Source organism: Macaca thibetana, chromosome 15 (assembly GCF_024542745.1).
Source record: "Macaca thibetana thibetana isolate TM-01 chromosome 15, ASM2454274v1, whole genome shotgun sequence".
Classification (NCBI taxonomy): domain Eukaryota; kingdom Metazoa; phylum Chordata; class Mammalia; order Primates; family Cercopithecidae; genus Macaca; species Macaca thibetana.
In genome coordinates, this window is record NC_065592.1 from 58,381,056 (window position 1) to 58,652,160 (window position 271,105).

Sequence of the window (271,105 nt, forward strand, 5' to 3'; positions counted from 1 at the left end):
CTAACTAGAAAATAAGCTGTATGGTAATAGATGTTATTGACATTTTTATTCACAGATGTTTCCTAAGCACCAGAACAATGCCTAGCACATAGAAAGTACTCATTACATATTTATTGAAAGAATAACTGCATTTGGGGATTATAATATCATTCATGGCTATGGCAGTCAAAATGTTGTTTAATGAAAATAAACTGGCACTGTTACAATGAAATGACCCTTTACAATTTAGGTTTAATTAGAAAATCACTCTTCCTTCTAAAACCCAAAATAAAATATACAACTTTTCCACCATCATTGCATGATTTGAAAAATAATGCAGAACAAACCAAGAAAAAGACACCTAGAGAGTGGGGTCATAGCACCATAAGAATCGAGCAGGAGTCATTCTCCAGGAGGTTGCAGTTATTAGCAGATGTTTTGCAGGACATATTCAGAAAACATATGTCCCATTTTACAGTATAACAAAGACTCACTACTTAAACTGAATGTGGTGCTATGGCACAATTATCTGGAAAAAGTTAAGATTGATAATACAAGCAAGAACATTTTAGAGTAAAATAACATAATAAAAGAGGAAGCTCTAAAATAATGTTCCAGGAAAAGAACTAAAGAAAATTGTTAATTTTATTCTGACTATATTACCCATAATATAATTGTACACCGTAGTCAGGAGACACTTGGGCTTTATTATGAATCGATCTTACATAACAGTTAAAATAAACTAAGCACATATGTTGTAAATCACTAAATTTAGGACTAGGGTGTTTGTTTTAAAAAATAACCTAGGCATGCAGTCATCTTGAAGCAGGACCCACAGCTAGAGTGTCCTGTCTTGCAGCCAGTAGCCTCTGACTGCCTCTATACCTGAGGCCCTGCCATTATGGTACCTGAACACCAATAATCCAGCTATCTAGAGTCTAGGCCTAAAGAGATGACCACATCACTTGAACACAATGGGCATGCTGTCCTTCAGAGAAACAAGCAGACCTGCATAGGAAACTGTACCATTGTCATTACCAATTCCCACAGCCTAGACAAGTGAGACAATCACAGTCATTGCAGATAAAAATGATCACTGAAGAATCTGTAGAAAGTCCACACTACTGAGTCCACCCAGAATCAAAGCTAACACACCATTCTTACCCAAAATCTTGGAACATATCTACACAAAAAGTCTTTTCCTCTGAAAACTACTCCAAAAAATTGGATAAACTGACTGTTTGAGTAGATGTGCAAATATCAATGCAGGAAGACAAAAAACATAAAAAATCAAGAAAATGTGACATGCCCAAAAGAAGACAGTAAATCTTCAGTAACCAAAAAGGCTATTTATGAAATGTCTAGAAAGGAGTTCAAAATAATGATGTTAAGAAAACTCAGTAAGATACAAGGGAATATACAAAAACAGTTCTATAAATTAGGAAAACAATTCATAATCTGAATGAGATTTCAACCAAGAAATAGATATCATAAAAAAAAACCAACTAGAATTATTGAAGCTAAAGAATTCAAGAACAAAATAAAAAATACAATTTAACACTTCAACAGCAGACTAAACAGAACAAAGAATTTCTGAACTTGAAGAGAGTATTTTGGAATATTCTCTTCAGAGGGAAAAAATAAGAAGAAGAAAGAATAAAGAAAGATTACAGGACTTATGGGACATCATATTATGTAGAAAACAGTTTGCATTATAGGTGTACAAGAGGAAGAAGAAATGGAAAAGACACATAAAATCTATGTAGCAAAATAATAGTTGAAAAATTACCAAGCCTTGGGAGAGAAATGGACATTCAGATCCAGGAAGTTCAAAGATTCCCAGTAAGTCTCACCTCCCCGCAGAAAATCTCTCTGAAGCACATTGTAATCAAACCGCCAAAAGTCAAAGATAAAGAGACACCCTTTAAAGCTATAAGAGAATAATGTCGTCACATAGGAATCATGATTAGACTGTCCGCATATTTCTCAGCAGAAACTTTATTTGCCAGGAGAGAGTAGAATGATATATTCAATGTGCTGTAAGAAAAAAAAAATGTCAGCCAAGAATACTATATCCAGCAAAGCTATTCTTCAGTAATGGAGAATTAAAGACCTTCTGAGACAAGCAAAACTGAGGAAATTCATCACCACTAGACTGGTCTTAAGAGAAATGCTTAAGAAAATGCTACAACTGGAAACAAAAAGCCATAATTACTATTATGAAAGTATACAACTAACTATTGCAGATAAATACATAATCATAATCAGAATATCCCAGTGCTAAAAATCTTTCAATCCTCTAGTATAAAAGTTTAAAGTCAAAAAGGAAAAAAAAAAGAACAACCCCAATTAGTGACTAAGCAACACACACAACGTAAAGTAAATTAAGGCAACCCAAATCAGAAAGTAGAGGCAAGGGAGAAAAGTCCTGAGTATTTTTATGTAAACAAAGTTATTATCAGCCTAAAATAATGTCTTATAGTTACAAGATTTTTATATTAGCCACATAATAACCAGGAAGAAAGAAATTACAGCAGATACACAAATGAGGAACAGAGAGGAAACAAAGATTAACACCACAAAAAACCACCAAACCTTGAAGTTAAAAAAGAAAGTGGAAAAAGATCAAATGACCTACAAAAGAGTCCCCCAAAAAACTAACAAAATAGTAGGAGTAAGTCATTACCTATCAGTAAGAATTCTGAATATAAATGAACTAAATTTTCAATTAAAAGATACAGAATTGCTGAATGGATTAAAAAAATAAGACCAAACTACATGTTGTCTACAAGAGACTCACCTCACCATTGAAGACAAACAGATTGAAAGTGAATGGACTGAAGAAGATATTTCATGAAAATGGAAATAAAAAATGAGGAGTAGCCATATTTGTACTAGGTAAAACTTTAAGGCAAAAATTGTAAAAAATAAAATTAAGGTTATTATATAATTCAATAAGATAAAGTATCAGTTGCAAATATATACACAGCAAACATCAGACATCCTAACATATAAAGAAAATATTAATTCTAAAGGGAGAGATAGACTGCAATATAATAGCAGAGGACTTCAACAGTTCACTTTCCACAATAGAAGATAGTCTAGACAGAAAATCAACAAAGAAAGATTGCACTTAACCCATACCATAGACCTAATGGACCTAACATACATTTACAGAACACTGACTGTAACAGCCGCAGGATACCCATTCTTAAGTGCACATGAAATAGTCTCCAAGATATATCATATGATAGGCTACAAAACAAATTTTAACAAATATAAGAAGATATAGATCGTATCAAATATTTTTTCAAACCATAATGGCATAAAACTAGAAACCAATAGCAAGAAATACTCACAATACTCAAAACAACAAAAAATAGAAATATCAAACGATCCAGAAATCCCACCACTGGATATATATCCAAAAAGAAGAAAATTAGTATGTTTTCCTCTGCATTCCCATGTTTATTACAGCACTATTCACAATGGCCAAGATAGGGAATCAACATAAGTGTGTATCAATGGATGAATAAAGAAAATGTGGTATATATGTGAAATAGAACATTATTTATTCATAAATAGAATAAAATTATGTCATTTTCAGCAACATGAATAAGTCTAGAGGATATTGCAAGTAAAGTAAGCCAGGAAAAACAAGACAAATATTGTATGTTCTCACTAATATATTGGAACTTAAAACATTTATCTCATTAAGGCAGGTGGCAGAATGGTGATTACAAGTCTGGGAAAGGTAGGAGGATGGAGGATAAACAGAGGTTAGTTAGTGGGTGCAGAAATACAGATAGATAAAAGAAATAAGTTCTAGTGTTCAATAGCAAAGCATGGTATCTATAATAACAATAATTTATTGAATATTTCAAAATAGCATAAAAAAGATTTGGAAGACTTTGAACATAAATAAATAATAAATATTTAAGGTAGTGGAAATCCCAATTACCCTGATTTAATCACTGCACATTTTATGCACATATCAAAATATCACACATCCCCATAAATCATTATTATACATCAATAAAATAAAAATTTTTGAAACCTTACAAAAGTTTTCATAGAAATTATACAACATAATTCTGAATGAACAATACATCAATAAAGAAACTAAAAATAAGTTTAAAAAAAATTTTGAGACAAGGATGAAAGGACACTATGCCAAAACCTATGGGACATAAAAAAAGCAGTTTTAAAAGGGAAATTCATAGCAATATTGATGCAAAAAGAAGAAAGATTTCTAACAAACAACCTAACTTTGCAACCCAACAAACTAGGAAGTCAAGAACAAATTAAATGCAAAATTGTTTGAAGAAAGAAAGTAATACAGCTCAAAAGGGAAATACATAAAATAGGAGCCAAAAAAGAAACTCAACAAAGAGTTGTCTTTTTGAAAAGATGAACACGGGGGGCGGAGCAAGATGGCCGAATAGGAACAGCTCCAGTCTCCAACTCCCAGGGCAAGAGACACAGAAGACCGGTGATTTCTGCATTTTCAACTGAGGTACTGGGTTCATCTCACTGGGGAGTGCCGGACAATCGGTGCTGGTCAGCTGCGGCAGCCCGACCAGCGAGAGCTGAAGCAGGGCGAGGCATCGCCTCACCTGGGAAGCACAAGGGGGAAGGGAATCCCTTTTCCTAGCCAGGGGAACTGAGACACACAACACCTGGAAAACCGGGTAACTCGCACCCAATACTGCACTTTAAGCAAAAGGGCACACTAGATTATATCCCACACCTGGCCGGGAGGGTCCCACGCCCACGGAGCCTCCCTCATTGCTAGCACAGCAGTCTACGATCTAACCGCAAGGCAGCAGCAAGGCTGGGGGAGGGGCGCCCGCCATTGCTGAGGCTTAAGTAGGTAAACAAAGCCACTGGGAAGCTCGAAGTGGGTGGAGCTCACAGCAGCTCAAGGAAATCTGCCTGTCTCTGTAGACTCCACCTCTGGGGACAGGGCACAACTAAACAACAACAACAACAAAAAAAGCAGCAGAAACCTCTGCAGACGCAAACGACTCTGTCTGACAGCTTTGAAGAGAGCAGTGGATCTCCCAACACGAAGGTTGAGATCTGAGAAGGGACAGACTGCCTGCTCAAGTGGGTCCCTGACCCCTCAGTAGCCTAACTGGGAGACATCCCCCACTAGGGGCAGTCTGACACCCCACACCTCACAGGGTGGAGTACACCCCTGAGAGGAAGCTTTCAAAGTAAGAATCAGACAGGTACACTCGCTGTTCAGCAATATTCTATCTTCTGCAGCCTCTGCTGCTGATACCCAGGCAAACAGGGTCTGGAGTGGACCTCAAGCAATCTCCAACAGACCTACAGCTGAGGGTCCTGACTGTTAGAAGGAAAACTATCAAACAGGAAGGACACCTACACCAAAACCCCATCAGTACGTCACCATCATCAAAGACCAGAGGCAGATTAAGCCACAAAAATGGGGAAAAAGCAGGGCAGAAAAGCTGGAAATTCAAAAACTAAGAGCACATCTCCCCCGGCAAAGGAGCGCAGCTCATCGCCAGCAACGGATCAAAGCTGGACGGAGAATGACTTTGACGAGATGAGAGAAGAAGGCTTCAGTCCATCAAACTTCTCAGAGCTAAAGGAGGAATTACGTACCCAGTACAAAGAAACTAAAAATCTTGAAAAAAGAGTGGAAGAATTGATAGCTAGAGTAATTAACGCAGAGAAGGTCATAAACGAAATGACAGAGATGAAAACCATGACATGAGAAATACGTGAGAAATGCACAAGCTTCAGTAACCGACTCGATCAACTGGAAGAAAGAGTATCAGCAATTGAGGATCAAATGAATGAAATGAAGCGAGAAGAGAAACCAAAAGAAAAAAGAAGAAAAAGAAATGAACAAAGCCTGCAAGAAGTATGGGATGATGTAAAAAGACCAAATCTACGTCTGATTGGGGTGCCTGAAAGTGAGGGGGAAAATGGAACCAAGTTGGAAAACACTCTTCAGGATATCATCCAGGAGAACTTCCCCAACCTAGTAGGGCAGGCCAACATTCAAATCCAGGAAATACAGAGAACGCCACAAAGATACTCCTCGAGAAGAGCAACTCCAAGACACATAATTGCCAGATTCACCAAAGTTGAAATGAAGGAAAAAATCTTAAGGGCAGCCAGAGAGAAAGGTCGGGTTACCCACAAAGGGAAGCCCATCAGACTAACAGCAGATCTCTCAGCAGAAACTCTACAAGCCAGAAGAGAGTGGGGGCCAATATTCAACATTCTTAAAGAAAAGAATTTTCAACCCAGAATTTCATATCCAGCCAAACTAAGTTTCATAAGTGAAGGAGAAATAAAATCCTTTACAGATAAGCAAATGCTTAGAGATTTTGTCACCACCAGGCCTGCCTTACAAGAGACCCTGAAGGAAGCACTAAACATGGAAAGGAACAACCGGTACCAGCCATTGCAAAAACATGCCAAAATCTAAAGACCATCGAGGCTAGGAAGAAACTGCATCAACTAACGAGCAAAATAACCATTCAATATCATAATGGTAGGATCAAGTTCACACATAACAATATTAACCTTAAATGTAAATGGACTAAATGCTCCAATTAAAAGACACAGACTGGCAAACTGGATAAAGAGTCAAGACCCATCAGTCTGCTGTATTCAGGAGACCCATCTCACATGCAGAGACATACATAGGCTCAAAATAAAGGGATGGAGGAAGATCTACCAAGCAAATGGAGAACAAAAAAAAGCAGGGGTTGCAATACTAGTCTCTGATAAAACAGACTTTAAACCATCAAAGATCAAAAGAGACAAAGAAGGCCATTACATAATGGTAAAGGGATCAATTCAACAGGAAGAGCTAACTATCCTAAATATATATGCACCCAATACAGGAGCACCCAGATTCATAAAGCAAGTCCTCAGAGACTTACAAAGAGACTTAGACTCCCATACAATAATAATGGGAGACTTCAACACTCCACTGTCAACATTAGACAGATCAATGAGAGAGAAAGTTAACAAGGATATCCAGGAATTGAATTCATCTCTGCAGCAAGCAGACCTAATAGACATCTATAGAACTCTCCACCCCAAATCAACAGAATATACATTCTTCTCAGCACCACATCGCACTTATTCCAAAATTGACCACATAATTGGAAGTAAAGCACTCCTCAGCAAATGTACAAGAACAGAAATTATAACAAACTGTCTCTCAGACCACAGTGCAATCAAACTAGAACTCAGGACTAAGAAACTCAATCAAAACCACTCAACTACATGGAAACTGAACAATCTTTTCCTGAATGACTACTGGGAACATAACAAAATGAAGGCAGAAATAAAGTTGTTCTTTGAAACCAATGAGAACAAAGATACAACATACCAGAATCTCTGGGACACATTTAAAGCAGTGTGTAGAGGGAAATTTATAGCACTAAATGCCCACAAGAGAAAGCTGGAAAGATCTAAAATTGACACTCTAACATCACAATTAAAAGAACTAGAGAAGCAAGAGCAAACACATTCAAAAGCTAGCAGAAGGCAAGAAATAACTAAGATCAGAGCAGAACTGAAGGAGATAGAGACACAAAAAACCCTCCAAAAAATCAGTGAATCCAGGAGTTGGTTTTTTGAAAAGATCAACAAAATTGACAGACCGCTAGCAAGACTAATAAAGAAGAAAAGAGAGAAGAGGCCGGGCGCGGTGGCTCAAGCCTGTAATCCCAGCACTTTGGGAGGCCGAGACGGGCGGATCACGAGGTCAGGAGTTCGAGACCATCCTGGCTAACACAGGTTTAGTAGAACCCTGGCTAACGGGGTTTAGTAGAAACCCCGTCTCTACTAAAAAATACAAAAAACTAGCCGGGCGAGGTGGTGGGCGCCTGTAGTCCCGGCTACTCGGGAGTCTGAGGCAGGAGAATGGCGTAAAAACCCGGGAGGTGGAGCTTGCAGTGAGCTGAGATCCGGCCACTGCACTCCACCCTGGGCGACATAGCGAGACTCCGTCTCAAAAAAAAAAAAAAAAGAAAAGAGAGAAGAATCAAATAGACGCAATAAAAAATGATAAAGGGGATATCACCACCGACCCCACAGAAATACAAACTACCATCAGAGAATACTATAAACACCTCTACGCAAATAAACTAGAAAATCTAGAAGAAATGGATAATTTCCTGGACACTTACACTCTTCCAAGACTAAACCAGGAAGAAGTTGAATCCCTGAATAAACCAATAGCAGGCTCTGAAATTGAGGCAATAATTAATAGCCTACCAACCAAAAAAAGTCCAGGACCAGATGGATTCACAGCTGAATTCTACCAGAGGTACAAGGAGGAGCTGGTACCATTCCTTCTGAAACTATTCCAATCAATAGAAAAAGAGGGAATCCTCCCTAACTCATTTTATGAGGCCAACATCATCCTGATACCAAAGCCTGGCAGAGACACAACAAAAAAAGAGAATTTTACACCAATATGCCTGATGAACATCGATGCAAAAATCCTCAATAAAATACTGACAAACCGGATTCAGCAGCACATCAAAAAGCTTATCCACCATGATCAAGTGGGCTTCATCCCTGGGACGCAAGGCTGATTCAACATTCGCAAATCAATAAACGTAATCCAGCATATAAACAGAACCAAAGACAAGAACCACATGATTATCTCAATCGATGCAGAAAAGGCTTTTGACAAAATTCAATAGCCCTTCATGCTAAAAACGCTCAATAAATTCGGTATTGATGGAACGTACCTCAAAATAATAAGAGCTATTTATGACAAACCCACAGCCAATATCATACTGAATGGGCAAAAACTGGAAAAATTCCCTTTGAAAACTGGCACAAGACAGGGATGCCCTCTCTCACCACTCCTATTCAACATAGTGTTGGAAGTTCTGGCTAGGGCAATTAGGCAAGAGAAAGAAATCAAGGGTATTCAGTTAGGAAAAGAAGAAGTCAAATTGTCCCTGTTTGCAGATGACATGATTGTATATTTAGAAAACCCCATTGTCTCAGCCCAAAATCTCCTTAAGCTGATAAGCAACTTCAGCAAAGTCTCAGGATACAAAGTTAATGTGCAAAAATCAAAAGCATTCTTATACACCGGTAACAGACAAACAGAGAGCCAAATCAGGAATGAACTTCCATTCACAATTGCTTCAAAGAGAATAAAATACCTAGGAATCCAACTTACAAGGGATGTAAAGGACCTCTTCAAGGAGAACTACAAACCACTGCTCAGTGAAATAAAAAAGGACACAAACAAATGGAAGAACATACCATGCTCATGGATAGGAAGAATCAATATCATGAAAATGGCCATACTGCCCAAGGTAATTTATAGATTCAATGCCATCCCCATCAAGCTACCAATGAGTTTCTTCACAGAATTGGAAAAAACTGCTTTAAAGTTCATATGGAACCAAAAAGAGCCCGCATTGCCAAGACAATCCTAAATCAAAAGAACAAAGCTGGAGGCATCACGCTACCTGACTTCAAACTATACTACAAGGCTACAGTAACCAAAACAGCATGGTACTGGTACCAAAACAGAGATATAGACCAATGGAACAGAACAGAGTCCTCAGAAATAATACCACACATCTACAGCCATCTGATCTTTGACAAACCTGAGAAAAACAAGAAATGGGGAAAGGATTCCCTATTTAATAAATGGTGCTGGGAAAATTGGCTAGCCATAAGTAGAAAGCTGAAACTGGATCCTTTCCTTACTCCTTATACGAAAATTAATTCAAGATGGATTAGAGACTTAAATGTTAGACCTAATACCATAAAAACCCTAGAAGAAAACCTAGGTAGTACCATTCAGGACATAGGCATGGGCAAAGACTTCATGTCTAAAACACCAAAAGCAACAGTAACGAAAGCCAAAATTGACAAATGGCATCTAATTAAACTAAAGAGCTTCTGCACAGCAAAAGAAACTACCATCAGAGTGAACAGGCAACCTACAGAATGGGAGAAAATTTTTGCAATCTACTCATCTGACAAAGGGCTAATATCCAGAACCTACAAAGAACTCAAACAAATTTACAAGAAAAAAACAAACAACCCCATCAAAAAGTGGGCAAAGGATGTGAACAGACATTTCTCAAAAGAAGACATTCATACAGCCAACAGACACATGAAAAAATGCTCATCATCACTGGCCATCAGAGAAATGCAAATCAAAACCACAATGAGATACCATCTCACACCAGTTAGAATGGCAATCATTAAAAAGTCAGGAAACAACAGATGCTGGAGAGGATGTGGAGAAATAGGAACACTTTTACACTGTTGGTGGGATTGTAAACTAGTTCAACCATTATGGAAAACAGTATGGCGATTCCTCAAGCATCTAGAACAGGAAGTACCATATGACCCAGCCATCCCATTACTGGGTATATACCCAAAGGATTATAAATCATGCTGCTATAAAGACACATGCACACGTATGTTTATTGCGGCACTATTCACAATAGCAAAGACTTGGAATCAACCCAAATGTCCATCAGTGACAGACTGGATTAAGAAAATGTGGCACATATACACCGTGGAATACTATGCAGCCATAAAAAAGGATGAGTTTGTGTCCTTTGTAGGGACATGGATGTAGCTGGAAACCATCATTCTTAGCAAACTATCACAAGAACAGAAAACCAAACACCGCATGTTCTCACTCATAGGTGGGAACTGAACAATGGGATCACTTGGACTCGGGAAGGGGAACATCACACACCGGGGCCTATCATGGGGTGGGGGGAGGGGGGAGGGATTGCATTGGGAGTTATACCTGATGTAAATGACGAGTTGATGGGTGCTGACGAGTTGATGGGTGCAACACACCAACGTGGCACAAATATACATATGTAACAAACCTGCACATTATGCACATGTACCCTAGAACTTAAAGTATAATAATAATAATAAATAAATAATAAATAAAAAATAAAAAGAAAAGATGAACACAATAGAACTTTAGGTACAGTAACTTTAAATAAAAGGAAGAGAAGACCCAAATAAATAAAATCAAAGATGAAATAGAAAACATTAAAACTGGCATTACAGAAATACAAAGGATCATGGAAGACTAATGTAAACTATATACTAATAAATTTGAAAGCACAGAAGAAATGAATAAATTCCTAGAGACACACAACCTATTAAAATTGAATTATTTAAAAATGGAAAATATGAACAAATTACTATTGTGTGAGGTAATTTAATCCATAACAAAAAGTCTTCCATCTCCCCTACAAAAAAAAAAAATTAGGAACTGACAGCTTCACTGCTGAATTATACCAAACATTTAGAAAAGATCTAGTCCCAATTCTTCTCAAATTATTTCAGAAAAAAGTTGAATAAATACTTCCAAACTAACGTTACAAGGCAAGCAATATCCTGATCCAAAAAAATAAATTAGAACACAACAACGCAAGAAAAAGCTGCAGGCCAATATCCCTGACAAACAGATGCAAACATTCTCAACAATATACTAGCAAACTGAATTCAACCACTCATTAAAAAGATCATTTACTATGATCAAATGGAATTCATCTAGGAATGCAAGGATAGTTCAACATACACACACAAAAAAGTGTGATATGTCACATTAAAAAGAAGAAAGACAAAACCATATGATCATTTCAATACATATATAAAAAGCATTTGACAAAATTTAATACTGCTTTATCATTTAAAAATTCTCAATAAGTTATAGAAGGTATTATCTCAACAAAGTAATGACCATATATGACAAACCCACAGATAATATCACACTGAATGGAAAAAGCTGAAGGTTTCTCTGTAAGATCATGAATAAGAATATGATGCCCACTATTAACACTTCTATTCAGTGCAGTAGAGGAAGTCCTCGCCAGAGCAATTAGACAAGAGGAGAAATAAAAGAAATCCTGATTGGAAAAAAAAGAAGTCAAATTGTTCCTGTTTGCAGATGTCATGATCTTATAGAGATAACACCCTAAAGATTTTGACAAAAATCTATCAGAACTAATAAACAAAGTCAGTAAAGTTGCAGAATATTAAACCAACATACAAATATCAGAATCATTTCTGTACACTAGTAGCAAACAATCTGAAAAAAATCAAGAAAATAATTCCAATTTCAACAGGAAATCTATTTGTATTTGAAATAGATTTCAAAATAAATAAGTAAATAAGATACCTAGGAATAAACTTAAACAAGTAGGTGAAAGATCTTTACACTGAATACTATAAAATATTGATGACAGAAATTGAAGAAGACAGAGAAATGAAAAGATATCTTACATTCATGAATGGAAAGAATTAATATTATTAGAATGACCATACTACCCAAAGCAATTTACAGATTTTATGGAATCCCTATTTGATTTGATATCAAAATATAAATGAAATTCTTCACAGAAATAGAAAAAAATCCTAAAATGACAACAACAACAACAAAAAAAACAAAGCTGGTGACATCACACTACTATACTACAAAGATTTAATAATCCAAGCAGCATAGTACCAACATAAAATTGGACACATGGTCCATGGAACAAAAGAGAGACCAGAAATAAAAATCACATACCTACAGTGAAATTTTTTTTTACAAAGATTCCAAGAACGTACACTGGAGGAAATACACAGTCTGTTCAATAAATGATTCAAAAATTATATATCCACATTCATAAGAATAAAACTAAACTTCTATTTCTGAACATATTTGAAAACTGACTTAAATAACATCCCAAACTGACAATACTAAAAGAAATCATATCTTAAATGCCTTAAATGACATGAAAGTGAGCAAAATTTATTAAAATAATACTTCAAACATTCAAGAAAAATAAGCAAAAGTGAACAAGTAAGTTTATCAGGTCATTCTTGCACTGCTATATAAAAAAACTTGAGACTAGTTAATTTATAAGAAAAGATATTTAATTGGCTCATGGTTCTGCAGGCAGTACAGGAAGTTTAATGCCATCTGCTTCTAGGGAGTCCTCAGGAAGCTTCTGATTATGATGAGAGGCATGGGTGAGCAGTCATATCACATGGCAATAACAGGAGTAAGAGTGAAAGAAAGTCATGAAAGGAGGTGCCACACATTTTTAAACGACAAGATCTCATGAGAACTTACTATCACAAATACAGCACTAAGCCATGAGGAATCTGACCCCATGATCCAAACACCTCCCACCAGGCCCCACCTCCGGCATTGGGGATTACAATTTGATATGAGATTTGGGTGTTGACAAATATCCAAACTACATCATTCTGCCCCGGCGCCTCCCAAATCTTATGACCTTCTTACATTGCAAAACACAATCATGCCTTTCCAATGGTCCCCAAAACCCTTCACTCATTCCTGCATTAACTTAAAAGTCCAAAGTTCAAAGTCTCATCTGAGACAAGACAAGTCCCTTCCAGCTATAAGCCTGTAAAATAAAAAAAAAAAAAACACACACACAAGTTATTTACTTCCAATATACAGTGGGAGTAGGCAGTGGGTAAATATTCCCATTCCAAAAGGAAGAAATCAGCCAAATACAGCTCTACTCCCGCCGCCCAAGATGCTGAAAGGAAAGAAGGCCAAGGGAAAGAAGGTGGCTCTGGCCCCTGCTGTCATGAAAAAGCAGAAGGCCAAGAAAGTGGTGAATCCTCTGTTTGAGAAAAGACCTAAGAATTTTGGCATTGGACAGGACATCCAGCCCAAAAGAGACCTCACCCGCTTTGTGAAATGGCCTCACTATATCAGGTTGCAGCAGAAGAGAGCCATCCTCTCTAAGCGGCTAAAAGTGCCTCCTGCTATTAACCAGTTCACCCAGGCCCTGGACTGCCAAACAGCTACTCAGCTGCTTAAGTTGGCCCACAAGTACAGACCGGAGACAAAGCAAGAGAAGAAGCAGAGGTTGTTGGCCCAGGCTGAGAATAAAGTTGCTGGCAAAGGGGACGTCCCCACTAAGAGACCACCTGTCCTTCGAGCAGGAGTTAACACCATCACCACCTTGGTGGAGAACAAGAAAGCTCAGCTGGTGGTGATTGCACACGACGTGGATCCCATCGAGCTGGTTGTCTTCTCGCCTGCCCTGTGTCATAAAATGGGGGTCCCTTACTGCATTATCAAGGGGAAGGCAAGACTGGGACGTCTAGTCCACAGGAAGACCTGCACCACTGTCACCTTCACACAAGTGAACTCGGAAGACAAAGGCGCTTTGGCTAAGCTGGTGGAAGCTATCAGGACCAATTACAACGACAGATACGATGAGATCCGCCGTCACTGGGGAGGCAATGTCCTGGGTCCCAAGTCTGTGGATGGTATCGCCAAGCTCGAAAAGGCAAAGGCTAAAGAACTTGCCACTAAACTGGGTTAAATGTACACTGTTGAGTTTTCTATACATAAAAATAATTAAAATACAAATTTTCCTTCAAAAAAAAAAAAGAAAGAAAGGGGCTACAGGCCCCATGAAATTTCAAAACCCAGCAGGGAAATTATTCAATCTTAAAGCTCCAAAATAATCTTATTTGGCTCAATGTCCCATATCCAGGGCATACTGATGTAAAGGGTGGGTTCCCAAGGATTTGGGCAGCTCCATTCCTGTTGTTTTCAGGGTTCAGCCCCTAGGCCTGCTCCAGTGGGTTGAAGTTAAATGCTGGTTGCTTTCCCAGGTTGAGGGTGCAAGCCATTGATAGATACTAGGATCTACCATTCTGGGGTCTGAAGGATAGTAGCTTCCTTCTCACAACTCTACTAGGCAGTGCCCCAGTGAGGACTCTGTGTGTGAGCTCTAACCCCAAATTTTCCCTTGGCAATGCCTTAGTAGAGGTTCTCTGTGGGGGATCCAGTCTTGTAACAGCCTTCTGCCTGGGCACCTAGGCTTTTCCATACATCCTCTGAAATCTAGGCAGAGGCTCCCAGGCCTCAACGCTTGCACATTGTGCACCCACATGCTTAAAACCATGTGGAAGCTGCCAAGGCTTATAGCTTGCACCTTCTGGAACTATGTCCAGAGCTGTACCTGGGCCCCCTTTGAGATGAGGCTGGAGCCTGAGTGGCTAAGATGTGGTGAGCTGTGTTTTGATGCTGTAAAGGGAAACAGGGTCCCGGGCCAGGCACATGAAGCCATTCTTCTCTTCTAGGCCTCTGGACCTGTGATGGGAGGGGCTGCTGCAAAGACCTCTAAAATGTCTTCAAGGTCTTCTTCCACTGTCTTGGATATTAGCACTTGGCTCTCATTTAGTTATGCAAATTTCTCTAGCAAGAAATTGCTCCACAACCTGCTTGAATTAAAAGCTTTTTCTTTCTCTGCCCCATGAACAGGCTGTAAATTTTCCAAATGTTTTTGCTCTGATTCTTTCTAAAATGTAAGTTCCAAATGTAAGTCATTCCTTTGTTCATGTGTCTGTGTACAGGCTGTTAGGAGCAGTCAGGCCACATCATAAACAATTTGTTGCTTAGAAATTTCTTCTGCCAGATACTCTGTCACTATGAAGTTCACACTTCCACAGATCCCTAGGGCATGAACAGAATGCAGCCAAACTATTTGCTAAAACATAACATGCATGACCTTAGCTTCAGTTCCCAATAAGTTCCTCATTTCCATCTGAGACCTCAGCAACCTGGAAATTCACGTTCATATCACTACCAGAATTTTGGTCATAACCATTTAACCAGTCTCTAAGAAGTTTTAAACTTTCCCTGATCTTTGTGTCTTCTTTAGAGCCATCCAAGCTCTTACAACTTCTGCCTGTTTCTCAGTTCCAAAGCTGCTTCCACATTTTCAGGCATCTTTGTAGTGATTCCCCACTGTTAGCACCAATTTTGTATTAGACCATTCTTGCACTGCTACAAAAAGTACCTGAGACTGGGTAATTTATAAGAAAAGAGGTATAATTGGCTCATGGTTCTCCAGGCTGTATAGTAAACATAGCAACATCTACTTCTCAGAGGCCTCAGGAAGCAACCAATTATGGTGTTAGACAAAGGGGTATCAGGTACATCACACAGTGAGAATAGGAACGAGAGTTAGAGAGAGAGTGGCAGGTGGTGCCACACACTTCTCATGAAAACTCACGATCATGAAGACAGCACCAAGCCCTGAGGGATTCACTCTCATGATCTAAACACCTTCCACCAGTCCCCATCTCCAGCACTGGGGATTACAATTCCACATGAGATTTGTGTGGGGACAAATATACAAACCCTATCAATGGGATGACATTGAACTAAAAAGCTTTTACACAGCAAAGGAAATAATAAACAGAGTGAAAAGGCAATCTACCAAATAGGAGAAAATATTTTCAAGCCAAAGTTCCAACAAAGGGCTAACATTCACCCTGTATAAGTACCTAAAACAACTCAGTAGCCACAAAACCCCCAAATAACACACTTAAAACAGGGACAATCTGGGTGTAGTGACCCATGCCTGTAATCCCAGCAGTTTGGGAAGCTAAGGCAGGTGGCTTTCTTGAGCCCAGGACTTTATGACCAGTTTGGGCAACATGGTGAAACACCATCTCTACAAAAAATAAAAATAAAAATAAAAAAAACCGGTGCATGCCTGTAGTCCCAGCCACTCAGGAGGCAGAGGTTGGAGAATCACCTGAGTCTGGGAGGTTGAGGCTGCAGTGAGCTGTGATTATATCACTGCCCTCTAGCCTGGGCAACAGATTGGGACTCTGTCACTAAATAAATTTAATTAATTAATTAATTAATTAAAACATGCACCATATTAACCCATTCTCAAATTACTATAAACAATTACCTGAAGGCCAGGCATGGTGGTGCACACCTGTAATCCCAGCACTTTGGGAGGCCAAGGCGGTCAGATCACTTGAGCTCAGGGATTTGAGACCAACCTAGGAAACATGGCAAAACCCTGTCTCTACAAAAAAAAATACACAAAAATTAGCCCCAGGTATGGTGGTATGCACCTGTGGTCCCAGCTACTCCCCAGCTACTTGAGAGGCTGAGGTGGGAGGATCACCTGAGCCCAGAAGGTTGAGGCTGCAGTAAGCCTAAATCATGCCACTGCAATCAAGCCTAAGTGACAGAGCAAGAACCTGTCTCAAAAACAAAACAAAACAAAACAACGACAAAAAAAAACAAAAAAACAAAAAACAAAAAACTAAGTGAGGCTGGGTGACTTCTAAAGAAAACAGGTTTAGCTTTTAGCTAATTAGCTTCCAGTTCCATGGGCTGTACAGGAACCATGGCTGGAGAGGCCTCAGGAAACTTATAATCATGGCAGAAGGCAAAGGGGAAACAGGCATGTCCTATGTGGCTGGAGCAGAAGGGAGAGAGAGAGAGCAAGGAGGTGCTACATACTTTTAAAGAACCACATCTTGTGAGAATGCACCCACTATCATGAAAACAGCAATAAGTATTACTTGAAAGACATACAAATGGTCAACCAATACATTTAAAAATGCAGAATTTCACCAATCATCAGGGAAATTTAAGTTAAAATCACAATGAAATACCATCTCATTCCAGTTAGAATGGCTACTATTGAAGAGAAAAAAAAAATTGTTGATGAGATGCAAAAAGGAACACCTACACACTATTGGCAGAATTGCAAATTAGTACAGCCACTATGCAAAACAGTATGAATTTCCCAAAATTTTAAAAATGGAACTACCATATGATCCAGTGATCCCATTGCTGGGTATATATCCAAAGCAATCGATATCAGTATGTCAAAGATAACTGCACTCCCACATTCATTGCAGCATTGTTCAGAATAGCCAAAATAGGAATCAACCTAAGTATTCATCAGTGGATAAATGAATAAAGGAAATGTGGCATATATGCACAATGAAATACTATTCAGCCATAAGAAGAGAATAAAATCATGTCATTTGTGACAACATGGATGGACTTAGAGGACATTATGTTAAGTGAAATAAGCCAGGCACGGAAAGACAGATAGCACATGATTTCATTCATATGTGGAATCAAGAAAAAGAAAAGAGAGAAGAGAAAGGAAGAGAGAGAGAGAGAGAGAAAGAAAGAAAAGAAAAGAAAGGAAGGAAAGAAAGAAAAGAAATAGGGAGGGATATTATTGTGAGAGAGAGAGATATATATATATATATGTATACTTTATTGATCTATTGATTGGTTTTATCTCTCTGGAGAAGCCTAATACATGCCACAACATGAATGAAACTTGAGGCTATTGTGCTAAATGTAAAAAAAGCCAGTCACAAAAAATAAATACTGTATGATTCCACTTATAAGAAGTAGGTAGAGTAATCAAAATAATAGAGACATAAAATAGAATGGTGGTTGTCAAGGTCTGGGAAGAGAGAATGGGAAGGTTTTTTTATTTTTTTTCATTGGATAAGATTTCCACTTTATTATTATTATTGAAATTATTTCCACAGGTTTTTAGGGAACAGGTAGTATTTGAACCTTGAGGCTATTGTGCTAAATAAAATAAGCCACTCACAAAAAATAAATACTGTATGATTCTACTTACAAGAAGTAGGTAGAGTAATCAAAATAATAGAGACATAAAATAGAATGGTGGTTGTCAAGGTCTGGGAAGAGAGAATGGGAAAGGTTTTTCTATTTTTTTCATTGGATAAGATTTCCACTTTATTATTATTATTGAAATTATTTCCATAGGCTTTTAGGGAACAGGTGGTATTTGGAACTGAGTAAGTTCTTTAGTGGTGATTTGTGAAATTTTGGTGCACCCATCACCTGAGCAGTATACACTGAACCCAATTTGTAGTCTTTTACCCTCACCCACCTCCCACCCTTTCCTCCAAGTCCCCAAAGTCCATTGTATCATTCATATGTTTTTGCATCCTCATAGCTTAGCTCCCACTTATAAGTGAGAACATACGACGTTTGGTCTTCCATTCCTCAGTTAACTTCACTTAGAATAATAGTCTTCAGTTTCATCCAGGTTACCTCATGTATGTCTTCTATTAAAAAGTGTCTGTTCATGTCCTTTACCTACTTTTTAATGGGATTGTTTTTCTCTTGTAAATTTGCTTCAGTTTTTTTTTATAGAGGCTGGATGTTGGATATTTATAGGATGGATAGGTTGCAAAAATCTCTCCCAATCTGCAGGTTGCCTGTTTACTGTTGATCATTTTTCTTGCTGTGCAGAAGCTCTTTAGTTTAATTAGATCTCATTTGTCAATTTTTACTTTCATTACAATTGCTTTTGATGTCTTCATCATGAAATCTTTGCCCATTCCTATGTCCAGAATGGAATTGCCCAGGTTGCCTTCCAGGGTTTTGATAATCTGGGGTTTTACATTTCAGAGTTTAATTCATTTTGCATTAATTTCTGTATATAGTTTAAAGAAGGGGTCCAGGTTCAATTTTCTGCATATAGCTAGAACTTTGGGGACTCAAGGGAAAAGACAGGAGGGGGCCAAGGGATAAAAGACTACAAATTGAGTTTAGTGTATACTGCTTGGTTGAGATACCAGCACCATTTACTGAATAGGGAATTATTTCCCCATTGCTTGTTTTTGTCAGTCTTGTTGAAAATCAGATAGCTGTAGGTGTGCAGCCTTATTTCTGGTTCTCTATTCTGTTCCTTGGTCTGTGTGTGTGTGTGTGTGTGTGTGTGTGTGTGTGTGTACCAGTACCATGCTGTTTTGTTTACTGTAGCCCAGTAGCATAGTTTGACATTGGATAATGTGATGACTTCAGCTTTGTTCATTTTCCTTAGGGTTGTCTTGGCTATTTGGGCTCCTTTTAGCTCCATATGAATTTTAAAGCAGTTTTTTCTAGTTCTGTGAAGAATGTCATTGGTGTTATAATAGGCACAGCATTGAATCTATAAATTGCTTTGGGCAGTATGGCCATTTAACACTATTTATTATTCCTATTCATGATCACGAAATGCTTTTTCACTTGTTTGTGTTATCTATGATGTCTTTGAGTGATATTTTGTACGTCTCCTTGTAGAGACTTTCATCTCCCTAGAGAGCTGTAGTCCTAGATGGTTTTTTATGGCAATTGTAAATGGAATTGCACTCCTGATTTGGCTCTTGGCTTGACTGTTGTTAGTGTATAGGAATGCTAGTAATTTTTGCACATGGATTTTGTATCCTGAGACTTTGCTGACGTTGTTTATCAGCTTAGGGAGCTTTCTGGATGAGACTATGTGGTTTTCTAGATATAGGATTATGTCATCTGTAAAATTCCTGTCTTCCTATTTGAATGTTCTTTATTTCTTTCTTTTACCTGAGTGCTCCAGCCAGAACTTCCAATACTATGATAAATAAGAGTGGTGAGAAAGGACAACATTGTCTTGTGCCAGTTTTCAAGGTGAATGCTTCCAGTTTTTGCCCATTCAGTATGATGTTGGCTGTGGGTTTGTCATAGATGGCTCTTATCACTTTGAGGTATGTTCCTTCAATAATATCTGATTTATTGAGAGTTTTTAATATGAAGTGATGTCGAATTTTGTTAAAAGCCTTTTCTGAGTCTACTGAGATAATCATGTGGTTTTTGTCTTTAGTTTTCTTTATGTAATGAGTTACATGTATTGATTTGTTTATGTGGAATGAGTCTTGCATCCCAGGGATAAAGCCTACTTGATCATAATGAATAAGCTTTTTGATGTGCTGCTGGATTCAGTTTTCCAGTATTTCATTGAGAATTTTTGCATTGATGTTTATAAAGGCCTGAAGTTTTCTTTTTTTGTTGTGTCTCTGCCAGGTTTTACTACAAAGATGATGCTGTTCTCATAGAATAATTTAGAGGGGAGTCTCTTCTCGATTTTTTGGTATAGTTTAAGTAGGAATGGTACGAGCTCTTCTTTTTACATGTGGCAGAATTCATCTGTGAAGCCTCTCAGGCCTGGGCTTTTTTTGTTTGGGAGGCTATTTATTACTGTTTCCATTTCAGAGGTCATTACTGGTCTGTTCAGGAATTCGATTTCTTCCTGGCTCAGTCTTGGGAGGGGTATGTGTCCAAGAATTTATCCAGTTTTTTCTAGTTCATGTGCATAGAGGTTTTCATAATATTATTTGATTGTTGTTTGTATTTGTATGGGTTTAGCGAAAATATCCCCGTTGTTTCTGATTGTGCATATTTTAATCTTCTCTCTTTTCTTTTTGTTAGTCTAGCTAGTGGTATATCTATTTTTTAAATTTTTTCAAAAAAAAAAAAACCAGCTCTTCAATTTCCTGATCTTTTGAATGGTTTTTCATGTCTGTACTCCTTCAGTTCAGCTCTGATTTGGGTTATTTCTTGTCTTTTGCTAGCTTTGGGCTTGCTTTTCTCTTGGTTCTCTAGTTCTTTTAGTTGTGATGTTACATTGTTATATTGAGATCTTTCTAATTCTGTGATGTAGGCATGTAGTACTAAAAATTTCCCTCTTAACACAGTCTTAGCTGTGTCCCAGAGATTCTGGTATGTTGTATCTTTGTTGTCATTACTTTCAAATAATTTTTTTTATTTCTGCCTTAATTTCATTATCCACCCAAAATCGTTCAGGAGCAGGTTACTCAATTTCCATGTAATTTTATAGTTTTGAGTGAATTTCTGTTTTTTGTGTTTTTTTTGAGATGGAGTCTCAAGTGAATTTCTTAGTCTTGATTTCTAATTTGATTGTGCTATGGTCCAAAGAACTGTTTGTAATAATTTCAATTATTTTACATTTGCTAAGGAGTGTTTTTCTTCCAGTTATGTGAGTGATTTTAAAGTAAGTTCCATGTGGTGGTGAGAAGAATGTATAACCTGCTGTTTTGTAGTGGACAGTTTTGTAGATATCTGTCAGGTCTATTTGATCCAGAGCTTAGCTCAGGTCCTGAATATCTTTGTTAATTTTTTTGTCTTGGTGATCTAATATTGTCAATAGGGTGTTAATGTCTCCCAGTATTACTGTGTGGGAGTCTATCTGAAGGTCTCTAAGAACTTGATTTATGAATATGGGTATTTCTGTACTGGGTGCATATATATTTAAGATAGTTAGGTCTTCTTGTTGAATTGAGTCCTTTACCATGATGTAATCTCCTTCTTTGTCTTTTTTGGTCTTTGTTGGTTTAAAGTCTGTTTTGTCTGAAACTAATATTGCAACCCCTGCTTTTTTCTGCTTACCAATTGCTTGGTAGATTTTTCCCCATTCCTTTATTTAGAGCCTATGAGTGTCATTGCATGTGAGGTGGGTCTTGGTTCCTTATTCAACTTGCCTCTCTGTGTCTTCTAATTGGGGCATTTAGCCCATTTACATTCAAGGTTAGTATCTATATGTATGGATTTGATCTTGTCACAATGATGTTACCTGGTTATTTTTCAGACTTGTTTATGTGATTGCTTTATAGGGTCACTGGTCTGTGTACTTCAGTGTGCTTTTGACACATGATCCAATGTTCTCTGTGCTTAGTTTCACTTCCACATATTTCCTTTCTATATTTTCCTTCAGGAGCTCTTGTAAGGCAGGTCTGGTGGTAACAAATTCCCTCAGCATTTGCTTGTATGAAAAGGACCTTATTTCTCCTTTGGTTATGAAGCTTAGTTTGGCCTGATATGAAATTCTGGCTTGGAATTTCCTTTCTTTAAGAAATTCCTTAAAGAAATTTGGCCCTCAATCTCTTCTTGATTGTAGGGCTTCTATTGAGGGGTCCACTGTTAGTCTGATGAGGTTCCCTTTGTACGTGACTCTGACCTTTCTCTCTAGCTGCCTTTAGCATTTCTTCTTTCATTTCAACACTGCAGAATCTGATGATTATATGTCTTGAGGATGCTCCTTGTGGAGTATATTAATAGGATTCTCTAATTTTCCTGAATTTGAATGCTGACCTCTCTAGCTAGGTTGGGAAAGTTCTCATGGATGATATCCTGAAATATGTTTCCAAGTTGGTTCCCTTTTCCCCATCTCTTTCAGGGATACCAATGGGTCACAGATTTGGCCTCATTTAGTAATCCCATATTTCTTGGAGGTTTTGTTTGTTCCTCTTCATTTTTTCCCAGATCTTGTCTGACTGTCTTATTTCATAAAGAAAGTCTTCAAGCTCTGACATTCTTTCCTTCTCTTGGTCTACTCTGCTTCTAATACTTGTGATTGCATTATGAAATTTTTGTAGTAGGTTTTTCAGCTCTATCAGGTTAGTTACATTCTTTTGTATATTGGCTGTTTTGTCTCTCAGATCTTGCATTGTTTTATCATGATTTTTAGCTTCCGTGGACTGAGTTTCAGTGTACTACTAGAGCTCAATGATCTTCATTTGTATGCATATTCTGAATTGTATTTGTCATTTCAGCCATCTCAGCTGGTCAAAACCCTTGCTGAAGAGGTGATGCAGTTGCTTGGAGGAAAGAAGGCACTCTGGCTTTCTGAGTTTTCAGGGTTCTTGTGTTGGTTTCTTTTTCTCTTTGTAGGCTTCCATTCCTTCCATCTTTGAGTTTGCTGACCTTTGGATTTTTTTCTTTTCTTTTTATCATATTTGATGACCCCTGAGGGTTTTGATTGTGACATAAAGTATATTCAACTGACTAGCTTTGTTTCTGGAACACTTTTGGGGGGCCAGTACTCAGATCCCAATTTCTGAACTGCACTCTAATTCTGCAGGACTTGTATTGGGCCCTGACTTTGTTCTCTGGCTTTTCAAGGTCAGGAAACCAATGCACTGGGGGGAGCCAAGGTGCTCCCACACTGCTGGTCATTACACTCCAAAGGGTGGTGTAGGCCAAAGTGTTTCATAGTGCAGTGACAGCAGTATTCATTCTTGTTCGCATGTGCCATCAGCAGTGGTAGCAGCAGCACAGTAAGGTGTATACTCATCAGCTGCGACAGGATGCTAGTGGGTGCCTGCCTCTCTGCAGGCATTCACCACAGTGGCAGAGGCAACACAACTGGGTTGGTGGCAGAGGCACCTGCTGGTGACTGTGTGCATTTGTTCTGATGGTGGTGTTGGCTCAGGGGTGGGGCACCAGTGGGCACAGGTCTCTGTGCCTTCTCTGTGTGCCACAAGCAGGAGTTGGAAGAGGATCTTATGTTCTCTGCACTTACTTTCACTCCCCCAGCAGTGTGACTGCAAGAGTAGGGCACTGGCAGGAGTAGGGCTGAATGGCTGTGTGCCTGCCAAGGCTCTGCTTGCAATGGCTGTTGGCAGGAGGGGATGGGCTTCACCCTATTGTAGCAGTGGCAAGGCAGGGTGCACAAACAGTCACACGCTGGCAGAGCAAGGAAAGCAAAAGTTGGCCATGCAGATATGTGCCAGCAAAGTGATGTGGGGAGTTTCCATGGGCCCAGAAGAAGCTGCAGTGTGGGGAAGAAGTAGGTGGGCTGGTCATAGCCATGGGGGAAACTCTGCTGAAGTTCTCCACTGTTCAGGCACAGTCCACCAGTGCAGAAGCTATGATACAGGGCCCCAGGGCATCTGAGGCTGCCTTGAAGGCAAGCGTAGTCAGACTGGGTTCCTAGGGGAGGCCAGAAGACCAAAGGGTGCTCAGGTCAGACCAACTTATACGATGGGTCATACCACCCTGCAGAGTTCAGGACCAACAGTTCTCCTAGGGCTTAAGTCTCCTATGTGAGCAAGTTGAGCAGAGTAGGGTAGAAGAGAGAGTGATTTTTAATGGATACAGAGTTTCAGTTTTACAAGATGAGTTATCACATGGATGGTAGTAATTATTGTACAACACTAAACTGTAGACTTAAAATGATTAAGATGGTAAATTTTATGTTATGTGTACTTTACTACAAAAAAAATTGGAAAAAAAATTGTTGTCTTCAAAATGTTGCACCCTTCTGCCTTAAAGGTATTCTGATGAGAATCTCCTTCCTGGCCATGAATACATAACAGTTGTCAGATTATCACTCTACCTATAGTTCACTAAAGGCCTAATTAATGTGAAAAATTATATATCTAGCTTTATTCCTATCACACACACACACACACATTACTTTCAAACTTACATTCTATCTTTAGGATATGTAGAATTTCTCTCATTTCTTTGAACATGACTTACTTCCTCTCATTCAGATCCCAGAGAGCAGAACACCAGCAAACAGCCTCTGTGGTGTTCAGTTGATAAAAGTGAGTTAAGCTCCAGTATGTGAGAGAGGAAGACAGCCTCCCTCTGGAACTCACCTTTCCACTGGGGATCTGAGCATCCCAGGCTGAAGGAAAGCACTTTGTGTCTCCCACTAACTTGGGAAGAGGCTGAGAGGCTTAGAGATGCTGTAAAGGAAAGACACCATGAAAACTTGCATACGCTTTCAGTCCAGGGTCTCAGTCCAGACCCAGAAATGAGAGAAGGATGCCATTTTTAATCTGAATGCATACAATGTCAGTCATTCTTTGTCGACACAGCAGTGTGGCTACACAGGCATTTTAGTCTCAGGCCAGAGATTGGAGCACCAGCTCTCAGTGTGGCAAGGGCCTCCACAGCCAGAACTCTGGAAAATGCCTCAGCAGTAAGGCAGAAATTGTGTTTTTCCCCTATCACTAGCCTGGGGCAGGAGGAGAGCTGCTACAGCTATAATATCTCCTAAGTGGCAAGACTTGCTGCCAGGACCAGCTTGACAACCTGGAACTGATTGGTAAGTGCCATTGCTAGATTCCCGATCCTGCTCTCCTGAGATTGTAGCTCATTGGGTCCCTCTCTGTTCCACTCCTAGGCTGAAATCCAGGCATTTGGAGCATTCACTTGCCTGGACCAGCAGCTTGAGCTGCCCCACCCTTCCTGGAAATAGATAATGGTGCAGGGAGGCTCTGTCTTCTCCATACCCAAGCAGATCTTTAAGAATTCAGAGCACCCGTTTGCCTTGTTCAGCAGACTGAGCCACCCTACCCTTCCTGGACATAGACTGTGATGAAGCAGAGTTTTCTCTTCTCCATGCTCAGGCAGGTCTCTGTCTCCAGGCATTTGAAGCACTCATTTACTTGGTTCAGCAGCCTGAACTGCCTCACCCTTCTTGGACCTAGATCTTGGTACAGTAGGGCTTTCTCTGTGCCCCACCCACACAAATCTCCAGGTGTTCAGAGCACCAGCTTGCTTGGATTAGCAGGCTAAGCTGTCCCACTTTTCCTGTGAAGATATCCTGGCACACCTCTCTACTCTGAGCATCTCTACATGCTCAGGCAGATCTCTAGGCATTAGGAGCACCTGCTTTTTGGCCCAGCAGCCAGAGACATTCCACCCCTCCTATGCAGAGATCTTTGTACAAGGAGGCCCTCTATACTCCACACACAAGCAGATATCCAGGCATTCAGGGCACCATTCATCTGGATCAGCAACCTGTCCTGCCCCACACTTCCTGTGCAGAGATCCTGGTACAGGGGGAATCTCTCTGCTTCATACCCAGGCAGAATGCCAGGCATTTGGAACAACCACTCATCTGGTTCAACAACCTGAGCCACCCCACCCGTCTTGGACATAGATCGTGGTGCAGCAAGTCCCTCTCTGCTTCAGGCCCAAACAGATCTCCAGGAATTCAAAGCACATGCATGCCTGGTTAATCAGTCTGTCACCCAACCCTCCTGTTTAGAGATCTTGGTTCAGGGGACCCTCTCTGCTCCATGCCTACACAGAGCTCCAGGCACTTAGAGTGCCTACGTTTCTGGATTAGAAGCTTAGGCCATCCTCCAATTTTGTGCAGAGAACCTGGAGCTGAAGTAGTGTTCCAGCTCCATCCCTAGGCACACCTGTGAGTATTTGGTGGCTACCCACAGGACTCTCCCTTGGTGCTGGTACCTTTGCCTGCCATCAGGGGACCAATAGGTAGACCTGCTCAGTCATTCCCTTTATGGTCTTTACTGCTCTGGGGCTGGTCAGGGAATTCAGAACACTATACATGCCATGAATTGGTCTACTGTCTTAGGCAATAGGGAGTTTCTGTCAGTAAATAAGAATCAATTATATACCCAGACACAGTGGGCACAGCCAACTCTTACCTATAAATGTCATCAATAGCTTGTAGGTTGAACTCCACAGCCCAATATAAAATCAGCCAAAGTAAATGAATAAGGTTATGAAAGCAAAGCCAGAGGACCCTATCCAGCATTCTCTACAGTCATATCCCCCCAAAATGGAGGGAAAGGGGAAAATGAAAGAATAATAAAAGTAATAATAATATTAACATTATAGAGAAAGCAAGAAGAAGAAAAAAATCCTACCAACACAAAAATATTATAAAAATTTAAAGTGCTAGTGTCTCCATATGAGAAGGAACCAGCATAAGAATTCTGCCACCATGAAAAATATGAAAGGAGTGACACCACAAAATGACCACATCAGCTCTCCAGCAATGGTCCCTAACCAAAATGGAAATTCAGAAATGACACATAAAGAATTCAAAGCATGGATTGCAAGGAAGCTTAATGAGATCCAAGACAAGGTTGAAAATCAACACAAATAAATTTCTAAAGCAATCTAGAAAATGAAGAAAGAGATGAAGAAGTCAATTAGAGAGTCTGGAATTGAAAAACTCACCTAAGAAACCTCAAAATACAATTGAAAGCTGTATCAACAGACTGTATCGAGCAGAAGAAAGAAAATTTAGAACTTGAAAGCTGTTGTTTTGAGCTGACACAGACAAGAATTACAAAAAGAAGAATTTTTTAAAAATGAACAGAATACTTGAGAAACATGTAATCATTCAAAGCAAACAAACATTCAAATTATTTGGCATTCAATAATAGGAAATATATTTGAGGGAATAATTCAAGAAACTTTCTTAATCTTGCTAGACAGGTAAAAATCCAGATACAAGAAACTGATAGAACATCTGTAAGATACTATGCAAAATGAACATCACCAAGGCATACAGCCACCAGTCTGTCCAAGATCAACACTGAAGAAAACATCTTAAAGGCAGCTAGAGAAAAAGGGAAGATCATGCACAAAGGGAACCCCATTGGGCTAACAGCAGACTTCTCAGCAGAAACATTATAAGCCAGGAAACATTGGGGGCCTATTTTCAGCATTCTTAAAGAAAAAATAATTCCAACCAAGAATTTCACATTCTGCCTACCTAAGCTTCATAAGAGAAAGAGAAATAAGATCTTTTCCAAACAAGCAAGGACTAAGAGAATTCATTAGCACTACACCAGCATTACAAGAGATTCTTAAGAGAAGTCTAAAAATGGAAATGAAATAACAATATCTGCTACCACAGAAATACATGTAAATACATAGTCTGCAGACCCTATAAAGTGATCACACAATATGTGACCCTATAAAGGAACCAGAAAACAACTTCATGATCAAAACCACACATACCAATATTAACCTTGAATGTAAATGGACTAAACACCTAATTTAAAAGACACAGAGTGGCAAGTTGAATAAAAAAAAAATATCCATTAATCTGCTGTATTGAAGAGACCCATCTCACACATACACCCATACGCTCAAAGTAAAGGGTTGGAGAAAGATCAGCTGCACAAATAGAAAACAAAAAAGGGCAGGGGTTGCTATTCTTATAGCACAAAACTGACTTTCAACCAACAACTGTAAAGAAGAACAAAGAAGGGCATTCCATAATGATAAAAGGATTTAATTCAATGAGAACACTTAACTATACTAAATATATAGGCATCCAATATTTGAGCATCTATATTTATAAACTTAATAGACATCTACAGTATACTCCACCCATCAACCACAGAATATACTCGTTAGCACACAGAATATACTCTAAGATTGACTACATGCTCTACCATAAGGCAAGTCTCAATAAATTCAAAAAAAATTAAAATTATACTCTCAGACCATAGTGGAATAAAAATAGAAATCAATACTAAGTTGTCTCAAAAACCACATAATTTCTTGGAAATTAAACAACTTGTTCCTGAATGACTTATGGGTAGACAATGAAATCAAAAAAGAAATTTAAAAATTCTTTGTACTAGAGAAAAACAAAGACACAACATACAAAAATTTCTGGGATACAGCAAAAGCAGTGTTAAGAGGAAAGTTCATAACACTAAATGTCAACCTCAAGAAGTTAGAAACATCACAAATTAATGATGCAACACTGCACCAAGCGTAACTAGGAAAACAAGAACAAACCAACCCCAAAGCTAGCAGAAGAAAATAAATAACTAAAGTCAGAGCTGAACTGAATAAAATAGATACCCAAAAACTCCATACAAAAAATCAATAAAGCCAAAAGTTGGTGATTTGAAAGGATAAACAAGATTGACTGCTAGCTAGATTAACAAAGAAAGACACTATTTAATTTTTTTTCTTAGGGGTACACCAGGCAGAATTGAGCAACTGAGATATCCTGGCAAATTTGATGAGGTCCCCAAGGTCTCTGGTTTGGAATACCTCCTCTAGCAACTACCTGAGGCTTAACATCTGCTAATTCTGTGCTACTGTAAGATAGTTCTTAGTTTACTGGGTCTGAAAAGCAGGTTTTTCTTTTAGCCTCTGGTATTTCTTAACAGTTGATGGCTATGGAATGATTACCCGATGATGTACTTTTCACCAACTGTGTGTCATCCCAGGGGTTTGTCTGTCTTAAAGAACATTCAAAGAAAAGGAATGGCTAATCATATATAAGAGATCTTGTTAGCTGAGATTTAAGGGAGACTTAGAGAAAAGCTAACAGGAAAAGGATGTTGTGGAGGAAGGGGTGGCAGCCGTAACAATACAAAAATCCATTATAAATAATAAAACTAGAAAAAAGATTTATGAAAACAAGTAAATGGCAATTTAAGCTAGTGGTCAAATCCTTGGGATTTGGAGCCACAAAGATAATTATGTGGATCTGCAAGCACTCTTAGAAACAGCAAAGGGTGTTTGTCTAACAGGCTGCAGGGGCAGAGAAGTGGTAGTAATAGCCATGGAAACACCATCACTGGGACAACTGGGTGCAACGAGGAGCAGCTGGATGGCCTGTGCACGCAGTGGAAGTGGGCAGGAGTTTTAACGTAAATGATCACGTCCATGACTCTCTGCAGCTAGTTCTAAATTGAATTTTGTTTCTTTGGTATGTTTTTCACTTCAGAAATTCAAAAAAAGATGAACAAAGGAACTCACAGCATTGACGTGCTTTGGATGCTATGTAAAACGGATAAAAGAGTCATCAAGATTCAGGCATTTAAACCAATTCGCCTGCTTTACTCCTTGGGATCTTTTATTATTATTATACTTTAAGTTCTGGAGTACATGTGCAGAATGCACAGTTTTGTTACATAGGTATACACTTGGCAGAGTTCAGTTTTGGAAATAAAAAATTTATATATTCACAATGCTTTCCCTGTGTCTAATAGCTTTCAGAGGTAAGTTTTTTTCAAACATTATTATTGTGGGTGTTTGACAAGGCTAAATATGTTTTTTTTAATCAGATTTTCTTTTAAAAAGTACAACAAGAAGTCTATGGATTATCAGAGTACTTTTTAAAATTAAAGTTATTCCTTCTTTTTCTACACTTTAAGTATAAAAAAGCAAAGGATTTTTAATTTGTGCCTTCAGCTACTCCTGTTGCATTAATTTAAACTGTATTAAAAAGCCATTTCTACTTTCTAGGTATTATAAATTGTCAAGCTCCTAGTAAACAATTTTGTATCACAAAAAAAGAAAGAAGATACAAATAAGCATAATCAAAAATAACAAAAGTGATATTACTACCAATCTCAAAGAAATACAAAAGATCCTCAGTGATTGACATAGTTTGTATCTGTGTCCCAATAGAAAACTCATGTTGAATTATGATCTTCAAATTTCAAGGTGGGCCTGGTGGGAGGTGATTTGATCATGGGGTCAAAGTTATCATGAGTAGTTTAGCATCATTTCCTGGTGCTCTTCTCATGAGAGTGAGTGAGTTATTGTGAGATCTGGTTGTTTAAAAGTGTGTGGCACCTCCCCCATCTCTCTCTTTCTCCTGCTCCATTTGAAGTGCTGGCTCCTCCTTCACCTTCTACCATGAGTAAAGGTTTCCAAAGGTCTCCCCAGAAGCTGAGAAGATGCCAGCATCATGCTTCCTGTTCAACCTGAAGAACCATGAACCAATTAAACCTCTTTTCTTTATAAATTACCCGCTTTCAGGCATTTATTTATAGTAAGGCAAGAATGGACTAATACAGAAAATTAGTACCAAGTAGTGGGGCATTGCCATAAAGATACCTGAAAACGTGGATACACCTTTGGTATTGAGTAACTGCCAGAGGTTGGAAGACTGTGGAGGGCTCAGAAGAAGATAGGAAGATGAAAGTTTGAAACTTCTAGAGGTTGTTAAATTGTTGCGACCAAAATGCTGATGGTGATATGGACAATGAAGTCCAGGCTGAGGATCTCTCAGAGGGAGATGAGGCATTTATTGGGAACTGGAGCAAAGATCACTTTTGTTATGTATTAGCAAAGACGTTGGCTGTATTGTGGCCCTGATGTAGGGATCTGTGGAACTTTGACAGATGATGATTTATGGAACATGGCAGAATAAATTTCTAAGGAGCAAAGCTTTCAAAATGTGACCTGACTGCTTCTAACAGCATATGCTCATATGCATGAGCAAAGAAATGTCATAAAACTGGAATTTATATTTAAAAGGGAAGCAGAGCATGAAATTTGGAAAATTTGTAGCCCAGCCATGTGATAGAAAAGAAGAGCCCATTTTCAGGAGAGGAATTCAAGCAGGCTGCAGAAAGTTGCATAAGTAAAAAGGAGCCAAGTACTAATAGTCAAGACAATGAAGAAAGAGCCTAGAAGACATTTCAGAGACTTTCACAGTAGCCCCTCCTACTACAGCTGCAGAGGCCCCACAGGGAAAAATGGTTTTGTGGGCCAAGCCCAGAGCCATGCTGTCCTGCACAGTCTCCAGACACTGAGCCCTGCATCCCAGCCACTTCAGCTCCAGTCATGGCTCAAAGAGGCCCAGTACAGCTGAGACTGCTGCTCCAGAGGGTGCAAGACATAAGCCTTGGTGGCTTCCATGTGGTATTAAACCTTCAGGTACACAGAATGCAAGAATTAAGGCTTGGAAACCACTGCCTAGATTTCAGAGGATGTATGGAAAAGCCTGGATGTCCAGACAGAAGGCTGCTGCAGGGGTGGATCCCTCATAGAGAGCCTCTACTGGGGCAATGAGGAGAAGAAATCTGGGTTGAAGCACTCACAGAGAATCTCCACTGGGGCACTGCCTAGTGGAACTGTGAGAAGACAGCCATTGTCCTCCAGACTCACAAATGGTAGATTCACTGACAGCTTGTACCCCAAGTCTGGAAAAGCCACAGGCACACAACACCAGCCCATGAGAGCAGCTGTGAGGACTGAACCCTGCAAAGCCACAGGGGTGGACCTGAGTAGGCTTTGAGAGCCTACCCATTGCACCAGTATGTCCTGGATGTGAGACATGGAGTCAAAGGAGATTATTTTGAAGCTTTAAAATTTAATGACTGCCCTGCTGGGTTTTAGACGTGCATGGTGCCTGGAGACCCTTTCTTTTGGCTAATTTATCCCTTTTGGAACAGGATTATTTACCCAATGCCTGTAGCCCCATTGTATCTTGGAGAAATAAACTTGTTCTTTGATTTTACAGTCTTATCGGTAGAAGGACTTGCCTTGTCTCAGATTAGACTTGGGACTTCGGAATTTTGGGTTAATGCTGGGATGAGTTAAGACTTTGGAGAACTGTTAGAAAGGCAAGATTGTATTTTGCAATGTGAGAACGTTAGATTTGGGAGGGTCCAGGGGCAGAATGATATAGTTTGCATCTGTGTTCCCCTCCAAATCTTATGTCGAATTATAATTCCCAGTGTTGGAGGTGGAGCCTGCTGGGAGGTGATTGTATCATGCAGGTGGAGTTCCCATGAAATATTAGCCCCATCTCCTGGTCCTGTTCTCATGAAAGTGATTGAGTGAGTTTACATGAGATCTGGTTATTTAAAAGTTTGTGGCACATTCCCCTCTTTCTCTTTCTCTTTCTCCTCCTCTGGCCACGTGCTGGATCCCCCTTTGCCTTCCACTATAAGTAAAGGTTTCCAGAGGTTTCCCCAGAAACCAAGCAGACACCAGCATCATGCTTCCTCTTCAGCCTGTGCAACCATAAGCCAATTAAACCTCTTTTTTTAAATAAATTACATAGTATTAGGTATTTATTTATAGCAATATGAGAATGGACTAATACAGGGACTATTAGGATACATACTAGAAAATTTATAGGAAATTGATAAACTCCTGGAAACACACAACCTTCCAAGATTTAATCAGGAAACACTGAATAGACTAATACCAAGTTTTGAAATTGAGTTAGTAATAAAACCTACCAACTACAGAAAGCCCCAAAGCAGATGACTTTACAGCCAAATTCTACCAGATGTACAAAGAAAAGCTAGTACCAATTCTACTGGAACTATCCCAAAAAATCAAGGAGAAAGGACTTCTCCCTAAGTCATGCTATGAAACCAGCATCACTCTGATACCGAAACCTGGCAAGGAAACAACTAAACAAGAAAACTACAGGCCAATACTCCTGAGGAACATAGACATAAGAATCCTCAACAAAATCATAGCAAACCAAATTCAACAATATATCAGAAAGTTAATCCACAATGATCAAGTAGGCTTCACTCCTAGAATGCAAGGTTGGTTCAACATATGCAAATCAATAAATGAGACTCACCAAATTAACAGAAATTAACATACACACACACAAAGTTCATCTCAATGAACTTGGAAAAAGCTTTCATAAAATTCAACATACATTCATTATAATAACTCTCAAGAAGTTAGGCACTGAAGGAACATGCCTCAAAAATAACGAGAGCCATCTATGACAAACCAACAGCCAACATCATACTGAATGAACAAAAGCTGGAAGGCTTCTCCTTGAGAACTGGAACAAGACAAGAATGCCCACTGTCACCATTCCTATCCAACATAGTACTAAAAATGCTAGCCAGAACAACCATGCAAGAAAAATAAATAAAAGGCATTCAAATAGGAAAAGAAAAAGTCAAACTATCTCTCTTTGTTGATGATAGGTTTCTATCCTCAGAAAACCGTAATACTCTGCCAAAAGGCTGTTAAAGCTGGTAAGCAATGTTAAGGTTCCAGGAAACAAAAATCAGTAGCATTCTATACACTAATAATCTTCAAGCTGAGAGCCAAATCAAGAATATAATCCCATTTACAATAGTCACAAAAATGATAAAATACTTAGGAATACATCTAGCTAAGGAGAGTCACAAAACGCTGCTAAAAGAAATCATAGAGGACACAAACAGATGGAAAAACATTTCATGTTCATGGATTGGAAGAACCAATATCATAAAAATGGTCATATTGCCCAAAGCAATCTAAAAATTTAATGCTTTTCCTATCAAACTACCAACATCATTTTTTCACAGAATTAGGGGAAAAAATGCCAGAATTCATATGGAACCAAAATAGAGCCTGAATAGTCAAAGCAATCCTAAGCAAAAAGAACGAAACCAGAGACATCACATTACCCAACTTAACTATACTATAGGGTTACAATAACCAAAGTAGCAAGGTACTAGTACAAAAACAGACATGTAGACCAATGGAACAGAATAGAGAACCTAGAAATAAAGCCACACACCTACAGCCATCTAATCGTTGACAAAGTTGACAAAAATAGGCAATAAAGAAAGGTCTCTCTATTCAACAGATGGTGCTGAGATAGCTGGTGAGCCATATGAAGAAGAATGAAACTGGATCCCTACCTTCTGCATATGCAAAAATTAAGATGGATTAAAGATTTAAATGTAAGATATCAAACTATAATAATCCTAGAAGAAAACCTAGAAAACACCATTCTAGACATCTACTTTGGAAAGTTATTTATGACTAAATCCTCAAAAACAAATGCAAAGATAATTGACAGTTGGGACCAATGAAAGATCTTCTGCACAGCAAAAGAAACTATCAACGGAGTAAGAAGACAACCTACAGAATGGTAGAAAATATTTGCTGTGCATCCAAAAAAAGGTCTGATAGCCACAATCTATAAAAAATCTCAGCAATTCAACAAGCAAAAAGCAAATAACCCCATTAAAAGTGGGCAAAGATATGAACAGACACTTCCCAAAAGAAGACATACAAGTGGCCAAACAAGCACGAAAAAGTGCTCCACATCTGTAATCATCAGAGAAATGAAAAAATCAAAACCGCAATGAGATACCATCTCACACCACTCAGAATGACTATTATTAGAAAGTCAGAAAACAACAGAGGCTGGAGAAAAGGGAATGCTTACATACTGTTGGTGGCAATGTAAATTAGCTCAGCCACTATGGAAAGCAGTTTGGAGATTTCTCAATGAGAGTTACCATTCAATCCAGCAATCCCATTTCTGGGTATATACTTGAAAGAAAACAAGTTATTCTGCCAAAAGACCTATGCACTTGCATGTTCATCACAGCACTATTCACAGTGTGAAAAAAAAAAAGACATGGAATCAACCCAGGTGTCCATCAATGGCAGCTTAGATAAAGTAAATGTGGTACATATACATCATGGTATACTATGCAACCATAAAAAAAAAAATTAAATCATGTCCTTTGCAGCAACATGAATACAGCTGGGGTTATTATCCTAAGCAAATTAACACAGTAACAAAAACCCAAATACCACATATTCTCACTTATAAGTGGGAACTAAACATTGGTTACTCGTAGACATAAAGATGGCAACAATAGACATTGGATATTACTAGAGGGGGAACAGAGGGAGAGGGTTAAATGTTGCTCAATACCTGGGTAATGGGATCATTTGTACCCCAAATGTCACACCACATACCCAGGTAACAAACCTGCACATGTATCCCCTGAATCTAAAATAAAAGTTGAAAATAAGTAAGTAAATAAGAAGAAATGAAAGCATGAAAAAGAAAAAAAGGCTTCAACCTTGATGTTACTTTTCTCCATGAAAATCCCATAATTCCCTATTTGGAGGTGGCTAACTCTGCCTGCTTTCATGAATTCCTCTCTCACAGTCCCAGTATGCTCTTTGCTAGTCCCTCTGTAACTCTGAGGTCCACAAGGAGAGGAGCCATATCTAACTTGTCCAATATCGTTACTACAAAATTAGCCCAGTGCCTATAAAACAACAGGCACTCAGTTAATATATATGAGATCAACAAATGGATAACTAGTTGACTAATTTTAAGGATATAGATGGAAGGCAAAATAGAATTTTGATCAAATAACACAATATGATCTGGAAATTCTTGCCTTTGCAAAACAGAGCTCAAGATTTATCTATTTCTTTAAAAATTTTACATTCTATTGATGAGGGTGTTGGGGAAAGGTTAATGCATCACATTCGCCATCATCACCTAGGCATAGCACCATAATCATTAACCATAATAGCTGACATGATGAAAGGCTTTCCAATCAGTGCTCCAAGTGCATTGTGTGTATTCACTTACCTGGTCCTCACAACAACCTCTTAACATAGATACTAATATATCCATTTTACAGATGAGGAAAACATGGCACAGGTTGGTTAGAAAGCTTGCAAAAAGGGACACAGCAGAAAGTCAGGATTGAATTCAAGAGACCTTAGCTAGTAATAAGACCCATTTCAATTGATATAAAGAGAACAGTTTTAGCACCAGGGAAATGAGAAATATGGGGAAATTATATCATGGTTTTGGTCGAAAATTGTGCACCTTCCTCCATCATGTTTAGACTAAAAAACATATCTACCCAGTCCACTGCTAGTAAAAGACTATGGGCAGGAATGTCTCCTTCAAAATGGAAGAAACTCCAATTTCAAAGTACAATTTCCAACTATAACTTCACTTTTATTTACTACTAAGTAAATAAAATCAAAGAGTTATTAAATTTTGAATGTTCTTTTTTGTTCCAGAGGTAAAATATTGATGCTAGCTAATGTAGTAATTGAATGTAAACGACTGCCTTGAAAAAATTTTAAGAATAAGAGAAAGTATGTATCAGATATGGCTCATGGATATCAAGTTCTACACCATATTATGGAGAAAAGGTCATAAAAATTTGGGAATACCCGGTGAAAGTTTGAAAAGAATCATAACTGCAGGCCTTCTCATAGCTTTATTATGCTATTCATTGTGAACCTTCATATATAATATGCAATGTTACCTATGCTATTTAATCATAAAATAATTTCCTTAGGGAGTTTTTTTAGGATTTGCATGCTACTGAATTTATTGGGGGAATTATTGGTCTAGCAAATGATAATACTCTTATTTTAAAATACTTACAGTTTAGCCATTGGAAAATCATCATCTGGTTTTTACCAACTAAACATAGTACCATATGAAAATGGTACAGAACCATCTATTAATTGCTATGAACACTGATATTTGGAAAAGCTATTAAAACTGATTTATTCCAACATCCCACCCAGGGTGAAGGATAAAATGAAAATTAAGATTCAGTTTAACTTTCCCAGTTAAGGTTTGGTTCAACTTAACCATGTAATATTCTTATGCTGAAAGATTAAAAGGACTAGAGAAAAATACCCCGCTGGAAAGAAATCAACACTACTTTACAGAAATAGAGCTACCTCACTAAGCTAATTATAAAGGGAAAAACCTAAGGTAACACTATAATAAAACATGAATTTCTATTATTGTTTTCCTTTAATGGAACTAAATATAATTAACAGTAACTCAGCATCCTGTAAGAAATTATGTCAGGAAATTAACAATGAACTTGAGCCTATGTAGACGACACATTTCAGGTCTCCGGTGGTCCGTCATTAATGAACATCTAGTAATAGTACATAATTAGCCAACATCTATAGAATTCAAAAACACATGCTCGACAAAAGCATAGAGAACCAGTCAGTGACGCAGATCAGAGTAATTCAGGAGCCAAAATTATGAGAAATTCAAATGAAAATGGGTCTTTCAAGTTGGTGCCTGTTCCTTCCATTTAACAGATGAAGAAAATGAGACCCAAAGAAGACAGGTAACTTACCAAGGTTACCAAAACCATAATGGTTTTGACTCTGCTTTTGACTTTCATGTGAACTTGGTAAGTGTAAAATTGGTTATGTTGAACAAATTGCAGTTGCTGATATTCACTGTTTTAATGTACAAAAATTATTTTTAAAATAAAAAAAGAAAAAGGAAAGAGAAGAAAAAGAAAACTTCCCCACTGCTAGTCCAGGACTTTTTTCACAGAATGCCAGACCTTCGGTGTCTGCCACCACATTGCACTTAAAAGAAAAGAGGGTGGGGGTGGGAGGGTGAAGAAAGATTTGGGGTTTTGAGTCTCAACTACCAAATAGAGATTTTACTTAAATATTTAAAATTGTCTCTAAGTATTGGGAAACTGAAAGAAATAAAATATAAAACCTTTCCACTTCAAAAATAATAAGGTAAACAGTAGAGCAAATAATTCATTGGAGAATGAATGAAATTAAATAATTGATGCGAATAATGCGCCAGTTTGCAATCTTTAAAAAACAAAACAAAACAAAAAAAACTTCAAATTATTTTGAGTACAATCAGAGCATTGGTAACAGTAGTTCTTGCTTCTTTTGAGTTTCCCTGCAAGGCTTCTTGGCTCCACCTAGTGTCAAACATCAAAAACACACGATTAAATGGCAGAAATCAGCGTAACTGTATGGCTGGTTTCTTCTTTTCCTTAGAAAAGCAAGCTACCACCTGCAGAGTTATTAGCCTCTTCTGCCTAATAGGAAGCTGTGAACGCATTTAAATTTATTGTAAACTTCAAAGTTCATGACAACCTTTTATAGTTGGACCTGTCTACACAATCATATTCTGAAAACCTGAATTCAAAAATGAATAAATTGTATATTCAACCCAATATATAATTTTTTTATTTCATTCCATAGACCTTATTGAGCAACTCGTTTGTACCAGGCAATGTACAATGGACTAAGGATAGTAAATAAAACATAACATGATTGTGGAGAAGAGAAATAAGGAATCAAATAAAATGGAATATATTAGGTGCTTATTGACTGAAATGATTTTTAATAATAATAGGTGTCCAAGTGAAGATTAAAGAGAAAAAGCATGGCTTACAGAATAAACAGTCTTGTCATAGCTTTTAAGCACAGAATGAGAGCCTTTGAAGAGTTGAATACAGCAGGGGGCGCTGAGAGATGGCAATAGTTCAGAGGTAGGTTCTGAAGTCAAATGGGCCTAGTCCTGACTCTGCTATTTCGCTTCTCTGTGATTTGGTTTTCACATTTGTTAAACTGGGATAATAATGGTATCTCTCACATTGGGTAGTTGTAAGGATAAAAAAAATTAATACACAGAATGCACTTAGAACAGTGCCTGGCACATTGTGAGCTCAACATCACTGGTTGCACCTATTTTCGCTGGAGTTTAAATGCTGTGGACTAAAATGGGAGGCAGTCACCAATGATGCACAAATTCTCAATTTGTGAACAAATGTGAACTGACACCCTTCTCTCTCCACTTACATGTTCTATAGTGGAGCCAGCTCACTAATGCTTACAACCAGAAGTTTATTTACGGTGGGGAAGTCTAGAGAACCAGCCAACTTAGAGATGATCACTTTCATCTTTCAGCCCTAGTATGAGAAAAATGTATGCCAGAACTTCTCTGTATACCTTAAAGTGACCAAGGATTCAGTGGTTACTTGAGGCCAAGAGTCTCAGAGTGGAGAACTCTGTGGTTCTTGCAGTCTCCTCTTTGCCAGGACAGAGGATGGTTGACAGGGAAGATACAGAAGTTTGACAAAAGACCACAAGTCCAGAAGAATTATCTCTTGTATCTGCCAAAGTTTATTTTCTGATGTTTCTCGCATCTTCTGATACAGTCTTGTATTCTTTCCACCAGGAAACAAAGAAAGAACCAAAATAAGAGGAGAAAAAGAAGAGAAAAAGGAAGAAGAGAAAGAAGAGGAGGACAGAAACTATATATATTGAGTGCTTATGTCCTAAGCATTTTATATGTATCAATCTCCTTAATTAACGCAACAACCCTATGAGATAGGCCTATTATTATTTACATCTTATAAATGAGAAAACTGAAACTGAGGCCCAGGGAGATTAAACAGCTTACCCAAAGTCACACAGCTGGTAAGTGGAGCAGTGTATCTCTAATACTTTTTAACTACCACACTTACTGTTTTTCATGAACCTTCAATCCTCAAAGGCCTTCAGAATGATGGACCACCCAATCAGGCTTGCCTTCCTCATTATCCTTCCCATCCGCTGCCCAGACCTCCTGCCTAAATAGCCGTTCTTTCAAACTGGCTAAATTCAGCTAGGTAATAAAAACTATACATGCACATGTATGTACGCGTGTTTGCATTTGAGCAGATTGGCATTAAAATAAAGAAGAATTCTAATTCAGCCAAAACACACTTGTATGTACATGCACACACATACACACACACAAACCACACACCCCTACCTTAACACCTAATTCTCCTAGAAATATTTGACTTTTAAGAGATTGTTAATTCGAATTGTTCCTGAGTAAAATTTCTCATAAAGTCTAAATTTCCCTTGAGAACACGTTACCTCATTTCTGCAGCCTTATCTTCACTACCCATAGACATCCAGAATTGGTTTTTCTATAAGGACTGAAGGAGGCAGACCAAGTGAAAGTAAAGTCTCAGATTTTGAAAAAAATTGAATGGGTCAAAACTCAACAGAATGACTTTGTTACACTAAGAATTTAGTGTTTGACCCTAAGAATCTCTGGATATTACTTTTTTCAATAGATATGTATGTTTATATTGTAAGAGCATTTCAGATCCCACCAAAGCTGGGCTATAAAAATAACAAAGAAAAATGGAAATAAATAATAAGGATTATGTGGAAACATAACAAGATATACAAAAGTTATTATAATGTAATCCACTCAAAATCTCCTTTTTGCAATATGTGAGGTTACTTTCTTACATCAACCAAACACACATCAAGATATCTTTGTTTTGTAGATACTACTACACACAGTAGAAGAAATACTAGACAGGCAATGACTACATGGACTTTCAAAACTAGTGTCTCATTCTAAATCCAATTAGACTCATCTAGTGCACCACCTGCATTTTCTTTTTTTTTTTTTTTTTTTTTTTTTTTTTTTTTTTGAGACAGAGTCTCGCTCTGCCGCCCAGGCTGGAGTGCAGTGGCGTGATCTTGGCTCACTGCAAGCTCCGCCTCCCAGGTTCACGCCATTCTCCTGCCTCAGCCTCCCGAGTAGCTGGGACTACAGGCGCCCGCCACCTCGCCCGGCTAGTTTTTTTTTTTTTTTTTGTATTTTTTTAGTAGAGACGGGGTTTCACCGTGTCAGCCAGGATGGTCTCGATCTCCAGACCTCGTGATCCGCCCGTCTCGGCCTCCCAAAGTGCTGGGATTACAGGCTTGAGCCACCGCACCCGGCCACCACCTGCATTTTCTTATTTCTCACTTCTGTTGAGACTGCCCAAGTCACTATTTTGATTTAAAATTTACAAAAGAAACATTCTCTGAAGATACCTGGCAAATGCGGTCACTGATACGTCTATACCTAGAGTTTCTTAAATAGAAATGCAATCTGCAGATGCCCACCAACCTGAGTTACAGATGTTTTTATAGCCCCATTTTCTTAGAGACAAGAGGAGAGTATAGGGGTTTTCTCTTAGCGTTACACAAATGTTTTGAAAGCATGTACTATACAAGACATTATAGTAGACAATGAAATATAAGACTGAATAAAACATAATCTCTAATCTTAAGGACCTTGATGTCTACTTGAGGAAATAAAACATATTAATTTTATTAAACATGTGTTATGTTAAGGCAATGATACTGAGTGCTAATAAAATGTGGGCTACTTTCCCTTGAGAAGCATGATCTGGTGGTGAGAAATAAATTGACAGTTTAGCATAGTAAATGTTACAACAGTCATACACAGAGTAATATAAGTGTGCAATGAAGATGAGGATGAGGAAATGAGAGAGAAGTCACCCGGCAGGTTGCCTAAGATAAACCTTAAAGGATGAGTGAGAATTAGAGGTTTGCAGAGTAAAGCAGTTAGGAATTAACTAGATTTTTTTTTAGTGGAGAAAGAAAATCCAGAAAGCAGAAGAGGTCCAAAAATGGGAGTTGAATGAAATAGCCAAATATCTGAAAGATGGCTTTTGGTAAAGGCTACTAAAAAGGTATTACAAAGAACTATAAGAGTTCAGAAAGAAGAGAAATTACTTCTGACTGGAAGGATCTGGGAAAGGTTAACCAAACAATTCACAAGTTAAACTGAAAAGAATCAAGCTAAATGAACAGCAATTTCAATTTTGAAAAAGCAATATTAATCACATATAAAATACAAAACCAATTTTAAAACCATGCTATAATAACTATCAATATGTAGTCCTGGAAATTTCAATTACCTGGGAGTTTTACAATTGCGAAGACATTGTGCCAGCCTAATATGGTAAAAGAAGGAAAAATTCAAATCCTCATTAAGCTTGATTAATACTCTGGTGCTTACGAATACCACATTTTAGCACTCCTTAATACCTTCCTTAATAGTTCACTAGTAGGTAAGGCTTAGTCACATGTCAAGAGTAAGGTCTATGGAACTGCACATGATTCACTGACAAGAATCTAGAGAACAGACTTCAATTTTTTATTAGTTCTCAGCCCACAAACTGAGGGCTTGAAAAAAATCTTTTCATTGCACAACAGATATCTGTTGTGAGGGAATTTGTACTCATGGGATTTGAACTATTATAAGTGCACGAAATATATGTTAAAAACCTACACTGAATTGCCTGTTTAAGAAGAAAAATAATTTTCTGAATGGAGAAAAATGAAGATTATTTTAAGAAATCTTTCTTACAAACCAAGATTTGCTAAATTGAAACCGTCAGTAACCAAAAATAATCAGAGGCAAATGAGATTCCCCAGAGGGCTACTAAGCAAAACAAAAGTTTTGTCAAGGGAAATGTGGAGTATGTTCAAGTGCAGAATGAGTCATAGGGTCATTGACTTTTTAATTAGAAGGGTTGAGTTTCAGCCATCTGATACTGAATGCCCTGCATGAACCAAGCACCTTGCTATACACTAGAAATAAACAAAGCAGATATGTCCCTATTCTCATTGAGTATACATTTCTAGTGAGGACACAGACAATAAATGAACAAATAAAACCACAAACACATGTTTAGAAATTATAATAGGAAGGAGGAGTGAAAGGAGAGAGAATAAAGGAAGAGACTAAATTTAGATTAAGGTCAGAAATAATCTCTCTGATAAAGCAATATTTATGTTGATACCAAAGGATGAATAGGAAGGAATTAGCCAGATGAAGAATAAAAAAAGGAGTCCAAAAAAAAGAAAACTTGTGTCTAGTGTCAAAAGGTAGAAAAGAGCTCAGTGAGTTCAAAAAGTGTTTTTGAAATGAATGGGTAGGAATATAATGAGCAAGGCAAGAGTGACCCAAGATAAATCTGAAGGAGTGAGTAGGCTAGAGTGGCTCTTTGAGACTGAATTAAAATGTTTCAACTTTGTTACATGCAGTGAGGATCTTAGAAATCACCTTGTCTAAATTTACATTAAATGAAAAATATAGATATCAACAGCTTCCATGTCAACGAGCTGAACATGTCACTTCTCAAACCCATGATTATCAGGGAATTTACTGCTAAAATAGCCAGTTTTGATGCTGCTTATGATAACTATCAGAAACTCTGCCTATACAAGCTATTTTGTGTGATTTACCTTGATCTTATAGAACAGGTTTGTATGAAAGATCCAGGGCAAGTCAGTAGATCCGAATTACAAAGCTGTGAGATGTGGTTAGCTCCAAAGACTCAGATGACGATGGATCAGAGTGGCATTTGCGGGGCTCTGGGCGAGACAGTGAACACTTTTGCCCAGAAGACCACTACAGCAAGGGCCATGTTGAAGGCATGGGGTGAGGTGAGGGGAGTAGACAGGGGATTTTAAAAATTATTTAATATCTTCCAGATACTAGACACTATGGGAGTTGTCTTCAGTTTCATGTCATCATCACAACCACCTTATGAACTAAGTATAATCACCTTCATTTACAAATGAGGAAAGGGAAACTCAGATTATTAGGCCCTCATCTGTGAGGACAGAACTGGAAAGAAGTCTTTCACCACCAGGATTTGAAAAAGACCTGCCCTCTTTCCACTGATGAAGATGCTGCCCAGTAAAATTCAAGCCCAAACAGAATAAAGAGGTTAAAAATTCCCTTTCATGTAGACCTTTGTCTTTAGTATTACCCTCAAAATGTCCACCCAAAGCAGGCTATCAATATATGTTAATTAGTTGATGAATTGACATGATTGTGACCATTCTGCAGTCTTTAAAAGGAGATCTATTTGTGTCAATAAACAATGAGCTCATTAAAAACTACCCATAAAACAATTAGGCCAAGGGAATTTTGTCTGGTTAACAGTGAAAGTAGCAGGTGAGGATTTAGCTGCAGAGTCTGGAAGGAGCCTGTTTATCCTCCAGGACCATAGCAGTTTTGTCTTCAGGCTTAAGATAAATCACTGCAAGTGTGAAGGTATTCAGAAAAATAGGTTCTGCCATTGCTACTATGTCCTGAAGTTTCTTTCAGTTTGCTTTTGAAGAACACAGCCACTAAATGACCGCTAGATGTCCTCAAAGTTAAAAAAATATATAGATATGGCAGGAAAGTACTTCAGCACTTTTAGGAACTACACTGACTTATTTGTCTAGATTATTTGACTCCTGAGCTCTAAGCGAGATAGAGGGATTTGGTAGTTAAACACGAACATCCGACCTCTGTAAATGAAATAGAGTTCTGTAAAGGAAAGGACATTTAGTAACTTCTCATTTTCATTTTAATTAGGATTTGTATTACTCTCCTTCAGGAAAGCAGGCCAAAGAGACTGAATGAGCATTGGAAACATTATCCTCACCAACACTGACCAATCACCTGAAGAGCACTACAAGTGAAGAACACCTGGGGGCCAGCTACTTAGCAATTTCAAATGTACAGAACCTGTGCTCTGGCCTATCTTTTAACATCAAAACAGCTGGAAAAAAAAAATTGAATAGTTAGATTGCCATTTCCTGAAATAGAAGCTGCAATATCTTTGGTTTTTTTGTTATGATATTAGTTAATGAAAAACACAATTTAGCAAAGTATGTCCCCAAGTTCGTCTTTTAAATAAACTCAGACTTCTGTAGTCCCCATTTGTCTCTACAGGCTCAGAGGCCCATTTCCTCCTCGCCCCTTACCTTCCTTTTAATCTCTTTTTCTTTTCCAGTCCTTTTCCCGTCTTTAGTTCTTCTGTCTCTCCTCTTCATTTTTTCCACTCTTTTAACAGTATCTTAGTTCACCATTTTTATACACAAAAATCAACTTCCTGATTATGATTTTTAATATATTCAACTGAAAGAATAAGCACTTGCCATGGTTTTCAAGAGTCAGGAAAAGGAAACAAAAAGAGGAGGAAAAGGAAGAATAAAGAAAGAAGAGGAGGAATGAGAAAAAGAGAAAAAGATTAGAAAACAGGCGGTTCTATCTGTACTTGCTCGAAACTTCAGAAGAAAAATTAGGTTACAGAGAGTTGGGGGTCCGGGGGGTAAGAGCCATAGAAAGCTGTTTTCCTTCATTTTCTCTGCCTCCTGGAGCACTGGCCTCCTATATCATGTGTTAGGAATTTCTAATCTTACCACAGCCAGATGACTCATGCCCACTGACTGAGTCTGTAGACTTCTACAAAACACCTGAAAAGATAAATTTTAATTGAGAAAACAATCTCTCACTCCAGGCTATGCTTTCAAGATAGGTAGGGGGATTTTCAGCATTTATTTCCATTTTGTTCACTGAAGATTCATAGACCTTAATCTTAATTTCAAACATAGTTGTGTCTGACAGCCAGAGACTATTTTCAAATCAAGCGATAAACTGGCATGGACTAAGACTTGCTTCTGCCTAGGAATAAAGTCTGAAATGAGTCAAAGTTGTCCTGATTTGGGACACAAAGCATGAGGTTACTGTTGGGGGACACCTTGTCTCCTTGCAGAAGCTAGCTCATCAAACTGGCCTTCCCCTCACTCACTTCACTAACTGCAGGTTGCCCTTTGGGGATGTGTTGTTTATCTCCCTCAGGACTAAAGTGACTTTTGAACTGAAGTATCTGAGTGCAAGTCACTAAATAAAAAAAAAAAAAAATTGAGAAATGTGGGGTCCACAGCATCCCATTTAAAGTGTGTTAACTAAACCCATAGTAATAATAATAATACCAGCATGCCTCTTCTTTTTCGTATAAAAACAAATAGAGAAAAAGAATCAAGGAAGTATTTTCTGAATGTATACATAGAAGCCTGGACATAGAAGTAAACCATGCACGTGAGCCGAGATTGCACCACTGCACTCCAGCCTGGGCGAGAGAGCGAGACTCCATCTCAAAAAAATAAAATAAAATAAAAAATAAAAATAAAAAAAAGAGAAGTAAACCATCATGCACACAAACAAGTAACCACCTATCCAACTTTTGCTTCCAAGATAAAAAGTAACATTAAGTGAGCACTTAGAATATTACTGAACCTGTGCTAGAGGATCTACAAGCATTAGTTCTAAAACTCTAAACAGCTGTAAAAGGTGTATATAATTATTTATATCTACAATCAGAAAAGCTAATGCTTAGAGAAGTTTGAACTTTCTTAGAAATAAATAGTTATTTCTTCTGACATAACTTGAACGAGGCCCTGTGCATGCCTGAGAGCCTGAGAGACCTGGGAATTAGGAAAAACCTGAACTTGAAATAAAGATGGGAAATCAGGCCTTTTATTATTTCTTGGATCTTCAGAAACTGAAATTCCCAATATGTCTCAGTATATAGAGAAAGGAAACACTCTGTGATCATCCCTGTTCTTGTCTCTTTCTTTCTTTTAGGAGATTATCCATATTCTGTTCCAGTAAACTCCATTTCCCATGGAATGAAGTCTTCCCAAAGCATCCATTAGCACAGAGCTAGTGGGCAGAGCTTCAAGGCTTGACCAAGAATGGTCCAATCTGAAGTCTGAACTCCTTCTCTTCTGCAAGACTAACTTGCCAGTGCTGGTGCCCCTTATTCTGCTGCCATAAAGACCAATTTTTAAGGGTAGAAAGGCTGAAGTTTTTAAGAGTAGAAAGGCTGAAACTTTTTAAAATTGGAGTGCTCTTGTATGAATAGAGGAGAGAAATGATTAAATGTCAATAGAATGAAGGAAAATGGACTCCCAGAGCCAACTCCCTTTCAAAAGTAGCTTGTCTGTAGCACCATAACCCATTGCCGAGATAGTCCCTGAGATTATTTATTTCAATGCTACTTAAAGTGTAGTCCAAGGACCTACCAATCACAAATTGTTAATTAATTTGCAGTCAGCAATGAGATAAGAACAAAAATTGAGTGTATGTAGAAACCTTTGATATTGCCACATCATCCAGGCAAAAGATTTCATAGGTCCAAAGATATCTGTGTGCCTGGATTGGGAAGTAGAACAATAGGGCCTTCAGGACCAACAGTTTATAAAGCACTAGTTTACTACATTAGGGTCTTGATAGGTGTCTCCAGGTTTCCCTTTTAAGTATTAAGAATTAGTCAAAAAAAATTCAAGTTTATCGTCTTGCTTCCCAAATAGAACCAGTCCCAAAAGAACAAATAGTCCCAGGGTGGGACTCTGTTTTGTTCACTGTTCCATCTCCACTTCCCAGAATCATGCTTATTGCTTAAAGAGTATTTGTTGAATGACTGAAATATACTCATCCACCTCAGTGGGAAATGCCCAAGTCTTGTCAGAAGTTTCCCTAGACCACTTTGAAAACTCAGAGACTATAAGACTCCAGTGGTGGCCCATCCTCTGCCACCAGCCTTTGTACTTACCTTATTGCCATCTACAGCCTCCTTACCAAACCCAGCCCTGTATCTCCCCAGGAGGACAGGCAGAAATTATCTCCACTTATTTTTCTAGATAAGCTTCAAAATAATTTGGGCACATCTCCTAAAAGAGGTCCACTGAGATTTTGATTGACATTACTTTAAATAAATATATTATCTTTCCTTTGAAAGGAAACATATCCTAATAACACAGAGTAGTCTCAATCATGAGCATGATATGCCTATATTTCTTGTATTCATTTATTTATAACTCACAGTAAAATTTTATAGTTTTTCATATAGTTTCCATACATATATTGTTAAGCTAATTTCTGGGCTGCTTTATTTTCACAGTTGCTGTTGTGTTTGGGGATCTTTCCATGCCTTTTTCTTTTCTTTTTTTTTTTTTTTTTAAATTTATTTATTATTATTATACTTTAAGTTGTAGGGTACATGTGCATAACGTGCAGGTTTGTTACATATGTATACTTGTGCCATGTTGGTGTGCTGCACCCATCAACTTGTCATTTACATTAGGTATAACTCCCAATGCAATCCCTCCCCCCTCCCCCCTCCCCATGACAGGCCCCTGTGTGTGATGTTCCCCTTCCTGAGTCCAAGTGATCTCATTGGAACTGGGTATATACCCAAAGGATTATAAATTATGCTGCTATAAAGACACATGCACTCGTATGTTTATTGCAGCACTATTCACAATAGCAAAGACTTGGAATCAACCCAAATGTCCATCAGTGACAGATTGGATTAAGAAAATGTGGCACATATACACCATGGAATACTATGCAGCCATCAAAAAGGATGAATTTGTGTCCTTTGTAGGGACATGGATGCAGCTGGAAACCATCATTCTTAGCAATCTATCACAAGAACAGAAAGCCTTTTTCTTTTCTTTTCTTCTTTTCAAATTTTATTTTATTTCCCAGGGTACACATTCAGGATGTGTAGGTTTGTTACATAGGTAAACATGTATTATGGTGGTTTGCTGCACAGATCAACCCATGACCTAGGTATTAAGCCCAGATTGCATTAGCTATTATTCCTGGTGCTCTCCCTCCTCCCACCCTCCATCCTCCAAAAGACCCCAGTGTGTTTTGTTCTCCCCTATGTGTCCATGTGTTCTCATCAATCAACTCCCAGTTATAAGTGAGAACACACAGTGTTCGGTTTTCAGTTCCTGTGGTAGTTTGCTGAAGATAATGGCTTCAGTACCATCCGTGTCCCTGCTGAGGACACGATCTCATTCCTTTTTATGGCTGCACAGTATTCTATGGTATATATGTACCACATTTTATCAAGCCTATAATTGGTGGGCATTTGGGTTGATTTCACATCTTCGCTATTGTGAATAGTGCTGCAATGAACATACTTCTGCATGTATCTTTATAATAGAATGATTTCTATTCCTTTGGGTATCTACCCAGTAATGGGGATTGCTGAGTTTAATGGTATTTGGTCAATAGTCTGTGTGTCTATTCCATTGGTCTATGTGTCAAATGGTATTTGACCCAGCAATCCCATTACTGGGTATATACCCAAGGAATATACCTCTAGGTCTTTGAGGAATCACCACACTGTCTTCCACCATGGTTGAACTAATTTATATTCCCACTGACAATATAAAAGCATTCCTTTATCTCCACAACCTCACCAGCATTTGTTTCTTGACTTTTTAATAAGTGACATTCTGACTGACATGAGATGGCATCTCACTGTGATTTTGATTTGCATTTTTCTAGTGATCAGCAACGTTGAGCTTTTTTTCATGTTTGTTGGCCACATGAATATCTTCTTTTGAGAAGTATCTGTTCATGTCCTCTGCCCACTTTTTAATGGGGTTGTTGGTTTTTTCCTTCTAAATTTGCTTAAGTTCCTTGTAGACTCTGGATATTAGATCTTTGTCAGATGAATAGATTGCAAATTTCTTCCCATTCTGTAGGTGGTCTGTTCACTCTGATGATAGTTTATTTTGCTGTGAGGCTCTTTAATTCTGTCCCATTTGTCAATTTTTTCTTTTGTTGCTATTGCTTTTGGCATTTTCATCATGAAATATTTCCCCATTCCTGTGTCCTGAATGGTATTGCCTAGATTTTCTTCTAGGGTTTTTATAGTTTGGGGTTTTACATTTAAGTCTTTAACACATCTTGACCATCTTGAGTTCATTTTTGTATAAGGTGTAAGTAAGGGATCCAGTTTTAATTTTCTACATATGGCTAGACACTTATCACAGCACCATTCACTAAATAGGGAATCCTTTCCCCATTGCCTGCTTTTGTCAGGTTTGTCAAAGATCAGATGGTTGTAGGTGTGCAGTCTTACTTCTGAGTTCTCTATTCTGTTCCATTGGTCTATGTGTCTGTTTGTGTGCCAGTACCATGTCATCTTGGTTACTGTAGCTTTGTAGTATAGTTTGCAGTTGGGTAGCATGATGCACCAAGCTTTGTTCTTTTTGCTTAGAATTGTTGTGGATATGCAGGCTCTTTCTGGGTTCCATAAGAATTTTAAAATAGTTTTGTATAATTATGTGAAGAGTATCAATGATAGTTTAATGGGAATAGCATTGAATCTATAAATTACTTTGAGCAGTATGGCTACTTTCATGATATTGATTCTCCCTATCCATGAGCATGGAACGTTTTTTCCATTTATTTGTGTCCTCTCTGATTTCTTGGAGCAGTAGTTCTCCTTGAAGGGGTCCTTCATTTCCATTGTTAGCTCTTTTCTCAGGTATTTTATTCTCTTTGTAGCAATTGTGAATGGGAGTTCATTCAAGATTGGGCTCTCTCCTTGTCTATTGTTAGTGTATAAGGAATGCTAGAAAATTTTGTACATTGATTTTTGTATTCTGAGACTGCTGAAGTTGCTTATCAGCTTATGAAGCTTTTGGGCTGAGACTATGGGGCTTTCTCAATATAGGATCATGTCATCTGCCAGCAAAGATAATTTGACTTCCTTTCTTCCTATTTGAATACACTTTATTTCTTTCTCTTGCCTAATTGCCTGGCCAAAACTTATAATACTACGTTGAATAGGAGTGGTGAGAGAGGGCATTCTTGTTTTGTGCCAGTTTTCAAGGAGAATGCTTCCAGCTTTTGCCAATTCAGTATGATATTGGCTGTGGGTTTGTCATAGATAGCTTTTATCATTTTGAGGTACGTTTCTTCAATACCTGGTTTATTGAGAGTTTTTAATATGAAATGGTGTTGAATTTTGTCAAAAGCCTTTTCTAAGTGTATTGAGATAATCATGTGGTTTTCATCTTTCATTCTGTTTATGTGATAAATCACATTTATTAATTTGTGTATGTTTAACCAATCTTGCATTCCAGGGTTGAAACCAACTTGATCATGGCGGATAAACTTTTTGATGTGCTGCTGTATTCAGTTGGTTGCCAGTATTCTCTTGAGGATGTTTGTACTAATGTTCATTAGGGATATTGGCCTGAAGTTTTCATTCTTTGCTGTATCTCTACCAGGTTTTGGTATCAGGATAATGTTGACCTCATAAAATGAGTTAGGGAGGAGTCCCTCCTTTTTAATTGTTTGGACTAGTTTCAGTAAAAATGATATGAGCTCTTCTTTTTACATGTGGTAAAATTCAACTTTGAATCCGTCTGGTCCTGGGCTTTCTGTTGTTGTTGGTGGTGGTGGTGGTAGTGGTTGCGGTAGGCTATATATTTGAGAACTTGCTGCTGGTCTAGTCAGGGGTTCAATTTCTTTCTTGTTCAGTCTTGGAAGGTACATATGTCCAAGAATTTATCCATTTCTTCTAGATTTTCTAGTTTATGTGAATAGAGGTATTTAAAGTATTCTCTAATGGTTGGTTGTATTTCTGTGGTGTCAGTGGTAATATCCCCCTTATCATTTCTGATTGTGTTTATTTGAATCTTTTCTCTTTTCTTCTTTATTAGTCTAGCTATTGGTCTATTTGATTAATTTTTTTCATAAACCACCTTCTGAATCCATTGATTTTTTTTTTTGAAGGGTTTTTGTGTCTCTGTCTCCTTCAGTTCCACTCTGCTCTTCATTATTTCTTGTCTTCTGCTACCTTTGGCATTTGTTTGCTCTTGGTTCTCTAGTTCTTTTAGTTGTAATGATATGGTGTCAACTTGAGATCTTTCTAGCTTTGTGATGTGGGCATTTACTGCTATAAATTTCCCTCTTACACTACCTTAGCTGTGACCCAGAGATTCTGATATGTTGTGTCTTTGTTCTCATTACTTTCAAAGAAGCTCTTGATTTCTGGCTTAATGATATAAGCATTTACTGCTATAAATTTCCCTCTTACTCTACCTTAGCTGTGACCTGGAGATTCTGGTACGTTGTGTCTTTGTTTTCATTACTTTCAAAGAAACTCTTGATTTCTGGCTTAATTTAATTATTTACCCAAAAGTCATTCATGTGCAGATTGTTCAATTTCCATAAAATTTTATGGTTTTGAGTGAATTTCTTAATGTTGAGTTCTAGTTTGATTGTACTGTGGTCTGGGAACCTGTTTGGTATGGTTTCAGTTCTTTTGCACTTGCTGAGGAGGGTTTTACTTCGATTATGTGATCAATTTTAGAGTAAATAACATGTGGTAATGAGAAGAATGTATATTCGGTTAGTTTTTGGTGGAAAGTTCTGTAGGTATTTATCAGATCCATGTGATCCAGAGCTGAGTTTAAGTCCTGAATATCTTTGTTAATTTTCTGTCTCAATAATCTAATATTGTTAGTGGGGTGTTAAAGTCTTCTACTATTAATGTGTGAGAGTCTAAGTTTCTTTGAGTGTCTCTACGAACTTGTTTTATGAATCTGGGTGCTTCTGTATTGTATGTATATATATTTAGAATAATTAGCTCTTCTTGTTGAATTGAACCCTTTATCATTATGTATGTCCTTCTTTGTCTTTTTTCTTTGTTGGTTTAAAGTCTTTCTTCCCAGAAACTAGGATTGTGACCCCTGCTTTTTTCTGCTTTCCATTTGCTTGGTAAATTTTCCTCCATCACTTTATTTTGAGTCTATGTGTGTCTTTGCAGATGAGATGAGTCGCTTGAAGACAGCACAGTGATGGGTCTTGACTCTTTATCCAACTTGCCATTCTGTGTCCTTTAATTGGGGCATTTAGCCCATTTACATTTAAAGTTAATATTGTTATATGTGAATTTGATTCCGTTGTCATGATGCTTGCTGGTTATTTTGCAGTCTTCTTTATGTGGTTGCTTCATAGTGTCACTAGTCTTTGTACATCAGTGTGTTTTTGTAGTGGTTAGTAATGGTCTTTACTTTGCATATTTTGTGCTTCCTTCAGAAGCTCTTGCAAGGCAGGCCTGGTGGTGATGGATTCCCTCAGGATTTGCTTGTCTGAAAATAATTTTATTTCTCCTTTGCTTATCTGTTGGGAAAAAGGCTGAGTGTAGGGGAAAAAAAGTGAGGCGGGGCAGGCATGTCTGACATAATGTCCTCGGGAATGTGTCTAGACTTGCTGGCTCCTTGCTTCTAGCTCTCCTAGGCTCCTAGATCAATTGTATTCCCATTATCTCAAATAGCAGAACATGTTCCTTATAAATGCTAAACCATCACAGCTGTAGATCATGTGCCTGCCCTTTTCACCCCCACATTCTTACCACCTGTTCCTTTGTTGGTTTACCAATAAATAGCATGGGCTCCCAGAGCTCAAGACCTTCTCAGCCTCTACGATTGCGATGGCCCCCTGGTCCCACTTTACTTCTCAAACTGTCCTTTTCTCAATGCTTTGACTCTGCCAGACTTCGTTGCCTCCATGACCTGGTGTTGAGTCTGATCACTCCAATATTATCAAACTTAGTTTGGCCAGATATGAAATTCTGGGTTTGAAGTTCTTTTCTTTAAGAATGTTGAGTCTCTTCTGGCTTGTAGGGTTTCCACTGAGAGGTCTGCTGTTTGTTTGAAGGCTCCCGTAGGAGGTGTTCGGAGACCCCTGGTCTCACCAAGAGAGGAGGAATGGGATCAGTAACTCACTTAAGGAAGCAGTCCATTTGCCCCTTGGCAGAGCAAGTATGCTGTGCTGACCACCTGGCCTCTCCAGAGCCAGCAGTCTGGAAAAAATAAGTTGGCTGAACCACAGAGACAGCTGGCTGCCCCTCCCACCAGGGACTCCATCCCAAGGAGAGATCAGAGTTCAGTTCATATAATCCTGGCTGGAGTTGCTGAAATTTGGCAACGAGGCCCTGCCCAGTGAGGAGGGATGGATGTAGGTCCCACTTAAAGAAGCAGACTGGGGCCATGCACGGTGCCTCACACCTGTAATACCAGCACTTTGGGAGGCTGAGGTGGGCAGATCACAAGGTCAGGAGTTCGAGACCAGTCTGGCTAACACAGTGACACTCTATCTCTACTAAAAATACAAAAATTGGACAGGCACAGTGGCTCATGCCTGTAATCCCAGCACTTTCAGAGGCTGAGGCAGGCAGATCACCTGAGGTCAGGAGTTCAAGGCCAGCCTGGCCAATATGATGAAACCCTGTCTCCACTAAAAATACGAAAATTAGCCAGGTGTGGTGGTGCACACCTGTAATCCCAGCTAGTCAGGAGGCTGAGGCAGAAGAATCACTTGAACCCGGGAGGCAGAGTTTGCAGTAAGCTAAGATCGGGCCACTGCACTCCAGCCTGGGTGACAGAGCCAGACTCCATCAAGAAAAAAAAAAAAATTAGCTGGGCGTGGTGGCGGGCACCTTTAATCCCAGCCACTCCGGAGGTTGAGGCAGGAGAATCGTTTGAACCCAGGAGGCTGAGATTGCAGTGAGCCGAGTTCAGGCCATTGAACTCTAGCCTGGGTGACAGGGTGAGACTCCGTCTCAAAAAAAAAAAAAGGTCGGGCTCAGTGGCTCATGCCAGTAATCCTAGCACTTTGAGAGGCGGACGCGGGCAGATCACAAGGTCAGGAGATCGAGACATCCTGGCTAACACGGTGAAACCTTGTCTCTACTAAAAAATATTTAAAAATTAGCCAGGTGTGGTGGTGGTCACCTGTAGTCCCAGCTACTTGGGAGGCTGAGGCAGGAGAATGACATGAACCTGGGAGGTGGAGGTCGCAGTGAGCCGAGATCACGCCTCTGCAATCCAGCCTGGGCGACAGAATGAGTCTCAACAACAACAACAAAATAAAAATAAAAATAAAAAATAAGCCAGAAGAAGCAGACTGGCCATGATCAGGAACAACAGCTGTACTGCATTGTGGGCAATTTCTTCTGGTCCCAGTGCCAGCAGGCTGGAGCATCAGACTGGAACCACAGATATGGTGGCTGCCCCCACCCCCAAAAAAACTCCTCGGTCTCAGGCCCTTTCCAGCCTACTGCTGCTGGCCAGTTGGAATTCCAAGCCAGTGGTTCTTAACTTGTGAGGTGACATGGGAATGGGGCCTGCAGAACAATGTTACTGTGCTCACTGGATTCAGCCCCCTTCATAGTGGATGCACAGGATTCCTTGCTGGAATTCCTAGGGCTAGAGTATGCAAAACTCCTGAGTTTCCCTACCTGCCATAGTGAGTGAGCAGCCACTCTGCTGGGACTCCGCACAACTCTGTGCTTCATCCCCAAGGCTCTCATGTGAGAATCTGGATACCTCAGTTGAAGGTGCAGAATTTCCTTGCCATTTTGTGAGAGCTGCAGACCACAACTGCTTCTGATTGGGCATCTTGGTCCTTCCCCGCCTTTTTATCTTCTAACTGTTGGGATAGAAGAATGAAATCAATTTGCAAATGTTTATTTTTTAGTCATTCAATTCAACTAATTCTAAGAATTTTTTATTTGAATAATTTGGGCATAATATCACATTATCAACAACTGAAATTGTATCTTCTGTTTTCATCCTCTAGGTGTCCCTCTCTCTGAGTTCTGTTTCTTTTCGCGTTCAGCAGAGTGAATTATTCTTCAAATATACCATTGTTAAGGAAGATAACTTAGGATGCAATAGACTACCTAAAAAACAAAATCATGAAAGTGATTTTCTCATCTCAATCTGGGATGCTGCCCATGCCATAAAGTTCTCAATGCTTGTATCAGGGATGGACAAAAAGAGAAACAATCATTGTCAATACTTTATGAGCCAAGAGAAAGAAGAAAAAATTGAAGTATAAATTTAAACAAAATGGAAGAAGAGAATTGATAAATAATAAAAATTGATTCAAATAATTTAAGAAATAATTAAGGAGCACTAGTTTACTTCACTAGAGTCTTAGTATCACTGGGTCTCCTTTATAAAGCCTAAGAATCATGAAGCAAAAGATACTTGTAAAGAGATATTTTCCATCTACCAACAGAATATTTTCTGTAGTTTGTGAACCCTATAGACCCTAAAATAAACTGATATTAAATAATACTTATATTAGGTTGGTACAAACATAATTGAGATTTTGCCATTGATAATAATAGTAATTTCTGAATTTAGGTGTCAATGCTATATTTTAGATGAAACATAAAAGTGATTGGCCACTATCCACATATTTTTTTAAAAGATTAATGGGTTTCTTAAGCTCAAGCAATTTAGTCACAGAGTACCTGGCCATTCTTAATGAGAGTCAGAGCTATTCCCCACCTGCCTGATAAAAGAAGGAACCCAATGAACATTTCTTCAGTTGTATCTGAAGAGACCGACTGCAAGAACTGCCTTTCCTCTCTCGCCTGGGTGAAAAGGGGTTGCCACAGTTTTCTTAGAGATACAGAGACTATGGAAACAATTCCACCTTCACATCTCTGCTACCAGCATGCACCTAACCCTGACTAGAGTGTGAGCAAATGTAATTTGTAACTTGTCTGTATTAAGCCTTTACTCAGTGAAGAATAATACTCCCTTAACAATTTTGAAATTCTAAGCTTCCCATCAAGAAGATTGGGGGCTGGGAGGTTTCATTTCTATGTCTGAAAAGTCCTGGAACTCTGAAGCCAATGTAATAAATTGAATGTCCTTCTAGGTTGATAACACCCCGGATCTTGTCAAAAAGAAACACAAATCCTTTCTGGAACTTAGGGCATTCTTATCATCATCCCTTTAGTAGTAAAAAAAATTATGATCAGCCAAATATGAGGAATTAGAATTTGTCAAAAATGAGCAAAGGATGTGAGAAAGTAAATAAATAGAATTTCAGTTATAAATAGATAATAATACATATATAATCTAAAAACCAGGTTATAATGAAACAAAGAAAGAATTGGTAAACTATAAGCAAGGTCTGAATAAATTATACTTACTAATTCACAGAGAGAAAAAGCATTGGGAATGATATATTTAAAGACAAGGGGGATAGATTGAAAAAAGTCTAGTAATTGTACAATTACAGTTCCAAAAAGATAAAATAGAGAATGAGATTGTATTAGTCATCTACTGCCATGTAACAAATTATCCCAAAATTTAGCTGCTTGAAACAACAAGCATAAGTTGCTTCTCATGGTTTCAGAGTGTGAGAAATCTATAAGCAGCTTACCTGAGTAGTTTTAATGCAGGCTCTCACGTGAGGTTGTCATGCTGTCAGCCAATGCTGCAGTTATCAAGAACTTGACTAGTTCAATTCACCAGGATCATATACAAATTCTAAATATGTATATACATATCAACATAGCCTCATAATATATACAGCAAAAAAATTAACAAAGCTACCAGGAAAAGTTGATAAAATTCACCATCAATAAGCGGAATTTTAACATGCTTTCTACAAGATGAGTAGATAAAGCAAACCAAAATTATGATAGGAATAAAGAATATGTGAGCAGCTTAATTAATAATTCATCTAATGGGCACAAATCAAACCCTGCATTTCTAATGATAAGAGAATATACATTCTTTTCCAGCATAAATGAAACCTTTATAAAAATTGGTCACACATCAGTCCATAAAAAAACTCTCAGTAAATTTCAGTATGTGTCATTCAGACCATGTTGTATGTCCTTAGTGCCATAATAGCTGAAATCAGTAAAAATAATTATTACAAGAAAATAGATTTGGGGAAAATCATAAACCAACTTTATTAAATAATTAACGGATCAAACAAAAAGTCCTAATGAAAGTTAGAATATACCTAGGACTGGACTACAACACTTACAAGAGCAAGGGCCATGTCTGTTTCTTTAATAAATATACACTCTAGCACTTAGCTGGGATTTCATGGATAGTTGCCAAATAAATATATGAATAGATTTAAAACATTATTAAAAATATTTTATGTAAATTTTTAAATACCATAAAAAGTTGAAGTAACTATTTTTATGAATTATGTTTGTAATTAGAAAAAAGAAAAAACATTAGTTACAAAATAAAAGTAGAAAGTAATCAGTCTTCACCAGCATAACCTAGACACATATGAATGCTGTTGTCTCAGAAAATGAATCATATATTACAGCAAGTTAAATGGCATGGAAATGTTATACTCAGTCAAATCTCCACCCCACACCTAAAACAAATGGGGACCAGAGAGAATAACTGTCTTTCTCAGGATCTGATGACAATGTCCCATGTCTACATAATGTGTCTTCCAGACCTACATGATTCCTGCTTTCACACATCGTGATCTCTCCCTGCACACACCTGGCAAGGGGGTGAAGAGTTCTGAAGAACTTGACATGAGAGTAATAACCACAGCCATTTACAGGAGTGGCTTGCTATGTGAGCCTAATTAAATTACAACAAAATCATGTATGTTACTAGGAAATTCTCAGCTGAACACAAATATAAATTGTATTTATTCACAAAATGATATTACCTTGGTGTACTTATTCTTCATAATTTCTACCATTTTTATATACTCCCAGGGAAACATTGGCACAAATATTCCTGAACTGCCTATGTGAGTGATCCAAAGAGGAAATAGGATACCAGAGCTCGATAATAAGTATTTATTCTAATTGAGGATTATTAAAATCCTAGGCACTGGGTTGACTAGCATGTTTTTTCAAATTTCTTTCTATAGATTTGTTTTTTCACTGTGAGATGTGAAAAGAGATCTTCCAAGCTCAGATCCAAAACTGTCTACCATGCTTCCCTGCCCAAGTGCCTCTCTGAACATGCTGTTGGAATTCAGAAAGACTGTTTATGAGTCCATTTTTTACAGAAAAGAAATTTTCTAAGAAGCAGGTAGGGGGGTGGGTGCAGTCGTTTGAGATTCTCAGCTCTCAGCATGTTAGAAAAGTTCTTTGGGGATAAAATATTATAATGGATTTCTTAATTTAAACATCTTTGGATTTTTAAAATAAACCCTATTTTGTTATTATTGGATTAATACAGTGCTAAATTAAAACTGTAGAGCCTTGGGAAGGGAAGAAAAACTCTTTTAGAATTGGAAAAGAGATTTCATTTTCAAATTTCCATATTAATTTTAAAATATATCCTTTCATCATGAGTTCCTAAAGACTACATACATGCAAACAATATATAATTTTTAGAACTTTACTTTGAGAATTTTTAGTGCTCACCAATTAACTACGTCTAAAAGTCCTCATCTTTGTTATTTAAAAGGCTAACGTTTTCTCACTACAAACTGAAGAGAGGTAGCATTTGCTATCAGACTTTACCTCATTATTCTAACACCCTAATTTCCCCCAAATAAAACCTGTTTAATCCACTTTAGTTCAAATGAGGATACAGCATACTGAGAAAAAAGAACTAAATGATTATCTTCATAAAAGAGTAAGCCTATATTATATGACTATTGTACCAAGATAGATTACAAAAAGTTATATCAAGATCTGATTTTACTACATTTTAACTAAGTTTAGAGAAAAAAAAATATGCTTCTGGGAGCCAGAGAAATTTTCCAGTCTTACAGATTAATCAACTTATTCATTCATTTATCCATTTCCATTCTTGTTTCTTTTATTTTTAATTTTTATCGGTACACAGTAAGTGTATATATTTATGGGACACGAGATGTTTGATACAGGCATACGATGCATAATAATCACATCATGGAAGATGGGGTATTCATCCCTTCAAGCATTTTTGCTTTGTGTTACAAACAATTCAACTATGCTCATTTAGTTATTTTTAAATGTAGCATTAAATTATTATTGACTATAGTCACCCTGTTGTGCTATCAAATACTAGGTCTTATTCATTTATTCTAACTATTTCTTGGTACCAGTTAACCACCCCCACTTCTCCCTCAACCCACCACTACCTTTCCCATCCTCTGGTAATGATCTGTCTACTCTCTCACTCTCTATCTCCATGAGTTCAATCGTTTTGATTTGTAGATCCCACAAGTAAGTGGAAATGGGATGTTTGTCTTTCTGTACCTGGCTTAGTTCATGTAACATAATGACATCCAAGTACATCCAGGTGGTTGCAAATGACTAAATCTTATTCTTTTTATGGCTGAATAGTATTTCATTGTGTATAGTACATTTTCTTTACCATTCATCTGTTGAAGGACATGCAGTTTGCTTCCAAATCATAGCTGTTGTAAACAGAGCTGCAACAACTAATTTCCTTTCTTTGGGGTATATACCCAGCAGTAGGATGGTTGGCTCCTATGGTAGCTCTATTTTTAGTTTTTCTGACAAACCTCCAAACTGTTCTCCATCGTGCTTGTATCAACGTATTAATTTACATTACCACCAACAGTGTACGAGGGTTCCCTTTTGCTTGTGGCTGAGTCGACACTCAAACCACAAGACGGTCCTTCTCACTCTTCCCTCCCCTTTCCAAAACAGAGGAGCCTCAACCAGTGGATATCACTACCTCAGACCCTCGGGGACTACTACTAGACTACCTCTGATGTTCCCTTAAGGCTTAAAGGCTCTTCAGTCAGCTTGTAGTGAATATTGCCTGGCTAGGACTCACCCTTCGGGGGAGTGAGCTCCCCTATGGCAATGGGAAGTACCAGAAATGTCATCCAAAAGCCAAGTTCTGGAACTGGGGACCCTAAGAGCCCACTTGGTACTCTATTCCACTATGGCTGAGCTGATACTTACAGTGAAAAGCAAAGTTTCCTTCACTTTTCGGTTCACTTTTCTCAAGTAGGAGTCTCATCCTAATCAACTACCACAACTGGAAATATGCCGAGTCTCTCCTAAGTCCAGCAAGTCTCAGTATCTCACCTAAGGCCTTTGATGTAGTGAGATACAATATCCCTGTTGGTTATTCACAGCTCAGGGTCCCTTCAGGTAGCAAGTGATGAATTCTTCCAGGACTGAGCCCTTCTCTTCAAGGCAATGAATTCCCTTCTTGCCTAGTGTGTGTGCAGAAATGTCCAAGAGCTAGGGCCTGAAATAGGGTCTCACAACTCTGAGTGGTGCTCTATCCTGCGGTGGCTGTGCTGGTATCCAAGATGCAAGACAAAGTCTTCTCCACTATTCCATCTCCTCTCCTCAAGCAGAAGGAAGGGGTCTCTTTTAGAGCCAGGATTTGTGCAGCCTGGGGTTCGGGGATGGGTGATGCCAGCACTCGCTTAGCTGCCCCAGCTGGTGTCGCAGTAGGTCGCATGCAATCACAGTCTACTGTCTCTTGGTCCAATTCAGCCTATGACTCACCTTGGTGTTGCAGTCCTTGAGGCCTAAACTACCTTTCAAATTTATTTGAAGCCCCAAAGCACTTTTGCCCACAGTGGTGAGGCTTGTAGGAACTTAAGTTCCAACCACTGGGATCAGCAATTCCCCTCTGGCTCGGGCTGGTTTAAATGCTCCCTTTGCGGGAGGGTGCCAGCTGAGTTTGGTCCGGCTCTGCTTTCAGCTATAACAAGGGCAGCACTGAGTTCAATGCCTCACAGTTGCTGGCTCTCCCTCTCCCCAGGGTGCAGAAAAGCTCTCTGCACCACATTGCCACTACCAAGGGATGGGGGAGGGATGGCACAGGCAATTCAAGACAGTTTTTTCTGCTTCTTCAGTGCCTCTTTCAGCGATATGAATTTAAAACCAGGTACTATGAGTGCTCACCTGGTTTTTAGTTTTCATGAAAGTGCTTTGTTGTGTGTAGATATTTGTTAAATTTGTGTCCTTACCAAGGTAGGTTGGGGGATGATCAGCGGGGCCTTCTATTTCTTCACCTTGCTCCAACCTCCTTTCATTCTTTTATTAAAAGTATTAAGTGCTCAGTGGGTAAGATGTAAGCATTAATCTAGGCACTATAGAAACAGTTATAAAAATATAAAGTACTTCCCACACTACTACCACTCCATCTCATGGAGTTTACATTCTAATAAAGGAGAAAGATAAGTAGATAGACAAATTAATGTGTTAGTACAGTTCCGTTTTATGAAGAAAATAACAGCACGGCTAGAGAGTGAGTGAGGCGATACTATAGAAAATGTGGCCAGCTGTGGTCTTTCTAAGAAGGCAAGATTTTAACAAAGACTTGAAAGACATAAAGGAATAAGCCACAGGATATCTCAGAGAAGGGTGTTCTAGCTATGAGGAATGACAGATGCAAAGGTCCTGAAACAAGAACATGAAGGATGTGTTAGATTTTTTTAAAAGGACAATATTTTATGATTTGAGTAATATTTTGCCTATAGAATCTTAAATTTTTAACACAGGACTGATGCACCACACACCAGAATATACTAACAGAGCATCTGCTGTGCCAATGCCAGGCCGACTGCTCTGGAGACACAGACTGTTTCAAGAAACTTAGTAAGTAGGCTCTGGAAATTGGAAGTGATCTTAGTATTTAAGTTCAGTCACTCAACTACAATCTCTGAAACTGGGGGAAATATGTTATCTTTGCATCAGTAATCAAAGTTTAATTTTTTTAAGGAACAATAGGAATATCACTTGTAAAACAGAAATGGAGGTTTATCTTTCAGAGACTAAAACATTTAAGAGTCATAAATCAACTGCTTATTTCTCACTTAATGATTTACTGCCTTATCAAAGGCATCTCCTTGTTAGCTTTTGATGAGGATTATCATCTAAAGCCAGCTTCCAAAATTAGAGGCTAAGAAATGATTAGTTACATGTCTAGATGTGCCACAGCTGATGCAGGAGTAATAAAAAATCCTCCCCCATTCCCCCATAATTCAGCGGGTGATCAGTCTGTGTCCACTGGCACAATCTTGTAAAGATCTGGAAATCATTCTGTTAATGTGTCCAATACAGACAGCTTGGGGAAAAGCCTCTTCAAAGTGGCTTTAAAGACATTTAGTAATCTAATTTAACTGTTAATACTAATCATATTTCAAAGTCTCAAACCTCTGCCTCCTTCTATCATCTGTTTGTAGACAGAGGCAGATATTGATACTTTGATACTGATTTATAATTTTGAAAATCATGGGTTTCTCTAGTGTGCCGTTAGATTTCACCCATCTGGATTCAGATTCCACTAATTTTGGAAGTCCACATAATGCTGATAGTATCATAAAAAAGTGATGTCTTTAAGGTAAATCTTTTTTTCTGGAAAATGTATAAGTACTTTATGCAAAAATATTAGCAAGGGGCAGAGATATTTTATATTGAATTACAGAGCAAAAATGTTTATGTACCTCAGAAGTATCCTTTCCAGCCCACTTTAGACATGTTGGTATGTCCTGTGTTGGAGGACTTTTAGATAATAAGTAGGTTAGAGAGAGAGAGAGAGAGAGACAGAGAGACAGACAGACAGACAGACAGAAAATGTTGAACTCTCATAGCATGAATACTACAGATCACTAGGACCTCAGGCCTCTTTCTCAAGTTTGCAAGTCTAGAAATTTCATATGTTCAGTTTTCTCAGACTCGATCATCTTCCTGGAACTTGACTCATTCTAACAATCTCACACAAGAATATTTACAGGACGTTTACATTTGCAGCCACTTAAAAAATTCATTAGAACAAATCTCTCAGACCAAGATCTAAGGCCAATCACTTTCATTCTCATGGGAGGAAATATTCAGTTGTAATGTTTAGTTGGTAGAGAGAGAATTCAAACCAGAGAAGTTGGTATTCTGTAGCAGATGTCACTATTGATATTAGAAAGAATGGAAAACAGAGCTGCCGCTAAAGTAAGCAAGCTGACAGCTGAGGCAGAAGTGTATCAACAGCAGTATGTTCACGGGATCACCACATTGACGATTCAGCCCAGTTATCTGGCAGTGCATAAAGTCAATGCTGTTGGTACAATCACAGAAGATCAACCAGAGGTAGAATAATTATTATTAATCTAATTCATATGGGTATATGTGCTGGTTATTAGTGTTCTTCAAGAAATTTTTCTGGCTTTCCACTTTCCTGGTACATAGTAAGACTGCATTTCCCTACCTTGCTGATATTAGATGTGAACTCATTGCTTTCAGAAAAAAAAAAAAAAAAAAAAAAAAGGGGAATAGAAGTAAAATGTGTCACTTCCAGGCAGAAGCTCTAAGAGGCAGTGTGTTACATGCTACATCTTTTGTTATGGTTATCATGGAAACACAGGTTGAGATGACTGTAATAAGCAAAGCCCTATGTCAACCTTTGTTGGACATGTATGTGAGAAAGAAACAAGAAATAAGTGATTGTTAGATTAAGCCATTAAGATATTGAGGTTTTTCCCACGGAAACACAATCTAGTCTATGCTTGCTGTTGTAGTATTCAACCCAATATTTAAAAGTATTTATTTTAAATTGAGGCACCACCTTTTTGGAATCAAGATTCACTGACAAGCTAATTAATACATACTTGGAAATTCACTTGATATTTATATATCCAGAAAAAAAGGGAATTAGAGAGTGTTATGAAATGGAAAAGCATGGTGAACTATTACTGCAATACAATAGAGCATTTTATCTGGTGATTGCACTAGACCTACTTGCCAAGCACCATAGCTCATTCATTGATTCATTTACTTCTTCATTCACTCCACAGATATTTATCAAATGCTGATTATATGACAAGACCTACACTGGAGCCTTGGGATACAACTATAAGATAATTGTGACAGTTCCAATCTTTACAAAGGTACCATCTTAGTCTCTTTACTCCTGTTTTCTAGATCCTGTGATGACTGCATACTTTCTACCAATGCATGTTCTTTTTCCATGACTGCTTAGACTACCACTTTTCTTAGTTTTGTTCTTGTTCTAAACACATCTTTTAGATCAATCCCTCTCAAATGATTAGGTTTTCCCCTAATTTATCCCAGAATGACCCTTTTGTAAAATACCAAAAATAATTACTAGAAAAATATTTCGTGGCCAGGCGCGGTGGCTCAAGCCTGTAATCCCAGCACTTTGGGAGGCCGAGACAGGCCGATCACGACATCAGGAGATCGAGACCATCCTGGCTAACCCAGTGAAACCCCGTCTCTACTAAAAAATACAAAAAACTAGCCGGGCGAGGTGGCGGGCGCCTATAGTCCCAGCTACTCGGGAGGCTGAGGCAGGAGAATGGCATAAACCTGGGAGGCGGAGCTTGCAGTGAGCTGAGATCCAGCCACTGCACTCCAGCCTGGGCGACAGAGCGAGACGGAAAAAAGAAAAAAAAAAAAGAAAAATATTTCGTGCAACTGGATATCAAAGCAATAAGCTATAAGCCATAAAAGCTATAAAAGCTTCTAAATGGTTACTCAGGAGTTCTATATCTATTTTTTGCAGACAGGCAAAAAGTTCATAGACCATAATTTGTCTATGGACCACACTTTGAACACAACTGCTCTGGACAAGCAGGTAGATCTTAAACAAACTATATTTTTTGTTTTCATTTATGAAACCATCTGCCTCTTAATCACTAAAATTGTGAAGTTTTACACAGTGGATAATTTCTTCAGGGTAGTGTCCCTTTGTCCATTCAGCTCACTACATGTATTATTTAGTTAATATTTTAAAATCAATTAATATTTCATATGAATACATTTTAATGTCTACTCCATATAAATGGAAACCAATTTCACTTGCCAGAAATAAAACATAATAAAATGTGATTCTAAAAAGAAGCGTTACGAAGGGAGATGTTGCCTGCCCTGAGAAGAGCTAAAATTTCACTAACACCACACTGAAACTTCCTGCTTGACATATTCAGAAAATTGAGAGGGAATTTAAAAAATAGTATTTTCTCATTATGTGTTTTAGTGCCATTTAATGCCTAATTCATGATCCATCTAACATCATCTTAAGGACCAAACAGTAGTCACTCTTTATTTTTTAAAAAGGCATCATTTAACTCTCCCATTTTGAAGATTAACTTGAAATTGTCCTCTCTGAATATGTCTGTTGACAGTTACAAATCAGTCGGTCATATCCTATGGATAACTGTAATTGAACATGGATGTTAAATACCACCATTTCCTTTCTTAAATCTCTGACTTATGGACTACTGATGCTGTAGACCACAGACTCACTTCAGTTTCTGAAAGTAGTATGTTCGCCAGATCTAAATGGTCTCTATGGAATTTTTTTTGAGCCCTAGTACAGCATCTGGCATATACTAAATACCCAACAAACTTGTATTTCTTCCTTCTTCCACTAACAATCAGCTCCTTTTCCTGATGAGATAGGAAAATATGTATTAATTACTGGAATTCCCTCATAGGCTCTCTTGTTGTTACAAAGAGAAAGACTGTCAATTTTCACCCACTTCTTTTTTACCATTACAAATATTTAATCATAATCCACAATTACGGTATTAGTTATATTACCCAACAGGCCTCAAAAGGTTTGGCTTGATCTTTGTATTTTCATAAATGTCCACAACTTTATCCAGCTTAGAGCATTGATTTGACATTAGGGAGCAGAGACTCCAAGGATAGAAGACGACTCGTTTAGCCAGTTGTTTATTCCCCGTGAATTGCCTCAGCTAAACACAAGACCAGAGCGTCTGCGTGCACTAGGTCAAGCCATGAATATGCACAGGTCAAATAATTAAACTTGCATAATATTCCCAGAGATGTGAACATGAGAGGAATATTTATCACAATGGAAAGATCCTGCTGCAGATATTTCTTACCTAATGTTGAACTTTTATCAAAGATTTTTTTTTTCAACTGGCTGTTTCAAAAAAAAAAGGCTAAACATACAGAGTCTCCTCTCCCCCTTCAGGATACAAACCACAGAATTCCGATGACTCACCCAAAAATAGCTTATGAATATGCCACAGGCGGAAGGGCATGCTGTTTAGTTCTTTAAAACTTCCTGCCGAACTGAAGAAACTGAACATACACAGATATTTGGGGACTAACTCTGAGTAATAATGAGAATTTAATCCCTTGTAGTCTTCAGGGTTAGCAACAGCTTGCCTGACATGTCCGGTTACATCCTGTTTGCTACACATGTGACTCCTCAAAAAAATAATAATATAATATTAATAGCACAATGTTTCATTGTTAAGATTGCTGTTATCTGTGCTAATGGCTCCCCAATATTTGCAGCTATAAGTAGACTAAGTCACTTCTTGGATGAATTCTAAATGAAAGGTTTTATGAAACAAACATGTTGCCATTATGACTCTAAAATAAAAAGCCAGGATTCAATGTATAGAATTTGAAGGCAGCATAAGCCCCTAAAAAAGAAAGACAGTAAAGCATAGTGATTGAAATCTTGGTGGCAATTCCCAGTTCTTACACCAATTATGTCACCTTTAGCAGTTACTTGAACTCTCTAAGTTCTAATTTTCCCATATATAACATAAGGATGATAATAATTCTATCTATGTCTAGGGTTCTTGTGAGGATTAAATAAAGATATATATGCATACAAGGAATACTGCTCAGTAAATAAATTATCCCATGCATTCTCCTTCTCGTAAATGAATCTGAAAACTAAAACCATTAGGTGACCTAAGAAAGATCACACACCTCATCAGTGCAGTGCCAAGACAGGTCATTATAATGCTGTGGTTAAAAACATGGGCTCTAAAACAAGTCCATCATAGTTTAAATCTCAGTATTCCTACTTGTTAGCTGTATAAACTTGGGCAAGTCACTTAACTTTTCTGTCTCAATTTTCTCATCTACAAAAGTCAAATAATAACAGTACTTCTCTCACCAGGTTATTATGACAACTTAAAAATGTAGTACATGTAACTGCCACATAACAATTAATCAAAAAAATATGATTACACTAACATTGGGAATATCTGGTCCTTCCAAAAACAAAAGTTAATGTAAAATATATGTCAACAATGCCAGACTTTTTAAACTTTATCTGTAAAAGCAGCCCTAACTTAAAAAATAAACAACTTAAAAATTGGATATAGTTTAATGGTGACCAGAATATTTTCAGATGTCTTCTCAGATGAAGGTACATGTCTTCTTCAACCATGGCTATGTGTTGTATTTTTCTTTTCCTATGAGGGAAAGACATAAGACAAGCCATTAAAAAACATTTCAGACAACAACCCCGATTGCTGAAAAGTCACTTTGGAGTTTGAAAATAATACTAACATTCAGCTGCTCTTGACATTTACAAGGAAATGTAAAGCAATGGAAAGGGCACCACACTCCCCTTTCCAGTTCAGGTTCTGCCACTTGACCAGTCATAATGAAGTTACTTGACCTATGAGTCACTATCTACAAAATAGGGCATTTAACGATGCCTGCCTTATTACACTTACTACACAGAACAAGTATGTGGCATGTTTCATAAAATTTAAGATATTGTATTCATGTTGAAGACATAATATTATGCTATTTTAACTAATATATTCAAAACTCTTCTGAAACAGTTAAAGGTCAGAAAACTACTTTTGTTCTTTGCTTATTACATATTCACAGGACATCGGACTCTCATCTTTAGAAATAGTGAAGAAAAGAAACAGGAGAATATCTTCAAATCCCAGAGAAAAAAATAATTTTAAACTTATCACCCTTGACAGGTGATAAAGAGGCATGCAAGACAACTGTTTTTGTTTTGTTTTGTTTTGTTTTTTTGAGACTGAGTCTCACTCTGTCACCTGGGCTGGAGTGCAGTGGCACGGTCTCAGCTCACTACAAGCTCCACCTCCCAGGTTCACACCATTCTCCTGCCTCAGCCTCCCAAGTAGCTGGGACTACAGGCGCCCACCACCACGCCCGGCTAAATTTTTGTATTTTTAGTAGAGATGGGATTTCACCGTGTTAGCCAGGATGGTCTCGATCTCCTGACCTCATGATCTGCCCACCTCAGCCTCCCAAAGTGCTGGGATTACAGGCGTGAGCCACAGTGTCTGGCCAAGACTATACATTTTTATATCTCTTGACAAGAATTAACACAGAGTCCCTCACATAGTAGGTGCTTAAGGCATATTTGTTAAAGGAGTAGATGGGACATAAATAAAATTTTAGGAACCAATTTACAATTGACACCACTATAACCCTATTCCAACCCTATTAGGAACTAATTTGAAAGTCACAGATCTAGACCCAACCGTCGATGGCCTAATAAAGTTATGTGGCTATAACTGCCAGTACCTCCAAAAAAAGGTTAAAACGTGGCATAGATTAAAAAAAAGTCTCTCCAACCCACGGTTTTTCTTCTAGGAATAGACTACACTTTGCCTTTGCATTGTCTGAAATCCTGCAAGTCAGTTGCAATCCCAAATTGTAACTAAATGGTCAACAAACCCTAGAAACCATATTTCCTAACCTCAATAGACAGGATTTCCAAAATGAAAGCGAAAGTATCCAACGGTCTTTGTACTTCATATGTAACATGAAGCACCAGAAGACATAAATGGGAATGTTTCGTGATGTGGGGGTTGGTTGGGGGCTTGAATAGATCATGACCCCTCAGGACCCCTCCCACCTTCCAGGAGAGAACTTGCTGACCAGAACCCTGCTTGAAGACTTCAGGAGCCCCACAATTCAGACTACTCCCTCCTAATCATATCACAACCAAAGATCATATGAAGACTATTCTTCGGGGTTTCATATATCTGCTGGCAGAGCACTTTGGGTGCGTCAGAACCTCACCAGACAGACACTGACTCATTATTGGATGAGGAGCAAAGGGATAATTAGGTTGGTCATATGTAACTTGCCATTGCCAGCCAAGTATTCAAAGCCCTTTCAGAAATCATTCATCAGCTTACTTCCTTGATACCCTGAAATATTCCTAAGACCACAGCCACCACAGACTCCTGCATCCTCTTACCACCATGAGTTTGCTTCTGTCTCCTCTGATGGCTCTCCTAGCATATTACAGCCACCTCTGTACAAATCTAATGCAGAATCTTGGAGGCTCTTCTTAGTAGACTCTCAGGAAATATTTATTCAATGCAATTCAGTCACATTTAGAGATAACAGATAGTAAAGACCACTAGATTTCCTAAGTGCATCTGTAAATCTGTTGCCTAGGGTCAGAGTGATAGGAAGTTGTTTCCTTACAGAAAAACCAATGTTCTCAAATGCCCTGCATTGAGCCTCAACACTGATACTCTACTCACGCATTATAAAAATTTCAACATGTCTGTCACAGCAGCGTAAGGCCTCCAGGCAGAAAATTTGATTCAGTAAACAAAATTCTCACAAAGTAATAGAAGCTTCACAGACATCAAAGAAAGAGTAAAACCTATCATTAAATACATATTGAACAAAAATAGCATGAAAGTATTTCTTATTTATTGATGTATTCAAACAGCATGTCCTCCCATCTTCCGTGGAAGAGTCCACATCTTATTAGTTTGTGTACACCCTGTGCCTGCAAAGTGCTGAGAACAAAGATATTTTGGAACTTTTTGTTACAGAAATAAAGAATGAATGAATATACAATAAAGGAAGTTTGAAAAGGAAAGGGCAAAAAGACACAAACTCTGGGAAATTAATATTTATTTTATGAACCTAAGCATTTTAGTATTATTTTTGTGTACATTAACATCTTAAATCTAAAAACAAACCCATGAAGCATGATAAATAACATCTAACCCTTGAACTCCAAAGAATTAATTGGGAAAAATTTCACACACATTGTTAAAAGTTGTTCAAGATAAAAATACTAGATTTGTAGTGGGATCAAACAGCTAATTTGGTAAGAATTATATATTCAATATTCCTACAATTTGAGAGGCAAGAGAGACCATGTCAATCAAGAGTACAAATAAGTAAGCACATAATTTTTTTTTTTTTTTTTTTTTTTTTTTTTTTTTTTGAGATAGAGTCTCGCTCTGTTGCCCAGGCTGGAGTGCAGTGGTGCGATCTCAGCTCACTGCAAGCTCTATCTCCTGGGTTCACGCCATTCTCCTGTCTCAGCCTCCCGAGTAGCTGGGACTACAGGCGCCAGCCACCATGCCCGGCTAATTTTTTTGTATTTTTAGTAGAGACGGGGTTTCACCGTGTTAACCAGGATGGTCTTGATCTCCTGACCTCCTGACCGCCTCAGCCTCCCAAAGTGCTGGGATTACAGGTGTGAGCCACCGCGCCTGGTCAGTAAGTACATAAATTTTAAAAAGCAAATAAACAAAGGTAGGTGAGCATCAAAGAATTGTTGCTCCTTGAATACAGGAAATAGAAACATTTCAGGGACAAACTGGGAAAAGTGTTTGCTAGGTGCATGCATATTAAAGGACTTAATTAATACAAGTGATTATCAGGGGTGAGGAGGAGTTAGAACCATAGCTGTTCCTCTCTCTTCCTGGAGAAATAAATTACATCTTAATTGTAAACAATAAATCATCACATCTACTAGTAATTAATAGATACAAATCCAAGCTGGGAGGGAAAGGATGAAAAAAGAAACATGTTGAGGAATAATGAACCTGGTAAGGCTATTTGTGAATAACTGGAGAAGGTAAGAGAAGGTAAAAGACCCCCTAAAGCTAGGATTTCCAAGAAGCCACACCTTCGTAGCAACATTGATATACTTTCCTGACTCCTCTCTGTGGAGCCATCCCTGCCCACACCAAAGGGAGCAGTTCTCCAGTGGATGCTCCCATGGCTGCATATATATCAGTCATAGCAAGTATTCTGTGTATTACTAATTTCTTTGCTGTCCCCTATGAATTTTACCTCTTCCTTGCATAGCATTGGAGGAAGCATTAAGTAGGTACATTACTTAAGAGTTTTTGACTGGAAAAATGTCAACTGATAATAGAGACATTGACTGAGAGATTTCTCAAGGCAGTTTAGGTGGGGTTACGTTCAGCCACTGAGACGTGCTTTTTAAAAAGCTCGAGACCTGCCTGTAAATATGAGCCTATGCTATAATAGTCCAAACAAGGAAATCCAGTAAGAATGGTCTCCCAACCTGGACAAAGATAAATACTTATCTATTCTCTGCACCTGTAACCGCTTGACTTATAAATAGTTTGCCCTTTTACTTTGCTTCATGGTCAGCTGCACAGGAGAAGAAATGACTGAGATCACGTTGTTGTTGTGACTAATCTCTACAAAGAATAGTACAGAAGATGAAAGGGAGCCACCTCCGAAGCTCTCGAAACTAGGAGTGGGGAACCCATCAGACCAATGTGACAAGTTGAAATGCAGGAACTTCATGATGTGATTTGATTTGATTTAAAAACAAAACAAAACAACATTGAAAAGGATTTAAGCAATGTGGGACAGAGACACAACAAGAAAGAAAAATAATTGACCAGTTCCTGAGTATTGTTTGCCCTTATAAGATAGCTCTTACCATGACATCTTAGTACATATAGATTTTTTTTTTCTTAGACTAAGGTAAAAACACAATGATCTTCAGAAAAGAGATTCTTAATTAATCAACTCAAATTGCTTGTTACATAGCCTCAAAAATTATCATTATGAAGATTACGTGGTAGCGTAAAAATTCACTGATTTGTCGATCGAATGAATACTTACTGACCTCTTGTGAGTCAGCTCTGCTCTAGATGCTGGTTGTATGTGAGAAGGCAAAACAGACAAAACTCTCTGCTAGAACAGACTTAACATTCTGGTATAATGTACATGACAAAACGCTGTGTTAAGGCACAGAACGAAAACCAGGGGAGCAAAAGGGAAAGAACATGAGTTCTTCTGGTAGTGACCTAGCAGACATTGTTTTAAATCCCACCGTTGCCACCAATTTGCTATAATGTTGACTAGTTTAGCTGCTCTTGCTGACTCTCTTTTCCACATTTATAACTAAAGGGGACATGAGAGAGACTTCACAGGATTATTGTAAAGATTAAACAAAATTAAACAAGATAGAATGTCAATCAGAACCAAATCTTACAAATGGTGTTCTAGCTATCCAAAGAATTCCTCCCAGTAGAGAATATAACCAAATTTTTAAAAAGCTGTATAAAGTAATTTTTTGTATAAACTAATGCAAGCCTGAGTAGGCAGGAAAGTCAGGGAAATTCTCAGAGGCCAAAAACAATGAAAAACATACATGACTACAGAGTTAAGCAAATACTTGGGCCTGCATTTGGTTGGTGAGCATCTGCTGACCCACTATGGGACCCAGGAAGTCAATAAGATGGGAAAAGACACCTAAATCTGGCATTTCTAAAAGGCCACACCTTCAAGGAGACATAAAGATACTTTCTTGATTCATCCTTAGATCTGGGTCAAAAAAAAAGAAATCTACCCAGAAAATTACTAACTATAATTCTGCACTCACACACAGATTTAGGACCTTCTGGTCACAATACCTATGTGGATCTTAAAAAGAAAAATAAAGCTGAAAATTTGGTTTAAATGGTTCCTGGGTTGGTAGTGTCTCCAGGCACCTGAAAGAAGTAAATATAAATCCTTTCTAGAGAAAAAGCATATAAACTCAGGCCTCAAAGAATTCCCACAGATAAAGTGGGAATTATCTTATTACATTTGACCATGCAAGGCACATGATGAAATGTAATAAATTTATAAAATGTGTAACACAAAATTAATAAAACATGCAATGAAATCAGCCACTATGGATAAAAGTCAGTAGAAATAATACATTTAAAAAAATACTCAAATTAATAAATGTGATACATATTTTAACAAAATATATAGGTATAAAAGTATATGACAAGAAATTAGGTATAAAAATTATCAGACAGCTTTTTAAAACAAAATTCCTGAAAATGAAATCATAGAAATTGGAAATCACTAAGGTGGTGGGTGACCAACACAGGAGGATGTATTTATTTTTGTATACTTGCATCTTTGTTTCATATTTATATATTAAGATACCATAACATATAATAATTCCTTAGAGCAGAGGTTCCTAAATGGGGTTCAAAATCCCTGCAATTCAGGGAATCTGTGAACTAGGAAAAATTTAAGTATTTATTTTCGCTAACTGGAATCTATCATTTCATTTAATTATGAGCATAAAAAACAAACCATAGAAGTGATAACAATAACTTTGACTTTTTCACCAATGTGAATTTAAGATATTTTTATAGCATATAAAAATTGTCACAAAATAATATTGTTTATATTCACCAGTATCATATTACTCATTATAATAGACCTAAAGTTATTTCCCTGTTATTTATTCTGTTAAACTTAAAGAGTGTATATATTACCGTATTACAATTTTAAAAAAATTTTTGGTAGCTATATTTCAATTTAATTGGCTTCTTTAGTAATTTTGTGTATTTTATTATATCCATTTAAAAATCACTATTTGAAGGCATCCTAGGCTTCATCTGACAGCCAAAAATAATACTACAGAACAAACTCAGGGATGAATACATATATCAAAGCACTGCACTGTACCCCATAAGTAGATGCAATTATTTATTTAAAATTTTTTTAACTCAGAAAAAATGTTATGACTATCTAAAAATTTAAATCAAATTTAATTTACCTTTTATTTTTTAATTCTAAGAAAACCCTTAAATACAGCCCGTTTAACAAATTTAACTAAGTGTATTTTTCTCTTGGCCTTCAGGTTTTATTATAGATGTCTGTCACAAATTCAATAATGAAAGAGGAAAGCAGTAAACAGAGAAAGAAGAAGTGGGAAAGGTGTTTTGCAATTGATCACACTATAAGCTCTTACATCCTGTCTTACCAAAAAAGAAAAACAATTACTTGAATATGTCTACTTTCTTTCAGTTAATTCTAAATTACTCACCTAAGAATTCATACTGGCAGCGAGGCATATTTTCAGCCTAGTAAGGAAGTAAATTACTTATATTTACTACCTGATATTTAAAATATAACTTAATTTGCAGACATATCTACTCAAGAACCTGAGTATTCTAGGATTTGTTTAATAAGGTTCCTTCATTACATCTCATCCTAGATCTCTTTCCAAAATATAGAAGTGAAATTCAACTATTTTCCCTTCATGCTTATATTTTGCTCACTTTAACTCCCTCTCTGGACCTTTTCTGTGCCACTCTATTCCAGGCCTTGGATTTCTACGTGTTTGTATCTTAGATCTGTTAAACTCAGCTGACCCACCACACCCGAGCAGAACTTCAAAAGAAGCTGTGAACAGCAGTGCTTGTTCTAGCTGGAAGATCATCCTGAGTCCCTCCCTGTTTATTCTTCAAATGTTTGGGCCTCCTTTCATCTCCAGTTCTCAGATTTGGGCACAATAACCCAGCTCTGATGTCTACATCTAACCCTGTGGATCCCAGACTGTCAATGAAATGTTTATTTCATGCGGATTCCGTGACTCTGCTCACTCAGCTTATTTTTCAGTCTCTATTACCCTCTGTGGGAAATCTCCCTGTCTAGGATTAGCCTCGAAATTCCAATTTCCAGAGGACAGGGATCTGGACATCCACTGCCCCTCTTCTTGCAGCACAGCCAGCCCTGGAAGGACCCTTTAACTTTAGCTACACTTGAAACAGAAATTTTACATGACTCACCATATGATAGCATTGATGCTCTCCTGTAATTCAAATTCAACCTTCGTGTTTCACTTTCAAACTGCTTCATCAAAGTGACATATTCAATCGAACAGAAGAGTGGCCTTTTCTGAGATTTTTATTAGGGGATAAGGATGTACAGTGAATTACACCTCACACCTCATACCCCAAAGAAAACTTCCAAAATATGTTTTTTACCTATCTTCTTCCTCCAAATCCCCACATCATACAACAGTAGCTTTATCTCTGTCTCTCTCTGTCTTTCTCTCTCTCTCTGTCTCTCTCTCTCTCTCTCTCTGAATCGCTAGCTAATTGTTGCTCTCTAAGTTCCATGAAGCTATAGAAAAAAAAAAAGAATAAGACACTTATGAACCAATGTGCAGAAATTTCCAAGATGTATTGTTAAACAACCAAAAGCACAGTGCAGAAGAATACATATAGCATGTCACCTTTTGTGTAAAAAAGATTAGGAAGTAAGAAATCATGCATATCTTTACAAAAAGAAAGAGGAAAAGTGAAAACCATGAAGTTTTCAGGGGAAGCGTGTGGAACATATATGCAAAGTGTGACACTTCCCTGAGAATTCCTGTTTTTACAGTTGGACATGGAGTTATCTTAATATTCTCCATACTCAAAGAATAAAGATAATTTGAAAAAGGATAAGAAAGGAAAGAAAATGAAAGCAAACTGCAAACATGAACCCAATGTTATTTCAAAAGAAAAATGTAGCATATTACAGGGATGGTGTGGCAATGAAAGCACAACCCTGAGTAGCTTATGATCACAGCATTTGACTACAAACCCTTAGCTTTGGGCAAGTTACATGCACAGGGTAGAGAACACCAGACAAATCCTGAAGGGTTTCAGAGGTATGGGCAAAGCAATTCTGAAATTATTTTAGATCTATTATAAAAGTAAACAAATTAGTAAATGTATCGAAGTTATTGGGAGCTACTTGTTTTCTTACTGTCGAAAAGGGGTCTAATGAACATGAAACAGAGAAAGCAAGCACTTAGTGAGGGTGGATCAGAATCAGTGGTATCAGCATGGACTCAAGATTTCTAAATAGATACATATATACACACACACGTATACATTTATATGCATGTATATATGTACATGTATATGTATCTAATTTATGTATATATAAAAATACATATAGTAAGTATATATGTAGGTGTTTATATATCTATATACCTGTATGTATTTCTTATCTCAGCCCGCAAAAAGACCTAGAGGCAGAAATACCATAGTAGCATTGAACATACTTGGTGCCCAGATTGTAGCCCCTAATATCAGTCCCCACTAAAGAGAATAAGGGGTCTCGTTTTCTTGCTGCTGGTATTCACTCAACTGCTCAAACTTAAACTTTTTCATTCATTTTTAAAAACTAATATTACCGTTAATCTTTAAAGATTATTAAGTGCTCTCCAAATTATTTTGCATGGTATATAAGGACCCTCAAACTTTTAAACTTTTTAATCAAACTAAATTTCTAGAGTACATTAGCAAATGACTTGCTAAAATCTCTAAAGAGCCCTACTTTATAATTCAAACAGGAATAAGCTGTTAATTTGGGCTTATTGGGTTTTACAATACCAAAAATGTCAATATGCTTAGCAACAGACTATTATATCTATGTCTTTGAAGAAACTATTAGGAAACGATTTTAACGTGCAAACCGAGTAGTCTTTATGAAAAGAGTACATCTCTTTTGCTTCAGTTGGCTTTTTCTAGATGAGGTAGAAGTTATTGAGGAAGATCCCTAGGCCATAGGTTAATTCCAGGGTTTATCATTAATGCTTATGCTGGCCTTTTTGAGAATAACTAAGTGAAATTTTTTTTAAATCCAAGAAAGTTGACCATAAAATGATTCCAGGTATAAACATTTTTCCATTCCAAGTGACCTCCTGCTTTTCATTCTATTTCATTTGATTTAACTTTTTGGCACCAAACTTACAGGTTCCTTGTCAACAATACTTAACAGACTTAGTAAATTAGTAGATTTTGAAGAGTGGTTTAATCATAAAAGAAAGAAAGTACATGGTCCTAACATGCTCTCTAGTAATGGAGTAGGATCATGGATTTCTTCTTGGGAATCAGGCAGGAGCACTGCAAACTCCCACAGACCAGCAAGTGACTCACCCTAAGGTCACCGAAGAAAGGAGTGGCCAAGGCCCAAGGGTGGGAAAAAACCCTCTAATTAATTAAACTTATACTTGACCTAGTGTGACTAGCATTGGAGGATTGCCTGCTTCCATGGTTTTACAAGGCTGTTGGGAAGAGGAGGCTGTTTTGTTTTCTATTTTGTTTTGCTTGTTTACAACAGTGCCCCCAAAGTGCCTCTTTATTCCTAAGGACTTTAATCACAATTTGAAAACCCCTCATCTATTCGGCCCCTCGATTTTATTTAATGGGAACTAAGAACCAGATACTGTGGACTTCCAGTATGAAACAAAGGTGTTATTTAAGCAAGTAATGAAACAAAAATACTTGTTGAATACTCTCTTTCAACACTGCAAAGAAGCCAGGAAGGGAGAAGAAAGAGAGTTTTGGAGGGGATTCACCACCACACCTCTCTGCTGAGTGGGTTGGGGCATTCAACTCTAAAGCAAAGGCAAAGGAGCCCCAGGCAAGCCTGGCCATCCCCCTAGGCTCGATTTGCACCCATAGGAGACTTTAGCCATAGGGGAACTGTCAGTCCTGAACTCTGTAGGGGAGTCGTGTCCATCAGATGGGACCAGTCCAACCTGAGCATCCCTTGGTCTGCTAGACTCTCCTGGGGCCACAGCCTGGCCACACATGGTTGCAGGGCAGCCTTTGGTGACCTGAGGGCCCACATCATAACTTTTGCAATGGTGGATCATGCCTGACAGATGGAGAGCTCCAGTGGGCAGTGCCTATGGCCACACACCAGTCCACACATTCCCTTCCAATACTGCAGCTTCCTCTGGGACCCTGGCAACTCCTCACATCACTTTGCTGGCACGTGGCTGCACAGGGCAGGTTTTGCTTTTGTTGTCCCATCAGCATGCAGGACTGCAGTCAGCCCCTCTGCCTCCTGCTGATTGCCATTGCAGATGGAACATTGATAGGCACAGAGCAAACCAGCCTTCCTGCTGCAGGCACCCTGCCCTTATGCAAACACTATACAGAGAAAAGTGGATCCACTCCTGCCCTGAGGGACCACTCCTGCTTGTGGGGCACAAAGAAGGCATCCAGACCAGTGCCTGCCAACATCTTGCTCCCAAGTCAACACCACCTTGAGTGCGACTGCACAGTCACAGGCAGCACACCCCCCTCTAGCTGCATTGCCTCCACCACTGTGATGAATGCCCACAGGGAGGCAGGCCCCCCACAACCCACTAGCACTCCACCGCAGCTACTGCTACCAATGCTGTTGACATGCAAACAAGAAGGATCCCACTGTCACTACACCACAAAACATTCTGGCTGACATCACCCATCAGTGTGTAGTAAACAGTGGTCCAGGAGCACCTCAGTGCCCCCAGGATAGCAGATTCCTAAACTCAAGGAGACAGAGAACAAAGTGGGACCCAATACAAGTCCTCCAAAGTTAGAGAACTCAGTCCAAGAGTTGAGAGCTGAGCACTGAATCTCTAAACTCTTCCAGAAATGAAACCAGTTAGCTGACTGCACCTTATACCACAATCAAATCCTCAAGGTCATTAAATAGGATAAAAGAAAAATAAACACTCATCCAAAGGTAAGCAACCTCAAAGACTGAAGGAAGATAAGCCCAGAAGATAAGAAACAATCAGCACAAGAACCCTGATAACTCACAAAGCCGGAGTGCCTTTTTACCTCCAAAAACACACATCACCTCTCCAGCAAGGTTCTGAACTGGCTGAGATGGCTGAAATGACAGAAATATAATTCAGAATACGGATAGAAATGATTGAGCTAGAGGAGTAAGTTGAAATCCAATGCAAGGAAGCTAAAAAATCATAAACAACACAGGAGCTTATAGACAAGATAGTCAGTATAGAAAAGAACCTAACCAACCTGATATAGCTAAAAAATACACTGCAAGAAATTTTACAATGCAATCACAAGTATTAGTAGCAGACTAGGCCAAGTGGAGGAAAGAATCTCAGAGCTTAAAGACTGTCTTCATGAAATAAGACAGTAATAAAGAAATAGAGAAAAAAGAATGAAAAGATATAAACAAAATCCCTGAGAGATGTGGAATTACATAAAGAGAAGAAATCTATGACTCCTGGGTGTCCCTAAAAGAGATGGGGAGAAGGGAACTGTATAATCTGTTCTCATGCTACAAATAAAACATGTCTGATACTGGGTAATTTATGAAGGGAAGAGGTTTAATGGACTAACAGTTCAGCATGACTGGGAGGATTCACAATCATGGTAGAAAGCAAAGGAAAAGCAAAGGGAAATCTTACATGGTGGCAGACAAAAGAGTGTGCTCAGGGAAACTCTCCTTTATAAAATCATCAGATTTCATGAGACTTATTCACTGTCATGAGAACAGTATGGGGGAAACCACTCCCATGATTCAATTATCTCTACCAGGTCCCTCGTATGACACGTGGGGATTATTGAACTTCAATGTGAGATTTAGGTGGGGAAACAGCCAAACCATATTATTCCACACCTGGCCCCTCCCAAATCTCATGTTCTCACCTTTCAAAACCAATCATGCTTTCCCAACAGTTCCCTGAAGTCTTAACTCATTTCAGCATTAACTCAAAAGTCCACACAGTCCAAATTCTCATCTGACAAGGCAAGTCCTTTCCACCTATGATCGTGCAAAATCAAAAGCAAGTTAGTTACTTCCTAGATACAATGGGGATACAAGCATTGGGTAAATACACCCATTCCAAATGGGAAAAGTCAGCCAAAAAGAGGGGACTACAGGCTCACGCAAGTCCAAAATCCAGCACGGCAGCCAAATTTTAAAGTTCTGAAATGATCCCCTTTTACTCCACATCTCATATCTAGGTCCTGGGGATGCAAGAGGTGAGCTCCCATGGCTTCTTGGGCAGCTCCACCCCACCTCCCAGCTGCTTTCACAGGCTGGCATTGAGTGTCTGTGGCTTTTCCAGGTACATGGTGTAAGGTGTTGGTGGATCTACCATTCTGAGGTCTGGAGGAAGGTGGCCCTTTTCTCCCTAGCTCCACTAGGCAGTGTCCCAGTGGGGAATCTGTGTAGGGGTTCCAGCTCCACATTTCCCTTCCACCCCCTAAGGGCCCAACCCCTGCAGCAAACTTCTGCCTGTTCATCCAAACCTTTCCATACTTCCTCTGGAACCTGTATGTTCCAGGTCCATACATCCTCTGAAATCTAGGTGGAGGTTCCCAAATCTCAGTTCTTGACTTCTGTGCACCCACAGGCCCAGTACCAAATGGAGTCCACCAAGGCTTGGGTCATGCACCCTCTGAATCAATGGCCTGAGCTCTAGCCATTGCTGGGGCGCAGGGCACCAAGTCGTGAGACTGCACAACGTAGCAAGGTCCTGGGCCCAGCCCACAAGACCACTTTTTCCTCTTAGGCCTCCAGGTCTGTGATGGGAGGGGCTTCTGGAAGACCTCTGGCATGCCCTGGAGACATTTTCCCCATTGTTTTGGTCATTAACATTTGGCTTCTCATTACTTATGCAAACTTCTGAAACCAGCTTGAATTTATCCTCAGAAACTAGGTTTTTCTTTTCTGTTGCATCATCAGGCTGTACATTTTCTGAACTTTCATGCTTTGCTTCCCTTTTAAACATGTTTCAATTCCAAATCATATCTATGCAAATACATAAAACCAAATGCATTTAACAGCACTGAAGTCACCTCTCGAATGCCTTGCTGCTTAGAAAATTCTTCCACCAGATACCCTAAATCATTTCTCTCAAGTTCAAAGTTCCACACATCTCTAAGGCAGGGGCAAAATGCCAGTCTCTTTGCCAAAACATAGCAAAAGTCACTTTTATTCCAGTTTCCAACAAGGTCTTCATCTCCATGTGAGACCACCTCAACCTGAACTTTATTGTCCACATATCAATGTCAGGATTTTGGTCAAAGCCATTCAACAAGTCTCTAGGAAGATCCAAAGTTTCCCTTCAAACTTCTTGCTGTCCTCTTCTGAGCTCTCCAAACTAACCCAACCTCTGCCTGATTCTCAGTTCCAAAGTCATTTCCACATTTTTGGGTATCTTTACAGCAGCACCCCACTTTACCAGTACCAATTCACTGTATTAGTCAGTTCTCATGTTGTATAAGACATACTTGAGACAGGGTAATTTATAAAGAAAAAGAGGTTTAACAGACTCACAGTTCCACATAGCTGGGGAGGCCTCACAGTAATGGCAGAAGGCAAAGGAGAAGCAAAAGTATATCTTAAATGGTGGCAGGCAACAGAGGGTGTACAGTGGAACTCGCTTTTATAAAACCATCAGATCTTATGAGACTTATTCACTACCATGAGAACAGCAGGGGGGAAACTGCCCCCACTAATGCAGTTTCCTCCATATGGCCCCACCCTTGACACATGGGGATTATTACAATTCTAGGTGAGATTTGGTTGAGGACACAACCAAACCATATCAGGAACCAACATGGAAAGAATATTTCAGGACATTATACATAAGAATTTCTCCAACCTTGCTAGAGAGGCCAACATTCAAATGCAGGAAATGCAGAGAACTCCACTGACAAAAAGACATATACTCCCACACAATAATAGTAAGAGACTTTAACACTACACTGACATTATTAGATAGATTATCCAGACAAAAAAATTAATCTAAAAATTTAACAAAAATATTTAGCACATGAACTCAGCACTAGATCAAATAGACCTGATAGACATCTGGAGTACTCTCCATCCAAAAACAATAGACTGTAAGTTTCTTATTGTCACATGGCACAAACTCTAAAATCAATCACATAATTGCACATAAAACACTCCTGAGCAAACGCAAAAGTACTAAAATCATTTAAAAAGTCTCTCAGACCATAGCACAATCAAATTAAAAATCAAGACTAAGAAATTCACTCAAAACAATACAATTACATGAAAATTAAATAACATGCTCCTGAATGACTGTTGGGTACGTAATGAAATTAAGGCAGAAATGAAGAAGTTCTTCGTAAGTAATGAGAGCAAAGATAAAACATACCGGAATAACAGGGACATAGCTAAGAGAGTGTAAGTGGTAAATTATAGCACTACATCCCTACATCAAAAAGTTAGAAAGACCTCAAGTTAACAACCTAATATCACAACTAAAGGAATCTCAAATCTAGCTGAAGATAAGAATAAAAACAAAATTAGGGATAAACTGAAGGAGACTGAGACATGAAAATACATTTAAAACATCAAAAAATCTTTAAAAATTAATAATAAAATAGACCACTAGCTGGACTAATATGGAAGAAAAGAGAGAAGGTTCAAATAAACACAATCAGAAATGACAAGGGAGATATTACCATTGACCCCAAGGAAATACAAATAATCATCAGTGAATACTATCAACATGTATATGCATGTAAACTAGAAAATCTAGAAGAAATGAGTAAATTTATTGACATATACACCCTCCAAAGACTCAACCAAGGAGAAATTAAATTCCTGAACAGACAAATAATGATCTCAGAAACTGAGTAATAATAAACAGCCTACCAACTAACAAAAGCTCAGGAAAAGCCAGATACACAGCTGAATTCTACCTGTTGTACAAAGAAGAGCTGGTACCATTCCTACTGAAACTATTCCAAAAAACTTATGAAGAAGGTCTCCTCCCTAACTCATTCAATGAGGCCAGCAACTTCCTGATACCAAAACCTAGCAGAGACACAATGAAAAAAGAAAATGTCAAGCCAATGTCTGTGATGAATATTGATGTGAAAATCTTTAGCAATATACTAGCAAACCTAATTCAGCAGCACATCAAAAAACTTATCCACTACAACCAAGTAGGCTTTTTCTCTGGCGTGCAAGCTTCATTCAACACATGCAAATCAATAAATTTGTCTCATTACATAAACAGAACTAAATACAAAAACCACATGATTCTCTCAATAGATGCAGAAAAGACTTGCAATAAAATTCAATACCTCTTCATGTTAAAACTCTCAATAAGCTAGGTACTGAAGGAACATACCTCAAAATGATAAGAGCCATCTATGACAAACCATGACCGACATGACACTAAGTGGGCAAAAGCTGGAAGTATCCCTCATGAAAACCAGCACAAGAAAAGGATGCCCTCTCTCACCACTTCTATTCAATATAGCATTAGAAGTCCCGGTCAGGGCAATCAGGGAAGGTAAAAAAAATAAAGGCATTGAAATAGGAACAGAGGAGTTCAAACTGTCCCTGTTTGCAGATAATATAATCCTATATCTAGAAAACCCCATAACCTCATCCCAAAAGCTCCTTAAGTTGATAAACAACTTCAACAAAGTCTCAGGATACAAAAATCAATTTGTCCTCTGAGATAGAAAAATGTTAGTAATGCAAAAATCACAAACACTCCTATACACCAACAACAGTCATGCTGAGGACCAGATCAGGAATGCAATCTCATTCACAACTGCAACAACAAAAAAATTAAATATCTAGGAATATAGTTAACCACGGAAGTGAATGATCTCTACAAGAAGAAGTAAAAAACACTGCTCAAAGAAATCAAAGATGACACAAACAAATGGGAAAACATTCCTTGCTCATGAATAGAATCAATATTGTGAAAATGGCCATACTGCCCAAAGTAATTTATAGATGCAATGCTATTACCATTAAAATGCTATTGACATTCTATTGACATTCTTCACATAATTATAAAAAAAACTATTTTAAAACTCATATGGAATCAAAAAAGAGCCCGAATAGCCAAGGCAGTCCTAAGGGAAAAAACAAAGTTGGAGGCATCATGCTACATGACTTCAACTATACTACAGGGCTACAGTAACCAAAACAGCAGCATGGTACTGGTACTAGAACAGATGCATAGACCAAGGAACACAATAGAGAACCAAGAAATAAGACTGCAAGCCTACAACTATCTAATCTTCAACAAACCTGGCAAAAACAAGCAATTGGGAAAGGATTTCCTATTCAATAAATGGTGCTGGGAAAACTGGCTAACCATATACAGAAAATTAAAACTAGACCCCTTCCTTATACCATACACAAAAATCAACTCAAGTTGGATTGCGGACATAAAATGCAAAACCCAAAAATAATCAAAACCCTAGAATAAAACCTAGGCAATATCAAACAGGATATAGGAATGGGGAAAGATTTCATACGAAGATGCTAAAAGCAATTGCAACAAAAGCAAAAGTTAACATATGGGATCTAATTAAGCTAAATAGATTCTACACAGGGAAGAAACCATCAACAGAGTGAACAAACAACCTACAGAATGGGAGAACACTTTTGCAAACTACATACATGAAAAAGGTCTAATATCCAGCATCTATAAGGAACTTAAACAAATTTACAAGGAAAAAATAAACAACCTCATTAAAAAGTGGGCAAAGGACAAGAACAGACACTTCTCAAAAGACATATGCGAGGCCAACAATCATAGGGAAAAAAAACTCAACATCACTGATTATTAGAAAAATTCAAATAAAAATCACAATAAGATAGCATCTCACACCAGTCAGAATGGCTATTAAAAAGTCAAAAAACAACAGACTCTGGTGGGGTTGCAGAGAAAAAGGACACTTATACAAAGTTGGTGGGAATGTAAATTAGTTCAACTATTGAGGAAGACAATGTGGTGATTCCTCAAATACTATTTGTCTCAGCTATCCCATTACTAGGTATATACCAAAATGAATATAAACCATTCTATTACAAAGACACATGCATGCATATGTTCACTGCAGCACTATTCACAATAGAAAAGACAGGAATCGATCTAAATACCCATCAACGGTAGACTTGATAAAGAAAATATGACACAGATACACCATGAAATACTATGTAGCCATAAAAACGAATGAGATAATGTCATTTCCAGGGACATGGATGGAGCTGGAGGCCATTATCCTTAGTGAACCAATGCAGGAAAAGAAAACAAAATACCACATGTTCTCACTTATAAGTGGGAGCTGAATGATGAGAACACATGGACACATAAGAGGGAAAAAAACACCTACTGGGGCCTATCGGAGGATGGAGATTGTGAGGAGGGAGAGGATCAGGAAAAATAATTACTGGGTATGGGGCTTCATACCTAGGTGATGAAATAATCTGTACAACAAACTCCCATGACACAAGTTTATTTATATAACAAACCTGCATTTATTTATATAATAACCTACCCCTGAACTTAAAAGAACAGTTAAATTAAAAATCAAAAAAACGTTCCCAGGCATATCTATGACTCATTAATCATTCATGTCATACAAGAAGTTTTTATTGGCTACCACATTCAAAGTACTATAGGAGATACAAAAGAAGTCTACACAAGGCATCTTCTAACAATCTACTGAGGAAACAGCATGTCTTTCTACTATCTTCATAACCCATTTATGTGCAAATCATTGCAGTGTTATATGCCAAAGTGAACATAAACGTTTGTGTGTAATACAGTTGCTATTAAAAAATAAGTAGGGAAAGAAAATATTATTCATTATATAATATGGAAATAAAATAACTGGAAAATGTTTTCAGTGCCTCCCTTCATATGATCTTTCCAGAAGGAATAGAAACTTAAGTATTTTTTTAAATCATAAATCAACATGAAGCAAATTTAAGTATACATACATATATATATATATATATATATTTTTTTTTTTTTTTTTGAGATGGAGTGTCGCTCTGTCGCCCAGGCTAGAGTGCAGTAGCACCATCTCAGCTCACTGCAAGCTCTGCCTCCTGGGTTCATGCCATTCTCCTGCCTCAGCCCCCGAGTAGCTGGGACTACAGGTGCCCGCCACCACACCCAGCTAATTTTTTTGTATTTTTTAGTAGAGATGGGGTTTCACCATGTTAACCAAGATGATTTTGATCTCCTGACCTTGTGATTCACCTGCCTTGTCCTCCCAAAGAGCTGGGATCATGGGTGTGAGCCACCGCACCCAGCCTAAATGAGAAGGACTTTCTAAGTATAATCTTTGAAAGTAACAACAATAAAAACCACTGTAAAAACTCTTCAGGAAAAAATAAAATTAAAAGAAAATGCTGGAAAAATATTTAACGAGAGAAGATACAGTATTTGTATATTTACTATAGACAAAGACTTCACAAATCCATAGGATGAGCCCTAAAATAGAAAGCTGGGGAAACATGAATAAAAATTCCACAAAGAATTATGATTACAGATAGACATTTTGCTTTACTTTTTGAGATGGAGTCGCGCTCTGTCACCCAGGCTGGAGTGCAGTGGTGCAATCTCGGCTCACTGCAACCTCCACCTGCTGGGTTCAAGTGATTCTCCTGCCTCAGCCTCCCAAGTAGCTGGGATTACAGGGGCATTCCACCATGCCTGGCTAATTTTTGTATTTTTAGTAGAGATAGGATTTCACCACATTGGTCAGGCTGGTCTTGAATTTCTGACCTCAAGTGATCTGCACCCCTAGGCCTCCCAAAGTGTCGAGATTACAGATGCAAGCCACTGCACTGGGCAAGATGCAAACATTTTTAAAAGAATTTTTTAAAAAGCATCAGAAAATAATTAATTCTCACAAAATATTAAAGAAAAGAAAAACAGATGTAATATTTCATACAACAATTAAACAAAAAGTAACATGTTAATATTTTATACTGATGCAGTTGAATTAAAATGGGTAGTGATTTTCTGGAAATGGAATTAGAAGACAATTTCTGGGGGATAATCAGGCTATAGATACTAAAAATTTTAAGGTATGTATACTCTAATATAGGAGTCCCATTTTAGGTAATTATGCTATTGAATAATCATAGATTAACACAAAGATTCGTGAATACGTTAATTGCTGTCCAATGACTTGGAAAATGCATAAAATAAAATGTAAATTGAAATGAGTGGGTTACAAAGAAATCCTTTTTTGGAATATAAATCATTCTATTATAAACATACATGCATGTGTATGTTCATTGCAGCACTATTCACAATAGCAGAAACATGGAATTAAACCAAATGTCCATCAGTGATAGACTGGATAAAGAAAATGTGGTATGTATACACCATGGAATACTATGCAGCCATAAAAAGAAATGAGATCATGTCCTTTGCAGGAACATGGATGGAGCTGGAAGCCATTATCCTCAGCATACTAACAGAGGAACAAAAACCAAACACTGCATGTTCTCACTTGTAAGTGGGAGCAGAACAATGTGAACACAAAAGCCCAGGGAGGGGAACAACTGGGGTTGGGGAGGTGGGCATAGGGAGGGAGGGCATCAGGAAGAATAGTTCATGCATGCTGGACTTTGAACTTAGGTGACGGGTTGATAGGTGCCGCAATTCTTTTTTATTTCAAATTTTTATTTTAAGTTCCAGGTTACATGGGCAGGATGTGCTTGTTTGTTACATAGGTAAATTGTACATAGGTAAATCTATTGTGGTTTGCTGCACAGATCATCCTATCACCCAGATACTAAGCCCAGCATCCATTAGCTCTGCATCCTGATGCTCTCCCTCCTCCCACCTCAGTGTGTGTTGTTCATCCCGATGTGTCTATGTGTTTTCATCATTCAGCTCCCATTTATAAGTGAGAACATGTAGCTTTTGGTTTTCTGGTCCTGTGTTAGTTCTCTAAGGATAATGGCCTCCAGCTCCATCCATGTCCCTAAAAAGGACATGATCTCGTTCCTTTTTATGGTGGCACAGTATTCCATGGTGTATATGTATATATGTACCACATTCTCTTTATTGAGTCTATCACAGATGGGCATTTAGATTGATTCCATGTCTTTGCTATTGTGAATAGAGCTGCAATGAACATATGTGTGCATGTATCTTTATAATAGAATGATTTATATTCCTTTGCATACATACCCAGTAATGGGATTGCTGGGTCAAATAGTATTTGGTATTTCTGCCTCTAGGTCTTTGAGGAATCGTCACACTGTCTTCCACAATGGTTGAACTAATTTATACTCTCACCAACAGTGTAAAAGCATTTTTTTCTACAGAACGTCACCAGCATCTGTTGCTTCTTGACTTTTTAATAATAGCCATTCTGGCTGATGTGAGACAGTATCTCATTGTGGTTTTGGTTTGCATTTCTCTAATGACCAGTGATGTTGAGCTTTTTTCATATGTTTGTTGGCCACCTGTATGTCTTCTTTTGAAAAGTGTCTGTTCATGTCCTTTGCCCACTTTTTATTGGGGTTGTTTTTTCATTGTAAATTTGTTTAAGTTCTTTATAGATGCTGAATATTAGACTTTGTCACTTTCATAGATTGCAAAAATGTCTTCCCATTCTGTAGGTTGTCTGTTTACTCAGTTGATAGTTTCTTTTGCTGTGCAAAAGCTTTTTAGTTTAATTAGATCTCATTTGTCAATTTTTGCTTTTGATGCATTTGCTTTTGGCATCTTTATCATGAAATCTTTCCCCATTCCTATGTCCTGTTTGGTGTTGTCTAGATTTTCTTCTAGGATTTTGATAGGTTTGGGTTTTACATTTGAGTATTCCATCCATCTTGAGTTGATTTTCGTTGATGGTATAAGGAAGTATACCATCTGTATATGGCTAGCCAGTTATCCCAGCACAACTTATTGCACAGGAAATCTTTTCCCCATTGTTTGTTTTTGTCAGTTTTGTCAAAGATCAGATGGCTGTAAGTGTGCAGTCTTATTTCTGGGTTCTCTATTATGTTCCTTGGTCTATGTATCTGTTCTTGGACCAGTACCATGCTGTTTTGGTTACTGTAGCCCTGTAATACAGTTTAAAATAAGGTAGTGTGATGACTCTAGCTTTATTTATTTATTTATCTATTTATTTATTTTTTGCTTAGGATTGCCTTGGCTATTTGGGCTCTTTTTTGGTTCCATATCAATTTGTTAAACAATTTTTTCTAATTCTGTGAAGAATGTCAGTGGCATTTTAATGGGAATAGCATTGGATCTATAAATTGCTTTGGGCAGTATGGCCATGCTTACGATATTGATTCTTCCTGTCCACAAGCATGAAATGGCTTTTCATTTGTTTGTGTCATCTCTGATTTCTTTGAGCAGTGGTTTGTAGTTTTCCTTGAGGAGGCCCTTCACTTTCCTTGTTAGTTATATTCCTAGGTATTTTACTCTTTTGTGGCAATTGTAAATGGGAGTTCATTCATGATTTGGCTCTTGGCTTGACTGTTGTTTGTGTATAGGAATGCTAGCAATTTTTTCACATTGGTTTTGTATCCTGAGACTTTGCTGAAGTTGCTTATCAGCATAAGAAACTTTTTGGCTGAGACTATAGGGTTTTCTAGATATAGAATCATGTCATCTGAAAACAGAGATAGTTTTACTTTCTCTCTTCCTGTTTGAATACCTTTATTTATTTCTCTTGTGTAATTGCCCTGGCCAGAACTTCTAATGCTATGTTGAATAGAAGTGGTGAAAGAGGGCAACCTTGTCTTGTGCTAATTTTCAGGGTAATGCTTCCAGCTTTTGCTCATTCGATATTGGCAAAATTGATATTGTCTGTGGGTTTTCCATATTTGGCTCCTAATATTTTGAGGTATGTTCCTTCAATACCTAGTTTTTTGAGAGTTTTTAACGGGAAGGGATGTTGAATTTTATTGAAGCCCTTTTCTGCATCTATTGAGATAACCATGTGGTTTTGTCTTTACTTCCGTTTATGTGGTGAATCACATTTATTGATTTGTGTATGTTGAACCAGGCTTGCATCCTGGGATGAAGCCAACTTGATTGTGGTGGATAAGCTTTTTGATGCTCTGCTGGATTTTGTTTGCCAGTATTTTGTTGAGGATTTTTGTATCAAGTCTTATCAAGGATGTTGGCCTAAAGTTTTTTTCTTGTTGTTATATCTCTGCCAAGTTTTGGTATCAGGATGATGCTGGCCTCATAGATTGAGTTAGGGAGGAGTCCCTCCTTTTCAATTTTCTAGAATAGTTTCAGGGCTTCTTTGTACCTCTTATAGAATTCAGCTGTAAATCTGTCTGGTCCTGGGCTTTTTTTGGTTGGTAGGCTATTTATTACTGCCTCAATTTCAGAACTCATTATTGGTCTTTTGCAGATTCAGTTGCTTCCTGATTCAGTCTTGGGAGGGTGTATGTGTCCAGGAATTGATACATTTCTTCTAGATTTTCTAGTTTATGTGATTAGAGGTGTTTACAGTGTTCTCTGATGGTTACTTGTATTTTTGTGGGGTCAGTGGTGATATCTCCCTTATTGTTTCCAATTGTGTTTATTTGAATCTTCTCTTTTTTCTTATTAGTCTAGCTAGCAGTCTATTTTAATAATTTTGTCAAAAAACTAGCTCCTTGATTTGCTGATTTTGTGAAGGGTTTTTCATGTCCATATCTCCTTCAGTTTAGCTCTCATCATGGTTATTTATTGTCTTCTGCTAGCTTTAGGGTTTGTTTACTCTTGGTTCTCTAGTTATCTTAGTTGTGATGTTAGGTTCTTAACTTGAGATCTTTCTAGCTTTTGATGTAGGCATTTAGTGCTATATATTTCCCTCTTACATTGCCTTAGCTGTGTCCCAGAGATTCTGGTACATTGTATCTTTGTTCTCATTACTTTCAAATAAATTCTTGATTTGTGGCTTAATTTAATTATTTGCCCAAAAGTCATTCAGGAGCAGGTTGTCCCTGCAGTTGTTTGTTTTTGAGTAAATTTCTTAATCTTGAGTTCTAATTTGATTGTGCTGTGGTCTGAAAGATTGTTTGGTATGATTTCAGTTCTTTTGCACTTGTTAGGAGTGTTTTACTTCCAATTATGTGATCAGTTTTACAGTAAATGTCATGTGGTATTGAGAAAAATGCATATTCTCTCATTTTTGGTTGAAGAATTCTGTTGATATCTATAAGGTCCACTGGATCTTGAGCAGAGTTTAGGTCCAAAATAGCTTCGTTAATTTTCTCTCATGATGATCTGTCTAATATTGTCAATGAGGTGTTAAAGTCTTCTACTATTACTGTGTGGGAGTCTAAGGTCTCTAAGAACTTGCTTTATGAATCTGGGTGCTCCTGAGTTGGCTGCACATATATTTAGAATAGTTAGTTATTTTTGTTGAGTTGAACCATTTTCATTATGTAATGTCCTTCTTTGTGTTTTTTTTTTAACTTTGTTGGTTTAAAATATGTTTTGTCAGAAACTAAGATTGTAGCTCCTGTTTTTTTCTGTTTTCCATTTGCTTGGTAAATTTTCCTTCATTTCCTTATTTTTGAGCCTATGTGTGTCTTTGCATATGAGCTAGGTCTCTAAAAGACAGCATACCAATGGGTCTTGGTTCTTTATCCATCTTGACATTCAGTGTCTTTTAATTGGGGCATGTTGCTCATTTACATTTAAAGTTAGTATTGTTACATATGGATTTGATCCTGTCATAATGATGACAGCTCCTTATTTTGCAGAGTTGTTTATGTGTTTTTGTCATAGTGTCACTGGTTTGCATACTTCAGTGTGTCTTTGTACTTGCTGGTAATGGTTTTTCCTTTCCATATTTAGTGCTTCCTTCAGGAACTCTTGTAAGGCAAGTCTGGTGGTAACTATTCCCTCGGCATTTGCTTGTCTGAAAAGGATCTTATTTCATTTTTGCTTATGAAGCTTAGTTTGGCCAGATATAAAATTCTGGGATGGAACTTCTTTTCTTTAAGAATGTTTAATATTGGCCCCCAATCTCTTCTGGTTTGTAGGATTTACACTGAGAGGTTCACTGTTAGTCTGAATGGGCTTCTCTTTGTAAGCGACCTGGCCTTTCTCTCTTCTGGCCCTTAACAATTTTCTTTCATTTCAACTTTGGAGAATCTGATGATTATGTGCCTTGTGGATAAACTTCTCATGGAGTATCTTATTGGAGTTCTCTGAATTTTCTGAATTTGAATGTTGGCCTGTCTTGCTAGGATGAGGAAGTTTTCCTGGATGATATCATGAAGTACATTTTCCAAATTGGCTCCATTCTCCCTGTCTCTTTCAGGTACCCTGATGAGTTGTAGATTCGGTCTCTTTACACAATCTCATATTTCTTGGGGGTTTTTTTTGTTCCTTTTTATTATTTTTTCTCTGTTCTTGTCTGCCTGTCTTATTTTAAAAAGATAGTCTTCAAATTCTGAGATTCTTGCCTCCACCTGGTCTATTCTGCTATTAATACTTGTGATTGCATTGTGGGGTTCTTGTAGTGTGTTTTTCAGCTCTATTAGATCAATTATGTTCCTCTCTATACTGGTTACTTTTTTTGTTACCTCTTGCATTGTTTTATTATGATTCTTAGCTTCTTTGCATTGAGTTACAACATACTCCTTTAGCTCTGTGAGATTCCTTTTATTCATATTCTGAAGCCTACTTCTGTCATTCCAGCCATCTCAGCCTCAGCCCAGTCCTGAGCACTTGCTTAAGAGGTGTTATAGTTATTTGAAGAAAAGGGGACACTCTGGCTTTTTGAGTTTTTAGCATTTCTGTGCTCATTCTTTCTCATCTTTATGGGCTTATCTACCCTGAAGCTTTTAGATTGCTGACCTTTGGATGGGCTTTTTGTCGTTTGTTTTTGTTCTTGTTGGTGTTGGGGGTGGTGCTGGTGGTGGTAGAGGTGGAGGTGGTTTGTTTGTTTCTCTTTTGACAGTCTGGCCACTTTTCTATAGGGCTGCTGCAGTTTGCTTAGGGTCCACTCCTGACCCTAATTGCCTCAGTTTTTCCCATACCTGGAGGTATCACCAGTGAAGGCTATAAAACAACAAAGATGTCAACCTACCCCTTCCTCTGGAAGTTCCATCCTAGGGGGTTACTGACCTGTTGCCAGCCCAAACACACCTGTAGGAGGTGTCTGGTGACCCCAGTTGGGAGGTCTTACCCAGTCAGGAGGAACGAGATCAGGGATCTGCTTAAAGAAGCAGTCTGGCTGCTTTTTGATAGAGCGTAGTGTGGTGTTAGGGATCCCTTCAGCCACCAGTTGGTTTGGGCTCTCCAAGGCACACAGGCTGGACTGGCTGAAACAGACAAACAACCAAGCTGGTGGCCTGCCTTGCCCCCCGGGCATTCCATCCCAGGGAGAAATTAAAACTCTGCTGGCTGTACAATACAGGCAGATGTGGCCAAAGGCTCTGACTAAGAGGATCTTCCTCTGGAGGAAGAGTGAATCAGGGTCCCACTTAAGGACGCAGTCTGTCCTTGACAAAACAGTTGTTGTTCCGGGGAGTTGCCCCTGCCTCTGTTGGCTTGGACTCTCTGAAGCCTGCAGGCTGAGTGGTCCAAACAACCAAGGTGGCAGTCCTCCCCTCATGGTAAGAGCCATGGGCAGCACTCTGTCCCATGGAGATCAGAGCTCTGTCTGTAGAATATACGTGGGCAGGGGGAGCTGGAGGCCTCAGCTAGGAGGTCCCATCCAGTGAGGAGGAATGTGTCTGGGTCTCGCTTAAAATAGCAGTCTTTTTTATTTTTAAAATAAAAAACCACATTCTGACAAAGCAGCTGTGCTGTGCTAGGGGGATCTTTCCTCATCTGAACACTTTGGACTCTCCAAAGCCTGCAGACTGGAATGGCTGAGTTAACTAAACAGCAGAATAGTGGCCTGCCTCTCTTCCCAGGGACTGCCTGTCATCTCAGGCAGGCCCTATCCCGCTGCTAGTGGCTGGCTGGAACTCCAAGCCAGTAGGTCTTATTTTGTGAGGTGCCATGGAAGTGGGGCCTGCACGCTGATGCTGTTTGGCTCCCTGGGTTCAACTCCCTTCCTAGGGTTATGTACAGACATCCTGCCTTGTCTGAGTTGCAGACACCTTTGTTGGGGATCCTGGGGTCAGAGTATGTAAAGCTCCTGGGTCTCTGTGCATGCCTGAGCAGCTGCTCTGCTCAGACTCCGTACAGCTCTGTGTGTTGGAATCAAGGCCTCAGTGGCATGGGCTCAGGAGGGGATCTCCTGATCCAGGAGTTGCAAAGATCCATGGGAGAAGCATGGTTACCTGGGATCACACATTCACTCACTGCTTCCCTTGGCTGGGAGTGGGGGTTCCCTTGGCTCCGTGTCACTCCTGGGTGGGCTGTCACCCTGCCCTGCTTTTTTCATTCTCTGTGGGTCGAGTTGTTTCTCTAGTCAGTTCCAGTGCAAGTACTTGGATATTTCAGTTGAAGGTGCCATAGGTTTTCACCCCTTTCATTCATTCCTCTCTGTGTCATGGACCACAGCTGCTTCTAATCTGCCATCTTGTCCTCCTCGGAAATCCTAGTTTTATTCACATTACACACACTTGCATATATTATATGCATATATCCACAAAGAAGACTGTGGGAAATATCCCAGGATGTTAAGTGGTTATCACTGGGTGATGAAATTACGATTTATTTTCCAAGATTCTTATGATTCTTTTTTAGGAAATCAAAGTTTTACTAAAATCTAAAAAGCAAAAACTTTTAAATTGACTTTCTAAAGAATGCAATTTAAGACCAAAGATTTTTGCAGCTTAATACCAGGGACAATAATTATTTTTGCTACAATAATCACAAGCCTATCATTATCCTCATTATCATTTTCATCATATTACCATTAGTATGAATGTTTCTTCAAGTGTCTTTTATGATTTCTAATCATTCACATTGACTTTGCTTAATTCTAATAAATGGGATATACTGTTAAAAATATGTGAGACAATCCAGTAAATTTAAATATGGATTAAATATTAGATTAGATTAAAATATTTTTAATTTTGTAAGTTATGGTGATAACAGTTTATACATAAAATATGTTCTTTCAGTTAGAAATGCACAGTGAAGTATTGATGGGTGAAATTATGCATTGTTTAGAATTTGCCTAAATACTTCAAAAAAAAGTGGGAAACTAAATGAAACAAGATTGTCAAAATGTTAATAATTCTTGCAGCTGATCGAGAATGTCCATGATAATTTATCATATTTTTCTCTATAATCAAACTGTAAATATAACTATAATCTATAAATCTAAATTTATACGTTTTTCTCTATAACCTAATCTAAATCTATAGATTTTTTCTCAAAAATCTAACATATTTTTGGTATATATTAGATTTTCACAATAAAGCTTTTAAAATGTCAAAGGAATAATATTAGTATTTACTAATAAATATATTTAATAGATACAAAGACATCATTCTAAAGAATTCAGACAGAATTATACCATCAAAGGGTGGAAAATTTTTCTCACTACTCACCGTGTTAAAGTGTAAAATATCACTGGCTTTTGAGTTATCTCCCTTCCTCTGGACCCCTCACACATTCTCCTCCTCTTTTATTAACAATAGATGTGACTACATGAATTCTAGAAATAGGTTAACAGCCATGATGAAAATCAAGATTTTTAAAATCTCAACAAATTTTAATGCTTTCATCACATTTTAAAAGAAGCACTTTGTTCTTGTTTTTGTTAAACAAGTCAATACATCCATCAGTGATAAACGGGAACAAAAAAATATTTGTATAACTCATGTCAACATCAATCTACAAAAACTTGCCATCTAAAATATTGCTCCTATTGATACATCCTATAACATGTTTCTCGTCATAGTTGGGGACAGAGATGGAGAGGACAATTATGATGGGATACAATGATACTTCTCTTGTTTAATTTCAATTTTGGTCTCTTATTCTGCTATATATTTGAGTGGACGGTAGTAAATAAATATCTTATTATAGAAGATGAAGCCTCTTGTTTATGAGAATTTCTCAAGCCTTCCAAACTGATATGAGTCTTCTGCTTACATATAGCAAGACTTGCCTCAGGAATTAATCTTTCCTGCCTCAGAGTATTGAGCTGCTTGGTCTGCTTTAGCAGTAGACTTGCCATGCATGATCTGCACACATAAAGAGAGTTAGGCCATCAGGATGTGTGCTGTCACATCCTCACGTTCTTTACTCCGCTCTGAACTCAACTCTTTGACCCAGTCTCCAGTATCCTTGCCAGTATCACCACAAGTGTTGTTTATAAGTTCTTTCCCTGATGTGTATACCTTAGATTTACTCCAATAGACCTTGATTTATCATGCTTTCAGTTATTCCTACTGACTTAACCTTGATTCCATTGAATTCCTCACATCTCTCCTTCCCCAGCCTTTCTAGCCTCCCTACTCTACCCCCCACCCCAGACTCCCCCACCACAAATAAATAAGAGCTCCACATGGGTAGCTGATGCTACTAAAGCTGTAGTTCTTGTGCCTCATCCACCCACTCTAAACATGTGATTCTCACAACAATGTCCCTTTGACCAAGGTATATAAAATACATACTTACAAAATGTATTTTCTGGGGTGTTTTTACCATCACCTTGGCCAGAAGAAAAGGATGTGGGTTTCATTTACAGTTGTGAGGATAATGAACTACCTGTAGAATGTGGTACATTTCAAAAGTATGACTTCCCTCTCAAACTATCAGTACAGGCACTACTTCCTGGCAGTAAGGAAAATGAGCAAAACTCAAACCTGAAGCTAAAATCGAAAACTTCATTTGAATCAATAATAATCAAATCTCACACCAGAAAACTCTGCTAGATTTAAAGGAAACAAAACTTTTAATTGAATTCTACTTCTTTTCCACACTTTGCATTTAAACATTGTACAATTTAAAATATTTTCTTTTCAACTACTAACCTATCTCATGAAAACTTTTCTTGCGACTGTTAACTATTCAATTCAACAAAAAGTTGCTAGGCATCAATTATGTTCAAAATGCTGGAAACATAACTGTCCTAATAATCATATCTAGCAATTACTGAGCACTTACTCTGCACTAAGCACTGTTATCATATATTATTTATTTACACCTCACAACAACACTGTGAGGTAGAACTGCTATTATTTTCACTGCTATACTGAAAATTCCCTCTAAACTTATAGGACTATATATATACACACACACACACATATATATACCACACATATATATAAGAATGTCTGAATATATATATATTCTAAAATATTATAAAAATGAGTTACATTTTTAAGCTGATAAATGACATGTGAAACACAATAAGCAAATATGTAATCCCAGGGGCAAATATGTAAAGAGCAATTTCCACTTACTAAGAGTTTGAATTTATGAATAGACTTCGTCATTGACGTTCTACTACAGATGTTTTATTGTTTGTTAGCATTTTTCCCAGTAGTTGGGAAGGTATAGGGACAGAGGGAACAAGGAGACCATAATGGAATTTAATGTTTTTCAGCTGCTAGATGTGCTGGTAAAAATTTTGCTACAGTATGCTATAATTGGAAACGACTAGTTCAACCAAGATTTTGAATTCTCCATAATTCAGAAGAATTCACCAGTCTTATAAATCAAATTTGGTAATACATGAATTAGAAATCACCCACATTTTTGAGCACCTACAAAGGTTAAGGGCTGTCTGTATATTTTCCAATTTAATCACCAACTATATGTCATAGGCATTCATAGTCCCATTTTATGGACGATGAAACTAAGATTCACAGAGGTAAGTAAAGTGATGTTTTCAAAATAACAAAGTTGCGATGTCAGATGGCAGGGAATTCCCAAGAAAAGTCTGAGTTTTGAAGTCAGATCGATGTGTGTTCAAATTAAGCCTCTAACATATTCCTGGTAGATAAACTTTAACCATTTCCTTAACCTATCTGAACTTCTGTTTCCTTAACTATAAAATTGAGATAATTATCCATAGATTTATTATAATAGTTAAATGAATGAGATAGATATTGTAATAGTTAAATGAGATATGTACAATTGACTCTCAAAAATGATCATTCTAATTCCTACCCAATGAGATTAATATAAGAGTAAATCCAAATCTGCCTCAATTGGGCCAAGAATCTTCCTAAAATGGCAATCACTATACTCTAGAGGCAAAACGTAGACAATAGCAGAAAAAAAGAATGCAATTTTCATGAGGACAGGATGAAGGCATAGGCAGAAAAAGGAGAATTGGAGAGAGCTCTGCTATTGAATCTCTGATCATATCAGGGATTCTTTGTTTTAAAATAATGTAAACTAAAATTTTTAAGGAATTTATGGAAAGATATGGGATGAAGTAGCTTGTTCACAAAATCAAAGTAAACTTTAACAACTAGGTTTCACGCAGGACTAGGAAGTACCAGTTGTCAAGGTGGGTTGGATAATCTCTTTAGGATGTGACCATGGAAATTAAGCCTCATTTCCTAAGTCACTCACTGAGACTCAAGTTGGTGCAAGAGATGTAGGTTAGCCTCTCTTGGGTCACATATCTGACCCTTGGTTAAAGGAATATAGTCAACCTTGAATGACAGCCTGGTATACTTCAAATGACAGATCATAATTGGAAAGGTATGAATCACCAAGGAAAATTGGGGTCCTGGTGAAGATGTAAAGTCTTTGAGAAGATGTAAGGAACGCTGAGCGGGCAAAAATAATAGGGCCTATGACAAAGCATTTGTGGGTGGTGTGAGAAAAGCTAGAGGAGAAAGCATAATTATGTGCAAAACTCTTTTATATCATTGTTTAAAATATATTACAAGTGTTCCTTTACCTGGGTCCCTCATGAGATTGTGAACTCCTAGAGGCAGAGGACTGCTTTAAATAGTTTTTTTTTTTTTTTTTTTTTTTTTTGAGATGAAGTCTCACTTTGTCGCCCAGGCTGGAGTGCAGTGGCGTGATCTCAGCTCACTGCAACCTCAGCCTCCCGGGTTCAAACAGTTCTGCTTCCTCAGCCTCCCGAATGGCTGGGATTACAGGCATGTGCCACCACGCCCAGCTAATTTCTTCTGTTTTTAGTAGAGACAGGGTTTCACCATGTTGACCAGGCTGGTCTCTAATTCCTGACCTCAGTGATCCACCTGCCTTGGCCTCCCACAGTGCTGGGATTACAGGCGTGAGCCACCATGCCTGACCTCAATATTTCCATATCAATGTCCGGCCTATGGGAGGCCCTTAGCAAATCTTAGATCCACAGAAACTTTCCATTTCACTGCACAAGAGTGTCACAGTGGAACCATTATTTAAGTTAGGTCCCATAAACAAAGAAAGAACATTCATTTACACAAATCTTGCATATGGACGAGTAATGTTCAAGATCAGATAATGAATAGAATTAGTTAGAGGTTCAGTTTTCAGTCTCAACAATTTGTAAGTAATATAGATGAGAGAGAAAAAAGATCTTAAACATCTAATAAACAATAGTAGCAACCTTTATTGTATACTTTGATACACATGACATAAATGCATTACTTGCTAGCTGATTTCAAATGAAAGTTAAAATGTCATTTTTTTTAATGACAGAAAGGATGATGCTACCTCTTCATATGCATCCATAACATAGCAATGACATAATTTACCCACCACTACATTTCAACTGCCTGTAAGTCTGGGTTGTTTTCTCACAGGAGCATTTGCACATATTCATTTACCCATAACCTCTTGCTAGGTTCCCATAGTGGCTAAGGATATATTTCAGAGGGGTAGAAACATAGGCTAAAACCTTGGAATGTAACCTAAAGCATAGGCCTTGAAATCAAATGGCTCACGTCAGACTCAAACTCATGTTTATTAGCACTGGACAATATCAATTGATAATACATCATTTGCTCTTGATCCTATTTATTTTGTTGAAACTTGATCTGAATGAATTTGAGTCAGAGTTTAAATTAAAATTTATGGAAAATTATTAGAAATTGTTATGATTATTTTTGTTTCAAATAATGCATCACAAAATGACCTTTAACTGTCTTATAATTAAATAATGAGCCAGCTGGGGCAACATAACAAGACCCCACCTCCAAACAAATTTTAAAATTTAGCTGGGCATAGTGGCAAACACTTGTAGTCCTAGCTACTTGGAAGGTTGAGGTGGGAGGATCGCTTGAGCTCAGGAGTTCAAGACCAGCCTGGGCAACATAGTGAGACCCCATCTTTAAAAAAATAAAAAAATTATCTGGATATGGTGGCACACAGCTGTATTCCCAGCAACTCGGGAGGCTGAGGTGAGAGGATCATTTGAGCCAAGGAGTTGGAGGCTGCAGTGAGCTATGATCGTTTCACTATACTCCAGCCCAGACAACAGAATAAGATCTTGTCTCTTTAAAAGAAAAACAAAAAAGTAATAAATAAGTAAATAAATACCATTTTTTTCTAAGAAACTTTTTTTTCTTGTCAACCTTAGGTGATATCTAATACGCTTGGGACTGTATATATATTAGGTTTCTCTGTTGTTTGGTATATTTATCACCAACCATGGTATATTTATCACCACGACTCCACAATGTACAGGGGAAGACTTATAAAACCAGAAAGTAAGAAGGAAACTCTCCCTTTTCTGTCCTCAAACAAAATTGTTAACAACCTTCCAAAATTCATTCCAATATTCTTTTTCATCTTCTTTAAACATGGTCTTTATCTTCTTTAAACATGGTCTTTCATCTTCTTTAAACATGTAAATATTGCCTTCTAAGAAGAAAAGATTGTTCACTAGCAATGAAGGCATTCATTTTTTAAGTAGGAAATTAATGAAAACATCAATTAGTAAGTTTCTTTAATGTCAATAATGAAGTTAAGGGACATTAGCCCTTATCACTGACTTATCACACAATAAAAAAGTTGTGTGGTAATAGGACAAAAAGGGTTGTGTTCAAATAATCATGCTTATCACCTTAGACTTCCAAGGGGCTATAAAATGCTCTAGCTACCTTATGCCTCCCCTTCCAAGTGTGAAGCTGATAAAGAGAGTGGTCCTCTCGCTTACTGATTGCAGGTCTAAAACAAAAACAGTCAATTGCCTTTCCTGGGCTAACAAAGTCACCTCTAAACTAAGGGTGATATCATAAATTCTTTATTATCTGGAATGGTTAATTTTCTGTGTCAGTTTGGCTAGTTGACGGTGCCAAGTTTTTTGTCAAACACCAAGCTAGACGTTGCTGTGATGCTATTTATTAGATACAATTAACATTTGATTAGTAGACTTTGAGTAAAGAAGGTTGCCTTCCATAATGTGAGTGGGCCTCATCCAATCAGTTGGAGGCTGTAACAGCAAAGACTGAGGTTTCCTGAACAGGAAGAAATTCACCTTAAGACTCCAACACAGAAACCCTGGCTGAGTCTCCAGCCTCTTGCCCTGTGGAATTCAGGCTCAATACTATAATATCAACTGTTATCTGAATTTCCAGGCTTCAATCACATGAGCCAATTCATGTACATTCACATACTACTTTAGGGTGGTTCCAAAGTTTTGGTGAATGAAAAACAAATGACTCTTTTTAAAATTTAAAATAGTTCAAGCAGATGATGTTTCCAATTCACATTTTATGTATCTATAAATAGCATCACATTTTTCTCTCGCTTCCTCCTTTGAAATACACAAATGGCTTCCCAATCCTCCAAATCGCTAGTGTGGCCTACTGGGCCCTGTGTGATCTGCCCCAGACAGAAAGTTCAATTAACAGGATCACTGTCAACAGACATTTGCACAAATGACTTTCTTCTGCTGGGTACAATCAGTAGGACAAAGATCACCTCAGTCTGTGCCCTTGTGAGCACAGAATTAAAACAGTTGGACATGCATGCTCTCAATCAATCGTTTCCATAGAGTAGAGTATCTGAATGAATTGTCCTTTTCCTAGATAGTTATTTCTATCCAGTCAAGTGGGGCCTGTCCCCAGAATCAGATTACCTTGAATTCTGAGAACTTCCGGCTGCCTGATGAAAAGGCTTTATTTATTGGCATTCACTTTTCCAAACTCCATTTCTATAACTGGATCTGTTTCAACCACATGACATTATCATATGAGTGTTAAACTATGACTGTCCTGTTTTTCTAAGGCACACACCCTGATCACTCTGGGGGAACTTGAGAAATACCTTGGTGCCTATGACTAATTAGGAGGACCATCTTGGTCTCATCAGCAGCACATTTTGAAAATTATCTTTTAATTTACTGCCCTAGAGGGTATATTATATCCACTTTTGATCTATTTATTTATTTCACTATGAGCAGGAAACGTTTTCTGATACAGTCCCTATATTTGGAAAGTAATGCTTCCATTAGGACCTCATGCTCCTCATGTACTAAGCAAGCATCATATTCCTTGAATCCATGTGGATTGTCCCTATCTCTGAGCTATCCAGCAGCCTCTCCTAAACTCATCTAATAATCCTTCTATTGTAAACACATTTGGAAGAGGTTAGGTCACCCCATTCCCAGGAACAGTGCCATGTTTACCTTTTGAGCAATATACTAGTAAAGTTTCACATGACAGACGCAAAAATTTGTAGAAATTACCCAAAAAGAAAGACGAGTCAGAAAATAAATGTCTGGAAAGTTGCAACTGCACCTAAGTTATCAGGGAGACTGTAACACCGTATTTCAGGACCTCAACTCACACATGCAGGCACCCACAGACACTTATGCACACACATGACCACTACAACAACAAGAAAACGGGACAAACTTCACCTAATCCTAATCACTTAATAATGCAGGAGAAAACATTTATCTAATTTATCAAAATCTAAATTTGTGGCTATAAGAATTAAATACATCAACAGAAAGAAGAAGGTTTATATAAGACCCAGAAAAAGAGAAGTGAAAAACAAGAAGTGGTCAGAGCATATCTCCTACATCATCCAAGGAGGGGGTGCCTTGAACCTTGAGCTTGGAAATTTTATTCCACTAGGCAGATAAAAAATATAATAGTGTATACTCTTATAGTTCCTATTTTATGCCAGGAAAAAGTTTTAACACTATACATTCACTAACTCATTTAATATGCATAGCAGTCTATAAATAACCACTATTAGTATCCCAATTTTCAGATTTAAAAGCTGAGTCACAAAGAGTTTACTTATATCACTTGCCCAAATCCAAGAGTAGAGCTGGATTTGAATCTAGGCAGCCTGATGCCAAAATTAGCTCTCTAATATTAGAATATAGTAAAAATGGAAAAGACTGCTTCCTTTTATTTTTGGGAAGAGAGAAGAGAAAACAAGCATTTGTTGCAAACCTTTTGATTGCTAAATATTGTAGCAGAAATTTTACATACACTGTGCTGGTAACAGCCCTATGAGTCATATCATCTGATCCTTATTTTACACAGATAGAAACTAGGCCACTGGGAGCTTCCTGGAGGATCCAAGTACTTTCTTGGGGATCACTGGGAATTTGTAGAAGTAAAAACCACTGTGTTTGTTCCCTTCATTCACCATAAAACTAAGCAGCAAGCAAAGTTCCCTTCATTCATTCTTTCAGCAACAAGTAAACTAGCCCTAGCAGGAAGACCAAATCTTGAGACTGTGGTTCATCTCTTCATCTGATATGGATCAATGGATCAGCTGATAAAATACACACACACACACACACACACACACACACACACACACACACAAAGGTAATTCAGTTATCTGTTTTCTGAACTGGTCAAACTGAGTATGACTCAATAAGACCCTATTCTTATTATGTAAGTCAACAGAAAGGGTTCTGTTTAATGAAAAAGATGTCTCAGAATCTACAGAATTGAGCATGTTTTCAATCCATCCAGTTGCTCGGTTAGCACCATGAAGACTGGTTTAGATATAGGAGATAAGGTCCAAAGTTACAATAAAAATTAAAAATTAAGCTGGAACAAAGACCAGCACCCATGAATCTCTTCATGTACGATGATCCATCTGGAGACCTTTCCTTTAAACAAATTTACATTTTCTTTCAATGATGAAAATCATGTATTTTATAAAAGGTCCTACAGAAAACAAAGATTCAAGTTGGAAGACCCTAAAATTTACAAATCTATGATAATCATGTTAGTGTCTGAAGCTAAGACAGTATTCTACAATGCATATATTTTAGATAATATTTGAATCACACTATATACATATTCTGGGTTTTTTTTACTTCTACTTTATCCTGAATATTTTTCTGTGTTATTAAATATTATTTGAAATTTAAAGATTGCACAATATTTACAACATGGCTCTCCAGCATGGACATACCACAATATATCTTCTATTTTTGGACATTTATGTTATTAACCAGTTTTCTCTGTCATAAACTAACAAGATGGAGGTTGCAAGGTCACCAACTCATTGTTCTGAAAATTGATTAATAGAGGGAAAAAACAAGTGTATACACGCTTTTTCAGCGTGAACTGTTTTAGGGTAACAAAATTGTTGGAGAGAGAAAGATTTTCTTTACAGAAAATTACTATCTAATTAATGTGAAATAATCAACAGAATTAGAAAAATACCATTTTATAAATCAATGAAATTATAGATCTAGGAAACGATCACTAATGAATGTTATAACCATGAGGTAAAATTTCAATGAGGATCTTGATAACGGAGAACTCACCAGAACTTACTAATAAATCTTAACATCACTAAAAGTGGGGTAACCAGAAGTTACGTGCTTTCTGGTGTGGTACAATAGGAGTACAGAATCTCAGATATACAGTATTCTTGCTAAAAAATAAAAATAAAAATGAGCCTGACTCTAATCAATCCTTCACTTTAAATACTAGCTTATGGAAAATAAGAGTGATACAGGAGGAAAAAAAAAGAATGATACCATAAAGTAGCCATCAGCTAATCTAGAATATGAGACATTCTACAGGACAAAATACTTAGTTTATTTATCAAATAAGTAACAGGAGAAAGAGGAAAGGGGAAACTGTTATACATTTAAAGCAACTTAAGAGGCCATATGAATACCACATGCACTATGTAGCCCTTGTTTGGATTCTAATGTGAACGAAACAGTTGTAAAAAAGACATTCTTGAGACAATTGAGAAATTTGAGCCTAAACTTGTTCAATTCTCTTAAACTTAATAATAGTCTCTGGTTACTTTTTAAAGCTTTTATTATACAGAGTGCTTACAAATAAAATAATAAGAAGCTTTGGATTTGCTTTAAGGTAATCCTGTAGAGACAGAGAATAAAATAGATAAAATAAGACTGGAAAAATATTAACAATTTTCAAAACTGGATAGTGAGTACATAGAGATTTATTATAGTACTCTTTCTACTTTTATGTTGATGGAATATGTCAATAATAAAAAGCTTTCTTAAAATATCAAAATACAAATATATGTATATTATATATTTATATTTTTGTTGTTGTTTGTTTGAAATTTCAACTAAAATCATAGAGTATATTTAAGGAATGAGCATGATAAGTCAAAGACATGAAGTTCTTTGAGGTTTTCATTTTTTTGTTTTGGGGTTTTGTGGTTTTTGGGGTGGAATTTTTTTTTTTTTTTTTTTTTTTTTTTTTTTTTTTTTTTTTGAGACACATTCTCCCTCTTTTGTCCAGGCTGGAGTACAGTGGTGCCATCACAGCTCACTGCAGCCTCAGCCTGACACCAGGCTCAACAAATCCTCCGACCTCAGCCTTCCACGTAGTCTGGAGTGCAGGCACATACCACTACATCCAGCTAATTTTTGTATTTTTTATAGAGACGGGGTTTCACTATGTTGCCCAGGCAGGTCTCAAACTCCTGAGCCCAAGCAATCCACCCACCTCTGCCTCCCAAAGTGCTGGAATTACAGTCATGAGCCACAGCTCCCGGCCTCTTTGAGGTTCTTAAAAACTATTTTAAAAATACATTCCAGAAAGTTTGCACAAAATTAATAGTCCCAGCAATGCCTATGTGTCCATTTCACTATACCATGACCAAAATTACATATATGTATCTTGAAACATCCATTCTATTTTTATAAAGTACAGCTTATTGTAATTAATGTTTTCTTTACAAAATGGGTTTAAATATTTTAATAAAAAGTAGTCATTTGCATGTCTTCTGCATTAAATTATCTGATTATGCTTTTTACCCATGTTTTAACTGTAGTCTTGGTATTATATTTTTTTGTCTTTGATTTGTAAGGGCTTTTGATATTTTAGAAATAACCTTTTATCTAATGCCAAATATTTTCACATTTGTGCTTGATTTTTGTTTTGTTTATTATGTTATAAATATACAGAATTAAATGTTTTATGTGATCATATCTATAGATTTGTCTATAGACAGAACTTTCCTTTGTTACATTTATGCTTAAAAAATCCTGCCATCTCCCGAGATGAGCTAAATATTTATGTTCTTATAGGATTTTTTAATGACTTACTTTTTACTTTTACATTTCTTATCCGTCTGGAATTCATTTTGTTGTATGGCTTATGGTGTCAGTTGGGATCTTACTTTATTATTTTCTAAATAGTAAGCCAATAATTTTTTTTTCTTACTGATTTAAGATATCACCTGACCTAATAGATCTCTATATATACTCTGGTATGTTTCTTACCTTCCTGATAATATGACTTCCTCTTACTGTTGAATGTTGTGCCTGCACCACATTACTATGATTTTGTAACTGGTGAATAAACTTGTTAAATGAACCGGGAAAAAATGAGAGCGAGAAGATAAGGGCAAGACACTATTATTGCAAAGACAATAAATTCATTTCCCGTGAACATCATCTATATCACCCCATATTTTGTCAGCATGTATACAAAAGCTGTATGCTCTAGGAGGGAGAGGAGAGATTCTAGGGTAATTGTACAAAGATTCAAAAGCTGGTTTTATTTCTTTACTGACTCTGTGTTCTTAGAAAAAGTACTTAACTTCTCTGATACTGTCTTCTCCACCATAAAATGGAGATAATATCTCTATCATGAATTTCCTGTAAGGTGCAAATGCAGGTGAGAGGTAGCTGAGGAATTCTTGTAAGGTATAAAACAGTGTGTTTTTAATTTTTAAAAAACAGAAATGTTGATAATGTTGATAACTATTGGAAAAATTAATAATAAATTCATATTCACTGGGAAGGCACTGAAAATGTTTGCCATGTCTTTTTCAGTAACTTCTGGAGTAAAGATGCCAACTTTTAGAAAAAATTGGTATTATGTAACCTGTCAAATATACCAAAGGGGCTTAAGAAACACACGAAAGATCTTTTTAGCTTTTGAGTGCTCTGCATTAAACGTTTTTGCAATTAACTTCAATTCTAGGTGATCCATTTGAGTGAAGCAAGGAATAGAGTAAAACCTAACATTATTACTCTGTGCCTTTCATCAATGACCACCTCGGAGTCACTTGTATAACGAAGAATTGTGAGCAGAAGACATAAAAATCCTCACCATAGTCATAAACAAATAGGGCGAATATCATGCTTACAGTCATCCTTAAAAGCACATTCAACAAGTGAATTTTGCATAAACTCTCTTCTCTGTTAATTCCAACAAATCTGTAGATTGCTGACATATGGTATCTTAAGCTGTGATCTGTGCCTTTTAAACAGTGGAAGGATCACACACTAGGGCTGCCAGGATTAATGAAATGGCTATGCTCTGGGGAAGCAGCCAAGCTTCCAGCAGCAATTTGGAGTGTTGCCCTCCCTCCTCCTGCTTTAACAATTTTGCAGCTACCTACAGCTGAGCATCCTGCTTTCATAATAATCAATCCTCATTTTTACCCGTGCTGGCTTCTCTTCTTTCCTGCCTGACCAGGCGCTGACTCCTTGATGGTTTCCCAAATTTCTATGTCCTCACATGGTGTGCTAGGCTTTATCCCTCTTGTCGACAAGTCCCAGCATGTGAGTTGCTGGAAACAAACTTTCAGTAAGTATTTTTGATGACTGGGACTGAATTTCAAGAGCATAGCAAAAAAAAAAGGGGGGGGGGAAGATATTAGTCTCAAAATGGAGCAATGCAGCCACAGCCCACAAATTATGTTACAGTTAAATTCTAACGAATCGTGAATTCCCTGACTGCTCACATTTGCATTTTGCTCAGATCAGAAAGAAGTGGTTTAAGAAAAAAGCACAAGTGCTAAATAAAGAAAATACAAATAATGTCTGAACCTAACTTGGCTTTTTTTAACTTTTTGTAAGAAAATCTCAGAGAAATGTATTAGTCTTAAATTGAGAGGAATTAAGAGGGGAATAAAATAAAGAGCATATTATTTTGGTGAAAACTGTCATGGACAAAAACAAATCTTTATACATTTCATACTTAAATTTAATTTATCCAGTGTATTCCCTGTTGATCTAACTAGATTCATACTTATATGCATGAGACTGAATTGAAGGTAAATGAAATACTGACATGGGCATCCTTCTCTAAAACCACATCCTCCTCTAAAACCACATTTGTTTATTATGTTATAAATATTCAGAAGTAAATGTTTTATGTAATCATATCTATAGATTTGTCTACAGACAGATCTTTCTTTTGTTACCTTTATGCTCAAAAAATATCCCGTGCATCCTCCTCTAAAACCACTGGGCACAAACCAGAACCCCAAATTAACTAGTCCAAATGAATAAATAAAGCCATACCCTTTTTTCTTATACTTAAGTCTTGAAACATGCTTCTTAATTATATTTTCTTCGAATTTCTCAAACTCCATTAAATATCTGCCATGTGATAAGCATAACTACACATTTGCCTATAATTTTTCTCATTTAAACCACATAATAACTCATAATAGTAACAAATATTATCATTTCAAATTTACCAAAGAACACAGGCTGAGAGAGGCCAAGCAGCTATAATGAGCAGAACTGAAATTCTGACTTAGGCCCTCTCATTCTAAGATTTTTCCATAGCTTGACCTTTTTTCCTAAATTCCTTGCTAAGTTCAGTTAGTAACAATAAAAGACACAAGGAGAAAGTATCCTTTTAGAATATACTTTAAAATTTGAGATACCATTTTCCATCATTTTAAATTGGATCATAGATTTTAAAATAGAAAGAAGACTCAAAACCCTACATTCTCACCACCACGTAAAAGCAGAGAAAACAGCAAAAGCCCAGCAAAGAGAAGAGCCTAGGCTCAGAAGATAAACAGACATTTCTGAGCACAAATTCTGCCTCTGCCTGCATTTATGATCTGCATGTCTCTGGGTACCTCATTTCGCTTCTCAGAACCTCGGTTTCCTCCGCTATGAAATGGAAAAAATTTCTCCCAAAGAGTTTTCTTTCAAGTATTAAATAATAATTATAATTGCAATCAAATTGTTATTTACAATTGTAATACTTGTAAATAACAGTTTGCAATTGCAAAGATATTTAACCAATCTAGGTTCCCATCGACCAACGAGTGGATAAAGAAAATGTGATATATATACACCATGGAATACTACTCAGCCATAAAAAGGAACAAAATAAAGTGTTTTGCAGCAACCTGGATGGAACCAGAGGCGATTATTGTAAGTGAAATAACTCAGAATAGAAAAACCAAATACCATATGTTCTCACTTTTTTTGTGTGTGTGTGTGAGACAGAGTCTCGCTGTGTCACCCAGGCTGAAGTGCAGTGGTGCGATCTCGGCTTGCTGCAACCTCCGCCTCTGGGTTCAAGGGATTCTCCTGCCTCAGCCTCCGGAGTAGCTGGGACTACAGGCGCCCACCACAACGCCCGGCTAATTTTTTTGTGTTTTTAGTAGAGATGGGGTTTCACCGTGTTAGCCAGGATGGTCTCAATCTCCTGACCTCGTAATCCGCCGGCCTCGGCCTCCCAAAGTGCTGGGATTACAGGCCCGAGCCACCGCTCCCGGCCATGTTCTCACTTTTAAGCAGGAGCTAAGCTATAAGGATGTAAAGACATACAGAGAGATATAATGGACTTTGGGGATTCGGCAGGTAGGGGACGAGGTTGGTAGAGGAATGAGAGAGAAAACACTACATACGGAGTACAGTGTACACTAAAATCTCAGAATTTACCACTAAATAATTTACCCATGTAACCAAAAACCACCAGTACCCCCAAAACTATTGAAATTTTTTAAAAAATAAGAAAAAATCAAATAGCGTATACATTACCCTAGCACATGCCTAGAAAATCATAGCTGATATGGTAAACTCTAAATTTTTCAGGAGCAAGTTAACTGATTTGCAGATTTAAGATGGGTTGAGTTAAAAACACATCCATACATCTAATATCACATTTTTAGTATACATATATATACACACAAATAAATTAGGAAACTATGCAGTAAAAATCATAATAATTATTTCTTTATTAAGGATCAAATATGCAGTGTTTCTGTTTTGACATACAACTCCTCTCCAGTTGCAGCTTTATCCACCCAGCCACGCCCTCAGCTCCTTCCCTTACTTCACTTCTTGCCCTCTTCCATGCCATCATTCTCCCGGTCCTGGTCAAGACATGGTCTCTCTTCCCCTTTCATAATAGCTGCTTCTTAACCTCCCTACTCATGTAGTTCACTGGGAAGTGATTAGGGTCTAAGTCTTCTCTAAGACCCCCAACAGTAGCTAACTTGCCCCCAGATGATACTAAGCTACTCTGGTTATGTTTATGGGTTATTTGGGATTATTTGTGACCTTTCGACACTTTGCCCCCACTCCATCCGCAGCGCACACACACCACACATAACCATTATCAACACTTTTATCTTATTTAATTTCTATTTGAGTCTCTTATTTTTCTGCATTTTGCATTCCAAGTGGCTCTTTAGGTTATATTTCAGTGTCCTTAATGACAAGAAAGTAATTTCCTCTTGAAGATACATCCTATTTGATAGTTTGAAATGCTGAAAAAAAATTCTCATACAAATCCAAACTCCCCTTTTGGATGATATTAATCTGAGTTTAATTTTTCTTCCCTTTGATCAAAAATTAAAAATTAAAAAAACACCTTCTCTAAATCTTTTTCCATGAAGTCAGCTCTTCAGATAAGATCCTTGGAAAATCAGGTTGTACCTCAAAGACATTAAACTAGGTCTCAAAAGATTACACATGGTATGATTCCATTACTATAGCAGTCTCAAAAGGCAAAACTATAGGAACAGAAAATACATCAGTTGTAGCGAGGATTTGGTGGAATGGGAGGGAGGTGATATATCTGAAGATAAAGAGGCAAAGAGAATTTTGGGGAGTGTGGAATATTTTCTGTATCCTATTGTCTTGGTGTTTGGTGGTTACAATAAGCTATGCCTGTATTAAAACTCAGAACTGTAAACTAAAAAAGGCAACTACTACTATATATATAATTTAAATGTTTTAAAATTTCTATTTTGATCTCATATGCCAGATCTTTACATAATTTTTCATCTTAATCATCATAATAACCCAATGAAATAAGTAACAGTATTATCTCTATTTTTCAGATAAAGAAGCTGAGATACAAGTTTACTAACTTGCTCAAGGTTACAAAGCTTAGTGGAGGTGAGCTTGGATTTTAATCCAAGCAGACTGACTCCAAAACTAAATATCCTTACCATTATCCCATGCTATCTCTGAAAATAATGAAAAGGAGCTTCATTCACCCTCTGTCAATGAAACTACAGGACCTATTTAAAGAGAAGAATCAGATATAACTATATGGACATAATTTAATGTGCAAATGGAGCAGAGCACACGCCACCAAGACAAACACACACATATATTTAAGCCCACAAAATCTTAATTGTTGTTTTAATAACTAATTACACTTTCCAATTTCCAATTGTCTTTGCAATAAAATATCTTCCTGTTTACATAATAAATAAATTTCAAAGTCAATTTCTAATTTCTTTTTTTTTTTTTTTTTTTTTTTTTTGAGACGGAGTCTCGCTCTGTTGCCCAGACTGGAGTGCAGTGGCACAATCTCGGCTCACTGCAAGACCCACCTCCTGGGTTCATGCCATTCTCCTGCCTCAGGCTCCCAAATAGCTGAGACTACAGGCGCCCACCACCACGCCCGGCTAATTTTTTGTATTTTTAGTAGAGAAGGGATTTCACCGTGTTAACCAGGATGGTCTCGATTTCCTGACCTTGTGATCCACCCATCTCGGCCTCCCAAAGTGCTGGGGTTACAGGCGTGAGCCACCACGCCTGGCTGTCAATTTCTAATTTCTAAAGAAAATCTTTCTTCAACTACTCCTTAAGAAAGCATTATTCCAATGCAAAGAAATTAGAATATATCAATTGAAAGCTCAAATTACTTGTTTAAAAATTCAAAAAATTTAATTCCACTCCCTCTGCCTCTCTACTTCCCCAAAACTAAATTCTTCTGGATATTTTTTGGAACTAAAACCTTTTAGTAATGAGGCAAACGGATAAATACACCCACGTCTGGTGCCTTGTGGTCATTCTTACATATTCATTTAGGTCTTTCAGTGCCTGCAATCAATATACCCACAAACTCCATTCCATGCACTTTGCAAAAACAAGGCTGTCTTCTGCAAAAGTGATACATGGTATACTTTATATTTTAGCAGCAGCAACAGCAGCAGCAGCAGCTCAGGAGAGAAAACAGAGAGAAACAGTTATTTTGGTTTTAAAAACTAAGAGTTACAAAGAGTGACTATATTTAGTAAGCACTATTTTGAGATGATAAACTCTGCTTAGTTTTGGTGCAAAGAGGTACATTGAAGGATATTTGCATTTGGATTTTAACACTCAACACTCAATCATGATTAATTTAATCACTTTAGTACTATGTCCAAGATGGATTACACACATAATTATGTATATTTTCTTTCTCTCCAGGCAAGAATGATCTGGGGCCCATGTGACATTTCTGCCTTGAATCTGCGTTCCCTGACATATTCAAGTGTTTGATGAAGCTACTTGCAGCCCACCATCATCAGCCTCCAAACACCTTTAGTCTGAACCCTAAGATTCAGAAATAGTTTTTCTAATAAACTCTACTGTACTCTATGTAAATACAATTAAGTTTCATACAGTCATATCAAAAAAGGGAACCAAAGAGAGATATGCGGAAAGAATCTAGTTGATCTTTGGAGTCAAAGGACCCTATTCCTTACTCATTTACCAGCAATGCAATGCAGAACATGTTTGAATTCTCCAGTCTTTCTTCTGAAAAGGTATTATACCTATATTTATCTTTTAAGGTTACTACTACAATCAAGCAAGATGTTGTTGGCCTAACAAAGTTCTTGGTAAAGACTCGGCAATATAAGAATCATAATTATATTTACAACCAGGAAAAGAATTTATAATTACAATCAAGAAAAGAAATCTTATAGATAGAAAAGCATTCATCTATAGCCATTCGCAACTTTATTTCACAATATCTCCTGAGGCAAATTTCTCTATACCCTGCCCCAATATCAGGTTTTATTTTGTTATAAATCCATAGGATTTTTAGTGTTTATTACTAGTTAACAGCACATCTACCAGGGAACACAATGATTTTGGTTTATGAAGTCAGGCTTGCTAGAGGAATAAGAAGTAAATGACTTTGCAACCTGATGCAGCTAGCAGGGAGATTGCACAACCTTAATTCACAAGCACAAGCACACACACCCACACACCCCGGAAGCGTGGGGGTCTTGTGGAAGCCAGTAGCTTATCTATTATGTACACTCCGGAGCTGTAAACAAGACCATGTGAGGACTCAGCTAGAATGCTTCCTCTGAGTCAGTATTAAACAAACTTCCGAACTATTAGGGAAGGAAATAAAGCCACTATACCCCCGAAGACACCCAGGACAAAGTGCCAGGGATTATGGGAGTTGTTTTTAATATTCTGCCAGAGACTGATGCAATAATTAAAGGAGGTTTTGTAATAAAAACAACATACTGCTTAATAATAAGTAGCTAGCATATATCAGAATGGGTTGTAATCTCATAAGGAGTGTCCTATGAGAAATTTACAAGACTAATTATGTAAAAATAGCAAAGTACTTTGAAAATCGTTTGTGCTATACTTCATAAGAATACTAGCACAACTTTTTATTTGGTGACAATTACTTGAGTATCACAGTATCTATTTTGATTCAGGATAAATCACAGGCAAAAATCTCATCAATGGTAAAAATAAATACAGCACCAGGAAATCACAAATTCTCAAAAACAGTATAGCATGGTGTAGTGGAGAAGACCCTGGCTTTAAAATCAGAAGTGTTCAAACTACATTTTCTAGTTTTGTGATCTTGAGCAAATTACATCTTATGAAGATATCATTTTTTCATGTACAAGATAATGACATTCACAAGTTTCTTATTAACGTCAAATTAGATATTAGATGAGTAACTACTTTGACAAATATGAAGAGTTTATGAATGTGAGATATAATGATTCACTGCTTTAACCTGTAAATGTCCTCAGGTCAACTAAAACAGAGTTAGAAACAAATCAGGTTTAGAATGCCCCTGGAATTGTTTTTATTGAAGCAGATAATGAGTTCTAAAGCTTGCGTCTCCTTTGGCCCTAAGTACATTTTTATTTTTAGGAAGAAAAAAAAAAGATGAATATCACCTGTAACTGAAAATCTGCAGTTATAACTTAATCCTGAGTATGCAGATGCTCTTACTTACACATAGTCTTGTTTCTGAGTTTTAGAAGACTGAGTACAGAAATCACCAATCATAAAAAGAAGGAAACAGAGCATTTTAATTTCTATCAATGTCCACAAAGTAGAATGTTTCATTAAGTGTTGTCTGGGTGTTCAGACAGTAAAGGACATTACCATTTCCGGCAACCCAAAACTTGACCTCACATTGGACTTCTGACGGTAAACTTCCTGAGAGGAAATTAAATACAGAGAACCTCTTCCAGTTTGGGATACTGGTTCTGCCAAAAACACTGTGAGAAACACTTATACTAAATTAATTTTTTGAAATGTACCCTTAAAATACTAAAGCTAACAGAAAGGGCAGTGTATTTTTTTAAATTTAGAGTAGGGAGTGAAATCAAAATCAAATATGTCCAATATCTCCTTTTCTCCTTTTGTCCCTCTAAAAATGGGTACTACAGTAAGATAAAAGAGTTCTTCCTTCCTTTCCTATAATATCTTTACTTAAACTCTAATCTCTAGGACTTAAAAATGAAAACATTCAACTGAAAGAAAAAAAGGAATTATAGCAGACATAATTTACATATATGACATATATAAATCAAAATAAACATGACTTGTTCACCCTATTTTTATAACTCAAGCTATCCAAGATCATTCAAGCTCTCTTTCTTTTCTAAGGTATGGTACACCTTCTGAGTTCAGTAGACACTTTGAGAGGTCAAATAGAGTCCATCCTTCAGGCAGATGAGACGCTGCCCTATTTTTAAAAAACTTCTAGAGAAGGAAATTCCACAAGCTTCCTCAGTTACACATTCCAGTATCTATGAACCTCACTGTCTGAAAATTTTTCCTTTTCTCTTATCTAAATCCCTCATACTGCAGCTTAAGCCTATTGCCTCCTGTCTGGTCCTTAATGGAGATCATCATGATCCTTCACAGATCAACCTCCTCACACTAGGCTCTTTTCAGATTCTGCAAGCCTGGAACCACTTGATGTCTAACTCTCCTTATTCACAACTCTTCAATCGTTACTGTTATTTGCCTATGATTTTCTTCCAAGTTGTTTTTCTCCAATCTTGTATTCTTTTCAAATACTCTTTACAAATAATTCTTTAAAGAGCAAAGGAAATGAAAATTATCCAGTAATTTTACTACACTAAAACAATCTACTTTCAATTTTCTTTTCTTTTTTTTTTTTAATTTATTTATTTATTTATTATTATTATACTTTAAGTTGTAGGGTACATGTGGATAACGTGCAGGTTTGTTACATATGTATACTTGTGCCATGTTGCTGTGCTGCACCCATCAACTCATCATTTACATCAGGTATAACTCCCAATGCAATCCCTCCCCCCTCCCCCCTCCCCATGATAGGCCCCGGTGTGTGATGTTCCCCTTCCTGAGTCCGAGTGATCTCATTGTTCAGTTCCCACCTATGAGTGAGAACATGCGGTGTTTGGTTTTCTGTTCTTGTGATAGTTTGCTAAGAATGATGGATTCCAGCTGCATCCAAGTCCCTACAAAGGACTCAAACTCATCCTTTTTTATGGCTGCATAGTATTCCATGGTGTATATGTGCCACATTTTCTTAATCCAATCTGTCACTGATGGACATTTGGGTTGATTCCAAGTCTTTGCTATTGTGAATAGTGCTGCAATAAACATACGTGTGCATGTGTCCTTATAGCAGCATAATTTATAATCCTTTGGGTATATACCCAGTAATGGGATGGCTGGGTCATATGGTACATCTAGTTCTAGATCCTTGAGGAATCGCCATACTGTTTTCCATATCTTCAAAGAGAATCAAATACCTAGGAATCCAACTTACAAGGGATGTAAAGGACCTCTTCAAGGAGAACTACAAACCACTGCTCAGTGAAATAAAAGAGGACACAAACAAATGGAAGAACATACCATGCTCATGGATAGGAAGAATCAATATCGTGAAAATGGCCATACTGCCCAAGGTAATTTATAGATTCAATGCCATCCCCATCAAGCTACCAATGAGTTTCTTCACAGAATTGGAAAAAACTGCTTTAAAGTTCATATGGAACCAAAAAAGAGCCCGCATCTCCAAGACAATCCTAAGTCAAAAGTACTTTCAATTTTCTTTGTTCTTGCCCTGCCTCCACAGACAGACATTGTAACCATACTATGTCATTTTATTGAATTTATACCAAGTTTTAAAATTGTTAAGTTTCCCAACCCAGGACTTGCTTAAAATGAGGTGCTCTATCATTATAATTTTGAAAATGCTGGTATAAAGTTTGTGATCAGAAGAATTTTCTGTATCATTCAATATATTTAAATGATGACTAGCAAGTACTCTGCTGGGTTCTAAGAATTTAGAGCATTTAACAAATAGTCCTTGCCCACAATCAGGTCTTAACAAGACACTCAGCCAATTAATTCGAATTTTAAAAAGATTCTGTATTGATGATTTCAGCATATACCTAAACTGTGCAACCTTAGATGGTGGGCTGAGAGAGCTGGATCTTGGGGAGAACAGACGCTGCAGAAGCCAGGAGTAAAGAGTCACCTGGCAGGTGATCGGAGGGGTAGAGGGTTGTGATAAATTACCACAGCATCCGCCATCTACTGGGAGGCCAGAGCACCTAAGGACAGAATGCTCAGTGCAATCCACAGTTTAACTGGGCCTCTGTGGGAGGATGCTTTGTCAAAGTCTGGGCTCAGTGGCAGCTGCCTCCCAAATATTTTCTGAATTGTAGTAAGAGAGCTTTGTTACCACAGTGAAATGGCAAATTGGTACAACTGGAGAATAAGTTAATAGGGTAATGTGACTTTGAGGGAAATCTTAGGAATTTACTTAGTAATTGATGAAACCATCTAATATCATCAAGATAGCAAAAACACAAAAGTAAAAATTAGTTCCACTACCATAACATCTTCAGATAAATCGCTCTTCAGTTCTCGCCCTCAGTTTCTTCACCTATAAAAGCAGACATTTATGGTGTATCCTAGAACTCAGATTCCAGGAAATAGCAAATATTAAAAATAACACATTATCCTTTCAAAAACTGAACATATAATCCCTTCCTTAATGATGGGATTTTCACAAATTCTTAGGCCTAAATTTTAAAGAGATATAGGTAGACTATGCTCTCAAGAAGTTTCGATTTTAAAAATCGAATTTTGGGTTTAAAATACTGAGGGAGTGTATAGCTTAATAGATTCTGAATGAAGAGCAAAAGAGCTGATTAATTCATCCATTCATTCAACAAATATATGTTGAACGTCACCATGTAACAGGTTCTGTGCTAAGCGCTGGTAATATTTTGAAGAATAAAATTCAAGGTTCCAGAAAGAAAGATATGTCATACCTGAAACAAATCATTAAAGAGAATTTAATGAAGAGTCTGTTTTTAAAAGATGTGAACTGCCTTAAGGGAAACTGAACTACCCTAAGGCTAGCAACAGTGAGGAGGACAGAAAGAGAAACCAAGTAGCCAAGCTGAATTACCCGAGATCATCAAGGAGAGGAAATAGTTATGGAACCCAAAAGCTGTAGAAGAGGACTGCCTGAAAGGAGCTATAACCCTCAGCAGAAACACACAGTTGCCTTCTTTCTCATCCTCTGGTCACTACTTAACTGAACTCAACTGGAGGGCAGAGGCAGGGAAACCTAGCTGATGCAGCTCCTAGAGGTCAACAAAGAATGAAGAATATACAGCCCATCCCTGCTTTTAAAAAAAAGTATTGTTTTGTGGCAGAGAGAAACATTAAACGAACAAATAAAGAAATATAATAAGATAATTTCAGATAATCATGAGAGTCCGAGGAATTTAAAACAAGGACGCGACTGACGGAGTGAAGGTCCATCTAAGGAGATGATATTTTTGTTAAGAACTTAAAAGAAGGAGCCATCTATAAAGATGAGGAGGGCATTCTAGGCAGAAGATAGAGCAAATGTAAAGTAGGAGGCCTTTGGAGGGTTTTTTGCAGTGTTTGAGAATTGAGGGAAAGGTCGAATACTTTTGGAATATGTTAAGGCAGGGGAGAGTGTAATAAATGAGGTCAGAGTAGCAGGCAGTGCCCATACCTTGTAGGAGAGGAGAACTTATCGATTATGGCAAGGACTCTAAAGAAAGGGTTCTACTTTAGCGCAATGGGAAGTTATTGAATGATTAGATGCAGGAAATTAATGTCATTTTGTTTATATATCCTAAAGACCTCTTAGGCTACTGCGGAATACAAAGGTTTAAGGGTACAAGAATGGAAGCAGGGAAACCAGTTACCAGAATATTTCAGAAGTCCAGAGAGAGTTGGTGGTTTGAGAAAAGGTGGTAACATGAGAATCAAAAAGAAGCTAATGTACTTTCAGATTGTGTCTCAGTCCATTCAGGCAGCTGTAACAAAGTACCATAGACTGGGTGGCTTATAAACAACAGAAATTTCTCCTCTTTCTTTCTCTTTCTTTCTTTCTTTCTTTCTTTCTTTCTTTCTTTCTTTCTTTCTTTCTTTCTTTCTTTCTTTCTTTCTTTCTTTTTCCTTCCCTCTCTCTCTCTCTCTCTCTCTCTCTCTCCCCCCCCCCCCCCCTCCCCCCCCCTTTCTTTCTTTCCTTCCTTCTTAAGTCTCACTCTGTCTCCCAGGCTGGAGTGCAGTGGCGCGATCTTGGCTCACTACAAACTCTGCCTCTCAGGTTCACGCCATTCTCCTGCCTCAGCTTCCCGAGTAGCTGGGACTACAGGCACCCGCCACCACGCCCGGCTAATTTTTTGTATTTTTAGTAGAGACGGGGTTTCACCGTGTTAGCCAGGATGGTCTCGATCTCCTGACCTCGTGATTCGCTCGCCTCAACCTCCCAAAGTGCTGGGAATACAGGCGTGAGCCACCATGCCAGGCCATCAACAACAGAAATTTGTTTCTTACAGTTTTGGAGACTGGAAAGTCCAAGATCAGTGTATCAGTATGCTCAAGGTTTGATGAGACCCTGCTTCCAGGCTCGTAGTTGGCTGTCTTCTTGCTGTGTCCTCACATAGTAGAAGGGGCAAGGAAGCCTTGTGGGGTCTCTTTTATAAGGGCACTAATATTTTATCGTCCTTATAAAACATGAGTAAAGCAACGAAATATAATCAGATAATTTAGTGAAAACTGAAGTCACTTCAAACTGGAGAGAGAAGAATAGCTTTCACAGAGGAGTTGACATTGAAGCTAGATCTTAGAGAATAGGCAGGATTTGGACATTCAAATGTAGGGGGAAAAAGTATTCTGGATGGAAAAATGGTATGAGGAAAAGAACATGGTGAAACATAATATTTGAAGGCATGCTGAATATTTCAATATTTCAATAAAATAATATTTCATTGTTATGGGAAACAATGAAAAAACAGAGTACATGCAGTTTAAGGAATATTTTCTATTTGACAGACAATAAAGAGCCACTAAAATGTTTTAAAGAAATGCATGAGAATGTCATAGCTACATAAGAGTGGAGTAGTCTTGTTCTAGAAATGACAAAATATCTTGTGTTAGACTAACACTCCTCATAGATAACAATTATGAACTCTGGGCCAGTATTACAAATAATTATTTAAGGTACAAAACAACAACTAAAACGGATTCAAAAAGAAGGTGATTCAGCCCTTGAAAGAAGGTAACTGCATTGAGTGAGATTTGTTTTAATGTAGATTTTCTCTGGAGGGCATCTTGCAGCCCAAGTAATGCAGGGTAGCTAAAATTCATAAAGAAAGTCATTGTCTTTCCGAGTTGTGGAGTCAGAGAGTGAGCTCAGGGATTTCAGAGTGACTGAATTTAAACAGAAAAATTGCTGAAAGGAGAGACTCACAGAGGAGGAAGTCATAAAATCTGCATATAAACTCCCTTCAAATCCTTGGCTAACTACTGAACTATGCGTGCATGGTGGAGACTCCAAATAGCCCAGCAGATAGCAATAGTTAAAAGACTAGGCCGGGCGCTGTGGCTCATGCCTGTAATCCCAGCAGTTTAGGAGGCTGAGACGGGCGGATCACCTGAGGTCAGGAGTTCGATACCAGCCTGGCCAACATGGAGAAACCACGCCTCTACTAAAAACACAAAATTAACCAGGTGTGATGGCACATGCCTATAATCCCAGCTACTCTGGAGGCTGAGGCAGGAGACTCTCTTGAACCCGGGAGGCGGAGGTTGCAGTGAGCCAAGATCACGCCATTGCACTCCAGCCTGGACAACAAGAATGAAACTCCATCTCAAAAACAAACAAACAAAAGACTTGTAAACTGAGCAGAGATTTCAGCTGATGCCCTGCTGCTACAATAAAAATCAATACTCTTCAGAGAAAGGTAACACACTCCAAAATCTCTACAAGTTATCTTTTTTTTTTTTTTTTTTTTTTTTTTTTTTTTTTTTTTTTTTTGAGACGGAGTCTAGCTCTGTCACCCAGGCTGGAGTGCAGTGGCGCGATCTCAGCTCGCTGCAAGCTCCACCTCCCAGGTTCACGCCATTCTCCTGCCTCAGCCTCCCAAGTAGCTGGGACTACAGGGGCCCGCCTCCATGCCCGGCTAATTTTTTTTTTTTTTTTTAAGTAGAGACAGGGTTTCACAGTGTTAGCCAGGATGATCTTGATTTACTGACCTTGAGATCTGCCCACTTCGGCCTCCCAAAGTGTTCGGATTATAGGCATGAGCCACCGCTCCCAGCCAACAAATTATCTTTAAGGCTTTGTATATAACTTAAAAATTATTAGAAACTGTAAGAAAAAGTTAAACGTGACTTATACTCAAGAGACAAAGTAGTCAAGAGAAACTGAACTCTGAAATGACCCAGAGGTATAATTAGTAGAAAAGGACTTAAAAGCAGTTATTATAAATAAGCTCAAAAATATATAGAAATTATGGTCATAATCAGTGAACGGATATGGAATACCAGCAGAAAAATGGACATTTTAGAACTACAGCATATAATATCTGAAGTGGAGAAATCCTGAATGAGCTTAACGATGGATTAGAGATTTCAAGGGGGGAAAAGGAGGTGCAGAGCGCAGTGAACTTTAAGTTCAAGCTGCAAAAAGAAAAAACTATTGAGAGAAGTTAACAAAGCCTTTGTGACAATGGAACAATATCAAGGAGTCTCCCTGTATATCATTGAAGTCTTAGATGAAGAGAAGAAGAAAATATTTGAAGAAATAATGGTCTAATGTTTACAAATTTATTTAAAACATCAACCTACATATCCAAGAATTTCAGTAAACTTGAAGCAGGTTAAACATAAAGAAAACTAAGTATATCACAATCAAACCAAAAAAACAAAAACAAGGGGAAAATCTTGAAAGCAGCTGGAGGGAAAAGAACATATTATATACAAAGGAACATTGATACCAATAATGACTTCTCATTAGAAACAGTGGAGACAGAAGAAACTAGAATATATATAAGTACTGAAGTAAATTAACAACAACAACAAAATACTGTCAACCGTAATTCTATATCCAGTGAAAAGATCCTTTGAAAATAAAGGTAAATAGACTTTATGGGATAAATGGAAACTGAGAGAATTTATAAGCAGAAAATCTGCACTAAAAGAAGTTACTCAGGTGAAGAAAATGACATTAAATGGGAACTAAGAATTACAGGAAAGAATGAAGAGCAACAGAAATGGGAAATACATGAGTAAACATAAAAACTACCTTTTTAAAGTTTTTTCTTCTCTTAACTTACTTAAAAGATAACTGAAAATTTAAACACTTCCAAGGATTACCAAACATGTGTGGAATGTTTTAACATGGAGAATAGAGACCAAGCAGCAGACCTTAATAAGGGTATTTCTGTTGAAATTTCAGAACACAGGGGACTAAAGAAGACTCCACATGCTTCCAGAGAGGAAAATCACACACACTGTATACAGAACGATAAAAAGAATTGCATTAGGACTTTTTAATAGCAACACAGAAAATAAGACATTGCCTTCACGTATTTGAAAGAAATAGTTTCTAACCTATAATTCCATAATCATTCAATCATGTCAAAGGAAATAAAATAGAGACTTCATTAGATGTTTGAGGCCTCAGAACAAAGTTACCTCCCATGCATCCTTTCTAAGACTATTTAGGAGGTGCTCCAAGAAAGAAAACATACAAGGATAAGAAATAGAAGTTTTGGCACAAGAGAATAATAGTAACAAGGCATCTCATGAGGACAGCTGTACACCAGATGTAGAGATTAAAACAAACTAGGGAGAAAAAAACTTCAAAACAACCAACTTTTAAACTATTTTCTGGGCTACTTAGTGGATCCTTTCAATCTGACAGCTTAAGTCCTTCTGGAAATTCTGTTAAAGTATTTGTTGATAGTCCCACCCTTCTCTTTCTCCATTTATTTTCTTGGCATATATCAGGGAAACAGCCAAAAGAAACAACACAAAATTCGGTAGAAAGTGGAGGACAGAGGCATATTGGAATTTAAGGACTTTTGTTTTAGCTTGAGTTTTCCCAAAAGCAGAGCCTGCTGCAAAAGCTTATAAACAGGGAGCAGGAGTAAGAGACAGAAGAGTGAGGGAATGTGAAAAGGCAAATACATAGATGCATTATTAATATCGCCATTGTAGGCAACTGGTGCTCAGCCCTGCCTGGAATCTTCTAAGGAGTGTTTAGAATGCCTTTTGGAATTATGTACTTAAGTTTGACTATTTTTATCCATCAACTTGTATCCCCCATTAGTTAAGGTTTGCTTTGGGGATGTAAACCCCTGTTGCCTTCTCGACTGAGCATGCCTGCTTGAACAGACGGCTTCCCAATGGCAATGGTGGCACTGGAAAAACCCAAGGGCAAAAGTGCAAAATATCCAGTGCTTGAGGAAAGATGTCAGCCTGACGTAAGCCAAACTACCCACTGCATCTACACTGTAATCAGAGATGAAGCCAAGAGGATATGAGTCAGAAAGCCAAAAACAACCCATACAGTCTATCCTTTGTACCACACAGATACACCTACGCCCTAGAATAAGTTCCAGCAACCTCTAAGTCTTCAAGGTGGTTGTCAGCCACAATCTCTACATGTGACTTAACACACAAATATTAATTAAATAAGTTAACTGCTACAACTGCAGGTCCTGCAGTTATGTTTTATACATATCATTTCCTTCTGCCACAATCCATATTATATTTTCCTCACCCTCCATCAGCACTTCTACTTTTCTAGGTTTTTAGCCTGATGGGGTGACTCAGACCTTCAGCTCTAAACAATCTAAGCTCTTGACAACCTTGCTCTTGTCAAGCCTTGGTTGCTGCAATTGCTGTTCACCACTACCACTGACTACATAAATGCCAGAAATTACCAGTGCTTTAGCTATCTCAGATGTCCAAAGCTTCAGTTTTCAACGCCTCCTCATCCTAAATCACTCCTGGTGAGACAGTCTAGTACTATATGTTATAGCTTGGGTTCTACCAGAAAGCAAAGCCCAGTCAGTGGGATAATCCTATGGAGTACAAAAGGATACCAAAGAGGATAAGGGAAGGGGGGAAAGTCTATACCCAGTTGCATTTTTGTTACATAGCTTTGGGACACTAGAACTCAACCCTGGCATCTAGGGGTAATAAGCATACAGAATGTACCTTAGAGTTGTTTGCTAGAAGAATAACTTGGGAAAGCATGTATTCCTATGTTTCCTTCCCTTACTGGTTGAACATTGCTCTGGAAAGTTAAACTTCCATGCGTTTTGGAGCTCCATAGGTAAGCTTAACAAATAAAACCCCATTCCCAGGTGTGGCATTGAAGAAGCCTAGTGGAGAAAAAGTGAAAAGTGCATGGTATTCACTTGAGATTATTCTGTTATAATATGAGTCAAATCCAGAACGCCCATTGCATCCAGACTGGAATCAGAGATGAAGCTGTGAAGATATGGGTTAGCGTTTCAGAGGCTCTGATACAACCTTGTATGAACTTCTCAAGGAGTTTGGATTTAATTTGGTAAAACATATAAAGACTGTAAATAGAGGAATAACATAATTAGATTTGTATTTTAGAAAGATTACACTTGAGACACTGGAGAAGATGAATTAAGGCAGAAAATGGGATAGTAAGGAGACCAGTTTAGAGGTTTCACCTACAAATGATTGGCAGTGTCAGTGAAACAAGGAATGAATGAATTAACAAGCTATTTCAGATACTGAATCAACAAGGAAAAGTTGAGAAAAGCTTCACTTTGAAAATTTGCTCGAAACTATTGCTGTAATGAAGTATTAACAAACTAATCATTACTTATCAATTAGTAGGTGGTATAGAGTTTGTTGACTGAATCAATGTGGTTTCAAACTTAGGCGAATGGGTGGATCATAAGGCCAGTCACAGTAGATGCATTTAAAAAAAATAAATCAACTCATGTTAACTGTGGTTATGAATGAAAAACAATGGTAGAAGAGAAGTTAATGTAATTTTTCGTTTTCACTTTCTAAATTATTATTTTGTGGATTTTTATCTTTCAGAATGAGCTGTTAGTCAATATTAGGTTCTAAAGTCAGGGGAAAAAATAAAGACATAGGAAATTTAAAGATTAGAATTGCACACATGCATGCAAAATGCAACCTTGTCTCTTATGCCCAGAAAAATGCGGTGTTCTCGCTTTTAAAAAGTATTTTTTAAATGACATACAATAAAATTTTAAAATACTGTATGAATAGAACTCTGCAGGAAAAAACAAATCAAATGCCACTGAAATACTGAAAGTACCAATGTCTGTCACTTGATATGATGGTGATTTAAGATGGAAACAAGTCTAATAAATCTTTTAATTTCAGCTTCTCAATTCTGAAAGAGCTTTGCACTATCCTATGCATCTCTTTAACTATTATTTGAATACTTATCAAATGAATATGTATACACAACTTTATTCTAATCTTAGAATTCTTATTCTTCCAAATATCTAGCACCACTCTTTTCATTTCTTTTATTAAATAATATTCAATGAGCAACTACTATGCACCATTGTGCTACCGTGTTAATACTATCATGAGTAACATAGATGGAGGTAGTAGTTGCCCTTCTATATGATTAAGTTCTAGATTCGTGTTCTGGCTTCAGTAGTTTAACTAATAATATAACTTCAAGTAATTCACTTAATCTTTCTGAGCTCATATTCCTCATTGTTAAAGGTAGGGAAGAGGAAAAATATTACATATACTACAAGATTATGTTTAGGTAGATATTACTCATCCTTTGATGCATTCATTGATTAAATAAATACTTAATAAGTGGCTTCCATGTCTAATATATGCCAGCCTCTATATGTGTTTTGTGAATCAAAAGTAATATGACAATGCTGTGAGTTACTATTATGTCTATGCAACAAGCTAATTGACATTTTTTGTTTGTTGATTTGTTTGTTTGAAATGCTTTTTCAGTCATTATATTCAGTAAGTTCAAGTACCAAAAGGACATTTTCTAGTTCAAACAAAGCGACTATTTTAATTGCTAAATTCAATAAATAATTTGCAAACCTGATAAAGAAGATAGCATTTTACTTCTAAGCAGTCAAAAAGGCACTCAGCCAAGAAAACCAGAAAGTAAACTGAGGTAAGAAGAAAAATAGTGAATAAAAAGAGAAGAAACTGAAGCAAGAAATTTGGGAAGATGGTTTGAACTGTACTTTCTCATAATTACGTGAGCTCAAACTCTTTTTCATTAGCTTTCTTAGTGTGAGGACTACCTGAAAATATGAGATACTTGACTGATAATCAACCTGTTCGTTGGTTGGAGTTCTGCAGAGCACTTTATAAGGTGACTGACTTATCACAAGGTGTTTGAGATATCATCTGTTTTTTGATATTTGCATTACCTGACTTTTGAAACCAAGTTCCACACATATCTTTACATTATAATATAGTATTTGTTCTCAATTACAAGCAGTAGACATGGCAGAAAATTAATTATACAGAGTTGAACTTATTTTACTGAGAACAGACAAGGAGCAAATATAAAGGGAGATAAATATTTTATTATAATGCCCACAACTTTTATCGAGTCTTACTTCTTTACATATTTTGATGGGATTAATTCTACATAAGTGTTTTATACCATTTGTTATCTACAATGCAATATCAGTTTTTCTGCCTGTTCAAGGCTTTATTTTAAATATATGCACATACATGTATATTTTATGATCTCAAGGAATTTGAAAGCCTCTCACATATACCACCTGTTTCCTTTACTATCACTTTAGTTTCAGGGCTGATGACCAGGAACAATAAATAAATCTGGATTAAAATGCAGTAAATAAGAGTTAAAAATCAGGAGATGAACCTAAGTAACTTTGGAAATGAGTGGCATCTCTAAGATTAAAAGTAAAAGGAACTCTACATAAGCATGGTACTCTAGTTAATGAAGTTATTTCTTAGTTAAAATAACTAGGGTACAAGTTAAAAATTCTGATATTCCAATACATGTATGCTGGAATTGACAGATGGCAGCAGCCAGGATTATCACTGTTGGAATGGGAGTGTACAGATAAACAAGGGGATAAGGCTAAAATGATATATGTGATACTGGATTAGAGTTGGAGACATCAGTATAAACACTCATGTTTAGCTCAAAATTGATACAGATGACTATGTATAGAAATATATATGTGTGTAGGCCCGGCATGGTGGCTCACACCTGTAATCCCAGCACATTGGGAGGCCGATGCGGGCGGATCAAGAGGTCAGCAGATCGAAACCATCCTGGCTAACACGGTGAAACCCCATCTCTACTAAATTAGTAAACACAAAAACTTAGCCGGGCATGGTGGCAGGCGCCTGTAGTCCCAGCTACTTGGGAGGCTGAGGCAGGAGAATGGCATGAACCTGGGAGGCGGAGCTTGCAGTGAGCCAAGATCACGCCACTACACTCCAGCCTGGGTGACAGAGCGAGACTCTGTCTCAAAAAAAAAAAGAAGTGTGTGTGTGTGTGTGTGTGTGTGTGTGTGTGTGTATTTCTGTGTGTGTATACACAGCTTAGCATAAACACACATAGGGTAGTATGGTTCCTTGCTCTGTAAGCTGAGAGGGCCCGGAAGTAACTACACACTTGTACCAATAAGCGTAACCTGTGTCCAGATCTTGGTTCCTAATAAAAGAACACTGACTAAAGGAATCAGGGCACATTGTAGAGATGACTAATCCTAGGACTGGCACAGGAAATAAACAAGATGAGCCTGGAGGATCTTGTAGTGCCAGAAATGAAAAAATGTGCTTTTAAACACACACACACACACACATACACACACACATGAATCCTACATTTGCCAAGGTATGTCAAATAAATATAGAAGTCAACTGAAAGAGCTCCCAGTGGCCAAATCTGGAATATGTAAGCAACAAAATAATTAAAAAGTATTGGATTATAACCTAAAGTATAAAATTAATATCTATGAGCTCATACTGAATGATTGAATAAATAAATAAAAGGAGAAGTAGAAAAAAAATCTCCTATGCAGAAGAATCCCCAGAAGTTTATGCAACAACTTCACCCTCAAGATGGGGAAATAAAACTTCCTATTCCTAAAATGTGGACTGCTCACAGTGACCAATTCTAATAGAAAGGAATTTTACCAAATGCCTAGTCAATACTCCGTAAAATTGTCAAGGTCATCAAAAACAAAAAAAACTATGAGAAAATATAACAAGCCAAGAAAAAAGTAAGGAGACATAACAACTAAATTAATGGTTGAATGGTGGCATCTAGGACGAGATACCAGAACAAAAAGGATATTAGGTAAAAACTTTAAAAACTCTAATAAAATATAGACTTTAGGTAATGACAATGCATCAATCTTAGTTAACTGATTGTAACAAACATACGATACTAATGAAAGACACTAATAATAAAATACTAATGAATGATGTTAATGACAGGGAAAAAATGGCTGTGGAGTTTATGAGAACCCTTTGTACTATCTTCTCAATTTTTCTGTAAGTCCAAAACTGTTCTAAAGAACAAAGTATATTTTTAAAAATAAATAGACACTCAAGAGGCCTTTGATAAAATGTCAATCTTTATAAATTTTTTAAAAATTAAAAATGGTAAGATACTTCCTCAGCATGATATATTGGAGAAATTTCTAAACTTAGAAGCTTGGAAATAAATCACAGAGGAAATTTTACACTGATTAAACAACTTTCAAGTTTCCAAAAATCTCTCAAAGGATTAAAAAACTAAGAAAATATAGTCAAAGTAAAAACAATAAGAATTGGTATTCTGAATCTATATAGAAGCCCTTACCAATTTAATTTTTTTAAAAATCCTCTATTTAAAAAGGGGCAAGGGTCATAAGAAGGCAAATGAAGATAGAGAAAATTAAAGAACTAAAAAAATGGAAAATCGTTTTGTCTAACTGCTACTCAAAGAAATAAATATTAAAGCAAAAAAGAGATACACTACCAGTCTATGTCTATTTAAATACAAAACTGTATACATATAAAATTATACATATATATAGCTGGCTATTATGTATATGTGCTTATATATGTATAACCATATATATTGTTATAGGAAATAAAACAGATTCATCAGACAATGCTGGTGAAAGTATCAATGACTGTATAAACTTTTAGCATATTTTTATAAGATTCTGTTGTGTCCATGTGACTCTAATCATCTCTCTCACAAACTGGAAAACGGTTTCTGTAAAAGGCCAGAGAGCAAATATTTTAGGCTTTGTGGGTCACATAAGCTCTGTAGCCACCACTCAATTCTATTGTGGTACAGAGACAGCAGTCATACACAATATGTAAATGAATGCATGTGGCTGTGTTCCACGTGTAGCAGTAGTCCAGATTTGGCCTGTAAACCATAGTTTTCCAACCACTGAATAAGGAATAACAAAAGTGAAAGAAAATGAATGAAACAAGATTACATATAACATATGGTCTCAACTACATAAAAAGTATTTGTAGAGAAAAATACCAGCAGAAACAGCATTAAAATGTTGACCAGCTTTTCCTCTGGATAATAGAATAAAGACTTTCCCCCCATTATTCCTACACTTGCAACTTTTTAATGTTTCAAAAATAAGAAAAAGGAGTCCTAAAGGTAGTTTCTTTGATTTGTTTTTATCAGCAAGCTGGAGATCCCCGGGCCAATTTAAGATTTGAAAGTATTCTTATATGTAATATTTATACACATTCAAGAAAATGTCTAAGTTAATCCTCATCCAATTCTCTATAAAAATGGGCTCCTTTCAACATTCAAAAATTACATTTTTAAATATTATTTTTTCCCATCAATTCAGATTTTGATTCTGTGTTTATTGTTAGTTATTAATGAAATGCTTCACTTCTTCCGGAGCTTCTGATACTTTCCAAAGATCCCCTAAAGCCACTGTATTGGAAAATGTTGCCTGCTTTTCTAAAGCTCTTTTTAATGACTCATGTTCTTAATAACCTCTGTTTAAGTGACAAAAGAACCACTGTTGTTAGGAGTGGTGTACAGTGCATTACACAAGTTTACCCTGGCAAGCCGCAGGGGCTAATCTGCAATCCTGTGTCAGCACTTTTCTGTCCCACCAGTATGGACACAGATGGGTGTGCAAACTGCTCGAGGCTTCTCACTGGGCCAATCAAAACATCAAAACAAAGGCCTTTATCAGCTCAATGCTGACCACAGTTCCCTACTGGATTGTTTAAAAAAAAAAAAGTTGCGTTTTTTTCCTTAACTTTCCATATACAAAACACCTCTCACCTGAGATAAATCAGATTTCATTCACAGTCTAGGACTTAAGTTTATTACTCCAGTGACAGTATGTAATTGTTCCCTTTGGAAAAAGGGAAAATGAAGCCTTTTTCAGTCTTTCTCTAAGAACTTACAAAACAATCCAATAGCTTTCTGAATATATGGGATGCAAACCAAGGACAACTAGTTAGCCTGGAGCAAAAGTACACTGTTGGCCTGAAACTACATAAATAAAGGAATATGGAAAACTGAAACCATTATCTGAGACCACTGAGACCATTCCAGGGAGAGAATGATGTACTTCTTTTCCTTGAAGCATCTTCTCTGCTTTGCTATCACTCAAAGAGCACTACCCCTGCCACCTTAAAGGTAGTCATCTCTTTTCCTTCCCCTCACCCATTGTTCTCTCTCAAAAGACATTTGTGCTATAGAGTTTGCCATTTTCTACAGCTTAGATTGATGCATTTTTATCTCTTTCCCTTACTAGAAATATATTCTTCTTGGGGGCAGAGACCACAGTCTGTCTATTTAATGATGTGCTGTTTTCTACAGTAAATATGTGATTAAATACTTGCTGAATGTGCAAATGAATAACAGAATAATTTGGTAAAAAGACACTAGATTGCTAATCGGATAATATGTATTCTAGTTCGGGCTTTTTTATCAACCATCTAGGTGTATTAGTGAGGCTTCAACTATGCTAATGCTGGGTAACCACCACCCCAAATCTTGGTAACTGACATCAGCGAGCATTCACTTCAGGTTTGCTGTGATCCTGCTATGCTTGTTGGCATTCAGCCTTCAAGTTGGGTTCAGGTTGGCTCCATATGTCTCTTCCTTCTGGGACCAACAGCTACTCAGGGAATGTTTTCATGGTGAATGTCAGAAGCACAAAGAAGAAAGCAGAAATATGTGAACTTCCTACAGCCTCAGTTTGGAACTGACACGTTGTCTCTTCCACCTACATTCCATTGGCCTAAGCAAATCACATAGCCAAGCCCAACATCAGGAAGGCAAGGAGGTATACTTCACCAACAGTGACAAACAATAATCAACCACATTAAACATGTAAAAGTCATAACGTTGCCATTTCTGGAATAAAGAATGACAATTCTAGTCCTGACTATTGGGCTCTTTTGAAGGTCAAATGGTTTGATGTAAACACTACTACATTAAAATTCAGTTTAACCATGAGTTAGATATTGCATAGGCACTAGATGATTAAAAATGACCAAGTCATTTTTTTCTTATAGAGAAAAAGTGACTGCAATTAAAATACCATATGATCGTTGCTATAATTTGTGTATAAAATATTGTGGGAATAGGTGATAGAGTTAAGTAAATCTGAGTGATAATGGGAAGGCTTTACAAACAAAGTGATGCCACTTTAAAATAAATAAGAATTGGAGTAGGGCATGGTGGCATGTTCCTGTAGTCCCAGCTACTCAGGAGGCTGAGACATGAGGATTGCTTGAGCCAAGGAGTTTGAGGCTGTGGTGAGCTATGATTGTGCCACTGCACTCTAGCCTGGACAACAAAGAGAGACTCTGTCTCTAAAAAAAAATTAAAAATAAATAAATATTAGGGATGCAAACAGTGAAGTGAAAGAAAGTACGAAGAGAGATTTTATCTCTCTCAGTAATATTTTCTTTTTTAGGGTGAAAAGGAGGGATTTGAAGCAAATATGGCAAAAAGTTGTAATCTGATGAATCCAGATTTTCGAATAATACATGACACATTATTTTCTGTGTTTACTTGAAATATCTCATAATCAAAAAAATTATGGGGAAGGGGTGGGAGTGGGGGAAGATAAAAAAACTATCAGGTACTACGCTTAAAAACTTTTTTCTTGTTTTAAAATACGTCCCTGGAGACAAAAAAAAAAAAGAGAAGGAGGCTATTCTGGGCTGAAAGAGCACAAGTTGTCGAAAAAGCAGTTTGGTTTCATCGATTGTAGTGTGTGAGACAAAATAGTGGAAAAGAATATGGCAAGAGAAATGCGAAGGAGTAGTTTTCTCTTTCTAGGGCTGCCCTAATGAGTACCACACACTGGGTGGCTTTAAACAGAAATTTATTGTATCACAGTTCTGGAGACTAAACTTCTGAAGTCAAGGTGTCAGCAGTGGTGGTTCCTTTGGAAGGCCCTAAGGAAGAATCTGTTCCATGTCAGAGATGGGAGACCAGCTTGTGATGACAGGTGTCATGCCCTAGCATTTCCTTGATAATAGATACATCACTTCAATCTTTGTCTCCATCTTCACATAACATTCTCCTTCTGCAGCTCTGTATCTTTCTTTTTTCTTTTCTTTTTTCTTTCCCTTCCTCCCTCCCTTCCTTCCTTCTTTTCTTCTTTCTTTCTTTTTCTTTCTTTCTTTCTTTTTCTTTCTTTCTTTCTCTTTCTTTCTTTTCTTTCTTTCTTTCCTTTCTTTTTTTCCTTCCTTCTTTTCTTTTCTTTTCTTTTTTTTCTTTCTTTTTTTGACAGGGCCTTGCTCTGTCACCCAAGCTGGATTGCAGTGGTAACATCACTTGTCATTGCAACCTTGACCTGCTGGGCTTAGGCAATCCTCCCACCTCAGCCACCTCAGTAGCTGGGACTACAGGAATGCGCCACAATACCTGGCTAGTTTTATTTTTTTCGAAGATGGGGTCTTGCTATGTTGCCCATGCTTGTCTCAAACTCCTAAGCTCAAGTGATCCTCCAGCCTTAGCGTCCCAAAGTGCTAGGGTTACAGGCATGAACCACTATGCCCAGTTTTTTTTTCTTTTTCTTTTTCTTTTTTTCTCTGTCTTTTTCTTTTCCTTTGAGACAAGTTCTCACTCTGTCCTCCAGTCTGGAGTGCAGTAGCATGACCATGACTCACTGCATCCATCTTTGTGTCTTCATTCAGCCATCTTCCCACTGTGTTCAAATTTCCTCTTCTTGTAAAGATACTAGTCATGTTGGATAAATGGCCTGTGCTATTCCAGTATGACCTCATCTTCATTTAACTAATGTCATCTGCAATGACCCTGTTTCCAAATAAGACCACATTCTGAGCTACTGGGGATTAGGACTTAACTGATGTTTTGGTTTGGTGGGGACATCACTCAATCCATAAGAGTGGTAAGGATATTATTACTATTGTTTGGCTATTATTAACAAATTTTCAAACTAAAAATTCAAAGGAAGAGCATAATATAGTGTTAAACATTTGGAAGACCTCCTCAGGGCACCTATAACTTAGCTGACTCTGTGGAAGAAAGGAAATCCTAAGAAGGATGATGCTTTATGTTTCTTCCATCTTGCTATTCATGTGCATCCCAGGTTCGCTCACGTTATGCTGTGTTTCAAACCAGCCCACACTGAGTGACTCACTACACTGCTCCACTGTCATTTGCCAACCAGTTTCATCATCCAAAGACAAAACCCTCTAGCTATTACCACCACTCTTTTGAACTGCAATGCTTTGCCCTGAAACTTCTTTTTTTTAACCCTGCACTCCCCAGAAACTAATATGAACACCATGATCTAGCACTAATGGTCTGCCTCATGTTTCCATCTCTAAGAAGATTTCATTAGTAAACCCTTCACAATGCATGGAGTACTTAGGCAGAATTTTCAGTCCCTGTAATCTATTTTCCAGTTTACAGCTATAAAAACACTGAATAATTTCATATCTGTTCTACAGAGTACTTGGTCCATCCCTTACTCTAGCTAAGTGGCCTTTCCCCTCCAACTGCTTGATCTGGCTCTTACCAACTTCTTTATGCCCCAACTCACACCCTCTCTTTTCTGCTTGCTAGTCTCTAAATCCACTTCCTTCTGAACCTTGAACATGCCAAGGTCTTTCTCCCCTCCAAGCCTTTCCACTAGGCCTGGACTTTAGAGTGTCCTCCTTCCAGCTCCTCACATATGTGCTCTGCTCATTCTCAAACTTAATTCTCATTCTCAAACACCACTTCTTTGAATAGGCTTTCCCTGATCATTCTATCTAAAACACCCTCTCCTAGATTCTCTGATTTATTACCCTTTTTATTTCCTTCTAGAGCTAATTGTTCATTTCTTTATTTACTGGTCCAGCATAAATCTCCTTTATAAAAACAGATAATATGTCCATTGAGTTCTCCAATAGTCCATGCTCCTAATACAGTGCTTGGCACATATAGGTGCCTAATAAATATGAATTGCTGAAAAAATAAACCTGTGGGCTTAGGCCTTCTAAAAATTTTCACAAGTTTGGACTCAAAGCAGAAAATGTAGAAGTACTTGCCTTGGCCACCTGTTAGTGCTAGAGCCCTAGGAGATCCCTGGTTCTGTTACCCAGATTCTGGGCCTGGGTTAGACTTTATTCTAAAGCCTCTTACCTTGGGCTCTTGACATAGAGCCAAAGTTCTAGTTTCCAAATTTTGCTTACAAGAAACGTGGACCTAGAATATCAACTGGTCTCCTCCTTGGCTTTTCCTGAACTTGACCACTTGTATATTGAGTATTATAATATCTGCTTCTCCTACTTAATTAACAACCACAGAATTAATCACAGACTTTCCAGAATCTTTGTTTGACTCAATTCCTGTCCTCCCTATCTCTTCTCTCTATCTTCCTACTCTAAATCTTCCCTCTGCTTCTACCCCTATCGTGGCATAACTGTAAGTATTGGGTTGGTGCACAAGTAATTGCGGTTTTTGCCATTGAAAGCACAATTACTTGTGCACCAGCCTAATACAAAAGGGTGGTTAACATGTATACATCTTTAAAAGCTAATCATTCCAATTCACAATAGACTCTTATTGGTGGTTTGTGGAAAACTCCAAGTATATCTGTCTCATTGAATACAATAAACTTCCATGTCAACCATTAAGATTTGTGCATTTATCAACTTCAATACAGATAGGAGCTAAATCTACACTGTTTCAGCCATGGGTGCTTTTGAACAATGTTCAACATACAATTGAGGTCATTTACGACATTGACAATGGGTATGCCTTAAAGACTCTCTTCTTGTTCACCTAGTTCTATCACTTTCCTTAAATTCCAGTGTCCATAATGCATTTAAGAAAAGCTACTGTGAGTTGCCTGGATATTTTCCAAGCTCTGGATACCATGGTTAGTCACATGGAATGTGGAATGGGCTAGACATCTTGGAATTGCTCTTGTTAAATTAGTGTAAGAGACTGACCCAATTGCTTTAATAATCATTATTTATTTAACAAGTTCCTGTGAAGAAAGTTATGCAGTTGTCTTGTGAAGTAGCTTCTTAAAAGGTTTTTATTTTGTCTGGATATGATAAAGATCATTACATGGTATGTCTAACTGATGACTTAGTGCTCTTCCAGTACATAGACACTTCTATGGGAAAAAGAACTAGACAATAAGTACTAATGACCTAATACATGCTATGTTTCCAATTCAATTTGCTTTGATAAAAATCAGATAATCCCCACGAACACAAATATTTGTCTACAGTGATTGGACAGTCTGTTAAAATTGGCATTCTCTGTCCATCCAAACATTCATTTGTCCTTTATATGACCCACATATTGTCAAGAGGTTAAAAATGTTGAAAAATTCCTGTGGCATCCTTAGTTTTTGTCCTATCTGGCAGAGAAACATCAGGATTCATAATTTTCTTTTCAGCATAGCATGTTATTTATTCACAAGCAATGCTTCTCTGTCTTAATCAACAAAATGGGAAACAGATTTTTACATTTTAAAAGCCCTATAAATTCATAACATTTTTCCTTTGAAGTAAAATGTTTTATATAATTTCAATGAAATATGAAAAGAATTCATATGATCAGAAGGCTTAACAATTAAAAATATAATAACTTGTCCTCTGTGGGAAAGACCAAGATTTTAAAGGTAAACAGGTATTACTAGAAAGCTTGGTAAAGTAATTTTAAAATATAGTAGTTTTTATATTCTAGAATATATTTCAAAATATGAATCAACCTTAAATATAATTACATATGACAGTTCCTATTTAGGCATTTTTTAAAGTATTACATTTTGCTTTGGTTTCAAGTTTCCTGGTACCAAGGTAAAATGTACCTTAAGAAAAGATAAGTTATCTATTCCAATAAAACCATAGTAGACAAAGCCTTTATCAAATGTGTCAAGTACCTGTTAAATTTTAAATTATCATAGGACTAACTATAGAGGACACCTTCATACTTTCAAGGTTAATATCTTTATATACACACCTAATGTGCTTTCAAACAAGACTTTAAAAATGCAGATTTACTATTAGTAATACATGACAATTAACATTAGTCACCAAAATCAAGAGCATAGGTGGGTTTCACTTCTCTCAATCAGTGTCAACTCTTCAGAAAAAAAAAAAAAAGTGCAACATGAAGGAAATTTCTCAGATCATTACCACTGGAAAAGGAAGTTAGAACTCAGCTCTAATCTGGGAGATGGGAGCCCTTAAAACAGTGTATTGGACAGAATCTTATTAAATTGTATAATAATCATGTTGCTACTAACGGGCAAAGCAATAGACCACCACTTCTCCTAAAGTGATTTGCAGCCTAAAGTGGATGTCTTAATTACCACCTTTATTAACCTAGTCTACTACCTTTATCTACCTAGTCCACTGACCACCCTTCTTCTCTTCACACAATTTTCCATCTCCTTTGCCTCCCACAACCTGGTCTTGCCCAGTGAGCCCATCCTGATTAACCCTAACCAGCACTACAGCTTCACTCTCACACTGTTCCTCTAGTCAAGGATATTTTGCCTTGGGTCTATGTTCAGCAGTTGTCTCTCTCTCTCTCTCTCTCTCTCTCTCTCTCTCTCTCTCTCTCTCCCCTTGTGTGAGTGGGTGTGTGTGGGGATGTGTGTGTGAGTGTGTGTAAGCTCTGGACTCATTCATGCTGTGCTCAAATCCAAGCTCTGCTTTTACTACCATGAAGCAGGTTGACTAACCTCATCAAGCCTCAATGCCCCCATCTGTAAAATGGGAATTATAACTGAATTTACCTAATAGGGATACTGTGAGGAGAAAATGAAGCAATGCAGGTAAAGCACTCAATACAGTGCTAGTAGAGAGTGAACACACAATAAGTATCACTAATTATTATTTTTGTTTATATTATTTCACAGAGAGGCACTTCTGTTTAGTACAAAGGCAATATATTTTATATTATTTTGTATCATTCTGCAAGTATCATGACTGCACTGTTTGAACTAAAATCAGGACAAATCACCTGGCAAATCACAGGCATTTACATGGCAAAGAAACAGAAGCATTGATATAAAAAACAGTGCCAGGTAATCAGGATGGGAAAATCACAGTGCTTTGCTTTTCTAATAGAGTGAGTTTTCAGATAAGAGTATGCCAGGTTTATACAAGTTAAGGGGCAGGATTCCGAATTTATGGACAAGATAAGACAAGTATTTTTCTCTTCCTGTGCGGGATGCATGAATACAGGCACCTGTGCAGTATAGTAGGTTAGTGCTCTTAAGGAAAACCTTATCTTTTTTTTTTTTTGAAATGGAGTTTCACTCTTGTCACCCAGGCTAGAATGCAGTGGCGTGATCTCAGTTCACTGCAACCTCGCGGGTTCAAGCAATTCTCTTGCCTCAGCCTCCTGAGTAGCTGGATTTACAGGTGCCCACCGCCACGCCCACCTATTTTTGTAGAGACGGGGTTTCACCCTATTGGCCAAGCTGGTCTCGAACTCCTCACCTCAGGTGATCCACCCACCTTGGTTTCCCAAAGTGCTTGGGATCATAGGCGTGAGCCACTGCACCCAGCCAGAAAACCTTATATTTACTTCCCAAAATTTGTTCTGAGAATAACATTAAAGTCAAAAACCTTCCCCATCCTGGGTAGGAGGGGCCAGAAGACAGATCGGGGGTTAGTAGACTTACCGTCATGGGAAAACTAAAGCTGGAGGTGAGCTGTTGATAAGGCAAGAATCCTTGTTGACAAAGAAAATGGGTCAGAAAGGTTATGGTGTTCTAATGTCTTCATTAGACAGAACTGACAAGTGCTTTCAAGTCTGTTAACAGGATTATTTTGGAAAATCCCAGCTTAACTCTCAGAATTTCATCTGCTTAACTGCAACTTTGTCAATATTGTACATGTATGTTTATATTAAGTAAGGACTAAAACCTTTTGAAACCCTGCCAATAAGTAATATGAAAGACAGAGAGGTGGCTGAAGATTGGTAGAACAAGAAAACAGCTCCAACAGGATCTGTTCACGATAGAATGGCTCCTTTAAAGAGAGTAGCCAGAATAGACACACCTCTAGACAAATGTAAGTACAATACATTCTAAAGTCAAATACAAATGCTTTTTATATTCTTACATCGTTTATAAGCCATGCCCCTGTTCCAAAGCATTTATGTGGATAATTGAAAAATAACAAATTTCTTTCCTTGAACCTCCATTTCTCACAGAGCCATAATACCTAGGGCAGATGCTCCATGTGGCAAGGGACAACTGTGGCTCTCAGGTCATCCAGTGGTCTTATCCTTATGGCTATTCCCTTTTACTGCCCTTCCCAACATTGAATGGAACCAATACACATTCACTCATGGGAATAGAATGGCTCCCAATAATTGTTTATTTTCATGCTCCTAATCTTCACAGTCTTCACACTCTTCCCCTGACTTTGCTTTATTTCCAAGGTGAAATATTTATATTCCTACTTTATCTTATTTTAATAGCTGATTTATTGTTGTGTATCATATTGTGTTTTTAAAAATGTCACTGCTGACAACCCTTTAGATTTTGTATTGGAAGAAAAAACAACCATCCTATACGGGTGTAGAACTACAACCTAAAAGGTAAAAATCATGTCGTCCATTATGTACTCACCACCAAATACATACAAACTATACTTTATGTCAATATTAGACAAAACATAAAATTAAAAATTATTGAAACCAGGTTTAAGTATTCAGTTGTTCATTATACTATTTTCTCTACCTAATGTATGCTTGAAATATTCCATCATAAAAAATTAAGACAAAAAAGTGCTCTGGCCGGGCATAGTGCCTCACACCTGTAATCCCAGCACTTTGGGAGGCTGAGGCAGGTGGATCACAAGGTCAGGAGTTCGAGACCAGCCTCACCAACATGGTGAAACCCCGTCTCTACTAAAAATACAAAAATTAGCTGGCCGTGGTAGCGTGTGCCTGTAATCCCAGCTACTCGAGAGGCTGAGGCAGGAGAATGGCTTGAACCTGGGAGGCGGGGGTTGCAGTGAGCCAAGATCATGCCATTGCACTCCAGCCTGGGTGATAGAGCGAGACTCTGTCTCAAATAAATAAATAAATAAATAAATAAATAAATAAATAAATAAGTGCTCTAGGTGATATCTTTTGATTTCAGATGACACCAGACAGCATCCTAGGCATATCAGAGCTTCAGGGTTCCTCTCTTCAACCTTGGGAAGCTCATGGGGGGAAGAAGGTGTTTGTTTTTAGTATGAGTTACTTCAGAGAGAAAGTGCCCAATTTTCTCATGGGGTGGTCCAGACATGAAATGCAATAGATTTGATTTTTCTTTTCTTCTCTCTCTCTCTCTCGCTCTGTTTTTTGGTTTTTTTGTTTTGTTTTGTTTTGTTTTGTTTTTTGAGATAGGGTCTGTCTATCACCCAGGCTGGAGTGCAGTTGAGTGCTCATAACTCACTGCAACCTTGAACTTCTGGGCTCAAGTGATCCTCTGGCCTCAACTTCCCAAGTAGCTGGGATTGTGGGTGCAAGTACATTTGTTTTTTAAACTAGATGGATGCAGGGTAATGAAAAGTATGGAGTCTTTGGTGTTGGACAGACTAGATTCAAATCCTGCTGTCTGCACCACTGGAGGTAAATTACTAACTTATCTATCTTGTTATCCATTGTTAAGTTAATATCAGCTTCACAAAGTTATTATAAGTAATGTGCCTAATGATAAATCTGCAAAATAGTAGATGCTCAATTCATGCGGACTTCCTTCCTGTCACAGTTTCAGTTGCTAATTACATAACATTAAGAAACCCCAAAGACTTTCTAGATATAACTCTGGAAGCTTTTTTAGTTCCCCAGCCAGTAATAGCTTGGCATATCTAAAGCTACTTTACATTATTAATAGGACTATTATTAGATGAGAAACATGTCTTTAGACAGATTAGCTACCAGGTAGTATGGTATACTAGGAAAGACAATAAACTCTTTGTTATGAGTGTGAATTCTCATCTCTACTCTCTCATTAAGATGATGTTGCATTTCAAAGGGACATGTAAGCACTTTTTGTTTATGGAGAAGAAATATTTCAAAAGTAATTTTAAATTCTTTACTTTCTAAAACATAGAGAATGATCTATCATATGTCTACATAGAGGGTGACTAAAATTTATGAAAGTAACAATTTGATATGTCGCTATATCAAATGGAGAGAGATCAGCTTGGTTTACGTCAGATATGAAAACTATGCTTATTAGATTTTGACAATGTAAAATACTATACAAATAGAAGGTTTTGACTCTGAATCAAATGGCCTTAGCCAGAGCTCACTGAAAATAGTTGTGTTATATGATTATTATTGTTTTTATTATGATGAAAGCAGGATTGTGAATTTAACGCAACAAGTAGCTGCAAATTAATTGAAGCCCAGCATAGAGTGTGTGATCTCAGATGTCAGAGGCACCAGACACCTGGCTGGCCCTGCACTTAACCACAGCCTTTGCAAGTTATTTCACATTTCAGAACCCCAGTTGCCTCATCTATAAGATAAGACATCTCTATCTCTCAAAGTTGTTTAAAAATTAAATAAGAAAATGCTGGTAAAATGTTCCTGGCATTTAGTAAGGGCTTAAAAATCGATTTTCTGCATGAATTTCCACTTTTAGAAATATCTTACTAGCTTTTTATGAATAATGCTGATTTTTCTTGTTAAAATTCAAATTTTCACTTTTCATGTTTATGAGTTACACATCATTGTGTGTATGTGTGTGTGTGATCACACATTTATATTTAAAAAAATCAACAGTCAAATCTTAACAAAATAGCAAGAGGATGGTGTTGAATATGGCTAAACAGTCTGTATGGATGCAACATAAGACTCAGGAATAGCCTAAAAGGCTTCAAGGACTGTATAAGTCTTAGGAGGACACTGATTGTTTGCTTGCTTGTTTGTCTGTTTTTCCATCAAAAGCCACTTAAAGCATTTCCCATTACACCCTGAGTTACAAACAACTTGTGTAGGCACGCTGGCTGAGACAATTTGCAAATCACTCTTGAATAACAGAGGAATCACACCTCTGGCATATTGCATTTCTAGAGAATTCAAAGCTTAGAAGATAAATAGCATATACACTTTACATATACTTACACTTTAGAGTCTGCATTTGAGATGTTAGACTTTGAACAATTGCAGAAGGAGACAGAATTCTCTTTAAGTGGAAAATCAGCTTTAATTAAAGAAAGGGACCAATAAAATCTGGACAATGCAGGATGTGACCCAGTGCTCTGACACTGACACAGACCAACAGGTGACTCAAAACCCGAATGATGGAAAGAAACAAAAACACAAACTGAACAACCCAGATCAAGCACTTCCCCAGACCACATTTATCATAATACTAATGGGTTGGAGTAAAGGACAGGCTACTGTTAGTATCTAAAGCATCCTTTGGGTTTGTTATATGCAAATAAAATGTGCAGCTATACATTTTTTTCCATTGTTTAGACTGAGTTTTTCTCAAAGATGACGCAGTTTTGTCTAACGTGATACCAAACAATATTTACAGAGAAACAATATCAATAATAGAAGATGCCAAGAGCAGGCCTTAATCTTATTTGAGACACCACCTCTTATGCATATACTCCAAATACTGACTCTAGCTATTGCAATTTTCAGGACTCTCACTACAAGATGGGATTTAGAACACTTGTGGAAGTCGACTTTCTTTATGTAGAGGCTCAATATAATTGGTGCTCCCAGAGCAGAAAAAACATATGAGCTTTATTGGTTTGGTAGGAAAAAATTTTTTTACTGTCCCCATGCCAAATTGAAAGAACAAATTATCTGCCTTTATACTTCATCTCTCTCATAAGTCTTCCTCAATGTTCAACCCCTTATTTTTCTTCTTCCCTTATATTCTCACAGTTACTTTTCCCAAAAGTTATTCTTCTTTTCCTCACCTTATATCAACAAGGAAATCATTTAACTGATGAGACTACTTGCCCCCCAGTTTACATTCCTTTTCTAAAGACAGACTTTCCCCCACAAGGAAATCCCTGCCAGGAAGACAACTCCACAACTACCACCACCACTCCATCACCCCCACCTTCTTATCCTTGGAGTGAAAAAACCCAGACATTTATCTGGAGTTAAAAGTGTCCTTGCCTGAGAAAGTATGAACCTCCGAGACAAGAGAGGAAATGCTGTAGACAATAGCAGAAGCTGCACAGTCCACAAATGCTCAACTTCACACCACACCCATTGGTGGAATCTGTTACCAACAACACTCATTGCTCTAAGCACTATTATTTATTGGGGATAAAAGAGAAAAATTATCTGCTTTGAAAGTCAGCTCAGCTCCAATTATGATACATACGAAAGTAGAATATCTTTGCTTTTCTGAGCTAGAAACTAGACAGGGAAGTCCTTTGCTTTCTAAACTTTCTCTTCTCGTGTACCCTGAGCACAATGTCTCTCCTGAAACTCCAAGATTAATTGGAGTAATTCCAGATCAAACTGTAAAGTAATAATGGCAGGGAACATGATGATAAACACAGGGAACACTGTTTGGAAATTTTATCAAAATTCTCTAATAATTATATCTACAAATGAATCTTAGTGTTTAGTCTTATAATTAGAAAAGGAAGTCTGACTAAACAGGAAATATTTAACATCTAACCTAGTTAAAATAATGAAAAGAATAAAGAATAAGGAAAAAGAACAATGAAAGTACCAGGCATAATACACATCCTCTAGAGATCCCTCCTTCCTTATTTGTCTCCCCATAAGTGAAGCTTCTCTCCCCATAAGTGAAGTAAAGCTTATCTCCCCATAAGCTTCTCTCCCCATAAGTGAAGTTGCTCTAACTCCCAGGCTCCTCTTCCTCCTTTCCATGGCATCGCTCAACTCAGTCCGTAACCATGTATCTGCCTCTCTCCAGCTCATGTCTAACGACGCCTTAGCCATATGGTCTGCCACATTCTCAAATATAATTCACCACTGGACTATATAGGGCTCTGTGGTCACAGGCTCTGCAGCCTATGGGCCAAACTAATGCCCCTCCCTGTCACTTTGCTTTACACTTCTAGTTATTTGGAAGACAAAGTCAAATCTCAACTTTACTCATTATTTCAACTCTCTTGGCTTCAGTCTTCGTCTACAAAATGGGCTAGACTGAGCCATCTTAGATGGTTTTTAGATTTAGAAATACTTCATATACAACACTTAGAGCAAGGCTTAGAGCATATTAGGTACTTCATAAAGAGTTGATAGCAACAGCAGTAGCAGTATAACAGCAACAATAATAATGACAATACTAAATAGTAAATCCTAAATAGTATTAGACAATACTAAATAGTAAATATTAAATAGTATTAGACAATACTAAATAGTAAAGTAGAAGTAAACAATCTCATGTTATGAAATAAGTACTAAAGCTTCATTAATAAAAAGTTGATCATTTATTTCAAAATATATATTGATCCAATACAATGCATAGGTATCAGAAATGTTTCAATATTATATCTACTCTGTACACACATCTCATGAGTTAGTATGATCAGCATTTTCCAGATGAGGGGAATGAGACATAGAAGGATTAAATAATTCACACAAGGCTAACCAGTTGTAGCATCCTTACCCTTTTTATGCACCCAGTTGTCTGACCCTGGAACCCACACTCTTATTTCACCACTCTACTTTTCTTACATTGAGAAATTTGCATTCACTTCAGTACTAGAGAAGTAGACAAAGGGCTTCTGCTACTGAAAGCCAACTCAATTCAGTTTGAAGTGAGTTCTGCAATTAGAGTTTTCATGGTTCAACATCTCATCAATGAATCCACAATCTTTCCCTTCTAGTAATCATCCTCGTTAAGCCAAAGTTGGTACTTGGGACCCTCCTGTCTCCCTTCCTCACTCTCATCCCTGCCTTCCTTTTACCCTGCCCGGAGATCCTCAGTGGATACAGGTAGAATACTGATTGCCCTCAATGTTCCCCTCTAAAAACACAAAAATGCTCACCCAAACCATCCTTCTCTGTTAAAAAATGACCATCCTTTTCTCATTAAAGCTCTTGTAAACTCGGTATCTTTCTAATTCACCAGCTGTGAGAAAGGGAAGCAATTTAATGAAACTAATCCATCCTCAAAAACTACTAAGAAGCAATGCATCTAGGCATACTTACCTTGCTTGTAAACAAAACATTTAGGCCGGGCGCAGTGGCTCATGCCTGTAATCCCAGCACTTTGGGAGGCCGAGGCAGGTGGATACAAGGTCAGGAGTTTAAGACCAGCCTTGCCAAGATGGCGAAACACCGTCTCTACCAAAACTACAAAAATTAGCCGGGCGTGGTAGCAGGTGCCTGTAATCCCAGCTACTTGGGAGGCTGAGGCAGGAGAAGCGCTTTAACCTAGGCGGCAGAGGTTGCAGTGAGCCGAGATCATGCCACTGCACTCCAGCCTGGGCGACAGAGTGAGACTATGTCTCAAAAAAAAGGAAAAAAAAAAAAAAAAAGAAAAGAAAAGAAAAACAAAAAAAAGAAAACATTTAGCCCCAACTGGCTACTAATTGGTCATCTATCAAACAACAGAAAAGTATCTTGTTGTGTTTTTAAGTAAAAGAGATCAAACAATGTAAAAGATTTGATGCACAATGTCATTCTTCTAGTCTTAATACTTCACCTACAAATAAGCTTATGACACCTCCCCACCTTCTGATTTAATCACTGTTCCAGATACTCCTTAGAATTCACTCACTCCATCCCCATTCAAGTGTACCCAAAGAGCAAAAGGAAAAGCTCAGTTCACCTCTTTCAAAATATAAGCAAACTTTGCTCTCAACTAAACCTTAGCTAATGCATTCTCCCTTGTATATTTTAATCTTTTTATTGTTTTTATTATTTTGAAAAGAATACATATACATAAAAAAAACCTACAAGAGAATATATAATAAAAAATTATTTTCTCACCTATAATAGACCTCTCATTTTATTCTCCAAAGGAAACTACTATCACATTTTCTTATGTACGCTTTCACCTATTCATCATGAATATGCACATAGATGTATGGTTGCCCTAGAAAGATGTAGGTTTGAACTTCAAGGGTTCATTTATAGGTGGCTTTTCTTCCGCCTTTGCCACTCCTGAGACACTAAGACCAACCCCTCCTTTTCCAGTGTTAATCGACTGTCTATGTTGTTGGTAAGGCTTCTAATCAACAGTAGGCTATTAGTAAAGTTTTGGGGGAGTCAAAAGTTATATGCAGTTCTTGACTGTGCAGGAAGCTGCTGTCCCTAACTGCTGCATTATTCAAGGATCAACTGTAAATAGTTTTTTTCTGAATTTTCTTTGGCTATAGTATGAAAGAGAACTATAAACAGTTTTATATCTAGATTTTTCATTTAACAATATGTCTGGCAGATCTTGGAATATCTGCTTATATCAACTATTTCATTTTTTCAGTTGTCATGTATTATTCTATTTTTAGATATACTATAATTTATTGAACAATTTCCCTATTGATGAACATTTGGTTTGTTTTTAGTATTTTCCTAGCACAATACCACAATTAACATAATTGTGCATACATGTTTGTATATATTTGTGATCATATCTGTAAAACAAAGGACTCATAATTGCTGAATAAAACAGAAAGTGTGTTTTGATTTTTGACATTCTCAACTAATCTTCCAAAAAGTTTGTCCAATTTACATTTCCTCCACTACTGTATAAATATGACTGCTTCTGCATACTTTTGTCAACATAGTATTTGCCATATATCTTGCTTACCTCTGCGAGTGGCTGCTTTTGAACTATTGATCACATGGTTAGTGAGGAATGACAGTAGGGTAGTGACCATAAATTTGGAATGAAATGAAGTATCATACACAAGTTGGAATATGAAGTAGAGTTGGTTTATTTTTATTTTATAAATATTTCAATAATTCAACATTTAAACATCTCCTCAAAATAGCATGAACGTTATTCTTTATTGGATATTACCAATATTCCAAATATCTTTGCAGCTCTACTTTGGGTATGATCTTCAGAGTCAGTAGCCCATTCATTTTTTACTTCTTCAGTGGTAACAGTGTCTTTTAATGATAGATTTTATTTTCCTGAGAGCCAAAGGCATTTACAGCCAAGTCATCTAATAAATAAAATTGGTTATCAAGCAAGATAAAACGGTTTTGGTTAAAAATGAGATGTATCTTAAAATGATGTGAGCATGTGTGTGTGCACACACACATGTGTGCATGCATGTACATGTGAGAGAGAAACAGAGAGAGAGACTGAGAGAGAAACTAGGTCTGAATGATATTTTCAGTGAAGAGTTTAAATATGTTTTATGCTAGTATGTGTGAAAAGTTTCCCAAGGTCACAGCCCTGAAGGACGGTTCTCATTTGCATGTATACATTGTGGTGTGTTTGCTTTAAAAGATTGATTGTTTTATAGCTATAACTCATAAAGCCTGTGGTCATAAAACACCTCACCCCATCTTGAAGGCAGGCCACCCTTGTGTAAATAATGGTATCACATTCTAACTTAGCTGAGACCACTTCTGGCCATGACATGGCTAGACTCCACTCCGTACCCAAGTAGCCAGGACTACCTCTAGTTCCACATAATAAATGTGAATGATAGCTTAACTAGAAAAACAAGAGAAAAGTTAGTTTTTTAAAAAAATAGAGGTTAAGTGACGAGAAATTACTGAAAAAAATTTAAAGACGGAAATAAGCATAATATTTGTTATAAAAGGCGTTACAATTAAACAGAGAGAGAGAGAAGGAGAAACAACTCTGTCTTGATTCTGCATCTGCTGCTTACCAGAATGACCACACCCTGACTTGTCCCACAGCTCTGTCTGGTCTCAATTCAGTTCCAACTAACTTAACTGTCCTCTTTGTCATTTTCCAGTGACACTCCACAAATTGGCTGCTTGTTACTTTAGAAGCTTCTAATCTCTTGAAACTTTGTATTCTGTATCTACTACCTCCACATTTTGTCTACCCATTCCTTTCTTAATCCCCTTAAAATGTGGGATTATGGTTTCCTGAAAAAAGACCAGACTTTACACCAAATAGAAATGGATTAAAATCTTGGCTTTTAGCTGTGACCTCAGAAAATGCAATTAATCTTCCTAACCTTAAAAACATATATATTGCTGATTGTTCTAAATTGTTTGAGTAATATATGTTCATAAAAAAACTGAAAAAAGATTATACAAGGCAAATGTTCATCAGTTTGGTGTATTTGTCTATGCATATGATACCTGAATAAGTTTTACAAAATGGGAACTAATACAATATTTATTGTCTGCAATTTGCTTTGTTTCTATTTATACTTTCAGTAAATGGTTATTCAGCCTCTGCTTACACATCTATCTATACGGAACAAGAACTACACAATTGCAAAAATAGTCCTTTCCATTGTTGTTGTTTATGGTCATTGTAGTTGATTTTAGAAGGTCCTCTCTATTTGTTTTAAATCTTCCTCACTCTATTTGCATACATTTGACCTATTTCTGTCCTCTAGAACAACACAGATAAATCTAATCCCTTTGCCACATAATAGCCTTTAAACATTAAAAGTAAGCCCTCACTTCTCTCTGACTGTCTTCTTCTTCAAGTTAAACAACTTCAGGGTTTTTTTAATCCATCTTCTCATTCATCATTACTTCTGGATCCTTGGCCATCCTAATAGCAGCATCTGCCAGCTCTTTGGCCTCTCTTACCCCTCGAGACTCCCCTCAGTTCCATCCCTCACCTCTTTTGGTGCAAGCTTATTTCTCCCTAACTTCTACTGAAGTTTTCGCTCTGTTTTCATTTCTCTCCTCAGTTACACTAGCATTTCCTCTAAGAACTGAAACAAGACAAGGATGCCCACTCTTAACATTCTTATTCAACACAGTATTGGAAGCCCTAGCCCAAGCAATTAGGCAAGACAAAGAAATAAAGGACATCCAAATTGGAAAGGAGGAAGTCAAATTGTCCCTGTTTGCAGATGATATGATTTTATATATAGAAAAATCTAATGACTCTACCAAAAAACTCAGCTGATAACAAATTCTGTAAAGTTTCAGAATACAATATCAGTACACAAAAATCAGTAGTATTTCTATACATGAACAATGAACTAGCTGAAAAAGCAATCAAGAAGGCAATCCCATTTACAATAGCTACAAAAACAATAAAATACCAAGGAATAAATGTAACCAAGGAGGTGGAAGACCTCTACAACTAAAACTACAAAATACTGATGAAACAAATGGAAAAGGACATAAACAAATGGAAAGATATCTGCTGCCCAAAGCAACCTATAGATTCAATGCAATGCCTATCAAAATACTAATAACATTCTTCACAGAAATAGAAAAAAAAATCCTAAAATTTATATGGAACCACAAAAGACCCCGAACAGCCAAAGCAATCCTGAACAAAAAGAACAAAGCTGGAGTTATCACACTACCAGACATCAAAGTATACTACAAAGCTATAGTAACCAAAACAGCATGGTACTGGTATAAAAATAGACACACAGATCAATAGAACAGAATAGAGAAACCAGAAGTAATCCACATATCTACAACCACCTGATTTTTAACAAAGATATCAAGAACACTCAGTGGGTAAAGGACAGTCTCCTCAATGAATGGTGCTGGGAAAAACTAGATATCTATATGCAGAAGAATGAAACTATATTCCCATCTCTCACCCTATATAAACATCATTGCAAAGTGGATCAAAAACCTAAATGTAAGACATGAAAAATAGAATTGCTAGAAGAAAACATAGAAGAAATGCTTCAGGACCTTGGTCTGGGCAAAAATTTTCTGAATAATATCTTAAAAACACAGGCAACACAAACAAAAATACACAAATGGGATTATATCAATCCAAAAAGCTTTTGTACAGCAAAGGAAGTAATCAACAGAGTGAAAATACAAACTACAGAATGGAAGAAAATATTTGCAAACTACTCATCTGACAAGGGATTAATATATAGAATATATAAGGGACTCAAACATCTCAACAGTAAAAAAAAAAAAAATCCAATTAAAGAGTAGGAAAATGATCTGAACAGACATTTCCCAAAAGAATACATACAAATGGCCAATAAATATATGAAAAAATGCTCAACATCCCTAATCATCAGGAAAATGTGGAATTGAAGCCGCAATGAGGTATCATCTCACCTCAGTTAGGATGACTATTGTCAAAAAGACAAAAAAAAAAAAAAATGCTGGTAGGGATATGGAAAAAAGGGAATTCTTATACACTGTTGGTGGGAACATAAACTAGTACAACCACTATGGAGGACAGAATGGAAGTTCCTCAAAAAAATACAAATAGAACTATGGATTCAGCAATCCCATTACTAGCAATTTATTCAAAGGAAAGAAAATCATTGTACCAAAGAGATATCTACAGACCATGTTTATTGCAGTATTACTCACAATAGCCAAGTTATTGAATCAACCCAGGCATCCAACAACAAATGAATGGACAAAAAAAATATGGTATATATACACAATGGAATACTATTAAGCCATGAAAGCCAATAAAATGCTGGATGGATGCTCTTGGAGGACACTGTGTTAAGTGAAATAAGATAGGAACAGAAATTTCCTACTAACTCCGCATGTTCTCACTCACATAGAGAAGCTAAAAAAGTTGATCTCATAGAAGTAAAAAGTAGAACAGAGGATACTAGAAGCTAAGAAAAGTAGGGGGAAGGGAGGGATAGGGAGAGAATTGTTAAAGGATACAAAATTATAGCTAGATAGAAAGAATAAGTTCTGGTGTTCCACACCACTATAGGATGACTGGGTATGCTATTTACCCTGATCTGATCACTATACATTATACATATCAAAGCACCAATATGTACCCTATGAATTTTGTACAGTAATTTTTTTATTTAAAAAAAAATAACTTTGAGCAAAGCATCAGAACCCTTAAAAGAGGATATATCTTGTGTTTCTTTTTGTGCAACCTCTACCCACCTACCCATCACCCTTGCCATTATCAATCCAATCTATCTCCAAGTTAGTTTGGTTGACGTAAGTGGCTATTTCCTCTTTTTTTTTAAACCAATACATTTTATGTGCATTGTTTTGATCTTTAAAACATTAGTGACTATGTGTTATGAAGTGAAAAAGTATTATAACATGAAAAGAGAGCTGTTTTTATTGTCTCAGCCCAGTTTTATTTTGTAAATTTGTATGTATATAGTGTAGTTGTTAAAATCGTTACTCTAAGGTTAGACTGCTTAAGTTCAAATCCCAGCCAATTACCAGCTGTACAACTTCTTTATGCTTCTGTCTCTTCATATGTAACATGGGGAAAATAGCAACCACCTTATAAGGTTGTTATAAGGATTACATGAGTTACCAGTAATATATGTAAAATGCCTAGACAGCATCTGGCACTAGGTAAGCATTATGTGTTGGCTATGGTGATGATAATGATGATGACAATGATGATGGTGATGATGATGATGATGGATATAATGATGATGGAGATGATAATGATGACAACACAGGAAAATATTACAGAAAGACATATGCCAATATGTTGTGACTTCTTAATATTTTGAAACAAGATTATTTTTATAATAAAAAAAATTAGTAGAGAGATATAGGTTCCAGGCCTGTTTCTGCCACTGCTTTTATCTATAGGCTTGGGCAAATCACTTTTCATCTTTCTGTGTTTCAATTTCCTAACCTGTAAAAGGAGAAAGAAAAGGTAGAAGTGCTTACAACGGTGACAGTAATACCATATAATCCTAGAGCCCTTGACATTTTACAAAGCACTTACTTATGCAGTAGCTCATTAGGGAACACACATTAGTATCTCCCATGCTCTCAGCCTCATGTAAAAATCATTTAACCTGATTTGCAAAAACAGCTGACCAGTGTGCTGCAAAACATAAATCTTGACTCTGACCCTAGCCTCCATGTAGTAGAAAGCTTCAAAGGCCTCAATAGCTTATGCATCCCACAATGTTCAACGTGCTGTCTGTAAGATACTGGGAAGAATGAGACAAGAAAAGAATAAAATGAAGGCAATCATATTTATGAAACATCTATAATATAGATCATTATAGTATACACAATCTTTATAACTCATTGAATCTTCACAACAACCTAAGTGGAAGATTTATTTCCCATATTTCAGAGATAGCTTTCTCATAAAGGTTTAATATCAGTGCCCAGGATCACACAGCTACTATATGTGATCATATAGGTCACACATATGAGCTACTATGTGTTCATATAGGATTTATACGAAAGTCTAGCTGAACCCAAACCCAAGTTCATGCTAAAGTTCTATGCCACCTCACTGAGATTTGAGAGTCACTGGGTTTGGGATGTTGGTTATTGTTTTAACTTTACTGCTAAGCCTCAAGCCCACTGAAGAACTCTGCTAGATAAATGGTACCAAGAATGTAATGCGGTAAGGGAAATTATTTTACTACAAACAACTAGCCTATAGATGGCGACAGCTTTCAATCATTTCGGACCCAGACTGGCACTCATCATGAAAGTTTTAATCCAAAAATGTCACGTGTGTCAAATGTGCCCTGAAATAGCCAGACCTCCCAAGTCTGTCAGGTAGTGACTGAGACAGCTATTGAGCAATGATAATTCTTCCACACCTACGGTACGGTAGAGAACAAACACTTCTGAAGGATGGTCATTGTTTCATATAACAAATATTGGCAGTGAATAAGCTCATGACCCTTTTTTTTCTTCCTTGTTCTTCCTCATTTCTCTTTCACCAACACACTTCTTTGCTCGCCTAACTTGATGAATTATAGCCCCGAGGGCACGTGAGAGTGAAGTCAGCATAATATACATTGCTAAAAAGTTCCGAATCAGTCAAATGGAACTTGACTGCCTCTTCAAAGGAAGTAGCATAAAAAGGAAAGAGTAATTAATTTACTGTGTTTGCCTAACTCCATTAAGTTGGAACGCCTGGCCTTGAATAAGAAAAATCATAATTACATGTTAAGATATATCTGTGTTATCTTCATGTCATCTTAATGAATGCTTACTAGATGCCAGGCACAGTGTACTATATATTATTGCACTTGGGTCTCACAATAATCCTATAAGACAGGCACAGTTATTATACCCATATTGAATGAGGAAACTGAGGCACAAAATTTTACATAACTTTCCTAATGTCACAGAGAAAGACAAATGAAAAATGATAGCATAATGATTCATACTCCAGCAGCTTGACTCCAGTGCCCACTTTTTCTTAAAGCAAGATCCTGATTGCCTAAGGACAATGGTGAGATAGGCAGGTATGCACCCCTAAATAAGAACTTTTTTCTTTAATCATTTTCATAATATCTCCCCATCCATTTAATAATCCTATATTCGGAAGTTCGTGTGATGAAAATGGACAAAAGGATTAGAGTATGCTAAAAAGCAAAGGCCACAGTGATTTTGCATGTGAATTTCAGCAGCAGAGTCACCCACCTGTTGGATCACAGACCATACTTGTATTGGAATTGCCCTGAGCTAACTTATGGTGAATCTATTTAAGGGATTAAGTTTTATTCTTCTTATTACTTGTACTCCAAGTCTGGACCATGAGATATATAGCTGTTAAAAAGGAAAGGGAAAGGGAAAACCATCAGCCTATGGAACAAGGCTGTTCCACTGATTTGTTCCAGAGAATAAAGTTCATAAAGCTTTTAACTTCACAGAGGTTCTTCTCTTTCCATAAAGTTACCCTTCCCAAAGCCAAGGACTGAGAAGGAATGACGACAGGAAAACAGGTTCCTTGTTGTCTCGAGTGGCTTATTGACATCGTTGAGATTTTTCAGACTAAGTGACACCCATTTAGCTGGCTATGCCCTTCATAGCAATAATTTTCTTTGGGTACTTTCTCCCTGTTGAGAGGGAGTGAAGTGGGGTGCGGCAGGGAACATACCATAATATGAGTCTCTCTCTCTCTCTCTCTCTTTTTCTCTCTCTCTCTCTATCTCTCTCTATCTCTATCTCTCTCTCTCTCTCTCTCTCCCCATTTTCACTTTTAGTGCATGTAACATAGGAGTGAGCCTATTCACACAGCTAATTGAAGGTGAGTATGTGGTGCAACTAAAAGGCAATGTGGAGAGAATGGCTCATGACAAGGGAGCTAGCAGAGTCCCATCCTGGGCAATTCTCTCGTTTGTTAGAAACATCTGCCAAGAAGGCATGTGATCATCTGAAGAGAGCACAATCCTAGGAGTCAGAAAGTCAGGATCCAAGTGCTACCCATCCTACAGTTTTAGGCAAGCTCCTTCCCCTGTTGAGACTCCAATTGCCTCCTGTTACAAGACATAAAATCTCATTAGATTGGCAGGAGGAACTAATGAAATCACACACAGGCAGATACATTCTGTAAACTCCAGAGGCCTGTGCCAAATGCTGGCTGTGAGTTTATTTTTCAAAGGTTTGAACTTGCCTCTCACTCTAACCGGGACCTTGTCCTTGATCCTTGAACCTCTTCCCAGGCCCATGAGAGGTAAAAACCTGATATTGCCTTGGGTGTGACCCCAGTCAGTCTGGCTAATAAACATTCCTTCCTGTTTCTCCACAGTGACAAAGGAGGAGGGCAGCAAGGTCCCAGGAGAGTGGCAGGGGCCACACCAAGCGAGGACCTCAGCAGGGGATAGCAAGAGTTTGCTGAAGCTGAGTCAGCCCCCTGTTTTTTTTTCCTATTTAAATAATTCACTTGCTAAGGCAAACCAGTCTGAGATGCATGAACCCTCCTCTGCCTCTCCCATGAGCTTCCAAATGAGTTGCTGCTGTTTGTTTTTGTTTTTCCTATTTTCCTTCACTTTCCTTGGAAACATGATTTCAGGGTTTTCAATTTCACGTTAAGATTCCCCCCACCCACCCTTCATTTAAGTGCCCTGGGAGGAGGGGTTGTCATATCAAAGACACACTGTGCTGATATTCTTAACTTTGAATATATTTAAATGGCCATGTTAAATAGTTGTTTATATTCCTTAAGCTTCCTTATTGATTTTGCACTCAAGTAGGTTAAATTAAAAATAAACAAAATTTCATAGTATATAATACACTGAGAAGTCTGAGCTCTTTAGAAATTAAGCTCTAAATATGTGAATTTTCTATATCTTAAAAGGTTTATTAAACACTCAAGACTTTTCCAAGTCTTTTGAATGGGAATTTCTTCTGCATATATAAGATGCATAATATTTTTCTTCATAATAAAATATAGCCTTTTGTTCATTATTAGAAGTCATTCCCCTTACATTCTTTTAACACTCCCAGCTTCCATTTGATCTTCTTGCCATATTTATGTGAGGTCAAGTTTAGTTGAGGCCTTTCTTCCATGTTCTGCTTAATCTTCATGTACATCTGTAGTCATAATATTCTTTTTAGCCAAGTTATTCAGGAAGAATGGTTTTACTGTTTGGTTACATCTGGACAGTTATGACATTCCCCAGTTTAAAACTCCCCAGTAACATCTCACTGTCATTAGAATAGTAACCAAATGTCCTTCCATGACCTATAGGACCTTTTATGGCCTCAGCACTGCCTATTTCTCCAATCAGTCTCCCTTTCATCCACTGTAGTCCCACATTGGCTTTGTCTCTGTCCCTCCAATGGGCCAAGTTGTCTCAAGTTCTCTGTACTTGCCATTGCTACTTCCCTCATTTTCATCTGACTATCTCCTTCTCATTTAGGTCTCCGGTCGAATGTCACCTCCTCAGAGAGGCTATCCCTGACTCCCACTTCAAGCAGGCTATATCTTCCTTCCTGCTCGATTTACATCCCACTAGTTATAGCACTATCTGAATACTTTTATTTGTTTTCTCATTTACTAGTTTGTATGTACATTATTCTCTGTCAGGTCTGTTATGCGTTGTGAGGGAAAGGCTTTATCTGTTAATTAATGTATCACAGTTTCCAGAACAGCTGTGGCACATAGGACCATTCAGTAAATACTAGTTGAAGAAATAAACCCTGGCTCATCTCTCTACCTACTCAAATGTATATCCATTTGATATACCCCCCCATATCATGGGGAGTCCAGACTGCCTTGTGTCTCATCACACATTGGGTAATCTAGTCCAAATTATCAATTATAAAAGTATCCTCAGATGGTTGTCAAAACAGTAGGAAGCTGATCATGTCCAATATTGTTTGATCCAATTTTGGAAAGAGACAAAGAAGTTAAGAGAATGTTGAGCACACACTCTAATTTATTGGGCAGTTCTTTTCAAACTTTTCCAAGACATAACTAATAGCTGAAAATAGTAAATAATCATGCTTAGCCGAAGGGATTTGAACAGGAGCATAAAGTGGTCCCAAGAGCTAAGTATCTTTGAGTTCTCATGATTCATTTATAAAATTCAGATGAATTTTTCATCCTAATTCATTACATATCTCGGTTTTACTTAATAGAAAAGAAAATTCCCCCAAATTATTACAGATAAAATAAGTCCTCTGACACAATATGCCCTGTTTACCCCCAGAAAACTACCAATAATCCCCAAGTCCATGTGATCCAAGCTGGTAATCATGTAGAAATGATTCTGGAAGAACCTTAATGGGAGCACAGGTCCCACCCATGCCTTGCTGGCCCATGTTCTTGTTTCCATCTTCACCCAAGAGAGGAAACACTCTGGAACTAGGGCAGCATAAGTGAAGCAGAGTGAAAAGGAATGTGAAGTTTTGAGAAGAAAGAAAAGGCTAAAGTGTTTCTCTTTCTGCATTGCTTTTTTCAGGTTTCTCTTTGGAATCACTTCCCTGCTGTCTTTCTTTCCATTTACTTGGTGATGTAAAAGGTTTAAGTCTCCCTTACCCCTGAGAGGGGAGACCCTAGAGTGATCATATATCCCGGTTTTCTCAGAACCACTCTAGTTTATGCATGCGTCCTGGCATAAGTGTTAGTACCCTGTTTTCATTTGTACAAAATATGCTCACTAAGGGACACCTTCCCCACTCTTGCCTTCTTGAAAGAATAAGTAGAACCAAACTAAAGAGGTCATGCACAACATGATGTAAATCTTCTTCAGCCTAACTTTAAGCCACCAAGGAAGAGGAGTCCTTTTGACTCAGACACAAAAGCGTTTGGAGTCCAAACATTGGTACATACTAATGAAGTTTCCTTTGTCTGATATATCTCTACAGTTGAGCATCTATAATCACCATTTGGTGCTCGTTGAAGATTGGGGGTTCAGGATTCAGGACATCTTGCAAATATTATAATAACGTTTCTAAGGAAAAGACAGAAGGGGCAACCAGGATGGTAAGTGAGAATTTGGTTAACTGAAAACCATTGGGCTATGAGTTAAAGTATTTTAAAATAAAGTATGATAAATGGAAGTATTTAGTCAGTAATGCAGCATAAATGTAATTGATTAGCTCTTTCAATGACATGGCTCTTGAAAGCAGGAAAGAAAAGACCATTATCTCATGAATTCACACACAAAAAATTGTTTGATAGTAATTATGACAACTATTGCAAGAATAATAATAGACTGATGGTCTTAGCCGCTGCCTCTGAAATTCATCACCAAGTTTTTTCTGAGTCCATGCTTTCTGTGGCTGCTCCCAGCCAGTTACTAAGCACAGCAGATGTACTAAAGCAAGTTCGTTCCTGAAAGATGCAGTACTCTTCTGGCGGGCAGCTTTGCCTTAAATACTCCCAATCAGCTTTGTCAAAACTTTCTTAAAATTGAAATCTTAAGGGTTTTCTTCTTTGCCTTCCTGTCCTTTCTCCTTCATGGGGATGAGTCTTACATAGCAGCCAGACAGTCTGCCCAGGCTCCTCTAGGTACCTCTCCATTTTCTCCCACAAGGTTTTCCTCAACGAATCTCTTGCACATCTAATTTCATCTTAGCATCTTTCTCTCAGAGGACCTGAACTAACATAGTGATTCAAGTAGAGATAAATATAAGGGGCAGGAAGAATCAGGACTTTTAATGTATTTAGGATTATTTGATCCAAGACCAAGAGGGAGAGTAACAGGTGATTGTAAGAGAAGTTTGACCAGGTATAAGAGGGAACTTTCTGAGAATAACTAGGTCATGACAGAAGTGGTTGTGACAGTGGGAGAGGAGGTTGGAGTAATCAAGGTCTGAAGTTGTTCATTTGCATACTTGATGCTACACAAGTTCCAAAGGCCAATTAGAGAATCTGAAAAGGTTCCATTGTTTTCGGTAACATGTAGAGTTCAGCTGATATATGTGGTTGGATCCTTTTAAAATGACTCAAAGTATTTTTATTTGGACTCTATATATAGAGTCCTTTTAAGAGAATTCTATAAATTTTTATTTGGCCCTAGTGGCATGTGGCTTGCAATTTTTACATTTGCGATTACAAGGTCTTGCATAATTAGAAAAAGTAAAATAGAAAGTTGACTATTTGTATCAGATATTGAAATTTTCAGCCAATAGGAACACATTTATTATAAAAGCAGTAACTTACATTTTTATATTCCTTCACCATCTTCAAGTGTGTAGAGCTTTGTATCCCCAATGAGATACAGTAATGTTTGTATAACTGAGTTACACATTGTTTGACATGCTATTACATTTGATCTTACATCTACGTTAAGATCCTGTGAGGCAAGCAGGGCAAAGAGCATTAAAACTCACTTTTGTGAATAATGAAACTGAGGCTTAGGAGAGTTAGCAAATATATGCTAGAGTCCAACCAAGAAACCAGGCTGTAGCAGGCAGAATTTCTAGGAATGACCCCCAAGATTTTATACCCTAGTCTCTGCAGTGTGCGAATGTGATGAGACATCATTGACTCCTGTGATCGACTATGTTATATAGCATAGTTAACCTTTAAGTAAAAGATTATCCAGAGGGATGTAATCTGATCCCATAAACTCTTAAAAACCTCTTCTGCTGGTGGCAGAAGAGAAAAGAAGTTACAGAGCTGTGACTGAAAGGGAAGTCAGAGATTTTCAAAGAATGAGAAGGATTTGATAGGCCATTGCTGGCCTGAAGATGGAGAGGATCATATGGAAGGCTTGGTAAGGATATAAATTATGCCAGCAGCCTGAGAGTTTAAAACAGACACAAGCTCCAGCTTGGGAGAACTGCAGCTTCCATTGATACTTTGATTTTGACTTGTGAGATTCTAAGCAGAGAACCTAGCCAAGCCACACAGTGCCTAGATGTCTGACCCACAGGAATTGCAAGATAATAAATGGGCGTGATTTTAAGCCTCTTAAGTTTGTGGTGACTTGTTATAATGCAATAGAAAACTAATACATAAGTTTTCTCACTTAATCACTATTTTTATTACATCATCCCTCCTCTTAACCAAACAGCAAGCAGTAAACTGAAGCACAGTACCAACCTTCTAGTTTTGCTGATGTGACTTTGTCTAGAATTAGGTCTTACCTCATTTTCTTTTGTTCTGAACCTGTGGACTTTCACTCATTTTTTTAAGAAGACAAGGCTCTCATTTTTTCACATTGATTACTTTTTGGAAAATATTTCAGGTAAATTATACATAGTTCAAGAAGAAAATATTATAAGATTAATTTTTGCTATAATAGTTTGGAAACACTTTAGAACTCTATAATGTACTAAAAATGTCATGGGGCTTATTTGAGCTATATAGTGAAGAATTACTGTTTTATTTTTTTGTTTGTTTGTTTGTTTGTTTGTTTTGAGACAGAGTCTCGCTCTCTCGCCCAGGCTGGAGTGCAGTGGCCGGATCTCAGCTCACTGCAAGCTCTGCCTCCCGGGTTCACACCTTTCTCCTGCCTCAGCCTCCCGAGTAGCTGGGACTACAGGCGCCCGCCACCTCGCCCAGCTAGTTTTTGTTTTTTGTTTTTTGTATTTTTTAGTAGAGACGGGGTTTCACCGTGTTAGCCAGGATGGTCTCGATCTCCTGACCTCGTGATCCGCCCATCTCGGCCTCCCAAAGTGCTGGGATTACAGGCTTGAGCCACCGCACCTGGCCAGAATTACTGTCTTATCTGCCTATTCTACTACCTTCTATAAATTGCACTCCCTTTGTTTTGAGAATGCTTTTCTCACAGTCAAGCCAAGTGATTCCAAGAAAATATCCATGTTTTTATGTAGTCCCATCAGCCACACATAATAGTATATTGGTCCAGAGATGGGCAATATCTCCAATCTGAGACAATCAGACTTTCCCTAGGTAATTTTTAACTTTTCACCAGAAAAACCATAAGCTAATCTCTCACCAGTGGTGGATGTTGTAGGATGTAGAACTCGGGAAGTGCTAGCAGCAGTGTTTCCTGCCATGTGTGAGAAGCCAATCTACAGTGAAAGAGAAGAAAGTCAAGCCAGGGAGAAAAGCCAGAGCAAGAGTTGGACATAGATCCCTCACAGTGGTTGAACCCCTTGTTTTGGTTGTTCTAGAGTCCAGCTCTATGCTTGTCCTTCAAAATGGTTTGATTGTTCAGTCCTTTCTGGAATTCCATTAACCAGTATGTTTCTTCTCTTACCTTAGTAGTTCAAGATGAGTTTCAGCCACTTACAATCAACAGAGATATGACTCATACAACAGAAAAATTTTACTTTGTTTTCCTTTGAAAATACTTACTGTGGTGGGAAAAACCTCTAGCCAAGAAACTCATCCAAGTTTCTCCAGGACACTTGTGATTCAGCCGGACTTCCATTTTTATTCCTTTCATGTCAAAATCAGAGCTTTAACACTAACTGCCATAGTTACTGGGTTGTTTTTGCTCACTGCCACACCAAACACTCCTTCCAAAATGGTTTGTTCATATAAACACTTTTAACTTTTTAATGCTATCTTGATTATAGCAGCCCATAATTTGTCAGTGTCACATCATAAACATTTACTGGGAGCTTGTCTCACTTATCTTGTTATCTACTTTTGAATTTTTTTAATTGGCACTGAAATTAAATGCATTTATAAGTGTTAGGTATTGTGAAAGAGATTTGGTAGGCTAAAGAGAGAGAGAAAAAAAATGTATTTCATTGTGAAAACCTGTCTTTCTATTTCTACTCATATTCCTAAAGGAAAAATGTTACATTAAATATATATAGATAATGTGAAATTTATAGTTTTCACATTTTGACATCTGATCACTTGTAAGAAAGAGATAATAGTGCCAAGTATGAACTCATTCTCTTGTAATTAGCTAATACTTCACAAATAGAATCATAATATGTGCTTTGGGTGATTTTTTTAAAATGGAAGGCATTAGTCAGACTGAGCTTTGTTGAATCCCTGCTCTTTAGGAAGTTATTTTAAATTCTCCAGACCTTCCTTTTTAAAATAAGGATTCATACAGTATTGTGGTTAAGGATGAAAACTATGGTGACAGACTGCTGAATTCAGACTTTGGCTTCACCACCAACTCACTCTGACATTAAACAAGTTGCTTGGTGACTCTGGGTCTCAGTTTTCTAGTGCATCTTAAGGCAGAAAGTCAAACAGACAGATAGATACATACATATATATGTCAGGTATGTACAAGAATGGTCAAGGCCACATTGTTCATAACGGCAATAAAATAAAATAAATAAAATGGGAACAACCCAAATATCCAACAATGGTAGAATAAATTGTAGCAAAGTCATCTAATGGAATATTATTCAGCAATAGCAATGAATAAACTATAGCTACACGCATCAATATTGATGAATCTCAAAATAAAATGTTAATAAATTAATCAAATCTTAGAAAATTCATACTATAGAATTGCATTTACATCAAATTTAAAAACAAGTATAACTAAGCCATGTATTATCTAGGGATATATACATAGATGGCAAAGCTAAAGAAAACAAGTTAATGTTTGGCACAAAATTTGGATAGTGATCACTTTCAAGAGTAGGAGGGGGAAGAGATTGGAGAGGGAATACAGGGCATCTAAAGACAGGTAAAATTGTATTTTTAAAAAATGAGAGAGGTGTATAGGGTTTTTGAATTTTAATTCTTCTATAAACTCTAGATATATGGTTTATGCACTTATACAGGATGATTTCAAGACACAAAAAATAATCATAGTAACTACAACATTTTGAGAAAACTAAACAAGATCCTACATGTTTAGTGACAGTGTGTAGCATATACTAAGCTCTCATTGAAAGATGAGATCCATAGTGATGATGCTATGACATACAGATATTTGTACCACTTGCAAGAAGAAAATACCAAAAAGCAGTGTATCTTCATCTGTGTACGCTGTTGTATTCCAAGACTTCTGGGAATCTATGTTAAATCCACAGTCCTATTACAGTTGTCAAGTTAATGGTTTTCAAACTTTACTTATCCAAGTGATAGTACCAGAAGAGATACCTAGATTTTCCATCACAGCTAAGAAGTCTACCTGGTTAAATAACAGGCACCCAGTGGATGTTCATACTGACAAATATGAGATGTTTAGTTGCCTGATATCAGAGAATTCAGTTCAGCCTTTAAGGAAAAATATGATCAACTAGTAACTATATCTTAGAAGAGAGTAATAGTGGATTAAGTATCTACTTCAAGCTATCATAACTAGGGTCTAGTCATAAAATAATAGAATTGAAAAATTAGTAAATCACCTTAACCATCACCTCACACAATTGCTTATTTATAGCTGAAGAATCTAACATTCAGGGAAGTCAACTGACTTCTAGTTAACAGTGAGTTTGTTGCAGTGTCAAGACTAGAATACAAGTTAGGATGGAAGCTGCAGAAAGGATCCTACTGTTGGTGTTTATCAGACCAAATAGAAGGAAAGATAGGAGGTCATTGGGAGTGGAAGGGAAAATGAGTATGATTAGGCATGGAAAATCTTGCACCAGCTCCCTTCAAAGGGACCATACCAGTTGAAATCCACTAAAGGTACCCTACAATACAAGCCTGATAAATCACTATTCGGGTAATACTTTTGAATGATCTCATTTAAGGCCAAATTCCTGGAAAAAAAGACAGACACAGCTAATACTAAATGGCATACAACATCTCATACATAATTTCAGAGAACTCAGCCTCAATCACACTCTTACCTCCATCACCAGCATCTAATACATTAGATGGGCATACAATAAAATACTTGCTCTTACTTACTCTGCTCTTGAACCATGTTTCTCCCTAGCCAGTCACCAATCTAAGGCAGAGTTGGTCATTATTCCTTCAATAAGTACTCACAGGAGACCTATTAGGGTTAAAAGCTCTGTACTAGGCACTAGGAATTTGAAGAAAAGTGTTTAAACAAATTCTATTTACTCTACCCAATCAGGGGAGACGGCGATTTATTCCAAAGAAAAAATAGAACAAGAAGTAACTCTGTACAGACGAATCCCCTCAACCCTTATGTGGCAAGGACAATTAAATAAAAGCTCGTAAAGAACCTTTGCTTGCTTCAGGACCTTATCAGCTTGAGCCAGCTGATAGGGAAAGTGGGTATTATGGCTGAACTCTTGAACCAGGAAAGGACCAGTCCAAAGTTTCTGTCAGGTGACGACCTGCAAAAGCACTTTCATTCCTTGGCTTATCTTTATGACTGAAGAATGATTGCCTCTTATTTGCTGTAATGCTTAGAAAATATTAAATTGCTGAAGGTGTCCCAAGAGAATTTTTCTTCTAGGGAAAAAAATAATCTCATAAATTCAAGGTTAAATAAAGGAAGACAGCTTAGGTTATCAAACTATGTTTTCATCTTTCAGTTTTGGGGGTTTTCTTTGTTTTATTTTGGTTTGGTTTTGGTTTGGTCTGATGTTCAATGGTTTGGTAGCCTTTGTAACAAGCAAAACAGCTTTTGAACAAAATCTAAACCCTTACCTAACCTTTATATTCTAATCTGTTGTTGCTCTGTGGTGTTTGTAGTAGTCCAAAACAAGGAAGTATGACCTCATCAGTTATTCACTCACTGCTATTTACCAATTTAGTGAGTTTCATTGGAAATGGACAATTAAATATAATCCATTTGGGAGACTTTTTAAGTTGTGAAACTGCTCAAATTTGTTTCTTTGTAAATGAAAAGGCTGAGTTGTATACCAAGTATTTTTCTAAAGGAATAATTCAGTGTGCAAAGCCAAGTTTAAGCCTCCCTGTTTGTTAAGGGGAGCTAGGTTTGAGATCCTCGAGTAGGACTGTGACCAAACTGTATGATTTTGCACTGGTGTAGCCTCAGTACCTTATAACTTAAATACTGGCACAGCTGAAGACAGAGTCGTAACCATTTATTGTCTATGGCCATACCACCCTGAATGTGCCAGATCTCATCAATAACTATTTATTGAATGACCAAGCAATGTGCATAGACAAGTGTTCAAACCATTAGAGTAATACTCCCTTCTCAGCTGATTTATTGTCAGAAATACTGAGTTAAATGGAGTACCCAGTCTACCTAAAAGAAAACAATCAAGAGACAAAAGCTGTTCAATCAAATGCCAATCTCTGGAGCCCACTGGGAGAAGCACTGACTTATTCAAAATGGAGCATCAGGATACAGTAAAGTTACTTTTCAGAGATTAATTCTATTATACAGAAAACAGAGTAAGAGAGATAGAAGGCCCAAACAAATATATAACAAAAAATACATCTATCAGACAAAGTCACGGCAACTTCTTTTTAATCTCAGAAATTATTTCAGTTTAAGAAAACATAGTCAGAAAAACTAGGATTTGGGGTTGTATGTTGGGTTCTTCATTTTGGTTAACTTTCCCACTGATGGCTGGTTTGTTTCTTAGACCTTGACCCAACAATTCATTGAAGTTCTTTATCTGAGATGTAGAATGCCTTACCTAATATATTCCTCCTCTGTCCTTCTAAGCACATATTGTCCCTCCACAGGAAGTTCACCTAAAACTAAGTAATACAGTCAACAAGTACCTCATGTGGAGATTCCCCCTGGCTGCCTGAAGACCACATCATGATACCAATCTCTTATCCTTTTGGAAGACTATAATGACCAGTCAGTCATTCTCTACAAGACCAGAAAATTGCATGTATGGTTGCAGTGCTGGGTGGAGAAAGTCAGGACAGGAGAAAGCAGCTTTAGGTCATCCGCTCCAAGGCCCCTGATGTGGAAGGAACAATCACCTAGTACACATAAATGATCATTGTAATCCCCAGTACAAGGACTCAGGGTGTGGGAAAGGAAGCTCAGCTTGGAATTTGAAAGCTAGAATTGCAAGGTAAGAGATCTGAGAGTTTCAAGTGGGGAGGGTTTCCAGCATTTCAGAGGAGGCTGCTTTGTTTGTTTTCAGTCTAGACTGAGAGTGCAAAGGCTTAGGAAATATGCTTTAGGTTTGAAGACACCCTGGGGTTGTTTTCTTTCTCCACTTAGAGCCCTGGGTAATAATGCACATGCCACAATGCCTGCACTCAGAGCTGACTAAGGCTACCGATGTTACCTCTCTTTCTCTCCACGCCCAATCAGTAATGAAGGATGATTGCCACTAGCTTCTTAGAACCACTTTCACATCGCCCACACTACTGATGTCTTCGATATTTCAGATGTCTCAGTATTTCTCACCTGAATTAGAGCAACCATCTTCTAACTGATCTCCCTGCTACCAGCATCTGATCTGCACTCCATACTGCCTTCTAAAGAGCAAATTTGACCACAAGACTTCCCTGTTTAAAAAGTTTTAGTGGCATCTGATAGCCTTTACCATGAAATGCAGACTATCCTAGTACAGTTTCTGATAAGACCATTACCTTGGTTCGAATCCTGTCTTTGCTACTTATCAACTTGGGAAAGTTTCCTAACCTGTTTGATCTTACATTTCCTCATTTATAAAATGAGATAACATTAGTCCTGTTTCATAAGTTTGTTGTTAAGATCCAATGAGATACTCCTTTTAAAGAGTTTAGCACTGTATTTAGTTTTCTGTAACTTTTGGTTATTATTACTATTGTTATTTTACCACCTTATTATTAATAGCTACAAAAGCCTTCCCAAAAACTGGCCCCTTCTCCTTCCCCAGTTATGTACTTTACTACTGGTTCATCAATAATCACAGCTTTTATATATGAAGTGCCTACTTTGTGCCAGTCCCTTATGCCAAGGCATTTACATATATTATTTAATCTTTAACAACTCTCCAAATTAGTACTAGCACCTTCACTTTACAAATAAGAAAGCTGAGAATCAAGAGTCAAACAATTTGGGCTGGCCACAGTGGCTCATGCCTGTAATCCCAGCACTTTGGGAAGCCAAGGCAGGCAGATCACCTGATTTCAGGAAATCCAGACCAGTCTGGCCAACATGGTGAAACCCCATCTCTACTGAAAATACAAAAATTAGGCTGGGTGCAGTGGCTCATGCCTGTAATCCCAGCACTTTGAGAGGCCAAGGCAGGTGGATCACAAGGTCAAGCGTTCGAGACCAACCTGGCCAACATGGTGAAACCCCGTCTCTATAAAGAATACAAAAATTAGCCTGGCATGGTGGTGCGTGCGTCCCAGCTACTCAGGAGGCTGAGGCAGGAGAATGGCTTGAACCTGGAAGGGAGGTGCAGTGAGCCGAGTTCATGCCACTGCACTCCTGCCTGGGTGACAGAGCAAGACTCTGGCTCGAAAAAAAAAAAAAAAAGATTATCCAGATGTAGTGGCAGGCACCTGTAATCCCAGCTACTCAGGAGGCTGAGGCATGAGATTCGCTTGTATCCAGGAGGCAGAGGTTGCAGTGAGCCAAGATCGTGCCATTGCACTCCAGCCTGGGTGACAGAGCAAGACTCTGTCTCAAAAAACAAAAGAGTCAAACAACTTAACCAAAGTAACCCAGTTAGTAAGTGATAGAGTCCATAGTTGAAATCAAAGCACATCGCGCTCCAAATCTGCTTTTTATGACTACACTATGCTGTCTTTATCACACTTTTCAGAAAATTGCCACAACAGTATTTCTGGGCCCACATGCTTTTTCAGGACATTAGCATTTCTCCATTCAGAGGTGAAATTTATGCTCCCTCCTGAACCTGGGCAGGATCTTATAACCACCTCAACACAAGAGCGATTATTGATTTCCAAGCCTTGGTCCCAAAAGGCAATATAGCTTCTGCCTGGTTCTCTCTTTTCAGACATACACCTTCGAAGGACTAAGCTGTCATGTCAGAAGTTCTGCTCTCTGAAGCTCCCATGCTTGAGAGACCTTGTGAAAATATCATGCAAAAATAGAGTTGCATGAAGAGCTCCAGCTACCCGGACCCTCTTCATGTAATCATCCAGTCCCAGCAGACACTGCGTGGAAGAAAGGCGAGCTATCCCAGCCAAGCTCTGCACAACTTGCAAATTCATGAGCTAAGTAAATGATCATGTTTATTTAAGTCACTAAATTTTAGGGTGATTTGTTTTGCAGTAATAGAAAACCAGAATATGCACTGAAACCTCCAACACTAATCACTTTCATTTCCGCTGATGGTATACCTTCCATGGTCTTCATATGTGCAGCTGCCTCTGCCTACAAGTCATCACGAGCCCACAATATCCCAGTCAGTATACACATACCCTCATTTAAAGAGTTACTTTGCTTTCAAGAGTCAGTGTAACTGTTACGGTTTCAATCATCTTTCTTCAAATTGGTGTGTAGGTGGTTAAGGACCCAAGCTTCTAGTCAGAATACCTAAGGCTAAGTATTTTTTTGTTCACTCCTTCCAGGCTGTGGGTCTTAACCTCTATAGACCCCTGTTTCCTCCTAAAGAGAGTAATAGTAAAACTTCCATCTTAGATGTACCGTGGAGATTAATTTATAGCTCCTTGCAAAGTCCCTGGTATTTAATATTCAGTGGTATTCAATATATGTTGCTCTTATTAGAGCACTATTATATTGCTCTATTTATTCTGCCATTTTCTCCTCTAAAGTGTCTATTTATTCTGCCATTTTCTCCTCTAAGCTGTCAGTCATTTGAGAACAATAACAGTGGATCTTCAATGCCCAGCACCTAGGATATACAAAACATATTTTTATTAAATAAGTAAATGAACAAAAAAACAAATGGTGAATGGATGAATAAATGAATGAGTGAATGAATGAAGGAAAGAGTAGGTAAGTATAATCTGCCTTCCCTTTAACTTCGTATACCCAGCATGTAGGAGAGGTAAAGTGGTAGAGATTTCCGGTTCTGTGGGAAGTAGTCTTAGTGGCTGGCTGCATGCTTCTCTTCATGTCAGGTCCAATTTTTCTCTTTTCCTAGTGGTGCTACAGTACCACAAACATTATTTCTGAGACTCCTTCACCCCCAAAACCATGTAGAGAGCATCCTCACTTGGGCAAGTGAAATGTTTTGATCCTGACAATCCAAACCAGATGGCAGGACTGTAAGAAAAGTCACTTCCATAATCTCACATGGCCTCTAGCTACAGGTTTCCTTTCCACTTCTAACCATTTTATAGCATGCCATCTAGGTGCCTGACCTTGCCAAGTAAAATCCAGTTAATCTTTACTATGTCATTCCTCTTTATGGCCTCCACGATATGGCAATGCCATATGGTGGCAATGCTATGGAAGGGACTCTGCTCTTACCTGATAAGCAAGTTTGCATTGCACTAAGCAAATAATTTGCCTTCTGCCTCATGTATATTTCCCTACTAATATCTGCTTAAGGAAAAAATTGAGAGAAATTATTAAAGAGTAGCACAATATTGACTAATAAGAAAGATGAGAAGATTCTACATTTTATTTTTATTTCACAATAGAATTTACAGATATGTATATTTATAGATAAAATTCTGATAAGAAAAGCTCTCAAGCTACAGATATGCTGGCTGAGTTGCAATAACTGTCACTGAAATGCAGTGCTATTCCAGTACATCAGTGTTATGTCAGTACATTTTTATTTCAATAGCCAGAAAACCCCAATGTGCCTGTTAGTGTTTGGTATGTCCCCTTGCCTCAGCATTTAAAAAGCCTAAAACATTTTTTAAAGGAGTACAGTACGGGGCGGTTGGCTATCCACTCACATAAATTGTCTTCAAAGCAAATGTGGAGTTTATCTTATTGCTGTTATTATTATAGGCTCTATGTTTTTTATAACTTTAATCTTATAAATTTAATTATTTCTACATTCTTTCTCAGGAGGAGTTGTTTGAAGTCTACAGAATGCTGAGGTTTAGAAAGATTTCTGAGGTGTGGCATCACATCTTCTGATTGGGCAGCATTCTCGAACGATGTGGGCCTTTGCTGCTGACTCACCAGAGGGCAGCAACTTCGAAGCTTGATGTCAGCATGCAGGAATGCCAGGCACTTCTCTCTGGCAACCCCCAGCTGTAGCCCAGAGTTAAGCAAAGCTTTTTGGGTTAGCCTCTGACCAACCTCCTGGCTGGACTTCTCAATGCCCCGGTAGCCAAGCTCCAGAAAACAAAATCCAGATCTTAGCAGGGCAACACTGAACTCTTCCAGCTATATATCAGTGGTGATAATGACATAATTGCCCCGTCGTAGTTGGGATATGTGGGAAAGTGGGTATGGTTTTCTGGGAAGCCCTCCCTTCTCTTCACACACACACCACACACACACACACACACACACACACACACTTTTCTAGAATGAAAAACCCCAGAATGCAGAAAGTAACCTGTGAATAGTCACTAGTAAGATTTCTAGGTTTCTGGATAGATTGTGTTTTGTTTGTACTCCTGATTATTTGACCTGCCTCAATTTTCCCACATTTCTGACTGGCCCAAGTGAAGCCTCGGATGAGAGCGAGGACCATCTCTGAGGTCCATTCCACCTTAATAGTCTATCATCTCATGAATTTAGCTAACTGGGTACTTTCTGAGACGACTGGCTTTCTAATGCTGATAAAGCAGGGCAGAGTTGCCGGCCACACCCTTGCTAGGCCCAGATCTATGAATACCTATTTTTGTATGCTATCTAGTTTCACATCTCTCCTGCTCTCTGCACCATCTCCTCACTTAGCAGAAAAGAAAATTTTGGCTCTAAGATAATTAAAATGTTTATACTTGCAAAATCTTTTAGATTGTTTTTGGGTTTTAGGTGAGTGTCTTACAAGCAGCCACCTAAAGGAGAGACTAAGGGAAGAGAGTACAAGGGCCTATGAAAACAGAGACAGAAATTGGTGTGATACAGCTACAAGCCACAAAACACCTGAAGCCACCAGAAGGTGGAAGAGACAAGGAACAGATTCTCCCCAGGAGCCTCTGCTGAGAGCATGGCTGTACCAGCAGAGGCTCTTAGGGAGACTCAAATCAGAAGTCTTGATTTTAGACTTTCTGCCTCCAAAACTGTAAATACATTTCTGTTGTTTTAAAGCCATCAAGTTTGCGATAGTTATGGCAACCATAGAAACCTAACACAATCCCTTACAGAGAATCATGTAGATAATGTAATGAGCAAGCCATCTAGCAGGGAAATTCTGGTTTTAGTATCCTAGATAATTTTTCAGTACTAAAACTGATCATTTCAAAGGCAGGGAAAAAACAGAAAGTGAGAGTGGCCTATAGTAAAAATAAGAGCAACTGTGCAATTCAGAGGAATCACTATCATTCAGAAGCATCTCACTGTTACCATGAGCCCAATAAGGCCAAATCTTCCCATTTTTATCAAGTTTTATCTTAAATTCCCTGAATTTTAAGTGTTTGTTTAAAAAGCAAACAAAACAGCACTCTATGGGCACAACCAAATGTGTTTGAGAGCTGAATTATGACCACATGCAGTTGGTTGCAGTCTCTGGAGCTAATAGACCCTTCCAACAGTGTTTAAGGTATGTGCCATAGACAATTCGTGACAGAACCAAGAACAGGGCCTTGTTGTCCTCCTTCAAAACCCAGTCTGCTAGCCCAAGTCACTTACATGCAAGCTCTCCCCATCCTTGGTATAGTCAGAGATAAATATTTTGTTGAAGCATGAGATAGTGTATCACCTCTTGCTTCTAGGCCTCACTTCTTAGTTTTTCTATGGTAGTTTGATTTCTACTTTTGTACATGTAGTCCTAGAGGCCGTGTGTGTGTGTGTGCATGTGTGTGTGTGTGTGTGTGTGTGTTGAAAAGGGTTAGGGATAGAGGCCTTGCAATGAAATGTGTGATTATTTTAGAAGGAAAAGTAAAAGAAAACAAATTATTCACCAGAGAAAGCTGAAAATCAGAAACCATTTTTCTGTTCTTATTTTGTCACAAAGCATTAACAGATATTTTACTAAAGGGAATGATATTTAGGTCAGGTAACAAGATATAAAACTGAAATATTACTTAAAATTGACATAGCATCCATAATTTACTTTATTAAAAGTTGTTACTTCTGTGGCCATTTATCACATTTCTAGAGCTACCTATCTTTCAGTTTCAAACTGAGTATCTTATAAACGCATTATAAAGTAAAATAATTCAACTAGATTGACTTTTTCAGTCTGCCTATGGTGTTTAAGAAAATTGTTGGCCGGGCATTGTGGCTCAAGCCTGTAATCCCAGCACTTTGGGAGGCCGAGACGGGCGGATCACGAGGTCAGGAGATCGAGACCATCCTGTCTAACACGGTGAAACCCCGTCTCTACTAAAAATACAAAAAATTAGCCGGGTGAGGTGGCGGGCGCCTGTAGTCCCAGCTACTTGGGAGGCTGAGGCAGGAGAATGGCGTAAACCCGTGAAGTAGAGCTTGCAGTGAGCTGAGATCTGGCCACGGCACTCCAGCCTGGGCGACAGAGCGAGACTCCGTCTCAAAAAAAAAAAAAAAAAAAAAAAAAGAAGATTGTGATGAGCATTGAAAGTAATACACAGATTTATAACTCTTGGTTGAGTCTGCAGTGAGGAGGGAAAGTTGTAATGAATATTTATAATTGGTCCTTGTGTTATCATGGAAACACATACTCTGAAAATAAGAAATGCAGGCTGTTGAAGGGTCTCTCTGAAAGGTAGAGGAATTTTAAAGATTTTCAGAAATACAGAAATAAATGTTTCTCCTTACTGATGGATCATTATCCTCAGTCAAATTAAAGTTAAGAATACAAAAAATCCTAACAAGTCAATGATAGGAAGGTAAGCAAGCCAATTTTAAACTGGGCAAAATATTCAAATAGACATTTCATCACAGAAGATACATGAATGGTTAATAAGCACTTGAAAGATGTCCGACATCATTGGTCATTAAGAGAATGGAAGTCAAACCCCCAATAAGGTACCACTTCACACCCACTAGGCTCACGCCTGTCAAAAAGACAGGCAATAATAAGTGTAAGCAAAGATGTGAAGAAGTGGGAACTTCCATACATTGTTGGTAGAAGTGTAAACCGCTATAGTCACTTTGGAAAACAGTTTCTTAAAAAGTCAAATGTTAATTTTCCATACAACATCCTACTCCTAGGTGTCTACCCAAGAAAATGAAAAAATACTTCCACACAAAGTCTTAAACATAAATGTTTATAACAGCATTATTCATAAGAGTCAAAAAGCAAAAACAGCTGAAATGTTCTTCAATTGATGAACGGAAAAACAAAAGATGGTATATACATACAATAGAGTATTTTGTAGACATAAATAAAAAGGAATGAAGTATCATACTGATATTTGCAATGTTTATAAACCTAAAAAACATTATCCTGAGGGAAAGAAGCTGGACATAGAACACCACCTTTTGTATGATTCCATTTGTATGAAACATCCAAAAATAGGCAAAGCTATTAAAAAAAACATGGAAAATTATGGTTGCCTGGGGCTGGAGATGGGAATGGAGATTAAATAAATGAGCATGAAGGATCTTATCAGGATGATAAAAATGTGCTATAACTGTTGTAGGAATCATTACACTACTCATTGAATCTACTAAAAATCACTGAATTCATGCACTTAAAATGGGTGAAATTATAGCATGTAAGTTGTACCTCAATAAAGTTGTTTTAAGAAATTAGAGGAATAATTAAAAGAATAAAATATAGTCAATAAAACACTATTGCCTTTATCCCATAACCAATCTGTCAACAAACGTGCCAATGGTCCTTTCTAAATATCTCTTACTTTTTACCTTTTTAAATATTTCAAGTGCATAATACACAGTTCAAACTATTAAATGTATAAAATAGAACACAATGAAAAATTTTCCTACCACTGTTCTCCTTCAGTCACCCAATGCCCCCCACTAAAAGCCACCAGGGTTATTAGTTTCTTGTGTATCATTCTAAAGACGTTTTAGCATCCACATTAAGTTTATGAATACATACATGTGCATCTGTCCATGCACACATTTTTTCCACAGTTGTGGCACACTGAGTATGTTCTGCACATTCATTTTTTTTACTTAATAATTAATACCATATCAGGATCTAAATGTGGCTCAAATCTTTTCCCTCTTTACCACCCCACCACCTCAGTATTTCTTGCCTGGACCATTGTATTTCATCTAATTTGAGATGCTATCAGTTATATGACACACTGTTATTTGGGGGCCCTTAAGAGATGAAATAATGCTGCCAATTAAATTATAACATGCCATTGATTGTAAGATTCATTACAATTTCAGAAAGAAATGAAATATTAAAAAAGTACATATATGTGCGTCTAAAAATAATACAATATATAATTAGAACAGTCTCCCAAACAGTTTCTTGCTATCAAACCCAGCTCCCCATCAATTCATTGTCTCTTACCCTGCCAAAGTAATTTTTCTAAGTTTTAGATGGAATCTCTTTATTCCTCTACTTAAAATTTTGTAGCCTCCCATTGCTACAAGATGAAGTCCAAATAACTGAATGTGGTATTCAAGACTCTTCCCATTTCCGGCCTCCTTTCTCTCTACTACCCTGTTCTCTAGACATGCCCAGCTATTGGCTATTCCTCAAAAATGGAGTGTTCTTTCAAAACTGTGCTTTTGTACATGTTGTTCCCGCTCCTTGGAATACACTTGACCCCCTTTCCTCCTGGCTAAATACCATTTGTCCTCCAAGACTCATCTCTGGGAAAACTGCCATGAACTTTCCCAGTTCAATTAAATGTCCTTTCTGTACTAACACCCTCATTGTGCTTAATTCCATCAAAAGCACTTCTTGCCTAGTATTAGGCTTCTTTGTTTCCTTGACTGTCTTCACTACTCTTATTTTTCTTGCATTACAAAAGATTGCCACAGTGCCCGGAACACGGTAAGCATTCAGTAAGCATTTATTGGATGAACGTGTACTTTGGCCCCTAGATGTAATCAACACATCTGCAGTAATGGAGGTGTGGTCAGCACAGTGTAGGGGAAAGTACACGGGATCTGAAGTCAGAAGATGCCAGTTCTGGGCTCTGACATTTCTAACTCTCTGATCTTAGTTTGGTCATTTAATGTTTCTAAGACTTCGTTTCCTCATCTAAGAACATAAACCTACAAGGGCTTGCTGAAGGGACTCAATGAGAGAAAGTGTCTGAAGTAACTGACACAGAATTGGTGTTCCAAACAGGACATCTTTTGTTAGAGTGACTGGAACATCCTATGCTATAGAATGCATTTGTTGTACCCTGAAAGCACACATGCCACTGACATGTTGGTTACGAGTGGACTTCGTTTTTCACTTTTTATTTTACTTTATTTTTGTAAAGGTGTTACATATCATGTTGTTTCAGAAAGCATGGTGATAAAACACACACACACACACACACACACACACAATTCTTGCCCATGGCATTTTCCATAACCCCTATAAGTAATAGTTTCTTTTAGATCTTTCCTGTGTTTTCTTTTTAAAATAAATGCTAACACATATAAAGATATAGTCCCCTCTTTTTTAGTATATATATAGTAAATATATGTGATATATTTACTATAAATATATATACACATATAAATGTATATACACACATATATAAATATAAACATATATAATATAAATACACACATATATAAATACATATATATACACACACACAGAGACAGAGAGAGAAAGATATTCCATCTACATTATCTACATTCTGTTCTGGTTCTGAGGGCTGGTTTTCTTCACTAAATATCTAAATGGACTTTATGAGCCTCTAAATTTGCCCAGAATGATTCTAATCAAGGAGACAAGTATATGGAAAGAGGGATTTTATTTATTGCTTCACATCACAACTCTGAACTATCAGCAAGAGGTAAAAGCTTTGACTCATAGCCTCAAGTCTTTCTAAAGGGAACCACAAAGAAACTGCATGACTAGAACAGTGAAAAACTAAGTTTGCCTTTTATATCAGGCCAGGGTCAAAGAAATTGCAATAGGGCTGAAAGGGCTGTGAAGATCTTATCTCCTTATACTGCCTTGAGATTAGAGGAATGCAGCAGAAAGCACAAACATGCAGACTCGTAAGTCTTTAGCACTACCTGCTACCTGCTTTTTATCACATGAATGACATGTTTTCCAGAGAGCCTTCACCTTTAAAGGACAATATTATTCTTAGAATTATAAACAAGTTCCCTTTTAGGGTTGTGGCTCAGGTACAGAATAGGATTTGCACTTTTTAAAGCTACGTCTGTATGGAAAGCAAAAGCTAGTGGTATAAGGAGGTGATCTGGGCTTTGTAAGTAGTTATTATTCTTTCAATTTTGTTAATCATAGCAAATGATAAAGTTATAAGCACAAAGGTTTGGCAAAATGTACGCATTAGAATAACAGACCTTCATTTCATTGACAAGTTTAATTATGGCCCAAGTTGCACGTAACCTCTCTCCCTTTTTCTGATTTTTTTACTCACGTAAGTCACTGACCTGAGTTCTTAAACTCTCATATGAATGGCCCCAGTTTAATCCCACTGTGCTCCTCATTCCCAAATTCCTAACTCCCACTTCCTTTGCTGAAGTTCTCCACCTGGGTAGGGAAACAGACTAGTTAGGGGAAATCCAATGGGCTCATCAGCACAGGCAGCAAGATCACCATCTCATGCTGTAAATTACCATCACCCTGACCCAATTGTCACAGCACACACTGCAGAAAATTTATCAGAAAGATTAAGAATGGGCTGGTGAAGAAGACAAAAGAAACTCCCTGATGGCCTTTCGTATGATTGGAAGACAGGACTGCGTCTGACCACATAAGCCCAGAGAAGTGGGAGCCTCAGCTGGTTTTCTACACCATATAGGCCACAACACTGCAAATCCAGTAGGCAAAGAAAAATAAGGGCAGGGATCTCTGGGAACCAGCAAGCAAAGGCACAGAATCCAGCAAGGCGAGGGGGTGGGGAGGGTTATGAAGGCAAGCAGGTGATGCCTGAGTCTCATAGACTGATGAGCGAGCCGGAGAAGGCCAGGTGGAGGAGGAGAGAGGGAACAAGACATGCTGAGGCACTAAATCTCTGAGTCTTGAAATAACATGGGGCATTTTAATAACTCCACATAGTTCAGTGTAATTGGAGATGGAATGCCAGTGGGACAGGGCCAGGGTCATGGTGAAAAATTGGAGAGGTGGCCAGAGACAAATAACAAAGGACCTTGAGAGAGCATACTATATATCTTGTATTTTAACCAGAAGGCACTACTGGGAGCCACTGTAGGATTTTAAGCAGGGAACAACAAGATCAGATTTAAGTTGTAGACAGTTCACTCTCATACCTATGTAGATTATGGATTTAAGCACTGTGTCCATAGCACCTTCCATACTATGGTGCATTAGGCATCTGTCTGTCTCCACACTAAGCTGTAACCTCAATGAGGGGAGGGAGCATGTCTGTTTCTCATTATTATATCTCTGGTACCTAGAACAATGCCAAGTTCATAGTCATGAATGAAGTGTGTCCATCACAGTCATGATGAATGGTGTTCAATCTCATTCAACTTTTTGTCTCTAATGCTCATGCAGTACTTAGTGCAATGTAGGTAACAGATAAAGGTCAGCTGAATAAATGAATAAATGCTAACTTCTGCCTCACTCTCCCAGTCTCATCTCTCAACATTCCCCAATATTTGTCCTATTACAATAAAATTGTATAGCTTTCCCAGATGCACTGTATTGTTTGCCTTACATAAGCTATTCCCTCTGATTAGAATTCCTTACCCTTATCTCCTATCTGTCTTGCGAATTTCAATTATGTCTCAACACTCAGCTTAGATTTGACCCACGGGGGAGAAGCTTTTTGTAATACCAATACCTCCCACCACTATGCTGACCCACAGAAGGCTCCTCTTCATCTACTTGCTCCTTGGTTCTTGTTGTGTACCTTCTCATTTATATGGTTTTTGTTGCATTCATCATTTTGCACTATAATTTATTTGTGTATAGCTCTAGATTTTGAGATTCTAGAGGGCAAGGACTGTCTTATTTTGCTTCCTCAACAGTTCCCAGCCCAAGCCTCAATCATAAAGAAGATTCAAATAATGTCTTGTGAAATTTAATTGTCTATTTCTTGAAGTTAATTATATTCCATCACCTCCTAATTTGATTCATGTTTACTCTTCAATATATAAAGCAGTTTTTTCTTTTTGTATTCTAAAGTCATCTCAGGCTACCATTAGCATGAACCCTGGGAGCTGGAAAATATTTCTGTGGTTCACATAATCTATTGCCTTTGTGATTTCCTATGTGTCCTTTCAACTTTTGTGTCTGAGTCTCATAAAATAGCCCATTCATCTTTTGTTATATTTGCCTTTCAGAGCCTGTCTTTATCCAAATTATCTTGTAAGAAGCTACAGGGGTCACAATTGTACATAGCATTCTAGGGACAAACACAGGCTTCCTATCATTGTACAAATGAAGAGCAATGTGTTTTTGTCTCATTTTCAAAATTTTTCCAGTGACAATCATGATTTTGTTGACTTTTGAATTAGAAACAATAGTTTGAATAAGAATCTTTGCAACAACCGTTCAGTCTCCTTTTCATAAACAGGAGTTCAATGTCCAGTGCAGAGGTCTCTCTTCCCTTAGTATCTGTTTTCCTTAGTGTGATCATGGGCATTCTCCACTATTTGCAAGAGTTTCTTCCAACCCCGGTTACCAGGATCCTGTCCCACGTGATACAGTCTACAACTCACTCCCTCCAACTAAAATATATTTAAAAAACTAGAAATTGATTCTCTTTCAGTTTTTTCTAAAATTAATCAATTTACATTTTGCATCTAATTTCCACCCTCACAATAAAATAATTATCATTAGCACGTGTAGAATGCTAGATTTGTGACACACTGTTTTAAGTGATTTATATTATGTAAATGGCAGTCATTTTAATCCTCACAAAATCTCTCTAACATCCACATTATTTTATCCCTATTTTACAAATGAATAAACTGAGGCACAGAGCAGTTGAACAATTTGCCGTAAATCACAAAACTAGCATGTGGCAGAATGGAGATTTTAACCCGTATAGCCTGACTCTGCATAAAGCTGAAGCAGGAGGAAAGAGAAAAGAGAGAGTTTTATCTGAGCCTTTCCAATATCAGGGTCACTTAGGGTGGGTATCTAAACTTGCTGAGCCTCAGTTTTGACATCTGTAATGTAAAGATAGAAATAGACACCTCACGGTTTGTTGACTGTAGTAAATATAACCACACATGTAAAGTATCTGGCTGACTAAAAGTGCATAATAAATGTTGCTTCTTTCCTCACCCAGTTCTCTATTTTTAGGTCATGACAACCACTTTAAAGTCACTATTGAAAACCATAAAGCTTCCCTTCCCAGCCCTGTCCTGTACCAACTGCATGAACTGAAGCTCCTGTTTCCTTTCTTGTAATCTGGCAGCCATAAAATCCATTATGAGGATTAAATGAGGTCATGTTTGAAAGGCAATTAGCACAGTGCCTGGCATATGGCAAATGCTCAATAAATGGCAGCAACTATAGCAGTGGTGATGATAAAGAAGAGGACAGGATTAGGACGGATTATGTTGATAATGTCTTCAGCTTGATTCTCCCTTCTTACCTAAAACAAACTACCGTCTGTCCTCTAGAGCTATAAGAAATGGAAATGCTGTTCACAGTTAACTTTCTTCAGGGAGGGAAATGACTTGAATCCTCAGAGATAAACTCTCTAGGACAACAGTTTTAACCTCCCAGCACATAAAATAATCTGTGGCATTTAATAAGATGTCAAATAGCAGGGAAACATTAGGAAATTCTGGCCAATAGAAAAGTTCTATGGCCCAGAAACCCAGACATTTAGAGTTTGAACCAGCTCTTGGTGATTTTCAGTTGGTAGCTCTGGGACCACACTAAAAACACTGCCCTAGGATTAAATCAGTGTATTTATTCCTTTAAACCAACACCATTTTTAAGAATCTAAATGGGATTTTCAGTAAGATTTAAGACTAACTTTTGTTTTAAGGGGATTATTTATAAGGAAGCATTTATCACTCACCAACTTAAAGCATTTGTGCAAATATAACATACTTCAATGATTGAGAATAAAATCAATAACAAAATAGACACTCCTTTGACAAATGCAAGTGTGTGCGTTCACATGAGAGCCTTAACAGAACTTTTAGTCTATTTTTATTACCCCATACAATCTAGTCTTAGATTTCAGTCCCCGCTAGACTATATATAGTCATATCAAATATATACCTATTGTTACATAAAGGATGATGGGTTGATGCTTTCTGTAACCCACAAAGAGCTACTCATGTTTCATTTAAACTACATTTCTCACACATTCATCAGAAATGTTTTAATGCACTTCAGAAAGTTTACCCAGTGAACGTCTCCAATATTAGTAAAAAAAGAAAAAAAAGGTATGCATGGAGAGTATCACTTCATAGATGAAGAAGTTGGGGAAGGAGAGTTTACATTTTCAGAGGCCACAAAGAAAGTCAGCATTATAATTTAATTGTCATCAAACTGATTCTGTGCTCAAATCCCTGGAACACGTTTGCCACCAACTAAATTCAGTCAATCTTTATTTGCTTTGGAAAAATAAATTTTGAATAAACATTTGTGGCTACTACTACAGTTTCATGATATTATTAAGAAATTAAATCTGAGGCTGGCATAGTAGCTCATGCCTGTAATCTCCGCACTTTAGGAGGCTGAGGCAGGTGGATCAACGGAGGTCAGGAGTTAGAGATCAGCCTGGCCAACATGGTGAAACCAAACAAACAAACAAACAAACAAACAAACAAAACAAAACACCACAAAAATTAGCCAGATGTGGTGGCCCATGCTGGTAGTCCCACCTACTTGGGAGGCGGAGGCTGCAGCGAGCTCAGATGAGATCATGCCACTGCACTCCAGCCTGGGCAACAGAATGAGATTCCGTTTCAAAAAAAGAAAAAAAAAAAGAAATTAAATCTGAAATCCTTCCAGAGACAATTTTAAGCTCACAAGCCAGTGCGGCAGATAATTTCTTCTTTACTGACCTGAAATAAAGACACTTGATATTTGAGACACTTGATAACTTTTAGATGTCTCTAGCCAAGCCATGAGTAAACTAAAAACTAAAGGAAGCTGGTGGGTGTTTTGTAATATAAAACAAGTAACTTCACTTGCAGATACTGAACATCTAAGTTTTTATGAAGTTTTTCTAACATATTTCTAACATTTGTTATGTAAATAATTGTATCAGGTGAATATCATCAATTCAAGATTTTTTTCTCTTCAACATTACGTTGATCAAGTACTTTTAAGTCAAACATTCCTTTTAATGGTTGGAAGTAACATGTTAGAATTTAGTCATTTATAAATGTTTGAAATTAATCATTGGCTCAATCTAATACCAAATTTAAAAAAAAAAAAAGTAAGACATTTAGGGGGGCAGAGTAGCTCATGCCTGTAACTCCAGCACTTTGGGAGGCTGAGGTGGGAGAATCACTTTGAGCCCAGGAGTTCAAGACCAGCCTGAGCAACATGGAGAAAACTTGTCCCTACAAAATAAGGAAAAAAAAAAAAAAGAAAAGAAAGAAATTAGCCAGGCATGGTGGCATGTGCCTATAGTCCCAGCTACTTGGGAGGCTGAGGTGGGAAGGTCGCTTGAATCTGGGTAGGTCAAGGCTGCAGTGAGCTATGATTGAGCCACTCTAATCCAGCCTCCGTGACAGAGTGAGACCCTGTCCAAAAAAAAAAAAAAAAAAAAAAAAGTTCAGTAAGTTTTTGTGGTTCTTAATACAAAACAAGTAACTTCACTTGAAGATAATGAACATCTAACCTATGAAATTTTTCTAATTTTTTTAACATTTGTTATGTAAAGAATTGTATCAGATAAATATCATCAATTCAAGATTTTGTCTTGAACATTAGTTTGATCAAGTATCCACTGAAATTTGCTCCAAAGACTATTCTGAGTCTTATTACATAGTTAATGTGTTAGTCCTACAGTTGAATTTTTAACTATTATCTTTTGAAATTAGAGATTAAAGTGATCTACTTAATCTTGTTGCTCAACCTGTGCCTTTTAAAGGAAAAATTATTTGGCTAGAAAAATGTCAGGGGGTGTTTTTAAAATGAATGGACCCTCATAAATTAGAATCATGTGATATTTTTGCATGGTTGACAATGTAAAAAACAAATGCCAAGTCTCTGAGTTTCTCTTTGGCTGGACAAGCAGGTGTGTGGTATGCTGCTGATGCTGATCCATCCAGACACTCAAGTTCAGACAAAGACAATCCAAAGTTCCCAGTCACTTCTGTTTATTTTAGCAAAGGGACTCATGTGAACTCCACCCAGGTCTGGGAGTCTGCTTACCCAGGGATAATTTTTACTAGGTACATACAGTGGTGTTTCAAAGTTCACAAGGATAACTTTATAGGGTTGGGTGATTTTTTTCTCTATAGAGCCTGAGCTAATCTCTTGAAGCCTCCTGGAAGGCAATATCACTGTAACTTATGTCTATTTAAAGTAGCTGTTGAGAGGACAGTAATTCTCCACTTTAGTGTATTTAAATTAACATACCACTCTTACTAATTGATAGATATATTCAAAAACCATGTTTTGCACTTAACAGCAGTTTGGAATGAACTGAATCACACGGTGACTTGTAAGAGAACACATGTAAAATACACAGAATGCTGGTTCTCAGCCTAGGGCCTGTGAACCTACTGACCTTCTGTGAAAATTCGGTGTGTGTGCGTGTGTGTGTGTGTTTGCACATTTGTGTATGTGTGCAACTGTGCATTCTCCTGAGTAGAAGAACCATGGTTTTCCAGAAATTCTCAATGGGGCACATGATTCCAAAAAGGTAAATACCACTGACATGGAGAGAATAATAAATTATTACTGGTCCTTGCTTTAATATCAAGTATAATAAAACATTGCAACATTCGCTTCTTACGACCTTTCATAATCCCACCAATCAAAAGCTGATTGCTCCTTAAGCCCTTCTCTTCTCCTCAGGGTTTCCTGGAGCTTTGCTCCAGTACATATCGTTTGGGACGCCAGGCTCTTGAGAGGGCTCTCTGCCTAGGTCAGCTCCAAGGGGAAACCGAGCACACCACATGATTTTAGAAGTCACAGCATGACATTTAGGTAAATTCATATATTAACAGATATCCTCCTTTCCTTTAGTTCTTCTGATTGTGGCAAGGAAATATTCTCAGTCAGGGGAAGGATTATTTTACCACTTCTATAACACTCCTTAGTCTCTCCTTTCAACAGAGACAGCAAGCCACAAGCTCAGAGTCTTCATAGGAAACTATATCTGACAAACATTTAATAACATTACTTCACTCACGGCATTTCTTTTTATGACAGTCTTCTATTTAAGGCAAATGATATTGGTTTTTAATTTAGAGTTAGTGAAAAAGTTTCTCTTCAAAATAAATGGATTTAATTTTTTAAAGAGGAGACAACTTAAGGAAAAATATTTCTATTAGTGCAGATGATATAAGGATATGACAAAATCAAAGAAGTGGTATGCAAATGACAGAAATTTGGAAAACATCAGACTAAACAATTGCTAATCAAGTCATGCTTTTATTTTCAAAAGATTGACAGTCTATTCAATTTATTTAGGACAAATACAATCAGCAATAGAAATTTCCACTAGGCATTTCTGAAAAATAAGCATAAACTGTGAGAGATACATGTAGCATTGACTAGTTAGGATGCTTTCAGATACTTATAATAGAAAACACAACTAAAAGCATCTTTAAAAAACTAAGGATTGGCTGGGCGCCGTGGCTCACACCTGTAATCCCAGCACTTTGGGAGGCTGAGGCGGGTGGATCACGAGGTCAGGAGATCGAGACCATCCTGCCTAACATGGTGAAACCCCGTCTCTACTAAAAATACAAAAAATCAGCCAGGCGTGGTGGTGGGCACCTGTAGTCTCAGCAACTCGGGAGGCTGAGGCAGGAGAATGGCGTGAACCTGGGAGGCGGAGCTTGCAGTGAGCCTAGATCGCACCACTGCACTCCAGCCTGGGTGACAGAGCGAGACTCCGTCTCAAAAAAAAAAAAAACAAAAAAACTAAGGATTATTTCCTGATGGTTCCACGGTAGACCAAGTCAATGGTTTAATGTCATCAGGGATCCAGGTTCTTGCTATAGTGTCCTCTGCCACCAGTAGCACGTAATTGTGTCCTCAGACTTGTCCCCTCATGGTCTCAAGGTGGCTTCTATAGCACCAACTCTTCACCCAACAGTGACCAAAGTCAAGAAAGTGTAAACCACAACTTTTTGGTCCCTTTCAAGGGGAAAGAAAACTTACCTCAAAGTTTCCCATATTTGCCCTCTCATTTCATAAGCAAGGTTGCACCTCTTCTCCATATCTAAATCAAACATTTCCAAGAAAAAGGAGAATTACCACAATTGCCTTAGCTTACTCCTGATTCACCTACAGGGGCTAAGGAGGGGCTAAAGAAGATCATGTGACTAGTAACTGACCAATAATGGGGTTCTCTTGGCAAGGAAGTATGAAGAAAACAACTGTTGGGTAGAAAATTCACATGGCTTGCCATAGTGTGCATTAACATAGGTTGTAATAATTCTGGGGGGGCATAGAGAGGCTGATAATTAATGTTGGAAAAAATATTATTCAGAATCACAAATAAGTAATACAAATCTGGGACATATTGATAAAATAAACACAGTAGACACAGTTTGTAACCTAATATTTTTTTAAGGTTCCAGATAAAATATAATCTCAAAATAAATAAATGGATAGATAAATAAATAATCTCTGGGGTTCAAAAAATATTGATTGGCTGATAATCCTTCTCTCCCATCCCAGCTGCCTCAGACCCTGTGAGCAAGAGAAAGATACGATAGGGCAAACCAGGGCAATAAAAATGTGGGTTACTGTTGTTTTTAAGAATTTCATATTTTCTAAAAGCTTCAGAGAAGTCATGGGGAAAAAATTAAGAATATTATTGAACTCTAGTAGACATTTTCACTTTTTAACTTTTAACTTACATGTGAGGTAAGTGGACGGGCATCTTCATCTCACATGTGCATGGGACTTGTAAATGTTTTAATCTGGCCCTGACAGGTAAATTTCTCTCCAAAAAATACTGAGTTTAGACATAAACCTCCAACTCACCTTTCTCAAGTTACTTGTGTTTTAAATACTTTTAATTATGCTAATTTTTAAGCATAATTCTTGGCTTTATTCCGTACTCCAAAAGGAACAAAATAAAATAAATGGCTGAGTAGGATCTGAACTGAGATATGAGAAGACAGGAAGGGCCATTAAACAAATAGTGATCAAGCTTCTTGGGGCTATCAAGTTCTTTGTATCTATTCTGATTTTCATCTCAATAGCTCTACCACATTGAGATTTTTATGCCAATTTTAAATATGTAGAATTAAGGAACAGAGTAGGAGAGTGATTTGATAAAGTTTATAAATCTAGTAATAGTAGAATGAAAATTTAAATTCTGGAAGTTTAAATCTTCTGATCCCCAAGGTTCATCTTCTTTCTCTTGAACTATCCTGCCTCCCGAGGGATTGTGTTGCCACATACTTAAGGACAAAATCAAGAGGTTGTGAAATTGAATCAAAGAAATGGGCTACGAGATGCAAAGAAATAGAAAAACAAGACAAAACCTAATCCAGACAACAAATAGACATTTAGCACAGGAGACCCGAACACTTGTCGAGACACGGTCAGAGAAAGGAGGGAGGTCAAGGATCAATAGTGACTCCAAGATACCCTGAGATCTAAAGAGAGGGACCTCGCCCAGGCTGGAGTGCAGTGACTCTATCTCGGCTCACTGCAAGCTCCGCCTCCCGGGTTCACTCCATTCTCCTGCCTCAGCCTCCCGAGTAGCTGGGACTACAGGCGCTCACGACCACGCCTGGCTAATTTTTTGTATTTTTAGTAGAGACGGGGTTTCACCGTGTTAGGCAGGATGGTCTCGATTTCCTGACCTCGTGATCCCCCCGCCTCGGCCTCCCAAAGTGCTGCGATTACAGGCGTGAGGCACCGCATCCGGCAAGACAGGGATCTTTTATATGTTCCTTGCTGTGGGGCCAGAACAAGATGTAAGTGTGGCAAGGTCCGTGGGATAAACAGGCACACCTGAGGAATAAGGAGTGCACCTGGCAAGGTGGGGTTGGGAAAAGCATACCTTGAGGGTAAGCTTGCTTTTTCCTATTTAGGTGCGATTTCCTTTGCCTCATACAAATTAATCTGTGGGCAAACTAGCTACCTAACTCTTAATTAACTGATAAACTTTTTTCTCCTTGATCCTAACCCAAGTATTTCCATGTCTTATACATGGAAATATATAAAGAAGTTCTTTAGAGATAGAAGTTCTTTTTGTCATGCATTTTAGTAACCACACTTTATTGGGGATTATCAAAGCTATGAGAGTGTTACCATATTTGAGTTCTCTGTGGAAAAATGCTCACTCTACTAACATTTCTTCTGTTCTCATACCAAAACACTGTGCTGGTGTTGCCTGAGTTGTCGTCTGGGTGTTAGTGTTATCTTAGATATCAGTCACTTATGGAGATTAAGTATCATATTACAGCTGCTGGCCCAGATGATTCCACAATTTCATTTGTATGACTCAGCTTGTGGAAAAGAATGCAATTTCTTTAGTTTATCAGTTTTAACCAGCCAGTCTTCATAATGAATGCCCTGTGCATTTTTCATAGCCCTACTCATTCTTACATTGCTACCAAGAAGGCATGGTAAATGTCTGTATTTACCTAAACTTGAAGATAAACAATGTTACTGCTGAGACATATTTTCAATCTGAGATTACCAAGAACCCATTTTAGTTTCAACCCAAAGTTGGATATGCCCCACAAAACAAGTTGGGAAGTCAAATCATGCAACAGAACTCCCAGAGACAAAAACCAATGTCACACCCCTCCCCACCCGCTTTCTCTGAGAGTACAAAAAATGTAGACTACCCACATGCTGTTAAATAAAGGTTGAAAGGTGCTTTGATCAGGCTAATACTCTGCTCCCTGGGAAGTACACACACTCTTTTATTAAATATAATTTACTACATGGCCAATTTCTCAAGAGAAATTCAACTGACTTTTAAATAAACTTTTCTGTATTTAAACATAATATGACATTAACCTGCAAAATCTAATCGTGGTAGATTATATTCTTCTTTTATGAAGGTAATATAGAAGTTATCTGCCTGACCTAGAAACAACCCTTTTGTGAAATAGCCCAAAAGCTCTAAGCCTAGAGTCAGAAAGAGACTTGGGCTCAAATCCTGGCTCGATTATTTGACTATATTACCTTGGGTGTGTTACATAACGTGCCTAAGTCTCTTTATCTAAAACACAGGAACAATAAATTTTACTTTAACAATTGTTGGTTTGAATCCAATGAGATGGTGCAAATAAGTACTTATAACAATGCATGACTCTTAAGGAACTATTAAGAAATGGTAACATAAATTTTAAAAGCAAAAGTTTCAATCAATGGTCAGAAAGAGATCTAAGATCACAAAGATGTAAAGTGATTATTTAATTATTGAGGGAAAACTGAAGTTTTGAGTATTTTGAAAATTCCATGTAAAATATAGAACAACCACCACCCAAACACCAGTGTCCTCTATATCTAAATCTACAGCCGTGACTTCTGTTCTAAGCTTTAGACGCTAATATCCAACTAAATCCACAGGACCAGACCATCTCAACATATCCAAAACTGAACTCAGCATCTTACCTACCCTCCAAAAACTTCATTTAGTCACAAAATTCAGAAACCTGGATGCCACCCCAAAATCTTTTCTTTCTCTCATGCTCCACCCCAAACCTCTAAATCAAGGCCGATTGAGCTGTGGTTCTTGAACCTGGCAGAGCTTCAGCATCACCTAGGGTGCTTTATAAGAATACCAACTTGTATTCCAGAGATTCTGATTCAGAAGATTCAAGGTATGCCATGGGAATCGTCATCAAAAATAAATAAACAGAACCTCCATGAGAATTGGCTACTCATTGAGATCTGGGAGCCACTGCTGTAGTATACCTTCTTACCATATCTCATATCTGTACCTTCTTCTCTGTCCCAGCAGCAGCATTCTTACCTCTGACCCTCCTGTCTCTCTTGAATGAAATCATTCCATAAGTGGGCACTCTGCATCCCCTATACTCCATCCCATTAATTCATCCTTCCCAGTGCTTCCAGATCCATTTATCTAAACCCAGGCTTCAGAGAAAAATACATCTAAATTCAAATCCCTGCTTTGCTAATGACCAGGTCTATAGCCTTGAGCAAGTTAGTTCATCTCTGTATGATGCAATTTTCTCATGAGAAAAATGGGAATCTATTAAATGTGATTTAGATGGGATAACATATGTATAGTTCTTAGTACAGGGCATGGTATATAACAAGCTATTAGTGTTATTATCATTATTGTTTTTGTTATTATGACACAAATCTAATAATGTAATTCATGTTACATGTCCTCTTCCTGCTACCAGTCTTCTTTTCAGTGTGAGAATCCCAGGGTTAGGCCTTCTTGATTCCAATTGGCTTTCTCAAGTCTGAACCTCTAACAATCACTGTCGTGTGGCATCTTCTAATGTTGCACCTGTCCTTCCAGATTTCTTTCCATGGCTTACACCTGATTATATGGCTTAATCAAATGGAAATAGTCTAATTTGGTTTATGCCCTGCCCATGTCTGACTTACCTGACTATCAGCAAGCCAGAGTCGGGTATCCTGACTCCACATGAAGTTGGTAAACACAATCCTCTACATGTTTTCTATAGTGCCCAATTCACTACAGGTATAAAATATATATAATTATATGCTCCTCCTTAAAAATAAAATTCTGACTAATTCCTAGCCAGTACTTAAAGCTTAAGCTCCAATAACAGTAAAGTACTGGCTAGGAATTAGTCAGAACATCAAAATCATGATACGTTTATCTATTCCTTCATTCAACAAATTTTGGAGTGCAGTGGGATTCAGATATAATGGACTCAGTTCCAAGTCTGACTCTGCAGCTTTCCACATGTGTGATCTTGGGCAAGTTACCTAATGTCACTGGGCCTCTACATCATGATCAATAGAAGGAGGAAATAACATTTTCTGATGAAATTGATGTGAATAGTGAGCCACTAGCACACTTTATGCCTTGTACAAGAAATCAAAACACAGTTATGCTGCTACTGTTATATAAAGAGCAATAATGAGGGTGATGACAATGTCATAACATATCACTGCTTTCAAGACCCGCTGCAACTAGCAGACCAGCAGAAAGAGAAAAGTACAACCAGACCAATAGGCCCAAAACTATAAAAATCAACTCTGCAGTAAGGCTGGCCTGTAAGGAAAGTGATTGATCTTGTGAATTAAAGTGTTAGGGAAAACAAGTGAACTGGGGACCAGCTTAAAGAGATGTCATTTTCTTAGGTATAGGTAGATCTGGAGGATGAGACCAACAAGAGGTCAATACCTTTATCAGGGAGTAAAACTTTTGGATTTCAGAAAGGTACATGGTGGTTGAAGCAAGACCTCAGCCACTGGCTGGGGGTATGTGGAGGAAAAGAGGAGATAGAATTAAAAAAACTCCTGGGAAAATACATTTGCAGGACACAAAAACAGCAAAAATGATGATAGCTAACTTTCACTGAGTGTCCATTATGGATTGGGTGTCACGTTCTTCCCTTCTACATTTTCTCTATTTTTCACAACACTATAAAAGATTGGGTGCCATATGGGGAAACGGAGTCAGAGGAAAAAGTGTTAAGAGATTTTTCCAAGATTACACAACTAATAGACAAGCTTCCTAGGCAGGAGTCTAATCATGAAAGCACTCGAAGGGGGAGTTTCCGCTCACTGATCATGAGCCTGTCCCAGGGACTGTGTTGAATTAATTTGCATGCTGCGCTCAGAGCCACAACTAGTTCCCATTTCTGTAATCCCTAAAATCTCTTTTCCTGGGATCAGGCCAGGCAGGGCCAAGCCTCTGGAGTAGAGAAGAACTTAGGTGACTCAAGTGTCAACTTTGGGTTGGTAATACCTAGCCTAAACAACTCTATCTTTCCAAATCACACAAGAGTTCACTCATAAATCCACCAGACTCTGTCCATCACTTCAAAGTAAATAACCTCCCTGAGAATCAATTCTAGAGAGTTAATCCAAAATACTCAAGACACATTGCCTCATTAGTTATAATGGGAAAAAAAAAAAAGCTAAAGAACAACATATCTGACAACATGGGAATGAATAAGTAACTTGGGGCACAACTCCATAAAAACAGCCATTAAAAACTTGCATGACAAAATTTATATGACAACTTCAAAACAATATGAAATAGACTTATGATATAAGCTACAGTTTTAAAAGGAGTCAAAATTATATTGCCATATTGACATAATTATGTTTTTATTTAAAGCATAGAAAAGAACTAAAAGAAAATAAAATGTACTGCAGTATGAACAAGGGTTGACTCTAGGTAGTGGGACTGGAGATTAAACTGTTTATTTTTCTGCTAACTGGCATTTTATGATATTTTTAAGAAGCATAGGCTAATTCTCATGGAAAAAAACCACAAAATATTTCAAATAAAAAGAACTAGCTTCCTAAAAAGTCACAGTACATTTGGAATAGTTTCTGAGTCCGGCTCAGCCCACCCTCCTATTTTCTTTGTAATATTGCTGTAATTCCATGGCCCAGCAGTCTGGTGGCCTGTGGTCATCAGAACTATCAAGTAATTTCCCTGAAGTTTTAAAGGTTTTGCCATTTTCTCCACTACCTGACAAAAAGCCTTCAACAGGTTTTTGGCTCTGTAAACTGTCAGAAATATAGTCTTCCTCCCAACAGCCCATTTCCATAGAGTGGTGTAGTAGAACACAGGACCACACATTGTGTTTAGTTTTCTTCTTCCTTATGGGCTCCACTAGAACTCATCTGTAAAGCTCTCCTTAAGGACTCTCAATCCAAACAGGGCTGCCCCCGCTGCCCCTCCACAGTGTATTCTGAAGAGAAGTAGCTAGGTCACAAGCTCACATCAGCCAATGATAGCTCAGAATCTTTAGCTCAGAAGGAAACAGATGCCAACTTGATCATAGTGAACACGGAAAATATCAAAGGACCCTTGTTACTCTCTTCTAGTGGTCAGTACATTTCTAAGTTTCTGTTCCAAAATACTTTGGCAGCCATTTTACTCCAGGGAGCCAGGGAGGGGAAAGTCTGTTCTTGCAACATTACCAAACAGCTTGGGGAAAACCCAATCCTTTCACACATAAACAGGGCTGGCTACATCTGACTGCACAGAGCCTGCCAAACTGGGATTCCTTAACAGCTCACGCCTTTGGTAATTATTCATTCAGTATCATCTGAGATTTAGTCAAGAGCACAAGACACCCCAAAAGGCTTCATTGAGACTGGTGTGGGACACACCTGGTTTTTCTCACCTCCTGTCTGGCCTCCTTTGATGAACAGGCAGATTCTGTCAAATTCATTTTCATAAGGCATTGCTGCTCTGTATGACTCTACCAAAACCACACCAAAGGCATGGGGGGAGAGGTATCTGGATTACTAGAAAGACACTTTGACAAACAGTAGGTTTTCAAAGAAGTGTGACAAATGCAATGTGAGGCTAGATGAACACAAGAAGATTAAGAAGAAAACAAGCTTTGCCAGTGGAGAAGGGACATGGGCATTCGAGGTGAATGTAGATCAAGGATGGTGAAGGAATCAAGAGAAGAGTAAGAAAATCTGGAGTAAAGTCCTATTCTGAAAAAAAGGAAACACTCACTTTTTACCTCACTTTTGGTCTGTATCTCAGAGTGTAAACAGTGTTGAGGAGCCCCAAACATTCCAATAGGCCTCAATTCACTTTTCCACAAGTTGTTCCCTCACCCAGGATGAGACCCAGCACACCCTTCAGCCTTTTTTTTTCTTTCCTTCTTTTTTTTTTTAGATGGTGTCTCGCTCTGTCACACTCTGTCTTGCTCTGTCACCCAAGCTGGAGTGCAGTGGCACAGTCTCAGCTTACTGCAACCTCCGCTTCCTGGGTTCAAGCAAGTCTCCTGCTTCAGCCTCCCAAGTAGCTGGGACTACAGGCACGTGCCACCACACCGGACTCATTTTTGTATTTATTTTTAGTAGAGATGGGGTTTCACCATGTTAGCCAAGCTGGTCTCGAACTCCTGACCTCAGGTGATCCACCCACCTTGGCTTCCCAAAGTGCTGGGATTATAGGCGTGAGCCACTGCGCACGGCCCCTTTTTCAGCCTTTCTCTCCTTTCCAGCCTCCAATGAAATTAAATGATCTCCAATATTTATGTTTTTCATTGGTTTCTTTTTAATTGTGATAAACTGATTAGAACTGAGGAAAATAGAAATGAAATATAAGGCCAACTAGAAAAATATTTTCCAGATATTGACAACTGCTTTGGGGTGAGTTCTCCCCATCTCTCTGATAAGACTTCCATAATGGTGATTTTTTCAGTTCTCTGGGGAATCCAAACAAACTCAGTAAAAGTGAGTGCCATTTAGTAATGCTCCTCATTTTACCAGACAATGGGGAAACCCAAAAGAAGATCATACGTGGCTCCTTCTCTTAAGCAAATAAGAGTTTCAAAACTCTGCATACCCAAACCTCAGCTAAGATTATAAAAGACCTCAGAGCTGATTTACAGAGTGAGAAGATGTATATTTTACTGCTAATGAAGAAGATGTCGAAGGGAGATCAGTTATTTTAAAAACGTTTCAGACACTCTAAGAATTTGTTGCTCAAAACATAATCCATAGAAACTTACTAGAAATGTAAAATCTTGGACGCTACTCCAGACCTGCTGAATCAGAATTTAGCATTTTAACAAGATCTCCTGCAGATCTGTTGTTTGCTAAAGCTTGAGACACACTTCCCTAAGATTTCTCAAGCCTTTTTATTCCTCTTGTTCAAATTGAATGCAACACTGCTTAAAATCTTGGAAGGAGTAAGTAAAGGCCTAACTGCCTCAAACAGTATAGACACAGAATCAATGGCATTTGTTATTTTTATTTTTTGGTCAAAAACAAATGAGAGACATTTCAGAAAGTGCAACAAAACTAGTCAAATAAGTACAGGAAGAGGGAAAATGGGGGTTTTAGTTACTGATAAGTTTGATATGAGTCAAGTAACTGTGGCTACCAAAATCTAAAAAAAAAAAAATTTTGAAATCAAGCAAATATAAAACTAGCAACTGCATTAATAGAAGGATAGCATGTAGTCTAGATCAAAGATGATGACTGCCCTATTCTATCTTATGCTAGTCAAATCATATCGTAAGTACAATCAGTTCAAGACATAATAAGAAATATAGACACAAACAAAACATATTCAATAGAAAGGAACCAGGATAGTAAAGTTGAAGTCATGTCTGAGGGAGAAAAAAAGTTTCAGGGCTTGAAGATGGATTAAATAAAATATTTGGTGAAAAAAACCTTAAAAATATGAAGCAGTGTCATGTGGGGGGAAAAAACGGTCTATGGTTAAGCATTTGAGAATCATTAGTCAAGACATCTGAGGACCATTCAACCCACAGAGATTTATTGTTTATAGATTTTATTGAACTTTCAATACATCATCTGTAAAACCCAACAAGATACAGAAGCAGGTATCATTCTCCTCAAATTACAGTATAGACAAATATAATACAGCTAATCAGTGATGGATCCTGGTATAGAATGAAGCTATCTGTGTTTTTGTCCAAAGTGCTTTTATCACCCAGCTTCGTAGGAAATTCGTAGCTCCATAATCATCCTGGAAGAAAAGGAGCTAAAAGTGACCAAGAAAAATTATTTTGATTTTTTTTCTTCTTTCCTATGATCCAAAAGGGTTGTTACTAGCCTCAGGTGACTATTCTGCTCCTGAACCATGGCTAACGGAGCCAAAGAACTGAAATTTTATTTTCATTTAACCTAATTATTTATATTAAACTGATATTTAATTCAGTTATTGGAAAACTTTAAGTATGTTGAGAACAACTTGGATACATGTATCTATTTTTTCAACTGCAAATGTTATAAAATCTAAATATTATTTCCAGTGGTAACTTAATGTCCTAAATGGCATGTACTGTAACATATACCCCAAATTTTAAATACATACATGAAAAAAGTGCAAAATATTTCAATATTTTTACATTCATTATATGTTAAAATACTTTAAATATATCGAGCTAAATGAAGTATATTGTTTAAATTATATTCAGTAAAATATGCCAGATACAAAAAGAAAACTATTGCATTATTTTACATATGTATGGAATTTTTTTAAAAGTCAAATATACAGAAATAGAGAATAAAATAGTGATTACCAGAGGTAGGGTGGGTGGAGGAAATGGGGAGATGTACCTCAAGGGATACAAAGTAGCAAATATGTAGGATGAACAAGTCTGGAGATCTAATGCCCAAACTGCCAACTATAGTTAATATTAGTGCATTGTAGGCCAGGCATGACGGCTCACGCCTGTAATCCCAGCACTTTGGGAGGCCGAGGTGGGCAGATCACTTAAGCCCAAGGAGTTAGAGACCAGCCTGAGCAACATGGTGAAACCCTGTCTCTACAAAAATTAGCCAAATGTAGTGGCCCGTGCCTGTAGTCCCAGCTACTCGCAAGGCTCAGGAGAGAGGATCGCTTGAGCATGGGAGGTGGAGGTTGCAGTGAGCCAAGATTGTGCCACTGCACTCCAGCCTGGGTGACAGAGTGAGACCTTGTCTCAAAAAAATAAATTAAAAAAATAATAAAAACGGTGAATTGTATTCAGGATTTTTGCTAAATGAGTAAATTATAGCTGCTCTTGCAATGAGGGGTTGGGAGTGGGAAGGGAAGCTGGTAACTATGTGAGATGATGGAGATGTTAATTTGTTTCACTGTAATAACCATTTTACTCATAGCATCATGTTGTATACCTTAAAATATATTTTTTAAAGTTAATTTCACCTGTTTCTCTTTACTTTTGTAATGTGGCCATTAAAAATATGTAGTTATATATTTTGACTAGACAACCCTGTTCTTTGCTATTTTGAGAGATTATATTATTTTTATTTCTTTGCTTATGTTAAGCTCAGGCTGGGTGTGGTGGCTAACATCTGTAATCCCAGCACTTTGGGAGGCCGAGGTGGGTGGATCACCTGAGGTCAGGAGTTCGAGATCAGCCTGGCCAACATGGGGAAACCCTGTCTCTACTAAAAATACAAAATTTAAGATGGACGTGGTGGCGGGCACCTGTAATCCAGCTACTGGGGAGGTTGAGACAGAATTGCTTGAACCCAAGAGGCAGAGGTTGCAGTGAGCTGAAATCATGCCATTGCCAGCCTGGACGACAAGAGCAAGACTCCATTTAAAAAAAAAAAGAAAAAACTCCAATCTGAGGATGCCAGTACTTTACTTTCCTATCAATCATACCTGACTTTAAAAGGACAGACACAAATTCTTCCAAAAAGAGCAAGATCACCACTGCTTCCTGCCCTCACCCTTCTTTGTACTGTAGTACAAAGATTTGAGCAGAGCCCCCATTCTTAGAAATGTATAGTTTCTCTGCTTTAACAGTCCCAGATAATAAAGTGGTTCATTTCTGGGATGTATGAAATACAAAGGGGAATTTCTTCTCATCCCCCCTCAATTTCACATGAACGGTTGTCCCTTAGGTGTCCCACCTCCTTTGCTGTTGCACCCATAAGTGCAACTGATGATAGAGGCACCATCACCCTGTTCCTTTCTTCTTTTGCAGAGGAAATCGTAAATGTCAAGTTACATGCACTTGAAAGCCCGTGTCAGAAAAGAAGTCACAGATAGCCTGGTGCTTCCCATCCCCACCAAATGAAGACCCAGAGCCCACAATTTGGGGGTTGTGATTTTAAGAAACAAACTTGGCATATGTCATTCTCCTGCTTATGTCTTGGCATATGTCATATCCTATCTCCAAAGGATAATTCCTGTTCATCCTTTGAAGCCCAGTTAAGAACTTCTTTTTACAGGAAACCCTCCTACATCCCAACCGCTGAGTCTCAAAGTCCTCTCTACTTTGGTCATATACTATGACTCCTTCTTTCATATTCATCACCACTTTTTAAGTTGAAGGTCTCCTACAATCTCCTGAGGTGTAATTCCTCATCATTGCCTGACATTCTTAAGGTAAAGGCCAACAGGCAAAGACATCCTGACTTGAGAGAATTCAACTAGTTAACTGACCTAGGGATAGGGAGGGAGGTAGCCTAGAGTCTATAACATTGCAGTGCTTTCTAAACCTCAACTACTCACATGTCACCTTCATGTTTTTTGTCATGCCTGAGTTTCTCCAGAAGTCTTATTAATATTTCTCTTTAAATCAACTCACATTTTTAAGTAAATGTAATTAAAGAAGAAATTGTATATTGCTACCATGAATGGAAAACATTTTTCTCACATGAATTAAAAATACATAACAATCACAATAAAAACATTTGTCTATGTACCACCTAAAATTCTCTCTTCCACCACCAATGGTATACTTATTCTTTACTTGGAGAAGCAATAGTCTAGAATGTCAGTAGCAGATCAGTTGAAGTCTGAAGTGTGGATCAGAGCCTGTGAAAGCCTTCATGGCAAGCTGGTCTGTCTGGCATAAGAGAAACCAGATAAAGCTTTCCAGGACAAGGCTTTCACTTAACCATAGTCCACAGATATGCACCTCACTTGCCTGGAATCAGTGCCCAGGAGAGGTAGTGGGTGGGGAAGAACAGGAACCTAGTAAAGTGCAAGAAAAGCAGAATAGTCCGAAGAAAGTCACTCCCCAGCCCACTTTACTCTCAGCTTCCAGCTCTCAGCAGTGGCTTCTACATGAGCAGTGTGCTGTGATTGACAGCTTGGATAAAGATTTTCAACAGGGAAACAAAAGGAAACAAATACATGAAATCTGAAGTTTACTTACATATATATTTACATAAATATGTTATGTATTCGAGAGTGACCAGATGCATCTCTGAAGTACTCCCTACATACCTCCCCCTATGTCCTCTTCATCAAAGACTTTATGTGGTGATAGTTTTATAATCCCCCTTAAACCAAGTCCTGCAGATAAAATAAATTGGGCTTGATTTTTTCTTCTAGTCAAAGTACTAGACTACTAGGGACTAGTAGGCCCTCTTTCTTATTTGGGACTACTAGTTTTACCAAAACAACATAGTTGCTCATTGTCCATGCATTTGAAATGAAGCAAAACTCCTTCCTTTGGAAATGTGATCTTAAAAATCATAGGACCTCAAATTTTATTGAAATCCTCTAGGTGCCAAGCACAGTGGTTCACACGTGTAATGCCTCTCATTTGGGAGGCCAAGGTGAGCAGATGACTTGAGCCTAGGAATTCGAGACCAGCCTGGGCAACATGGCAGAACCCCATCTCTACAAAAATACAAGAAACTAGCCAGGCGAGGTGGCGGGCGCCTGTAGTCCCAGCTACTCAGGAAGCTGAGGCAGGAGAATGGCATGAACCCGGGAAGGGGAGCTTGCAGTGAGCTGAGATCTGGCCACTGCACTCCAGCCTGGGTGACAGAGTGAGACTCCGTCTCAAAAAAAAAAAAAAAAAAACAGAAAAGTTATCTAGCTGTGGTGGCACACACCTGTAGTCCCAACTACTAGGGAGGCTGAGATGGGAGGATCACCTGAGTCCAGGAGGCAAAGGCTGCAGTAAGCTCTGATCATAACACTGCTCTCCAGCCTGGGAGACAGAGCAAGATCCTGTCTCAAAAAAAAAAAAAAAAAAAATTATCTAGGTATGTACAGTGACTTTAGATCTAGACTGCATTGTATTTTTATTTACATGATCTTATTTCAATATATCTTATTTCATAGATATAGTAAGAACAGTCAAAGGAACACTGGTTTTAAAAATAAATGTAAACTAAAATAAACAGATACTGCCTAATTTATCCATAGGGATTTAGACAGTTAGGGTAGTAAACAGAGTTCCTAGTAGCTAAATGGGTCAAAACAACAGGCAGTTTCTTCATATCGAAAAAAACTAAGGGTGCTGCAAAACAGGTTTTTTGGAGGCAGATTTCCACGAACTGTCAATCATTCTCAGTTAACAGAAAATTACACCCATATATTCTTAGAAATCTCTCTGTCTCACCTCACTCATAGTGCTAGGGTGGTAATGTTCCTCTTTGAGGTGGTGTATATTAAATACACATGGCTTGGTGTGAAAATGCTAGGGGATTTTTGCTAATTTTGCATACTTCCCAGCCTAGATGCAGAGTGCTTTTAAAATATTTTGCAGGGGTCAGTTATGGTCAGATAATCTTTCTGAATTGTGAAAATATTGCTGTAAACAGTAACAGCTCTTTACAGAGAAGGAATTGTTTTTTTGGTAGGAAAAATATTGACAATAGCCATCTATTTTCAAGAGTATACCTGTTCCTTTTTACTCTTTAGCCTGAATCATTAGACAAATATTGGTTTTCTAGGTCCCTTTATAAAAGTATGAAGACAGTATTATTCTCACAGAAATTAATAAGAGAAAATAATATTTTAATATGTGACAGGGGCCAATATGGATATAAAACAATTTTCACTGTGCAAAAAAGGAATGGTCTGTAATATCAACTTTCAATATCAGTTGTGCCATAATAGCATGAACTTTCACACTTATGATTTCTACTCTCATAAACACTTTCATATTTATCTCCTTTCAATTTCTATGAAATAGGAATATTATTCCCGATTTAACCATGAAGAAATAGAAGTCTGGAGAGCTTAAATATTTCCCCAAAGACACAAAGTAAAGATAGTGGTCAACGAGGGACAAATTCTACCACTTATTCTTCTAGTCAACTGAAATTCTAAACCTGTGGAGCATCTTCACACTGCACATCAACTCAGAAGTTAGGCTGTCTTGTGCTTCTGGCATTTTGCTTCTCTGGAGTCTAATATGTCACTAAAACATGGTCCAAGGAAAACCTGGCTGAGACTATATTATCTAATGACATTTATTCTGGCTGTGCTATAAATAATCACCATGTTGTGCAACCCTTGGAGGGAGATATCACTATTCCCCTTTGATTTATGACAAAACTAACTAATGCTTAGACAGCTTAAGCTATATGTGCAGGCTCACACAGGCAAAAATTATTAGAGATGAAACGGAACCTGGCTCTAGTAAACTGCATAACTAGTGGCTCTGCCCCTCCCCTGGACTCTTCAAGTGAGATTGAAAAGCTTCAGGGTCATTTTCAAGCAATGGAACTACTCAAAAGTAGACAAGCTAAAAAGTAGGCCAGATCTGGTCTTTACATAAACTAGAAACTTGCTTTGGTGAATAAAATTAATTGCTTCATTATAAAAATTATCTAAAAATCCTATCAAGCAATTAAGTGCTTATAATAATGTCATTTAGAGAAAACTGTTAGCAAACTTTTATTTCCCTCAGAGGCAAGTACTGTAAATGGGCCCAAGTTACCCACGGTGATGGTACAGGTCTTATCAAGGCCTATGATCCAAACCCAATGATATGTAGGCATGAATGTGCTTTTGAGGCATTTTTAGTTCTTAATCCACCTGCACTGCTCAGGACTTTCCTCCGTCCCTCCCCCTGACTGCTGAACACTTATGGTCTTGCCTCTCAGACTGATGCAAAGTGACAGTCTAACACTCTTTGCAATTCTGCTCTTATTTGAAGATTCCACATGTCCTAGATTAAAAGGCATTGTTTAATGCTTTGGAACAACAAACAATATCAAACTGCTACTGTGAAATACAAAAGTAAGCAATACTGACTAGAAATAACTATTCACTTTTACATCACCTAGCTCATAATTGGTGTTCAGTAAATATTTGTGAGGTCGAACTCATTAATAAAAAATAATTCAAAAGGAAGATTTTGTCAGGATACATAGCAGTATATAAAATCCATAATGGATACTTGAAAATTGAGTGTACGTCTATTTAGAATCGTAGAAGTTAAAGAAGATTTAGAGATACTCATAGCCAATAAACAGAGTCCCAGAAAGAAATACCAAGGGTCACAAAAATAATTAGTGGCAAAAGTGCGCTATGAACACAGAATGCCAGATTCTTGATTCAGTGCAATGTTCTTTTGACAGCACTACCACTTAAAAAATGTCATCTTTAAACTAAACTGAATCACACTCTCAAATATATAGTAGCTGCAAAATAGATTTCTAGGTACTTGTATACTTAGGCCCTCATATGTAGATGCTTTGAAAATTTGCAGTGAGCGAAGACTGCACCACTGCACTCCAGCCTGCGCAACAGAGGAAGACTCCGGAAAAAAAAAAAAAAAAAAAAAAAAAAAAAAAGCTAGATATTTCTAAGCCTGGCCTTTGAGTCATTAGACCTGGGTCCTAGTCTCAGTTTTTCACCAGCCATTTGGTAGCAAGTCACTTTGTCATACTAGATATTAGTCTCCTAAGTTGTAAAATGAAGAGGCCAGATGTATCTCCTAAGTTGCAATTGAATTTTTTAAAAACTGACTTAAGCAAATAATTCAAACTAACTTATCTCTTGTAACCGAAGAGTACAGAAATAGACGTTTCAGATGTGGTTTAATCCAGTGGTTTGACTCACATCACCAGGACCTAATCTTCCCCTATCTGTCTGCTGTGTCCTTCTACCTTGCTTTCAAGGCCCATGTATCACAAGATAACTGACAGCTACTCTAGGCCTACATCTTCCCAAATTCAAATCCTTTGGGTCAGGCAAAATCAATAACTATGCTGAACAAAATGCCTCTTACGTCACTTATATTTGCATTTATTGATTCTATGAGTTTCTGTTAATGTCTATCTTAGTTTATAAAATATATGAACTGTTTTGAGGAATCTTAATATCTCACTGTGCACCAGAGGCAGGCATTTGTTACACTGCTGCCATGGCTGGGACCAGTAACTAGCACTTCACCATGTGCCACCACTTCAGCTCTGCCTGATGGTAGTTTCCTTCATGTACAGTGTTGTCACATGTCATTTGGCCTTTGTACACAGTCCTTCCTCTGTCCAGGATGCCCTATCCTTCCTTGTCTCTATGTAAAATGCTTATTTGCCCAAGCATCACTTTCCCTGGGAAATCTTCTCTGATCATTGCCCTTCCCTTAAGTGAAATTGACCACTCAATTGTACTTAGACCTTCCTACCTGCCTTGACTGGACTATGTATCACATTATATTCATTTGTTTACATGTCTTCTCCAAGGACTACTGACATTTGAAGGGAAAAAAACTATGCCTAATTTATCTGTGTTTTCCCAAAACCAAATACAGCGTCTGAAACAGCAGTCATTCAATAAATTTGACTGAATCAAATCAATCAATTAACCAATTAACTCTAATTTCTCCAAACTGGAACATTACTGACTCCTGTTCTGTCACCTAAAACACAATTTAAAATAATGCATCTTTCTCTCAACTCCACTCCAACCCTTGGCAATAATGAATGGTTTTATAATCATATTTTCATGAAGTTGAGCTGATCTTGCTTTCTACCCATTGTTAGGATAGTATTCATTTGGTTTTCATAAAATGAGTGAGATTTACCACCATTAAATCTGAGGCACCTGAGTATTAGATAATGCACTTTCCCAAAGAATAGAAAGAATCACTTGAACCTGGGAGGCGGAGGTGGCAGTGAGACAAGACTGTGCACTGCACGCCAGTCTGGGCGGCAGTGAGATTCCACCAAAAAAAAAAAAGAATAGAACAGTGGCTACCAGAGACTGGGGAAGGAAGAAGGAAGGGGAAGAAGATGGGAAGAGGTTGGTCAATAGGTACAAAGTTACAATTCAATAGGAGGAATAAATTCTAGCATTCTATTGCATAGTAGAGTGACTGTGATTAACAATAAGGTATTGATATTACGAAAGAGCTAGAAGAGAGGCTTTTGAATGTTCTCATCAAACAGGAATAATAAATGCATGAAGTGCTGAATACACTAAATACCTTAATTGGATTATTATATAACATAAAAATGTATCAAAACATCAAATTATATCCCATAATTATGTATAACTATAATGTCTACTAAATAAACAAATAAAAAGCAAAAAGAAAGACTGTTTCTCAGTACTTATACAACCATATATCTCTCAATGAATCATTTTCCTAGGAGTTCTTTCCTAGGAAAGAACTATAATACTGAAATACTTTTAATAGAGTTTGAGTGCACAATTTTGTCACTAATCTATATTCCTCAGCTATGGCGGTTAATTCGAGAAAAAAAATTCTATGTACTTTGGGAATTTGTTAGCTAATCATAATATTCCTGCTACTCCTCCATTATCCATGGGTTTTGCTATTCCTCTAGTAAATTACCCAAGGGTTTGCCAGAGGTTATTATGCCAGAGGAGTGCCAGGTGCAAAACTTAGGGAGCGGCAAGACAGGGGCCCAGGAATGAAATTATTGCTCTGCATGACCTACCCATTTCCCACTCATTATTTTCACACTAAAAGTAATAATGTAAAAGGGGCATCTGAAAAAGCCTAGAAAAGGGAAAGAAAGCTAACATGTAATGACAAGAGACTAACCACTGCCCTTATATCGGTTATAAGAGTGTGTAAATGAGTTTCTGATGGCATCTATAGCTGCTAGCAAGGACAAATCCCAGAGCATAGGTCCCTGGCGTAATTCCCATGACACGCTGTAGTCCAGGGGCCCTGATTGCCTGTACTGTTGACTGGATGTGGCTACTACTTGTTAAAGCCCATTGAATAGGTTGACCACCAGTTTACTATCAGTCTTACTTAAGACCAAGGAAATTAGTGGAAGATACTATCTAAGCTTGATTATGTTTCATTTGCTTGATTCACTGTTTATGACTTGGGAAAAACAAACAAACAAATAGATTCAGAAAGCATGAATCCATGTTTACTAAAGGAGTTCATTCAGTAATGCAGTGCTTATCTTATTAGCATTGCAAAGCCACTTAAAGACCACAGACTACGTCACCAGAAAAGAGTTCAATAGAGACCTCCTACAAGTAACACCCTTACACTTCTGCTATGGAAACTACACCTTTTAGATTCCTTCCATAAATCATGCTCAGGCTTGGTACATAGTGTCTCATCTGCCGGGACACTCTTCTCCCACTGACTCCCTGATCCTTCAATTTCCCCTATTCAAATCTTATTTTTCCTTTAGTTCCCAATTCCCCAGTGATATTTCCCATGATCTCCTAGATTAGATTATATTCTCTTGCATTCTGAGTTTTCCTACCCTAACACTTATCACACTGGACGTTATATGTTAAATGTTTGCCTTCCCAAATTGATTGTAAAGTCCTTGAGGTCCAGGACCCTTTCTGTCTTGTTCATAGTTGTGAACAAAGATGTATGTACATGGAGTTATCTGATTAAACTTGGAGAGAATGAAAAGAAAGCTTTTTTCATGCTTATACAAAAGGGGAAAAGGGAGATCTCTGAGAAAGAGAAAAAGTGAGGACAAAACTGATATGTAAGTGTAGAGCAAGCCCCTCTTATGTGTCAGACATTGAACTATGAAGCTGGGGGGCTACACAGACCCACAAGTCATGGTTTGTGCTCAATAAATTATTGTTGTTATCTTGAGTCAGAAAACAAAAGATTGATGAAACAGGATATTTGGATTCCTGAAATAGGGAGAAGAGAATGAGAGAAAGACAATTTTAAGAGAAAAGGCAGATTGGAATGCTTTTCCAATTTCACTGATTCCTTTGCCTTCCTCACCTGAACCCTAATGTACATATTGCCTTCAAATTTGTGTTTTGTTGAATTGGAACATAAAGGTCTACTTCTTAAGATTTATGAAAACACTTTAGGCTCTTCTACATTATTGCTTTCAAAAAAGAGACTTTAATCAACAAGCATTTATGAAACCCCTGCTATGTGGCCAGCATTGTGCTAACCACTGTAGGCTGTATACTTTGAAAGAGATGCTTTATTTTGCCTTCATATGTCAACTCTCCACATCCTTCCTAGACATGTAGTTACATGTGTGTGTGCACGTGCACACGTGTGTGGGTGTTCTTTTTATTTTCCTTTAAATCAGCACTCTGTAATGAGAATAACACATTTTGGTGCTAAGTTAGGTGAGGAAGCTAAAATAGTTGCTTATATGACTTGACCCTGCTCTTGTTCTATGAAGCTTCATTTATTTGACATCCTGTCCTCATTCTGAACACACAGCCTTGGCAGCACTAAGTACTAAAGATAACAGTGATTAAGTCCAGTCTTCTGAATAAAAGATACAACATTCTGATCTGCTCTCTTATAAGAAAAATCATGCTTAGTCTCCATCTGAATATTAGAGATTGTGCAGGGTTTTTGTTTGTTTGTTTTATTATTATACTTTAAGTTCTAGGGTACATGTGCACAACATGCAGGTTTATTTCATATGTATACATGTGCCATGTTGGTGTGCTGCACCCATTAACTCATCATTTACATTAGGTATTTCTCCTAATGCTATCCCTTCCCACTCCTCCCACCTCATGACAGGCTCTGGAGTGTGATGTTCCCCACCCTGTGTCCAAGTGTTCTCATTGTTCAATTCCCACCTATGAGTGAGAACACGGGGTGTTTGGTTATCTGTCCTTGTGATAATTTGCTCAGAATGATGGTTGCCAGCTTCATCTATGTCCCTACAAAGGACATGAACTCATCCTTTTTTATGGCTGCATAGCATTCCATGGTGTATATGTGCCACATTTTCTTAATCCAGGCTATCATTGATGGACATTGGGGTTGGTTCCAAGTCTTTGCTTTTGTGAATACATTTTCTGCCTTACTAATGCTGCTTTCCTAGCTTCTGAGAATTTCTTTTCTTTTCAACAGAATTAAATCATTTATTGATTACACATGATAATGGATGATACACAAGCTTCATTCCCATCTATAATTTTATCTGGTACCATTATTCAATTTAGATATATTGCATAGGATGTGCTAACGATCAATTTTATAACCAATAATTCCATGATTTTGCTTGGGTAATCCCTTTTAATGGTGAACTTCAGGTCACAATAGTAACTATCAGTTCAACTACACCAAGGTTTCCGAAGACAATGGCTCTCCACCCAAGCAGCTTGTGTATAAATTCCAAATAGAACCTGGCATCACCCTGAAGGAATTCTAACTTCACACTGTTGGGGAAATTTACCAAGATTGCTTCAGAGTAGACTAACTTTACACAGCACATTAAAAAAAAGACATTTATTCAGCATCACGATCAGACTATTACATTTAGCAATCAACAGCATGGGTGCAAAAAATAAAAATCTACATTAAAACCCTTTGTTGGAATGCTTTACACTTTCCACAGAACAGAAACTAAAATAACCTGTTACACAATTAGTCACAAATACAGTCCTTGAGTTTTTTGCCCATACACATGAGTGTTTGTCTAACACATGTCTTCTTTGTAGCAGCTAGGCCCTGCCACTGCTGTGCTTGGCTGAGTTCACAAATCTGTTATAACCTGTAGCTTCCCTGTTGCTTCTCTGGCTCCCCTCTCCTGCTAAGCTTTGTTTCCTAATTAAAATCTTCTGCCACTGCCATAGCTACTGCTGCTGCTGGAACTGCCATAGCCACCTTGGTTTCATGGTTTTGCAAAGTATTGGCCTCCACCGCCATAGGGGCCAGAGATTCTGCCTCCAAAATTTCCTCCCTTCATGGGTCCAAAATTTGAAGACTGATTGTTGTAATTGCCAAAATCATTGTAGCTTCCACCACCTCCAAAATTGCTTCCATCATTACCAAATCCATTATAGCCATCCCCACTGCCACCATATCCACCACCACCATGGCTGCCACCAAAGCCACCACAACCACTGAAGTTTCCTTCACGACTGAAGTTGTCATTCCCACTGAAACCACCTCCACGACCACCACCAAAGTTTCCAGAACCACTTCGACCTCTTTGGCTGGATGAAGCACTAGCCATCTCTTGCTTTGACAGGGCTTTCCTAACTTCACAGTTGTGGCCATTCACAGTATGGTATTTCTGAATGATAGTCTTATCCACGGAGTCATGGTCGTCAAAGGTGACAAAGGCAAAGCCCTTTTTCTTGCCACTGCCTCGGTCAGTCATGATTTCAATCACTTCAATTTTTCCACACTGTTCAAAATAATCTCTTAGGTGATGTTCTTCAGCGTCTTCTTTAATGCCACCAACAAATACCTTTTTCACAGTTGAGTGGGCACCTGGTCTTTGAGAATCTTCTCTTGAGACAGCTCTCTTTGGTTCCACACCTCTTCCATCCACCTTGTGTGGCCTTGCATTCATGGCTGCATCCACCTCCTCCACAGTGGCATATGTGACAAACCCAAAGCCCCTGCAACACTTGATGTTTGGATCTCTCATTACCACACAGTCCATGAGTGTTCTCCATTGCTCAAAATGGCTCCTCAGGCTCTCATCAGGTGTTTCAAAGCTCAACCCTCCAATGAAGAGCTTTCTCAGCTGTTCGGGCTCTTTAGGAGACTTTGACTTAGACATGATGGCAGGGAGAAGAGAGATTTTAATGATGCTTCTTCCGCGGCGTCCACGGGCAGAAAGGAGCTTCTGAGAATTTCTAAGACCCGATGGTAACTCTATGCTAAAATTAAAATTCAAATGTTCTTTTTCAAAGCTGCACCATCTCTTTGCTATTGTATGTTTATTGCAGCACTATTCACAATAGCAAAGAGATTGTGCAGTTTTAAAAAGGACATTCGTATTTTAATTTTAGTATCAAGTTACCATCGGGTTTTAGAAATTCTCAGAACCTAGGAAAGCAGCATTACTAAGGCAGAAAATGTAATTTGAACAAGAGTTTTTGGCTGAGTGCAGTGGCTCATGTCTGTCATTCCAGCACTTTGGAAGGCTGAGGCGGGTGGATCTCTGGAGACCACGAATTTGAGATGAGCCTGGGCAACATAGTAAGACCCCCTATCTACAAAACAAATTTAAAAACTAACCATGCATGGTGGTGCACCTGTAGTCCCAGCTGCTCAGGTTTTAGCCTGGGAGTTCAAGGCCGCAGTGAGCTGTAATCATGCCAATACACTCCAGCCTGGGTGACAGACGGAGGCCCTGTCTCAAAAATAAATTTAAAAAAATAGAATTTTAAAAAAGCTAATGTTTACCTAGTAGATTTCAGGTCTTCATCACCCACATTGCCCTCACAGTAGAAGTGCAAAAGAAATGTGCAGGTGATTCAAATGGATATAATCAGACAGAGGGAGATAATTCAATATGAGCTATTAGAGAAAGAAGGCGCTAAGGTTAATCAGCCTTCCAGGGAAACATGAAGGCTTAAACAAAATCAGTGATAATTCGAAGAATTTCTGTGTCCAGGGAGTACTCCTGAGGCAGAGTTTCTACCTGAAGCCAAAAGGTCACATTTATGCTCAGAACGGTACAAGCAGATGCTGAATAGAAAAGGAATATATCACAGTATATTGTAAATCAAGTGAGTAAAGACAATATATAGCATAGACTTGTTTCTCCCAAGACTGACTCACATTTTCTAAAAATAATGTGTGCACCTTTTAATAGCTGACCTGGAGTGTTGTACTGCACTGAATAATTGAGGTAGGTGTAGCTCATTACTCCAAGGGATGTGGTTTCTGCAGAAAAACAGTCTCCATGTTCCAGGCCTTGAAAGGAAAAAAATCACTGTCAGTAGAAAAGTGATGATAGAACAAAGCTATTGAATCTGCTTGGGAGCTACCTTAACAAAAAGTTTGTTTAATCACAGAAGCTTCCTTTCCCCTTCCAAGAAATTGTAACAACTCAAGTACAGTCTCAGTTACATTTCAAAGGAAGTAGGAGGTATTAATACATCTTGGTTAGAATCATATTTGCCTATCTTCATGAAAGTCTAGACAACTCTGGACAATGTAAAACTGCAATTCTCAAAGTCTAGTGGTTACTTTCTTGTCCAGTCATCAAGGGGGACCTGGAAAACTAGACCAGGCTGGCAATCTTTGCTTAGGGCATGTCAGTCCACGCCATTTCACAAATGAGCCAGGAGCTAAAGATGTCCTTAAGACTGGAAAGAGGAACCTGGTGGGTGGCCTAGGTGGGAGTCTGGGCTTTGTAATAGAAAAACACAGAGATGGAACTTCTGGATGGGAGAAACTGCTGAGGGAGGTACTCAAACTCCAGGGAAGGATGCCAGTCCACATCAAAACTACATAATCACTAGAGAGAATCAGCCTAGGTGCCAGCTTACCACTATAAATAGAGTCTTGGCTTTGTTAAAGGGTAGCCCTAATTATCCTAGGGAATGTGTTACAGATACAGTGAAGAGCACAAAGAGAAATACATCAAAGGTGTGGGTAACAATAAAACCTAGCATATATATCGTAATTTAGAGTTGTTAAAGTGCTTTCCCACAAACAATTGCATTAAATCCTCACAACTCCAAGGATGGAAGAAATGCAGATGTTTTATTAACATTATTGTTATGCCCACCTTTTAAATTTATCATTAGGCTAGAAATGAGATGTTATATGAAAACCATTGTGTGTTTGGCCACTCAGCTCATCATGAGTCCATCCCAGGGAGAAAAGTCCAGATGCCTCCACCATGCACACAGGAGGCAGCCCATGTTCAGATCCTCAAGACCCCAGGCTCCACACAGTGAACCCACCCACACATGACTGGGCCAAATCCTACCTCAGACCCTCAGACCCTCATATATCTGTCTCTAATTGACTCACTCTATCTTTGGCATATTTGTGGTCAATTAATTCCAATTAAGGTTTCCATTCCTATAATCCTCATATGCTGAAAGAAAGTCAATTCACCTCCCCTTATTCTTAACCCTTTATTGACCTTCCTCCCTTTGGCTTCTCCTCTTTTCATAGCACTATGCCATCTGAAATCTTATTCCTTTATGTGAAAGAACAGAACCCATCCCCAATAAGCTCAACATTTTCTCCCCACACTATGCTGTGTATTTCATCTGACACAGAGCTAAGGGTAGGAATGACAATTTATTGGTTCCTTAATGCCACTTTAGGACCACCACACTTCCACCTTGGTACTCATGCCATCTGACTATGCCAGTGTGCATACTTCTATGTTTGTGTCATAATACCTCCTGATCACATTCTTCAAGACACCATAGAACTCTTCTCCCCCTCAACTCCAATTTCTGTCATCATGCTAGAAAACCCCAGTGTCTTAGTGGGCAATCCACCCAACACCCTTGATCTGTTCCTAGACCTTAAATATTCAATAACAAATCTCCTTCTACTCAAGTTATAACCCCTGCCACTTCCAGAGATACATCCTGTGTACCTCCAGTGTCATCTCCAAGGTGGCCACAGGCAACGTCGGCAGTGGTTTTGTGGCAAAATAAAAAGCCTCCATCACCTATGAGAATAATAAAAAAAAAAAAAACATCCTGAGCTTCACTGTCACCAAAAATAGCTCTGCACCCAATATCATAACTGCAAATAACACACTCTCTGCCTCAGCTGCCTGTCCTCCAGGGCTCACAAAACCCTCACTCGCACATGTCTGCTCTCCAAACTCTTTGAGTCCTCCAGCTTCGGAGTCTTCATTTCCTCACAGGCCACTAGCCTTCCCCAAAACAGACAGTTGAAGTTGAAGAAACTAGTTGTCATCTGAACTGGTCACTCATCAGTAACCTCAAATCCCTTCATGTCTCTCTCACTATTGCACACACCTGGCAAACTCCTAACACAGGATCAATGCGATCTTGGTACCTACAAGGCTAAATACTTCTAAAGACATTGTTACAATAATTCAGATTATTGTCACAACAAACATATGGTCTCTGATCTTAGGACTTCAATTAATCTCTTCAATTTTTTTACTTCATCAATTCTATCTCCTACTCTTGTAGGTATTTTATTTTATTTTATTAGGTTTTCTTTTTTTTATTTTTATTTTTTAAGTTTTCTTTTTTTTTTTTTTTATTATACTTTAAGTTCTAGGGTCCATGTGGATAACGTGCAGGTTTGTTACATATGTATACCTGTGCCATGTTGGTGTGCTGCACCCATCAACTCGTCAGCACCCATCAACTCGTCATTTACATCAGGTATAACTCCCAGTGCAATCCCTCCCCCCCTCCCCCCTCCCCATGATAGGCCCCAGTGTGTGATGTTCCCCTTCCCGAGTCCAAGTGATCTCATTGTTCAGTTCCCACCTATGAGTGAGAACATGCGGTGTTTGGTTTTCTGTTCTTGCAATAGTTTGCTGAGAATGATGGTTTCCAGCTCCATCCATGTCCCTACAAAGGACACAAACTCATCCTTTTTTATGGCTGCATAGTATTCCATGGTGTATATGTGCCACATTTTCTTAATCCAATCTGTCACTGATGGACATTTGGGTTGATTCCAAGTCTTTGCTATTGTGAATAGTGGGTTAAACCTATATATCTCTATTAAGGAATCCCACCAACACCTGCCTTCCTTACTTTAAGCAGACAACATAATTTTCTTCTTCATTAAAAAATTGGTGTCTCAAGAGGTAAGAGTAAAATCAGGGGAATGTGGTATCACAAAACTGAACTTTTTGTGAAGAATCCTCCATCCCCTCTATGAGGACACTAAATAGCAAAGTTCTCAGAGCTACCCTAGGCTTTCCTCTTTCCTCATCTTTAGAGGTGTGCCTCATCTGCTCCTATAGCTTCAGTTATCCTCTTGATGTAAAGGCCTTTGGAATCTCTATTATCAGTTCAGACCTCTCTCCTAAGCACCACTAAAACTTCAACTGAACATTTCCACTTATATATCCAGAAACATGCCTTGAAACCATATGTCCAAAATTTATATATAAATCTCTCTCTAAATAAATAAATGTGTGTGTGTGTGTGTGTGTGTGTGTGGGTGTGGGTGTGTCTCTGTCTTTCACACACACACATGTCACTTTTCTTATCTCCTCAGTCAAAGGCATCACCACCCACTTGTTTGAGACAGAAATCAAGGGAGCCAAACTTGCCCCCTCCCGCTGCTTCACCCAATTCAACAATATCTACTAATATTATCTCCAAACCTTCTCTCAAGCCCAATTTTTAACTCTGTTCAAATAAGGAAACTAAAGCTGAGAACGGTTTAAAAAAAAAAACTACACAATGTTACCCAACTAGTAGGTGGTGGAGCCAGCCCAGACACCCTTCAGTCTCCAAAACCCATGCATGAGATGACAGAATATCACCTCACTTAGGGGAAATTTTACAGCCAACGATATCTCCAAGAAACATGGATAAGACTACCTCAGAACCCCAGGGAAAGACGCTTGGAATCATGTAAGGAAATGTCTTCCTCATGTAGCCCCAGTAAGGGCTGCCAAGTCACAAGTGACACAGCCCACAGTCCTGGCTCTAAAAGAAAACAGAATAATATTTCCAGCAGAGCTAGCCCAAAACATAACATCAACCTAAATTTTCCTCAGATAGAACACAAACTATACCTCCACATCAGGCTATGCCCAGAAATGAGGCATTAGCACCAGGGAACTGTATGCTGTAAATACTTCCTTTTCTTTTTTTTATTTTTTATTTTTATTATACTTTCAGTTCTAGGGTACATATGCACAACGTGCAGGTTTGTTACATATGTATACATGTGCCATGGTGGTGTGCTGCACCCATCAACTCGTCAGCACCCATCAACTGGTCATAAAATATTTCCTTTTCAAGAATGCAGTATCTTCAATTGTATACCTAAAGACCCTTTGGAAAACTATTAACTTTTCGTAAGCTAAACAAAAAGAAATTCATTCATCATGCTAATAATAGCATGGTGCATTTTTCTTGTCCAGAGGTTATGGAGGCTTTAGTTGAACTAGCTCTAGAACTAATAAAGAGTCAGCAGAGATATAGAAACATCACTGTCCTCTGCAAACACTGGCCCAGTTCCACCTGTATCCTCCCTTCTCAGACGCATTTCACTCACAACGTCAGTAACAGATGTCTAGAGACTCTAAAAAATTGCTCCAAAATTTGTTCTCTTGTGAAGAGATTATCTTCTTTCAACTTATAAGTTCTTTGTAGGCTTTTGTTTAAATTATGAATGTGTCATATCTGATAATAATATGAGGATAAATATAATAGCTAGTACTGTTTAGTACTTAATGTCAGGCACAAGCCTAAATATTTTACATACATATATAAGTGCATATATAGATATACATGTACAAATTTAATCTTGACAACAAAAGTAAAATCAGGTGCTATTATTCCCTCCCCCTTTTTATAAAGAAGAAAACTTAGGCAGATAGAGGAGAAATACCTTAACCATTACCACACGCCTTGTAAGGCTGGGACAAATAAACACATCTAATTTTCAAATATATTAAGAACAATATTATGAATATTAATTCCTGTTTCCAAATAGATTACTCTTTTAAACACATCTCTACTACTTATCTAATGATATCTAGTTGTTATTAATGGATGAATTTTGTGTCTAACAGGCTTGATTATTATTATGCATTTTAAATGTCATTCAGACACATATTAATAATGATCCATGTTTGTAGCCAGGCCCAACTATATACTTTTTAAAGATCTTTATATTTTTCTTCATGATGTTCAACCCTCACTTTCTTATAAACACACAATTGGTTCTCAAATTTAAAACTATAAATGGGAGAAAATTGAGTTTATTTGCTTATTGTTTTCCCTTTTGGCTAGTAAAGGAAAAAATGTCATCAGATTTTGGCTAGCAAAGGAAAAGATGTCATCGGATTCCTGGATTGTTGTTCCCAGAGTTCCAGAAATGGGAGGCCTGGGGAAGGAGTTCCAGACTGAGAACTTCCAGCTGTGATGGTCATGGGTGCTGTTCGCCAAATATTTCAGTTCTCCCACAACGTTGGCTTGGTGGGGCCATCTAGCTGGTTTCTGGCCAGTTGCAAGAAAATGAAATGTGCTTCACTTCCAGACCAGATACTGATTATCAGTACAAGATTCTCAAAAGTTTGGTTTTTTAAAAAAACTTGTGGTATAGTGACATGGTTTGCCTATGTCCCCACCAAATCTCAACTTCAATTGTATCTCCCAGAATTCCCACCTGTTGTGGGAGGGACCCAGAGAGGGGTAACTGAATCATGAGGGCCGATCTTTCCTGTGCTATTCTCATGATAGTGAAATAAGTCTCATGAGATCTGATGGGTTTATCAGGGGTTTCCACTTTTGCTTCCTCCTCATTTTACTCTTGCCACTGCCACATGCCTTTTACCTCCTGCCATGATTCTGAGGCCTCTCCAGCCATGTGGAACTGTAAGTTCAATTAAACATCTTTTTGTTCCCAGTTTCAGGTATGTCTTTATCAGCAGCATGAAAATGGACTAATACAATAAATTGGTACCAATAGAGTGGGGCGTTGCTGAAAAGATACCCGAAAAAGTGGAAGTAACTTTGGAACTGGGTAACAGGCAGGGATTGGAACGGTTTGAAGGGCTCAAAAGAAGACAGGAAAATGTGGGAATGCTTAGAATTTCCTAGAGATTTGTTTAATGGCTTTGCCCAAATTGCCAATAGCGATATGGACAATAAAACAGGCTGAGGTGGTCTCAGATGGAGATGAGGAACTTGTTGGGAACTGGAGCAAAGGTGATTCTTGTTATGTTTTAGCAAAGAGACTGGTGGTATTTTGCCTCTGCCCTAGAGATTTGTGGAAATTTGAACTTGAGAGAGATGATTTAGGGTATCTGGTAGAAGAAATTTCTAAGCAGCAAAGCATTCAAGAAGTGACTTGAGTACTGTTAAAGGCATTCAGTTTTAAAAGGGAAACAGAGTTCAGAAAATTTGCAGCCTGACTATGCAATAGAAAAGAAAAACCCATTTTTTGGGGAGAAATTCAAACCAGCTACAGAAATTTGCGTAAGTAGCATGGGGCCTAATCCCAAAGACCATGGGGAAAATGTCTCCAGATCATGTCAGAGACCTTCATGGCAGCCCCTCCCATCACAGGCCCAGAGGCCCAGGAGGAAAAAGTGGTTTCATGGACTGGACCCAGGGTCCCTGTGCCATGGGCAGCCTAGGGATTTAGTGCCCTGTGTGCCAGCTGCTGCTACAGCTGTGGCTGAAAGAGGCCAACGTATAGCTCAGGCTGTGGCATCAGAGGGTGGAAGCCCCAAGCCTTGGCAGCTACCACGTGGTGTTGACCCTGTGGGCACCCAGAAGTCAAGAATTGAGGTTTGGTAACCTCCACTTACATTTCAAAAGATATATGGAAATGCCTGAATGCCCAGGCAAAAGTTTGCTGCTGGAGTGGGGCCCTCATGGAGAACCTCTGCTAGAGAAATGTGGGGTTAGAGCCCCCACAAACAGTCCCTAGGCACTGCCTAGTAGAGCTGTGAGAAGAGGGCCACCATCCTCCAGACCCCAGAATGGTAGATCCACCAATAGCTTACACTGTTCATCTGGAAAAGACACAGACACTCAACACCAGCCCATAAAAGCAGATTGGAGGGAGACTGTACCCTGCAAAGCCTCAGGGATGGAGCTGCCCAAGACCATGACAACCCACCTCTTGCATCAGCATAACCTGGATATGAGACCTGGAGTCAAAGGAGATCATTTTGGAGCTTCAAAGTTTGACTGCCTCGCTGGATCCCTGAACTTGCATGGGCCTTGTAACCCCTTTGCTTTGGCCAATTTCTCCATTTGGAACAGCTGTGTTTACCCAATACCTGTACCACCATTGTATCTAGGAAGTAACTAGCTTGCTTTGATTTTACAGGCTCATAGGCAGAAGGGACTTGCCTTGTCTCAGATGAGAATTTGGACTATGGACTTTTGGATTAATGCTGAAATGAGTTAAGACTTTGGGTGACTATTGAGAAGGCATGGTTGGTTTTGAAATGTGAGGACATGATATCTGGAGGGGCCAGGGGTGAAATAACATGGTTTGGCTGTGTCCCCACCAAATCTCAACTTGAATTGTTTCTCCCAGAATTCCCACATGTTGAGGGAGGGACCCAGGGAGAGGTAATTAATTCATGGGGACTGGTCTTTCCCATGCTGTTCTCTTGATAGTGAAATAAGTCTCATGAGATCTGATGGGTTTAGCAGAGGTTTCTGCTTTTGCTTCTTCCTCATTTTTCTCTTGCTGCCACCATATAAGAAGTGCCTTTCGCCTCCCACCATGATTCTGAGGCCTTCTTAGCCATGCAGAACTGTAAGTCTGGTTAAACTTCTTTTTGTTCCCAGTTTTGGGTCTTTATCAGCAGCATGAAAACAGATTAATACATATAGCGACCAAAAAGTGGCAGTTCCATCAGTCGAAGTTCCTAAGTGACTTCAGTGAGCAGATCCCCTGCAGATGATTGATGGATATGTGCCATGAGTAAGAATAATTCTGTGTATTTTAAGCCAGTGAGACTTTGAGGTTGTTTGTTACCACAGCATAACTGGGTTTATCGTGACTGATTCAACCACTCTCTGTTTACATTTGGGCTTGTATGATAGGCTCATTGTCAAACCTAGAAAGAAGCAAAGATTCAAATGGCAACAGAATAGTGTTCTTCTCCTAGAAAATGTTTCTAATAATTCCATTTGTCCTGTGTTAGGTCCATGTTTTTCCCTGGTGTGTCTTCATGCTTTGGATATCAGTGAAGGTGTTCATTGGAGAGACTGAGAAGATATGAATGTAAGGGAAAAAAGTAAACAAATGGAAATTTGTCAGTACCCACCAAAATAAACTTATCTTGAAAATTGCATAAGAATAGACCATGAAGCAAGGGAAAGGCCATCTATTTTCAATACTGGTTTTCACTGGGTTTGTTTGTTTTGTTTTGTTTTGTTTTGTTTTTGAAATGGAGTTTCGCTCTTGTTGCCCAGGCTGAAGTGCAATGGCACAATCTCGGCTCACTGCAGCCTCTGCCTACCACGTTCAAGCAAATCTCCTGCCTCAGCCTCCCCAGTAGCTGGGATTACAGGTGCCCACCACCACACCTGGCTACTTTTTTATATTTTTAGTAGAGACAGGGTTTCACCATGTTGGCCAGGCTGGTCGCGAACTCCTGACCTCAGGTGATACATCCGCCTTGGCCTCTCAAACTGCTGGAATTACAGGCCTGAGCCACTGTGCCCTGCCTATCACTGGGTTTTTTGGTTTTTTGTTTGTTTGTTTTTTGTTTTTATTTTTGAGACAGGGTCTCACTCTATCGCCCAGCCTGGAGTGCAGTGGCACTATCTCAGCTCACTGCAGCCTCCACCTCGCAGGCTGAAGCAATCCTCCACCTCTGCCTCCTAAGTAGCTGAGACTCCAAGTGCCCACCACCACAGCTGGCTAATTTTTGTATTTTTTTGTAGATATGGGGTTTACACCATGTTGCCCAAACTGGTCTTGAACTGCTGAGCTCAAGCAATCTGCCCACCTTGGCCTCCCAAAGTGCTGAGATTACAGGTGTGAGCCACCACACCTGGCCAATACTATATCATTTTCTACAACTATATCTTTAAGTCTTCCTGAGTGTGGCCAGCAGAAATATCGTTTTGACTAGATGCTGCATCTACCTTTATTCTTTGGCTCAGAATATTTAATTAATTTTGATTAAAAATATGAGCTTTTGAAGATCACAATCATAATTGTTATATTCACCATATAATAGATATACAGGAACATGTACTTGTGTATCTAATCCATAGCACCTGAGTCTGTAAGCCAGGAGAATGTGAAGCCTCTTTTGGAAGATGGAACAAAATTATAACATACTGAAGAATACATAGCTCTGCTGAACAACTTATGAGTTAACTTCTGGAAAGAAATCAAGAGACAACCCCTGTAAAATTAATATTTTAAAAATAATATTTATTTTTACCAAAATAATTCACATACACTCAGAGGCAAATATTACTATTACTATCTTATAACAAAAGCAGCAGTTACCTATTTGGGGTCAGGTAGAGGTAAACTCAAAATAATATGCCATTTTATGGCAAGAGTAAGAAAAATGACTAAATCTAGATTAATCCCTAGTTTTGAGGACTAAGCTACTAGGTGAATATCAGGTTCTTTAATTAAGATGGGGAAGACTGGTAAGAGCAGGATTTCCAGCAGAGAGGGAAAGCAAAGAATCGAGAATTCTAAATTGGACATAGAGATTTAGACATCAAAAGTGAGGATGTTTAGTAGACAATTTTATATACAATCTGGAGTTCAGGAGATGGGGCATGGGTAAAGTTACTGGTTTAGAGGTCACTTGGATGTAGATGATATTTAAAGATATTTGAATGATAGCAACTTAAGAGAAGAGAGGTTAAGAAAACTGAAGCTGACATCATTCAATGTGTAGCATTCAGGCCAAGGAAGAGAAGCCAGAAAAGAAGACTGAGAACTGTGGCCAAGAAGATTGGCAGAAAGCCAGGAGAGGTGGTGACTCTGGAGTAAGCAGGGGTTCAAAAAGGAGACAACAGTCACCTGTGTCCATGCAGCTCACTGTTATACAAACCTAGCCGTCCTTTATTTTCCTGCCTCTAATCTATGTGGCAATTTTCACAGTTCCCCTCCAATTTCTCGCCACTGTGCTTTTGTTCCTATTATTCTTCTGCATTGGAATACCTCCTCATCTGTCAAAATGCTCTCTGTCCGCCGGGCGTGGTGGCTCACACCTGTAATCCCAGCACTTTGGGAGGCTGAGGCAGGCGAATCATGAGGTCAGGAGTTCAAGACCAGTCTGGCCAACATGGTGAAACCCCGTCTCTACTAAAATATATATATATTTATATTTTATTTATATATAATATATAATACATATGTAATTTTATTTATATTTATATTTATATTTATATTTATATTGTATATATATACACACACACACACACACACAAAATAGCTGGACGTGGTGGCGGGTGCCTATAATCCGAGTTACTTGGGAGGCTGAGGCAGAAGAGTCGCTTGAACCCGGAATGCAAGATTGCACCACTGCACTCCAGCCCAAGCGACAGTGCAAGACTCTGTCTCAAAAAGAAAAAAGGAAAAAAAAAATCTATCTATCCTTCAAGACCCATCAAGAATGCCATCAACTTTGTAACACATTTCCTAACTCCACAAATAAAATATACTCTCTTCTTCCGTACTATCTGATAGCCCATTGCATGCCAAATTTTATTCTGATTTGTACTGTAATTGTTTGTATTCTTTATTCATCCTCCCTATATCCCAATATAGGCTCCCAAACCCCTCATATTGTAGCTGAGTGTCTGGTATGCAGTAGGTCCTCAATAAAAATTTTCACTGAATCAAATCCAAAACCATAGAACCCAAGCCAGGAAAAGTATCTTCAAAGGACAACCTCTTTTGTCCCTTTAGATTTCTGTCTGCCAGCACGTGGATCACCTGCACCCAAGCCCAAGAATTATTTACTCATATTCCTGGCCCTCTATAGAAAAATAGTGAAAGAGACCAATCCCAGAAAACAAAGGTTTTTTTCAAGTTATCTTTTTTTAAAAGACTGTGGCAAATAAAAACAAACAACAACAACAACAAAAAAAAAACCAACCTACCTACCTATAGGAGAATGCTGGCAACACTACTTATCCTGCTTTGGCTGAATATGTCCTGAGCTAATGGCTATTTAAAAAAACCATTTAAACTAATCTTTCCCCCAGATCTTCATTATGAAAATGGCAAGTTGCAAAAGCCCAAAGGATGAAACAACTTTTGTTATCCCTGAACCTAAAACTAAGCTACAAAGACTGTCCTAATCCAAACCTTAGGTTAGAAGTCAAACAGCAGAATATTAAAACCCGCTAAGAGAGTAGATCATAAATGTTCTCACCACAAAAATATGGCATGCATATGAGGTGACAAATATCTTAGCTTGATTTAACCATTTTACAATGTATACATATATCGAAACATTCCACTGTACACAATAAATACATAGAATTGTTATTAACTATACCTTAATAAAAATAAATAAATTTTTAAAAAGTAAAGAGGCAGAGGCATCTGATAAATAATAAATATGAGTTTAATAATTTTAAAAAGTCAGGCAGGCCAGGCGTGGTGACTCACACCTGTAAATCCCAGCACTTTGGGAGGCCAACGCGGGCAGATCACTTGAGGTCAGGAGTTCAAGACCAGCCTGGCCAATGTGGTGAAACCCCATCTCTACTAAAAATACAAAAATAAGCCAGGCATGGTGGCAGGTGCCTGTAATCCCAGCTCCTTGGGAGGCAGATGCAGGAGAATTGCTTGAACACAGGAGGTGGAGGTTGCAGTGAGCTGAAACAGAGTGAGACTCTGTCTCAAGAAAAAAACAGCAGCAACAACAAATAAAATAAAATGAATAAAAATAAAAAGGCAGCAGAGCAGAAAGAACACAGGTTTCCACATAGGAAAGAGGTGGATTTGATTTTCAATCCTATCATTTGATACGTTTGTAATCCTAAACAAATTTGTCGGCTTTTTCGAGCCTCAGTTTTCTCACTAGAAAAATAAAAATAAGAATAAATCTCTTAAATAATTATTGAATTACTGAATTACTATGAAAAGAAGTGCCTGACACAAGGTAGGCTCATAATCAGTTATAACTATTTGTATTGTCACAAATCCTAAGAAATTGTTTGTGGCCTTTCAAGTATTGCCTGGTGATTATTTGTAGTCTGATTTAATAATATGTACTACCAACTGAGCACCTGCTATGTGTCTTATGTGTTTTAGATTTGTAGACAAACGTTGCAGCGACTAAGAGCATGCACTCTGGCAACAAACTGCAGAGATTCACATTCCAGCTCCATCATATAGTAGCTGTGTGACCTTGAGAGAGTTACTTAACTTTGCTTCTTATGTCTGGATTCTTCATCTGTAAAACAGAAATTATAATAGTACCTCTCTCATAGGATTGTTGTGAGGATTAAATGAGATAGTGTGTATAAATTATCACCAGCTTATAGTGTGTGCACAGTAAATGCTAGCTAAGGTTATTATTATAATTTATGTTTTACAGATTAGGACCCTCAGCCCTAAAGAGGGTCAGTAACTTATCCTAGGTCACACAGTTAGGAGTTATTTTTTTTTTTAATTCAAGGCTGCCTTATTGCAAAGCCTATGCTTTTTCACTAAACCATCTCTTTTTCTGTTATGTATGTCCTAGGTAAAAATCCTTATTTTTTCCTTCGATGGCTATAACAATTAGCTAGTGACAGTCTACAAGACATCAAGGAGGACCTAAGGAATAAAAGACAGCAACCAGGTCTAAAATGAATATATGTTACTATTTCTTCTTCATATGCACCATAGTAGTATACTGCATTTCCATTAGAAGTTACGTTAATAAGAAAATTTTTGAACGTTCTTGCTCCAAACATCAGCACATACTTGCATTCTCTTACACTGGGAAGAAAGAAATTGGTAGAAAGAAGTCATCTGGAAGGTAGCTCTGGCTATGAGTTGGAGGAAAAGGGAAGAAGGAGAGAGAAAAACAAGTTATCAGTGGTACACATAGTCAGGGCTAAAACTTTATAAACCAAATAGAACTTCCATAGACCTAATGATCACTGAGAATAATCTGCCAAGCTGCTAGGTGAAACACGCTGAAAAACAGCCTGGGCCTATGGTGAACATGTTCAGCTTTATGATTTTCTTCATCCCCTCTTCTGTCTTGCATGATGTTGCCCCCAACTATCTTCTAAAACTAATCACTCTTTCATGGTCAATGGAAACTTAGAAACCTAGATTCTCAAACTTTTGCTAAAACAGCCCAGGTCTTCCTAGACATTTGTAGATAGATAAATAACCTAATGATAAAGAATATACATTCTGTTTAGGTCCATACTCCAGCTCTGCCCCATATTAATTGTGCGATAATCCAAACTGGTTGTTTTGTGCTAAGATTCCTACTTCCTGCACTTTCAGACTCACATACTCAGAGCCAGAAAACTTTTGAGAATACAAGGTGATAACTACTGCAAATTCACAGAAGATTACATAAGTATAAATAATCAACCTAACCTCCCTCTTCCTCTAACATTTTCTCACAAAACCAAAGTTTGGAAACTCCTTTTCTTAATGCTGGCGCCAGTTCAACCACACTCTAGAAGGTATTGGTTTCATGAACTACAATGCGGAATCATCAAAATAAAGGGGCAGCATGAGAAAAAATGACAGCATGGGGCTTTGTGGTGTATAGATTTAGTTGCTTATACAAGAACCTGGGAGGGGGAACCCCCCAAAAGATTAGTCACTTCATTTTATGTTGCAGAACTCAATTCAGGTTAACAAAGTGTTGCCAACAAAGGAGATGAGAGAATGGCAGCATTCACTTGCTCTGGACTGAATAAACAAATGCGGGATTTGTGGGCTGACTAATGTCCTGGGATAAACCAGGCAGTCAGCCAAACTCTAGGAGTTTTGATGAAAAGACAGCAAGCCCACACTTTTCTTCATGAAGAGTGCTCTGTGGGAGTATTGATGTCCACATGGGCAGCCTGGGTCTTCAATTTGCCTTAAAGATTCGCCCTTATCCAGCCACAGGAAATTCTCAATGCCTCTGTAATTGAACACCTAGATCAAATGACAGAAGCTAAATTCCTTCTTCTTGAGAAGTGTTATCTGTCATGCATCTCTTCGTAGAAACATGTTATCATTGTCCTTTTTTAAAAACTACATTACTCTGAAAATATACAGTTAGGTCACCAAAATGTGACTCTAGCTTTTCGTTCATTCATTTCATTCACTGAGTACCTACTATGCTCTAGGGACCATGTAGGGCTCTATATATAGAACACTTAATGAGTCAGACATTGAAGCCCCCCAGCCAGCCTTAAAATTTCAAGGGCACTGACAAAAGTAATATAGTGTTTGTAATTTCATTTCTTGGTTGGGGGAAACTATTAAAATTTGCAATATTTTGGTGAAAGAGGCAATAAGTTTTTCAATTAAGGTCTTAATATAAGTTTGTAGGGAAGTCAGAAATGAGAATGTAGAGTTTCCTTTTATCTGACCATCAGGATCCCCCACCATGCTGTGAGAACCACAGTCATCATTTAACCTCAGGCTAAAGTAGATTTTATTACAAACTGTGCAGCTAGTGAAATGTCAAGGGTTGTTTCACAGGATCTTAACTAACACAAGGAAAACGTCCTAGCAGCAGCTGATGCAAACTCCTGTAAATGTACACATCTAGTTTATCTATCCAGGTTATAAATAGACACAGTATATTCAGGTTGAAAACAAAATCCCTGGAGTGTTTCAATGTGAGTATAATATACCTAGAAGCAAAAACTTCACTGATATAAAGGATGCATTTTATGAATCTCCACAAAAATCTCTGAACTTTTTATGAAATTTAGGGCCTTCTTAAGTAGTGTTTACTACATAGAGCTTTCATAGTTCCGATATGAATACCTACTCTCCATGATTTACCAACCCTTGAGAGTCCCAGTAGGATGCTGACAAGTTGCAAATTTAGAGAACTAGTTTTAAGAAACATTGTATGTAACTGCCTTTGGAAGAAAATTCAGGTAGATTAGCAAAGATTTTAAGCAAGTCCTTTCACAAAAACCTGCAGAATTTCAAGGAGTCTGGGGTTTATGAAATCATCAAATCAATACCAAGTTTAACATATTTATGTTAGTCTTATAAGCATAACTCTTTGGGAATAAAGGTATTACAAAAACAACGTTTGGAAAAGGAGGCTAGCTCTTGTTTAATTACTGTGAAGAGCAGAGAATTGAAAGAAAAAGCTACACACAAGTTGGAAAAGTGCTACTCGGGTTTAAAAAATAGAAAAAGAAAACCTGAGATTGGGAATGGATGATAAGCAAGTAGCAGAAGCAACAAAAAGTCTCTTTCATTTTCAGCTCAGGGGGCCTCTTAAAGGAGTAGGCTGAAATGTACAGCCCACAAACCAGAGGAAGGCCTGCACAGGAAGTGGAGTGGCAATTACAGTTGAATGGACTCTGAAACAGGATGAAGCCAGTCCATGTGAGGTTCATGAAAACCAAGTAGACAATATGAACATCCAAGTGTTTCCTTGTGTCATTAACTCAATATTACATTCTGATTTCAAACACCATGGAACCACAGTGAAAAAGCTGCAAAAACAGTAGCCGTTTTTTCAAAACTTCTTTCTGCTGTTAGCTTGTCAGAGCCCATCAGACTCTTCCTTGAGCACTTTGCAGGGCACACACTGGATCCCACTGAGGTGAACTATTTGAAGGGTGATACCAGATTTCCCAGCAAAATTAGATAAGCAGATTGACATGACAAGAAGCATGAGGTAGCAAAAGGAGCTTCCCTAGACCGCACCAGCGAATTAGGTGCCAAAAGCCTGAGGTGGTTATTAGCAAAAGATTACCACCTCCAATTGTCTTAGTACAGACTTTTTACTGCCAGAAAACTGCTACAGCAGAAGCTAGCCAAAGCAATCACTGCTCCCCTAGGAAGCATTCACTGGGAGCTCTTGTTAACATCCCCACTGTTTGAAAGTGGCTAGACAGGACAGTGGCAGCAATTCCTGTTGTCAGTTAAGGAGAAATTGCCCAATGGGATTTTAACTGTTAACTGGATTTCAGCCATGCTGCTCCCAAATACTCCTTTCCTTTGGTTACCTTTCAGCTGGGACTTCCTTGGCAGCCAAAGAAGTATTTCACTTCCACAGTCATCAGAGCAGTACAGAGGAAGAAAAACTGAAAAGCAGTCAGGACTCCCTGTCTCTATACGTAATCAATTGCAAGGCCTCTGGCCAAGCCAGGCTGCTTTTCTGTGTTCCCTTCTCCTTTAACCACAAAACAGGATAATATAAAATCTACCTCACAGGATTATAGAAAAAGTCATAGGAAAGAACAGATGAGCTAAGTGCTATAGAAGGTATACACACATTTATGTACTTAAGTCTATGTGTGTGCATGTATGTGTACAGTACATACATTCAACTTTTTAATGTTTCCCAATTGCATAAAAGAGAAATACAGACTTACCACTTAACTGGTTAAGTAATATGGACAATCTGGATATTTTATAATAAAAATTCACCCCTTGGTTTGAGGAAAAAAAAGGCAATGTCTAAATTGTTCAGACCATTTTTAATTCTGCAAGTCCTAGCCATGGAGTTTACACAAGACTAAATTTTATGATTGCTAGGAAGCCAGAAAAAAAAATATTTTAAGGAAAAATAATAATAGCTACTAATTATTATATGTTTACTATGTGCTGGCCAATCTATGAAACACTTTACAGACATTATTTTGCTTCCTCTTAGTCACAATCTTGTAAAGTATCTATTATTTAACAGTACTATACATGATGTCTTAAGTGTATAAACAAATTTATTGTTGGAATTGAGATTCAGACTCAGGTCTGTCTTACTTCGGGGACCTTGATCTTAATCTGAGCCATCTTGGCTCTCTGAAGAATGCCATTTTTCTCATCTGTCCCTACTCTAGGATTTAGCATTTTCTTTTGCTATTAAAAGTTGGCCCATGTGCCCTGGCTGGTGTGTGGGCCAGTCCCTGTGGGGCCCCTTGTGTAAGAGCAGATGTACTGGAGGGTGACATAGAGAAAGCAGTGTGCAGAAAGAGTTCTAAAAGCAGAGGACAAAAGAAGCTTCATGAGGAAAGCACCTTTGGGATTTATACCCAGCTTTAAAGGGCTGCATTTCTTTGATAAATGTCACAGAGGCTTGTGTTTAGACAGAGCAGGAAAGAACTCTTCCTGTACTCTCCAGCCATTCCATTTAGACTAAAACTCTTCTTCAGATGTTTGGGATGAGCTGCTTGACAACTTTTATTCAATTAGGGTTCATGTCTAAAAGGTTGTTTCATATCCCCCACCTATTACCTCTGATGGTTTCTTTGGAGTTAGATACATTCCAAATGGATCTCCCGGTTTTGTTCTAGAAAGCAGTACTGACTTGGGAAAGGATTCCAGCACACCTAACAATAATGCTTGAACCCTGGAAGAACCACATAGTGTATTAGCCTAGTTATTAGATATTATTTAGAAACACCACTGGAAAATACTTAAATAATAGAATTTTAGAATTGAGACTGATACTAATAGGTAAAAAGCGAACATTTGTTGAGCTCTTACAGAATGGCAAGCATAGTACTATACCTTTTACATGGATTATTTCATTTGTCTCACACTATCCCTATGAGGCAAGAATTGTTATGATTTCCATTTTCAAATTAGAAGACTAAGTTTGCCATTAAATATTTCTCATTGTCACAACAGCCACCAACATGACAAGGAAGAGTAGACCTCAGGCAAGAGTAATGCAAAATTTTCACAGAGCTATCCCTCCTTGACCTCCCCACTTCTCCTGTGTTCTCCCAAATGTCTTATTCCATCATCCAAGGTGGTTACAAATTTCATTCATTTGTCATACTTTTCCCCTGACATGGATTGGACTGGCGACTGGTTATCTCCCACGAAACTAAAAAAAAAAAAAAAAAGTAAGACCTTAAAAGAAGAAATGAAAGATATTTAACTCTAAAAGACCTGAGAATGAACTATGACTCCAAGAAAAGTATGTATGTATATGTGTGAAACTGATTGCAAAATGAAAAGATCCAATGGAGACCTCTTAACTGCCAGACTAACCCCATGAACAGCCTCTTCCATGCAATTCAATGGAAATTATTCCACGGGAGTTATGGGAAAGAGAAGAAGAAAAAGTTTTGTTGAGAAATGCAGGATTGGGAGAGTTAGGCCAGCATGATGAGGAGCTTTGTTTGGTATGAGCACTTTAACCAGATCTCTCCCTTTCAGAGCCTGCCCCAGCTGAGATATTTCATACCAGCATCCACCTTAGAGGCACACACTTCTGCTGAGTGCATGGGCAATGGGATTAAGATGGGAAGACATTTACAGGATGACAGTGTTGAAAAATTGTTGAAATCCAGCTCTAAAATATATCAAATTATTTATGTCATCTTTTGGGTTTCCAACTCAATATTTTCTCATGTAGGCCAGGCGCAGTGACTCACACCTGTAATCCCAGCACTTTGACAGGCTGAGACAGGTGGATCCCTTGAGCCTAGGAGCTCAAGATCAGCCTGGGCAACATGTTGAAAATCCACCTCTACAAAAAAAAAAAAAAATACAAAAATTAGCCGGGCATGGGAGTGCGCACCACATAGTCCCAGCTACTCAGAAGACTGAGGCAGGAGGACAACTATAGCCCAAGAGGTTGAGGCTGCAATGAGCCATGATTGTGCCACTGCATTACAGCCTGAGGACAGAATGATTCCCTGTCTTTTAAAAAAAAAAAAAAGTTTTCTCATCAACAGTGTCTAACCACAGCAAAGCTGGATTGCAAAACCTCCTTAAAGGAAAAATATTTAGAAAAGAGTTATTTGGTTCTATATTCTTTGTATCTAATTAGCTATGTTTTGTTATGTATATGTATAACATCTTTATAAAATGATGGAAGGAATTTTGTACTGTATAAATGAGCTATAAGAATCATAATAAATAATAATATATGTCAGTATTTGTAATGTACTATAATGTTACACTCCATAATTTTTGCTTGACTAACCCATCACAAGTGCTAAGTTCTTCAGCTCATTAGTTCTTGGAAGCATGGAGTTACTAACAGTAGTGAAGGGGTGCCTCTTTAATGCTCAGGTTGAAATTAAATCACAGAAATAGTTGCTTCTTTCCCACCAAATCACCAGCATCCAGTCTTTCTCTCTGAAACTTGTGAGGATGAAATATTTATATCAGCATATAAATTGATGCAAATAATGAGTGTCTCCTTTATACATTTTGCTGCAACAATATATAAATACAAAGTTTTAAGGCTTGGGAAAAACTATTGTGTACAGACAAAACAAAGAGGAAGAAAAGAAAAAGGAATGGAAAGGAGATGAGAAGAACAAAGCAATGCTTGAGCAAAGGAGGGAGATGAAAGACTCTATTTGTTTCATGTCTATTATTGTCATGAATTTACCTGTATCACATGGATTTTATCTTTATTACTACTCCAGAAGCAATTTAGATCACCCTCATGTTTCAGAAAAATAAACTAGGGCTCAAAGAAATGAAGTAGGCTACATTACTAAAAAGTGCTAATCACAGGATTTGATCCTAGGTAACTGTGATTTAAAGAATCTACATTTTCTTTCACTGTATCTCATTACCTCTCTTTCCAAGAGAATGCTCCTTTGATGTGTGTTTTTCAATTCTTTAATCACAGATAACATATATCTGGTGGCCAGAAAACAGAAATCTTTTCTTTGATCTCTGCTGTTGAATCAGAATGAGGCTTATTCTCATCAAAAGGGAGACTGGATGTAGGAGAAAAAATAGGCAAATGTTAATTAATCCTTTGGTTGGACTGTGACCTAAACATAGCAGATATTTCCTAATCCCTCTTCATAAACCTTTTATCACCTTGGATAGTGTATAAAGCAGAGAAATACATTGAATATGGTATACCTATACTCACTAAATAGAACACAATAATAGTTCCACCTTTCAATTCTAGTACAGATGCCAATGCCTGATTTAAACCTATGCCCCAGATCCTCCTGCCTTTTTTCTCTCTTGAAACAACTATCTATACACAGTCAAGTCTCTATGACAACCTTAGCAGTTCCTTGACAGAGCAGGCAAGTAGTCCAATGGTTAAGTACATGAGCTCAAATTCTGGCTTCATCACTGATGTGGTCTTTGACAGGAAAATTATTTAACTTCTCTATCTTTCTGTGGTTTCTCAATATCTGAAACAGTGATTTATTATGATGATTTATTTCATGAAGTTACTATTAAAATCAAATTAAATGATATGCATAAAGTTCCTAGCATAGTGCCTAAGACATAATGGGTGTCGCTGCATTCTCTTGAATTATTGCTAGATATAGCCCTCTACTTTGTGTAGTAGACAAATTACAGTACTTTGAGGTAGCTAGGGAATCATTTGGATGACTTCCATTTGCTACAGAGAAATTTATTTGGAAGAAAAGAAGCTGAAGGGTTTCTCAAGAGACCTGAACTATTGAAGTTGTCCCAAATTTTCTTCTTACATTCTAAGTCCAGTGCAAACAAAGTTTCTGTCTATTTAATGTTTAATATTTAATATAGCAAGTGAATTCATTTTAGGTCCAATTCATGTAGTATAGTATTGTGTTATTATAGGTACATATAAAATATTGTTTAATAAATGCACCTTCTGATTTATGAGCATTTTGAAGAGCTTGGACCACAATCTTGAACAATTTACTTTATGGTAGAATTTTATAGTGCTATATCTTCACTTTTATAGCATATTACTAAGTCTATATGTTTATTTAGTTTTTGGTGAAGAGTATGACACCCAAGGATGACTTTAGACTTTAAGTGATCTACTTTTTGACCTTCATTGTGACCAAAAGCATGAGCAGCCTATGCATTCCACCACTTCCTCCATCAGCACCACAGCTGCCACCAGGACAACTACTGTTCCCCCAGCCTATTTTGCTTCCTAAGCATTGATGTTTAGAAAAAAAATTGACTAGTTTAGTGAAGCTAAACTATTGTACATTTGCTGAGATAATACTATGCATTTCCATTAATAATGAATACTTGTGCCAAAAGCAAACTATAAGGGTTATAGTGACGATGTGCTGGATGAGAAAACCAGAGGATTCAAATTCCACTTTCACCAGTGATTAGCAGTTTGGAGTTGAGTAAATTAACCTCTCTAAGTCTCAGTTTCTACATCTACTAAATCCAAACAAATTTAAAACAGTGACTATTTCATTAGATTAGATATTTTGATTAGTGTTAAATGTCTAATATATAACAAACACTCAACAGGTAGTAGCTATTCTATGTTAGAATACAAGCAATTCATTTTTACCTTATCATGATACTCATATTTCCCCTTCTCCTATTTTTCCTTTATCCTCTTAATCCTATTGCTCATGTTTGTAAAATGAAATCCTTTGTGTAGGGAGACCACATATTAAAAGAAAATAAATACACACACACACACACACACACACACACACAATAAATGATATTTTTCCAAAAGAAAAATACTTCTCAACGAAAAAAGTTACAAAATAAGTATTAATCATGTGAAATGTATGCATGGTGGAAATGGATCATTTAGCACTTTATAACTTGAATATAGAGTAGCATTCTCAGGAGAGAGTCAAAAAGGTTGTGTCAGCATCCTAGTGAAACATATTCAGGCACCTTTTGCCTTCAAACTTCTTTCCCAGCCAAGATGACAAATGTGGGTTAAACATTTCCTCTCTTACTGACTCATTTGGCAGAAAAAGAAGTCCAGTACCAAGAGGAATAGAAAAAAACTGGTGGGGATACAGGCACAGGAAGGAGGGGGAGGGAGGAGAAGCATGTCATATTTCATCAAGTTATACAAAACCAATGCAGAGGATTAAAAGAAGGATGCATTGACTTTCACAGGTAAAATCTAGGTTCTGGAAATATAACAATTTTTAATGTGAACTTCACTCCAAGGAATATTAATAACTAAAGTGTTTTTTACAGAATCACTGTACTATAATTCAGTTATTTACAGGATAATAACATATATACACACACACACACACACACACACACACACACATATGTATATACTTACACAGGAAAGCCAAGGATCAAAACTCCAGAGCATTCACACTCATGTATACTAACAGACCCAAAGTTACACTTTAATTGAACTACTGTGAAAAATAATCAGAGTAATTGTTTGATAACTTAATTATAGGATATTCTACTCTGTTTCTAAGCATTTTACAATCATTATCTAATTTGTTCCATAATAATTGCTGAAAATAAGTATGTTAATCTTCCACCATCACATCCAAATTTTTGTAAAATAATCAGGTGTGAAATCTGAGCTGACTAAAAAAAAAGTACAAATACTAAAACATCATGTCGTGTTAGTTATACCTGACCTAGGCAAAAAAAAAGTTTGACTTCCACTGTTCCTTCTTTCCTGCCCTTTTGCCTCCTATTTATCTGATATTCATGCCTAAAATTTGTTGTGAAGATAAAATAAGATAAATGACATATGTAAAGTCCTCAATAAACAATAGCTCTTATTACCATTGCTATGGTTACTATCATTATTTCTGTATTTTCTTTTACCATTCCTCACACTTGAAGGTGAATCTCATGGGTAGAGTTTCCCAAAGCATGATATGTGTAGTACTACTAAAGGCAAGATTTTGGATGCATACAGACAAAAAAATAATTTAGTAGTAACATATTTATATTAAAGTATATTTAAAAATTTTTAACTAGCACATCAACCTAGTGATGTAACAGATATTGTTTTGGGGGGCTTTTTTGTTGTTGTTGTTGTTGTTTTTGAGTCGGAGTCTCGCTTTGTCACCCAGGCTGGAGTGCTGTGGCGCGATCTCGGCTCCCTGCAAGCTCCGCCTCCCGGGTTCACGCCATTCTCCTGCCTCAGCCTCCCCAGTAGCTGGGACTACAGGCGCCCGCCACCTGGCCAGGCTAATTTTTTGTATTTTTAGTACAGACGGGGTTTCACCGTGTTAGCCAGGATGGTCCTGATCTGCTGACCTTGTGATCTGCCCACCTTGGCCTCCCAAAGTGCTGGGATTACAGGCATGAGTCACCGCACTCGGCCACAGATATTGTTATTATTAAACAAATTTAATTAAGTTGAAAATCATAGTATATTTTCAGAAGCATAATAGTACAGGTGGTATGTGAATAGCATAATCATGAAGATGGTACTTAAATAACTAAAGTTTGGAAAACAATGAAATAAAGCATAAACAACTGCTTTCACAACCTAAGAAGTGGGGAGGTAGAGTCACATTTTGAAAGAAGCAAATCTGTCATCTGCTATCTTATAAATTCCTGAGGACACATAGTCTTCATCTAGGCAAGTATATTAATATGTGCTCAAGAACTGGACACTGGATATATCTGAAGAAAATCAAAACAGCACGTGTGTGTCTGTGTGTGTGTGTGAATAGATTTTGATGAAGAAAAAAAAATCTTATAAAGGCAGCGAATGTGGAAAAGCCTTAATTTGTAATTCATATCTTATTCAACATCATATGTTTCTTACTGTAGAAAAAAATCTATGAGTATGAAACAGCCTTTACCAGTGACTAAAATCCATGGAGAAAAAAAACTCTCAGATTACTAATAAAAGTGGAAAAGTTTTAGCCAATTATCCTTCACAATATTGGAAAAATCTAAGTACATAGTAGCACTCAATACATTTTTGCTAAATGAATAATTGATATGGCTATTATAACTACAAATAACCTAAAGCTTCAAAACCAAATAAAATACAGACCTGATAGCTCCTTACAATTTGGGGGATGGGGAGAAAAGATGGTAAAAATAAAAATAGATAGAATTACAATTCCTGCATAAACATGTTACAATGACAGCCTGTTAATAGGAATATCATAAAACTCTATTGTGAATAGATTTTCCAAACATGTATACATTTAATAGTCATGAAAACACATCACTCAGTCATATATATTAAGGATATAATTGATTAGAAGGGTTTAAGTATAGCCATTCTTGTGTGATTGTATGAAAGAGTCAGAATTCAAGAAACTTTTGCAGAAACGTAAGGTTTTTTTGAGAAGTAAATTCAGTGATATCTGTTTTGCTTTCTTTAACATAATAATGCCAATGTTAATATTATGGACAGTTTTTAAAATCTTACTGTTGAGTTTGAGTACTTGTGAAACAGCATTCTGAAGACACCCAAAGACAGCATGAATGGAGACCCCCTGGACTGGTGCTTCCATTGGGCCACAGTGGTGGCCATGGGGCAAGGTAGAGTCTGAGTACTTTAGGGAGGGTGGAATTTATTCTTGACTCACTACCAAACAGATGAACCAGTCTTCGTGCATTCCTTAATTTTATCTGTTGCAATGCATAAATACATTTCTATGCCATCCTCTTTTATGAGCATTTTTTACTTTCTGCTTTTTAAAGACAGAAATAATAAGGATTTGGATTACTGAGCTCTGTGAATTGTAGTATTTTTCACTGAGTATTGTAATTGTTTGTTCATAGACCCTTGAAGGCAGAAAATGTCTAGTTCACTATTATATTTCTAGTGCTCAGTGCCTGAAACATAGTTGGCAAATATTTGTTGAATTAGTTAAGAAATGTATGAAAATGTTTTGGCCCCTAGACAGCTAGTAGAAGAAAGGGTTTAGAAAAGAAAATAGGAAAGAGAGCTTCTGAAGCCCAAGTTCACATTATTTATTTCTTGGCCTCTTGTGCCTACCAAGCCCAGCACTGAATGAGCTAGCAGTGATCTCACCCGTAGAACCTGCTGGGCTAGTCCTTCAGCAAGTGAGGTGAGTCTGTCAACTCATGTAAAACATAGTAAACTTGGCTAACATATTCCCAGAACAGTGTGACTGCTCTCACCATCCAAATCTGCCCTGGTAAGCTAGATCTAATTATCCACCATGGAATCTGGCCAATTACACAGAGATTATGGTATGTTGAGAAATATGAACTTTAGCTACCCATAAATAAAAGAACAGGAATCAAGGCCACTCCCTATTGCTTCTGGTGATTTCTGAATTTTTTTTCAAAACAGACAACAGTTGCTTTGGAGTCTGTGAGTTTCCTTCTCAAGTGGATGAAAACATAAGTCAAACTGCTTTAGATTTTTATGTAAAGTATCTTCAAATTTAAAGAAAATACAGTTTGTAGTGTTTTTTTCAGTAAGAGTCCAACTGAAGTTCAAAGCCCTAAGGAAGTGTTTTCACCTTTCAGCAGTAGATTCAGAGAGCCTAACTCTTTCCATTTACAACAGAAGGTCACCATGCACATTATCACATGTTTATGCAGTAGAACTAGACAAAGTTTAATGTTCCCTTTTATATCTTTTCCTGGTAAACAAAAATTGTGTCAGGGTTATTATGCATGTGTGATATTGTGAAGAAACTTTCTGGGTACAGTGGGGCAAAGTCTTCTCCATAAATAAGCCAGGGTTGATTGGAGTTTTCACTTTGAAAAATATCGCACAGTAGGATCTCAACAGCTAGATAATTTTCACAGTACATTTTATTTTTGTTCATTGTTGTTATACACAACTCTTTAGGATCACACCTACTGAAGAGGTTCAGGTACATCTGTAGCATTTGCTCCTCTCACCACTTCAGATAGTCTATTTTTCTCTCTTTTCTTTTTCTCCTAATATACTTTTCTGTTGCATTAAAGGACACCACTTTCCAACACATCTTCTCTTTATCCCAGTTTTACCGCTTATACCATCAACATTTCTGGTACATCTGTTTTCTGTTTTCATTGAAATTTTTACTTTTGCAGGCAGTTATTTAGTGAGAGAGAGGGAGTGGTGCGAAACCACAGAAGTGACTAAGAAAAGTCAGAGAAATCAAATCTGATTCTACATGCAGTGAGCAACAGCATAACGAATGCTGGGTTGAAATGAGAAAGCCTAGAGATACATTCTAGCACCAAAGCTTACCGTGTGGCCTGGGAAGTCAGGGAACCTCCTGAATACTTCAGTTTCCACATTTATATAATTAAGATGCTAACACTGACTCCATCTGACAGAAATGTCAATAAGATGAAATCCGACTGCATGAGAGTTTTATGTTGCATTAATTTGTAAATCATATATCTCTATATTCATGTGAGTGTGGCTGTTCATGATGTTAGACGCTCAGCTGCAAGGGAGGCATTCGTGCATACACAGTCTCCAATCTTCTGTTTACCTTCTGTTTACTCTTGCCTAAACTGGACTAACTCAGGAATATCAAGGAGTTCATTCCTCAGAAGATGGAATCCATATATCTGAACAATCTGACCATCTCTACTGTACCCTGCACAGTTGCTTGGCTTCATATAATTTCTCCCAGCCTGCTTCATTGACCGTCCGATGTTGGTTATGATCTCCTTCTCAACCCACCACCCACATCTCTACTATAGTCTGGTTGTTTGTGAACATCTGGATTGAACTAGAATTGAGTAGAGTAATGATGTTTTGGAGTCAAATTGACTTGTGTTCAAACAATGGCACTATGTTGAAATAGCCATGAAAGCTTGAACTTGTCATTTAATTTCTATGAGGCTCCATTTCCTAATTTATATATAGATGGCACTAATATCTACTCCATAGAATACTAATGAGGAATAATCAAGATAATACATGATCACAGGCTCTTGCCTTGATCAACAGTTACAGTGGTGTGTTAGTCACCTAAGACTGCTGTACAAAGTGCCACAAACTGAGTGACCTAAAAAGAGAAATTGTCTCACAGCTCTGGAACCTAGATGTCTGAGATTAGCAGTTGGCAGGGCCATCCTCTCCCTCAAGGCTACAGGGAAGAATTTATTCAAGGTCTCTTCCCTAGCTTCTGTTAATTTTGTGACTTTTAGCAGCATAGCTCCAGTCTTTAAACAGCATTCTCCCAGTGCATGTCTCTATAGCCAAAATCCTACTTTTTATAAGGACACCATGATTAGGAGCTTCTCCTATGTCAGTAAAATCGCATCTTAACTAATTATATTTGCAATGACCCTGTTTCCAAATAAGGTCACATTCTGAAGCACTAGGAGTTAGAACTTCAACATAGTCATTTCGGGGGAACACAATTCAGCCCAAAACAAATGGAACGAAAAAAATTTGAGGGCCTGAAGATTTGGCAAAGTTTATTTAGGAGCTGAGAGGTCAGAAAAACCATGCAGTGTGCCATAGTTAATTGCTCAGCCACTTCTTACTATAATCTGTTTTTTAAGAGACTATATAAATTATACAAATATCTATTATCAGTTGTCATTCTACTTTGATTGTAGTGATGTGTATTTTCTCATCCTAAAAATGGAGGAAAAAATGCTGGCCTCTACCTCCTAGAAGCTTACAGCCAAAATATTACAACAACACTGCTATGCATGCAGATGTTAAAACACAGAGTAAACAGATGTTGCACAATTAAGATACAGCTAAAACAGTGACCGAGGATTTACATATGGAGAATTGACTCTTGTTGCCACAGGAAGGTGAAGGACAAGAACGAAAAGAAACATTATACCGGTTTCATAAAGACAGGACTGCTGAGGGATTTGAGATGGTCCTTGCAGGGAGAGCACATGGGAAGCTCACAGGAGATTAAACCACTGAGTTGACATGGCTTCCTCTGAGTGAGATATTAATGATTCTAGTTCCACTGAGCAATGAAGTCTAAAGCTTTGGATCCCTTTTTAATGATTCTTGGCCTTAAAAAATTAGATGTGGTTTACAATTTTTGTCATTTTAAATATTTTTTAAGGTATTGTTCCCTAGAATTATTTAGTAAAGAAATTTCTAAATCCCTAAACCTATTTTCTAAAATTCTAAACCCATTAAGAATAAATATTGACAAGAAAAAAATGTCCATGTCCTAACTGGAAAGTTTTTCAGATAAATGAATGTTAGGATCTCTTCCAGAGTAAGTTCCACTCCAACATAGCCAAGTCAACAATGAAATTACTATTTCTTGAATACTTACTATGCACACACTACACCAGATATTGCTTGCAGTACAAAAGGAGATAAATAATTGTTTTTTAACTTTAAAAATAATTGAAACAAAGGAATACACATGCATACTTCGTCTTTACCAAATAACGGATTTTTTCTAGACATTATCCCCGTCATTAAAAATGCGTCAGCATTGTTGGTCTCTATCACTAACCTGTTATCCTGTGGGTTCCTTGACAGAAGAAATTACATCTTGTCCATATCCAACTTGTTTCTTAAACATTAAAAAAGAAAAAGTAAAAGGACTGAATTAGTACAAAAGAATAAAGTTTTATTATAGTGCAAGAGCTCAAAGTAATATCCATCCCAAGTATGGATATTTAGAATTGTTCAAATATTTGTATTATACTCTCTTAAAAGTAAAAGATTTTTAAAAGAGGCAGCTGAGCAATTAAAGTAAGATGCACTTTGTGGTTGCTTTGAGCTCATAAATCTTGAACAGATTTATCAAATCTGCACGGGCAAAATAGTTAAGCTTGGTAGATAATTATTTTTGAATAATTAAATGAGTAAATAATTAAATAAATTAATTAATTCTACTAAAGAAATCAGAGAAAAGTTGAATTTCATCTCTCTCCTCTAGGTGGCAAACTCATACCTCCTACAGTGTTTCACATTTCCTGTCTCCTAGAACTGACATATGAAAATTGCACTGAAAAAAATCCATAGTTTTACATCTGTTATAGTGTAGAAGTAAGCAAATATAAAAGTATTTTCTCCAAAAAGTGCTTCCTTTAGTTTTGCATCTTTAAGCTTCTTGTCAAGAACATTGTTTATAGCAAGCCATTATGAAATATGATTGTGTAAGTACTATAAAGAAATAAAATTGTGCAAGAGGCTTTTCAAAGCACTTGTGCAAGACTGCTTTGAGTACCTTCAGTTTTTCATTGCCTACTCTTAGGAAAATAGGGTTTCCCTAACGTTTATTATTATTCCCTAGGGTATTCATTTTCCCCTAAATATGAAAACTAAGCCCCAGATATATTTTTCCCAGATTCACTATGACCATAACAGACAAAATTGAGTAACAGCTTAATATGTTATCCTCTAAATAGAATATAGAACAACCAAAGGAGATAAATTAATCCAAATACCTTGCTTTGATTTCCATTCACACCAAAGTACGAGTTCCCTGAATGAATTAAATTATGCCCCCCAGTCTCCACTTCCCTTTGGGGTGACATAGTCTGTATTTTCTTGTACAGGAAATATGACTGGAAAATGTCTTGAAGTGTCATGAAAGCTGAAGAGCAAAGCTAAAATTAATCTAAGAGCACACCAAACAGGAACAGCAAGTGTCGAAGATGCCTGCCCTGTTTCCAAAAGTAAGAGGAGATAAGTAAAAAGAACAATGACATGTTATAGCCCAAGAGCTAAAATTAAATGCATATAAACAATTCTTGTGGAAACTAGAAGCCAATGTAGATTACGCAAACCAGGTGGAGTCTTGCCAGAACATGCCAGGAAAGAGTCACCCAGCATTGAGACATGGCTAGAGATAGAAGGGAGGTTAACACTGGGAAACTAGAGGATTCTGCACTTGGATGGCAGCTGTTAAATTCTACATTAATACTGAATAGTATGCACTTTAAACCCCATTTTTCTTCTTTATCCCACTGAAGAAGCTGTAAGTTAGTTGTTCAGATACACAAATGCAAATGAGAATTTCTAGTTTATGTATGATTTCTCTAACACACATTTCTTGAACAACCACTTTAGGCCAAGCCTCATAATAGAACCCAGAGTAGAATCCTTGAATAATTCAAATATGAATAAAGCATGCGTGATCCTTGCCATCAGAGTAGTGACGAAGCCAGACATGTACACAAATAATTATATGAGGGTGGTAAAGGGAGAAGGGGAGAAAGAATTCACAGAGGCAAATTGGTACATTCATGTCAGGGTGTGGAAGAGCCACCTTTCAATCCCATCCTACATCTGGATCAGTGGCAACTTGTTTGACCAGAAACCACAGCATTAGTTTTGGTAGATTTTGAGTTACACCTATACAGCTGGGCCTCTAATGCAGCTAAGTCATGGAAATAGGCACAAAGTAGATATGATCATCTATAATACCTCTCCAAAGGCATTTTAGCCTTGTTTCAAGAGATCATTCTCAAAGGTTTACATGAAGGCAGAGGAGTTACACAAGAAAATACCACCTGTTAAATGGACACACGACTCCTAACTTTGCCATTAGAAGGCAAATATAAACCTTTTAAAGTAAACTAATAAGCTAAAAATATATTAATAGGGGAATGCAAATAAATTATAGAATAGTTCATAATTTTAAAAGAATGAGGTAGCTCTAGCATGGAAGTAAAAAAATATGCATAGAAGTGAAAAAAGCAGGAGGAAACAATTTAGGCTGTAGACTGTTATTTGATGCAACTTACACACTATTGTGTTACACCGCTAGAATTATAATGACAATTTTTTATAATTTGGGGGGACTTGGATTTGCTATTTAACCTATCAAAAAATTGTTTCTTACAGTATTATTCAAATGTAGTGTGTGAAGACTTATACTATTGGTCCTAAGCACTACTGGTTGTTTTAGGCTTTTTCTCTGCCTCTGTAGCTGCTTTGCAAGCATTATCTTCATGTTTACAGCATTCAATCTAACTAGCCCATGCACAATATAACTTCAATTTGAAAGGAGAAAAGTGATTTTTGACCCACCTTTTGTTATTAAATGGATTCCCTGCCCTATATCAGCCGCAGGTAGATCTGTTATCATTTGTCTTTATTCTTCATCATAAGAAAGTAGAGAGAAAAAGAAAGGTGAAAAATGGGGCTCAAGAAAAGAGAGGAAGGAAGGACTGACCATCCCTTCCAATAGCGGAAACTGAAAGTTGTCTGTTAACTGTAGCCCTTACATCTGTGGCTAAGCCAACACCCCAGGCCCTGTCCTGTGGCATCTCTTTCGCTGTGATTGATGCAATTTTCTCCTTTAGTCAAAAAATTCTCTTTAATTCAGTACATGTCTACAATGACTCGGATTCCTCAGATGTGATCATGGCCTCTTCTCCTTCTAGAAAAATCTATAATGATAAAAAGCCACAGAGTCTGACTCCTATGAGGCAAACTTATCTCTAGAAACACCACAGAAAGAAAGCCAGTGTGGCATGCACAGGATGTGGCATAAACAGCCCAGTAGCTCAAACCAGCCAGTGACCTTTCACAAAGAAGAGAAAGGCAAATAGTCAGAGAAGCAGCCACTATATTGGTGCCAACATTCCACAAGTAGAACAGGTGCATCCAACCCCTCCTGGAACCACAGACCAAGTTAGACACACCTAGACTTTCCCACTCACAGGGCCACCAGGACTAGTCAGAATTCAAGTCAACAGAAGCTGATTGCCGTGGGGATAGGTGAGACCCATGTTTGATGCCAATCAACATGTTCACGATTACCCAACAAGGAAAATAAAGAAATAAAGTAAACACATGCACCCATATCTATGTAATTCTTTTCAAAAGAACTTGAAGTAGAGCAATAAGAACTGAGAGAGAATGGTATTAGTTCTCTCTTAATTCTTGTTGCTCTACTTCAAGTTCTTTTCAAAAGAATTAGTTTCATAATTATGAAATAAGCACCAACAAGAACTAGAACTTCAATGATGAACCAGCAAAACAGTTCCAGCTGCCCTCAACAGCACTTATTTTCTCTAAATACATTAGACAACAAACAACCTAAAAAAAACTAAGAGAAATGTTTAAAATAATACAGTAATGATAATAATCATTATAGTCGCCATTTATTAGGGATCTATTAGATGCCAGATATTTTGCTATATTTAGCTACATAGCTTACTCTTCATAGAAGTCTTGTGAAGCAGGTTTTATTATCCCCATTTTACATATAAGAAAACTACATCAAATCTAAATTAAATAGCTTTCCTAAAAATACTCAACTAGAATGGCACAGCCATAATCAAACTCTAGTTGAACTCCTATCACTATACCACAGGTCAGCAAATTATGACCCTTATGTCAAATCAGTCTTGCTGCCTAATTTTATTTTTAAAAGTCTTATTGGAACATAGATACTCATTCATTCATGTATTGTCTATGGGTGAGTCTTTACTACAACAGCAGAGATGAGTAGTTGTGACAGAAATTCTATGGCCCTCAAAAGCGAAACAAGCTACTATCAGGACTTCTATAGAAAAAGTTTGCCAACCTCTACACTGTAGTATGCCTTAAGGATTTTTGGAAGTTTGAGTATGATAAATACTTTCAAAGAATGATGAAATTCTGAGAAATGGGAGTTAATTGTCATCAATTTCTTTGTTAACAGCTACCCTAAGACATTCTGTCCAAAACCAAGTTGGAGAAAGAATAGTTGCATTTCAGAATACAAGAAATTTGAATTTTATTGACTACTTCATCTCTTCCCCAATCCTAACTCCGGCTTCTTTTCACCTCAGTTTCTCCCAGGATATTTCACCAAAGTAAACACCTAAGGCAGAAAGTCAGGGAGGAACACAATGAAAAAGTAGTGCTATAGCTTCACAAAACTTTTAATTCCATTTTCATTCTCACCACCTATCATAGAGGCAGTCTGAAAAAAAGACATGCCAAATTTCAGGGTTTAATTAGTTTAGGCAAGCCTGGGTGGGTGAATTTATAGACCAGAATAATAGAATTTTAATATGGAAAGCACATCAAGTAATAACCAATTGAGAACCAGGTAGCAACAGAGAAGAACCTTCTCTTATCTATCCCACCACATGTTCAACAGGATCTGGCCTAAGGCCACATTGTATCTATTCACCAGCTTTCATATATTCATTAACTTCACGTCTTTCATCAAAGCTACACCCTTGATTTTTTAAAAAGCATGGTTTGGGGAAGCAAGCATACTTGGGTTCAAACCCTGCTATGGCCACCTACTACTTGTATAATCTTAGGCAAGTCAGTAAACGACTTTTTAAGCCTCAGTGCAATATAAATGTGGTTGGTTTTTCACTGAGTATAAAGAAACTGGAATGAGATAGCATATTCAGTGCCAACAAAGCATGTGGCACATAGTAGGCACTCTGTCAATAGATGGCAAACACCAGTGTTGTTCTTACAAAACAGGTGAAACTGCATCACCTCAGTCTCTTCTTGGACCAAAGTCAAAAGGTGTTGATTGTTGGAGCAAGTGGCATCTCACTACTCAAAGTATGGATGATAAACTGCTGGCTGCATACTGCATAGGAAAAGCATTTTTACCTGAGAAAGATAACTTTTAACTTTCTAATCTAGCTTTGTACCAGTTGCAAATAATTATTATATGTTATGCTTTACGGACAGCCTTGTTTTTAATTATGAGGTTTTTATTGGAGTGGCAGGTTTCGGGGTAAGTCTGCCATCTGACTTGCCAGTACTTGTTAAAAGTGTTTATAGTGTGACTCATTTACATATGCATTTGTATGTTTAGGTGCTATTACTAAATTTTGCTGGCATACAGTGAGGAAATTGTGATTCAAATTCATCCGTATATACTCCTGCACCATCTGCTCTGCCCCTTCATTTACCAGAAGGCTAGCTTTAGGTGCTTGTGCATGTAAAACAGAAGCAAGCAATACTGTGAAAGTGAAAATCTTTTAGGTAGTGTAGTGCAGCGGTGGTCCCCAACCTTTTTGGCACCAGGGACTGGTTTTGTAAAAGTTAATTTTTCTGCAGGTGGGTGGGGGGTGCTCTGGGTTGAAACTGTTCCACCTCAGATCATCAGCCATTAGTTAGATTCTCATAAAGGGCGCGCAACCTAGATCCCTTGCATGTGCAGTTCATAATAGGGTGTGTGCTCCTATGAGAATCTAATGCCGCTGCTGATCTGACAGGACGCGGAACTCAAGCAGTAATGCTTGCTCACCTGCTGCCCACCTTCTGCTGCGCAGCCTGGTTTCTAACAGGTCACAGCCCGGTACAAAATTAAAAACACTGGGTATGAGGAAATAATATTCATGCTTTAAATTGTCTTTTCTATTCATTACACCAGGGCCAGTCTGTGGCCTAGGGGTTGGGGACCCCTGGTGTAGTGAATTGAAAAGACAATTTAAAGCATGAATATTACTTCCTCATGCCCAGTGTGTTTAATTTTGTAGAGGGAATCCCTGCAGGAAAAATCATCTTCACATCCAAGACAGCAAGTGGTATTGATGACAGATCAGTGCTATAAATTGCCTGTGGAGGAACAGAGAGAGAGAAAACATGAGGATACAAACAAAGCTCTTTAAAAGAATAAAGACACTCTCATAAATGAAAATTCAAAATGGCATGGACAACAATGAATAAACTCCACAGTGATTCAGTAATACCAACAGCCAAGCCTTTGTTGAGCACCTTCTACAGATGCACCTCAGCCATGAAGCCCTAGGCAGGGCATTGTGGATATAAAGTATAAATAATGACATTTTGTAGACACAGACATTGCTTTTGTGTTTCCAACTGCTCTATTAATTACAAGTACAGGAAAAAGTAGAGAGAAGGAAGGGAGGAAAAGAAGAAAGGAAAAAAATGGGAGAATAAGAGAGAAAGAAAAGGTGTCCAGTGTTAGAAGTCACAATTCTATCAGAACTCCAAGTGCCCGGGGCTCACAGCCACATGATTCTACCTCCACTCAATCACTTCTGGAATGACTCTTGTAGACTTATGCATAGCTGAATCACAAATGACCACTCTCCCCCTAAAATAAAAACCTCATAGCTTAAAACACCTATGGATTCTGAGAATAGCTCTGCTTCACAGTCTCTCACAAGACTGCAATCAAGGTGTCCACCAAAGCTGGGGCCTCATCTGAAGTCTCCCTTAGGGAAAGATTTGCTTCCCAGATAACACAACTGACTGTTGGTAGGATTCATTTCTTTGAGAGGTGTTGAACTGAGGGCATCTGTTTACTGCTTGCTGTTGGCCAGAGTCTGCCCTCAGGTCCCTGCCATGTGAGCCTCTTTCCTATGGCAGCCTGCTTCATCAAAACCAGCAAGAGAGGAAGTACTCTGGCAAGACAGAGGTCACAATCTTCTGTAAACTTATCAGAGAGGTGATATCTACTCTACTGCCATATTCTATTGGTAGGAGCAAGTTACTCAAGTGGAGGGGATTACACAAAGCTGTGACTACTAGAAGGCTGAGAAAACCAAAAGCCATCTTACACTAACCTACCACAACTTGGTGATCTACTCTCAGTTTCTTTGTTTCCTCTTTTTTTTTTTTTTTTTTTTTTTTTTTTTTTCATATTGACCTATATTCAAGTCACCACAAAATAGTCAGGTCTAAATATAAAAAATTTTGCCTTTAGCTCTAAGTTTCCTTAAAGAATTTGGTATTAGTTACAGTAAGAGCACTGGGTTGATCTAAAGAAAGCATGAGTATCAGGACCAATTCCAGCAATTTACTATGAGATTTTATCCATGAACCTGCTTTTCTCATCTTTAAAATGGGTATAGTTATGCCTTCTCTATTCACCTCATATAACTATTATAAAAACTAAGGAGAATAATGTATGTTAGTGTTTTCCAAAGTGCAGTAACAAGCACTGGAGGTACTTGAGATGATTATGGGTGGTATATGGATTGTTGGTGTAACTCGTTTAAGGATTTGGTTTAGAGTGCATTAGAAAAACATAACTTGTACAACAAACCCATGATTTTACAAATTATGTGCTTAAGTGAGACTTCAATGAAGTTTTTTAAAAGGTGAGTGAATTTGAAGAGAAATGTTAAGAAAATAACATAATAGGCGGTCTGAGAATGTGGCATGCATTGTGAAGGTGATATATACAAATGATTGCATAAAAAATAAAATGCCCCACAAATACATTGAATTCTGTTTATTAATTAATGTTCCATGATGCTGGTTTAAGAAGTTAAACAGACATATTCTTTGTCACCGTAAGAGCAAACCTAACTACAGCTGGTGAAAGAAATGACTCCTTGAAAATTCAATTATAAATTTTTTGTCCACAAGAATCCATCCCCTGTTATCAATAAGACAGTTACATCATTTGTTCCCTGATATGTTTTTCTTTTCCTAGCAATGTATTAATGATAACTTCCATTTATTAGGGGATCACTGTATGCTAGAATGTACATATACTATTTCAATTAATACTTACCTCAGAAAAAATTGTATTATTATATCCTATAATGAGGAAATTAAATCTTAAAGAGGATAAAAGTCACTTACCTAATAAGTTGCAGAGCTGAATTTACATTCAGGTCTACTTAACTGAAGCCTGTGTAAAATCTACTCTGCCAATAGTTTTAAAGGGCTGAACTTCCATACCTCGTATTGTTCCACCTCTTACAATTTTACATAGTATCATTGTAACATTTTTTCTCTGGCATATGGGAAAATTTTTCAACACCAGGGCAAACAAAGAGAATGAGTCATTTATTGCCAAATACCCAGATAGGAAGTACAAACTAAATAGAGTAAAAGAAGCAATCTCTTCCTAGCCCAAACTCTTTCACACTCACCCCCTAAGGGCAAAGGAGCAACAGAAAAGATGAAGTTCAGACACTTTCTAAGGTTCCTGGTGTTGGCTACATTTTTCACTACTTTCCCTGTATAACCTCCATGCCAATGATAACTCTATAAGCAAAAAGCTGACATCTACATTACAAAGGAGGAAGTGTATAGTCTATGTACTCTAAACACGTGGTGAGCTGTTTAACTGCAGAGAAGTCTCTCCTCAAGAAAAGACAACACCTCCCTTCTTTTTTTCAGTATGACATGTGAGTTTTGACTAAAACCAGATATTTCAAGTTATAAACGTAACAAAATGTGCTTCTCTTCAAGAACTTTTAGCTTTATGTCTTTAGATCTAGCAAAATAGACTTAAAATCAATTGTAAGAAAACTGATTAGTAAAGTTATAGCTCACTACGGTGGGAATTAGAATTCAGGAAATTACAGAGAGTGAAATGGTCCCATATAGAAAATATTACTTCCTGTACTTAAATTATCCACTATCCATTTTGTAATAGAAAACACATTTTTCCTAATTTAAATCATGTAATATTAATATCACAATACTAACACCTTAGTGATTACAAACACAAGATAAAATAAACTGTCAGAATAAATACATGAAAATGGAAAATTATAAGAAAATATTTGAAAACAGGTTATTAAAATATTTTCTAATAATGTAAAGATTAAATTTGGAAGAGACATTTCCCCATGGCTCTTTTATCACACAGCCCTGAAAGATGATTTCCCAAACAGCACATACAGCAATAGGTGTGGGCCTCAGTGGCACATATCACACCCTAACTACCACAAAGAAAGTCATGGAAGCCAGGACAGAGATCAGATGAGAGGAGAGAGGAGCTGAGGAATCATCATAGCATGGACACCAATATTCTCTCTTGGAATCCTTTGAAATGTCATGGCAAATAGAAATGTCGTGGCAAATAGTCCTGCAGAACATCCAAAAAATCTGGATTTGTCAAACAAGTCTCTATGTGATTGCATTCAGACTAAACATTCCATCAGGAATCCCATTTAAATAAACTTCAGACCACACATGATCAGGCTCTTCTATTTGGTAAAGACGGTAATAGCTTTCTCTCTCGCAAAGCACATTTTCCCTTTTTAATTAATAAATAAATCCATGGAGTGATATCCTGAGACTATTGTTTCCCAACCACTGTCTACCAATGGTTTTGTCACCCTTTGGGAAAGGGGATCAAAATATAGTGATTTTCGGCCGGGCGCGGTGGCTCACGCCTGTAATCCCAGCACTCTGGGAGGCTGAGGTGGGCGGATCACGAGGTCAGGAAATCGAGACCATCCTGGCTAACACGGCAAAACCCCGTCTCTACTAAAAATACAAAAAATTAGCCGGGCGCGGTGGCTCACGCCTGTAATCCCAACACTCTGAGAGGCCGATGTGGGCGGATCACAAGGTCTGGAAATCGAGACCATCCTGGCTAACGCGGTGAAACTCCGTCTCTACTATAAATACAAAAAATTAGCCGGGCGAGGTGGCGGGCGCCTGTAGTCCCAGCTACTGGGGAAGCTGAGGCAGGAGAATGGCGTGAACCCGAGAGACGGAGCTTGCCAGATCGCGCCACTGCACTCCAGCCTGGGTGACACAACAAGACTCCATCTCGGAAAAAAAAAAAAAAAATCACTATATATGAATATATATATATACTGATATTCTAAGATTCATTCTATGTATATTAGCTGCTATTCTTCTAGAAAGAAGACTTTCACTACCATCCCTTGGATTATTATTATTATTTTTTTTTTTTGGTATGGTTTAAGTTGCATTGTCATTCTTTTTGATGTCCAAATTGTCCCAAATTAAGCTAGATAGAGAAACAAGTTCATTTTCAAAAATATGGAGATGCTAAATTGCATTATACCATAATCAATCTGTAAGTGTTTCATGGTAATATGGTGGTATTGTCACTTATATTTATCATTGTCACTATTATACTTTAGTAATTTATTTGTATCATGCCAAGGAAAGGAGTGGATATCCTTAATCAATTCAAGTCTATAATGGCAGAGTTTTCTGAAGTGACACTGCATAAATGTTTCACAAACCATACAGAAAGAGCAGTCACATTGTTTTATAAATGAATCTGATACTTTGCTATTAAGTTTCAGGTACTACTTTGAAACTACAGTGCCAAATTAAACACCCTAAAATTGCCTTCATATTTTTTTCTTAACTTTTGATTTTAATTTGTTTTGAAACTTTCACTTCAGCACTGCCTAGCTATATAACCACATTAAATACAAACTTGAGACTAGGGTGTCAAAATTAAAATCCTAAAACTGCCATTATGATGATACCGACGTTTATGATTCTTTTTTTAAACTTTCATTTTAACTATGTCTTGTTTAAAACCCTAGCTAGTATTAGCTACTGAGTTTTGAATATTCATTTAACATGTGAATCGCAAAATTAGAAACCTAACACTGCCTTAATTTTGTAAAATTACGGAACTCAATACTAAGTTCTGTATTTTGAAACTTTTATTTTGACTGCCAAGGTTTTTCTGAGATGAACAATCACTTTGAAATCAGTTTATGATTACTGAGATAATGGTTTTATTATTGATTCAGTCATATAACAAAAAATATTCTAAATGTGTTTTTTTGTTTTATATTTATAAGAAATCAATATTTTATCAGATGGGAGGAGCTGAGGAATCATCATAGCATGGACACCAATATTCTGTCTTAGAATCCTGTGAAATGTCCTGACAAATAGTCCTGTAGAACATCCAAAAATTCTGGATTTGTCAGACAAGTCTCTATGTGATTAGATTCAGAGTAATCTAATCTAGATTAGTCTGAATGAAGATATTGATGAAGATATTGATTTCTTAAAAGCCAGATCTTGTATGTTTGTATGTTTTATGATATAGTATAAAACAGAGAGCATATTCAATAAAACATAGTCTCTTTTATTTTTATTCAATAAAATATAGCCTCTTTTAAATATTATGTCACATTTCTTTTTTAATTTATTTCATTTATTTTTCCTTTCCCTACAGCATCAATATCATTTCGCATTTCTGTTGTGTGATTAACTTTACAACAGAAATTGCTATCCCTCCTGGAATGTAAGAGCCACGAACAGGAATCTTTTACTCTTTGTCACTGATGTATTTTAAGGACCAAAAAGAGTGCCTGTGACATAATAGACACTCAATAAATATTTGTTGAATGGCTATTTGATAAATTGAATAAATCAACATAGAACTGTACCCCAAAAAGAGTAACCATGAAAAAAAGCAGTCTTCATTCAGAAAGGTCATTATTTTTAGATTTTTTTTCTAATACTAATATTGTTTTGTTCACTTTCTGTATTTGGTAAGAATGAAGAGAGAGAGAAAAATTTTTGAGCGACTCTTATTAGCTATATTATGTGATAAACGCCTTCTCCTGGCATTGTTTCTGAGTGCTTTTATCCTGTCCTCTGAATTTTTCCCAATAGATTCTTCTGCATCTGAATGTGAATTTTATTTATTTCTTGAGATATGTTCCTTATATAAAAGTAATCCAGGAAGAGCTGGACCTACAATTTTTAAAATAAAACAGCTTAACAATGTAAAGAAATGTAAAAAAAAAATTCAGAGTGATTAAATTTAAAGAGAGAGAAGAGGTCGATCAACATGTTATTAACGTTTTGTTTTGTTTTGTTTTGTTTTGTTTTTGGCTAGAAAGGTTTAGGGCAGCAGTGGCCAAGATGGCCAACTAGAAGCAGTTAATGTGTGTGACTCTCACAGGGAGAAGCAAAAGGGGTGACTAAATACAGCACTTTCAACTGAAACATTAAGGTATTTGCATTGGAACTAATCAAGGAAACAACTTGACCCACGGAGACCAGAGCAAATCAAGGCAGGAAGACACCCCACCTGGGAGAGACATGGAGTCAAGGGAAGCTCCCCTTCCCAGAGAAGTGGTGAGTGAATGCGCAACCCTGGGAACCCACACTGCTCTCACAGATCTTTGCAATCCTCAGATCAGGAGATCCCCTTGTTAACTCACTCTATTAAGGCCTTCAGTCTGACACAGACAGCTACGTGGAGTCTCAGCAGAGCAGCCACTCAAGCATGCATGGAGACCCAAGAGTTTTAGATACTCCAACTTTCTGGGTGTCTGGGCAAAAGTAGCTGCGACTCTTGCAAAGCTGGAGGTTAGACCCCCAAACATACCCCAGGAGGTTAGACTCCCATATATACCCCAGGAAAGAGGCTGAATCCAGCAAGATCAGCAGAGAAGGTCTACAGGCCCCATTTCCACAGCGCCTCACAGGATAAGACCCACTGGCTTGGAATTCCAGCTAGTCACCAGTAGCAACATTGTGCCTCCCTGGTACAAAGCTCCCAGGAGGAGGGGCAGGCCCCCGTCTCTGCTGTTTGGGCAACGTAGCCATTATGGCCTTTGGGCTTTGGAGAGTCCAAACTAACCAGCGGTGAAAGAGATCCCGCAGCACAGCTGCTCTATCAAAATGTGGCCAGACTGCTGCTTTAAGTGGGTCCCCAATCCTATTCATCCTTACCAGGCGGGACCTCCCAACTGGGGCCTCCAGCCATGCCTGCCAGTGTTCTCCAGCTGACAGAGATTTGAAAACTCCCTGGGACAGAGCTCCCAGAGGGAGGGGCAGACTGCCATTTTTGCTGTTTGGGCAACTTAGCCATTCCAGCCTTCAGGCTTTGGAGAGCTTAAGCCAACCAGGGTGGAAGGGGTACCCCAGCACAGAACAGCTGCCCGACAAAAATGTGGCCACACTACTTTTTTTTAGCGGGTCCCCAATCCTATTCCTCATCACTGGGTAGAGTCTCCCAACTGGGGTCTCTGGTTACCCCAACTGGTGTTCTCTGACTGACAGAAGTTTCAGACCTCCATGGGACCTTTGTCCCAGGGAGAGGAGTAGCCCACCATATTTGCTGTTTAAGCAAATTAGCCATTCCAGCCTTTGGACTTCAGAGTGTCTGAGGCGATCAGGAGCTAAAGCATACCCCCAGCATGGCACAACTGCTCTATGAAAATGGGGCCAGACTACTTTTGAAACAGGTCCCTGATCCCATTCCTCCTGACTGGGTGAGTTCTCCCAACTAGTGTATTCAGCCATGTCCTACAGGTGTGTTCAGGCCAGCAACAGGCCTGTATTTCCCAGGGACAGAGCTCCCAGAGAAAGAGGAAGGCCGCCATCTTTGCTTTTTCACAGCTTTCACTGGTGATACCTCCACGTACTGGAAAATCTGAAGTGACTAGGGACTGGAGCAGGTCCCCAGCATACTACAGCAGCCCTGTGGATAAGTGGACAGACTGTTATGTGGGTGCCCATTCCCATATCTCCTCAACAAGCAGGTCCTCCAGGCCTGGACCTGTAGCCACACCCCATCAGAGCTATCAAGCCAATAGCAACTCAGCCACTCCCTGGACAGAGCTTCCAGGGACAACTGAAAGCCTCTCTGCCACTACCTCTGCAGTGGAACTGTCCTTCCTACCCTCTGACTAATAAAGGAGCAAGGACCCTAAGTGTCGTATCCACACCTCCAATAAGCAGCAGTTGACCCAAGGAGAGGAGGCCAGTCCATCTCCCACAGGTCCCACCTCACCCCTCAACTGCTCCTCAGTAGACAGGGAGCCCCCAGCTTGGGCCCACAGCACAGACTCTCCATCCTGGGCTGACTGAACTGAGCAACTGTTGACCCACATCTCTCTCGGGCGGAGCCCCCAGGAGACAAGCAAAGTGGTAGAGCAGCAAGCCAGCTGATGTGGAGCCCAGAAGGTTTAGTGCAGGAGTGTCTATAGCAGAGCATGGACAGGGATGGTGATCCCTCTAGGCTCAACTTGCTCCCATAAGAGACTTTGGCCCTAAGGGAATTTTCAGACCTGATCTCTGCAGAGTGGTCTTGCACATCAGTCAGGGCTGGTGCAACCTGAGTGCTCCTTGGTCTGCTGGCCTCTTTCAGGGACATCTTGAGTGCTGTGGTGGCCCACAGTAGCTTCTGCACCAGTGGACCATGCCTGACCAGTGGAGAACTCCAGCAAGACAGCCCTTACTGCTGCACACCAGCCCAGGTGTTTGCTCCCCATACTGCAGCTTCCTCTGAGCCCATGGAGACTCCCCACATCACTTTGTAGGCACATGTCTGCACAGGTGGATTTTGCTTTACTTGCCCCACCAACGTACAGGAATGAAGTATGCCCCTTGACCTCTGCCTACCACCATTGCAGACAGAACCTTAGCGGCACACAGCCAGCAAGCCCTGCTGCTGAAAGTGCCTCACTCTTGTGGTAATGCTGCATGGAGAACAGAGGATCCTCCCACACCCTGAGCAATCCCTCCCACTTGCAGGTGACCAAGAAGGCAATCAGATCTGCACTGGCCAGCGCCTCACCCCAAACCAACACCACCTCCATTGCAAACGCACGGAGAGCCTATAGCAGGAGTCCCCTGTTCCCCACAAAAATGAATTGCCTCCAATGGCATGGTGAATGCTCACAGGGAGGCAGGCACTCCTGAATCTGCTAGCACTCAGCTGCAGCTGCCACACCTTGGTCCCCCCAGCAAAGTAGACTCCAAACCTCAAGGAACCAGAGAACAAAGCTGGGGCCCAATACAAGTCATCCAGAGTTAAAGCATGCAGTCCAGGAGTTCGGATGGCACCCTAAAATCTTGCAGATACAAAGCCAGTTGGTTGAATCGACCTTATACCACAATCAAACCCTCAAGGTCATCAAATAGGATAAAAGGAAAAAAAAAATCCAAATGTCAGCAACCTCAAAGATTGAAGGTAGATAAGCCCACAAAGATGAGAAATAATCAGCACAAGACCACTGAAAACTCAAAAAGTCAGAGTACCTTCTTTCCTCCAAAGGACCACACTACCTCTCTGGCAAGGGTTCAGTACCAGGCTGAGGCTGAGATGGCTGAAATGACAGAAGCAGAATTCAGAATATGGATAGGAATGAAGTTCACAGAGCTATAGCAGTATGTTGTAACAAAATGCAAAGGAACTAAAAATTATAGTAAAACATTGGAGGGGCTTACAGATAAAATAGCTAGAATACAGAAGAATGTAACTGACTTGATAGAGCTAAAAACACGCCACAAAAAATGTGTAGGTTTGTTTTTGAGACAGAGTCTCAACTCATCCAGGCTGGAGTGCAGTGACATGATCTCGGTTCACTGCAACCTTCGTCTCCCAGGTTCAAGCAATTCTCCTGCCTCAGTCTCCCCAGTAGCTGGGGTTACAGGCATGTGCCACCATGCCCAGCTATTTTTTTTTTTGTTTTTTGTTTTTTGTTTTTTGTTTTGTCATTTTTAGTAGTGGTGGGGTTTCACCACATTGGCCAGACTGGTCTCAAACTCCTGACCTCAAATGATCCACCTGCCTCAGCCTCCCAAAGTGCTGGGATTACAGGTGTGAGCCACCACTCCCAGCCCCAAAAATTTCATAATGCAACCACAAGTATTAATAACAGAATAGACGAAGTGAAGGAGAGAATTTCCAAGCTTGAAGACTACCTTTCCAAAATTAGAAAAGCAGACAAGAATAGAGAAAAAAAGAATAAAAATGAATAAACAAAACCTCCTAGAAATATTGTATAGAGACCACATCTACAATTCATTGGTGTACCTGAAAAAGATGGAAGATAGTGTAACCAACTTGGAAAACATATTTTAAGATATCATCTATGAGAACTCCCCCATCCTAGCCAGAGAGGCCAACATTCAAGTTCAGGAAATGCAGAGAGCCCCAGTAAGATACTCCATAATAAGATCATCCCCAAGACACATAATCATCATATTCTCTAAGGTCAAAATGAAAGAACAAATGTTAAACGCAGCCAGAGAAAAGCCAGATCACAAAGGGAACCCCATCAGACTAAGAGCAGACCTCTCAGCTGAAACCCTACAAGCCGGAAGTGATTGGAGGCCAATATTCAACGTTTTTAAAGACAAGAAACTCCAACCCAGAATTTTGTATCTGGCCAAACTAAGTTTCATAAGTGAAGGAAAAATAAGATCCTTTGCAGACAAGCAAATGCTGAAGGAATTAGTTACCACCAGACCTAACTTACAAGAGCTCCTGAAGGAAGCACTAAATATGGAAAGGAAAGACCATTACCAGTCACTATGAAAACACACTGAAGTGCATAAATCAGTAACACTATAAAGCAACCACAAAAACAAGTCTGCAAAACAACCAGCTAGCATCATGATGACAGGATCATAACCTTAAATGTAAATGGGCTAAATGCACCAATTAGAAGATAGAGTGGCAAGTTGAATAAAGAGCCAAGACACATTGGAATGCTGTCTTCAAGAGCTCCATCTCACATGCAATGAGATAGCCTCAAAATAAAAGGTTGGAGAAAAATATATCAAGCAAATGGAAATCAGCAAAAAGCAGGGTTCCAATCCTAGTTTCTGACAAAACAGACGTTAAACCAACAAGAACAAAAGAGACAAAGAAAGGCATTACATAATGGTAAAGGGTTCAATTCAATGAGAAAAATTAACTATCCTAAATATATATGCACACAACACAGGAACACCCACATTCATAATCATGTTCTTAGAGACCTTCAAAGAGACTTAGACTCCCACAGAATAATAGTGGGAGACTTTAACACCCCAGTGACAATATTAGACAGATCACCAAGACAGAAAATTAACAAAGATGTTCAGGACCTGAACTCAACACTGGATCAAATGAACCTGATAGATATATACAAAACTCTCCAGTGAAAAACAAGAGAATATACATTCTTTTCGTTACCACATGGCACATATTCTAAAATTGATCACATAATTGGAAGTAAAACACTCCTCAGCAAATGCAAAAGAACTGAAATCATAACAGTCTCCCAGACCACAGCACAATCAAATTACAGATCAATACTAAGAAATTCACTCAAAACCATACAATTACATGGAAAGTAAAATGCCTGCTCCTGAATGACTTTTGGGTAAACAATTAAATTAAGATAGAAATCAAGAAGTTCTTTGAAACTATTGAGAACAAAAGATGCAACATACCAGAATCTCTGGGACAAAGTTAAGGCAGTGTTAAGAGGGAAATTTCTAGCACTAAATGCCTGCCCACATCAAAAGGTTAGAATGATCTCAAGTTAGCAACCTAGCATCACAACTAAAGAACTAGAGAACCAAGAGCAAACAAATCCCAAAGCTAGCAAAAGACAGGAGATAACCAAAATCAGAACTGAACTGAAGGAGATAGAGACACAAAAACAATTCAAAAGTTCTACAAATCCAGGAGTTGGTTTTGTGAAAAAAATAATAAAAATAGATATACCACTAGCTAGATGAATAAAGTAGGAAAGAGAGAAGATTCAAATAAACACAATCAGAAATGACAAGGGGGATATTACCACTGACCCCACGGATATACAAACAACAATCAGGAAATATCATGAACACCTCTATGCGCATAAACTAGAATATCTAGAAGAAATTGACAAATTCCTGGAAACTACACCCTCCAAAGACTAAACCAGGGAGAAATCGAATCACTGAACAGACCAATAAGAAGCTCTGAAACTGAGGCAGTAATTAATAGCCTACCAACCAAAAAAAACCCAGGACCACAGGTATTCACAGCTGAATTCTACCAGATGTATAAGGAAGAACTGGCACCATTCCTACTGAACTATTTCAAAAAAATGAGGAGGAGGGACTCCTCCCTAATTTATTCTATGAGGCCAGTATCATCCTTATACTGAAACCTAACAGAGATACAACAAAAAAGGAATACTTCAAGCCAATATCCTTGATGAACACTGATGCAAAAACCCTCAACAAAATACTGGCAAACTGAATCCAGCAACACCTGAAAAACCTTATCCACCACAATCAAGTAGGCTTTATCCCTGAGATGCAAAATTGACTCAGTATATGCAAATCAATGTATATGATTCATCACATAAACAGAACTAAAACAAAAACCACATGATTACTTCAATAGATGCAGAAAAGGCCCTCAATAAAGTTCAACGTCCATTCATGTTAAAAAACTTTTAATAAACTAGGTATTGAAGGAACATACCTCAAAATAATAAGAGCCATCTATGACAAGCCCACAGCCAACATCATACTGAATGGGCAAGAGCTGGAAGCATTCCCCTTGAAAACTGGCACAAGACAAGGATGCCCTCTGTCACCACTTCTATTCAACATAGCATTGAATATTCTGGCCAGAGCAATCAGGCAAGAGAAAGAAATAAAGGGCATCCAAATAGGAAGAGAGGAAGTCAAACTATCTTTGTTTGCAGATCACATGATCCTACATCTAGAAGACCCCATTGTCTCAGCCCAAAAGCTTCTTAAGCTGATAAACAACTTCAGCAAAGTCTCAGGATACAAAATCAATATGCAAAAATTACTAGCATTGCAATGCGCTAACAACAGTCAAGCCCAGAGCCAAATTAGGAGCAAATCCCCATTCAAAATTGCCAGAAAAAGAATAAAATGCCTAGGAATACAGCTAACCAGGAAGTGAAAAATCTCTACAAGGAGAACTATAAACTACTGCTCAAGGAAATCAGAGATAACATAAACAAATGGAAAAGCATTCCATGCTCATGTATAGGAAGAAACAGTATTGTGAAAATGACCATATTGGCCAAAGCAATTTATAGAGTCAATGCTATACCTACAAAACTACCATTGAACCTTTTCATAGAACTAGAAAAAACTATTTTAAAATTCATATGGAACCAAAAAAGAGCCCTAATTGTCCAAGGTAATCCTAAGCAGAAAGAACAAAGCTGGAGGCATCACATTACCTGACTTCAAACTATACTACAGGGCTACAGCAACCAAAACAACATGGCACTGGTAAAAATAAATAAATAAATAAATATAAATAAATAAATTTTAAAAATTAAAAAAAAAAAAACAGACACAGACTGATGGAACACAATAGAGAACCCAGAAATAAGACCACACACCTCCAACTATCTGATCTTCAACAAGCCTGACAAAAACAAGCAATGGAGAACAGATTCCCTATTCAATAAATGGTGCTGAGATAACTGGCTAGCTATATACAGAAGATTAAATCTGGACCCCTTCCTTACACATATACAAAAATTAACTCAAGATAGAGTAAAGACTTAAATGTAAAACCCAAAACTATCAAAACCCTGGAAGACAATCTAGGGAATACCATTCAGAATATAGGCAGAGGCAAAGATTTCATGAGGAAGACACAACGAACAATCGCATCAAAAGCAAAAATTGACAAATGGAATTTAATTAAACTAAAAATCTTCTGCACAGTAAGAGAAATTATCAACAGAGTAAACAGACAACCTACAGAATGGGAGAGAAATTGTTTAAACTATGCATCTGACAAAGGTCTAATATCTAGCATCTATAAAGACCTTAAATTTATAAGAATAAAACACCCATAGTAAAAAATAGGCAAAGGACAGGAACAGACACTGTTCAAAAGAAGACATACATGTGGCTAACAATCATAGGAAGAAAAGCTCAACATCACTGATCATTAGAAAAATGCAAATCAAAACCACAATGATATACTACCTCACATAAGTCAGAATGGCTATTATTAAAAAGTCAAAAAAATAACAGATGCTGTTGAGGTAGTGGAGAAAAAGGAACACTTAGACACTCTTGAGTATAAATTGGTTCAGCCATTGTGGAGGATGGTGTGATGATTCCTCAAAGACCTAAAGACAGAAATACCATTCAACCCAGCAATCCCATTACTGGGTATATACCCAAAGGAATATAAATCATTCTATTATGAAGACACTTGTATGTGTATATTCATTGCAATAGTATTCACAATAGCCAAAAAAATTGAATCAACATAAATGCCATCAATAATAGACTGGATAAAGAAAATGTGGTACATATACACCATGGAATACTATGCAGTCATAAAAAAAGAAGAAGAGCATGTCTTTTTGCAGGGACATGGATGGAGCTGGAAGCCATTATCCTTAGCAAACTAATGCAGGAACAGAAAACCAAATACCACATGTTCTCACTTATAAGTGGGAGATAAATGATGAGAACACATGGACACACAGAGGGGAACAACACACACTGGGGCCTATTGGAAGGTGTAAGGTGGGAGAAGGGATAACATCAGGAAAAATAACTAATGAGTACTAGGCTTAATACCTGGGTGATGAAACAATCTGTGCAACAAACTCCCATGACAGAAGTTTAACCTACGTAACAAACCTGCACATGTACCCCTGAACTTAAAATAAAAGTTAACAAAAAAGGGTTTGAAATTAATTCCTAGGATTAAATATTATTGCTTACACTCTACTATTCTTTTTCTGAAAAAAATAAATCTTTGTTCTATATTCAAATGTCTGCTCATTTTCTATACTCAAATATCTGCATTTCAGTATAAAGAAAATTGCATTACTATATCTGTTAGTGTAAATTAGTCTAAATTAGGGATACACACTCCTCCCTGAGCTCTAGACCACTCTCTCTAACTTCCATTGGATATCTGCACCTTGATATATCGTTCACCATGTCTCAAGTTCAGTTTTGCTGAACCTGAACTCATAATCTTCACCTTAAACTACATTCTTATCCAGCATTCCCTATCTTGATGGCTATGATCACCAACCTCTCTCATTGTAAAAATCTGCCTAACACCTTCCCTTCCCTCATCTTCCATCTCCAGTTCATTGCTAAGCGCTGCTGATGTTATTCTTCAAATATGTCTTAAAGCAGTCTACTTCTCTCCATCTTGGCTTAGGCACTTTAGTCCAAGCTACCATAACACATCCTCTGAAATACTGGCTCACAGAATCCACTCTTGCCTCTCCCCCAAACCATTCTCCAAAATGCATTCCAAGTATTTTTTAAATTTAACTGAAAATCTGATCACATCAAGTGTCTTCATAAACACATCAATGGCTTCTCCCTAAGATAAAGACAAAAGTCCTTAACATGGCCTATACAACTCTACAACATTTTTCCATGCTTATTTCTCAGCTAGCTACAATATTTTCCTCCATCCCTATGCTCCAGTCACAATTCCTTCAATGTGTCCATGTTTTATCCCACCTCAGAGCTTGCCATATGCAGTTTCTTCTGACTCATATGCCCTTCCTTGGAAAGACTGCCTGTCTTTTGATTAGCTAATTTTCTATACTACTGCAGACCTCAACTCAAATATCTCGAGTCCTTCAACTACCAGACCAGATCAGCTCTCTCACTATCCATTTACATAGCATCCAGGATTTTTATTTCATGGCACTTACCATGTTTTGAAATTAATACTCTCTGAATTGTTTATCACCTGTACCTAGAATATAGTGTATGATGTTTATTGGGGGGCTCAATATTTTGAGTGGATGAGTAAATATATTACAGATAGCTAATTATTTAAGATTTCATGTTCACATTATTGCTAAAAATGTAGATGAAGTAAAAGTAGATTGAAATAGGAGGATATAAACATGTTGGTGCTCTTTACATCACATACATGGATTATGTTTTTGTTTGTTTGTTTTTAGATGAAGTCTTGCTCTGTCACCCAGACTGGAGTGCAGTGGCCTGATCTTGGCTCACTGCAACCTCTGCCTCCCAGGTTCAAGCAATTCTCCTCCCTCAGCCTCCTGAATAGCTGGGATTACAGGCATCCATCACCAAGCCCAGCTAATTTTTGTGTTTTTAGTAGAGACAGGGTTTCACCATGTTGGCCAGGTTGGTCTGAACGGCTGACCTCAGGTGATCCGCTCGCCTCGGCCTCCCAAAGTGCTGGGATTACAGGCGTGAGCCACCATGCCCGGCCCATGGCATATGTTATCAGTAATATGTAAGTATGGCTTCAGTCAAGGCAAGGAAGTTGAAAGTAACAATAAAAAAAAAGTCATCAGGATCCAAAGCTGTGGGAAAAACTCAACTTCTGCCTCCTGGGTTCAAGCAATTCTCCTGCCTCGGCCTCCTGGGTAGCTGGGATTACAGCTGCCTGCCCCCACCCCCAGCTAATTTTTGTATTTTTAGTAGAGACGGGGTTTCACCATGTTGGTCAGACTGGTCTCAAACTCCTGACCTCAGGTGATCCACCTGCCTCAGCCTCCCAAAGTGCTGGGATTACAGGCATGAGATACTTTTAGAAAATGTTTGCATCTAACTCAATACCTCACTATCCCTCCTGATATTCTATCTATAATAGCAACAGTTGTGAAATGCACTAGATTCTAACATTAACACTAGATCCATTAAAAGTAGAGCAGAAGAGAGTCTGGATACAGAAATTTCACAAATAATTATTGGCTGCCATCAACATATGTAACTCAAGCATAAAGTTGTTTCAGCAGTAGCTTAAGTTTGGTTACTAATGCAACACATCTTTGCATGCAACGGCCTATTAAATCATCTTCAACTTTAAAAGGTTCCCTTTGTTTTTAAACGCTTATAATAAACAAATATATATCAATACCTTGGCAGAATTCATTAACTTAATAACTTCAATATGTTCATACAAAAATTTCTGGCAAATAAGAACTGTACATTACTGATGTGACAACGTACACAACCCAATGTTGACATAATTTTTCAAAATGGGATCTCTGCTGTAACTGAACTATATATAATAACTTTATTCAAGAATGAATTTCAATGATAGGACAAAACTTGATAAAATGAAGAAATAAACTATTCTATGCCAGAGTTCAGTAAACCCCGTGTATACACCTGAAAAAGCTCAAACTTGCCTAGCACATAGAGAGTCTGAATTCAGTTGGGTTTGTGTGAAAGGGGTAGGCTGAGCCCTAAAAAAGAAGTGGATAACCCATATAGGCAGACTTCCTTATTTTATTTACTTTTTTCTGCTTCAGCCTCCTGAGTAGCTGGGACTACAGGCATGTGCCACCACGCCCAGCTAATTTTGTTTGTTTTTAGTAGAGACAGGGTTTCACCATATTGGCCAGGCTGGTCTTGAACTCCTGACCTTGTGATCTGCCCTCCTCGGCCTCCCAAAGTGCTGGGATTACAGGTGTGAGCCATCGCGCCTGGCTGACTTCCTTATTTTAAATGCCATTTCCCACTAAAAATAAAACCAGCAATTCTTTGAAAAATAGTTAATATTATATATAGGACTGGAAGTGTATAAGATAAAACTGGAATAGATTGTCATATCAGAAATCAAAGATTTTGTCAAAGACTAATAGTTCCATGTCAAAAAGATTCAGAAATCAATTTGCAGAGGCTCCCACTGGCCAAAGACAGAGCTTGATCATCAACAGGAGTAATAACTATAATGGGTTGAAACACAACAATTATGTTTAAATCTATAGGTTTATAGTAATGTTAAAATCATTAGTCACCTTTGAAAGATGCTAGAGACTCAACTCATTATTTTGAAAATTTATAAATGCATTTCAAAATCTAGTGGCTTATCCTGTTTTTCTTACATATGCCTGAAGGCAATCAAGTAGATAATGAAGAGAACTTTCTATATAGAAATATTCCAGGCCAGGTACACTGGCTTATGTCTGTAATCCCAACACTTTGGGAGGCTGAAGCAGGAGGATTACTTGAGCCCAGGAGTTTGAGACCAGCCTGCACAAAAAAGCAAGACCCTCGTCTCTACAAAAAAATTTAAAAATTAGCCAGGTGGTGTGTGCCTGTAGTACTAGCTATTGGGGAAGCTGAGGTGGGAGAATCACTTGATCCTGGGAGTTGCAAGTTACAGTGAGCTATGATCACACCACTGCACTCCAGCCTGGGTGACTGCACGAGACTCTGTCTCAAATAATAATAAATAAATAAATAAATAGAAAATTTAAAAAGACATTCCAGCTCGTAAATGAAGGGATAGTAAAATTAGAATATCACCATTTTACCACCCCCAAGAAAATAATAAGCTATGAAATAATTATCCATGGCTGCTAGAATCATAGAAAGAGACAACCATATTATGTGTCTCTTGGTGAAAGTACATAACACCACTTATTAAATACTTTTGCCCAAATAGCAAACCTGAATCACATACAGACTCTAGGCCTAAATAATAAAATATGAGAAATACAAATGACAAAGAAAAATGTTAAGTGTCATTATAAAGAAGCATTTAGTAAAATACAAGCTTTAGAAAACTACAGATAAAGCTGATTTCCGCAATAGATAAATTGAAAGGAAAAAAGGGGGAAACTGTAGATTAAAGGAAACAAGAGGCCAGCTGCAGTGGTTCACGCTTGTAATCCAGCACTTTGGGAGGCTGAGGTGAAAGAACTGTGTGAGCCCAGGAGTTCGAGACCAGCCTGGGCCAGATGGCAAGACTTCATCTCTACAAAAAAGTAAAAATATCAGCCAGTCATGGTGGCCAACACCTGTAGTCCCAGATACTCTGGAGGCTGAGGCAGGAGGATCCCTTAAGCCCAGCAGTTCGAGGCAGCAGTGACCCTTGCTCACATTACTGCACTCCAGCCTGGTCGACAAGGTAAAATCTGTCCCTTATTAAGAAAAAGAGACAGAGAGATACAAGAGACTGGTAGCTATTTCAACCAATTTCAATGTCCTAGCCTTATTTTAATCCTTATTCAAATGAATAAATTATTAATAACAGTTTTAAAAGAAATGAAAAGTAAAATGTGTAAAAATTAAGATGCTGTTGTTATGGGTAAATTCTGTCTCCTCAAAATTCTTATGTTAAAGTCCTAACTCCAATACCTCACAATTTGACTGTATTTGGAAATAGAGCCCTTAAAGTGACTAAGTTAAATAAGGCCACTGGGGTGGGCCCTAATCCAATCTGACTGGTGTCCTCAAAAGAGGAGGAAATTTGGACACACAGAAGAGATCCAGGGGCATGTGTGCACAGAGGGATGACTATGTGAAGAGGCAGTAGCAGGATGGCCATCTGCAAGTCAAGAAGAGAGGCCTCAGGAGAAGTTAAAACTCTGAGAAAATAAATATTTGTTGTTTAAGCTACTCAGTCTGTGATATTTTGTTATGGCAGCCCTAGCAAACTAATACAGATGCTAAAATGATGAACAAGTCCACCATTTAATTAATCTTGAAAAACACATGGGAATACAGAAGTGGATATACTGTGGATCATGGGGCAATAAATTCCAACTCATAAAATGGAGAAAATCAAACCTCCTGATGGGAAGGTGTGTCATAAAAAACTTGAAAAAGCCCCAAAAGAGACTATGAATTTTCTTCTCTTCTCACTTATAAACACTATCTTAGACCTAACCATATGCAAAAGTGTGCATAAATGAGGGCAAGGTTAGGTTGCTGTTTCTCTTGGCCAGTCAACTAGTTCTATTCATACATTTTTTTTCTAGTCAATGAAAGGGACACTTTATTAAGGCTCCAGGGCCATGGGGCCTGGGCAGGAGGCTGCCCTCCGAGGAAGGAAGAGCTTTATTTGACCTTCTTGGGGCACAGGCTGTTGGTGTGGCCACACTTCTTGCGGCAGTTGACAGCACAGGGGTGCAGGCGAGCATAGCACTTGTGGCAGATCATCTTGTTGCAGCTGTATTTCTAGGTGAGCTGGCAGAGGGAAGACTCAGTAATGCCACCTTGCAGGTGCAGAACCAGGTGCATGATGGACTGTTTTTGGATGTTGTAGTCTGAGAGAGTGCAGCCATCCTCCAGCTGCTTGCCAGCAAATATCAGACGCTGCTGGTCAGGTGGGATACCCTCTTTGTCTTGAATTTTGGCTTTGAAATTCTCAGTGGTGTAACTGGGCTCGACCTCAAGGATGATGGTCTTGCCTGTGAGGGTCTCCACAAAGAGCTGCATATCTGCGTCTGCAGCTCAGCCACCTTGTTGAGGAAAAAGAGGATAGCGGATCTATTCATACTTTTATAGCAAGGTCATATACAGACAATTTCACCAACTAGAATATAAAAATATTATTACTAGTGATCTGAGTTATGTGCAACATTGGAATGGATACTAATCATTCCCTTCCACTGACCTCCAAAATTCCATGCCAATTTGCCATTAACTTTCTCTTTCTTCTCATTATAAATTATGCACCTATTAAAAGACATGACTCTGACAATTCCAAGTTTCAGCTGCCCACTATGTTCCCATCCACTTCACCTTTTAAATGTGTTTAAAGCATTAACAACAGATTGTGTTTCACCCTAGAGACAGCTGGGTTTCAAAGAGAGGAAGAGAGGTAGAATGTTTCATAATCTCACTCTATTGTCCAAGACAAATGTGCTATTGTATTACATGTGAAATGTCATCTTTGAAGTCTGTTAAGGGTGTGCTGTGAAGTGAGCCATCTGGAAAACACAGTGTAGACTGAAAAATAATTATAAGCCAGTTTATTACATTTTTCCAGTTAAGCCTACCATGACAGCTGCTAAAAACACACTATGTAGTATAAAGGATAAAAAGACTCTGAAGTCGCACAAGTTATACCCACCTCCAAACATGATTAGCTAGTATACAAGTCACTCAACTTCTCTGATCCTTTAGGGTTGTCTGTAAAATTGAAATATGGACACATGCCACAGAGGAGTTCTATGAGTGTTAAATGAAACAACAGTTGTAAAGCACTTGGTACAGAGTACACAATAAGTTTGATTTCTCTTCTCTTTTTCTAAATATAGACTATATAATATTCTTTATACAGAGAATATTAGATAAAATCCAATCATATTTGAAAACCAGGTTGAGCAGGTTGGTTTTTCAAAGAAATCCATTGAGCTCCCATAATGTTCTTTCTACTTGATGAGAGAAAAGGGGCTTTGGAAGATCAAGTGTGAAGCTTTAGAATTCTGTCTGGAGCTGGTCAGGACCACCCAGGCATGAGTATAAGCAAAGCGCTGTCCGTGGTGCTAGTAAGCGCGAATGCCCCCGGCAACATTCTCCCTACCCAAGGTTGTTGTGCATTCAGTCAACTTGCTTCGCAAAGCTCACACGTCTGCTTCGTGGAAGATTCTCAGTCATTCTACTTACTCATTGATTCTTTCCCTATCACCATTCTTTATGTCCCCCTCAAAGAAAAACATCATCTTCCCTTTCCTTATCAACTCCAAACAGTTTTCATTTTTCAGAGACATTTACTACCTAAGAAAATGGCTCAGGAATTGGCTCAGACTATCTTGTCCTAACTTTTTTGATAGGTTTCAGAGAAACTCAAAGGTCAAAGCAAAAGCGTAAGAGTAAAAGGTAAAGAAATTAAGAAACCGAAGACTAGGAAATGGTGGTTGGATGGGAAAGAGAAAGAAGTTGTTACTAATGCTACCCGGTTCCCTTCCCTGTCCAGGTGGATTTCAGCTCTGTTGAGGCTCTATCAGTAGATTTTCAGCCCTAACCACCACTTCCATGGGCCCCATTGCCTTTAAAATAAAGAGCGTTTTAAAATTCTACAGGGATTTGGGGTAATGAGGAGTCAGAGCTAAGGTTTCCCAAAAAAAAAAAAAAAAAACGTGAAGACTCTCATTTTGCAATAAGCAAGCAATTGCCCTCCTGTTAAGACTTTTTCTTCCTCAGCACTCCGAACCAAAATGATTCTGTAAATAAAAATTGTTCACTTTTAGGAGAGGTCCACTTATGTAGTTCCTCACCAAAGTTTTTAGGCAACAAATCCATAACTTGTGGTTCTCTTCCTATCCAATGTAGCATCCGCTGAAATGTTTTAAATATTTAAAGTAATAAATGTTGATTCAAACTCACCCAGGAAGATTAGAAAGAAAATAAAAGCACTTGGCATTTAAATCTTCAGAAGAGAATTTAATGACAGGTTCAGCCTGTTTAATGACAAGCCCAGCACCACACCCCTCTCTTATGTTTCATTATTACTGCATAAATTTCCTTTATTACTCATGATAAATAAAAATAAAATACTTGACAAAGTGGGTTTAAATAGGTAAGAGTGCAAAGATTTACTGTGCAAATATGATGAAACTGGGATCTCAGATTCTTAAAGCACAATTTTTTTTTGTCTTGTGTGCTAGGTTGCCACTCTCAATCTCGAACTAGTTTTCTCTCTCTCTCTCTCTCTCTCTTAAGGGTTGTATCCCTTAAAAGAGAGAGGTTGTATAATGCAAACATGGAAAGAATTAAAAAGCACATGCAAAACATGATTCTCGGGATTTTTCTCTATTTTTATGGTTGACAAATTCAAATAGAAAGACACATCCAAGAGAAAACCGCTAAGGTTGACACAAGATATGAAACTTGTGAAGTTCAAGTACTGCCTAGGGATGAATTTAACTTGTATGACAGGTGCAGAGCTGTCGCTCTCAGACATCTTAAGAAAGACAGAGTTATTTTCAATGCCTTTCTCTCGGCCACAAGGGAGCCACTAACGTCTCCACAGTGAAACCAACTGGCATAAGGCTGAAGGAACAGAAATCCTCTGCTCCGCCTACTGGGGATTAGGAGCTGAGGGTAGTGGGTCAACATTCCCAAAATATTAGCCTTGGCTTTACCGGACATCCAGCGAGCAGTCCAGCCGGCATTCCTGGCGGCTCCCTGGCCCAGTCTCTGGCGCATGCGTCTCAGCACCTTTGGGCAGGCTTCCCCTCCCTCGTGACGCGTCGGCCGGGGCCTGGCCTCCCGGCGAGCACAGCGGACAGGGGGCGGAGCCTAAGGGGGTGGGGAGAGGCCGGCCCCTTGGCCCAGCTGAAAACGGAATTCTTTGCCGGCTGGCTCCCCACTCTGCCAGAGCGAGGCGGGGTAGTGAGGACTCCGCGACGCGTCCGCACCCTGCGGCCAGAGCCGCTTTGAGCTCAGCTGCGGCCGCGCTAGGCGCTTTTCCCCAGAAGCAATCCAGGAGCGCCCGCTAGTTCTTGAGCGCCAGGAAAAGCCCGGAGCTAACTACCGGCGGCTCGACCATTGCACGGGGCCCTAAGCCGCAGAAGGACGGCGGGAGGGTAATGAAGCTGAGCCCAGCTCTTCTAGGAAGGAGAGAGTGCGCCGGAGCAGCGTGGGAAAGAAGGGAGGAGTGTCGTTAAGTTTACGGCCAACGGTGGATTATCCGGGCCTCTGCGCGTCTGGGGACTGCGGAATGCGCGAGGAGAACAAGGGCATGCCCAGTGGAGGCGGCAGCGATGAGGGCCTGACCAGCGCCGCGGCGCGGGGACTAGTGGAGAAGGTGCGACAGCTCCTGGAAGCCGGCGCGGATCCCAACGGAGTCAACCGCTTCGGGAGGCGCGCGATCCAGGTAGCTGGGGCCCCAGGGCCTCGCCGGCAGGGGGCGCGCGAACGCGGGGCGCGGCCTCGGCGGGTCGGGGCTGGAATCAAGATCGCCGATGTAGATTTGTATAGCAGTCTCCCTTGGCCGGAGGTGTGCAGCCCAGGCGTAAAACAAGCTTTTATCCAGCAAAAATTCTAAAGAGAGACATTGAAAAATCCACTGTTTAAGCTTTTTTAGTGGTTTTTGTTCTGCCATCTCATCATCAGAGATGCAAGGAATAGATTGAATTGGGGAGAAAAGGCGAAAAGGAAAGGTTATTTAGGGAGGACGATTATCTTGTCTGTTTGCTTTCAACGATAAAGATAAGTAAACTATAAGTTACACATTCTGGATTGGATTTAAGGAATTCTACAAAATCATAGTACATGGAAAAAAATCAGTGTAAACTTTTAAGCTACTATATGAAATCTGTTGTATTGTTTTCTCATGGAGGCTAATTGAATTCAAAGGAATGAGACCGGAATCCTCAGCCACAGCACTTAGTTCCTTTTATGTTAGCAGTGTCTTATAAGTGATGCATAAGAGAAAAAATATATAGTTCTATAGGTTTCTCATTCTTTAATTATCATACTCAGTGCCCAGATTACAAAAATATTCCTGCAGCAACTGTTAGGTCCTTTTTGAATGGCAAAGGATCTTCATAAATAATGCATCCTTATCTTCATCGTTAAAATACACTTATTCAATGTTTACGAATCCTGCTTTAATTAGTACTGATATTTTTAATTTATTTTACAATCTAGGACAATGCTTTTGTACTTTACTGTTGGCTATTGGCCATATTCAGTATTCACCTCACTATCACCCTCCAAAACTAAGCTAATATTCAGGAATCTTGTTAATAGTGTAGATTTTAAAGAAGTGTTCATTTCTTTTCAATTCTTAGAATAGTGGTATAACAAATAAAGGATTTTTAAAGGAGCAAAACTATTGTAATGTGCTTCTTAAAAACTTAAAATTCTATTAATAATTATAAAAACAAGTTATATATGTAATTCACCATTTTCTGAAATACTAAGAACAGCTATTTTCCCCTCTTTTTTCTATGTAAACTATCCTTACATCACTAGTAGATATAACTTATGGTTTTCAAGAGATGAAATGAACATTTCTAATATTAATGAAACAAGCTGACAAAACATGAGAAGTATACTGCCTTTCAATTAAATGGTATATTTTAAAGTACATAAACCCATAACAAATAACTCAATATTAGACATTTGTTACCAAAAATTGTCTTATAATTAACTTAAAATATGACAGCAAATGTTTTCATAATGTTCATGTTCACAAAGGGCTGCTACAGGATTACTCCTGCAAAACATCATTTTTTTCTAAGTTATGCATCATCCTGATTGCTAACATCCAAGCTCTATTTATTTATTTATTTATTTATTTGAGACGAGGCCTCATTTTGTCAGCCAGGCTGGAGTGCACTGGTGTGATCTCAGCTCATTGCAACCTCTGCTTTCAGGGTGCAAGTGATTCTCCTGCCTCAGCCTCCTGAGTTGCTGGGACTTCAGGCACGCCCCACCATGCCCAGCTTATTTATTTATTTATTTATTGTAGTACAGACGGGATTTCACCATATTGGGCAGGCTGGTCTCGAACTCCTGACGTCAGGTGATCTGCCCACTTTGGCCTCCCAAAGTGCTGGAATTACAAGCATAAGCCACTGTGCCTGGCCCAAGCTCTTTTTATATAGCAAAATATTTACTGTGTAACGTTTTTAAATCTTAGCTATTATAAAATCCTGTAGTATATATAGTTAGTTTTATGTTACATTAAAAATATTACACTCTAAAATAAAAATGATGAACTGTTTATTAAGGAAAAATCATTTATTCTTGTAATTTTATAAGATTTTGCATGATTTAATTTACTTTTCCCTTCTAATCTCCAACTTTTGCTCAAATTATCACAGTACAATCCAGTTATGAGCACAGACACATGACAAACAAAAGCCTTCCACACGGGATTTGCTATGAGAACTAAATAAATTTTAAAAAGAAAGGAAGAAAAAAGAAACTTAATTGTTTATTTTCTCCCCTAAACCATTACTCCCAACTTCTAACAAACAGTAGTTGAGTACCTAATAAACATTTTTGGACCTGGATTATGGAGGAGGGGTCAGGAAGGCAAATAATTTAAAACTTTAAAAGCCAAATAAATTTAACTCTGCCCATAAATCACTTAACAAAATAGATTCCCATGTTCCGATGGAAATCAAGATTTGTTTTTCCACAATGACGATCATCACTTTACCATCAACTTTCTTGTCTCTACACGTTTAGAGAATAAAATGGCATTTAATTTGTACTGAGTGGAGTATAACCTGAAGGTGGGGTGGGAAAGCGGATTGCATCAGCAAATGAAGAAACACCAGACACCAGAGACCTGAACACCTCTGCACTGGGTGAATACTTCACAAATAGGTGTTTCTTTAAATGGCTCCACCTGCCTTGCCCCTGCCGGCATCTCCCATACCTGCCCCCACCCTGGCTCTGACCACTCTGCTCTCTCTGGCAGGTCATGATGATGGGCAGCGCCCGCGTGGCGGAGCTGCTGCTGCTCCACGGCGCAGAGCCCAACTGCGCTGACCCCGCCACTCTCACCCGACCGGTGCATGACGCTGCCCGGGAGGGCTTCCTGGACACGCTGGTGGTGCTGCACCGGGCTGGGGCGCGGCTGGACGTGCGCGATGCCTGGGGTCGTCTGCCCGTGGACCTGGCCGAGGAGCGGGGCCACCGTGACGTTGCAGGGTACCTGCGCGCGGCCACGGGGGACTGACGCCAGGTTCCCCAGCCGCCCGGTTCCCCAGCTGCCCACAACGACTTTATTTTCTTCCCCAATTTCCCACCCCCACCCACCTAATTCGATGAAGGCTGCCAACGGGGAGTGGCGGAAAGCCTGTAAGCCTACAAGCCTGTCTGAGACTCGCAGGAAGGAGGAGCCGACCGGGAATAACCTTCCATACATTTTTTTCTTTGTCTGGATCTGGCCCTCGATACTCACCATGAAGCCAAACACAGAGACGCAGATTTCCAGGGATATTTAGGAGTGTGTGACGTTCCAGAGGTTTTTCTGAGGGAAAGTGCATATGAAATCCTTGACCGGCCCTGGTGGCTACAGAAGAATCTTCCGATGGAATGACTCCAGCGCCGAGCGGGAGAAGGCAGTGATTGGCATTTGGGTGGGGGCAGTCGATGCGTTCACTCCACTGTCTGCTGAGGAGTTAAGGCGAACCCACAAGTTAGGCCCTAGAGGTAAAAAGGAAAACCTGAAGACTGAGGACAAAGTGGACGAGGGCAGAGGTGGGCTTCAGTAAGTGCCCGGCGGCGCTTTAATTTGTGTGCATGGCAAGTAACACGCGAAACGACACTCTCTGGAAGCCCTGGAGACCCGCGCCCAACTCCACCAGATAGCAGAGGGGTAAGAGAGGATGTGCAAGCCACGACAGATCCTAAAATCCCTGGATCACGACGCCGCAGAGCACCTTTGCAGAGGGTGCTGGCCTTTGCTTTAACTACACTGAGAGATTCCCGCGGCGTTCTGGAGGCAGACTCCACAGGATGAGGTGGTGGAATGGAGTGAAAGCAATTTTAACGGTTAACTGTAACGTTTTCTTTCATACACACACACACACACACACACACACACACACACACATATGCTAGGATGCGGAAATCGCCTTGTGACTTGCTGCTTTTTGATTTTGTGATATTTTGTACTTTTTAGTTGTTCAGCAACTGTCTTATTTAATGGGGAGATTTTAAGTAACATTATAACTGGTGGCTCTCAGTTAAAATGTGAGGAAGAACTACAGCTCTTAAATGTAGCAATGGCGCTGTAGCAAACTCAGTGCAAATGCCTAGATTGCTTTCTTCTTAACCTATTTATTTCTTTGTTAAATTTTTCTGATTGTTTCCTTTATAGAGTGTCTCAGGGTGCAGAGGTCAGACTAAGAAATATCCCAAATGTCTTTTAGAAGATAGATGCACGTATGCAGTAAATTGTCTTGGCATATTTCCCAAAAGATTGCTGAAAAAATAGATTGACTATAAAAACTTGAAAATATGTGATGGCTCATGGGATGTCCTACTATCTCCTGAACAACCTAAAGGTGCACTGCTTTGGGATTTAATTTCCAGGGTTGCTTTATCATTATATCATTGGAACTGATACTTCACTGCTTTCATAAAGAATTAACAGAGATTGAACTCCAAGAGGTGGGTAATTTGGTTTAAAAATGTATGTTCATGGATTTACCACTAACTCCTGAGAAATGTTAAAGGTTCACAGGGGTTCCCTTCTCTCAACATTTGTAATAATTGCTCAGAAGCAATACCAGCAATTCATAAAAACTGCTTACATATGCCATAGAAAATTAAACACAAAATTTATACATATATTATGCTTCTAAATGCTCATTCCACTAGATACACATTTAAAAGATAAAAAAGGAACAGAAAAAAGTAATTGGAGAGTGGAGACTTATAAGAAGGAGTACATCTGAGTTGAATACACAAATCTTTACTTCTCTACCAATTCCTATTCCCAAAGTGAACATATTACTGGGGAAAGTTAGTTGAGAATCAGATCTTATATTATTGGGGAAAGGATATATTTATTGACACATAATCTGTACCAGGTATGCATTAAAATATATTTGTTCATTTAATACATAAACCTGAGAGGTATTGTTTCCCAGATGAGGACAATGAGGCAAAGAAATATCAAATAACTTGCCAAAGATCACAAGATATTCATTCCATGGGTGCACAAAGTAAGTGCATCTAGTTCCAAAGCTGATTATGGTTGTCTTGCTTTTCTTCCCGTTGCACCAGCTTGTCCTCCAGAATCAATAATGATACACATGAAGATAACTTAAAAAAAAAAAAAAAAGCAGAAATACACAGTGATCTCCCTTGTAAGTTCCTAAGGAGGCTTTTCTTTAACTTCTAGTGAATATAAACAGCTTGTTTGAAAACTATTTTAAAATGTCAACAATATGGAGAATACCCCCCAAAAAAAACACCTATAAGAACCCAAATGTTTGGAACAAAGATTATGGAACCTCCATTTTCAAACTGAAGCACAGAGACAGAAAATATATTTCTAGTTATCACTTAAGCACTCAATCATTAGAGGTTACAAGAATAATATTTTTAAAGTGACAGTATTTTACAATTACTAGAAAACATTCTATGTAAAGGAAGTCAGTTGATAATTTAAAATCTGCCGTTTGATTTATAAAATCCCTTAATATGACCTCTATATCTTAAATTCCAAGACGTTTAAATTTGTTAGTTGCATTATACTGGGTCATGAAAAATTATCCCTTGAAATAGATATGAAACATGTTACTTCATTTCTAGTTTAAATAACTTGTGGAATCTTTCCTAATGACAACCTGATATTAAGGGAAACTAAAGAAAATGCTATTGTGTATCCCACAGTACTATATTACACTGCTTTTTAGTTTTGTTAGGTTTTTTTCTTGGGGGGGGGCGGGTACAAACCTAAAACATTATTAGGTATCAATTACCACATGGTTGTATTGAAATAGTAACTTATCGATGCCATGTAAAAATTAATTCCATATTCGAAGCCACCTGGCAGACAGGTTTAGCTGTTTCATCAGCAGCCTAATATATACTGTTAAATTTGTTAAGGATTTCACTTTGAAGGATACATGCAAAAACATATAGTTACTATTTTCATGAGTCCTGCTTCTGGCTCCATTGTGGAATTACAGAAAATTAAATATACCTGTTAAGTTTGTATCTAAGTCTAAGACATTACCAAGGTTTATACAAATTCTACTGACATTTATTCCAAGAAGATCTGGAAAGTGAAATAAATTTATAAATTTAATAACATTCATTTGGCTTCATTTTTGTCTTTTTCACGTAAGTGGATTAATTTTTTAAAGGGTATTTTGCTATTGAATCAAAATTATGTAAAATTTCCTGTGCCTTAAATGGTTAAAATTAGTAATTTCATAACTAAGGAATGAAACAGTTTCAAGAGGAGAGCTCGAGACTGATAAAACCCCAAATGCCTCTAGGAAAATCTATACTTAGGAATACTTTCATATTTCATTTCCCTAGTATGGCAAACACAATATTGTGTCCAGGGCCAAATAATTTATCGTATGAAGCTAGGTAACTGACCTTCAGCAAATATATGCAAAAACTAATTTCATTTACACTTACATTGAGATTGCCTTCCCTTTTTTGAAAATATTAAAAACACACTGTGTGCATTGATATGTGGTAAGTCAGTAGGGTTCTTTTTTTCTTTTTGCTGACTCTAATTACTCCCTCAATTATTTTAAACAGTGAAAAATATACTCATTTTCTTTTTATGCTTTACCAGAGATGGATTTTTTTAATCATAGGGCATAATTTTTACAATGTTCAATACATTGACACTCTATCAAAAGTGGAGCAAGTAGAACTAACGATATGCAAAACTTAGAGACGTTATCTGAAGAAGCACTCATGTGAATTCCCTTCTGTGGCAAATGTGAAAGCCAGTATCTTCTAAAGTACAGTGAAGTCTGCCCTCATGTTTTATGTCAGCAACTAATCATAACCAAATTCTGACACGTTTACTAGATTTTCAGTATTAACAGAAACTGTTTAGTTATTTGATGAACACTTGGAAAATAATGCTTAGGTTGGTGTAATTCACGGTGTTCAACTACTAAGCTACAAATAGATACCTAGATACACAATCACATATATATGAAAATAAGACAATTTTAATTTTAGAAATTACTTAAAGGAGCAACAGTTGAGCCTCAACACTTTCAGTATCTTCCTATTCTACTCATAACGACAGGAAAGGAAGAGGGAATGAAGAAAAGTGAAACTAGGACTTGACTGGAAGATAGAAGACCTAGATTCCCACATTGGTTCCTTAACTAATTCAATATATGAGTGCTAACTCATGTAACATCTCTACTACTATCCTTCATACCTGAAAAGTTTCTATAAAACTTTTCTCAATTTCAGCTATCCAAATGAAATTACTCCTTTCTTGCCTCTTAAATTCCCTACTCAGGAGATTTTAATGTCATTCCTTTTATAAGGAAAAAAATACTTCATTTTACAGAAACACAGTAACTTTCAAACATAGGCCCTATTAATTACATAATAAAAGAAAATTTGAACTAATACTAGTGCCACTAATTAATAATATGTAACTGGCACGGAGTGTACATTAAGCACATTAATTGTAAATTAATGTGTGGGTCAAAAAGCACCAAGCCTGACTTACTAATTTGCGGTGTGAACTAAATGTAAAACAAAGAGTTTGCTGGAAAAAGAACTAAGAACAATGTATTAAGATGACACGCTGACTACCTCACAGCTATTCATATTACACTCGAAGTTTACAAAGGACCCCAAACACCTACTAATCCACTTCCCACTCAGAAGCCCC

The 271,105-nt window shown here is 38.0% G+C and overlaps 3 protein-coding genes, 1 long non-coding RNA gene and 1 pseudogene across 8 annotated transcripts; 2 read left to right on the top strand and 3 right to left on the bottom strand.

The window, feature by feature from the left end:
• The first annotated feature begins 13,535 nt into the window (after window positions 1-13,535).
• On the top strand, window positions 13,536-14,407 carry LOC126937595 (60S ribosomal protein L7a-like). The gene has a single exon (XM_050761145.1). The coding sequence runs from the start codon at window positions 13,545-13,547 to the stop codon at window positions 14,343-14,345; it is 801 nt and encodes a 266-aa protein (XP_050617102.1). The 5' UTR covers window positions 13,536-13,544; the 3' UTR covers window positions 14,346-14,407.
• Window positions 14,408-53,203: 38,796 nt separating this feature from the next.
• LOC126937623 (uncharacterized) lies at window positions 53,204-55,623 on the bottom strand. The gene is made up of 3 exons (XR_007719795.1): window positions 55,523-55,623; window positions 55,225-55,415; window positions 53,204-53,669 (listed from the first exon to the last, which is right to left on the bottom strand). It is a non-coding gene; the product is annotated as an uncharacterized LOC126937623 (long non-coding RNA).
• Window positions 55,624-58,218: 2,595 nt separating this feature from the next.
• On the bottom strand, window positions 58,219-243,030 carry LOC126937594 (heterogeneous nuclear ribonucleoprotein A1-like). Of its 5 annotated transcripts, XR_007719786.1 has the most exons (6): window positions 225,602-243,030; window positions 223,293-225,158; window positions 206,079-206,174; window positions 182,866-182,926; window positions 151,238-151,448; window positions 145,390-151,144 (listed from the first exon to the last, which is right to left on the bottom strand). XR_007719786.1 is itself a non-coding variant. In XM_050761144.1 (4 exons), the coding sequence occupies exon 4, from the start codon at window positions 205,030-205,032 to the stop codon at window positions 204,133-204,135; it is 900 nt and encodes a 299-aa protein (XP_050617101.1). In that variant the 5' UTR covers window positions 205,033-205,608; window positions 206,079-206,174; window positions 223,293-225,158; window positions 225,602-229,698; the 3' UTR covers window positions 203,720-204,132. The 5 variants fall into 5 exon arrangements, 1 of the variants encoding a protein (XP_050617101.1); XR_007719785.1 differs by lacking the exons at window positions 145,390-151,144; window positions 151,238-151,448 and adding an exon at window positions 58,219-67,910; XR_007719787.1 differs by having other exon boundaries at window positions 145,390-151,448.
• Window positions 243,031-257,877: 14,847 nt separating this feature from the next.
• LOC126937618 (ubiquitin-like) lies at window positions 257,878-262,454 on the bottom strand (annotated as a pseudogene).
• Window positions 262,455-263,014: 560 nt separating this feature from the next.
• On the top strand, window positions 263,015-269,535 carry CDKN2B (cyclin dependent kinase inhibitor 2B). Its single transcript, XM_050761167.1, has 2 exons — window positions 263,015-263,620; window positions 266,183-269,535. The coding sequence occupies exons 1-2, from the start codon at window positions 263,465-263,467 to the stop codon at window positions 266,441-266,443; spliced, it is 417 nt and encodes a 138-aa protein (XP_050617124.1). The 5' UTR covers window positions 263,015-263,464; the 3' UTR covers window positions 266,444-269,535.
• The last annotated feature ends 1,570 nt before the right edge of the window (window positions 269,536-271,105 follow it).

Coding starts and splice junctions, on each gene's coding strand:
- LOC126937595 (XM_050761145.1), top strand. CDS start 13,545: ATGCTGAAAGGAAAGAAGGCCAAGGGAAAGAAGGTGGCTCTGGCCCCT.
- LOC126937594 (XM_050761144.1), bottom strand. CDS start 205,032: ATGTCTAAGTCAAAGTCTCCTAAAGAGCCCGAACAGCTGAGAAAGCTC.
- CDKN2B (XM_050761167.1), top strand. CDS start 263,465: ATGCGCGAGGAGAACAAGGGCATGCCCAGTGGAGGCGGCAGCGATGAG. Junction 263,621..266,182: donor TCGGGAGGCGCGCGATCCAG/GTAGCTGGGGCC, acceptor TCTCTCTGGCAG/GTCATGATGATGGGCAGCGC.